At 44.0% G+C, this 276,846-nt stretch overlaps 3 protein-coding genes, 1 long non-coding RNA gene and 1 pseudogene across 12 annotated transcripts in view; 3 read left to right on the top strand and 2 right to left on the bottom strand.

The window, feature by feature from the left end:
* The first annotated feature begins 72,491 nt into the window (after positions 1–72,491).
* PAPSS2 (3'-phosphoadenosine 5'-phosphosulfate synthase 2) lies at positions 72,492–144,462 on the top strand. 2 transcript variants are annotated; one of them, XM_030334800.2, is made up of 13 exons: positions 72,520–72,584; positions 112,122–112,239; positions 115,486–115,721; positions 116,433–116,571; positions 117,405–117,523; positions 117,659–117,772; positions 120,193–120,304; positions 125,119–125,133; positions 129,309–129,514; positions 138,426–138,561; positions 140,363–140,631; positions 142,413–142,642; positions 143,133–144,462. In XM_030334800.2, exons 1-13 carry the CDS (start codon positions 72,558–72,560, stop codon positions 143,272–143,274), a joined length of 1,863 nt encoding a protein of 620 aa, XP_030190660.1. In that variant the 5' UTR covers positions 72,520–72,557; the 3' UTR covers positions 143,275–144,462. The 2 variants fall into 2 exon arrangements, with proteins under 2 accessions (XP_030190662.1, XP_030190660.1); XM_030334802.2 differs by lacking the exon at positions 125,119–125,133 and having other exon boundaries at positions 72,492–72,584.
* Positions 144,463–153,269: 8,807 nt separating this feature from the next.
* ATAD1 (ATPase family AAA domain containing 1) lies at positions 153,270–210,813 on the bottom strand. Of its 2 annotated transcripts, none has more exons than XM_030334191.2 (10): positions 210,401–210,813; positions 206,635–206,806; positions 192,921–193,019; positions 190,644–190,764; positions 185,103–185,303; positions 176,815–176,921; positions 168,663–168,752; positions 165,800–165,850; positions 156,834–156,967; positions 153,270–154,996 (listed from the first exon to the last, which is right to left on the bottom strand). In XM_030334191.2, exons 2-10 carry the CDS (start codon positions 206,794–206,796, stop codon positions 154,876–154,878), a joined length of 1,086 nt encoding a protein of 361 aa, XP_030190051.1. In that variant the 5' UTR covers positions 206,797–206,806; positions 210,401–210,813; the 3' UTR covers positions 153,270–154,875. The 2 variants fall into 2 exon arrangements, with proteins under 2 accessions (XP_030190051.1, XP_030190050.1); XM_030334190.1 differs by lacking the exon at positions 210,401–210,813 and adding an exon at positions 207,643–209,445.
* Positions 167,894–168,056, bottom strand: LOC115527874 (annotated as a pseudogene).
* On the top strand, positions 210,618–221,819 carry LOC115526856. Of its 6 annotated transcripts, XR_004344225.1 has the most exons (6): positions 210,618–210,707; positions 211,175–211,298; positions 215,182–215,277; positions 215,727–215,784; positions 216,125–216,165; positions 220,890–221,819. It is a non-coding gene; the product is annotated as an uncharacterized LOC115526856 (long non-coding RNA). The 6 variants fall into 6 exon arrangements; XR_003972784.2 differs by lacking the exon at positions 215,727–215,784 and having other exon boundaries at positions 220,890–221,818; XR_003972782.2 differs by lacking the exon at positions 220,890–221,819 and having other exon boundaries at positions 216,125–217,143.
* Positions 221,820–249,155: 27,336 nt separating this feature from the next.
* PTEN (phosphatase and tensin homolog) overlaps positions 249,156–276,846 on the top strand; it is a 93,035-nt gene continuing 65,344 nt past the window's right edge. Inside the window, exons 1-2 of one of the 2 annotated variants that reach the window (XM_030335576.1) lie at positions 249,156–249,443; positions 274,897–274,981. In XM_030335576.1, the coding sequence (XP_030191436.1) occupies positions 249,365–249,443; positions 274,897–274,981 (164 nt within the window). In that variant the 5' untranslated portion in view covers positions 249,156–249,364. Of the gene's footprint in view, positions 249,444–274,881; positions 274,982–276,846 lie in introns of those variants that run through there. The other variant, XM_030335577.1, reaches the window with a different exon arrangement.

The following is a 276,846-nucleotide window of genomic DNA, read 5'->3' as shown; positions in this document are numbered from 1 at the left end:
GGATGTTGTCTGTGGGCTGTTGGTTTTATAATCTTTGTTGCTCTGTTTTTGTGGGAGTCAACGGGTCGGAGAAAGCTAAAACATTATGCCACCATTTGCCATCTTCTCAGATTCTCTTTCCCAAGCCTTTTATTTTTTTAACTTTTTATGTATTTATTTTGAGAGACAGAGACGGTGCAAGTGGGGCAGGGGCAGAGAGAAAGGGAGAGAGAGAATCCCAAACAGGGTCCACGCTCGGCACAGAGCCAAACACGGGTCTCAAACCACAAGATCGTGACCTGAGCCAAAACCGATAGTCGGATGCTTATCTGAGCCACCCAGGTGCCCCCCAAGTCTTTTAGAGGGTCACCACTATTCCTGTCTCTTCTTTGATAAAGTGCCTGTTCAAATATTTTGCCCAACAGTGGGTTGTCTGTCTTCTAGTTATTGAAATGTGTAAAGATTCTTTACAGATTCTGAATACAGATTCTTTATCAAATAAATGTTTTGTAAACATTTTGTCCTAGTATGTGGCTTCTTTCAATCGACACGATGTTATGAGGCTCATTCATGTATCACGAATGGCGGTTCATTCACTCTCATTGTATTGTATTATATGAATATACCATAAGTCACCCATTTATCTCTTGACGGACATTAGGGTGGTTTCAAGTTTGTGGCTAGGAGCGTAGTGCTGTCATTAAAATTCTTGTGCCTTTGGTGAACATATATATGCATTTCTAAATCTGTATAGATTCCATTAGGAGCGGAATTGCTAGGTCATAGGGTATGTCTGGGTTCACTTTTGGTAGTGACTGCTAAACATTTTTCCACAGCAGTTGTACTAATCCACACCCCCAACAACAGCATGTGACAGTGCCATTGGGCTGACAATACTGCTTGGTATTGCCCATCTTTTCACTTTAACTATTTGGGGGGCGGGGGCTGTTATCTCATTCTGGTTTTAATTTGCATTTCTCAGGTAACTGATGAGATTGGGCTGCTTTTCAAAGGCCATTACACAGCTTCTCTGGTGAAGTGCCTGTTTAAGTCTTTCCCCCTTTTTCTGTTGGATTATCCACCCTTTTTTTGTTTTTTGTTTGTTTGTTTTAATCTGTAGGCTCTGGTAGCTTTTAGATTTTTCTCTTTACCCTTGATGAAGTGTAATTGTAAGTGTGGAATTGTCTTTGTTCAGTATGAGAGGGTAGACCTCAAAGCTCATGTCTTCCTCCGTTCCGGAACCATCTTGATTTTTCTTTCTTTAAATATTATTTCTCTGCCATTTTCTCCGTCCCGTCTACTGGAACTTCTGTTAGATGTTCTGTTGGATCCTTTCAATCTCTTCACCTGTAAGTTGATCCCCCAAGCCTCTCCGCTGCTGCTTGCTTTTTAACCCTTTGTCTGTGGATCCTGCTTTCCAGCTGATGTTCTGACCACATCCATCTGGTGAGGTGTTTTGGGTTGTTTTTTTTTTTTTTAATTCATTACTACTTTTTAAAAGCTTCAATGACTAAAAATACTTTCCAGTACTTCTAATTGGTTCTTTTTCAGATCTGCCTGTTTTAATTTCCATATTTTTGTTTTGTCTCCTTTTTGTTCTCTTACACTGAAGGTCAATCTTCAGTTTGTCTCTTTGGCCATTCTGAACATTTATTTTAAGTCTTTGTCAGCCTGTGGCCTAAAATTAATTTTCATTTCCTCCTGAATGAATTCTTGTTCCCCCTGTTGATTTTATTCTATGTATGTATTTATTTTTCTCTTCCTAGTTAGATTTCTTTTTGGAAGTGTCGTGGGCACGCTTGTTTAGCATGGAACTTGTGTTTATTTCTGCCTGCCTTTTCCTCTTCCCAGTCTTTCTGTCCTCACTTCGACATGCCTGGTGTTTTCGCAGTTGCTACAACCTAGATTCCCGGTCCCAAGCCACACTTATCGCGATATTGGGGGGGGTGGCTGTGTCACCAAGCCACTCCTAGCCCTCAGCGTGGCCCACCGTCCCTCCGTGGGCCAAGGCACACCCCTTCCTCTTGGGCTGTGTCTCCCAGGAGTGGCTGTACGGCACTTTTGTTCATCCTTTGAAGCCCAGGACCCTGCTTTCAAGCAGCCAATCATTGATCTCTCACCTCATTTGAAACATTTTTGGTCCCCATTAAATTTCAGAACTTACAAGCTGAGCCCCCTCTGCTGCTTCCTGGGGAGCGCCAGCCCATCTCGCTACTCCGTGTTACTCTTCTGTTCCGGCTCATGGAATATGTAGTCTGTGTTGCAGACCTTCCGTCTTGTCTTTTTTTTTTTTTTTTTTTTTAAATGTTGATTTATTTTTGGGGCACCTGGTGGCTCAGTCAGTGGAGCATCTGACTTCTGCTCGTGGGTTGGAGCCCCGCATCGGGCACTGTGCTGGCAGCTCGGGGCCTGGAGCCTGCTTTGGATTCTGTGTCTCCCTCTCTCTCTCTCTCTGCCCCTCCCCCCCCCACGCTCGCTCTCGCTTTCTCTCTCTCTCTCTCTCTCTCTCTCTCTCTCTCTGTGTCTCAAAAATAAATGTAAAAAACAAAATTTTTTAAAATATTTATTTTTGAGAGAGAGAGAGAGAGCACAGGGAGGGTCAATGAGGGAGGGAGACACAGAGTCTGAAGCAGGCTCCAGGCTCCGAGCCATTAGCACAGAGCCTGACACGGGGTTTGAACCCACGAACTGTGAGATCATGACCTGAGCCGAAGTTGGATGCTTAACCGACTGAGCCACCTAGGTGCCCCCCCCTTTTTTTTAATGTTATACCATATTATTACTTAAGCAGAAGAAGTATGTCAAAGTATGGACTTACTGAACCATCTTGACCAGAAACCCAAGTACTGTACGTATTTTTAATACCAGTGGGTACTCCCAAATCTGGGGAAAATTATTGAGCTGCTCTGAACCTCCGTTTATTTCTCTGTAAAACGAGGTCTTCGGACCGAGGTCTTTAAAGTCCCTCCTGCTTCTGAGTTCTGTGGTTGATGTTACCGACAGACAGCCTCTGATTGTGTCCACATTCACTGGGACCATCTGCCGTGGGGCGGGCTTGGAACCACGGTTTCTGCTTTCTGACTCCAGAGCTGTTGCTGCCATGATTACAAACAGCAGGTTGGATAAGGTTTCAAAAGTAGAACCTCTCTGACGCAAAAGTGGACTTTTATGGAAAGAGCAAAGGGCAGCAGTTGAGAAAGAAGCTTTTTTAGTGTGGTTCTTACAATCTCAGAAAACTGGGAGCAACAGTCAGGGCAAGCAACAGGCCTGAAACAGACGGAAGAGGTGGTAGGTAGTTAGTGACGAGGTTTTGGGGGCGATAGTGGGGTTCGCGGGGTCCAGAGCGCACGGCCAAAAAAGAATTCTTGAAGACGTCTTTGGTGCAAAAAGGTGATTTTATTAAAGCTCGGGGACAGGACCCCGTGGGCAGGAAGAGCTGCCCAGGGACCAGGAGGAGAGACTGGGGGAGGTAAAATCCAGGGGAAGTTTCCAGTGAGATTTTCATATGCTAAGGAAGATTCCCAGGATGGTGGAGGCCAGAAACTAGGGTGGTTTTCCCTCCAGCAAAGCATTAGCATTGAGACAGCAGGGGGTTCCCCGAGAAACGTTTGCTCTGCCGGCCTCAATTGTTTGTCAATGGGCTGCAGGGTATAAGGAGATTTAGTTCTATCTGCCATTCCCTCCTGCCTCTGTCTCCACATCACCGTGGAGAGGTGATGTTGGGGCTCCAGGAAATGGCGTCTATAGGTTTCTGGAGATTTGGCTATTGATAAGATTGCCTGTTTCTGGTGATTTACTAAGATACTTGTCAATAGATGGAGACTCAGGTCCTGCAGGACTGTGATCTATCAGTTAACCCTTTGTTTTTCCCCTTTCCTTCTTGGGCAGCCTGGAGGGTGTATCACGTGTATCCCGCCTGGCAGGGAGGGGGGGTGTTGCAGCCTGTCAACTTGCCTTATGCTCCCTCATCAGTTAGGGTGACAGACGGCTCTTAGGTCGTAAAAAACGGTCACAGTTACCACACCATCAAGGAAGTGGGGCCTGGCAAAAACTACCTGTTGCCTTTTCATTTACCAACGAGACAAACTAAAGAGATAGGCTTTTAAAAGCCACAAAACCTGAAACTTTCAGAAAACTGCTAATGTTTTTTTTTTTTTTTTTTTTTTTCAACCAATTAAAGCCCAGGCTCAGGTCCTGACTCCTAGAGTAGCTTCAGGCACCAGCCTTGGACAATGAGAAGGCTTTGTTGTGTTTGGGGACAGAACAAGAGTGCTAGACTGAAGTTCAGTCCTGGGGTCTGATGAGGGAGCGTGAGACAGGCTGAGGGGCGAAGCACAAGCTAGCACCCCCCTTCCTGCCCCGCAGATCAGATGGGATCTGTGTGATGTTCCTTGGACACTCTCACCTACCCCAAAACAGGAAAGGACAAGAAACAAAAAAGAGTCTGTCCGTTTACAAGGAAAAGGCAATCCCATCAATGGCCTAAAGTCCAGGAACTCCCTACTGTCTTAATGTTAATGCTTTGCTAGAGGAGGAAACAACCTTAGCTTGGCCATAGCTAGACCGCCAGTAAGTCTTTAGCCTGTGAAAGTCTATTTGGAAACTCCCTCCTATCTCCCCTGACTCCCTAAAACAGTCACCCCCAATACTTGAAGCGCAGCTCTTTCTGCCCACAGGCCCTGACCCCAAGCTTTAATAAAATCACCTTTTTGTACCAAAGACGTCTTCAAGAATTCTTTCTTGGGGTGCCTGTGGGTGGCTCAGTCACGTAAGTGTCCGACTTCAGCTTGGGTCACAATCTTTCGGTTCGTGAGTTCGAGCCCCGCGTCGGGCTCTGTGTCGACCACTCTGAGCCTGGAGCCTGCTTGGGATTTTGTGTCTCCCTCGCTCCCTGCCCCTCCCCTGCTCATACTCACTCACTCTCTCTCTCTCTCTCTCTCTCTCTCGCGCGCGCGCGCTTTCTCTCTCTCTCAAGAATAAATAAACATTGAAGAATTCTTTCTTGGCCATCGGCTCCAGACCCCACGAGCCCCCCACCCCCCCAACACTTCATCAGGGTCTGGTGCGATCTCTGGATCTGCCTAGTAGTGTGATTCTCACCTCTTTCTCCTCTGGAAAACAAAGAGAGCTCCTGAGCGAGTATCTTCATGATAGAACAAGGGAGACAGCCCTTGCATCGTGAGATCCGGAGGGTCTTTCTTCCCCGGTGAATTCCATCCTCTGGTTTTCTTTAAGTACAAAGGGGTCCTGGTCAACTGAGTTCGTTCAGTTTCAGAACCTCAAAGGCAAAAATATAAGCGTGTTAATGTAAGCTGATTTAATTTGAAACGGTGAGGGTAAGAAAACGGCAATTTAAAGGACCAGCTGGACAAACCAAGTCCTGCTGCGATTCGGACGAGCCTGGGCTCAGCTTTCTCTCCACTGTGCCTCTGGCTGCGTTTTGGGACCCGCACTGGCATAACCGATGATCTGCATTGGCCTGGAAAGGAAACGTCTGGTCGGGCCTCTTTGCATTGTCTCCAGCACTTGGCCTCACCTCAGCTCACCACACTTGAGCGGATTACTGTTGCTCTCTGCCAGTGCTGTGCTAACATCTTCCTGCTTGTGACGTGAAGCAGGCAAATCACTTCCCAAGGCAAACAAGTGCAGGCTGTTCATCTGCAGGGCTGTCCACTTTCTCCCCAGTCCACAGCGAGTGCCGATTTTCTCCTTCAGGCCAGTGACAGCAGTGAGAGGTCCATGAGGACTTGGGACGCAGGGAGAAGAACTGAGGCTTTTGTGCCTGAAGTTACAAATCTAAAGAGGCTTCGTGAGAGCCAGTCCCATTCCCCACCCCACCCCCACCCCTGCTGGGACACCCTGTTCTGAGCTCTGTGGTAAAGTAAAACCAGGGTGCCTGGGTGGCTCCGTCCAACTTTGGCTCAGGTCATGATCTCACGGTTCGTGAGTTCGAGCCCCACCTCGGGCTCTGTGTTGACAGCTCAGAGCCTGGAGCTGCTTCGGATTCTGTGTCTCCCTCTCTCTCTCTGCCCCTCCCCTGCTTGTGCTCTTTCTTTCTCTCAAAAATAAAAAAAAAAAAAAAAAAATTAGAAAAGAAAAAAGAAAGAAACCAGGGCAACCAGCCAAAAAGTCCATCTCGATGCCTGATGCTTGCTAGCTTCGAAAGCTCAAACCTCCCTTGTGCCCCTTCTCCTCCCTCCTTCACACCCTGGCCTCAGCACAGGTCGGGGACAAAGGGCAAAAAGCCTTTGACAAGGGAAGGAGTTAAGCTCAGAGAGAGTAGAGGGCAGGTTTGAAAGGCGTGGGGTCAAGGGCTTGTGTCCTCTTTGACTTTGAAACTGGCTTCTACACTGGGGTGTGTGGGGTTTATGCATTTGGAACGCATGCTTGCCACACGCTAGGGGCTCAGTAAACTAAATGTTGAATGCGTTGAGCGAGGGAACCTGAGTCAGGTGTGGTGGGTGCTCTCGAGTCTTCTGACTCTCTGTCCCTCCGATGACGGGGCTCACCTAGCCTGAGAGTCCCGGGGCTCGCGCTCACCTCCTGAAAGAGCCCGGAGCAGCCGAGTGCTAGGTAGGGCCACATGCTCTTTAGGACGTGTGGCTTCTTTGCTGACTTGCCAGTTCTCCCCGCACTCCCTTTTCTGTGTTCTTGCAGTGTTCTGATCCAGAGGAACCTGGGTTTGGGCTTTGGGAGGGAGGGGACGCGAGGGCTCCTTTGCTCGGAGACCGTCGGCCTGCCTCTGGCCACATGGAGGGGACCTTCCACAAGGGCCGGCCCAGCCCGCTGCGGTCTGCGGGCGGTTGGGGGCCAAAGTCTTATGAGGTGCATTTGCCTGGCCTCGTTTTTTGTGCGTTCGTTTTTGCTTCCCTCAAGGGTGTAAGGTGGGAAGGGGGCCAAGAGCAGGGAAGGGGAAGGAGAGAGGCATTTGAAACCCCAAGTCCCTGCCATCTCTCCCTATGTAAATCCCGCTCCTCTTTCGTACGACGTGCATCGCTCATGAAAATCTGTGTGGAGGAAGCTGAGGTCTGAAGCGCCAACTTCCTGTCCGGCTGACTTCAGCCATGCCGACGGGCAAGGAGGACGGGCCAGAGGAACGGATGTCCTGTGGCCGCAAGGTGCTAGCCCTGGACTCGGCCACTCGCCCACAGTCTCACTAACCCCCCTGAGAACCCATGGGGTAGACACGTTTCCCATTCCCGTTTCACAGACCAGGAAGGTGAGGCTCAGACAGAAGCACCTCGTCCGAGGTCGGGGAGCAGCAGGGCCAGCAGGCAGAGTCCGGCAGTCTGACTCCAGAGCTGCTGTTCTGTCCGCTGTGTGTGTCCCCCGCATGCTGAGGAACAGCCAGCAGCGGGCCTGCCGTGGCCCCGCCTCGCGGATACGCACTTGTGTCTGTCTCCCCAGACACCGTGCACGCTGCGTGGTTGTGGTGTTTGGGACTCCACCATCAGGTAGACTCCCTTCTGACTTAGAGTTTTGTCCAGTGCACTGAGTGGCCCACCAGGCTGCATCCGTCCGTTCCTCATCGTGAAAGAACAACTTGGCTGTTCTTCTGAGTGGATCATTCCCGCCAAAGAACAGTCGCCCCTTAGGTCTATTTGTCTCAATAGAAATCAAAATCTGGGGCGCCTGGGTGGCTCAGTCGGTTAAGCGTCCGACTTTGGCTCGGGTCATGATCTCACGGCTCGTGAGTTCGGGCCCCACACGGGGCTCTGGGCTGACGGCTCAGAGCCTGGAGCCGCTTCCGATTCGGTGTCTCCCTCTCTCTCTGCCCCTCCCCCACTCACACTCTGTCTCTTCTGTTTCTTAGAAATAAAACATTTAAAAAAATTAGCAAAATACGAGTTTGTCAATCATTCCTAAAACACTGACTAGCTTAAACACCTACCTTTTTGTAGCGCTTACATGTCATTTTGGAAAGGGCCTTGGCCCATAATTATTCTTATCTGGACTATTTCAACAAAAGAGCATGGATGTGCGCATGGATGTGCGAGGACAACCAAAGCCAGAGGGGATGGGTGTATTTCTGTTCTCAGCGACATGGTGCTTTATTGGCACAGAAGTGAGTCTCAGTTCAGGATGCTGACCTGGTCAGCCAAGGGACAAGGGTACCGTATTTCTTTTCAGTAATCGTATTGGGTGCCCTTGGAAATCACGAGCTCTGTGCACAGAGGAGGAAACACATAGAGAAACCCTGTGTTCACTAGAACTTTCATCCACTTTTAGATGACTGGAAAAAAAAAAAAAGAAAAAGTCTCTGGAATATATTCAAGGAAATACTTCAAGGAATAACATCCTTCCGTGCCAAGCACGTGTATCTTTAGCACCTAAAATGACCTCATTTTTCACATAAAATTGACTTTTAAAAACGACTGGCTTGAACTTTGCTGAGCTGGAAAGGTGAGGCTCGTATTTTCTTCCTCTCCCTCCTTCCCTTCCGTATATTTTTGAATGTTAACTAAGACTGATTCATTCTCAGATAATCCAGGTTGGTTGTGCAATAACACGAGTTACACGAATGTCAAAGGGCACAGGGAAAAGGGACTGTGAAAAGAAATGTGACTGGTAGGATTGTTCCCAAGTTAAACAGTAAGAGATGATGGCTTTTTTTTTTTTAAGTTTTTAAATGTTTATTATTTTTGAGAGAGAGCGAGAGAGCATGAGCATGAGCAGGGGAGGGACAGAGAGGGGGAGACACAGAATCCGAAGCAGGCTCCAGGCTCTGAGCTGTCGGCACAGAGCCCAGCACAGGAGCCGAACTCACAAACCGAGAGATCGTGACGTGAGCCGAAGTGGGACGCTTAACCGACTGCGCCACCCAGGCGCCCCGAGGTGATGGCTTTCTTGCCATAGCTTCTGGTGTCCGTTCTCTGATGGCATTTTTCACAGAGAGCCAGGAGAACCATTGGTTCCCAGTCGGTAACCGCACACATGATCGAGTGGACTGTGTCGAAATCTGATGCCCGGAAGCTGTACTTCATCCCTCAGGCACTTCCTGAGCGTGTCCTGAGGCTCCACCCCCATGCTGGGCACTGAGAAAATGACACAGGTCCCTGCCGGTCTTCTGAGGGAGACGGGCCCTTGAGAAGGTCCTCGGACACCGGGCAAGTGTCGCAATGAAGGCAAGAGCGGTCAGCTCTCCCCAGGATGGCCAGGGAAGCTTCCTCAGGAAGGTGACCTCTGGGCTGAGCCTTGAGGGCCGAATAACACCCACCTGATGAGAAGGGGCAGACGGCACCAGGGTTCAGCATGGCAAAGAGCTGTGTCTATTAATCTCACCGCGGTAACACTCTAACACTCTTGCTGTAGATCTGAACAAAGCAGCCATAGCAATCGCTGCTTTTCCCAAGAAGCCCGAAAACAGGGCCTTTGTGTTTGGACGGACCTAGCTTCGGATCCTGACTCTACCCCGTACCGGCTGTAACCCAGAGGATCTTATTGTCTCTCTCTAAGCCACAGCTTCCTTATTTGTCAAATTAGCATGGTACTCCCTGTGTGTGTGTGTGTGTGTTAGGGGTTACGAGGGACAGCACATGGCAAGCCAGGTAGGATTGCCCGATTTGGGAAATAAAAATACAGGATACCCTGTGAAATCAGAATCTCATAAAACAACAAATAATTAAGTATAAGTATGTCCCAAATAGCATGGGACATACTTACACGAAACAATTACTTGTTGTCTATCTGAAATGCAAACTTAACTGGGCATCCTATATTATTTTATCTAATAATACGTGAACTGTAACTCATTAAGTCACTGGCATAATGAATGTTTTCTGAGACTGGGACGTACTGACTTGGAGTAAACAGGAGTTTTGAAACACAAGTACGGACCCTACGTGGTATATGGATGTGAGTGTTCATAGGTGGGGATGGGAGAACTATTAGTTAATGTAGGGCATTCAGAAGCTTCTCCAGGATTTTGAACATATTCTCTTGCGAATTATTTTTCAAGTCCGTTAACAACAACAGAACCAAGAAGTCTGTGAGAACCATTCGTTTAAAAGCCATGCCAGCAGGATCTGAGATTTGGCACTTTACAGCTTCAAACGTCTTAGCAAACTGGAACCGCAGAGTTGTTGGCCCTTTTTCAAGGCATAAAGATAGCTTTCGGGCCCTTAACGTGTCAGACTCCACACGTATTCCCTTCCCTCTCCTAATGGCACTGCCAGGCCTTGGTCTCCTTGGCTGAGGAGAGGACGGCGTACGTCAGACCAGCTAAGAGCCCAGAGTCTGGCACTCGACAGAACACTGAGCTTCCGCCAGGAACTCTGGGGAGGGGGTGCAGAAAGGGATAAGTCAAGTCCCTTGGCCTCTAAAAGTTTATGGCGATGCTGCCGAGTCTGCAAAAGGAAAGATAGATTCGTCGTTAAATCGAGTCACTTCTGGAACTTCTGTCCTGTGAAGGCCAGGTCAGCCTTAGCAAGGGCACCCCAGAGCCCAGCCAGCCCCCTGACAGACACCTGATGGTAAATCAGTCGGTGAGGGCTAGCTTCATGAGGGCAGCGGTCATATCCGTGTTATCACTGCTGTGTTCCCAGCACCCACCAGCCAACTCAATCCCTGGCACTGAGTGGACACCCAGTAAGTATTCATTGAACAGGTACATTTGTCTGCACAGAATCATCTCCTCAGCCAAAAAACACAAAAACAGGGGCGCCTGGGTGGCTCAGTCGGTTAAGCGTCCGACTTCGGCTCGGGTCACGATCTCGTGGTCCGTGAGTTCGAGCCCCGCGTCGGGCTCTGGGCTGACAGCTCAGAGCCTGGAGCCTGCTTCCGATTCTGTGTCTCCCTCTTTCTCTGCCCCTCCCCTGTTCATGCTCTGTCTTTCTCTGTCTCAAAAATAAATGTTAAAAAAAATTTTTTAAAAACACAAAAAAACAAAAAACCCCACACCTAAAGACAAAAAAACAGCCGACAAGAACTTGCCCAAGAGTTTCCAGATCCAAACATCCAGTGCTGAGCCCAGGCATCTCTTCCTTTTCTTTTTAAAAAAAAAAAAATTATGGGGACACCTGGGTGGCTCAGTCAGTTAAGCATCTGACTCCTGATTTCGGCTCGGGGCATGATCTCACGGTTCCTGGGGTCAAGCCTCACATCGGGCTCTGTGCTGACAGTGCAGAGCCTGCTTGGGATTCTCTCTTTCTCCCTCTCCTTCTGCCCCTCCCCCACACATGCTCAATAAATAAATAAATAAATAAATAAATAAATAAATAAATAAACTTAAAAAAATTGCAAAACAAATTCTGTGACTGTGATGCGTAGCTGAAGCTGGGGAATCTCCTGGAAGGCATACCACTGTGAGGAAAGTGTATGGACCCTGCTATAGTCTCACGGATGAAATTTCCTCTATGCAGTCTTTGACATAAAGCTTTATAGACCCTTCTGTACTCTAAAAAAAAACACGATGACCATGACCTTTGTTCAGTATAAGCTTGTTTCTGCTGGGTGTTTTATTTCTAATCACACCCATCGTGTTCTCTCCAACTTTATTTTAATTCCAGTATAATTAACATACAGTGTTATGTTAATGTCAGAGGTATAATATAGTGATTCAGCACTTCCCGGTACTCATCACGACAAGTGCCCTCCTCAATCCCCATCCTGCACCCACCTCCCCTCTGGTGACCATCAGTGTGTTCTCTGTAGTTAAATCTGTTTCTTGGTTTGATTCTCTCTCTCTCTCTCTCTCTCTCTCTCTCTCTTTTTCCCTTTGCTCTTGTTCTCCAACTTAAAAAAAATTTTTTTTAAACGTTTATTTATTATTGAGAGACAGAGAGACACAGCGTGAGCAGGGGAGGGGTAGAGAGAGGAGGAGACACAGAATTCGAAGCAGGCTCCAGGCTCTGAGCTGTCAGCACAGAGCCCGACGCGGGGCTCAAACTCACAAACTGTGAGATCATGACCTGACCCGAAGTCAGTCACCCAACCAACTGAGCCACCCAGGTGCCCCTCTTGTTCTCCAACTTTAAAAGTGAGAAATTACCACCATAATCAACAAACATATTTGAATTAAAATGTATTTTCCATGGGGCGCCTGAGAGGCTCAGTCAGGTAAGCTTCTGACTTCAGCTCAGGTCGTGATCTTGTGGTTCATGGGTTCGAGCCCCACATCAGGCTCTGTGCTAATGGCTCAGAGCCTGGATCCTGCTTCGGATTCTGTGTCTCCCTCTCTCTGCCCCTCCCCCACTCACGCTCTGTCTCTCAAAAATGAATAAACATTAAAAAAAATTAAAAAAGAAACCTCTGAGTTTATAACGATCCTTAAAAAAGGAAATCCAAAAACGTGTAACAAACCATTCACCATTGAAGGTGGCTAGCATACTAATACCTAACTTTGAAAATTGGCCATTAAAAGGAAAGAATTAAAATTTACCTTGCCTTGTACAAACTGTAGTCTTATTTACAGAGTTGCCGCACACGCCAGGAACTGCCCGTTTGGGGAATTCTTTCTTCTTCATTTTTAAAGGGGGGAGGAGTGGTGGAGAGAGAGAGAGAGAGAGAGAAAATCTTAAGCAGGCTCTTCACTCAGCATGGCGCCAACTTGGGGCTTGATCCCACGGCCCTGGGATCATGACCGAAGCCAAAGTCGGATGCTCAACCAACTGAGCCCCCCACGCGCCCTAGGACGGCTGTATTCTCTAATCATGAAAGCCTGCTGGGCTGCCTGGCAAAGGAGAATTAAGGTAGCAGGTAGAATTAAGGTTGCTAATCAGTTGACTTTAAGAGAGGCCAATTAGCCTGGGTTATCGAGTTGGGCTCCATATTATCACAGGAGCCCTTCAATCCGGAAAAGGGAGACAGAAGGGGTCAGAGTGATGTGGTGTGTGAGGACTCAGCAGCTGTGGCTAGTGTAGAAGGTGGGAGGGGCTGAGTCCCAAGGGATGTGGGCGGCCCCTGGGAGCTGGAAAGAGAAGGAAAACAGATCCTCTCCTGGAGCCCCGGAAGGCAGTGAGGACACCTTGGGGACAACTCACTGTGGCCCGGTGAGACCCATTTCAGGCTTCTGGTCTCCAGAACTGTAAGCTAATAAATCCGAGTTGTTTTGAGCCACCAAGTTTGTGCTCCTTCGTTGTAGCAGCAATAGCAAACGAATCCACCTATGTACAGCCATAAACCGAAGCTCACAGGTGTAGATGTGATGGTGCGTTAGGGGACAGCCGCACTGGTGGGGGGCACAAGGGAAAGGGGCCGACAGGTCAGAGCCTAAGAAGTTACGCAGGAGATCGGGTGTCCTTCCAGTCCTCGTGTCATGACACGCTTGGACAGGGAGTGACCGCAGCTTTGATCCTTGGTTCTTTCTCTAGCCCTCCTTCCTATCTGTGACCTCAATCTCTATGGGAGAGGTAAGGAGCACATTTCGTTTCGCGGCTACATTTTTTCCTTTGTAGATTATCTGTTTCTCCTGTATGTAGAACACCTCTAAAAAAAAATTGAAACTAAAAAAAAGAAAGAAAATCAATAGGATAGGTCTAGGTGTTAATGTTTTTCTTATTGTTTTCAGTTGCAGGGATAGAATGGGCTCTTGGATTCCACATGGTAAGTTTTCTTACCAGTAAAGTTTTCTCCTGTTGTTAATTCCCTGCTAACGTTTAATTCCGGCCTGTGGGATAGCTGTTATCCTGTTGTTGGATCTCCAGTCTCTTGCCCCGTGTATTTATTGCATTTCATCTCTCCGTTTTTCCTTTCTCTGTTCCCCCTTGGGTAGCCTCCGCTCCCACTCACATACAGACCCTCCACCGAAGCACTGACCCCAGGGTCCCCAGAGCCACAGGCTGAAGGTAACAGATTCCGGGAACAGTTCCACGCGGGTCATTCTGTTCACGCCCGTGCTTGCTGAGGAAAACCAGTGCCTTAGCGGGAAGCTTGGTCAATGAAAGCACACGGAGCATGGATTCTGAATTTTCAGCTTCTAAGAGGTACTTTAGGCTGAAGACAATGAACAAGTAAGCAGACGAAAAACGAAGTATTCAGGGGCGCCTGGGTGGCTCAGTTGGTTAGGCGTCCAACTTCAGCTCAGGTCATGATCTCATGGCTTGTGGGTTCGAGCCCCGCGTAGGGCAGCCTGGAGCCTGCTTCGGATTCTGTGTCTCCCCCTCTCTCTGCCCCTCCCTGCTTGTGCTGTGTTTCTCTTTTTCAAAACTAAACACTAAAAAAAATATCTAAGGGGCACCTGGGTGGCTCAGTCGGTTGAGCGTCCGACTTCGGCTCAGGTCACAATCTCGCGGTCTGTGAGTTGGAGCCCCGTGTTGGGTTCTGGGCTGACAGCTCAGAGCCTGGAGCCTGCTTCGGATTCTGTGTCTCCCTCTCTCTCTCGGCCCCTCTCCCGCTCATGCTCTGCTTCTCTCTCTGGCAAAAATAAATAAACATTAAAAAAAAATTTTTTTTTAAATAAAAAAAATATTTAAAAACAAACTATTCAGAAGAAAATAGGGTATCTGTTTTTTGTTATGCTTTCCTCTTCTCAAGCTTATTCTCCAAATCACTGCCTTGGTTTCCTTTCCCATCGATGTGTGACTAATTGTGTGACTGAATTTTTTTTTTTAATTTTTTTTTTTAACGTTTTATTTATTTTTGAGACAGGGAGAGACAGAGCATGAACAGGGGAGGGTCAGAGAGAGAGGGAGACACAGAATCCGAAACAGGCTCCAGGCTCTGAGCTGTCAGCACAGAGCCCGACACGGGGCTCAAACTCACGGACTGCGAGATCATGACCCGAGCCGAAGTCGGCCGCTTAACCGACTGAGCCACCCAGGCGCCCCTGAATTTTTTTTTTTTAATGTTTATTTATTTTGAGAGAGACAGAATGTGAGCAGGGGAGAGGCAGAGAAAGAGGGAGACACAGAATCTGAAGTTGGCTCCGGGCTCTGAGCTGTCAGCACAGAGCCCCACGAAGTGAGGCTCAAACCCATGAGGTGAGATCATGGCCTGAGGTGACAAAGTTGGATGCTTAACCCACTTACCAGGTGCCCCTGTGTGACTGTATTTCCAACTTTTTTTTTTTTTTTTGAGTGGTCCCATTAGCTCATACAGCTTTTGATTTCTGATTCCCTCTCAGCGAGCTCCTTTTTCATCTGTTTGTTGTCCCATCTATATTTTGCCTTTTATTTCATAAGATCCACATCTTCCTAAATCTTGAGAGTTCAACCCTGATGTTTTGTAAAGTTAATTAGGCTTTCTGTAGAAATATTTTTCAAACACTTGTTTTGCTGAAAACCTCAAGTGCCAGATTCTCTATTGTGTAGGTTAATGTTTCACAGGCTTCCCTTGCTACTTTTTAAATATTATCCTTGCAGAAGGAGAGCTGTATTCAGCCCCAGTGAACGCCTGTAATCATGGGGAGATGGTCAGTGTCCGAATCCTTTATTTGCATCTTAGACTGGAGAATGGATACCCACGCCCCCTGGCCCAGCTTTCCGTTAGCCTGTGATTCATTTATCCCTTATTCACTTTAAGGGATAGATCCCTGACCCTTCCAAGATAGAGCTTCTGGTCTTCAACATTGATTCACCCCTCAACCCGGAGGAGAATAATCTCTGGCCATTCTGCCCATATTTACTCCTCTTAGAGCCCCTCTGTTGTGTCTCTGGGTGTCTCACTCCAGGCTTTGGTACAGAGACATCTGGCAGATGACCACAGCATTTCTAGTTTCGAATGCCATTGTAACTTTATCTGCTCTCTTTGGTTCATGAGTATCTTAATAGGATGTAGGAGAAAGGTGATCAGTGTTGCCTGGTTCCTGCCGTCTGGAAGTTTTGGTTAAGAACCAATGGAGACTTAAAAAAAAAAAAATCAACGGAGACTTTTCTGCTGGGCTTTCAGAAACTTCTCACACTTTCTCATTTGTCTCCTCCCAGGTACATATCCTGGGCTACGGTTCTCCTGGTTTCTTACCCTCCTCCCTGAAATACCACCTGCGTTCCCAGGCCACCCTCTCCATAGTAGTTGCACAATTGTGCTGCTGCCCACCTGACTCCGAGATTGATACGGGTGTAGGAAGTCGCCAGGGAGAGCTTGTGGAAAGGACACAAGGAAGCAAGGTTAGGCAGAAGCTGAGTTCAGATGTGGACAACTCCACCAGGAGCTGTGGGAATAAATTTTTCATTCCCGAAGGGGAAGCTGGCTGGGGTAGCCGTGTCTACCTTGGGCAATCGCTGGATATGACAGCCCCCTACTTTGACCTCTCAAGTCTTAAGGACCTGGCTTGAAAGACACAGAGTGCCATCTTCACTGGGTTGACGAAGGTAGAAGGACAAGATTATAAACTTCCTGCAGTTGATTAGAGTTAAGATAATAACCAGATGGCCTTACATTGTTTAGGGTACTTTAAGCTAAAAACATTTTTTAAAATTTTTTTTAAGTTTATTTACTTCTTTTGAGAGCAAGCAAGAGACAGCACAAGTGGGGAACGGACAGAGAGAGGGAGAGAGAATCCCAAACAGGCTCTGCAGACATGGGGCTTGAACTCATGAATGGTGAGATCATGACCTGAGCTGAAACCAAGAGTCAGATGCTCAACCAACTGAGCCACCCAGGCGTCCCCAAAAGCATTTTTTTAAAGTGTATTTCCTATTGAGATGTAACTGACACACATAACATGTTAGTTTCAGGAGTACCACATGATGATTCAATATTTGTATACACTGTGAACTGATGACCACAATAAGTCCAGTCAACATCCGTCAGTTTACACAGCTACAAAAAAAATTTGTTTTTTGGGTGATGAGAACGTTAAAGATTTACTCCCTTAACAACTTTCAAATATGCAGTGCAGTATTATTAACCCTATTTATTTATACTTATGTATGTATATGTATACTTATATAAGTATACATATGTATACTTATATTATTATGTATACTTATATTATTAACTAAAAACCTTGTTGGCAACAACTGATGAGGAAAGAGAATAGCTCTAGATAAATACAATCCCCTAGTAGTAAGTTTTAACCAAACTGGTAAGTGTTGCCTGCTTTGAGTGGTGACAAGGAGAATTAATGCAGAGACCCTTGGATTCTCAGAGAATTGACGTTGTCTCTGTTGTCTCTCTACATGTTGTACAAGAGATTGAACATAGAGGGGCGCCTGGGTGGCTCAGTAGGTCGAGCAGCTGCCTCTCGATTTTGGCTCAGATCATGATCTCACAGTTCATGAGATCGAGCCCCGTGTCGGGCTCTGTGCTGACAGCGTGGAGCTTGCTTGGGATTCTGTGTCCCTCTCTCTGTCTACCCCTTCAGTGCTCTCTCTCTCTCTCTCTCTCTCTGTATCTCTCTGCCTCTCTCACTCCCTCAAAAATTAAAATAAAATACAAATAAAGTGCTTGAACTTAGAATCATCACAAAGTTTAAGTGCCTATAGGAGAGATTTTTGTTTCATTCAACTGTGAAGTGAATCCCTCCTTTGTACCCTGTCTTCCTCAGGGACAGTTAGTGACTGGTGATGGCAAAAATTCCAGGGGGGTTACAATCTCCTGTGCCCACAGAGGAGCAGGTACAGAAGGGCTGGGAGCTGGGATGTGAATGCTCTGATGAGGGTGGTAATCTCTCCTACTATTAACACCTCACTTCCTCCATTCGGGATTCGGCCCAGGGCCGCCAAACAGTGTGATTTTGCAAGAGAAGCCGGAAATCCAGATTTCTATGTGAAATTTCCAGATTTTCTAGTATGGGAAGTTAATCCAAACTTAAAAAAAAAAAAATTGTGTAAGCCAAACAATGTTATCAGGTGCAATCAGGTCTGTGAGCTGCCAGATTGTGACTTGGGAGTTAAGTCTTTCCTCACAATCCTTTTTGGTAAAGTCAGTGAGAATTAGGGTACAAGCAGAATGATGCTACATTTTATTGTAGGAGCATTTCCTTCCAAAACGTTGTTATAACCTTAAATCGGCCCCAGGATATTGTTGTCGAAAGAGCCGACACCAGGAATATCCCTAATGATGCATTATTTTTTTTAAGTTTATTTATTTTGAGAGAGAGATTGAGCACAAGTGGGGGAGGGGCAGAGAGAGAAAGAGAGAGAGAGAGAATCCCAGTGCGGAGCCCAAGGTGGGGCTCGAACTCACAAACCATGAGATCATGACCTGAGCCGAAATCAAGAGCTGCATGCTTAGCCCACTGAGGCACCCAGGCACCCCTATTATTACTCTCGTAACTGTACGTTTCTTTATATTTGGTAATAGTCCAAGTCGGTAAAATACTTTAAGGCTATTCTAAAACTTTAGCCAATGATCTCTTGCCGTTTGCTCTTCAAAGTCAATAGTGACACGGACACACGCTTTTTATTCGTAGTACCTCCTCTGTCTACTGGGAATAACACCTCCTCGTTCTTGGGAATCGTCTCCCCCTTCCCTGTTCCAGCCATGTGTCTCCACTGGGAGCTGCTGTGTTTTCCTCTCACCTGGATTTCCTGTTGACACTTGACTGTCTGCTCCTGAATGTCTTGACCCAAGGCCAATGAGGAAAGGGAGTCAGGCCTTCTCTGGTGGAAGCTGCTGGAAGCAGCCGCGTGCAAGGAGCTGGTCAGGGGTGAGAGGGAAGGAAGCCCAGCTCACCTGCAGAGGGAAGCGGAGCGAGCGGTAGGAAGAGAGAGGGAGTCCCGGCTGCAGTGGCGATCCTGATTCTCGTTGTTTCTGAGGCCTCGTTGCATCCCTGGCCCACCTTCCTTCTGATTCTTTATGAAAATCAACAGCATTCGTCATTGGGGAAATAGCCCTTCACAAACACTCGCATGGCGATAATTAAAAAGACAGGCAGTAGCAAGTACAGGTGAGGATGAGCAGACACCGGAACCCTCACGGCTGGTGGGGTTAGGAAATGGCACAGCCGCTTTGGAAAAAAAGTTTGGAAGTTGCTCAAGGAGTTAAACGCGGAGTTACCTACCTACCGTATGACCCAGCAATTCCACTCCTCGGTATCTACCCAGGAAAATTAGAAACACGTGTCCACGCAACACTTGGACTTGACTATTCATAGCAGCGTTCTTCATGATAGCCAAAAAATGGAAACAACCCAAATAACTATCAACTGGTGAATGGACAAATAAAATGTGGTAGAGTCATACAATGGACTGGTTTTCAGCCTTAAAAGAAATGGAATACTTAAATAAATGTGGTACATTATTAACCTCGAAATCATTATGCAAAGTGGAAGGATCCAGTCACAAAAGATCACATGTCGTGTGATTGCCTGTGTATGAAGTGTCCAAGATAGACATAGAGAAAGACCCAGAGGGGCGCCTGGGTGGCGCAGTCGGTTAAGCGTCCGACTTCAGCCAGGTCACCATCTCGCGGTCCGTGGGTTCGAGCCCCGCGTCAGGCTCTGGGCTGATGGCTCAGAGCCTGGAGCCTGTTTCCGATTCTGTGTCTCCCTCTCTCTCTGCCCCTCCCCCGTTCATGCTCTGTCTCTCTCTGTCCCAAAAATAAATAAACGTTGAGAAAGATCCAGAAAGAAGATGAGTGGTTTCCAGGGGCTGGAAGGAGAGGAGAAAGGAGAGTGGCTATTAATGGATATGTGGTTTCTTTGGGGTGGTTTCTTCTTTTAAGTACAACTTTTATTCTGAAGTTTTATGGTGGTAACAGTTCCATAACTATGAATATGCTAAAAAAAAACCCCACTGAATTATACACTTAAAAAGGGTGAATTTTATGTTAAGCAAATTATGTCGCTATAAAGCTGTTATGAAAAGCGATTAGGTATATTTGTTTACACTAATTTTGTCTCTGTTTTTCAGATAGTGTCAGCATTTCATTTAACTATCCTATTTAGTCAGAAACCTAGTAAGACTCAACAAATTAATATACTAACTACCAGCGGCTGCTGCAGAGTTTACCGCAGAGAATGGAGAAGGTCGTAGACAGAAGGCTGGGAATGTACGAAAGGGGTTTAAAACACAACAAAAAAGACTTAAGACTTAAAACACAACAAAAAAACACAAACCTCTTCCAGCTGTGGTTTGGTTCAGGAAGGAGCCTCTGGAGCAGAGCCGCCTCATGCCGTTGGGCGTACAGTGCACTGAACAAGGGCGTGAAGCTAACAGGCTGAATAGGGCTGAGATTACTCTGTTCTTGGCCCCCGAAGCCATGTGCCCTGGTGTGTCCGTCCAAAAGAGCACCTTTCTCTCTCTCTCTCTTTTTTTTCCCGCTCTCTTTTTTTTACGTTTATTTATTTGTTTTGAGAAAAAGAGAGAGAGAGAGAGACATGGGAGAGGCAGAGAGAGAGGGAGAGAGAGAGAATCCCAAGCAGGGATCCAGCAGGGCTCAGTCCCATGAACTGTGAGATCATGACCTGAGCCGAGATCAAGAGTCAGATGCTTGACCGACTGAGCCACCCAGGTCCCGAAGGGCACCTTTTTGTAATCGACACAAAGGGACCATGCAGCCTGGGGACAGTCCTCCATCAAGAAAACAGTAAAACAAAAGCGGTGACAGACACAAAAGCAGAGGATGGTCCCCAAGGGGTGGGTCAGTTAGGGAAGTCTTCCTGAGAAAAGCAAGGCTGGAATTGGGCCTTGAAGAAAGCAGATAGGAGCGAGGAGGACAGAGAGGGGCTGAGAGAGGCACTAAATGGCGGAGTACATGTTCAGGCATATTGGGGGAAAGCATGTGGCCCCGTTCATGCACTCGTCACACTGAGCCACCACTAGGGGCCAGGCCCTTCGCTAAGCACCGAGATAAAACCATCCCGAGACCCAGCCTCTGGGCAAAAAGGCCGGAAATCTAATAGGCCGGGAGACCGCCAGTCCCACCACAGGGAGAGAGAAACCCATGGTGGGACTTTTCTTTTTTTTTTTTTTTTTTTTTTAATTTTTTTTTTTCAACGTTTATTTATTTTTGGGACAGAGAGAGGCAGAGCATGAACGGGGGAGGGGCAGAGAGAGAGGGAGACACAGAATCAGAAACAGGCTCCAGGCTCCGAGCCATCAGCCCAGAGCCCGACGCGGGGCTCGAACTCACAGACCGCGAGATCGTGACCTGGCTGAAGTCGGACGCTTAACCGACTGCGCCACCCAGGCGCCCCCATGGTGGGACTTTTCAAAGCCTCTAGGTTCTCTGTAACCAGAGAAAGAGCGGTTCCCGGAGGGCATGTTTCTAATTCTCCATGTGACCGGGAAAAACCACCCGGCTGCCGAGTGCCGCAGGAAAAAAAATGCCACCAACATCTTTTCCTATGTGAATAAAACAGATTTGGAAATCCTCTGCTTGGAAATCTTATGCATGTTAGACCTGGAACATAAGCTCTCTGAGGCTAATTTATTTTACGGCTACTTAATTGCCCTCACGCTGTCAGCTCAGATCAAACTGGATGTGAACACACTGTGTAAATGGCATATATCAGGTTTCGTTTCCTTTTTTTAAAAATTTTTTTTAAATGTTTACTTATTTTTGAGAGATAGAGAAAGGAAGACACAGAATCTGAATTAGGCTCCAGGCTCCAAGCTGTCAGCACAGAGCCCAAAGTGGGGCTCGAACTCACAGACTGCGAGAACATGACCTGAGCCGAAGTCAGATGCTCAACCAACTGAGCCTCCCAGGCGCCCCTTTTATAACCATTTTTAAGTGCGCAATTCAGTGTCATCAATTACATTCATGACATTGTGCACCCGTCTCCACTATCTCTTCCAAAACTTTTTAATCCACTCAAACAGAAACTCTGTACCATTAAGTGATAATTCCTCATTCCCTCCTCCCCGTAGCACCTGGTCACCTCTAATCGACTTTCTGCCTCTATGAAAGTGTCTGTTCTAGATACTTCGTGTAAGAGGTATCATACAATGTTTTTCCTTTTGTGTTTGTTTCACTTAGCATACTGTTGTCAAAGTCCCATCGTGTTGTAGCAGGTATGAGGGCTTCCTTCCTTTTCAGGGCTTAATAACATCTCATTGTATGTACACGCTGCATTTTCTTTATCCCTTTATCTGTTGACGGACATTTGAGTTGCTTGCAACTCTTGACTATCATGAATAAGGCTGCTATGAGCATTGGCATACAAGTGTTTGCGGCCCTGTTTTCAATTCTGGAAGTGGAATTGATGCGTCACATGGCAAGTCTGTGTTTAACTCTTTGAAGAACCACCAACCTGTTTTCCACAATGGCTGCACGAATTTGATATTCCCACCAGCACTGTGCAGGGCTTTCGTTTCTCCGTATCTTTGCCAACACTTGTTATTTTTCCATGTTTGGATTACATCCCAGCTGTTATGAATTGTTGCCTCATTGTGGTTTCAATGTGCATTTCCCTAATGATGAATGATGGTAAACACCTTCCATGCGCTTCTGAATCATTTGTCTATCTTCTTTAGAAAAATGTCTATTTGAGTCCCTTGTCCATTTATTAATCAGATTGTTTGTCTTGGTTCAGTGATAGGAGCTCTTCATATATTCTAGATGTTAAATCCTTATCGGGCGTATGACTTGCGAAATATTTTCTCCCATTCCATGCTTTGTCTTTTCACTCTCTTGATAATGCAGTCTGTTTTTTGAGCAATACCTCCAATCCTTACATGGAAGGAGGAAGTCATAATTGGGAACAGAGCAAAATGCAAAAGATCATGGGAGTAAGGTGGAAACAGTGGGAGGTAAAATAAATGCATGCACATATGAAACAAGTATCACTCTCCCCAGAGTCACAGGCTTCCAAGAGGATTTGAAGCACTATCCACTTCATCTTATCTGGTTGGCTGAACATGAATGATGGAAGCTTAGAGCACATATTCTGAGCATCCTACAAGCCTGCGGTGGAATCCCAGGTCAACCACTTGCCAGCGACAGACCTGGGGGGAGGTACCTGTCTATCTGAACTTCAATTTCTTCACCTTGTAACGATTCAGTAAGGTGATATAAAGAAAACATTTAGCGTACCTGGCATACAGTGGAACTCAATAAAGGGGCGCCTGGGTGGCTCAGTCGGTGGAGTGTTCGACTCTTGATTTCGGTTCAGGTCGTGATCCCAGGGTCGTGAGATCAAGCCCGGCATTGGGCTCTGTGCTGGGAGCTTGGGAAGCATGGAGCTTCTTGAGATTTTCTCTCTCCCTCTCTCTCTACCTCTGCCCCTCTCCCTCATCTCTCTCTCTCTGTCTCCCTCTCTCTCTCAAATAAAAAGACAAATTAAGAAAAAAAAGGGTATCTGTGAATATCATTGTTGTGCTATGTACGTGTCCAGTGCTGAGTCTTTCCAGCACCCTCTTAGCTCTCTTCCGCCGTTCGTTCCATGTGACCCGAAAGTCCGCCATTGGTCTGCCTGCAGGACAGCTCTCTTGAACGTTTCCCTTCTCTGTCGGTCATTGACCTCACTCACTTTGTCAGGTTGGAACTTCAGTCCTTACCTTTGAAGTGCTCGTGTGTGTTTCCACATCCTGGTGCCCTGTGTGGTCTGCTCATTGCTTTCAGGCGGGGGTGAGGGTTAGGGAGGAGTCTGTTTGGTGGCTTTCTTTCTGTTACATTTTCCCAGATTTCCTGAGGAACAGAGAAAGGTGGAATCCTGCCTACTTTGCTCCGTTCCCCTTAGGATTTGGCTCCTAATGAAAGCGGAGACATTGTGCGTCAATGGGCTAGGCAGCGTTCTATATGGAATTCAGGTTATGAACGAGAAACAACTATGCGGAAATCAAAGTACAAGGCAGAAAATGGTTAGTATTATGAAAACGACACGAGCCGAATGTTACGGGTTTATACAAGGAAATATTTACATACGGTTAAAGGATTCATAAAAGGCTTCATGGAAATGGAAGAAGTTGAAAGGGTCAGATGGATTGGTTTTTGATGATGAGAGAATATAAGAATATACCTCCATGTACAGGGAAGGGTATAGCAAAGACATAAAGGTAGAGTGTTGCACACATGTTTTTGTTTTGTTTTGTTTTGTTTTGTTTTGTTTTGTTTTGTTTTGTTGAGGGAGAGAGATTGCAAGGGAAGTGGGGAGAGAGAGTGCCCAGCATGGAGCCCGATGTGGGCTCAGTCTCACAGCAGTGAGATCGTGACCTGAGCCAAAATCGAATGAGATGCCTAATAGACTGAGACACCCAGGCGCCCCTACACACGTTTTCTTATTTAATCTACCGGCCAGCCTGTAGCAGGGATCTCTGAGCTGTGCCCCTCACTGAGACGCCTTCAGGTTTTCCTGGCCTTTTAGGTGGCCCCAAGATGGCTCCAGTTCACGCCATCACTCTTCAGGAATAAATAGGCTTGTTTGGAATATGCCCCACCCAGTGTGCTGCTTTTCACGTTTTCCTTTGAGTGTGCACTAGACCTAGTAACCTACCTCTAAAAAGAATATGGTGGACATAACGGGATGTTGCACCTGAGACCTGAGATTAGGTTATAGAAAGACTGTGACTTCAATCTTGGACGCTGTCCCTCTCTTTCCCTCACCTTCTTGGGCTTCTCACTCTGGGGAAAGCCGGCTGCCATGTGGTACACAGCCTTGTGGAGAGCCCCTCCCGCCAATATCTCTGGCCACCAGCCAATCAGAGCCCGGGGCTCGCCCTCAAGCACACGAGGGAGCTGAGTCATGGAACTTGCCCCGGGTGAGCAGGTCCAGTGGACACAGTGACTGGAGCCTGAGCCAAAGGCATCGTGATGTACAGAAAGTTCTGAGAAAATAAAAGGTTGTTTTGGGTTTTTTTTTCTTTAATTTTAAGTTGCTAAGGTTTGGAGTCATGTGTTATATACAGCACTTTATGCAGACTTTGGTGACAGTCTAAATGTAATTAGTCTCCTTATTCTCCAAACCAAAAAGATAACACACTTCTTCTCCCAACTCTCATGTTACTACTTTCTGAAATTTGGGTTCCGGCTTGTTTTTAAACACATAATTTTAAAACTTATTATTTTGATTTACCGCTCTCTATTTTTGATTGGCCTCTATATTTTTAGTGTTTTATTTGCTCATGGTGATTTTTTGCATCCTTTCTTTAGATGCACTTTTTTTTTTTTTCCTCCCTGGAGTACCCCCTGGGGTAGTTCTTTCAGACACCATCTTTGGATAGTAAACTTTCTAAGTATTTGTAGGTCTGAAAACGTCTTCATCTTGCCTTTATATTTGGGTGATAATTTGGCTAGAAATAGAGTTCTGGGTCCCAGATTACTTTCCTTTAGCACATTGAGTCGTGGCCTTCAATGTTTCTAATAATCTCATTCTTCTTTCTTCTAGATATTCTATCTTTCCCCTCCGATAGCTTTTAGAATATTCACCTTATCCCTCATACTCTGGAATGTTACACGACATATTTAAGAGTGTGTTCTTTATTTATTCTGCCGTACCCTAAGTGGAAATAATTCCATTTGAGGACTCTTTCTGACCCCCTTTCAGTTTGGGGATGTTTTTGCTTGTATCTCTTCAATATTACCTCTTCGCTATTCCTTCCACTTTGCTCCTGGCACTCTTATTAAATATATTTTGAAGGGTCTGTGTGTGTCCTCTTCTCTTTGAACTTTTCCTTAATATTTTCACTCTTTTTATCTCCTTGAGCGACATTCTAGTAGATGAACTTTGTTTGACATGTTGGTTCACTCATCCCATCTTCATCAGTGAAGATTCTAATTCTAACACATTCTTATTTCAAACTTTCTCTGGTTTTATGGATTTTTTTTTCCCACCTAGATTTATTTCTTTGAGGATTTTGAGAATACCGTCCTTGGAGAGCTCACCCTCTACCCCAACACTCATAGGAACCAAACAGTAAAATTTTGTTTATGAGTTGGATCAAATTGAGATAAATGTCCCAAGAGCTGGAAGCTTCTCAGGGAGGGAGAACCAAGAACACTCTTCTCTCTACTTTCCGTCTTCTCACAGGACAGCCCATGGGGATGAAATGGAGAGGTGTCTAAAATGCACTGTGCACACTCAGAAATAGTTCTAAGAAATTACATTCTGCTGGAGAGGGGCCGGGAAGTTACTTTCCTTTTTCCTCCTCTTCAAGTCTTACTCTAGAAAGCTCAAGGGGCACCGGGTGGCTCAGTCGGTTAAGCATCCAACTTTGGCTCAGGTCATGATCAAGCTCGTGATGAATTATCGCAAGGTGGACCAAGGTGACAAACCTTGAAAATCGCAATGGCCAGGACTCTCGGCGTCCACCGGTCAACATTCTGAAGCTTAAACAGTGGCATGAAATGAGAATAAACTCTGTCTTTAACGTTTGAAATCTGAGATCAGTAATCAGGTTAAAGTTGTAATTTGGATTTAGACGGGATTTAGCTTTTCCCCCCTTAAGAATTCTAGTTTGAAATCTGAGCTTTGCAGGGCGGGCTGAGTATGAGTAAATCTGAGATTCTTAAGGTGACATTGAGAAGCCTTGAGTTTTGCTTGATTGTTGTTCAATATGGAACAAAAGAAAACATGAAACAGTGGGTTCTGATTAGGTGGAGTGGACATTTAGGACTGCTAATGTAGAAGCGTCCTAGGATAGGCCAAGTTACAAAAATAGGACGAACTTCGCTTTGATAACGTCATCATCGCTAATTCTGTTTTCCATTTCCCCTTATGCCCCAAGTGATATTTTATCCTGTAAAGTTTGTTTTTCTGAGGGTTTGATTCGTTTCTTCTTTCAGAGATAGGACATGTTGAAGTAATCCCTGGTAAGTTAGAACTTTGTTTGACAACTCGATAATAGAGGACCCACCACTTAGGACAGGATTCCGAAGTAGGGAGCAGTCTCGTGGGACTCAGCCAGTAACCTGTGGGGTCTGGCACTACTTCTGGTAGTTACTGTTAGAATGGAGCGAATGACAGAGCACCCAGTCGGTGTCTGCACAGAACGGAAGAGTTGCTTGCCACTCACACACGTTTGTCGTCAGAAGGATTCCGCTGTTGTAGATAAAAGCACCCCGGTGGTAGACTCCAAGGCCTTTGCTGGCAACCCTCCCAACCCTTCACAGCTCAGCCTCTGCCAAGTGCTTGGAGGCCCCCGGACGACCACGTGGTCCCTGCGTCCATCTGGCGGCTGCTGTTTCCACATTTGACTACGTGGTGACCTTCTACTCATCATCAGGGATCCTGGCGAATGAAAGCCCTTCCGAGAAACTGTTTTGTTGTTGATTTTTACGTAGTTTGTTAATGGAAAACCACCGAACTCTTTGATCTGCTTGGACTTTCTTAGATCACATACCGTTTGAGTAACTTACCTCCTGCAGCACAAAAAGAGTAGTGCGTGTTGCTGACGATCAGTTGGCAGCGTTAAGTGACAGTCTTAAGTGGTTTTTGTTCTCTTGCGTGTCCTTTGGAGGAATTGTTCTACCAAGATGTCATGGCGGGAAAAAGAAAGTTACCAAGAAGCCCAGAGCTTGCTGTGTGTCATACCTGGAGTCGCTTTCAAAACCTGTGCACTGGAAAACCTGTTTTACAAGTGGATTTTCATGGTGTTTGGTGAAACCTTTTGTGCCAAATGAATCAGCAAAAACGTCTTCTAGATTAAAACCACAAATTAAAGTTAGTCATGATATTTCAAAATTACATTTTGTTAGAAAATTCCTTGTACGGTAAAAATGACAAATACGTGTTAAATATATTTATAGTTTTCATCTATTTAAGTGAACTGTTGGGCTCTACCAACCTATGTATCAGGTTAGAGCACAGCTTTTCAAAAATTTATTTTGAAACCTGCGAAAATCAAATATGCTCATTTCCCACATCGCTGCTTCAACTCTGAAATGAATTGCTTCATTAAAACCTAGTTATTTCTGGGGCACATGGGTGGCTCAGTTGGTTAAGCATCTATCTGACTTCGGCTCGGGTCATGATCTCACGGTCTGTGAGTTTAAGCCCCGCATCAGGCTCTGTGCTGATGGCTCGGAGTCTGGAATCTGCTTCCGATTCTGTGTCTCCCTCTCTCTCTGCCCCTCCCCTGCTCATTCTCGCTCTCTCTCTCTCTCAAAAATAAATAAACATTAAAAAAATAATAATAAACTCTGGAAAAAAAAATGTTTAAACCTAGTTGTTTCTAACAGATCCCCTTGTGATACACGGGCTCTAAATGACTAGTCAATTTTAGGACTTTCCAGAAGTGATCCTAGAACTGACTCAAGCTTTCTGATGAGTACATTGGACGAGGGGCATTTTGTGGTTTGGCTCACTTGCGGGAAGGAAATCCAACATTTGTCGAGCACCCGCTGTGTGCTTGACACTGTGCTGTCTTTAGGTATGTTTCAGCTTATTTCAGCCGCACGACAGCCATATGCCACAGCCGTCATGGTCCCCGTTTTACAGACGAGAACACCAAGGATCAGAGAGATTGCATGACGTTCCCAAGGCCAGTCAGTGGGAGACTGGAATTTAAACCCACGTTAGCTGGTGTTCCTCCCGCGGCACCGGCCTGCTGAAAGGAAGGACACTGATGGTTCGGCCCCCCTGGCTGGCACTGGGGGCCGGTGGGTGCAGGCTTGCTCAGAGCACAGGGTGGAAGGCACTTCCTGAAGACGGCTAGCGGGCAGGTATGCCAGCTCCGGAGCAGGCTTTCCTCCCAGGGTTTGGTTCTTGTATAAAGTGCTCACACGCCGGGGCTTCAGGGACAGAGGGCTGCAGCCGGCACATTGCTCATGCGTCTTCTTTAAGCCAACAGCGACCTGGCAACTGAGTTTTCCAAGCCTGGCCAGACAGACCCTTCAATTTTGCTTTGTTACTTTCAAGGGAGTATCCTGCCCTTTCACAGACTCGGTGCTGTGCGGGGGGACTACATTTATAGAGTGTTCTGGATAATGAGGTCAGGCAAACATTTGAAGAGACAGCTCACAGACTACAGGGACACCACTGTCTTTTTCCAGGACAGGCTGGGAAAAGAAATTGGATGCTGGACCAGACAACGTCTGCGGTTCCCTCTGACTCGCTGAAGTGCGCCAACGCCTGGCTAGCAGGGACGCAGCTGAAGAAGGAACTGTAACATTATTATTCTCGAAGGATGTATTTTTAGTACACAGCATATAAGGTGTGACTCTCTTCTGTGGAGAAACACAGAATGGAAATTTGCTTCATGCCAAGTTGCCACCACATGATGAACTGAAGTGAGTTAGAATCCATAAATCGTGTATATGAGTCCAGAGAATTTTCCAGTAGAGCCCCTCAGACTTGTTTTATTTTTAATCATATACATGAATTACCAGGGAGTACTGAAAATAAGCTACAATTTGATAGGTTAGTACTCCTTGCTGATTTTCTTACATCAACTTTCCTGAGTTTTTTTTTCCTGACTGTCCTCTGACGAGACATCAAGGCAGCGATCTCTGACCTTTATTGATTGTGTCTCTCATCAATGACAAATCCTTGTGCACTAATCTCCAATACATGTGTATTTACATATTTAGGAATTACGTCCATCGACTGCTGCGCTAATATTTTCTGCACAATATAAAACAGGCCAGAATTAAATTTTAAAGGATAAAATAAAGATTAAACTTCTTTTTTTTTTTTGAAGATCTAATTGGCCTTATTCAGAATTTGTGAATCAGGCAGCAAGCACCCCATCTAGCAAGTAGAAAGAGCTCCGTGTGGGCATGTGGGGCAGGAAAAAGAAGTTTCTTAACAAAGGAGGGATTATTTCAGGCAAGATCTTCCTTTGGGGGAAGGTGGGGTCTATCCATGCAGACTCCATCACTAATACGGATCGAGGATTCCAGACTGACTGGTTAAAAGTCACATTCCTGGGATCTTGGTAAAACCATAATTCCGTCAGAGAGTAAGTCTTGGTTTGCTGATGTGGGGCTGAGCACAACTGACTCCATTTTGGGCCTGTTGTCATCAACACCACTCTCTGCTGCTGTTCTTATCCTCTCAGCTTCTGGTGATCCTTTGTGTATTTACAGGTTAGGACATTTTTTGCTCGGTCCCTAGGATATTCGCGGGTCATGACTTCAGATTCACATTTATTTATTTATTTATTTATTTATTTATTTATTTATTTACTTTGAGAGAGAGAGCACCCAAGCACAAGCAGGGGAGGGGCAGAGACAGAGGGAGAGAGAGAGAGAATCCCAAGAGAGAATCCCAAGCAGGCCCTGCGCTGTCAGCATGGAGCCCAACGCGGGTCTCGAATCCACGGACTGTGAGATCATGACCTGAGCTGAAACCAAGAGCTGGACACTTAACCGACTGAGCCACCCAGGCGTCCCGCATTCATAGTTTTTAAGCCAGTCATTCTCTTCATTCCTTTTCTGAAATACTGGTCTTAGGAAGATCATTTTCTTCGTGGTTAGTGGCTACAAACATGTATTTAAAGTTTTTGAGAAGAAAACAACACACCAGGGAGTTTACTTATAACTGTTTTAAACAGGATAATTCCCAACATCTACAATGTACTTTGGAGCCATCACCCCTGAGACCTAAACCAATCAAAATCAAGTAAGTTGAAGACCCCATTGAAGGAATCACCCTATTAAGCCAATTTCCCCAGAAGTATTGATCCAGGCATAGCAGGTGGTACTGACCATAGCACTGGCAGTTTGCTCAACAGCTATCCTATTATTAAGAACGACTTTGGCCAGAGAGGCTAAGGATTTTTGTTCAGCAACGATTGCTTTAGCAACAGATTCTGCAGTACTTTTTTGAGAGAGAGAGAGAGAGAGAGCACATGTGTGTGAGTAGGGGAGGGGCAGAAGGAGAAAGAGAATCCAAAGCAGGCTACAGGCTCAGCGCAGAGCCCAACTTGGGGCTCTATCCCATGACCCTGGGATCATGACTTGAGCCAAAATCAAGAGTCAGACACTCAACCGACTGAGCCAAACAGGCTCCCCAGTTCTGTAATATTTTTTAAATGTTTAATTTAATTTTTTTTTTTTTGAGAGAGAGCGAGAGCGTGAGCAGGGGAGGGGCAGAGAGAGAGAGGGAGACATAGAATCCAAAGCAGGCTCCAGGTTCCGAGCTGTCAGCACGGAGTCTGATGCAGGGCTTGAACTCACAGACCACGCGATCATGACCTGAGCCAAAATCAGACGTCCAACCGACTGAGCCACCCAGGAACCCCTAATTCTGTAATATTTTTAACAGAGGTCAAGGAGAAGTCCCTGATTATTTTACACTTAGTCTCAACCAGGGAAGTAGGGCCCTGCCAAAGGAAGTAAATCATAAATCATGAATGCCTTTTGGTAATTCCCATTTGAATCTGTGGCTCAAGACGGGAAGAGTGATAGCCATGGAGGCCAGTAAAATTTTAGGAGTCTGTAGACCACACAGGAAGATTTATTCTGGTTATCCTTGCCTTGTGTCCCGCCCCACCCCCACCCCCACCCCCCTTTTTAATAGATCCTCGTCGCAAAGTTCCCCTTGGACTAGGGAAAGGATTGACACAGCAGACATCAATAATTGGGAATGCAGACTGAAGGCTCCACACTGATGGGGAGCTGTGCACTGCCATACACAGTTCTCAGTGGATCTTCACACAGAATTAAGGGCTGGGGGGTTTCCTGCTCAAAAACCGGGGGACTGTGGTCTGAAAGGTTAGGGGCATGGCTCTGGGCTAAGCCATCTGCCAGCTCATCTGGGCTCCGGACAGATCTGGCTGCCAGCTTTACCTGACTGGCCCTTCATTGGAAAGCCAACCCTATCGGGAGCTCAATGCAAAGAGAACAGAGCTCAGAACCAAGAGGAACTTACCCATGGGCCTCAGAAACGTCTAGAAAAACAGAGAACCCACAAAAGGGCTCACAGGTACCAGGCCTGTGTTTTTCATTGTCCCCTAAATGCCATCAGAACTTCACTTTGGTTCCCACCACTGCCACCAAATCTGTTAAAAAACAAAATTCAACCAAGTAAATTTGAAGTTCTAATTGGCTTTATTCAGTGACTCATGAATCAGACAGTACATCATCTAGCAAGTAGAAAGGAGCTTCCAGATTAAATTATTTTAGGGGCGCCATTGGTTAAGCCTCAGACTCTTGGTTTTGGCTCAGGTCGTGATCTCTTGGTTTGTGAGATCGAGCCCTGTATCAGGTTCTGTGCTGACAGCACAGAGCCTGCTTGGGATTCTCTCTCTCCTCTCTCTACTCCTCCCCTGCTCACTCTCTGTCTCTCAAAATAAATATATAAACATTTTTAAAAAGAAAAAAACTATTTTAAAAGTACTTTCAAATTGTGTTTTATTTAGTAACAGTACAAAACCCACTGCTTTTGCTAAGGAGAACAATATGATTGTTTAAATATACTTCTTTCTTTTTAAGAAAACATTTGTGATTATATACTGCAGTACAAAATTTGGGGCTAGTTCAGTTTATTACAATACTTGTCTCCTTTTAATCTTTCTTTTCATTGAGATATAATTCACATACTGTAAAATCCACCCCATTTAAAATATAAAACTTAGTTATTTTTAAGATGTTCACAAAGTGATGTGAGCATTACCACCATCTAATTTAAGGAGATTTTCATCACCTCCAAAAAAACCTCACACTTATTAGCAGTCACTATCCACACTCTCACTTCCCAGTGCCTGGCAACCCCTAATCTATTTTCCATCCCAATGGATTTGCCTATTCTGGACCTTTCATGCGAATGAAATCATGCTCTATATGGCTTTTTGTGCCTTGCTTCTTTCTCTTGGCATAATGTTTTCAAGGTTCCTCCATGTTGAATCATATACCAGTATTACATTCCTATTCTATTGTCTGTGTATCCCGCTGTCGCAGACTATGAGTCTGGAGTTCTCTCTTGTCCAGCAAGAGAGCAGATGCAGAATTGAATACGAGAGAGGCTAATGTCCAGGAAGAGACAAGAGCCCTGAACAGGGGTTTTGTCTCCGTGTTTACTGAGCACTCAAGATCTTACACACGTGGTGAATGTTAAGAAAACAATCAGATAGTGATCATTAACTTGTGTGTATAAGAAGCAAAGGGTCTGGGAGGCAAGTGGACTTTGTGATCAAAGTATATTGGCCCCAGATGGAAAGTGATTTCCTGCAGGTGATATAACAAATTATTCATGATCCTATTATAATATCTCACTAACTGACCTTGGGTGCTTTTGCCCTGTGGCAATGGCTTTCTGCCCTAAGCTCTTTTTTTTTTTAATTTTATTTATTTTTTTATTATTATCTTTTTAACATTTATTCATCTTTGAGAGACAGAGAGAGGCAGAGCATGAGCGGGGAAGGGGCAGAGAGAGGGAGACACAGAATCCGAAGCAGGCTCCAGGCTCTGAGCTGTCAGCACAGAGCGTGATGCAGGGCTCAAACTCACGAACCGTGAGATCATGACCTGAGCCGAAGTCAGACGCTCAACTGACTGAGCCACCCAGGCGCCCCATGCCCTAAGCTTTTTTAACGCATGTAAGTATAAGGAATTCTTGAGCTTATTTCCCCACATCCCACCTTCTTGTTATCTCCTCATCAGTTGGTGGCCATTTGAGTCATTTCCACTTTTTGGCTGTTGTGAATAATGTTGCTTCGAACATTTGTGCACGATCTTTGGTGTGGACATTTGTTTTCATTCCTCTTATGTATATACCTAAGCTTGGAATTGCTGGGTGATATGCTAACTCTATGTTTAATCATTTGAAGATTACTTCCCAAAGTGGCTGCACCACTTTACAATCCTGCCAGCAGTGTGATGGGGGTTCCAGTTTCTCCACAGCCCCACCAACAGTTGTTTCTGTCCATCTTTTATTGGAGTCATCTTAGTGGGGTGTGAACGGTATCTCATTGTAGGTTGCCTTGGTTTCCCTAATTACTAATGTTGTTGAGCACCTCTTCATGTTCCTGTTGGTATTCTGTATATCTTCTTTGGAGAAATATCTATTCAAATCATTTTTCCATTTTTACAGTGAGTTATTTATCTTTTTATTGTTGAATAATAATAAGAGTTCTTTATATATTCTGAACACTAGACCCTTATCAGATCTATGATTTACAAAATTCCTTTTTCATCCTGTGGGTTATCTTTTTCACTTTCCAATAGTGGCCTTTGAAGCACAAAAGGTATTATTTTGAGGAAGTCAATTTATCTGTTATTTTTTGAAGGTTGCTTGTACTTTTTATTATTATTATTATTATTATTATTATTATTATTATTTGGAGGTTGCTTGTACTTTCTGGGTCATATCTAAAAACCATTGCCTAATCCAAGGTCATGAAGCTTTACACCTGTGTTTTCTTCAAAGATTTCATAGTTTTAGTTGTTACATTTGGGTCTTTGATCCATTTGGCATTAGTTTTTATACATGGCCTGTTGTAGGAGTTCAAGCTTCATTCTTTGAATATGGATAGTCAGTTATTCCAGCATATTTATCGGAAATATTATTCTTGTCCCTGTTGAATTATGCTGATACTTTCAGAGATCATGACCGGAGCCGAAATCAAGAGTTGGACGCTCAACCGACTGAGTCACCCAGGCACCTCATTTTTTAGCGATTTTTAAGTCAGTTGCATCATTGTCAGAAAAAGTGATCGGCATGCTACTGATTCTTGAACTTCACTGAGACAGATTCTACAGCTTGATACTAGGTGGACTCGTGGGGGCTCCTTTATGTGACCATGATTGATTGGCTGATGACTGCCCACATGGTCCAAGCCAGTATTCAGGTGGACCCGGACCGTGTGACCCCAAAACCCGGATTCTTCCGGTTCTGTGAAACGATACAAGTAAAGCTGAAGAGTTAAGTCTTACCATCTTCTCATTTTTCAAAACCTCTGTTTAGCCATCCGAATCCAGCCAAAGCTTTCCTGGCTCAAGTCCCATTTTCCCCAGTGGGTGAAAAGTCTCTTGAATTCTTAACTACTCTCACGTTGAGGGCAGAACTCTCTTTTGTAGGCCTGATCAATAAGGAAACTGGATCTTTGTCAGGAAAGCCAGTCCTTGTCAAATTCTTCTGTTTGCTGTCCCCTGCGGCCCTTTCCCTGACCCTCAGTTTGAATGACTCCCTCCTCCCTGTCTGCATCATAAAACTTTGCTGCTGGGTTAGAGAACTTATCAGAGTCTCTTTTTCTTCTTGATTGTTTATTTACTCTTTGCTTGACTGTGAGCTTCTGCCTTATTCATCTTTGTATCTCTCGTACCGCCCAGCGCAGAGTAATAATTACTGTATTACATGGACTGGAGCTTTGAAGCACAGAAGACTGGCAGGAGTAAGAAAAAGACACAGTCACTGGTGTTTCTATAAGAATTTAGTCCATAGAAGATGTGACTCTTGATCTTGGGGCTGTGAGTTCAAGCCCCACATTAGATGTACTTAAAAATAAAATAAAAAAATAAAATAAAAAATTAAAAAAGGGGGCACCTGGGCAGCTTGGTCAGTTAAACGTCTGACTGTAACTCAGGCCATGATCTCACAGTTTGTGGGTTCGAGCCCCACGACAGGGTCTGTGCTGACAGCTTGGAGCCTGGAGCCTGCTTCTGATTCTGTGTCTCCCTCTCTCTGCCTCTCCCCTGCTCATGCTCTGTCTCTCTCTTAAAAATAAACAAACACTAAAATAATTTTTGAAAAAAAAAAAATTGGGGGCTCCTGGGTGGCTCAGTCAGTTAACTGTCTGACTCTTCATTTCATCTCAGGTCATGATCTCACGGTTTGTGAGTTCAGTTCGTGAGATCGAACCCTACATTGGGCTCTGTGTTGCCAGTGCAGAGCCTGCTTGGGTTTCTCTCTCTCTCCCCCCACCCCTCTTTTTCTCAAAATAAATAAATAAACTTAAAAAAAAGAAATTAAAAAATAATTTTTAAAAAGTTAGGCTTAAAGATAACACAGGTAGCATATTTCATTTTATTTTTTAGTTTTTAAAGGGAGATTATTTTTAAATGTGTCACAATTTACAGAAATATATTGTGCAAATTCTTGAGACTCACCTCATAATTTCTACAATCTATGCCTCTTTTTTTCAATGTTTATATTTATTTTTGAGATAGAGAGAGACAGAGCATGAGCAGGGGAGGGACAGAGAGAGAGGGAGGCACAGAACCCGAAGCAGGCTCCAGGCTCCGAGCTGTCTGGACAGAGCCTGATGCGGGGCTTGAACTCACAAACTGCGAGATCATGACCTGAGCCGAAGTCGGATGCTCAACTGACAAAACCACCCAGGCGCCCCTTTTTTTAAACACATACATTTACAGCTAGAAAAAAGGATAGACTCATTTAAAGACTCACTTAAGCTTGCTTTCCGTTTTACAGAAGGGGACACTAAGTTCTATTATGTTTATTAAAACATCCTTTCCTTACGTTATAATCTCTTCTTCTATACATTAAAGGGTAGTGTTTTTTTTAGTTCTTGTTTAGGAATTTAGAAGGTACTGATTAAATAGTGTCTGACTGCATACTCAATTTGAATGTATCATTATTACTAATATATTCGACTCTTAAATTTGCACAGAGACCGTGACCTAGAATTTTGCTAGCGTGCAGTGTCCTCTAAAGTTAGGGACATGTGCCATACTGTGGATAGAAAAGCTCCCAAGGACTTCTGTATTGTTAGTGGAAAGGCTTTTGAGTGGAAAGGCATCCGTTTCAAATAAATCCATTGCAAGCCTGGGACACGGCTACCAGCAAAACAGCTAGATGAGTAAGGAACCCTGTCGCCCCACCCATGAAGTTCCCAAAATTTTGAACACCCCACCCTTGAATCTTAATAGAAAGAGCCCCAGATAAGCACCTGTGACCTTGCTGTGTGGCCTCTGGGTATGTATGCCAAGTACCTTCCAAGACTTGGGAGTAATAATTCTTGTTCTTCCAGATTCTTTGATGGTTTTGCTGAGGTGTGCCCCGAAGCAACAGTTAAGAACCACGGGGCCCCTGCTATAGCCACAACGTTGGCCCTAGTAGGGAAGGGGGAAACACCCGTGGGGCTCGCTGTGAGTAAATATGGCCCTGGCGAGGGGCTCAGGTATTTCTAGGCAAGGACGTCACTATCAATAGGATGAGAAGACACAACATTTTATTTTGAGTAACTTTGGATGGAATGTGCCCAGAAACGCAAATGCAAATGATTTCCTAGAGAATGTGCCCTCAGGGTCAGGCATCAGGCAGTCCTCACAGAGAGCACAACAAATTTGGGCTCATAATATTAAAAAAAAAAAAAAAATCAAAGAACATTCAAGAAAATAAGCCACCATGAATGAGAGGCAGCAGAAACGACAAATGATGAAAGCAAGTCCATAAAAACCTCAGATGGCTGAAGGAGACTGTTTTGAGTCAGGCATCCTAAGATCTTTTAGTTTTTCATGTTTATTTATTTTTGAGAGAGAGAGAGAGAGCATGAGCAGAGGAAGGGCAGAGAAAGAGGGAGACCTAGAATCTGAACCAGGATCCAGGCTCTGAGCCCGACACGGGGCTCCTCAAACTCTCAGACTACGAGATCATGCCCTGAGCCGAAGTCAGACCCCCCAACCAACTGAGCCACCCAGTCACGCCCCCTAAGATCTTTTCAAAAGAAATATATTGATTAAATTTACTTTATATGTTAAAACTCTAAGAGTAATCACCCAAATAATAGAAATTGAATGTATGTGCTCCAAACAGATGAAGGGCAGAAAAATGGAATGAGAAAAAACACTTTAATCGGTCCAAAAGAAGACAAGAAAAGAAAAGGAAAATATGAAAAAAAAAAAAAGCAAGGCAAATAGGTAGCATATAATATATGCAAATAAGAAGAGAGCAAAAACAAATCCAAATAAATGAGTAATCATAAAAAAGGTCAATGGCATGAACTTTTCAGTTAAATGTCATGGACTCTTAGGCTGCATAAAAAATTAAACTCAGATATGCGCTGCTTTCAAAAGACTTAACAAAAACAGCAGAACAGAGAAAGGTAGAAAGTAAAAGACTGGATAAAAAATAAGCAAGTAATGAAGGGAGGTGGGTGGGGGGTGGGTAACTGAGGGAGGGCACTTGTGATGAGCACGGGATGATGTTGGGGAGGGTGGAATCACTACATCGTATACCTGAAACTAATATTGCACTGCGTGTTAACTAACTGAAGTTTAAATAAAAACTTAAAAACAAAGACGACCGGGTAAATACTAACCAGGAGAAAGCTGGTGTAGCTGTGTAAATCACAGGCCACAGTCAAACCAGGATAGAATTTTGAAGTGTTACCAGTAAGTCGTCACTGAATGATGAAAGGTTTACTCACCAGAACAACATAAAAATTCTAAATGTATTGTACCTAATAGCATAAATAGAGCTTCAAAATATATTAGGTAAAGGAAGAATAGCTATACCGACCATTATTGTGAGAAACCTTCACACATACTTTTCTCAATAATTGCTACAACAGATGAAAATTTCTTTTTTTTTTTTTTAATTTCTTGATGTTTATTTATTTTTGAAAGAGAGAGAGACAGAGTGTGAGGGGGGAGGGGCAGAGAGAGAGGGAGCCACAGAATCCGAAGGAGGCTCCAGTCTCCGAGCCGTCAGCACAGAGCCCGACACGGGGCTCGAAATGACGGACCTCGAGATTGTGACCTGAGCCGAAGTCGGACGCTCAACCGACTGAGCCACCCAGGCGCCCCATTGAACAGATGAAAATTCCTAAGGATATGGAAGAATTGTCCAACATAGTCAGCAAGCTCGAAGTACTAGACATATTAACCCATTACTCAACAACTAGAGGAAATACATGCTTTTCCTGAGCGCAGCAACACTGTGCGTTAGGAATTTGACCTTGCCAAAGACAGGTCTGGCTTTTTCCCTTGACTTCTGGGAGATAATCTAAGTCATACCTCATGGGAGTGTCTTTGTTTAGGGTAGATGTGGCTGGCCACACCAGGTGGTCTTAGATTAGGGACTAGTCATGCCAGAAAGACCAATCATGGGGTATAGAGGAGATTGGATTCAACCATGTGGGCAATCAATCAACCAATCAGTCATGTGCACAGTTGAGGCCCTAACGAAAACTTAACACTGAGGCTTAGATGAGCCTCCTCTGTTTGGCAACACTCTGTGCGCACTGTCACAAATCAATGCCAGGGACCCTGGCCCTTCCAAAGAAGGGTCCTGACCCTTCCAAAGAAGACAACTGGAAGTTTTGCATGAAAACAAAAAATAAAGACCCTTCCCCTCTCATGTGTGGGGAATTTTAAAATCACACTAGTAAATTGCTTATGGACCAACATAGATCTTCTAAATGAAGAGTTTTAGTTAGTTTTGCATCTACGTGTTAAAAAGGAAAAATAAATGCAATACCGTACTCTTGGTTTGCAAGGTCAATTCACAGACATCAGAGAAGATGGAAAGAAGCTCACTAGCTAGATCTTTAACCAAACATTTGCATAATTGGTGGATGTGATAGGAAACGCTTAGTAAAAGGAGCCGATGATGCATTTTTCCCCATTTGATGTCAGAACCTTTGTGAGTTGTCTTTTCGGCTGTGACATACATTAAAAACCAAGTACTTGAGGGAAAATGGGCGATTGGCATTGAGGACGGCACTTATTGGGGTGAGCACTAGATATCGTATGTAAACCAACTTGACAATAAATTATATTCATATTAAAAAAACAAACAAACAAGTACTGGGACATGCAGATCAATGGAATAGAATTGAGAGTCCAAAAATAAACCCATACATTTATGGTCATTTTTGTTACCATAACAATTCAATAGGGCCAAGAATAGTGTTTTCTTTTCTTTTTTATTTTTTTAATTTTTATTTCTAAAAAAATTTTTAATGTTTTCATTTTTGAGAGAGACAGAATGTGAGCGGTGGAGGGGCAGAGAGAGAGGGAGAGAGAGAATCTGAAGCAGGCTCCAGGCTCTGAGCTGTCAGCACAGAGCCCGACGCAGGGCTCAAACTTGTGAACTGTGAGGTCATGACTTGAGCCAAAGTCAGACGCCCAACCAACTGAGCCACCCCCGCGCCCCCGCTAAGAATAATATTTTCGACCAACGTGCTGGGACCACTGGCTATTCGCATTCAAAAAATGAAATTGAACTCCTACCACGTGCCATGTGCAAAAATTAATTCAAAATGGATCAAAGACCTACACAAAAGAGCTAAAACTGTAGAGCATAGATGTAAAGCTTCCCAAGCTTGGATTAGGCAGTGGTTTTTTTTACATACGGCACCAAAAGCAAGGACTTTGGAATCAGACCTTTGTGTCCTATGCTCCTTGCTGGATCTACAATCTTGTTCATGTCGTTTTCTCTCTTCGACTCTGTTTGATCATTTGTAAAACGAGAATAAACCACCTCACAGAGCTGTTGTAAGAATCAAATGAAATATGTTTGAAAGCATTTTAGCGTAGCGCCTGCACAGCGTAGACATTCAGCTGCAACCATCCTCGTCACGGTCAACGTTGTCAGGGAAGGCAGACGAAGAATCAAAGTGTGCTAAGGGCTCGTCCCATCAGGAACCTGTGGAAACAGCTTGAACGACTCTGTACTTTGTAGGTAACTGATCACAATGCGACATAATTCTTGTCTGTAGATACACAAATTCTGTCCTGTCTTTTCGTGGTTTGGTTGACTTCCTACTCCATCCCTTGTGGGCTCAGCCTCCATTTACCCGTTCAGTTTGGTATGGCTGATCTCTAAGCAAGAGCACTTTGTTGTATGCTTTAAGTGGTTAAATTGTGTGGTGTGTGAATTTTATCTCAATCAAGCCATTAAAAAAAAAAAATTTTTTTTTTTTTAAGTCCCCCAGCACTATTTAGCATCATTCCATGAAAGAATCCAGGTGGGAGCAATTCAGGCCACCCTTCTGGAGCTGGAACTAGCGAAGCCATAGGCCCCTGGAGGGAATCCGTAAGTATGGAGCCCAGAGCTCTAGGGGTATCTGGTTGACCAGATGAGGCGGCCTGCAGTGGGGCAGAAGGACTCCACAGGGGAGAAAATAGATGCATGGCCAAGTTGGGTCCCAGTCCATGTCCCAGACCAAAAGGGACTTAGAGAATTTCAAGGAAGGCACTTCAAAGTGTGGGGGCTGTACGGGTGGAGGGGCTCCGATACAGGCCCCTTTTTCTAAGGTAACACCACCAACGTGATGTTCTTTCAAAAATGCTTTTCTTTAGTGTTGAGTTCTGTGAATATATTCTAATTAAGTTAGAAAGCTGAGGACAGCAAAAATAGAAAGACATTGTTTAAGTCTGCACTATAAAGTCCTTATCTTCTCCCATCCCTTGGGTTGTTAACCTCTAGAGAGTTTTCACACTTTGATGCTCTGGGGTCTTTCACATTCGTAAACCCTCTTCCTAGAATCTTTGGTACCCTCAACAGATCAAAGTCTCCTGGAAGATATCCTTCCTCGCGTGTATTCTTTCCATTTCCAGGAAGTGAGGTACATCTGCATTGCAAAACAGCAGCCATGCAGCCTTCTCCCTCACCAGCCCGGGGTAAATGTTATTTTCCTGACAAGCAGTCTGGATGCCTTCCAACCCCCACGGCTCTGTGCATCAGTCTCTATGGAAACCGTTTTCCTTTCCAGACAAGCTTGTCTCCTCCAGTGCAAAATGGATTTTGCACTCTTTTGCCCTAATTCAAATCACCTCCCCTCGCTGCTCTCTAGAGCTGCAATTCTGCAGTTCTTCTAGCAAGGGTGTTGTGGAATAAACCATTTCTGGCCCCGCCAGACTCATCTCCGCACACGCACGCTGGGCAATTCCCCTCTCTCCCTGCCTCCCTCCCTTTGGTCATGTTCCTGCCTGCGCCTAGCATTCCGCTTCCCACCCCTCTCCCCATTTAACCCAGCCGAGGTAAAGTACCACGTATCTGAAGCCTGTTGTGGCCATTTGCCTCTCAGAAGAGTCTAGAAGCACAAAGTTAGCCGCATGTGAGTAAAGATTTCCAGCTTCAGCCAGTGCCTCAGGCTGGCAGGTTGAAGTCGAAAGGAACATAGCTTTGTACCCAGCCGGCTGCTGATCTTAGTGGTCGGCTATTAAAAATAATAGTAATTTTGGGGCGCCTGGGTGGCGCAGTCGGTTAAGCGTCCGACTTCAGCCAGGTCACGATCTCGCGGTCCGTGAGTTCCAGCCCCGCGTCAGGCTCTGGGCTGATGGCTCAGAGCCTGGAGCCTGTTTCCGATTCTGTGTCTCCCTCTCTCTCTGCCCCTCGCCCGTTCATGCTCTGTCTCTCTCTGTCCCGAAAATAAATAAACATTGAAAAAAAAAATTAAAAAAAAAAATAATAGTAATTTTGTTAAAAAGGCACAACTTCTATGTGGAAGGATGTGGGGGAAAGAGGAAAAAGAGGTACTGCCTTTTCCAAGAAATGTGTTTGGAAAATTCCTGCAGGTAGAGCTCTCAGAGCCTGTGTATTTTGGGCCCACGGGCCTCCTACCATCCTAACGACTTTTCGTGGCCCCACAATTTTCCTTTCTTTTTTGGGGGGGCGCTGTATGAGGAAAACAATGAAAATTTTCTTTAATCTTACATTCATCTTTTTCTTGTGCTTTTAAAAGTAGTTACAGTAGTTTGGGGGCACCCAGGTGGCTCAGCCGGTTAAGCGTCTGACTCGATTTTGGCTCAGGTCATGATCTCACCATCATGGGCTGGAGCCCCGTGTCAAGCCCAAGCCCAGCATGGAGCCTGCTTAAGATACTCTCTCTCTCTCTCTCTCTCTCTCTCTGCCTCTGTCTCTTCCCCACTCACTCGCTCTCTCTCAAAAATATATATATATTATATATCATAGGTGATATATAATATATATACTATATCACATAATATCATATATCATATAATAATATATATTATATCATATATCATGTAATATATATATTTTTGACCTCTAAAAGTATTGTAATTCCAGGAATTACTCCTAATGGAGAGTCAACCCTGAAGCTTTATCTCATTATGTAGCATAAAAGAGGTAGTTTGGTACCTGGAACCAGGCTGCCTGGGTTTGAGTCCTGTCTCTGACCTTCCTAGCCACGTGACCTCAAGGGAGTTGTTTTAATATATTTGTGACTCAGTTTCCTCATCTGTAAAATAGTTTCTTGGATTGTGGCTAAGGTTAAATGGGCTAATACGTGCTAAGACTAAAGACTGACACACAGCACTGTGTGTGGCAGCGACTATCCTTATTACTTATTGCTAATATTAGGTATTTAATCAATATATATAGAATAAAAAAATGAATATTCTCCTTATGCCAAGATATTATTTTTCAGCAACATCAAACCACCTTAAAAGAAGGATTTAACATTTTTTTAATGTTTATTTATTTTTGACCGAGAGAGAGAGGGAGAGAGAGAGAGCGCGCGCATGAGTGGGGGAGGGGCAGAGAGAGAGGGAGACACAGAATCGGAAACAGGCTCCAGGCTCTGAGCTGTCAACACAGAGCCCAACGCGGGGCTCGAACCCACAGACCGAGAGATCATGACCTGAGTCGAAGTCAGACGCTCAACTGACTGAGCCACCCAGGCGCCCCAAAAGAAGGATTTTAAATGTAGGCATAATTATTTCTATTTCTGAGAAGGAGAAAAAGGAAAAAAAGCCCTCTGGGAGATGAGGCAAATCGTTGATAATATATGAATGGATCTTTTTTCCATACACGTTCAGGAAGTCACAAACCCTTTTCCAGTGGAAGCATTAAGAGGCCACCTGGCCTCGCCTTCTAAACACTGAAAAGAATCCTTTATTTTTTTTTTTAATTTTTTTTAATGTTTATTTATTTTTGAGACAGAGAGAGACAGAGCATGAGCAGGGGAAGAGCTGGACGTGGGGCTTGAATCCACAAACCGTGAGATCATGACCTGAGCTGAAGTCAGACACTTAACCGACTGAGCCACCCAAGTGCCCCTGAAAAGAATCCTTTCTATAACACAGCATCTTCAACACTCTCAAGAACATGGGGGAGTTGAATCATCCATCAGGGATCTCTTTCCACCATTAATCAGGTCAAGTCTGAGAATGTTCTTCCATCTATGCCCACTAAACCATTGCCTTCCTGCAACTTCGACCCATTGAACCGGCTTCTGCCTCCTGGAAGCTACTTAGAAGAAGGTTATTTTCAGACAAGCTTCCAAGCATTTTTAGATGGAGGTCGAGTATTCTTTTGTCTTCCATGTTCCAAGGTTGTATCCACACTTTTCATCGATGCTCAAGAGCCCGTGACTCAGACTCAACGCCAACCTGATCTTGCTCCACGGGGCACAGTCTAATACCACCCGGACTACTTGGCCCCCCAGCGTGCTGTGCCCGGACCAGGCAGGGAGCCCTGGCACGTCATTGCCTTTGGTCTGGGTACCTTACTCTATTAACAGAAATATAGGTTGAGATTGCTCGAGATGTTTTGTCAGTTTCGTTATGCTGTGGTTGGTTTATACGAAATTAGTGATCAGTTAAGTTCTCGAAGTCCTTTTCGTGTAAGAATTTATCAGGCCAGGCTTTCTTTGTCATTCACTGGTACAATTCATTTTATAAACCTGAACGTAGGCCTTCCCTTACTGCTTTCCACTCAGTGTCTTAGCCTGTTAAATCTTGATTTTCTTTTGGCAATCACATTGGTTTTCCCAACCTTTACCACCTAAAAACTTGGCGAGCCTACCTTGTCTGGCTTTATCTAAGTCATTCACACACATCTCACCTAGAGCAAGGTCAGACCACTCATCTAAGAGATTGCCTCTGGGTTGACATACTTTTTGGATATAGTCACCCAACCAGTTTTGAATGTCCTACTTGCCATCATTTAGCTCAAATGTGAGCAGAAAAGACTTTGTCAGAGGCTAATTCAAATCAGCATTTAGTTTGTCTAGCGAGGTGGTTTGCAAACCAAGATGCCCTTCAGAATCATGTCCTTTGAAATACAGATTCCTGGCCCCAGCCCAGAGACTCTAAGTCACTAGGTTCTAAGTTCTGAGAATTGGTCATTTTTATTTTTTTAAGTTTATTTATTTATTTTGATGGAGAGAGAGGGAGAGAGAGCGAGTGGGGAAACAGCAGAGAGGGGGGGAGACAGAATCCCAAGCAGGTTCCGCATTGTCAGCGTGGAGCCTGACGCAGGGCTTGAGCTCACGAACCGTGCGATCATAGCCTGAGTTGAAATCAAGAGTGGGACACTCAACTGACTGAGCCACTAGGTGCCCCAATAAGTCATTTTTTTTTTAAAAAAAATTTTTTTTCAACGTTTATTTATTTTTTGGGGGACAGAGAGAGACAGAGCATGAACGGGGGAGGGGCAGAGAGAGAGGGAGACACAGAACCGGAAACAGGCTCCAGGCTCCGAGCCATCAGCCCAGAGCCCGACGCGGGGCTCGAACTCACGGACCGTGAGATCGTGACCTGAGCTGAAGTCGGACGCTTAACCGACTGCGCCACCCAGGCGCCCCCCAATGAGTCATTTTTAAAAGCACCCCAAAATCATTTTGTATGGTCGGCACCGGGGACCAAGTGCTCTTGCTAAGCCAAGTGTGGCCGCTGGGTCAGAGGCAGCACCTGGGAGGAGCTGGTTGGGAAGGCAGGGGCTCCTCTCCGACCTCGGCCCTGCTGGGTCAGCATCGAAAGATCACCAGGTGACCCATTGGGAGCATTACTGTCTAATGCAGAACTCTGTCTAAGCCGTTCCCATAAGTTAGCTCTCTGATTACTCAAGAAGAAGGAGAAGCATGAGGAGGAAGAGGGAAAAGAATGGGGAAAAGAGAGAAGTTCTGCCCCCTCCATTTATTAGAAGTTTGGAGCTGGCCAAATTATCTCACGTCTCTTTCACCTCCGTCTCTTTGTCTATCCAATGGGCATGGTTCGCCTGCCTACCTCACAAGGGCTTTGTAAGGGTTAGATGAGCTGATGCCTGGGAGTCACTGAGCACAGGGAGCTCTTGGTGTGTCTGCTCTGGGGCGAATTGCGTGCCCCCCAAATATATTGAAGTCCTGACCCTGGGTATCTTTGAAGATACCCGGTGACGAGGTAGGGATTGGAGTAGTGTGGCTGCGAGACAAGAAACACCAGAGCCTGACAGCCACCGCGGAAGGCTATGAAGAGGCAAGGAAGGACTCCCCTACAGTGTTCACAAGAAACATGGCCGGCCAACACCTTGGCTTCAGACTGTAGCTTCCAGAGTTGTAAGACAATCCATTTGTTACTTGAAGCCACCTAGTTTGTGGTACTTTGTTAGGACCGCCCTAGGGAACAACTATAATGTCTTAGATACAATTACTGTTATTACTACCCGACGCTGGCACTGTGGTGAACAAGACCTAGTCTCTGGAGGGTAGTGATGAATGGCTTCGTACCCATCGGTGGGCCTCTTCCAAGAGCAGGACCACACCGGGAGAGCAGAAAGACTTCCCGAGGGAGATGTGATCTCTGGGACTGGACAGTCGGGTAGGAAACAAGGCTGCTTCTGCTGTTCTAGGCGGAGGGACAGTGGTCGAAGGCCACTTAGGGGAAAGAGGTGGCCAGTAACACCTCTGAACTCCCAGCTGCCATCTTGTCAGCCTTTGGTCTGTGGGTTGTCTGAAGATGGCTGAATGAGCGCCTTTCAAATGGCCACGTGACCTCAGTTTTTCTTCAGCACCTGTAGCGTTGGGTCCCCTCTTTACGTGAGTGCTGTTCACACCCCATCTGAAGACTCCTTTTGGAAAGAAGACTGCAAAACGGTACTTGAGCGATCCTGCGGTCCCCCGTTTAGCCTTCCTCACTCTCTCTCTGGTGTCTGCGTCGTGCTGACGCAACCCTTCTGTCCGCTCCACTGTTCCCACTCAGCCTGACTTACCGCCTCCCTGGTAATGTTCCGATAAGGCCGTGTCCATTTCTGGGATTTGTCCTTAATTCGGCAACCCATCTTGTCTCTTCTGGGTTTCTGTGGTGCCTGTTCTTTGAAAAATGTCCCCTCATCAGAAAGCTGCTTCTAGGGCCACTCTTCTTCTCTCTAGGACTATCGAGAAAATTGCTTTTATTCTCACTGTACTCAGCGGCAGTTTTATTTTTAGTGTTTTCATTTTTAGACCCTTCCATCCCTGCTGAACACATGCATCTCTTTGGGGGTTTCTAGCCATAGACTCCTGTCTGTCTTCTCTATGAACTTACAAAAAAATTTTTATTGGGGCGCCCGGGTGACTCAGTGGGTTGAGCCGAAACCGAGAGTCAGACGCTTCGCCCACTGAGCCACCCAGGCGCCCCTAATGAAGGAACTATTTACAAAGTTGTGGGCAGGGTTAAGAGGAGCCAAGGGCTCACCACAAAAGGACACGGTCACCGTGCCTGCGTCTGATGGGCAAAGAGAGAAGTGTGGTGGAAGGTCAGGGCCACCTACAGGGACAGTGGGAGCCGGTACCCCTGGGCAGCCTGGCAGGAAGGGAGCAGGGCCCTTAGTGCCGGTGGTGGTTAATCTTCTGTGTCAGCTCGGCTAGGCCATGGTCCCCAGGTTTTGGTCAAACAGCAGTCTCCATGCTGTTGTGAAGATATGGTTAACATTTGAATCGCCGCTTTCCTGCCCACGCCCGAGAAATACAGCCCAGCTGGTGGACGTTGTCTGCGGAGGTCAGAGTCGGGGGGACAGATCTGGAGGGGCAATCGGGACTACCAGGCAGGGCCAGCCTCTTGCCCCGAGTACTAATCTGGCCAGTCTACTGATGCCTAAGGCCTTTCGCCGGCGCCCATCGCCAGCCGTGCACAGCCAGGCGCACCCACGGTGCTGTCGGGATGCACCTGCCCACCGGCTCCCCCCGCCCTTCTCCCACCCTCCACTCGGTTCCCATGGCAGTTCCGCGAAGTGCCTCTGCTTCCCTACGGCAAGCGGGCTTTTTCATGTGCTCTGCCCCTCTGCACACACTGCTCCGTCTGCCCGGGCTGCCCTTTGCCCCCCTGCGCTTGCAAATTCTCGCTTATCCCGCAAAATCCGGCTCATGTGTCACACGCCTCGTGCAGTCTGTGAAGCCTGTTCTGTTTGCGGGGCCCCAGAGCGGCCCCGGCATCCTCTCTGTTACCTCCGCGTGACACACAGAAGTCAGTTATTTATCTAGAGGTCTGCCTTCCTCCTGCCTCGTCAGCAGCATGAGGATGGGGACGGGATGTGCCCCCTCTCCCGACGGACACCCAGAGCGCAGCCTAAGCGAGGGAGCGCCTCTGGCTTCCCACTGACTTGCAGATGCACCGACTTTTGGGGACAGCCTCAGATGACAACCGTGGCTTTTTAGATGCACGCATTCTGAGTGTACCTGCGTGTCCGCACTTTACACACTTTGAGGCAGGCTGGGACACGTACTGGAGATGGAGGTCTTGGCGAGTATCTGATGTCAACCTCACTCCTACCAGCTACCCACGGTGTGTAATGAAACACACTGGGCTACATTCTTTGGCGGCTTCTGGCAGAGCGAGGGGCATAAAAAGCAATTCAGCAGTGGGACAAGGCTCTCTTGGTTCATCTTGTCCCGAGGTCTCAGCCCCAAAGCAAGCTGTTCTAAAGCCCTTTGCAAAATGGCTCGTCACTTGCACAGGCAGGTCTCTGTGTTTGCTGGGGGAGCACGAGGGGAAAACCTAAACGTGTGTATTCAGTGCACTTTTTTTAGTGAAACCCTTATTCATGTTTCCTGGAAGTCAGCGACCATGTTCAATTTCAAATCCGTGTCCAGAATCTCTTGAAGCGTAGCATGGAATCCCTCACTGCCAGTGAATGCTGAAAGGCTGTATTTCTTTCTTTTTTTTTTTTTTTAATTTTTTTTAATGTTTATTTATTTTTGAGACAGAGAGAGACAGAGCATGAATGGGGGAGGGGCAGAGAGAGAGGGAGACACAGAATCTGAAACAGGCTCCAGGCTCTGAGCAGTCAGCACAGAGCCCGACGCGGGGCTCGAACTCACCGACCGTGAGATCATGACCTGAGCCGAAGTCGGACGCTTAACCGACCGAACCACCCAGGTGCCCCTGAAAGGCTGTATTTCAAGCTGAAGTTCATTCAGACACCACCCCGCCCACCACGAATGAGCCCCTTTTTTGATTGCTTAGAAAGGCTGGAGTCCAGAACGGAATGGCTAATATAATAACATCATGAAGGAGAATAATTCAGTTGAATGCCATCTACTGGATCGGGCCATTTTATGTAAATTTAATGCCTGAAAAATACTATTCTATAAACGCTTAATTGGTGACATACATGTGCGAGGCACAGAGCTGTTGATGAAAGGACGCTTACTGAGATGGGGTCCTGACTTCAAGGAGCCCACGGTACGTGGGGGCATCTGGTGCCTCACAGTCAACTGTAACCTAAGCCAAGAGGAGGGGAGATTTGCTGGGACAAGGCCAGAGAGTGTGGCAGAGGGAGCGGGCATGGGAGCCTTGGAAGATGGTAGGGTTTCGACAGGTTGAGCTGGGGGAGAATGTCACCCTAGGATACGGGAACAGTGTGGGTCACGGCACACAGCAGTTACGTATGTAGTCCCTTCAGTGAGCGGTGGCAATAACATAGCATTAGGTGCACTGGGACAAGTGACCAGGGGGAGAAAAGGCTCGAAATACGGCTTGGGAGTGATATCTTCAGGGACCCGAATGCTCCCTAGAGGATGGTAATCAAGAGGCAATAGGGAGCCGTGAAGAACTCAAGCGAGGACTTGGTATGAATTGACTTGTGCTCGGGGTCAGTGACTCTGGACGCAGATGGCTCAATGGATGGGTTTAAAGAAGAGAAGATCGAAGAGGTCTCCTCGGGTTTATACTTGTCTTCTTAATACCTGACTGTTTAGACTTTATAGCACATTATACATTAACAGGTAGCAGCTGTGTGTGTCCTTCTTTCTTAGAAGGTGGTCTGCTTCTCTCGACCGACTTATTCCCTCCCCCTCTCATTAGGAAGACAATCTCTACAATTACAATACAAGTAGCGTCTTGTATGCAACTGACTTGAGTTTTTCACCCCTTCTAAAGGGAAAGTGTGTGCTGTATAATATTTACCTGTTTGGCTTAAAATTGAAATGTGAGCTTTATTTTAAAATATGTAAACTCTGGGGTGCCTGGGTGGTTCAGTCGGTTGGGCGTCTGACTCTCGGTCTTAGGTCATGATCCCAGGGTCATGAGATGGAACCCTGTGTCAGGCTCTGCACTGAGCATAGAGCCAGCTTAAGATTCTCTCCCTCTCTCTCTCTCTCTCCCTCCCTCCTTCTGCCCCTCCCCCACTTGTGTGAACGCGCTCTCTCTCTCTCTTTCTCTCTCTCTTTCTCTAAAATAAGATTAGGGGTGCCTGGGTTAGCTCCGTTGATTAAGCATCCAACTTCGGCTCCGGTCACGATCTCACGGTTCGTGGGTTCGAGCCCTGCGTTGGGCTCTGTGCTGACGGCTCGGAGCCTGGAGCCTGCTTCGGATTCTGTGTCTCTCTCTCTCTCTCTCTCTGTGTTCCCTCCTCCATTTATACTCTCTGTCTCTCCCTGAAAATAAATAAATAAAACATTAAGAAAGGAAAACTTTAAAATTAAAAAAAAATCCAGGTGACGGTACCCAGACCCTGTTCCTTTAAAAAATTTTTTTTTTTAACATTTATTTATTTTTGAGACAGAGAGAGACAGAGCATGAACGGGGGAGGGTCAGAGAGAGGGACACACAGAATCCGAAACAGGCTCCAGGCTCTGAGCCGTCAGCACAGAGCCCGACGCGGGGCTCGAACTCACAGACCACGAGATTGTGACCTGAGCTGAAGTCAGACGCTCAACCGACTGAGCCACCCAGGCGCCCCCCCCAAACCCTGTTCTTTCAGCCCTACTTTTGCTTCCGTCAGCCTCTTTGTCCACTACCAGCAGCCTCGAGCTCACGTTCTGACAGCTTCAGCCTCCACTGAGGGGAGACCTTCACCTTCTCAGTCCTTCCGCAGACGTTCCAGGTCGCTTTTCGTTGAGGATCATTCACATCACTGTGGCCACGGGCTGATAACATAGCCAGTACCTGTGGTCGGTGGTGGTTGCCGTGGGACGGGGTGCCAAGCCTAGACCTCTGTGGAAGGAACCGCATGAACAGAGTCGTCTCCCAAAGGAAAATCAAGCTGCTAAGACCGGTTAAGGAGGAGACGGATTCTAGGCCAGGAAAATAGCAGCCGTGCCCCCTTTTGTACCTCCAGCCCCTTGCCGTGTGCCTGACATCAAGTGCGTAAGGACTCAGTACAGCTCGCGGGATGAATGAAGGACCAGCGTAGGCTGCCGCTTTTCTTCCCCACAGAGAAACACAAATCTCACCTGATTCCGATCGGCCCGGTGGTCTCCTGACTCACGTTTTCCATGACTGTACATTCTGGCTCCAATAGGCTTTTGAATACTTGGCTTCATCTTCGCTACTAATAGAAATTTGAAGATGTTTTTATGAAGACATTTTCCTCTTCAGCTTTTATTACACTTTCATCTTCTCAGGGTCAAGTGAGAGCTTCTCTTGGATTGATATCAAATGAGCGTGGCTGTTGTGGCTCTGACATCCACTCCAGGCACTACAATGAACTGATTCACACTTGATCTTCGAAAGACGGTGTGGGAAATTGTTCATTTCAAATATGCACTACTTTACTCAATGATTGCAAAGCTCTTTTGCTGGCCAAGCACAGAAAAAGAGCGCTAGGAATTCTATCATTCACTACTCTGCTTTAATACAGGTGAGATGCACATTTTTGTAGTTCCTAGTGTTTGGTCTTCCTTTTGTTTTGTTTTGTTTCTTGTTTTGTTTTTGTTTTTTTTTTTTTGAGAGGGAGAGAAAGTGAGAACGAGCGAGCAGGGGAGGGGCAGAGCTAGAGGGAAAGAGAGAATCCTAAGCAGGTTCCACGCCCAGCGTGGAGCCCAACATGGAACCTGATCCCACAACCGTGAGGTCACCACCTGAGCAGAAATCAAGAGTCGGACGCTCAAACGCCAGAGCCACCCAGGCACCCCGTGGGCTTCCACGTTCTTTAGAAAATCTAATACAAGCACGTATAAAAAAAATTCAAACACTACAAAAGGACGTCCCCTGAAAATTAACTCTTCCTTCTACCCCTGATTCACCTTCACGGAGACCACCCCTGGCAATAGCTTTCTGTTAGTCCAGAGATATGCGATATCTACATGTATTTATCATCTCCATAGCTCCCCTTTTCCTTGTTACAAAGTTGGCAAATGCACCTGTTGTGCTCCTTGTGTTGTTTTTTTTTTTTTTTTAACTTATCAGTATGTCTCAGAGAACGTTCTATATTACAACATATAGCTCCGCCTTGTTCTTTTTAATGACCGCCTCGATTTCTATACTAACACTGTACCATAGCTTTTGTTTGTTTTTCAGTGCAAAAAGATGTTTCTAAACATTGAGTTAGTTAGGTTATTTCTATTTTAAGAGAGAGAGCAGGCAAGCATGTTTGCACGCATGCAAGTGAGGGAGGGACAGAGAGAGAAAGAGAGAGAGAATCCCAAGCAGGGATTCAAACCCAACTCGGGGCTCGATCTCATGAACCGTGAGATCATGACCTGAGCTGAAATGGAGAGTCAGACGCTCAACCAGCTCAGCCACCCAGGCTCCCCAAAAAGGTGTTTTTATTAAAGCACAGGGATAGGACCCATGGGCAGAAAGAACCACCAGGACTATATAACATGACTTTTTAAACACTTATCTGTTGACGGCCATATAAGTTGTTACAGTCTTTTGATAAAGACTTTCCAATAAAGACTTTCCACTTCAGTGGAAAAAAACACAATGTTTTTGCCTTTTATTAAAAGGCAAATTAAAAGGTATCACTGGAGAACACCCCAAAGAATAAATAAAAATAAAAACTTTAAAAATTCTAAAGCCACGGTATTGGCATAGTAGCATTTTCTACTGCTGGTAAAGCACAGAATGCCTTAGTTTTCCTGGGAAATGGTACCTCTGTCCTCACACTCTATTCCTGCTGACTCCTGTTGGATGATGAAGGGAGGGGTATTATATTCCTGCCTTTGGTCATTCCCAACCTCAAGTTCTGGAGCCGTGCTGCTCCCCAGAGTAGACCCTGAAATCTCAGATTCAACCGGACTGAAGTCAAGGCATCTCTCGCCACATTCCTGTCTCAGGAGGGGAAGCCTAGGAGCTGCCGCCTCCGTCACATAAAGATTTGGGGGACTTTGACCTCTTCTTGGATACATCTGAGGGTCTCTCTCCTGAGGGCTTATTCAGCCCTTTGCTAACCAATTTATAGATTTTCCTCTACTTTCTATAGGGTTAGTAAGCCCACTGTAAATTGAAAATATGGGAAGTCAAAAATGCATTGACTATACCTAACCCAGAGGACCCTATAGCTTAGCCCAGGTGACCTTGAATGTGCTCGGACACTTACATTAGTCTACACACTTGGGCAAACCATCCCACACAGATCCTGTCTGATAACACAGTGCTGACGGCCTCATGTGATCGACGGAGGGCTGTGCTGCGGGGAGAACCAGGACGGCCGTGGGGGTGTGGAATGGTTGTCAGCGAGTCGGTCGTGGACCCTGTTGACGGCGGGCTGCCTGGAGGCTGCAGCCCCATCGCGGGAGGGGATCGTGCTGAATCTCGCCAGCCCCGGGGAACAGATCCAAACTTAGAATTCAAACCGTGATTTCTACCGAAGCGTGTCACTTTCGCACCATGGAAGAGTTGAGAATTCATATGTTGAGCCATTATAAGTCGAGGACTGCCTGTATATATTTAGCAGTGGGGTCCCATCACACACATCTTTAACTTACAAGAATTCTATCGTGTGTCCTTATCAAAAAGAGAAGGAATTCAAATAATGTGGGGACCGGCCCTGCTAGTCTACCCAGGAGTGTGCCCCCGGGGGGAACAGTACTATTCAGTGTCTGAAGCCAGCACCACCTGTGGGCTGAGAACTTGGGGAAGACCGTGTGAATGACTGCAAGGCTTTGATCCAAAAAGGGAAACCGTTTCTCCTGGTGGCAGGCAGGAGGGTGGTAATAGAAGAAAGTGAGGAATTCGATAAGCGTAATTCATGAAGAGTTGGAGAATCTGGTAAAAGAATTTTCACCATCGACCACACCAAACCATGCATTGGAACTGTACGTGGTTTTGTATCTGAAGGATTTTCAAGGTTACTGTTGACTGTATGTGAACCGCACCCCTAATGTGGTTGAACTTCCACCACCCTAAATATGACCCCGCCATATCTCGTCTGAGCTTCTGGGAGGCTCACAGAGGTAACGAAGCAGCCAAAATTCGCAAGCCAACAAATAAGTGACAAGAATTCAAGCCGATGCTGCCAGCAAAGCCTAAAGATGTACGTGGTCTCTGCCCTTTCCCGAATCGTCATGTATAATTCTGTCACATGACAAAGAGAGTGAGGTTGACTCTGGGCTGACTAAGCAACTGGGCTTCCCTGATACTAAAGGACTTCCTGGGATTTTCACTTTTCAAATGAAGACAGTCCCAGGCAAATTGTGGTGGTCAGCCGCCCTGTTTGGATTTCGGAAGGCTCAGAGTCCCGTGATGTGATCACCCTTTCGTTGGTCTTTCTATCCTGAATGCTTCCTCTGATACTCTGCGGCTGGACCTGATTCTGAGCCACGGGTCCAGGAATAATGCCTTGAAGGTTAAAACAGAGCTTGTGGATAAAGCAGGTCTGCGAGACTCTTTGGGTCTTGAACGGTATTAAAATCAATCTTTTGATAGTTCAAGTAATCACTGAGTGATTCAGGTGCTTTATAAATCTGTGTTTGTGATACTCTAGAAGTTGTGGATTGCAATAAGATGAACAAACCCAGTAGCGTCATGTTGCAATACCTTTTGCCATGAGAGGGAAAACAGAAGCCGATAAGAAACAAGTGGTGGGTAGGAAGCTCTCCAAAGAAGATATACAAATGGCCAATAAGCTCATGATGAGATGTTCAACATCGTTAGCCTTCGGGGAAATGCAAAGCCAACCACTATGAGATCCCACCTCACACCCATTGGGACAGCTGTAATACAGACGGTTGAGAACAAGGGTTAGCGAGGATGTGGAGAAATTAGAACTCTCGCACCACCAGTGGGAATGTAAAACAGCGCAGCCACCTTCAGAAAATAGTCTGGCGGTTCCTCAAGTCCTTGGACATAGAGCTAGCACGTGACCCAGCGATTCTACTCCCAGATGCATACCCAAGAGAAGTGGAAATATGTCTACGCAAAACGTTCATAGCAGCAGCATTCACAACAGCCTAGCCAAAAGGTGGAAACAACCCAAATGCCCATCAGTAATGGATAAAGAAAATGTGGTTTTTCCATATGATAGAATATTATCAGCCATAGAAGGAAGTGGAATATTGATGAATGCTACAACATGGACGAACCTTGAAATATGATGTTAAAAAATAGAAGTCAGACACAAAAGTTCACATATTGTGCCGGAAATGTCCAGAATAGGCAACTCTAGAAAGATTCATGACTTCCGGTGCCTGGAAGATTGGGGAATTGTGGGGTGATGGCCAAAGAGCGTGGAGTTTCTTTTGGGGGTAGTAAAAATGGTCTACATTTGGTTCTGGTGATGGGTATACAGCACAAGTTTGTGAGTGTACTAAAACCCACTGAGTTGTATATTTAAAACTGGTGAATTTTATGGTATGTGAATTATACTTCAATGAGGCTATAAGAAAGAAAAAAAAAACTAAGGAAGGAAGGAAATAAAAAAAGGAGGGAAAAGATGAGAGGTTGTTCAAAGCTTTGCTTCTATCTCAAGGCACAGCCCACGTTGCCAACCTTCTGACCTTCAAGGAGGTTAAATCTAACTCAAACTCAGCAAATTCCTCTGTCATCAGCCCCTCCCTCCAGGTTCGGCTGGAAAGATCTAGGGATTTTAAGCCTCTTTTACTATAAGTAAAAGTAAGTGATCAGATCACCACCCTCCTACCACAGACAATAAAAGGGCTAGAAAGGACTCCTGTTTGTTGGGCTTTGACCATTTTCCAGAATTGAGGCTGAATCTATAGGAATCAATTTAAAGAGCTATAATTATCCTGGCCAATAGGAGAGAGAGTTCATTTATGATTTTAAAATCATAGTCTATTCCCTGTGCCCTGGAAGCTAGCTAGCATGGAGAGAAGATCCCTCCCTAAAATGCTCTGATGCCAGTTTTTGTAAAAAAAAAAAAAAAAAGTCAAAATTCTTCCTTTGGACTCAACCGATAAGAAATTTCTGATTATTCAGCCTGGACAATAACATGAGACAGAACTGCAAAAACACTGTCTCCAATTTGCGAAGCAAATTGACATTAGGAGCACACCTTCAAGGATTCATTAACCCTACGTAAGAGAAACCGTTGTTCCTGAAGTCCACCAGATGAACGTGTGTGAACGAAGCTAGTACATACAAGGGCCCCTTCCCTAGCCACGTCTCTGCCCGGAAGCATAACTCAGGAGCTGGGCATTAGTGCTCTCTGTTGGAGGTATTTGAAAAGAATTATAAAACCATTTCTTTCAAAGCAACAAACAAGAAAACAGCTAGAGTCTCTAAAACCATTAAAGTTCCTCTTTTCACTTATGCAGAATGACTTTTCTCCTGCTAACTCCAAGGTTAATGAGCACTATTCTGTGTAATCAGTTTTTAAAGACAGATTTCAGGGGCGCTTGGGTGGTTCAGTCGGTTGAGCGGCCGACTTCGGCTCAGGTCACGATCTCGCGGTCCGTGAGTTCGAGCCCTGCATCGGGCTCTGTGCTGACAGCTCAGAGCCTGGAGCCTGTTTCAGATTCTGTGTCTCCCTCTCTCTGACCCTCCCCCGTTCATGCTCTGTCTCTCTCTGTCTCTCTCTGTCTCAAAAATAAATAAACGTTAAAAAAAAATTAAAAAATAAAAATAAAGACAGATTTCATGCACAGTCATGGGTGGGGTTGCATGCATCGTTGTTGGATGGCCTGTGGGCCACACTCCGGGTTTGAATCCTGGCTCAGCCGTTGACTTAGGTACTTAGCCTCTTTATGTCTCATTTCCTCTTCTATAAAACATGCGAAGCAATATTACATGCTTCTTGTTGTGCAGGTTAGGTAAGTAAGTTAATATATTTAAAGCACTTAGAACCGTGTCGAGTGCTCTGTGTACTGGCTCCATTGTCATGACTTGGCCAACCAGGCACTGGGCCTAAAACAACAAATTAATCTTAACAGCTCAACCTCACTTTGCTGCACCACCCTGGGAATCTGTATTTGTCGAGAGAACCCAGTCGTTAGACCACGGGTGGGTTAAGCTAATGCTTTTCAGCAGAATTCTAATATGAAGGAAAGGGTCTGTGGCCACACGGATTAAGGAATAGAGTGAATAATGAGGACTAAGTGGGAAAATATGTTTTTTAGGCAGGGAAAAGTCTACAGAATCCCGTAGATGACTTTTTTTCTGAAGTTACCTATAAGAACATTCAGAATTATTTTGAGAGCCCTTATGGCCATCATTTTTTGGAATGTTTGTGTCTTATGTGAATCTACTTCCTAGGTCAACAGGCATGTAATGTGACACATGAGTTAAAATAATTGCTTCCTATTAAAATAGCATTTTAGGGGACGCCTGGGTGGCTCAGTCGGTTAAGCGTCCGACTTTGGCTCAGGTCACGATCTCACGGTTCATGGGTTTGAGCCCTGCATCGGGCTCTGTGCTGACAAGTCAGAGCCTGGAGCCTGCTTCGGATTCTGTGTCTCCCCCTCTCTCTCTGCCCCTGCCCTGCTTGTGCTCTCTCTTTCTCACAGACAAATAAATAAACATTAAAAAAAAAAAGTGAGTAGTGAGTATGGACAGAAAGCACATTTAAGAATTCATTTAAACGATCTTAAAATTATCTCGCTTTGTCAAGGCCGTCTTCGCACCTCATGATGCGGTAACACCTCAGGAGGGAAGGGGGTTGCAGGTGTCACAGCTTTGGGAGTGTTCTCTCAGGTGGGCTCCTGGGCCTTTGACACGTCCTCCTTCCTTTTTCTTTTTGTGGCTTTCTTTTTGTTTTAGTCTGGTAGCACTTCCTTGCTTTCTGGTGCCTAGCCTCATTTTGTATTCTTCCTGCCCTAGACCCGGCCTCTTCTCCACGGAAGGCTGGCTCCTTTCATGGGAGAATGACATTTAGAAACCAAGGTCAGGGCACTAGGAGGGCTGATTGCTACTGTAAACGTCGGTGCCTTGAGACTCTCTCAGTGGCCAGAGCGAGGAAATAGAAGCATACATACTAACACATTTGTACACACACATCTACATTTCCATATCTACTGGTATGTATATACGTGAAAACCCCATGAACTCACACTGGTGTCTCTGTGTCCCACCCAACACTACCAGGTTCATTCTAGCTTTGCCCTCTCCTCCATCGGTCATCTTTTTCTCACTGGCTGAGAACGCCGGTTCTCGTTACCTACAATGTATTTATTTTTTGTCGAAGCCTAATACACCTATCAAATAGCTTCAGAATTGCTGCCCCATATTCCCGTGGTAAACAAACTTACTAAGTAGAGTACCGTTATCTGTATTCAGTTCCTTCTGTCTTGGCGTACAGGAGCCAGTCAAAATACTGTGTTCTAATGTAACTTAGGGTAGTTCTTTTCTTTACCACTTTCCTCAGTATAGTCATGTTATTCGTATTTAAGCTTGTTTTTTTTTTTTTACCATTTGTATTCCATTTTGGATTCCCCACACATTTTTTTTTTTTTTTTAAGTTCACGTTCAGTAAAATTTACTCTTTGTAGTAGACAGATCTGTAGGTTTGACAAGCGCATAATCAGGTGTCTACCTCCACGGTCATGACTATGGAATAGTCAGAACAGTTCCGTCACCTTCCAAATCCCCATTGCTTCTCTTCAGAAATCAAACCCTTCCCCCAACCTCAGTCTCTGGCAACCACTGATCTGTGTTCTAGCCATGTGGTTTTCTCTTTTACAAAATGTCTTTTTAATTGTTTTTTTTATTTGAGAGAGAGAGAGAGTAGGGGGAGGGGCAGAGGGAGAGAGAGAGAGAATCTCAAGCAGGCCCCACACTCAGTGCAGAGTCCGACATGGGGCTTGATCCCATGACCCTAGGATCATGACCTGAGCCGAAATCAAGAGTCAGACGTTCAACCTACTCAACCACCAGGCACCCCTAGAAAATGCCTCATAAGTAGAATATAGCCTTTTGGATCCGGCTTTTTTCAGGTAGCAAAACGCTTTTGAGATTCTCACATGTTGTGTGAGTCAACAGTTTCTTCCCTTGTTACTGCTGAGTACTACCCCATTGTATGGGTGTACCAGTAAGACTTGGTCTGTCTCCACCCGCCCATTTATCCATTCACCATTAGAAAGGCGTCTAAATTGTTTTTAGTTTGGGGTCATTATGAATAAAGTTACTATAAACACGCATGTACAACTTGTGTGAATGTAAGTTTGAATGTTTTCTTAGGTAAAGTTTTAGGAATGAGATTGTTGGATCTATGGTTAGTATGTGAAGATCCAGCTTTCTTTTTAATAACAATCTTGTTGGGGTATAATTTACATAGCGTCAAATGTATGATTAAAAGTTACTAGTACGTCTATTTGTAATATATGCGTGTATTAAATCTCGTTGACCGCCTAACACTTATACAATGTTATATGTCAGTTATGTCTCAATGAAAAAACAAAACAAGCTAAAACACCTCATTGAGTTAAACGCTTAAAAAATGTCATTAGGGGGGCGCCTGGGTGGCTCAGTCGGTTAAGCGGCCGACTTCGGCTCAGGTCATGATCTCACGGTCCATGGGTTCGAGCCCTGCGTCGGGCTCCGTGCTGACAGCTCAGAGCCTGGAGCCTGTTTCGGATTCTGTGTCTCCCTCTCTCTGACCCTCCCCTGTTCATGCTCTGTCTCTCCCTGTTTCAAAAATAAATAAATGTTAAAAAAAAAAATTTTTTTTTAAATGTCATTATGGGGCACCTGGGTGGCTAAGTTGGCTAGGTGTCTGACTTTGGCCGAGGTCATGATCTCACAGTTCATGGGTGCAAGCCCTACACAGGGCTCCCTGCTGTCAGCGCAGAGCCCGCTTCAGATCTTCTGTTCTCCTCTCTCTCTGCCCCACCCCCTCACATGGTCTCCTCCCCCTCCAAAAAAAAATGTTATTAGTACCATCACAGAGTCAGGCAACCATCACCACTATGCAATTTTAGGACATTTTCATGGGCCCACAAAGAACCCACATTCCCATCCTCAGTCACTTCCAGTCCCCATGCCCCCCAGCTCTTGGCCAGCAGTAATGTATCTTCTGCGTCTATGGGTTGTCCGTTCTGGACGTTTCATACACATGGAATCATACAGTGTGTCACCTCTTATAATTTGTTTCTTTCACTCAGCATTATGTTTTCAAGTTTCATCTATGTCATAACAGATATCAGCACTTCTTTTTTTGAATGGCCAAATGGTACGCCATTATATGGATGGACCACGCTTTGTTTACCCACTCATCATCTGCCGATGGACATTTGGATTATTTCCATTTTTTTGGCTCTTATGAGTAATGTTGCTGTGAATATTTATGTACAAGTTTTTGGGTAGATATTTGTTTTCACTTCTCTCGGGAATATAACTAGCAGAGGAATTGCTGAGTCATGTACTAACCATTTGAGGAAATGGCAGACTGTTTTCTAAAGCGACTACACCACTCTATGGTCACACTAGCAATGGGTGAGGGTTCCAGTTACCCCATTGCCTTGCCAGCACTTGTTATTGTCTTTTTTATTATAGTCATCTTAAAACAATTTTTTAAATGTTTTATTTATTTTTAAGACAGAGAGAGACAGAGCATGAGCAGGGGAGGGGCAGAGAGAGGGGGAGACACAGAAGCCGAAGCAGGCTCCAGGCTCCGAGCCGTCAGCCCAGAGCCCAAGAGGGGCTCGAATTCACGAACTGTGAGATCGTGACCTAAGCCGAAGTCGGACGCTCCACGGACTGAGCCACCGGGCGCCCCTTATTATAGTCATCTTAATATGGAGTGGTATCTTACTGTGTTTGGTGACACAGTTTTTTTTTTTCTCTCCGTTTAAAAAATTTTAATTGAAGTGTAGTTGTCGTATAGTATTACATTGGTTTCGGGTGATTTGACAATTATGTACATTACACAATGCTCACCGCAGTAAGTGTAGTTCCCATCTGTCACCGTGCAAAGCTATTACAACATTATTGGCTACATTCCCTATGCTCTACTTCTCATCCCTTGACTTATTTATTTTATAACCAGAAGTTTGTACCTCCTAATTCCCTTCACCTATTTCACCCATCACCCCACCCCCATGATACACTGTTTCACAAAATTGAAGCACAGTTCACAAACAATGTTACATTAGTTTCAGGGGTACAGCATAGCGATTCACCAAGTTTATACTTTCTGCTCTGCTCGTAAGCGTAGCTACCATCTGTCACCACACTGGCCTTGACTCTATTCCCTGTGCTGTGCCTTTTATTCCCATGACTGGTTCATCCCGTAACTGGAAGCCTGTGTCTCCCACACCCCTTCACTCGTTTTGCCCGACCACCTCCACCCCCCTTCCCTCTGGCGGTCATTAGTTCGATCTGTGTATCCACGGGCCTGTTTCTGCTTTCTGTTTGTTTTGTTTTTTAGATTCCACATCTAAGTGAAAGCATATGGTGTTCGTCTTTCTCATTCTAGTGTGTGTGTGTGTGTGTGTGTGTGTCCCACATCTTTATCCATTCATCTATGGATGGGTGCTTGAGTTATTACCCTGTCTTGGCTATTGTACATAATGCAGTAAACGCGGGGGTACGTGTATCTCTTTGAATTAGTGTTTTTGTTTTCTTTGGGTAAATACCCAGTAGTGGAATTGCTGGCTCATATGGTAGTTCTGTTTTTCTGCTTTTAATTTTTCGAAGCACTTCCATCCTGTATTCTCCAGCGGCCAGTTTACATTCCTAACAACAGTGCAAGAGGGCTCCTTTTTCTCCACATCCTCACTGACACTTACTATTTCCTGTGTTTCGATTCTGGCCATTCTGACAGGTGGGAGGTGGTGTCTCATTGTGGTTTTGATTTGCCTTTCCCTGATGATGGGTGATGTTGAGCATCTTTTTGTGTCTCTGTTTGCCACACAATAGACTTTTGGTTTAAAAAAAAAAAAAAAAAAAAGGAAAGGCATGGGATTAAAATAAAGAGCCACCAACTTTGAAATCCTTCAAAATGCACAAAAAGTCTCTTAGACTCGTTGCAGTTCACAGCTTTTTCACCTTCTCGAACTAATCTGACCCTCCTCAAGCCCCAGCATTCAAGTGAAGAAAAGAGTGATTTTGGGGTTTACGCATTGTATAAAAATATTATCTTCTGCTTTAAAATTCCATATGTACCAAATTTCAGGTGCATTATTGACTGACTAGATTTTCTCTTGGGTGCCAGGGCCCAGAGGCCTGGCCTGGGAACCTGGACACAATATGTAGCATTGTGTCTGTTCAAAACCATTCAAAGTTCCAAACCACTGAGTAATAAGTAAAATGTGGCATAGAATCCTTAGTAAATCAGGAACTCTCTGAGGTTAGTCTTTGGGTGAGGATACAAACCAGATGTTATCTTGAAAGTGCCAAAGCAGCCCCCAGGCTTTCGCCTACGGAAACCAAGAATTGGCTGACGTCATAGTTTAAGCCCCTTTCTCCACCATGGATCCCATTCTGGTGGCAGGGTGGGAGAGCCAAGCTGTGACTTTCCACTAGCCCAGCTCCTCGACTGTTCCAAGGGACAGAGTCAGAGCTCTAAGCTGAAAGGGGACACAACCTGTATTTCTCAAAGCAGAACTGATCCAGAATCCTTCCTAAGTTAACTTGAGAGATCATGGCTACAGATTAAAGGGACACCATTTCCCTGTCTGCCAGATCAGTTTCTTTTCTGGTCATGACGGCTAGGAATCAGAATCACGTTAGCCATTCACGTGGACTCTTGTGCTAAAGGAACACATTTGGGATATTACGCAGAACCAAGACCCCCGTGGCCAGCGTTCCTGGCTGGCAAAGGAAAGACGCTCCTTTTCAAAAGCTAGGCAGCAAAATCTCTCACATACGTCAGAGATTACAACGTCTCAGTATTTTCGCAGAATAGCATGACTCTATAGACGTCACCACTAATGATCTAGTTGGGAACCTAATTAAATCACTGGATGCAAATTATTGGGACGTCAGAGGGAGCATGAGCAGAAGAAACAGGTGTCATTTGTAATAACATATTGTAATAAAATAAAATGAGCAGAATTAAAGCCAAGTGAGAAGGGGCAGAAACATTTCGCACAGAATTGTCTTTAAAACCACACCTCAAAGGAAGCATAGGTGTAATATGTTCTGTAATAAACTATTGTTGACTATAAACTGCGGTCAGTAACTTAGGCTACCGTTGGCTGTGGCTACCTGTACGATGACCTGAAAATGCCACCAATTTTTCATATTTCGGAAGATCTTCAGATTTGGGGTGGGATTCAAGTCATTTCTATTTTACACCTTTAAAATTGTGAAATAAGCTTGGAGATTATAATAGAATTTTCTACCAAGCTTGAAACCCCGAATTGTCACAAATGTAGAGGCAATTCTCTCTCTCTCTTTTTTTTTTTTAACGTTTATTTATTTTCAAGACAGAGACAGAGCATGAATGGGGGAGGGTCATAGAAAGAGAGAGACAGACAGAATCTGAAACAGGCTTCAGGCTCCGAGCTGTCAGCACAGAGCCCGACGCGGGGCCCAAACCCACGGACCGCGAGATCATGACCTGAGCTGAGGCCGGACGCTTAACCGACTGAGCCACCCAGGCGCCTCAACTCTCTCTTTTTTTTTAGGTTTATTTATCTACTTAGAGAGAGAGAGCGCGTGCATGTGCAAATGAGTGGGGAAGGGGCCGAGACAGAGAGGGAGAGAGAATCCCAAGCAGGCTCTACACTGTCAGCATGGAGCCCCGATGCAGGACTCAAACCCTTGAACCGTGAGATCATGACCCGAGCTGAAGTTGGATGCTTCATCAACTGAGCCACCCAGGCACCCCAAATGTAAAGGCAATTCTAAATCATCCTGCTCGATTCCATTCAGTTGGTAGATTTATTGAGCCTTGGTTGGTGCCATGCTGGGCATCTCTTGTCCCTTCATGCAGTTTACACAGTGGTCCAAAAAAGGTGGTCTTAAATAAGGGAGGCCTATTTTGGTCCCAAGAGAGGCCACCCGACTCAGATTACCTCAAAGTAAGCAAGTGTATTTGTTGGAAGGCTACTCAGGTAACTCACAGGATCACAGGAAGAGCCTCGGCAAGCCGGGGAGTTCTGGGAGACTTGAGGCAGAAACCAAGAGAGAACTTGACACCATGAGGTCTTCTCCCCAACTTTTCGTCCTTCTCTAGGTAAGACTCCTCCATGGGGAAGTAGAATGGCCACTAGGGTTTCTATATGCAGTATGTACTTATACACAATACCAACCCTTTTTTGCAGCTATGAGCCCTGTCCAGGCTGACCACTCTTGGACGCAACTGAGCCCCCTCCCAGAAGGACTCCTCAACTGGCCTTTGATTCCATTCTCCAGGCCACTGGCTCTCAAAGTGTGTCTGAATTACATTTGTAAAGGGCGGGCGGAAGGAATGTAGTTTTATTAAGTACATAAGTTTTTAAAAGTTACTGAATGCAGTAATCCATAGCATTCCTCCAAAACAACAGTGATAGAAGGGGATAGGATGGGAAATCCCTTTCATAATCCATGGGGATGTATGTACATATGCACGAGAGTCAAGAAACCAGAACAGAGGGGCACCTGGGCTTCTCAGTCGGTTGAGCGTCCGACTTCGGCTCGGGTCATGATCTCACAGCTCATAAGTTCGAGCCCCTCGTCGGGCTCTGGGCTGTCAGCTCAGAGCCTGAAGTCTGCTTGGAATTCTGTGTCTCCCTCTCTCTCTGCCCCTCCCCCAGTCGTGCTCTGTCTCTGTCAAAATGAATAAATGTTAAAAAAAAAAAAAAAAGACCAGAGATACCATGTGCTAGAGAATAAGCTTGACTACCCCATCAATTCTTCCCACACTGAAGGTATAATTTGTTATTAACAATTTACATTTTTTAATGTTTATTTTTGACGGGGGGGAGAGAGAGAAAGAGAGAGAGAGAGAGAGACAGAGCATGAGCGGAGGAGGGGCAGAGAACGAGGGAGACACAGAATCCAAAGCAGGCTCCAGGCTCCGAGCTGTCAGCACAGAGCCCGACGCGGGGCTCGAACTCAGGGACCGCGAGATCGTGACCTGAGCCGAAGTCGGACGCTCAACCGACTGAGCCACCCGGGCGCCCCTGTTATTAACAATTTAATAGCAACCCTATACAATTTGGGGAGCGGGGCAGGAAAGGGGGCTTGATAAAATAATTCATTAATTAGTCTGGAAGAGCAAATGAGCAAAAACGTTCCGAGTTATCATTTGTAATTGAGCTGCTTCTCTCAGGATATCGCTGGGGGGGCGTCACAGGGTGTATCGCTCAGTAATTGCCAGGGGAGGCCTCAGCCAGCTCACACCGCGTCCTGGAGAAAGGGCCACACACCAACGGACAAATGGATAAATCATTCATTAATAATGTTAGAAAAACAAATGATACAGCAGGGCAATATTTTAAGTATAGTTTTCACACCTAATATTTCCCCATTCGGGCCCTCTACCATTCAATCCAAACCAATTCTGGGCTCAGGATGGAAAGCAGAAAACAGAACTAGGTTCTTTTCCTTGTTTTAAAGCCTAAAGCCCTTAGAGAAAGAACAAGAACTCTGAATAAACAAAGCGTCTGGAGGGAAAAAGGACCAAGGCCTAATTAAAAACCCTCAACCGAGAATTAGAACCTGCTAAGTGATCTCCCAGGGGAATTCTAAGGGTGGGCTTCAGGAATGCGTGTTTCTACAAGCACCCCAGGGGATTTTTGTCGTGGTGACCAGTGGGCTAGATTCCCGGCTCCCGCCCCCAGCTGCAAAGCAGAATGGGCCCCAGGGTGTGACATGTTCTGGAGCAAGCCCCAGCCTGGAGATCTGTAGATTGAGGAGGGAGGGAAGCCCAGGCAGCTGAATGTATAATTTTAAGGCTTTCAGTGTGATTTTAATAGAGCTCGTAAAATCTGTTTCCTTCCCGGTTAACGTTGTAAGACATTTTATTCCCAGTGGTGGGATGGTTTTTAAGAGTGTTACCCAAGGTTGTCTCCCCAGCACACCTCTTTCTTCTCTTTCGACTTATTTTCTAAATTTCCTGCAACAAAGTAAAACGTGTGGGTGAGGTGGAAGGCCTGTATCCAAGGCAGGAATCTGCACAACTGTGGTTCCTGGACCAATAGCAGCAACATCACGCGGGAACTCACCAGAAGTGCAAATTCTGTGTCCTACCCTCGACATCCGAAGTGAGAAACTCTGTGTGGGGGGGGGGGGGGCGTTGGGGGGGAGGCAGCAGTCTGTAATTTAACACAGGTGATTATTGATGCACCCGCCCCTTTGAGAACCAATGATTCTCTTAAAGAGAAACCTTTAAAAACTATGGAGGCTGGGGACCCACCCCCGCCACCCTGAGTTTGATTTGATTAGTCAAGTGTGTGGTTCCTCAGATGGTTATAATCTACGGTGAAGTGTGAGAACCTTTAGGGCTTCAGATATATATGTTCTTTTTATTTTAGAGAGAGAGTGAGGGAGAGCCAGAGTGCGTGTGTGGGGAGAGGGGCAGAGAGAGGGAGGAAGAGAGAGAGAATCTCAGGCAGGATCTATGCTCTCAGTGCAGAGCTCGGTGCAGGGCCCAATACCATACTCCCGACCCTGGGATCATGACCTGAGCCGAAATCAGGAGCCAGATGCCCAACCGACTGAGACATCCAGGTGCTCTGAGAACCTTGAGGGCTTCAAAAGTACATCCCCCTGTCCAGAGCAGATTTTTCTTCCTTAATCAAAAGTGAAGAGGGGCGCCTGGGTGGCGCAGTCGGTTAAGCGTCCGACTTCAGCTCAGGTCACGATCTCGCGGTCCGGGAGTTCGAGCCCCGCGTCGGGCTCTGGGCTGATGGCTCGGAGCCTGGAGCCTGCTTCCGATTCTGTGTCTCCCTCTCTCTCTGCCCCTCCCCCGTTCATGCTCTGTCTCTCTCTGTCCCAAAAATAAACAAACGTTAAAAAAAAAAAGGTGAAGAAAAGAAAAACAAGTATGTGTGTGTGTGGTGGGGGAGGGGGGTGTAATTAAGAAAATAGAGGGATTTCAAGGTTTGAGCGTAAGTTTCTTTTAGCGGTACATATAACAATTTTGGCCAATATTTATGATTTTTTAATATTTTTTTATTTATTCATTTTTAGGGAGAGAGGTGAGCACGGGAGGGGCAAAGAGAGGGAGAGAAGGGGAATCCCAAGCGGGCTCCCAGCTGTCAGCGTGGAGCCCAATGAGGGGCTCAAACTCCCAAACCGTGAAATCATGACCTGAGTGGAAATCAAGAGTCGGGCTCTTAACCACCCAGGTGCCCCCAGTATTTATGATTTTTGTTATAAAGGGACCGTTGCCCCACTTTTCTTTGGAGATTGATTTCTCCTATGATTGTAGCTGCATTTTTAGTATTGAAAACATGATGATTGAAAATATTATATAAAGATCAGGAAATGAATTTGATAACATTTTAAATGAATTTGAATTTTATTCTTTTTTTAAAGTTTACTTATTTATTTTGAGAGAGAGAGAGCGCAAGCAGGGGAGGGGCAGAGAGAGAGGGAGAGAGAGAGACTCTTAAGCGGGCTCCTCACTATCAATGAACTGTGAGATCGTGACCTGGGCAGAAATCAAGAGTCAGATGCTTAACCGACTGAGCCAGCCAGGTACCCCTTGAATTTTCTTCTTTACTGCAGCATCTAAAGACATTTGAAAAATAGCAATGTATGTGTAGAACTAGTCCTTTTTCAGAAAATGCTTAGTATCCATAAAAACTCTCTTATAATACTGTAAGGAAGCCTGATGCCTATAAGTTAGGATTTTTGTATCTTTATCTAAGAGAGATGGGAGCACCTGGCTGGCTCAGTCAGAAAGACGTGTGACTCTTGATCTTTGGTTTTTGAGTTGGAGCCCCATGTTAGGTGTAGAGATTACTAAAAAAATAAATAAGTAAACTTAAAACTAAATTTAAAAAATAAAAGATATAGAGAGAGTGAGAGAATATGTTGATTTTTTTTTTTTTTTTTTTTTTTTTTTTTTTTACTGCTTAGCTTTACATGATGTGGCTGTCCAAATTTATAAAATCCTTACAGAAGGTTTAGGACACACTAGTAAATTAAATTATGCTCAACATATTATATTCCAGTTATTTGCAGATTAACTGTACATTTATTCGCTAATCACCATAATATTTATTATATCACCACATTTCTTAGTTGTGTTGGAAGAGAGCACTTACCGTGTCTCCGTAGAAGTGATTTCTAAATGGAATACTTCTGTCCTTTCATAATTAGAGACAGATTTCTAACAGTGTAACTAATTTCTCTGAATATGTCTCTTTTGTGATTTTTTTTAACTTTTTAAAATGTTCATTTGTGAGAGAGAGAGAGAGAGACAGCGAGCGAGCAGGGGAGGGGCAGAGAGAGAGGGAGACACAGAACCTGAAGTAGGCTGCAGGCTCTGAGCTGTCCGCACAGAGCCCGACAAGGGGCTCAAACTTCCAAACTGAGATTGTGACCTGAGCTGAAGTCAGACGCTTAACCGACTGAGCCACCCAGGCACCTGGTGTGATATTTTCTTAATTTTTGGCCAGATATCACAATCTCCACTTCTTTCTTTCTGTCGTTTCTTTTTTCTTTCTTCCTTCTCTCCTTCATTCCTTTATGTCTTAAAGTTTAGCTAAGTTTCGTTGGACGTGTTTCTTATCAGTTAAAGTTTAAGGTACGTAATTTGTTAATGAGATAGTCAATAGTTACATAATGTAAGTTCAGTTGAAAATTTTTCTGATAATCTAAAGCCTCTAAGTGACATGGCTTACATTATCTTCTACCTTGCTAAACACGTTTTAAAATAAATGGTTGGAGACTGAAAACTCGGCCAGTTACCAAGTGTAACTTGTTTCCGCTGAATTTTGGAGTGAATTTCCCTAACTACCCTAAGTGTTTCTATTTTGCATAATGTGTGTGTGTGTGTGTGTGTGTGTGTGTGTGTGTGTGTGCTTATAAAGTGCATTTCTTTTACCACCAATACAAAGAGTAGACGCTTTGGACCAGATTCCACCTGAGACATGGAGGAAGACTGTCCCTTTTGCCTGGGGGTGGGGGCTTTTCCTCTGTGGGCAGGTTCTTGGCGGGCGAGTCCGCGCTCCCGTGTGCTCTGGCTGGCTGCAGCTTTGCTCTGCTCTGCTTGGGTCTTTAGCAAAGGCTGGGGCACGTCTGGAAGGAGGCCAGGGAATGGCGGGGTGTTCCGTGCGGCGGGGACATCAGCCTGGTGACAGATCACCCGTCTACCTGGCTTTCTCGTACCCTTGAAACTCAAGTTAAATTATCACCACCCATGAGAATCTCTTCATAGTCCAGCGGTCACGGCACGTCGGAGGGTTCTTTCCCTGTTACTCTGAATATGCCTTTATGCCAGCACTTACCGCGTTCCCTTGGAATTGTTTGTGTACATATCCATCTCCCTCGCCAGACCATGGACTCCCGGGACAGTGACTTTTCATCCCCGGACACAGGAAGTATCCGGTAATGACTAATGAGCTGCCGGATTGCGCTTGGCACACGTCCTGTCTTACAGCCTTCTCCTGCTCCTTTTTTTTTTTTTTAAGAGAGAGAGAGCACGAGCAGGAGAGAAGGGCAGAGGGAGAGAGACTGAGAATCTTAAGCAGGCTCCATGCTCAGCACGGAGCCCGACGTGGGGCTCGGTTCCACGACCCTGGGACCGTGACCTGAGCCGAAATCGAGAGTCAGGTGGATGCTCATCCGACTGAGCCACCCAGGCGTCCCAGGGCACTTAATGCGGTTTATAAAATCCCGAACTGGACTTTGTTGGAGATGCCTGCTGAGAGCGGTTTCTGGAACTCCTATCAGCAGAACCATGCCGCAGTAGAACCCTTTAGCTGTGCTTCAAAGACGAGGGATGTGCCTGGCTAAGTCATGTACCATTTTGACCTGTCCAGTTAGGGACTGTATTGAAATGATTGGGACAGATGTGGGAGGCAGTTGTCACCCGCACTTGCGTGTGAGTTTCTTGAAGACAGGGACCACATCTTGCTTGACTTGGGACTACATGTGCCTGGGAAGAGTGGGTCCTTTAGAGGACTTTCTCTAAGGGCCTCTTGACTCAAGACAGCTGTTCCACTGTTTTTGTTAAGGGGGTTTCAACAATTGGGTTTTTTTTTTTCCGTTCATTGCAGCCACTAGGGGGCAATGTAGCTGCATTCTTTTGGAATGGCCATCTTGGGGAGCATGCCTCCAGGCTAGATCCCCTAAAATGTGATGAGCCCCGCAACCCCCCCAAAATGTGTTGGAGAACCTATGGCATAAAGATCTCACCATCACCGTTGTTCTTTGCAAATGTGTTTCCCTTGTTTATTTGTGGGAGCTGACTGATTCCATCTTTTCTAAACAAGAAAAGGACCAAGTAGTAACCACCAGCTCATTAAGTTAATTATTAAGCCCAGCCAGTTCTGGAAGGAAGAAAAGTAAATAGGAAGAAGAAGAAGAAAAAAAAGAAAAAAAAAAAAACCTTTGTGCACATTCGTGTAAGGATTACAAATTGGCACAATGCAGCCCACAGTGATTCCCATTGGAGTCTTGGAGGGAACACTACTGAGAAAGTGACGGGACTGGTGTCCATATGAATGACAGACTTCAACCCTTCTCCTGAATGAGTCTTCTTTCAAGCTCGAATGGGCTGGAATCATAGACGCCAAAAATTAAGCTACCAGCTGCCCATAAGAAGGCATGTCCTTTTTTAGAACCAAGATGGTAGTGAAATGAAAAAGAATTCAAGACATTGCCTTTAAAGGAAAAAGCAACGACAACAACAACAACCATGAAAGTAAAAAAGAATGATTATTTTGCTTTTGAGTGAGTTACCATGTTGAATCCCACTGAGACGGATGCTGTGATGTTCAAGGGTCTTAAAGCAGCTTGGGTCCTTCTATTTCACAAGAACTGCTTCCAGAGAAGTTGTAAAGCCTATCTATTCCAAAGTTCTAGAAAATTAATTATATCTAAAACAAGATAAATAGTCCAGTTTACGGTTTCATGGCATCTTGAAATTGCTGACCGAGTGATGGGGTGATTCAGCTCCCAGGGCACTGAGGGAGTCAGTGACCTGGGTTTTAATTCTCTTCTGCCCCCCCCCCCCCCCACCTGGTGACAAGGGTCAGGCTCTCCGTCTTCACACTGCCTCTGTGGTTCACACTGCCTCTGTGAAATACTGGGCGATTGCACAAAGGATGTCAAGACCTCCCCCAGGTCTAAACAATCCTGTATTCCTTCTCCAGGAGGTAATCCTTAGGGACTTGCGCTTAACTTCCTTTTTCAAAAACACCGCTATTTGAGAGGCAACATGAAACACCATAACCGTGATACAAATTGCCATTTCTCCATCCACAGTCTACCTTTTTTGCAGAGGGCAGGATCTGGCAGGGTTCAAGATACGGTCGGAACCGATACAAGAGGCTCTTTCCGATGACATTAGCGTGGATGTTACCGTTTAAACCACGTACGTTCAGAGTGTTGGCGCCTAGAACAAAAACTGGAGTCCATTATTCACGGTGGGTAAGAAAGTAAATCCACTGACATTTCAAGACTGCACAGGCATGTAGGCTGACTTTGGAGGTTTTGGATCCTGACGTTTTTCCTTCCCGCCTTCCCATAGGGAAGGAGTGAATACTTCTTTGCTCCTCGAAGACGGTTGGGTTAAGAGGGGTGGCTGGCCTCATGCTGTCTTCCCATAAAATCTGATAAAATCTCGGATGCCCGAGGGTCTAGGTCATAAGGCTTTTGGAGTAGGGCCTCCTTTCTTTTGCTCTTTCCCCACAGGGCCCATCCACACGGAAGTACTAGAGGAATGCTTGGGGAGGGGCGGGGGACGGAATACAGTGCAGGGCCACCACTGGCCACTGTCTGGGGCTGCCCTTGCTTCCTAGACTTTGTGGGGAGGAGGGCCCGCTGGGGCCCATCTGTAACTCGGGGAGAAACACCGCGAGCTCAAAGGAGTGAGTGCATGCAAAGCCCTTAGCACCGTGCCGGGCGCAAAGGCGCAGGCGAACCTTGGCTTCTGGATTTTAGCAGCACGCTCGAGGACGCTGGGGTAGAAAGCCTGGGCTGCGGAGGCCGCCCGCCCGGGTCTGAATCCCCCGGCCTCAGAATGTACCTTCGGGAAAGTCTGAAAGCTTCGATTGCTTCTTTTGTAAAACGGGGAGAAAGCAGGCCTTGATGCCCTCGCGGGGGCGCGCGAAGCAGAGGGCGCGTGCCCTCCCCCCCGGCTGCGGCCGCGAGCGGAGGCGAAGCGGGGCCGGCCGTCGGTGCCCACCGAGGACCGTGCCCACCGAGGACCCTGCCCACGCGCGGGCGCCCCGCAGCCGGTCCCGGAGGCGGGAATCCTTCCCGGCGGGGGCGCGCCCTGGCCGCCGCCGGGAGTGGCCCGGGCAGGGCGAACTTGACCCCGGCCTGGCGCGGGCGCAGCGGCTGGGCGAGTCGGGGGGCCGGGCCCGGGACCCCGCCCAGACGGCCGCCGGGTCCCCTGGGCTGGGCGCTGCCGGCGGAGCCGACGGGGCGGAGAGGAGCGCGGCGGGGGGAGGAGTGGGAGGAGGGGGCCGGTCAAGGGAAGTGCGACGTGTCTGCGGAGCCCTTTTATACCTCCTTCCCGGGAGCCGGGCCCCAGCCGCCGCCGCCGCGCTCGGAGCGTCCCCGCGCCTCCGCTCCCGGAGCCGCGCAGCGCCCAGCCCGCCAGCATGTCGGGGGTCAAGAAGCAGAAGACGGTAGGCTGCGGGCCGCCCGCCCCCCGCCGCGCCTGCCGGGGCCCCGCGTCCCACTCCGCCGAGCGCGCGGGGCGCGGGGGAGGGGGAGGGGGAGGGGAGGGGAGGGGAAGCGGGGGGACCCCCGGGCGGCCCTCCCCGCCAGCGCCTCCGGGAACCTGCGCCCCTCGGGGTCGCCGCGCCCGGCAGCGACCTCGGGAGCTTGCGCGGCGGGTCCGGGGCGCGGGAGAGGGGCCGAGGCAGGACGCTTCCTCCCTTGCCCAAGGGCCTCCCGGGACCCGCCTTTTCTTCCGTGTGAGCTCCGCGCCGCTGGGGTGGGCGGTGGGCTGAGCCCAGCCCGGTGCCGCCAGGACTGGTCGCTGGGCGCCCGTCGGCGACAGCCACCGGGGCTTGGTCCACGCAGCCTCCTCGGAGTGCGCTTTAATGACAGACCTCACGGAGGACGCTGCCGCTGTCTACACCCGCAGCGCTTAGCCCTCCAGCTGGAGTCAGCTCCCTGGTGGCATCGGTTCCGGGCCCGGGGGTTCCTGGGCTCGGCGGGTTAGCTGCTTTTAGAGGCTCGGTTTTGTCCGGAACTAATCTGCGCCCCCCCACCCCCGCCCCGTTATGGGAGATAGAGGGCTTGTCAAAGAGAAAAGTTCCCTTCTCACTCAGCAGTAGGGGCTCCTGTTAATTTTGCATCCTAAAAATGGCAGCTGTGATCCTTGACTCCGGACCTGGGAGGAGCCTTGCGGAAGGCGTTTGGGCCACACCAGGTGGTCTGCAAGCCTTCCGTAGGTCCCAGCCCGCAGTCTGACTGCTGAGCATCCGTCCTCACCACGCTGCACGCCTCAGGTTGATGTTTGTGGTTACCGCGTGGGTTGACCCCGCTCCCGTAGTTAGACTCGAACTTGGCACATAGTAGGCGCTTGGTACGTGCTTATTACTGTGATTATAGACTGCCTATTACTGAGCTATCTTTGAGGTCTGTTCCTGGCGGGCTGGGAGGAGACGTGGAAAGCCAGGAATTGGGGAAGGAGCCTGGTGGGGCGATTCAGGGGCTGCAGGGAAAGGGGGTGGGGGCCCCCTCGTTTCAGACCACACGACCCATCCTGGCAGGAAGGCCCAGGAGGAGGGATGGGATCCGGCTGCTTTTTATAGGAGCTATTTTAAAGTGGGGAGCCTCTCAGTATTGTGGTATGTTTAAAAATATTGTCAAGTGAAAATCACTTCTGTTTTAGTCCCATTTAGTCCGGTTAATTTCTGTAAAATTCTGAATGGTATCTTTTAAGTGATGAGCTGCTGTGGCACTTGGTAGCTTTGCAAATGGGGGTGGGGGTTAGTTCTTTCCTTCCCTGTTCTGATAGGGAGCCTCCTCAAGCGTTAGTAAGGAAGGGGTAGGTGGGCTTTCCCTTCATGCCCCCACTCCGCAAGAGCTGCTGGAGCGAGTGGGGTTTGAGACCAGGAGCTTTCCACACTGATCCTGGGAACCGTGTGGTCAGAGAGAGTGTAGAAACGTGACCACCAGAGGCTTCGCTTTCTCTGGTTACACATTTTGAACCTTCTCTTTTTTCTTTGGGGTGTGTGTGTGTGTGTGTGTGTGTGTGTGTGTGTGTTCTGTATAGGATTCAGTTAACACCTGAAAAAGCTGCAGGGTTCCTGAGCTTTTATTTAGCCAACACGATTATAATCCAGGTACCAGCGCTCGTGCCCAAAGGGCCAGATAGATGCGATTGGGTCAGCCAAACCAGCTTTAAATGCATGGGAAATCTCTCAAGCTTTAAATGCTAACTCAAGATGTATTCTGAAACCTTGCAGTCCAAAGCAAAAGATATCCATGTGTGTGGCCTCTGAAATAATCATTATTTGAGAAGTGAGTCTTGCTGCTCTAGGAAGCTCTCCTAAAGGGGAGGCTGGGCTTTTTCAGAGACTCACGGGAGCCATTACATTCTTTTCTGCGTTGTTTAAGAGGATGTTCAATATACAGTCGCCTGCAGTAACTTCAGATACTTGTTGAGCCCCTACTGTGTGTCAGGCAGTATCCTGGGATGAATACATCTCTCCCCACCAAATTTTTTTTTTTTTTTTGCCACATTTTCCGGATGAGAGACTCGAGGATGATTTTCTCACAAGCTTGACCAAAAAATGTAGTGTTCTTTAAAAAGGGAAGGTAGCACATTCCTGCTGGGCTCAACATCCTTACCATGAAAACCAAAGATGGCTGTGTGTCACAATGCTCCCCTCCGTCCCTTGGCTTAACTCTAGCCTGGCCACCAACATCCCCCCTACACACACACATACCCAGGAGAAGGAAGGAGTCAGAGCGCTCCAGAGGACTGGAAAGAAAGGCAAAGGCCTGATTCTTTCTTCTTGCATCATTTCCTGGATTAGCATTTTTCAAGGCAATGTTATTATGTTCAGACAATAATATTGTGTCCTGGAGACAGGAGACAGACAATGGACCTAAAAAAGACAACTGAGATAGGAAAATATTTTCCAAAGGCCCCAACCAACCAATGGTTGGGGAGGGGGTGAAGGGGCATTGGAACCTTAGAGTTATTCATAAATGTAAGAGATGATCTACCTTTTATTTTATTTGGTGTTTTCAAGATTGTTGATTTTATTTTGATGAGAGGGAGGGAGAGCAAGCATGAGCAGGAGAGGTGCAGAGCAAGAGGGAGAGAGAGAATCCCAAGCAGGCTCCACACTGTCAGCACAGACCCTGACTTGAGGCTCGATCCCACAAAGCGTGAGCTCATGACCTGAGCTGAAATCAAGTCAGACGCTTAACTGAGCCACCCAGGCTCCCCTACCTTTTATTATTTTAAAGATTCTGTACGATAGGACATTATTTTCCCAACAGTAGCTACTTTTAGACCTATTTGGAGATGCTGTCCAAGGCAAGACATGAATTTTAGATGAGTAAACGTTGGAAGGAAGGAGGAACCAGCTGGAAGGGAAGGAGGAACCAGCGCTCCCCCAGAGGCCACCCTGTATCTCATTTCACCCGCACCGCAGCCTGCACCCCCCCAGCAAACGGAGCCTCATCTCCAGGGGAGGAGAACGCCAGGAGCAAGTCAGGATTCGCATTCAGGCTCTTGTTCCCTCCGTATCCTTGGCACATAGTACCCCGTCTGTAAAATGGAGGTAATGACCACTTACCCCTTACAATTCTGGTGAGGAGTGAATGATCCCTAAAAAAAGTATCTCGCACAGCTCAAGGCCCGGAGCGAGCACCCCAGATGCGGTAACTGTTGTTCCTACACTACACCGTCCTGGTGGGGCAAACGAGGAGCAGAAAGCACAGGTCCTACTGTTCCGAACGCCGAGTATGGAAGAACCACCAGAATATTTCATAAGAGCACACAGCTGCGGGCGTATAGAAGTGATAATACACACCCTGACTGTGAAAAGCTGGGCAGGAGACCAAGGGGGGTAAGCAGTGTGGCCACACCGGACTGTGTCCGGATTATCAACACGGGTTTGCCAACCACCTTGGCCAACCAAGAAAGGCCTTCGGTCAGTATTGGACTAACTTCTCTCCACCCTTCCTGTGCCTCCGGCTGTTTCCAGACCTGCCTCACAATGAATGTTGTCCAATTCGTGCCATGATTCCAAAATCGTCTTTTGTGGACTTTTACAGTTAAATGCACTCCACCCTGACACACTTATCTGTGTCTTTTGTCCCTTTTCCGTTAATGCAGGTGGCTCTGTGGTTTGCTGAGGGGTGAATTCGGCGTAACTTGAATGGGGAATGGGGGCCGGAATGGATGAGGTCGATCTCCGTTCTCTGGGAGATCACTGCTTATTTCAAAATCTATCAGTAAAGAGTCAAGGGCCCTCCTTGGTCTTCGTGCTTGCAAGTCTTAGGAAAACACAGACACCAAAAGCAAATGGATATATAAATATAATGGTGTTTCAACTCCCCTTGCGTCCCCTGGGTGACTTGTTCATGTGACAGCGGAAAGGGCACGCATGCCCAGCAGCCTGGCGTACAACCTGGAACCGACTAGATGCTCAACACGTAGCTGTTGCACAAATGCCTACAGAATTCATCCCAGGATGAATTCGCCTTGGGCGATCCGTATTCTTCTGAGATTTCCCCTTCCCCCTGCCTTATCTACATGTCCTTGCGCGCGGTTGCTTATTTTTGCCTGGGTATTTGTCATTACCACTGAAAAATGACTTGTAGGGATTCTTGGAGGCTTAGGACGAATGGCCTTTTTTTTTTTTTTTTTTTTTTTTTCCTCCTCCGGGGAGAGTTTGCTTTTGTTTCTGCCCATGCCTGGGGCCACTTTAACCTAAATTTACCACTTGACGAGTCTCAGACCACCCAGGTGAGGTGACTTGGAGGTGCAGTTTGGCGCACAAGGGCCAGCTGTAGACTACAAGTGCTGACGCCCACCCCGCCCCTTTTTCCGGATTCTTCTAGTGCCAGGTGGAGTGTCCTCCCCGTCAGGATCTCCGCGTGGGGTGGGAGGCGGGTGTATTCTCATGGACTCTTACTTGCTGGGGGGGATTCTGAGCCCCCCGCCGCTCACCTTGACAAGGGCTCTTTTCATTCTTCTCCCTTGGACATGTTCTGGGCTTCAGTTTCTGATTGATTTCTCTCCCTGCGAGGCCGTCAGAATCAGTTGTGAGAATCAGTTCACACCTGCCCCTATCAGGACAAACGTAGCTCCCTGCTTGCTTGCCTCTTCCCGGCAGATTTTAACCTGGTGGTTTCTTATTATCTTGTCAGCTTTCGATGTTTCCAGTGAGATTATTTTATGTTGTAACTTGCATTTTTTTTTTTCTACTTGTTTCCGTGGAAGGAAATGTATATGACCTTGACCATCATTGCTGCAAACGGAGATCTCTGCCTCTTCTGGATTCTTTGTGTGTCAGTAACGTTTCATATCATTTCTTTACCTTCTGTATTTGTATCGTTCTTATAAAGGGAGAACTTTAAAAACAAGGGGCACCTGGGTGGCTCAGTCAGTTAAGTGTCTGACTTTTGATTTTGGCTCAGGTCATGATTTCACAGTCCCTGGGATCGAGCCCCATCGGGCTCTGGGCTGACAGCTCGGAACCTGCTTAGGATTGTTCTCTCTCTCTCTCTCTCTCTCTCTCTCTCTCTCTCTCTCTCTCTCTCTTTCCCCCCACCCTGCTTTGTCTCTCTCTCTCTGAATAAAGAAACATTTAAAAAATAAAAACAGGGGCGCCTGGGTGGCGCAGTCGGTTAAGCGTCCGACTTCAGCCAGGTCACGATCTCGCGGTCCGTGAGTTCGAGCCCCGCGTCAGGCTCTGGGCTGACGGCTCGGAGCCTGGAGCCTGTTTCCGATGCTGTGTCTCCCTCTCTCTCTGCCCCTGCCCCGTTCATGCTCTGTCTCTCTCTGTCCCAAAAATAAATAAATGTTGAAAGAAAAAAAAAAAATTAAAAAATAAAAACAAATAAAAACAAGTGCCTTAAAAACTTAAATCAGTTTGCTAGTCAGAAAGATTTAATTTAATCCTTTTTCCCTACAAAGTACTAATGTCGGGGTGGGGGGTGCTTACCTTGTCTTGATGGCTCTGCATGTGTGGGCGTCTTTTGAGATGGATACACTCCTGTCTCATCCTTAGTGTGGGTCCAGTTCAAGTGCATTCTGGTCTGAAAGGCCCCTTCTCCTTGCTTCCCCATGCCCTCCTTGGGTACCCCGAGGTCAGTGCTGCTCCCAGCACCGTTCTGGGGGAGGTGTGGCGAGGCCGGCCAAGATCCTTGACACTCTCCGCCATTCCCAGGAGCGTGGGAACTGGATTTCTGCCCTTGTGTGACTGAGCTGGCACTGTGAGGAGCTGCTGGGGTCTGTCTGTGCCTCCTCCCCCCTGGGGTCTGTCCGGGATCATTAGCAGGCCTGATGCCCTCTGTTTTCAGAGCCCCCGGAGCTACTCGGCCCCTCCCTCCTCAAGCCCAGTACCAGGCACAGGACACCAAGCCCCTTCTCAGACTCGCACCGGCATCTAAGCACCCTTTGCTTTCCGTAAATAGGAAATAAAGCTTTTTAGGAAGGTCAGTTAACAATAACATTCTATTTGGGCAGATTTGGTCTTGTTCCTCTTTTCCGCCTCTTCGATCATCAAAACATTTTTGCACTTTAGAACAAATTAGTGCACGAGATGGAAATATTTCTTCTGTCTGCAAGAGGGCCACTGTCTAAAAACCTGAACCAAAACTTTCTTGTGATAACACATGGTGTATGCAATGACTTCCACCAGTTGGCTCATGTGACTTCCTTTGAAGCCTTATCAGCAACTCTTTCTGCATTTCAGATTTACTCCGGAAGTCCATTTTGCTCTAACATGACTGCAGCATAAACATGGCAGGTTTAATCTATCCAGCACCAAATATTAACTTCTGGCAATAAAACTGTATAGCTTTTCTAAACAGTGCATAAATCGGTTACGTCAAATGCTACATCATTAAAGGTGATCATTTGCTTTAAATATCTGGTGAACATCTACTTTATGTGTTTTGTTATGAAAAATATTGATATTTATCCGCCAAGTGTCTGTGGCCAGTCTAATAATAATTACTTTTTTCCTTTTTCTTTTTACTTACTAAAAAAATTTTTTTAATGTGTATTTTTGAGAGAGAGAGAGTGGGGGAGGGGCAGAGAGAGAAAGAGAGGGAGACACGGAATCTGAAGCAGGCTCCAGGCTCTGAGCTATCAGCACAGAGCCCGACACGGGGCTCGAACTTGCGTACCGCAAGATAATGACCTGAGCTGAAGTAGGACTGAGCCCCCCAGGTGTGCCTTTCTCCTTTTTAATGTATGCTGGGTTTGTGCCTTGAAAATCATTTGCAGACTTTACTTTGAGACTTAAATAAATCACCTAGGGTGCAGTCTGAGATGTTATCCCCATAACCTCATTCCTCTGTACTCTCCCCAATCATTATTTGTGGATAATTCATGTCTTCCCAATTTCTAGCAAAATCAACAACTCAAGATGTTGGCGATGATTTTTATTTTCTTGTATTTCCTACTGTTAAAAACCTGATTTCACTTTTTGGTAGTCCGTATGTGGTCCCATTGTACACTATTTTGTTTTCCTGAAGGTCTCTTAAAATCTTTCCCCTTTTTGTTTCCTGTCAAGTCTTCACGTATGTATCTGTGCATTGGTTTACTCACCAATCATTTGCTGAATAACTTAACCAGGATCTGGTCTTGCCGTAATTAACTATAGCTACTAAAGCCTTGTATTTTCCAATTATAGTTTTTTACTCCATTCAAACTCTGTCATTAAGTCTTTTGTAAACACAGCATTTACTTTTTCTAATTGTAACACCCCACCCACAGCCTTTCTATTCTTTCAACCTTCTGCCCAGTCAGTACTCGAGCGCTCTAGGCCAAAATTCACAAAATTTCCAAGTAACTTCTTATACAATTGTTTTTCTTCTTTTTTTTTCTCATATAATTTTAAAACTCTTTACTAAGCTAAAATTTTAAATTATTTACTTTTTATTTGGGCTGCTCCTACTTGAAAAAAATATATATATATATTTAAGTTTACTTATTTATTTAGAGATTGAGGGAGAGCTCGGGGAGGAACAGAGAGAGAGAGGGAGAGAGAGAGAATCTCAACCAGGTCTGGGCTGCCTGTGCAGAACCCTCCTCGGGGCTCGACTTCACAAACTGTGAGATCATGACCTGAGCCAAAATCAAGAGTTGGATGGGATGCTTAACTGACAGGGCTACCCAGGCGCCCCTTAAAAATTTTTTTATTTTATTTTATTTTATTTTATTTTATTTTATTTTTATTTTATCTTTTTTGTTTTAATTTTTGAGAGAGCGAAAACACAAGTTGGGGAGGGGCAGAAAGAGAGAGAGACGCACAGAACCAAAGCAGGCTCCAGGCTCCAAACTGTTAGCACAGAGCATGACATGGGGCTTGAACTCACGAACCCTGAGATCATGACCTGAGCTGAAGTTGGAAGCTCAACCGACTGAGCCCCCCCAGGTGCCCCTAAAAAATATATTTTTAAAAGAACCCTAGCATTTTACTTCTGGAAGAAAAATTCAGAGCTCATCCTAATAACCCCTTTATAATTGCGATTGATACACAGCTCTTAAAACCTTTGCCAAGGCTTGTGGCCACCTTCCTGGCCAGCTGGTTGGTGATACCACCATAAAGGTAGAACTCTGATCACTCACTGCATACCCAGCACTTTTGTCTCAATCATATGCTCTTTGGAGGAAGCCCAGCCCATTTTTCTGCAGCTTGGTTTCTTTTATTGACTAGGAAGTATTCTCCATAGATGAAGAAAAAACCACTCCCAAAGCTGATTATCGGTGAGTCATGAGTACACCCTGATTTAGCTTTCACATTTTGTTTTGACATTCTGGAGACAGAAAACACAGACCAAAGAGCAACATTCGAAAAATGTAAGGGTACCATTCTGAAATATTTTCTCATTAGCCGGCCTGCTTCTCGTTAGAAAATTCAACCCGCTCCCCCAACCTCACTCACTCTTCCTTAAGCCTTCTCATACGGTTTAATCGTTTTATCAAGAAAAGAGAAAAAGAGATGTCAATGATTATATGCTGTGCGATACAGATAAAACCGTATTCGGTCGAAGCTGGACCTTGTCAGTTGTGCATGAAAGCCTCAGTTCTTATAGTTCTCGGAATTTCCAGTCTAACCTCAGAATCCATCCATATGTACTTCTCCTAAGTTCATGACCTACCATGCAGTCAATTACGATGATTGTGTGGTCCTGCCAGGCAAATCTACCTAGATGGCGAGTCCCAGCAGGGAGTCTTTTCCTAAAGTATACAAGTTACAGATCTTGGGCCATTGGGTCAGTAGTACAACGACGTTTTGAGTAGTTACTAAAAAGTAAAAGAAAAAATTGTATATTCATCCCACTGTGTTTAATCGTGAGTAAGGAGAGAGCTGATAAAACCGAGACATTAGAATACCACCTGAGGGATTTGCATACGCACCAGGAGTTTTGATGTGGAGAGCACGTTGTCTTAGAAAATCCCTTCTCTGTCGTGACTTGTTTATCTCCAGCGCTGAGCCCTTATGCGTTTGGCACCCGATTCAGAGGGTTCCTGTGCTTTAACTCATTTAGGCCTTAACAGCTCATGAAGCAAGTTTGTGGACAAATAGTCAGAAGGGAACTCATTTCACTGAAAGAAGTCTTTGGAGAGTTCCCCACAGGAGATGCTAAAAATCGTATTAGCTCCTCCGTGGTGAATAAGGTGTTTATTTCACCGAGGGAATGAGATTCAACACCCAGTAGCAAAAGCGCAGCTGGGTTGGGTAACTAGTATGCTTCATTTGTAAAATATTTTGGCAGCTGCCTCGTGCTAATACCTCACGAAGATAATAATGGATTCTGCTTAGAGATATTCCCCAGCACTTTTTAGAAAAGAGTGAATGGCAGGTGTTAGCAAATGTTGTGACCTTTACCATCCCACGCTTTTTTCCCTTTTGGTGACATGAGGTGAATAATGGGAAAATGAATTTTCTTTGTTTTCAGACGCCACAAGTATGGGCAATAGTTTTTTGCTTATGTTTTTATTTTTTTCATTTATTTTTTTATTTTTTTTAAAAGAGAGACAATTGAAAAATTTTTTTTTAACTTTTATTTTTTAGAGAGAGAGAAAGACAGTGCGAGCAGGAGAGGGGCAGAGAGAGAGAGAGACATAGAATCTGTAGCAGGCTCCAGGCTCTGAGGTGTCAGCACAGAGCCCAACGCGGGGCTCGAACCCACAAACCGTGAGATCACGTCCTGAGCCGAAGTCAGACTCTTAAGGGACTGTGTGCCCTTGTTCCCACCGTGTCGGTATTTAGCAAACACGAACAGAATTCTTTGTTCCCACTAGAACTGCTAATACTTGAGCCAAGTCGTAACTGTGATTTCTAGATGGTAAAAGCAGACTGGGCCACCAGTGCATTTTTCATACAATAAGGATTTGACCCAAATGGAGGTTGAGGCTTAAGGATGTTGGCGACCAGACAGCGACTGATTGCACTTCACTGGGGACCGATGAGGGGCACCTAGAAGCTGTGAGATTATAAGAGGCACCTTCCACCATGGTTGGAAGAAACATTTTGGGAGTTGCCCCATCCTGTCATCAGGAGGTCAGTAAAGTCCCGGGCCGCCTCCTCAGTGACAAACAACAGGAAGGCCTAGATTCCAATTTCAAGGAGGCCCGTATGTGGGAGGCTGGAGCCTACCCTCATGGTGTGAAGGAGAGCGGCACTGGCCGTGTGTACTTACAGGCGGGGCGAGACTGAACCCCTTCCTGGAGCAGGCTCACGCTATTTTCAATGAGGAGAGTAGTGTGGAGACAGTCTAGAAATCACGAGAATCCACGTCATCCTCGTGCCAGACACCCCGGATAGAAAGTTCCGTCAAAAGGATGTGTCGTACCTGCACAGGTAACTACTTTAATGAGTGGAAAAACCAGAGTCATCATGAGTACCTGATTTCTTCCTGTGTGTGTGTGTGTGTCCTTTGTGTGTGTGTGTGTGTGTGTGTGTGTGTGTGAGTCCACCGTTTAATAAGCCTTTTAAACGCCACGCAGTGATACGAATTCTTGATTACATTATACATCTCCCTCAGGGTTCAGAAAGGTATCTCACTGATCCATCTGGGTTCCCTAAACAGAGGGAGGGACGGACATGAACTCAGGGACTTTCCAGAGTCTTATCTCACAGTGACCTGCGAAGCACTTGCTGTTTTCGTCCAGTTTATAGTCCAGGACGCTCAGGCTCGTTGGGGTTACGTAACTTGCCTCGGGACACGCGGCTGTAAGTGGCCAAGCTGGGCCAGACGCGTCTTCAATCATTCTCTTTCTTTCGTGCCTTACTGTAACGGATGTGACGGATACTAAGACTCTCCGAGTGAGGATTATTCCGATCCTTTAGACATCACTTCTAGATCCCGTCTCCGTGGATGCGGATGAATGCCGCGACGAAACCAGCAAGATGCTGCGCTTCCCTCGAAAGGAAGGTCCCTCAGGGGCCTTCTGGAATGTGGTGTGCTCCTCAGAAGACGTGGACTTTAGCAAAAGCCGTTAAAAGGCAGTAAATTCTAGTTTGGATGAGGCTCTGCGGCCAGCTTTGGGAACAGTGATGTTTGGAATCCAACCCAGCATCTCGCTCGAGTAACACAAAGCTCCAGTGTTCCAGGGGGTGAATGCGTACACTCAGGAGTAAGTGTCCGTAGAAGTAATTGCAGTGACTCACGTGTAACCGTAGCATTTGCCTTGTTCGTTATGTGAGCGCCGCACAGGCAAGCCCTCATGGGCTACGCGTCCCCAGAGCCCCCAGGCTGCGTGCCTGGCCTCTGCGCGTGCTAGACCAGCACAGAATTTTAATCCTTCACCATGCGAGGGGCCCGTATCCTAGGCACAGCTCCTAACCGGGACCAGTCGCAAAAGTGAAAAAAAGATCCAGAGGGGTATCAACACAAGCCTGAGGCCCACCGTGTACAGGGCCGGTGTTTGGAAGGGCGACTGAGACCTGTGTCAAGCCCCCGAACCGCGCAGTTTGGGGCACGTGCTGAATGCAGTCACGTGTCTCGGGGAGACGCGATTTGATGTGTGCTGTGTTGGCACAGGGGCGAGTGTCGCGTCCCTGATCTGTAGGGGGCCTCCTCTGGGCCGTGCACGCTCCCTTTCTTGCCTCACACTCTTCTCACTGATCCGAGCAGCTCTCCAGAATGGGTAGATCACAGGTGAGGACGCTAAAATAAAGAGATGGGGACGGGGGCAGGGCGCCCGGGTGGCTCAGTCTGTTCAGTGTCCGACTTCGGCTTAGGTCACGATCTCTCGGTTTGTGGATTTGAGCCCCGCATCGGGCTCTGTGCTGCCAGCTCGGAGCCTGGAGCCTGCTTCGGGTTCTCTCCCTCTCTCTCTCTCTCTCTCTCTCTCCCCCTCCCCTGCTCATGCTCTGTCTCTCTCTCAAAAATAAATAAATAAGCTTTAAGAGACAGGGCCTTCTTGGGAACCAGCGGCAACCCCAGGTTCCCAGGGCCCCTCGCACCTCATTTTGTCTCCGCCGACAGAGGCTCAGGGACATCGGAGTGATTATTTGAATGAATTTGAATATTTGAATTCTTCCCAGGATTGCACCAACTCACTGTGTGTCATGAGACATTATGTGGTCTCGTTTCCGTCGAGAGAGCTCGGGCTGTAACAGCCTTAACAGGTGGATTAAGTGCTTGTGATAATTATACATGTGTTTATATGTCTCTCCAGGACTAACACATGATCCTGGACACAGGGAAAGTTGTATATTCAGGTTTACTACTGTGTGTGTGTGTGTGTGTGTGTGTGTGTGTGTGTGTGTGTGTGTGTGTGTGTGTGTTTATTTTAACGAGGAGACTGGGAGCTCAACCATTTCTTTGCTGCTAATTCTTCCTGGATTATGCTCTTATTTCCACGGAGCATAAAAATTCTGCCCTTTTTATGGTGTCATCCTGGTTGGCTTTGTGAGCAGGTGCCTATAAAATGTGGAAATTGTAATTATCTCAAAAAGTGACTGTAGATAGAAACTTGAGGAAAGAGATGGATGGGTGTCCAGGAGATCTCTGGGTGGGGGTGGGTGACCCTGTGTGCTAGGAGTTAGGAAATTATGTCCTTGGCCCCCAACCCAGCCCTTCCCCTGTTTTGCTATAGCCTGTAAGCTAAGAACAGTTTTTATATTTCTTTATATGGTTTGGTAAGAAAACAAAAAAAAAACAAAACAAACAAAAAAAAAAAACAAAAATCAAAGGAGGAATTCTATTTTGTGACGTGTGAAAAGTATATGAGATTTGGGGCACCTGAGTGGCTCAGTCGGTTAAGCGTCCGACTTCGGCTCAGGTCATGATCTCGCGGTCCGTGAGTTCAAGCCCCGCGTCGGGCTCTGTGCTGACTGCTCAGAGCCTGGAGCCTGTTTCAGATTCTGTGTCTCCCTCTCTCTCTGCTCCTCCCCAGTTCATGCTCTGTCTCTCTCTGTCTCAAAAATAAATAAACGTTAAAAAAAAATTTAAAAAAAAGTATATGGGATTTAAATTCCAGTGTCTATCAACCAAGCTTATTGTAACTCAGCAATGCCCGTTCATTTACACATTGCGGCTGCTTTCGTGGTAGAGATGTGTCTGTGCAATAGACCACGTGGCCTGTGAAACTGAAAATATTTACTGTCTGACCCTTTGTGAAAAGTTTGCCATTTCCTGCTGTTGACAGTGGGGGGTCAGTGTGCCGAGTTCTGACTTACTCAGGTCCCTGGCCTGTCAGCCTAGCCCTCATATCTGCATTCAGAGGCCTGAGTGCCTAGCCTTCCTTCTCGAGCCCCCCCGCCCCGAACTGTGTTTGGTTATTTTTGAGACCGAGAGCAAGTGAGGGAGGGGCAGAGAGAAGGGGGGAGAGGGAGACACAGAATCCAAAGCAGACTCCAAGCTCTGTGCTGACACCTTAGAGTCTGACACGGGGCTCAAACTCACAAGCTGTGAGATCATGACCTGAGCCGAAGTCAGACGCTTCACCGACCGAGCCACCCAGGCGCCCCTACCATTGCCTTGTTTTTTAAAAAAATTACTTTTAAAAAGGTTCCTAGAAACTCATTGTCATTTCTCCCGCAATGATACTCTTGAGGTTATTGTTCATTTATTGTGACACGTGGTATTCTCTTTACAGAGACCCATGGGAGAAATCTCTATCTGGTCAAAGTACCAGAAAGGTTCTATTTTTCTGACGTGTTTGTTTGCTTTGTTTTGTTTTTGGCATCATCCTTTGGAAACTGTAACTTGTGCAACTGTCTGGGTCTTCAGCCTCAAGATGCCTGCCAGCAAGCTCAGAAGTGAATTCGAGGCTCACTTTCCTTTTTTTTTTGTAGTAGATTTATGTTTGCTGCCCTTTCGCCGTATGTCCTGTGTTGTTTTCCCATCTCTCTGTCTCCTACGTTTCCGATTCGTGAGCTTTTGCTCCGCTTCTTGTATCTTACAAGTCACTGTACGTTTTTTAAGGAACTCTGCAGAACGCATTAAATTAAAAATCAGATGCCTTTGAATTTTGGTTCCAGAAAATCATGGAGCTGTCCTTACGGTCCCGTCTCAGAGAGCACCGCACCCTCTCTCTCTCCCCGTTATTTTGCGACTGTTCAGGGCTCTGTGTCTGCAGGGCCTTCGACACCAGTCCCTGAAATGTTCACTGGGTGCTCTGGGGTCTAATGTTCCACCTTTCCTGGACGCCTATAAACAAATCACTTCAGGATGGATAAAGGCATAGATCAAAGGTCCTTCCTCTAGAATCCAGAGAACTCAGGACAATTGTGAACAGAGATGAGGACGATATTTTCTATGACCTCCAACAGAAAGTATCGCTTCTTTGCATGAGGAACCCACCCAACGAACCACGGTAGCATTAGCAATAGTTCTGATTATGTCACTGAGAGAAACCACAGACGTTTTCATGTCACATTAGGTCGTTGCTGATGTCACCCAAGATATCTGTGTCTTTTACTACTACAAAATGAAGACACCTGTTGTGGCGGTCTGAAGAATTAGAGCTTGTTAGGTAATAAGTTGATAAGGAAGGATAGTTATTACTGTATTTAAAAAACCCACTTTTCATAGCTACGGTTCATTGTTTGTCTTTGCAACCCTTTGGAATTTATTGAGTGCACTTGAAAACTTTTCTTTTTTTTCTGAGAAGGGATCGATCTGGCTTCCGTCGCGGCTGGCTACCGAGGGGTTTCTTGGCTCAGAAAAGAGTAAGAAACCTCTGTGCACGGGTACATTCATGCACGCACACCGCCTCGCACTGTTTCACAGCACCCACGGACCTCCTATAGGGCCTATGTCTAACGTCCGCAGTTTGAGAATGCATGCCCTACTGACTAGAATTCAAGGCAGTGGCAGGCCAGGTGAAGGAGGGTTTTTATCTTGTTTTATTTTCTAAGGCTCCATTCAAGTGGATCACTCAAAGGCATGGACCTACAAATGCCGTCCCAGTCATGTTATTGGTTCTGGCTGTAATGGTTACACGTCCTCTCCTTCCTCCAGAAAACTACGAGGGTATCTGTCCCTATAAAACAGTCCTCTTGGCTTTTGCCCTATCAACTCTTGGAATTTTCCAGTGAGAGATTAACAACCTACTTTCATGCTCGTTGATTTATAGTTTGTATTGAAAAGAGAGTTGAGGGGGCGCCTGGGTGGCTCAGTCGGTTGAGCGTCCGACTTCGGCTCAGGTCATGATTTCTCAGTTTGTGAGTTTGAACCCCGCGTCGGGCTCTGTGCTGACAGCTCAGAGCCTGGAGCCTGCTTCGGGTTCTGTGTCTTCCTCTCTGTCTCTCTGCCCTCCCCCAGCTCTCACTCTGTCTGTCTCTCTCTGTCACAGAAATAAACATTTAAAAAATTAAACAAAATTTTTTTAATGTTTATTTATTTATTTTTTTTTGAGAGACAGAGAGTGTGAGCAGGGGAGGAGCACAGAGAGAGTGAGACACAGAATCCGAAGCAGGTTCCAGACTCTGAGCTGTCAGCACAGAGCCCGACGCGGGGCTCAAACCACGGACCATGAGATCATGACCTGAGCCGAAGTTGGACGCTCAACCAACTGAGCCACCCAAGCACCCCTAAAAAAATGTTTTTAAAGAGATTTGAGTCTCTGACTTTTCAGAGCTGGATACGTATGTATGCCATAAGTTTGGAATTGGATAACAAGTTCGAACACCACCAGAGGCTAATGACATAATACCTTTCATGTGGTTCTGGGCTGCGAATGGTTCTGTTACTGTTTTTATTGATCAAGAATATTTATTGTTCACGTACAGGGAAGCCAAGTTTCACTTGAGAAGACCGTTCTCTGCTGATACCTATGTGCTGTGAGTCCCTGGTTAGAATTCTCTTTACGCTTGCCTGTGTCTTGTGTGGTCTTGTGTTCCGTCCAGTATGCTCATGCTGCTTGCTTCCCTTAATTAACGAGACCTGGCTGCAACCTTAGAGACCATCTGTCTTGTCCAGTGTTTTTCAACCCTCCTAAGCTTCCCAGAATATTGATGCCTGGACCCCACTCCCAGAGAATCCGATTGGATTGGGGTCTGTGTTGGTTTCTTTAAAAGCCAGCTAGAAGATTCTGTGGTTCCCCCCCGCAGCTGGAGAAACGTGGCCTGGCCTATTTCCTTCGCCGTACAGATGGGGAGCATTGTGACAGGCCTGAGGCCCCCCCAACTAGCTAGTAACAGACCGGTTTCTCCACTTCAGGATGATACTTGCTCTTTTCAGATTTTTTTTTTTTTTTTTCCAGATATGTTAGGCCATTTCCCCGCAAAGGCAGGCTTCTGTGATCGCTGCATTGCTCGCGGAATATTTAAAATTAACTACTGCAGCTGGTGGGGCGCCTGGGTGGCGCAGTCGGCTAAGCGTCCGACTTCAGCCAGGTCACGATCTCGCGGTCCGTGAGTTCGAGCCCCGCGTCAGGCTCTGGGCTGATGGCTCAGAGCCTGGAGCCTGTTTCCGATTCTGTGTCTCCCTCTCTCTCTGCCCCTCCCCCGTTCATGCTCTGTCTCTCTCTGTCCCAAAAATAAATAAATGTTGAAAAAAAAATTAAAAAAAAAATTAACTACTGCAGCTGGAATGTTTAAAAGCTTGCCAGGCCTGTCTTGTTTCACCATTACCTAATGAGCAGACAGCTTTCTGGAAAAACCTGGAGAGCGTTGTCTTAGTCAGCTGTTGTTGGCTTGTGGTGACTGTCTATTCCTTGGAAAGTTGCCCTGTTGCCTATTCTCACATCGCATTCAAGAGACTGGCCCATTCTCGTGGGCAGCTTGTGATTGTTGAGCGTGGAAGTTTCCAGACCTCCCTGTTGAACCTAGTGGGTTCTGATGGGAGTAAATCTAAAAGAACCCCTTTGTCATGTTTGATGGAGTTGCGTCGTAAGAAGCCACATGGGGAGAACTCTCCAAAAATGCCTTTGCTTCGTGAGTCGTGAGTGTAAATTGAGCGTTTCTGGGAAAAATACGTAAGGACCTCATGGGCCTCATGGGCAGATACGCTGTCCATTTATGTATTTCGTGCCTATCTTCTTTCTGTAGATGATTTATTTATTTTTTTTAATGTTTATTTATTTTGAGAGAGAGGGTGCAAGCATGGGAGGGGCAGAGAGAGAGGGAGAGAGAGAATCCCAAGCAGGCTCCGCACTGTCAGCGCAGAGCCCGGCGTGGGGTTTCAACCGTGAACCGCGATCGTGACCTGAGCTGAAAAGAGTGGACGCTTAACCAGCTGAGCCACCCAGGCACCCCATTTCGTTCCTATCTTCTAAAATTGCTTAGAATGAATCGAAGTAATTTATAACCACTGTACCTTTTCCACCCAAGTTAATAGACTCCTTGTCTCGGTTTATCTGAGGGTTTTGATATATGGGTTTTACTCAGCTTTATTGCTCTCATTAGGTTTAAAAATTAGTAAGTTGCTATATATAGCAGTAACCTTCATAGAGATTATTCATTCTTGTTTGCTTTTTAATTTTGATTTTTTGAGGGAGAGAGAGCACAAGTGGGGCACAAGAGGGGCAGAGAAAGAGGGCGACAGAATCCAAGCAGGAGCCACACTCAGCGCTGAGCCCGACGCGGGGCTCGACCTCAAGACGGTGAGATCGTGACCTGAGCGGAAATCGAGAGTCGGACGCTTAACCACCTGAGCCACCCAGGCAACCTGAGATTATTCATTCTTAATGCAGCAAATAAAAGAAAAAGTAGACTTTCATTTAATACAGATACATAGACTTAAAAAGATTCGATGAATCAAGCTCATGGCAGTTCTTAAGTTAATGGCAGGCTTTCTGATTTACGCTTGGTTTCTTTCGGATGGCAACTTTTCCTTCTGCCTTATTTTGAAGTGCATTTGGTTACAACTGTTTTGAACACCATGTGCCCATTTATACGAAACTCAGAAGAAATTCAAAATGATCCTTTTACTGTAAATCTCCTATATAACTATCAGGAGGAGAAACAAATTTCACCTGTAGCGGGTCAATATACCTTGGGATCAAACATGAGCAGGGGCACCTGGCTGGCTTAGTCGATAGAGTGTGGGACTCTTGATCTTGGGGTCATGAGTTCGAGCCCCACGTTGGACATAGAGCCTACTTAAAAAAATGACGGAGACCAAATGGCTTGGTATCTTGGAAGCAGGGTAAATAAGACTGGGAAGTTCTATCCTAAGTCTTCTCACCAGCCCTGTGCAGAACCAGCACAGAGAACTGTCAGGTGCATTCCTCCTCGAAGAAGTTCTGCGTGCCTCTTTTGGACTTCATTTTCTTGCCTTGCTTTGCCTTGCCTTGCGTTTTTTTTTTTTTAAGTTTATTTATTTTGAGAGAGAGAGAGAGTGAGCACGAGCAGGGGAGGGTTAGAGAGAGAGGGAGAGAGACAATCTCAGGCAGGTTCTGTGCTTGACAGGTGGACGCATCTGGACAGGTACCAGTGCAAGCAGCGCGTTACGTTACAGGAGAGGAATTCTAAGCTTAGGGAATCTGAACCTCTTAATAATGGGCGATAGGCATTCAGGCCCTTCGCCCTGGAAGGAGATGCTGTCTCTGTCATCCAGGGCTATTTACGGACATTCCTGAAAAGGTGGTCTGGAATAAATGGCAGTTGGCACCCGACCCGCACGATGTGCAGAGACACGGGAGACCCATGGAGAGTTTATTTGCTAATCTGGACGTGCGTTTGCAAGTAGGAGACTGGAAGGCTGTGAGGAACTCCCGATACTTTGAGGCTTTCAGCGAAATGGTAGAGTGAACTCGCTGGTCGTATGAGTAAGCCCGGGTCTGATGTCACCCAAGTCTGCTTAGATCAAAGGTCATTATGGCCGCTCCACCCTTGGCCCTGGTCCACACTCTGCAAGGCAGGTCATTGGTCTGGAGGGGTCCCAGCGGACAGTGAGAGCATGGAGTCTGCAAAAGTCATTCTCCACGACCGTGGCGAGCAGCCATCTTGGGCACGTGTGGTACTCTCAGATCTGGGAATTAGACCCACTATTTTCTTCTTTGCTTTTCTTTCTTTCTTTTTTTTTTTTTTTAAACCCTTTATTTTATTTAAGTTTCTTTCTTTATTTTGAGAGAAAGAGCAAGTTGGGAAGGGCGGAGAGAGAGAATCCCAAGCAGGCTCCACACGGGCCAGCACAGAGCCTGACGTGGGGCTCGAACTCACGAACCGTAAGCTCATGACCTGAGCTAAAATCAGGAGTCGGATGCTCAACTGACTGAGCCACCCGGGGCGCCCCGACTATTTTCTTTAGCACTGGAGCGAGCCTCCCTTGATTTGTCTCCTTTAACTCTGTTTCACACTGAAACAGGCCTGTGCTCTGCAAGCATGAGTTGAAAATGGGCAGGGCCGGGTGGGTGGTTGTGGCTTTCTTGGTTTTGGCACCTGGATGACAAAGTGCCCGGGGAACAAGCTGTCATTCATCAGCGGAGCACACTGGATTTCTGTCCTGCAGTAAGGGTGGGCCAGAAGGAGTCACGGTGGAGGAATGAGTTAGCACCCCTGTTACGAAGCACCGCGCCCTCCCGAGTTACCTTGAACGCCCCCTTTGCTGCTGTAGCAGCAATGGCCCTTATTTTTAAACTTTCTTTAAATATAATATACATACAGAAAAATCTATAAATCTTACCTGTAGTGCCCAGTGAATTTTCATAAGCACACCTGTGTACCCAACACCTAGACTGAGAAACAGCTGCCAGTGGAATCTCAGAAGCTCCTTCCAGTCTCCCTCTCTCTCTCTCTCTCCCTCCCTCCCTCCCTCCCTCCCTCCCTCCCTCCCTCCCTCCCCCAAGGTCACCATCTGATTAGTCCTGCCAGATTTTGAACTTTACGTAAAAGGAGTTGTGGGTTACAGACTCTCCTGTGTCTGGCTCCTCGTGCCCAAGTTGTATCGAGGAGGTCATCCGTGTTGTGTGTGTGTGTGTGTGTGTGTGGCTGGAATTTGTTCATTCTCACTGCCGTGTGGCCCTGATTCTCCAACCAGGGCCGACCGGGTCCCTCCGGGGACATTGGCAATGTCCAGAGACAGTTTCTGGTTGTCACAACTGGGAGCAGGGAGAAGGTTGGTGCTAACCGTCCTGAAATGCACAGGACCGCCCCCCACCACAATGTATTCAGCCACGCATGTCTTAGGGCCTCGGCTTCGGCGTCCAGCATCATACAGCTCAGCCCTAGCTTGGCAATTCTTGAAGTCACGCTTACCACAGTCTCCTCGAAATAAAGAAACTTCCGAACAGGAGACGCTCTTCATTTCAGGTAAAGGTTAGCGTCAAAGTGAATTATTATGTGCAGTCTTAGTCGTAGACCAAAGTTGCATGTTTTGGAACCGGTACAAGAATCCAAAGAGGTTCTGAGTGAGGGAATGAAACGGGCTAACTCAAGGTTTCCATCAAACAATGAATATGTGTAAGAATGTTCTTAAACACGGCTCTCTGGAAGTCTAATCTATACACTATAAACTATTATGAATTTACATACTGTAAACTGGCCCAATTCAATGATGCAGTCACGCAGTACGCGAAGAATCTGAGGATGCTTACAGCTGTGCAGTCATCATTTCAATCTTATTTTATTTTTAAAATTTATTTTGAGAGGGAGGGAGCATGCAAGCAGGGGAGGGGCCGGGGGGGGGGGGGCAGTGGGACAGAGAATCCCAAATCCCAAGCAGGCTCCATGCTGTCAGCACAGAGTCTGTCACGGGGCCCGAACTCAGAAACTGTGAGATCGTGACCCGAGCCAAAACCGAGAGTCAGATGCCTAAGCATCTGAGGCCCCCAGGCGCCCCACAGCCTGATTTTAGAACATGTCCCCCGCACCGAAAACATTCCATGTGCCCATTTGCATCACTCCCGTTCCCACCCTGAGTCCCAAGAAGCCAACTGTCTATTTTCTGTCTCCAAAGATTTTCCGGCTCTGGATGTTTCCTGTAAATGGGATCATACAATGCGCGGTCTTTTCCGTCTGGCTTCTCTCGCTTGGTGAAATGTTCTCAGGGTCCATCCGCGTTGTAGCACGTATCGTTCGTTCTTTTTTGTGGCTGAGTAGCATTCCACTGCAGGGATATATCAGGGGTTGATGATCGCCAAATGAGGGACACGTGGGTAGTTTCCAATTATGGGCTATTGTGGAAAGCAGACGTGAAGCAGAGCTAGGCTAGGCGAACGGCCGACACGAGGAGGCCTTTGAAATAGGGACATGATTCTGGGCCAGATGCTATGTATCCTTTTTAAAGGTAATTTGCACAATTAAAAAAAAAAAAAATAGAATAGGGGAGGGAAGAGACCGGAGAATGATACAAGGAGCATTAGGCTAACAGGGAAAAGGGACCTCTGACATTTACCTATAGGCCCTGGCATCTTTGAGGGCATTTTATAACCAAATTGCAAGGCAGCAAAACTCTGCCTTAAAGGGAAGAAAAACGTATCCCTGGTTCCACTAAGAGAAGTCATTAAACATGCCACGCCTTTTAGATCACATTTTTGTCATGTCAATTCAACGAAATCCAAGTTTACATCTTTACCCAGGTTCAACAAATGCCTAATATAAGAGAGAGAGAGAGAGAGAGAAAGAGAAAGAGAAAGAGGAAGGAAGGCAGATAGATGTGGAGAGGGGAGGAAAAAAGAAACAACAACTAAAACTTCTGCTCAGCTGATCCAGGTTTCCATTTTGGTAAAAGATCTTCCATAAAAGATCTGTTTGCTTAAGGTTTGCTAAGTTAGCTCGTTCGTGCGTCTGCAGAAGAGCACAGCGGAACGCTCCGCCCTGTGCCCCAGCCTCGCCCGCCCAAATCAACAGAGGGACGGCTTGTGAGGGAGGCACACAGAATCCAGTCAGCTCAGCCTTGGGGCTAATTTTCCCAGTTGAACCAAGAAGACCCTTGTTGGGGGCGGGGGGGGGGGGGGGCAGAGTTAATAACCAACATTCAAACAAGGCGTCTTTATGATGTACCGTGAGGGGATTTCCCAGGGCTGTGAAACCACCTACCTCAATGGGAGCTGTCCGTACTTGAGTTGGAGCTTTAAGATTAGGTCCTTGAGATGGAAAGCGTGTGTTTGATAACCGTGCAGAATGTCTGTGTTCGAGAAAAGTTAGGAAGCACGCAGCTGAAGAGACGTTTGCAAAAGAAGGACGGCGGTCACTGGAAGCGGGCGTGAAATGGTGCAGAGTGACTCATTCCATCATCCATATCAGGCCATCTTTTTTGTTTTGTTTTTTTAATGTTTATATATTTACTTTGAGAAGGGGGAGGCAGGGAGAGGAAGAGAGAGGATCGGAAGCAGTCTCCATGCTCCGCGTGGAGTCCAGCGTGGGGCTCGATCTCACGACCCTGAGACCGTGACCTGAGCCAAGATCAAGAGTCCGATGCTAACTGACTGAGCCACCCAGGCGCCCCCGTGTCAGGCCATCTTATCAAGTGAGGCAGCGCTGACGGGGTTGATGGCAGAGGTCGTGCCGAGCTCAGAAGGTGGGGGTGGCCCTCGTGCCCCCTCTCACCTCCTCGGCGCCGGGAACAGGAGGGGGTGTGCCTGTCCTCACAAGGAGGAGGGACACGGAGGACAAGCGTGGGCAGATTGACGCTGTGCTGACAGAGAGGGGAGGTATCCGGAAGTCTCTCTTCTTCGCCCAGGGAGCGGGGAGGCTGCAAAGCCCAGAGATGCCGTTGGCCTTCCCCGTAATTCTGAGGCTACGGCCCAGTTTCCCAAATCGTGTAGCTTCTCGCCTGCCCAGGAGCACGACGGTGCGACAACGGGGGCCTTGTGTGTGTCTGAGGGGACGCGCCTCACACTCGCCGTGTTCCCATCGCAGAACACGAGAGCGCGGAGTGGCTCCGCGGTGATCCTGCAGGACTGTGGTGGCACCGTTATGTCCTCGCGTCCATCCATGAGGGTTTGAACACATGGCTGGGGGGTCAGGCTCACTAGCAGCTCTTTTAGGCTTCTTCCGCGTACTCAGCTGAAGTATCTTCTTCATGTGACCCATAGAAGCAGGCAAGGAGGGAAGGGACACGCAGCCTGCACAGCCATTTGATCCGTTGATAGTCACGTCGTCCCACTCCATGCACGTTATCCACGAACTGCAGCAAAACAGAGGTGCACGGTGATTTGAATGCATGATCCATGGAGACGAAGCCGGCCCGTCAGGTTAATCCTGTTTTGTTTTGTTTTGTTTTGTTTTACTTTTTCTTCTTTTTTTAATTTTATTATTATTATTTTTTTTTAATTTACATCCAAATTAGTTAGCATCTAGTGCAACAATGATTTCAGGAGGAGATTCCTTAGTGCCCCTGACCCATTTAGCCCATCCCCCTCCCACACGCCCTCCAGTAACCCTGTTCTCCATGTTTATGAGTCTCTTCTGTTTTGTCCCCCTCCCTGTTTTTATATTAGTTTTGTTTCCCTTCCTTTATGTTCATTTGTTTTGTCTCTTAAAGTCCTCATAGGAGTGAAGTCCTATGATTTTTGTCTTTCTCTGACTAATTTCACTTGGCCTAATACCCTCCAGTTCCATCCCCGTAGTTGCAGTCTTTTTGATTGCCGAGTAATACTCCACTGTATATATATGCCACATCTTCTTTATCCATTCATCCATCGATGGATATTTGGGCTCTTTCCATACTTTGGCTATTGTTGATAGTGCTTCTTTAAACGTGGGGGTGCATGTGTCCCTTTGAAACAGCACACCTGTGTCCCTTGGATAAAAGCCTAGTAGCGCAATTTCTGGGTCATAGGGTAGTTATATTTTTAGTTTTCTGAGGACCCTCCATACTGGTTTCCAGAGTGGCTGCACCAGCTTGCGTTCCCACCAACAATGCAAAAGAGATCCTCTCTCTCCGCATCCTCGCCAACATCCGTTGTTGCCTGAGTTGTTAATGTGAGCCATTCTGACAAGTGTGAGGTGGAATCTCGTTGTGGTTTTGATTTGCATTTCCCTGATGATGAGTGATGTGGAGCATTTTTTCATGTGTCGGTTGGCCATCTGGATGTCTTCTTTGGAGAAGTGTCTAGTCATGTCTTTTGCCCATGTCTTCACTGGATTATTTGTTTTTTGGGTGTTGAGTTTGATACGTTCTTTATAGATGTTGGATACTAACCCTTTATCTGATCTGTCATTTGCAAATATCTTCTCCCATTCTGTCAGTTGCCTTTTAGTTTTGCTGATTGTGCCCTTTGCTGTGAAGAAGCTTTTATTTTGATGAGGTCCCCATAGTTCATTTTTGCTTTTGTTTCCCTTGCCTCTGGAGACGTGTTGGGTAAGAAGTTGCTGCGGCCAAGATCAGGGAGGTTTTTGCCTGCTTTCTCCTCGAGGATTTTGATGGCTTCCTGTTCTACATTGAGGTTTTTCATCCATTTTGAGTTTATTTTTGTGTCTGGTGTAAGAAAGTGGTCCAGGTTCATTTTTCTGCATGTCACTGTCCAGTTTTCCCAGCACCATTTGCTGAAGAAACTGTCTTTATTGCACTGAATATTCTTTCCTGCTTTGTCAAAGATTAGTTGGCCAAACGTTTGTGGGTCCATTTCTGGGTTCTCTATTCTGTCCCATTGATCTGAGTGTCTGTTCTGTGCCAGTACCATACTGTCTTGATGATGACAGCTTTGTAATATAGCTTGAAGTCTGGGATTGTGATGCCTCCTGCTTCGGTTTTCTCTTTCAAGATCGCTTTGGCTACTCGGGGTCTTTTCTGGTTCCATACAAATTTTAGGATTATTTGTTCTAGCTCTCTGAAGAATGCTGGTGTTACTTTGATAGGGATTGCATTGAATATGTAGATTGCTTTGGGTAGTATCAACGTTTTAACAATGTTTATTCTTCCTGTCCAGGAGCATGGAATCTTTTTCCATTTTTTGTGTGTCTTCTTCAGTTTCTTTCATAAGCTTTCTCTAGTTTTCAGTGTATAGATTTTTCACCTCTATGGTTAGATTTATTCCTAGGTATTTTATGGTTTTTTGTGCAACTGTAAATGGGATTGATTCCTTGATTTCTCTGTCACTTCATTGTTGGTGTATAGGATTGCAACCGATTTCTGTGCGTTGATTTTATATCCTGTGACTTTGCTGAATTCATGAGTCAATTCTAGCAGTTTTTGGGTGGAATCTTTTGGGTTTTCCGTATAGAGTATCATGTCATCTGTGAAGAGGGAAAGTTTGATCTCCTCCTGGACGATTTGGATGCCTTTTATTTCTTTGTGTTGTCTGATTGCAGAGGTTAACCCTGTTTTAAAGAAACAAACAAATGAACCAACAAAAATCCTGGAACGCCTGGGTGGCTCCATGATTAAGTGTCTGCCTCTTGATTTTGGCTCAGGTCATGATCTTCCGGTTTGCGGGTTCAAGACTGTAGTTGGGCTCTGTGCTGACGGCGTGGAGCTTCCTGGGGATTCTCTCTCACCCTCTTTCTCTCTCTGCCTCTCCCTTGCTCGCTCCCTATCTCTCTCTCTCAAAATACATAAATAAACGTTAAAAAAAACCCCTAGTGTCCCCCCCCACCCCCACCGGACCTCAGGTTTTGACGTGCCTAAGCTAGGAGATTGCTGCCGGAGGCTCCTTCCACCTGCTGCGTGAATGCGGCCACGGGGCGTGTGCTTCAGCGTGGATCCTCCACGGATGGAGTCTCAGTTCCAGAAGCAGGGCCACGTCTCTCGGGCTCCCTGCCTGCCGCTCCCTGTAGGCGTCCTCGGGGAGCGGCCCACCTGTGCCGGTGACCGGTCCGGCCCGCCTGGGGCCGGGTGGATGCGTGGTCCGCCCGCTCAGGGTGGCCGCCCTGTGTTTGAACACTACCGATCCTGTTGCCTTGCCTGTGTTTGAGCTTTGGGTAAACACCGTCATACAGCGTGCGCGCTCCTTTCGTGTCTGGCCTCTCTCCGCGTCGCGTTCGCCAGACCCACCCTATCGCGTGTCGTCGCGCGTGTGTCCGTCCTCCTTGCTGTGGGGTGTTCGTCCAAGTGTGAAGACATTGGCTTACTGGCCAGATGACTGCTGAGCGGCAGCTGGGTGTCTTTGAACATTGATAACGGTCCTGGGAGGTAGGTGCCGTTGCCGGGTCCATTTGGCAGCTGCCGGGAAACTGAGGCTTGGAGAGGCTTTCATATTTATGATGATGATGATGATGTTATTATTATTATATTTATCATCCTTATTATTAAAACAAGTTGTGCAGGTCACTTGAGCCCAAGAGCCCGTGCTGTTCACCGTCCCGGTCACTTTTCTGCCTCAGTGCCCGACTGAGCAGTTCCTGGGTCTGATCGTCTCCTGTCCCCTTGAAAGGGTTCAGCTGTGACGCTGTGGCAGCGGGCCGGGAGACAAAATCTCTGTCACCGGGCCATGTGGACCCGTCTCTGCCTCCGGGACCAAGCTTTGTTCCGAGGAGAAGTTTGCTGCACTTAGATGAAAAGCTCTCCCACTGGTTCACCTGACATTTCTGAGTCCCCGGGAGATCCCGTGTAGGCTGGCGCTGGGCTCCTCTTTGCAAAGACCTATTGAAAAGCAGGATTGACCCTTCCGAGGAGGGGGGAGCGGGTCTGTTTTGTTAGCACACCTTTGGTTTTATAACTGTTAAGGCTCCACTTTTCACAGGTGGAATGTGAAGAGACCTGTTTGGGTTGGGTTTTTTTTGGGTTTTTTTTTCCCCCCTCTCGTTTTTCCTGTATTGAGGAATTCTTTTTCCTGTGTGTAGCCTCCTCTGGCTCTTTGTAGGAAAAGAAATACCAACTCACATTTATGTTTTTTAGAGAATTTCCACGGATGTATTTTCCTTCCTCCTGCCTCTCAAGTGACAGGACGTTCAGGTAGAGGTGGTTTAACATTGAAAAGAAAGATCAATTTCCCAGCCTTGGGTCCAGAACCAGGAAGCTGATGGGAAGTCCGTTCTTGGCATCTCCCTGGGGCGAAATGGCGGAGCACACACAGGGCCACCCGTTCCCAAGTTCCCTCATCCGTAGGACATGACATATTCCACTCCTTCATCCCTGACCGTTTTAGAACAGGGAAGGAGGTTGCTGGATCTTTGGTGAGATGATGGCCAGAGACTCCGCACCCAGGAAGGCTCATCACTCACTTTGTTTCCTGCTCTGGAGAATAAGAAGGAACATTGGCCGCCTTCAAGTCTGGACGGAAGTTTCTGTTTGTTAGTTGGTTGTGTATGTGTATAGGGACAGGTTAAAACCAAGTTTGTTCTAAAGACCTTTCATTCGAATGAAATATACAGGCTGTCTTCCGTAGAATTTCATCCTTTTCTTCCAGACACTTCTTTCCGCTGTGGAAATCTGTGAGCCTTGTCAGCCAGGAGAGTGGCAGTTCTCCAAAAAAAAAAAAAAAAAAAAAAAAAAAAAAAAAAAAAAAAAAAAAGAAAGAAAGAGAAGAAAAAAGGCCATTTTACTCACTGGTTGACAGAGGGGGAGAGTGTGGCCACCTAGGAATGTCTGAGTTGCTCAGTCGTGGATCCTGAGGTTGAGTTCTCTTCCCCACAATGTCTCCATATAGTCTCCCCATGCCCTGCTACACAGCCTCCCCCCTCCCCGTCCTGTTCCATCCCCCTCCCCTAGCCCACGACTCTGCTCACCACCAGTTTCCAGGTAATGTGTGAAAGCTGCATGTTCTTAATATAGGCGATACGTCTTGCTGGAAAAAATGATCTAGACTTTGAAAACCAGTGATGTCTGAAATTTCAGAACCGGTAAAACTTTAGTCTCTTGCGATGACACATACTGTGTTCCTGCAACCCAGTTGTTTCTAGCAGCTAACAGTTTGGAAGCAGGACTTTTTTTTTTAAAATTTTTGAGAGAGCGTGTGAGCAGGGGAGGGGCAGAGAGAGAGAGAGGGAGAGAGAATCCCAAGCAGGCTCCAGACCGTCAGTGCAGAGCCTGATTCAGGGCTCAGTCCCACGAACTGTGAGATCATGACCTGAACTGAGATCAGGAGTCAGACACTTAACCTACTGGGCCACCCAGGTGCCCCCTAAGACCGTCTTATTTTAGATTTTCGCTGGCTAATTTACTTACTAGACCAGCGCACTCAGGTAAAGGAACTAGAATGTAAATATGCGAAAGTTTACACCCACTTCAAAAGGAAGTGATGATTGAATAGGAAATTGCACATAGTCTTTTCTGAATTTGATGTAATCTTTTAAATGACCGGATTTAAAACTGCCCTAGTAGGCATAATGTCACCTACTTTCCTTCATATACTGGTTTGTTCTAAGGTTCTAATCAAATGAATTGTGTATCCTTAAAGCCCTTATTTCTAGCAGGGTTGAACTTGATCAAGGGGAAGATGAATGTGTACTATGTAGTCAGGTATAACCTGGAGCCTTCGTATAAAGTAAAAATTATTATGGTTTAATCTACATTGTTCTAAGGAATTTATAACTCATTATAAGCACTTTCATTTACAATGACACTAAATAAAAAGCTAATTCACATATATTTTTCCAGTACAAGAATTAGGCATGTGGGACTTCTCATAAATTCATCAAGCCTCAGGATTGCAAAGACTTTATACTATTTACCATTGAGGTTATATATTCTCTCTTTTATATATTCTCTCTTCTTCAGAGGAAAATCCTCAAGAATGATAGAAATTTCTAAGAAACAAAAGCCCAACCACTCTTTTTTATTCAGACTTTCATTTTTTTTTAAAGACTGACCAAAACAACTCTGTATTTACGTTCTTTCCTTACTTTTCTTTTCTCGCTTGACGTGGTACTCACGTTCCGTCACACCAGTTGTGTCCAAGCTGTAGTATAACCAGAAAAATTGGAGTCCCGACTGAAAGAAAAGATTGATCGATTCCACTACACTGAAGAAACTAACTCTGTGACGAGCAACATTGTAAGCAGGTCATAAGTCATACCAATCGCAAAGTCAGGGAGCAAAGAACCGATGGGAAGATTACTGCCAATAGAAAGAGCTCCTATAAATCAACTAGCACAAGACCAAGAATGCAGTAAGAAGATGGGGGAGGGGTATGAAGGAAAGCTTAAAAAGTAAATGAGTAAAGGAAATACAAACAAGCCTAATGTAATACAAGGTGTGCAGCATCATTCTATTCTAAAACAGAAATTCAAAGTAAAATCAGATTGAAATACCATTTTTTATCCATTAGATTAGAAGAAATCCGAAAGTCTTGATAACATACCCTGGTGTCAATGCTGTCGGGAACCTGGAACTTGTGTATCGATGGTGAATGTGTAGCTTGGTATACTTTCCAGAATCTTCTCTGGAAGGCAACTTAGTTATATGTATCAATATGCCCATATTGATTGACCACCTAGTGATCCTACTTCTAAGAATTCATCCCATAGGCATAGTTTCACATGGGAGAAATTAAGCACATGGTAATCCATTGCTGCATTGTTTACAGTAGTAAAACATTGGAAATGTCTATCAAAGGTTAGCCACGTTATGGTATATCCATACCGTGGAACACTATGTGGGTAAAACGAATAAGAAAACTCTCTGTATGGAGGTGGAAAGATTCACCAAGATAGAGCTGATAAAGATGTGTAATAGTGTGGAAAGGAGGATGAAGCAATTAAACATTAAATACAGATTTTAAGTTTTGTTTCTGTTCGCATCAAGAAACTGACAGGATATGGGGCACCTGGATGGCTCCGTTGGTTAAGCATCCGACTTCGGCTCAGGTCATGATCTCACGGTCTGTGAGTCCCAGCCCCGAGTCAGGCTCTGTGCTGACAGCTCGCGGAGCCTGGAGCCTGCTTCCGATTCTGGGTCTCCCTGTCTCTCTGCCCCTCCCCCTCTCACACTCTGTCTCTCTCTCAAAAATAAATAAATATTTTTAAAAAATTAAAAAAAAAAAAAGGAACTGACAGGACATACGAGGAACTAATAGAAGGGGTTACGTATCTTCGGAGGTGGGAAGGGAGGCGGGTAGACCTTCTTGTGTAACAGAAAGTTTGTGAGTCGTGGGGATATTACTTATTCACAGTTCAGTGTTAAAGATGAAGAATGGCATGGTGCATGGACCCAGAAGCAAGAGACAGCTTGGGCTTTAGGGGGGGAGTTCTGGGGTTCAGACTGACGGGTGCGTAGAAGCTGGAGGTAGAGGGTGTGCGAGGTGAGGTGTGAAAAGATGGAACTGTCACATCAGAGGGCCACCCACTGAGCCGTGTCAGAGCTGCTGGGTAAGAGTCAACCCAGGTGAGCAACGGTGGTTTCTAAGAAGTCTTAGAATCAACAGCTGGGGCCAGAGGCTCCAGGAGAATGGGCCATGTGCCCAGGAGTGGATCTGGGGTAGAAATGCCCCAGTCATTTCTAGGAACCAGATCTAAGTCAATAGGAGTAGAGGTCAGGAATAAAGGTATGAAATACGCAAAACATGGGTTTTCTAGATCCTGGACTTATCCTCTGGAGGGGAAAAAATGGCTTCTTGTAGGCAGCCTGTCTCCACTCTTGGGTTTTGTCAACCAGCCCCAGGCACGTCTTTGTAAGGAAGCCGTGGTAACGACTCGTTTGCACCCTGTGTCTAATGACTAAACTGAGTGTGTAAGATCCTCAAAGATTGTTCAGTTTGGAATAAGAAGACTTGGACTTGAGATTCTGTGTGACCGTGGGTCAAACACTTGACCTCTTGGCACCTTAGCTTTGCTGTCTGTGAAATGGACATGATGGGGCATGCCATACTCTGCTGTTTTGTGAGGCTTTAGAAACTCTAAGTTTCGGTAAGGGACTGACCACTGAGATATTTTTTTAATTTTTATTAACATTTTTTAAAATGTTTATATTTGAGAGAGAGACACACACAGAATGCGAGTGGGGGAGGGGCAGAGAGCGAGAGGGAGACACAGAATCCGAAGCGGGCTCCAGGCTCTGAGCCCTCAGCACAGAGCCCCATGTGGGGCTCGAACTCCCAAGCGGTTGAGATCATGACCTGCGCGGAAGTCGGACGCTTAACCGACTGAGCCACCCAGGCGCCCCCTGAGATATTTTTGTATATGCTTGCGTCAGGAGGGCCCCGTGCTGTGTGCGCTGCGTGGAGTTAAAAATGCAGGGCACGAAGAGCTTTTACAGCTGGAGAATCAGGGAGAATGCCCCTGAATTTTGAGGGATATGGTTACATTTCTTTCTGTACTACATGTTTCATGGCAGAGGAGGACTGAGCAGAGAGAATCCCTTGGGCTGTCTGGATAATTTTAGCTATGATCGGTCACTTAATTATTGTTGTATTATAATTATTAGTAATAATAACTATTTTAATTATCACTAACAACAAGCGTAGCTAACATTCAGGGAGGGCTTAGCTATTGGTCAGGCCCTACTGTTTTATGTCCATTCCCTCATCTAATCCTTGTGACAGCTCAGTTAGGCAGACTGTTACGCAGGCGATTTTCCAGGGATAGGAAAGGAATAGGTTAAGGAATTTGCAAGAGGCGTGCGGCTGGCAGGTCGGAGAGCCGGAGGGGGGAGGGGAGGGGACCCCAGTCGCTGCCCGTGCCACCCATGTTTTAAGCTTTAGACCATTCTGCTGTTTGAAGGGAACATGCGTCCAGTCTGGGGAGGAGAGGTGGGGGCCGGCGCTTCTGTTCGTATGTACGTCGGGTTTTAATTGATATTGTTGAGTTCATCTGCCAGGGCTGATAAGTATGTCTTAGCCCCAGATCTGTAACTCTGCCAAGATTTTGAAAAGATTTTTACCCCTCCTGTCACCAGTGCCCCTGCATTGGCTGCCATATTCTTCCAAGAGTAGTTCAGCATCAGGCCCTCTACCTGTGCCCATAATGCACATTAGAATTAGGGGCGCCTGGGCGGCTCAGTCGGTTATGCATCCGACTTCGGCTCAGGTCATGATCTCGAGGTTTGGGAGTTCAAGCCCCACATCGGGCTCTGTGCTGACAGCTCGGAGCCTGGAGCCTGCTTGGAATTCTGTGTCTTCCTCTACCCCTCCCCCACTCACACTCTGTCTCTCTCTGTCTCCCTCTCTCAAAAATAAAAATAATAAAAACAGTTAAAAAAAATGGATCATCTTTAAAAAAAAATAGAATAACAAACCTTATCTTATGGACTGTCACGGGCATGACAAATTAGTTTCACTGAAAATACTTAATATTCATTTCAGTAAATTTTAATTTCTTTTAATGTTTATTTTTGAAAGACATAGAGACAGAGCACGTGCGGGGGAGGGGCAGAGAGAGAGGGAGACACAGAATCCAAAGCAGGTCCAGGCTCCGAGCTGTCAGCACAGAGCCCGACGCGGGACTAGAACCGGGAGATCATGACCTGAGCTGAAGTCGGACGTTTAACCGACTGAGCCACCCAGGCGCCCCTCATTCAGTACATCTTAAACTCCTTCAATAGGCCAGACACATGGATTCCAGGACAAATGTGGGTGCAGACTCGACCGAACTCCTAATCTGGGGAAGCAGACAGAGCTGTCGGTTAATAACCATAATTAACATCAATTCTCTTACATCAGCTAGCGTTCTGACGTGTGCCTGTGCGTTAAAATCATCACGTTTGTACTTCCCAAACAAACAAACAAACAAGCCAGTTTCTCGGGCCTTACCCCACAGCGGCCGAATCGCAGTCTCTTGGGGTTGGTAGAGAACAGGACGTTACAAGGAGGGAGAATGTGGGTGAAGGCGCAAAGCAAAAAAAAAAAAGGAAGGTTTGTTTTGGATGGGTGCCTGGGGGTAAAGGCCAAGAAAGGCCGTAGGTCATGCTGAAAAAGGTGGTCATGACCCCCGTGTGAGGTCTGTGGGCTTCAAAGAAGCCAATAGACTTTATTTTAATGTTTATTTATTTTTGAGAGAGAGAGAGAAAGTGTGAGCAGGGGAGGGGCGGAGAGAGAGGGAGAGAGAACATCCCAAGCAGGCTCCACACTGTCAGCACAGAGCCTGATGAGGGGCTTGAACTCTCCAACTGCGGGAGCATGACCCGAGCCGAAATCAAGATCAGACGCTTAACTAACAGAGCCACCCGGACACCCCAAAGCCAAACGATTTTAAGCAAGAGAATTTTACTCTTGGTAAAGGAGGGGAGTGACCCGATGTGGGGGGAGAGGCAGGGAGTTCCGTCTGAAGGGCGTCCGGGACGTTCTCATGAGCAATTAGCTAACTGACAATAGCGGGGTGGCTTGAAGGGTATTTCTTAGCTAAGATGGACAGCACTTACTGATAAATTGTGGGTTTTTTTATTTTAAGAGGGAAGGCACAGTAGGGTGGCCGAGCTTAGCTAATGGGGAGAAGTGAGGTCATTGCATGTGGCAAAGGAGTGGAGGGGGGTGGTGATGACAGGAGATGGATTCTGCCTTGATCCTGCTGTGTTTCAGAGGCCCTGGGGGACCGCATGTCCTGGGCATTTGGGTGTCTGAAGATGGAGATTTGGAGCCCACAGCGGAACGACGGTAGACAATGCCCTACCTTGCAGAGAGCCACTCAGGGTGCACGGGGGAAGGCAGAAGGCTGGCTAGAGGGGATGAGGACAGCTTTGGCACTGGAAGCCGCTGTTACAAACACTTTGCATGCAGCTGTTTATTTATTTATTTATTTAAAAATTTTTTGATGCTTATTTCTGAAAGAGAGAGAGAGAGAGCACAAGTGGGGGCGGGACAGAGAGAGAGGGAGCCACAGAATTCGAAGCAGGCTCCAGGCCCCGAGCTGTCAGCACAGAGCCCCATGTGGGGCTCGAACTTACGGACTGCGAGATCATGACCTGAGCCGAAGTTGGACGCTCAACCAACTGAGCCACCCAAGCACCCCTAAAAAAATGTGCAAACTGTTTCACATTTGGGGCAGATTTGATGCAGATTTCAAAGAACGGACGAGAGATTGTTTAAGGATATCCGCTTCAGTCCATCAGCCAACGGAATATTTGTCAAACTTCTATTATTCATCCAACAAATATTTACTGAGCACTTAGTGAAGCCTAGGTACTGCACATTTGCTATCTCCTTTTTATCCTTGCAGCAGTTAGCAAGAATTGTAACCCCACAATTTTGCAAGATTTAGAGCGGTCAGGTTTAGCTTGTTCAAGGTGCGAGGGGAGCCAGAATTTGACCCGACTCTGAACTGGCCAGCCTTAAAATCCATATCATTTCCTCCTAGCTGGTCCTTGTCAGGAATATAAGATACATAAGCCATAGCTTCCCACACTTAGGGTTGACAGTGAAGTCTAAAACAGAAGACTTAAGTCTCTAAGCATGTAAAGCATTAGGTCTGCGTGCAGAACATCCAAGGGCGCCTGGGTGGCTCAGTCAGTTAAGTGGCCGACTTCGGCTCAGGTCACGATCTTGCAGTTCGTGAGTTCGAGCCCCGTGTCGGGCTCTGTGCTGACAGCTCAGGACCTGGAGCCTGAGTCGTCAGATTCTGTGTCTCCCTCTTTCTCTGCCCCTCCCTCCCCTGCTCATGCTCTGTCTCTCCCTGTCTCTCAAAAATAAATAAATGTAAAAAAAAAAAACAAACATTTTAAAAGATTTTACTCTACAAAGTACAGAAAAAAGAACAAGATACGTATTTTAACAGTGAGTGAGGTCATTGTCCAGAGTATAGTAAATTACGACGGAGAGAGATGACTATGCAAATATCATTTGTAACTTACGTAGAAATGCATATTCTTACTAGCAACTAATCTAGGAGGAAAAAAATAAAATAAAACCACAAACACAGCACATGAGTTGGGTTATGTAGAAACAAGTATATGGCAGTCTGGTGGTTTTGTCTTTCTGGAATGAATTGGCAGTCCATAGTGAGACCTAGGAAATAGTTCATGACCTTTAATACTCAACCATTTCATTCTGAGTTAGACGTCCCAAGGAAATAACCTGAAAGGGAAGAAATATAAATACACATTGATAATTATAAAACATTTGAAGGTCTTCATATTGAGAATGCCAACAAAGCGAGATGTTTATTTGTTTATTTTGTTACTTATTTTATTTTGAGAGAGTGAGAGAGAGCGAGAGCGAGCAGGGGAGGGGCAGAGGAAGAGGGAGAGGATCCTAAGCAGGCTCCGTGCTGACCGGCTGAGTCCCACGACCCCGGGATCATGACCTGAGCTGAAATCAAGGGTCGGATGCTCAACCGGCCGAGCCACGCAGGCGCCCAGGGAAAGAGTTTTCTATTATTTACACTCTTGTGTGGCGTCAAAAGCCCGAATGTGCGTTATCTCATGTAGTCCCCAGTGATGAAGCTGTGACACAGAAGTCACCCGGCTGGAACAGGGAACGTGGGGTTCTGTGTAGGCAGAAGGGGGACCTGGCCGTGGTGGGGAAGGGCGGGCGCGCCTGGAGCACTTTCTGCCACGGGGACGCCCAGAGGCAGGCAGGACCGGTGCGGAGTTGTCCTTAGGACGGGAGGTGGCTGTGTTTGCGTGGTGTGGGAGGCGGGAGGGTGCAGGAGAAATTCAAATCCACTTGACCATCTTCTAGTGAAGACGTTTCGCAAAAGTCCAAACGGCCTGGGAGCGCAGGTAAACCCCTGTCTGACCCACCGGCTCCCGCGTCCTGGTTCCTCTGGCTCTGATCCTTTCACGACACCCGGCTTGGATTCGGATGCCCTGCCCGGCCCTTTCCCCTTTCTCCTAGTCACGCAAAGTCAAGGCTGAGGCTGGGCCCTCCCCTCTCTGCACCGCCCGGCGCCAGAGTCAGAGCGACTGACCTGGGGCTGCGACCCTGGGCTGTGGGACAAGGTCCTTGCACTAGCAGGGGTGAGGCTGCCCTGGGGCAAAGGCCATCCTGTGTGGGTAACTGAGGACTGAGCGGGGAGCCGACACCCTGGTCACTGATGAGTGGACCGAGGTGTGGAGTGTTTACTTGCTGGACCTTGGGTCAAAGGTAATAATAATCACAACAGCAACAACAACAACATAGGGTCGTGCACCGAGGTGTGGAGTGTTTACTGGCTGGACCTTGGGTCAAAGGTAATAATAATCACAACAGCAACAACAACAACAACATAGGGTCGTGCACCGAGGTGTGGAGTGTTTACTGGCTGGACCTTGGGTCAAAGGTAATAATAATCACAACAACAACAACAACAACAACGGGTCGTGCACCGAGGTGTGGAGTGTTTAATGGCTGGACCTTGGGTCAAAGATAATAATCACAACAGCAACAACAACAACATAGGGTCGTGCGTGCACCGAGGTGTGGAGTGTTTACTGGCTGGACCTTGGGTCAAAGGTAATAATAATCACAACAGCAACAACAACAACAACAACGGGTCTTGCACCGAGGTGTGGAGTGTTTACTGGCTGGACCTTGGGTCAAGGGTAATAATAATCACAACAGCAACAACAACAACAACAACAACAACGGGTCGTGCACCGAGGTGTGGAGTGTTTAATGGCTGGACTTTGGGTCAAAGATAATAATAATCACAACAGCAACAACAACAACATAGGGTGTATGTGTTTAACTCTTTGCCCCATTCGAAGTCCTGTCCTGCCTCACCTCCCCAGACCAGCCTTAGCGTGGACCCAAGTCCCTAGGTCGCTTCTGAGTCTGGCTGACTTAGACAAACAACCATGATTTCTCCAGACTAGATTAAATGCCCCCCGGGCCACGTAAGATTCACTGTCTTCCTGTGTGTCCTGTATTTTCTCTGATACTTTATATAGAGAATCATTTTATGTAATCCTTTCAGCAACCCTGAGAGGAAACTTCTTGGCCCCATTTTACAGAGCAGCCGGTAGAGGTTCCGTGATGTTATTAACGTACCCAGAGTCCCAGAGCAAGGAAGGCTACGAAGCAGGTTTCAAACCCAGGTTTGCTGGACTCCAAACCCCATACTCACCCTACCCCTGTTAATGCTTCAGGGAGCCTTTCTGGGCCAGTGACTGGAAAAAGGGAGGGCTTTTTGCCAAATTTTTCTTAGGGACCCAGAACAGAAATATGCCACCAACGTTATGGTTTCTGCTAGGAAGCGGTGCTCGGTGAGGTGCTGAGGCTCTCTGTTGATACACGCAGGGAAGCAAACATTTTTTTTTTCTTTACCGTGTGTTTTGTTTTCCATAGAGAGCATTCTTTTTCTGACAGCCCCTTTCTTTCCAAAGTTTAGAACAGCAGCATATGCTCGCTAGAAGAGAGTAAAGGTTTCAGCAAAGCAGTTTTTGGCTGCCCCGCCCCTTTGCAGTTCAAATATCATTCGAAACATCTGTTTCTATTCTGTTTGCCTTTTGGAGAAAATCAAGGGAAGATATAAATAAGAAGCAAAAATGCTTTCCTGAACCAAAAAGCCCAGTACCTGGCCATCTGAAAAGATTTTGTTTGTTGAGACATGGCTGGAATGATAGAACACTTGTACAAACATCAATGATTAAGATTCAGCTAATAAAAAACCCCCCGAAAAGTCAGAGGTGAACTATTAAACACTACAGTGGGAGTGGATTCTGAACTGTTTTTGAAAACCAAGCACTTGGTGGGAACACAATTTACAAGATGGTAACAAAGTTTCCACAGATGAAGAAAGTTTAGAGTTTATTCTGGATCTCCACCTGTGGCGAGAAAAAAAAAAAAAAAAAAAAAAAAACAGCCCAAAGAGAGCAAAAGAACATCTTTGTGGACAAATTCAGCTCTGGTGGGTGTTCGTGCGTACAGGTGGGTGGCCATCCCTTAAGTCAAGGGTGTTGTGATTAGGATCAGAGCCCTTTTTTAATACAGGCAACAGTGTGGAACAATAGAATTTCGTCATCTGAGTCTTGACATCTGAGTCTTGTTACATATTTTCTTCTTTGCTTCCTTTTTTTTTTTTATGGCTCTTTTTGTGTGTGTGGTAAAATTTACACGTAATGAAATGTCCATCTTAAGTAAATATTCCGGGAGGGCCAGCCAATGCACCTGTGTACTTCAAACCCTTGCCAAGACTTCCGACACTGCTCTCCCCTGGGGAAAGCTGCCGTTCTGACTTGGAGTGTGTGTGTGTGTGTGTGTGTGTGCTGTTTTCCCGTTGATGGATACTTGGCTCTTCGCGGTTTTTGTCCAAATGAAGTTGTACGTGTCTTTTTGTGGATACGTTTTCTCTCGAGTCCGTGCCTGTGAAACGTTTTTTCTGGAGTCATTGCGTACGAACGCAATTGCTGAGTGGTACTGGAGGTTAATGTTTAGTTTTACAAGGCACCTGCCGGGCGTGTTTCCGGGATGGTCGTCCCACCTGACACCCTCCACTATTAACATGAGAGCGATGTCCTTGGTGCCATTCGATGTTAGCAATGGCGTCTCATTTGGGTCGCAGTTGACATTCTCTCGTGACCCGTGACATCGAGCACTTCAGTACTCTCTGGCCGTTTGTGTGTCTTTGTGAACTGGGTGTTCAGATCTTCAAAGAGGATACACATGTATGTATGAGACCCTCCAGCTCTCCGGGGTGTGGGGCCCCACTTACTTCATCTCTTCCGTCTATATTTCTCCCCAAAATGATGCCATCCTGCTTTGTTTAGTATCCTATTCCCGGTGCCTAGGATGGCCCCTGGCACAGAATAGGAGCTCATTTAAATAAACATTTGCTGAAAGAATCAATGAGTGAACAGATGAACTGACTTTTGGATCTGATATCCAGACACAGTTTCCTTGACTGAATGGCAGTGATTAACCAGGGAACAGAGAGAAAAGGAAATTTTAATGTTCTCCTTGAGCTATAAAGTACCCTTGGCACGAAGGTCTCAGGATACCTTCAGGGGATTTGCTCACCCGAGGGGAACAGATGCTAGAATATCTCACGAATGAATCTCATTTGACCTCATTTATGAACCGTCTCGTGCTTCTTGGGTTCTGACTGGGTTTGCTTGAAAGATGATCAGAGCCTCTAGCCTCAGAGGGTTTATGTGACTTAAACCAGATTCCACTGTGCCTTGGGCACCTAGCTGTTGGCTCCCTCTGGCACTGAAAATGCCTGTCTCCAACCCGACTGCCCCTTTGCTGGGTTCCAGGCCTCCCTGGCGGGGCCCCGCCCCCCCGATGATGTATGTATGTTTCTGAGCCCCCAAGGGCCAGCAGGGGGCTGGCTCTTTCCCCTTGGTCTCCAAGCCGTTTCCCTGGTCCTAACCCAGCTGGCTCCAGCCTCTCCACTTACCGAGACAAAGGCTTTCCCCTAACCATTATCTAAAGGTGCATATGAAAAAAATGTTTTGACATTTATTTGAGAGAGAGAGAGAGAAAGAGAGCATTTGAGAGGGAGGAGGGGGCAGAGAGAGAGAGAAAGAGAGAGAGAGAGAGAGAGAGAGAGAGAGAGAATCCCAAGCAGGCTCTGCCGTGTCAGCACTGAGCCCAGTGAGGGGCTGGAACTCACGAACTGTGAGATCACGATCTGAGCCGAAATCAGTCGGGCGCTTAACTGACTGAGCCACCCAGGCGCCCCTAAAGGTGCACACTTTTAAATGTCACGGAACCAGAACTTTTACAGTGTGTCAGTAATTGTCTTATTCAAATGACGCTTTCAATGGGTCATGGGGTGTATCCTAAAGGCAGCGTCTTTCTCTAAATTAGTAGAATTAATAAGTGTCTAAGTTTCGGTTAGGGATGACCGTTCACGTCATCGGTTATTTTATTTTTTAGTTTATGTATACGTAGTGTATTATTTTACTAACACACTACTGGGCTTGGTCTTACGTTGTAGGAGAGCCAGCAGAAGTCCACCAACGTCGTCTATCAGGCCCACCACGTGAGCCGGAACAAGAGAGGCCAGGTGGTTGGGACACGGGGCGGATTCCGAGGATGCACCGTGTGGCTGACGGGTATGTTGCGTTGATAGCTACGTATGCATTTTGTTCATTGAACACTGGTGCGTGACACACAATTTTCAGGAACTTAGTGTAATATATTACACATATCACGTGTCTGTTTTAACACGGGAATGCGGCCGGGAACAGTGCGAAAAGCCTGGGCCTTAGCCCTCCCTCTGCCATCAGGGGGAAGAAGGCCTCCATTAAGGCACGAGCTTCTTCTTGGTTCACGTCCTCTCTGGCAGGAAAGAAAGGGACAGGTTGACGATGGCATTGCTTTCAGCTAGCTCTAAAGGATCCTTGTGCCCAAACACATTTACTGGCAGATTCCTTATTTGACAACAAGCATTTGGCTGTCTATGAAGTTTTGGATGTTTACAGATGTTCTTTATCGTTTTCTGATGTTTTAACATTGTGGGGAATATTTCGCTTCAAAAAAAAAGTAAGGTTCTGCATAAGAAGGAAAACCAGTGAACCTTCATTAGGCTGACGATTGCCCCTTGCAAATAGAAATAACTCCATCCCGCGGAGGTGACCAAACGAATCTCCCTTTTCCTGTGTTTTTTGAAAAACATTTTTTTAACCTTTATTTATTATTGAGAGACAGACACAGAGCATGAGTTGGGGAGAGGCAGAGACACAGAATCCGAAGCAGGCTCCAGGCTCTGAGCGGTCAGCACAGAGCCCAACACGGGGCTCGAACTCACGGACCGCGAGATCGTGACCTGAGCCGAAGTTGGCCGCTTAACCGACTGCGCCACCCACGCAGCCCCCTTTTCCTGTGTTTTTATAGTCTCAGAATGTCAAAGCTGCGGGCTAGTGACAGAACAGGAATTAGTCCTGGGGTGTCACCTTATACTCTGAGTACAAGGCGCAGGGCTTGGATCCCTGGGAGAAGGCCAGCGTAGCCCGGACTCAAAAGGAAGTACCACGCACCCGGTATTTCAAATAGACGCAAAGATGTTTGCCCAGGTTCTGAGATCAACGAACGTGTTCCTCTCTGCTCACAGATGCGGATTCATTCCGACCCGAAGGGAACTCTCAAGAATATGGCGGGCAGGACCCGCCTCACCCCTTCCCTTGCCGTTGAGTCTTTCCTGTTCCTGTCTCTACCAGCCTCATTCTTTCCCAAGTTTTTTTCCCCGGGGCCGGAGGCACTTGCCTTTGGCTTCCTGGGTTCATCCCTCCGTGGCACAGCACGTATTGCCAGCCGGCAGGGTGGGGATTGACAGCGGAGCAGGAGCTCGCTATAATCCGAACGGCGCTGTTCACCTGTCACGATTCCTGGACTCGCCCCCAACTGCATCTCAGAGACACGCTGGGCAGCAGTAGACAAAACACGGCTGTGTGTTCCAGACGCTTCCCTCTTCTTACGTGTTTGCCTTCACGTGTTCAGTTTTTGTCCCGGGACATACACGCGGGGTCCGCGTTATCGAACGTGGAACGGCCTTAAAACCAAAAAGAGAACAGGTAGAAGAGGGAAGAAAAACCCAAAACCCTAAAGGATGTACTTCCCCTGTCTTTTTCTTACTCTTAAAAAAAGACATCCTTCCCCGATTTATTCCATGTTCTTAGGCTGCCAAGATAGGCTACCGACCGGGCAGACCAAGAGAAACCAAGTATTTCGAATCCAGAGACTTGGTTTGGAGCCCCAGCTCCACTTTACATTAACCGTGTGACTTGGGACAAGGCAGCTAACCTGGCCAAACCTTGGTTTCTTATTTGTGAGATGAGAATCAGCACAGGACCGGCCTCCCGGGGACGGGGGTTGGAATAAAAGAAATAAAGCACATAGGCACTGGGCCCCGTGCCTGGCCCTTAGTAAAGCTCTTGGGAAGTGTGATTCACGTTAGCTCAGTGCATTAAAATAAATATGCCAACAACCTGGTTTAATACAGTCACTGTGATTTAGCTCTTAGCTTTGAGACCTGAAGCAAAATCGAAGGGAATTTCTATTATCTCTCTCCTTTTCCGACGTGAGAGAACATGCCAGGGATTCGGGAGTCCTGCTTCTCCTACCCCACACCAGACACAATGCTAAGAGGAACTTATCACCTGTGTCCCTATTCGAATGAAACTGAGTCACACACTAATGTAATAGTGCCTTCAACAGTGAATTACAAAGATGCCATTTCTACTCATGATTCTCTGTGAAGGCCAAGGGCCTGATTGGAAAACATAACTGAACCTCGGAAACTGATTGTTTACTTTTGTATGTCCCCTTTCTTTCCCAGTCTTTTTTTTTTTTTTTTAAGCTTATTTTTATAAGCAATCTCTATACCCAACGTGGGGCTTGAACTCACGACCCTGAGATCAAGAGTCACATGTCCCTCTGCCTGAGCCAGCCAGGCGCCCCTCTTACCGAGTCTTTATTCCTCTCTCTTTCACCCCTGCTTTTCTCTTACTTTTTTTTGTCCTTTCTCTCCTTCCCCCTGCCATCTTCTTTGTGTTAAGCCCTTGTCCTTCTTTTCTGCCCCCGTAACCTTTTCCTCTCCCACACCCGGCTGGCTGCCCGACGGTGGCTTGGTGCTATGCTGCATTTTCGGATTTAGAGACCTTTCGGACAACCGGATTTTTGGAGCGCTACATTTCCAGGGCAGTTGAGGTTGTGAGCTCTTAAGTAATTTTGGGCAGTCAGCTTTGTCTTTCTCCTCACGACTTCCCTCATAGAGAAACTATAAAGTGTGGCGTCTCCGTCATTGTGCCTCGAAACCGGGGGAAGAGGCACATGGCAACCCAGTTCTCGCGTGAAGACTCCAGGCACCTGACCGTGCATCGGTCTCCTGGCTCAGGACCGTCTTCCTGTGTCGAGAGTCGTTTTGGAAAACATCTTGAAGCCAGAGGGGTCTGTTGTCCAAAATGGTTATCAGCCTCCGCGGGAGAGGTGGGCCTCCCGCTCTCCGTGACTGGCTGTCCCCGCCACCCCAGGTGATCCCTGTCAGGAGGGGCTGTGAGATATTCTGATTCTTTTTTTTTTTTTTTTCTCAAGAGAAGCCAGGATCTGGATTTGCACCCACAGTGTTCTGATCTTGCAAATACCCTTCAGGCAAAATAGGAAACACCAAGAAGCATGTGTAACCCCCCCCCACCCCGGGCCCCCCAACTTAGGAACCCCACTTGCTGTGAAATGCTGTAATTCTAACACGGAACAGCCAGCTATTTCAACACAGAAGTGCAAATACTTGACTCGTAGTAAACTGTGCTTTTTTCCTCGATTTTTGTGGTATTGATTTGAGATCAACTGGTTGAAATGAACAGGTCTCTCCGGGGCTGGAAAAACGACAATAAGTTTTGCTCTGGAAGAGTACCTTGTGTCCCACGGCATCCCGTGCTACTCCCTCGATGGGGACAATGTCCGTCACGGCCTGAACAAAAACCTCGGATTCTCTCCCGGGGACAGAGAGGAGAACATCCGCCGAATCGCCGAGGTGGCCAAGCTGTTCGCTGACGCTGGTCTGGTCTGTATTACCAGCTTCATTTCTCCGTTCACGAAGGTAAGATGATGTGGCCCTTCCCCCCCCCCCCCCCGCCCCGTCCCATCCCCCCAGCTCCCCCACTCCCCCCCCACCATGCCAGTGCTTCTGAACCTCCGGAGAGAGGAGTCAGGTGGAGGGGAGGGCACCAGTGAATGTTGTCTTTTCAATTTCCCCCATTCTTTCTTCTCTTGCTCCCCTATTTCCTGTTTCATATTGGTTATGTAAAGAGAGTTCCTTCATTTCCAGATGCCGGGCCACCGGCTGACATAAAACCCTTCCGCACTCAGCACCGTGAGGGACGTCTGGCCGCAGTTGAAAGGAAGAGAAAGTTAAACAAAAAAAAGTCAAAGCCTCTCTAATCTCATTTCTCCAAAAAGTCAGAATGCTTATGGTTTGCTGAAGAAAACGGGCAGTTCAGTGGGGGTCTGGGTGGCTCAGTCCGTTAAGCGCCCGACTTCAGGTCACGATCTTGTGGTCTGTGTGTCGGGGCCCCGCATCGGGCTCTGCGCTGACAGCTCGGAGCCTGCTTGGGATCCTCTGTCTCCCTCTCTCTCTCTGCCCCTCCTCCCCTCGTGCTACCTCTGTCTCTCTCAAAATAAACAAACTTAAAAAAAAACAAAAACCTAAAAAAAACCCCAACAACTATCAAGTCCCAGAGCCCACACCGTTTTGTGAGGGAGCTTTCCGTGGCCAAAGCTCTGCTTACCCTCTCCAATGTGTTTTCTCCAGGACCGTGAGAACGCCCGCAAGATCCACGAATCGGCAGGATTGCCGTTCTTTGAAATATTTGTTGACGCGCCTCTAAACATCTGCGAAAGTAGAGATGTCAAAGGTCTCTACAAGCGGGCCCGAGCCGGGGAGATCAAAGGTAGGGGAGCCAGCGCTGTGGCCCGTGCGTAAGTTACTTCTGCCGCTGAGCCTTGGCAGTCTGTCCCCACAAACCCGTTTGAGGTTTCAAAACCCGTTTTCCAAAATCGCATGTAGCGCACCCAACTTTTTGTCAAACCACAGTATGTTAAAAAATTGTTTTTTTAATGTTATTTTTGAGAGGGAGAGACAGAGCGTGAGCGGGGGAGGGGCAGAAAGCGAGGGAGACACAGAATCCGAAGCGGGCTCCAGGCCCCGAGCTGTCGGCACAGAGCCCGATGCGGGGCTTGAACCCATGACCCGTGAGATCGTGACCTGAGCCGAAGTCGGACACTTAACCGACTCAGCCACCCAGGCGCCCCCAAAGCACAATATATTCATGATGTCCCCGGGCTAATTAAAAGGTGGGCTTGTATTTTCCAAGAACTATCACCTCGGTCGTGAGTAGTAAAGTTCACGGAACTGAAATGGGTTTGTGCACATGAGTGTGTGTCTAGAGGGGATGGTTTTAGATTTTTCTCTTCTGCTCGTCTTCCTTTTAGATTCTACTCAGCTCCAGAGGGCTTGGACCTCCCCAAATTTTGTTGATAATTTGGGGCTTTCTATGTGGATAATACAGCTCTGTGTGTGTGTGTGCGTGTGTGTGTGTGTGTGTGTGTGTGTGTGTGTGTGTACATATTTTATCTCTGGCTAGAGGTCAAGGGTGGCCGATGACCTTTTCTGTTATAATCTAAATCCTCAGCTTAACGCATGATTCCGACCCGTGTTATGTCTTGTTGTTTAAAAAGACTGTTCTGTTGGTGCTGATGTGATCTTCACCCTTGTGCCCGGCAGGGTTCACAGGTATCGATTCTGATTACGAGAAACCCGAAACTCCCGAGCTTGTGCTCAAAACCAACTTGTCTCCAGTGAGTGACTGTGTCCAGCAGGTGGTGGAGCTCCTGCAGGAGCAGGTGGGTGGCCCGGCCGTCTTTTCTTCTTTCTCTTTTTTTCTGAAGTTGAACCAAATCACAGAAGATCACTTATTTACCAAGGCATCCTTCTTACCGTTTTCATTTCAAATTGTTACCAATTCCGCTTCATTGCAGAACATCGTACCCCACACTATAATGAAAGGCATCCACGAACTCTTTGTGCCAGAGAACAAACTCGACCAAGTCCGAGCTGAGGCTGAAGCTCTCCCTTCGTTAGCAATTACCAAGGTAAGACAGACGGTGCAGACTGACCGCAGCAGAACCAGGCGTAATGGCGGTCGTTATAGTCCATTTACAATCACTCTTAATAATGAGGACGGAATGGGGCGCCTGGGTGGCTCAGTCGGTTAAGCATCCGACTTCGGCCCAGGTCATGATCTCATGGTTCATGAGTTCGAACCCCGCGTCCGTCTCTGTGCTGACAGCTGGGAGCCCGGAGCCCGCTTCGGATTCTGTGTCTCCCTCTCTCGCTCTGCCCTTCCCTGGTTGATGCTCTGTCTCTGTCTGTCTCTCTCTCAGAAAGTAAATATTTAAAAAAAAAATAGGGGCACCCAGGTGGCTCAGTTGGTTAAGTGTCCAACTTTGACTCAGGTCATGATCTCATGGTTTGTGGGTTCAAGCCCCACATCGGGCTCGGTGCTGACAGCTGGGAGCCTGGAGCCTGCTTCGGCTTCTGTGTCTCCCTCGCTTTCTCCCCCTCCCCCACTCATGCTCTGTTTCTCTCCTCTCTCTCTCTCAAAAATAAACATTAAAAATTTTTTTATTTTTTTATTTTTATTTTTATTTTTTTTTAATTTTTTTTTTCAACGTTTATCTATTTTTGGGGCAGAGAGAGACAGAGCATGAACGGGGGAGGGGCAGAGAGAGAGGGAGACACAGAATCGGAAACAGGCTCCAGGCTCCGAGCCATCAGCCCAGAGCCCGCCGCGGGGCTCGAACTCCCGGACCGCGAGATCGTGACCTGGCTGAAGTCGGACGCTTAACCGACTGCGCCACCCAGGCGCCCCGCAAAAATTTTTTTAAATAATAAGGAACATATGGGTGAGGGAGGTACAATGTCCATAAAGAAAAACACTTCATTTTTTTTGTTTTTTAAACCTCTTCTTCAAGAGATTAAAAAAAAAAATTTCCCATGAAGAGCTGCCCCAGGGCCCTGGTCGATGCCACAGACAGGGAACGTAGCTTCTGTTATGCACAGGGCAGCGTGACATGAGTGTTGTTGTATCTTCAGTTCTGCAAAAGTGCAGGCATCGGGCAGTATTGATTGGTTGGCAACTGCTGAGAAAATAGTTTTTTCAGAATGCCAGTGTTTTTTGGGGCAGTCGAGAAGGAATTTGGAGAAAACCAGTCACCCCGTGATCTAAAGTGACGGGAATCTTTTTCTACTCTGCAAATCCTACTTTTTCCTAACGAGGCAGAGTCCAGCCTCAGTGGAGGGTGTAGACTGCTTCGGTCACAGTGAATTTACTGCCCGGCACAGGGAAATACAACCTCGGCAAACTGCACTACACGCGACTGCCTTCCTATGGGTCAGTACCAGTCGGTCCATAGCAGGCGATCACATCTTCACTGGTACCTTTTTGTTACCCTTGAAAACCCCGGACAGTTTTGAAAGGGGCCCAGTAAGTTGGGAACCTGTTTCAGCTCACTTGTTCTCTATGAAGTCGTGAAAAACTTATAAGCAGAACCCCCTGACCCCACAAAATAAATTCTGAGTCCTCCAACGCTCCAGAAAAATGTGATTATGTATTGCTGTACGTAATTATAATTGCGGTGTGGAATGATAGTTTCAATAACGACATGGGCCACAGGGTACAGCAGAGCTTCAAATAACCTGATAATTAATTTTTTGGCCCTAGGGTCGGCAGGAAAGGGCATCAGAGCAATGACGCATGATTAGGGTTTTAAAGGATGAGTAAGAGTTTTCAGGTGGGGAGGAAATGGAGATTTCTCCATGAGCCCAAGGGGCCAGGGCTTGCAGGGCTCTCAGTATCATGCTAAGAATTTTGGACTTTTAGCGTCAGTGATTCGGCAATTTCAGTCGGCTAACTAGGACATGTGGTGAAAGCGTGTGGCCATACCAGAATTTTCTGTAGGAAAAAAGGAAAAGGGAATGAACAGTGAATGTTCACACAGTTGCACACCCTCGGGAAATCTGCAGCCTGAGGCGGTCAAAGAGGTCGCCTCCATTTCAAATCTTTTCCCTACACTCCAGTAGGAAAGTTTCAGACTCAAACTTAGTCTGACCCCTGGATCATGGGTCAGCATAAAAGTGGGAAGACTGAGGGGCGCCTGGGTGGCGCGGTCGGTTACGCGTCCGACTTCAGCCAGGTCACGATCTCGCGGTCCGCGGGTTCGAGCCCCGCGTCGGGCTCCGGGCTGACGGCTCGGAGCCCGGAGCCCGTTTCCGATTCTGTGTCTCCCTCTCTCTCTCTGCCCCTCGCCCGTTCATGCTCTGTCTCTCTCTGTCCCCAAAATAAATAAAAAACGTTGAAAAAAAAAAATTAAAAAAAAAAAGTGGGAAGACTGAAAACAGAAAAACTTTTGCCTTTTTCTCCTGACAGCTGAGTAAGAAAGGGCTTGCCCCGGGGCCAGATGGGTGAGAAACGAGCTTCTGGAAACGTTCACCTGTTTCTTGTGTTTTGCAGCTGGATCTGCAGTGGGTCCAAGTTCTGAGCGAAGGCTGGGCCACTCCCCTCAAAGGGTTCATGCGAGAGAAGGAATACCTACAGGCTGTTCACTTTGACACCCTGCTGGATGGTACGGGCTCTCCCTGTTTGTTTCTCACTCTTCGTTATTACAGAAAAAAAAAATCTTTCTCGGAAGTCTTCACAGGATCAAGGAACGTTCATTCTTAGTGTTAATTCTTGGGTCGCACATCTTAACCGTGGAGAAACATTTAGATCATGTATGGTGGGTCTAATTCTATCGTGCGTAAATTCCACTTTTAGGACTTTTTTTCATGATCCTTGAGGGATTAGTGATTATTTGAATCTAAGGGACTGAAAAAGGAAGGTTTTACTTGCACGCAAAGCCGAGAGAAGGTGAAGTGTTTCACCGCACTTGTGCTGGTGTTTAGAATCGAGTCGGGAGCACCGTTGCCCGCCGCTGGGACCCCCCTGGGGCAGCCAGGGAGAAGCTAGCACACGGTCCTGATGTGCAGGGTGCCCCTCAGCCCCCGGACTGCTGGGTCACATGTTATCGCCGCAGCTGCATTCCTCAGTGGATGAAAGTGTCACTGCTCATGCCCTTCCATGAGATCAACGCGGTGGCTTCCTCCTAACCCTCACAGGGAGCATTAAGTCCGCCTTCTGGGCACAGGCTGAATGACTTTAGAGAACTGACTGGTCCAGGTCGGAAGCACGTGTTATTCAGAAAACTTCCGGCCCCTTCCGTGATCATTTCCTTCCCAGAACTGCCTGTACTTGTCAAATGGAACTTGTCTGTTTCAAGACTCTCCGCCCCCCCCCCCCCACCAGGAATGGCTGCTAAGTGGGAGGGGCTGGGAACCCCCCCCCCCCCCCCCCGGGATTTGTAACACGAAGCAGGGCTCCCAGACCTTTTCGGAAGAAACATCAAATCAGATGTTCTTTCTTGACAAACGATGCTGACGTTCTGAGCGTGTGACTCTGCCTAGGGAATGGGGCAGGAAGGCAGACTCAGAATCTGGTCAAAGTAGACCCTCCCCTCTTATTCCCCTGTTGGGCCTGAGAAAGTCCCATCGCCCAAGACCTTCATTCCTCAGATATGATAACATTCCCAAATACGATTGCTCTCCTTGTAGCCTGCCTTTACAACAATAGTAACGTGCGTCTGTAGTACTCTCGGGCCTTATTTAACGTGATCTTCATCAAAGTCCTGGAAGACGGGCAACGATGCTCACCCCCTTGGCAGGCGAGGAAGCGGATCTCGGGCAAAGTGCTTTGCTCGAGTTCTTGCCCCTCGTCCAGGACCAGAGACCAGAACCTCCCGACTTCTGGCCCAGATCGATTTCATACCAGGCTGTTCTCCTGGCGTCCTTTCCGATAGAAGTTAGAAGGCCAGGACGTCTGACGTTTACCTCGATGTCTTAATTGCGACACATGCCGAACACAGGCGGTGTCAAGTAGACGTCATGGGGCCCAGCAGCCAAACGCGGACAAGAAGAGGTTGACCACAAGCACCCCGACCACAGTTGTGGCTCGGAGACTAGCAAACCGCAGTGTAAGTGAGGGCTTAATTCCAGACACAGCGCTGTCACCTTTTGACAGGTACTTGTTCCGGAAAGAAAAATACAAGGGCAGTGGGCGCAGGTGCAGAGGTCAGCGTTGGTGGAAATTCGGGGTCCTTCACCCCGGGGTCTAGGACTTCGTCGTGGGGGGCACAGAAACCGTCCTAGGATAGGCCCCAATCATTTGTGGTTTAAGGGGGGGCGGAAGGGGCATTTTCCTGGGTTGAGAGTTCCTAGCTTTTGGTAGATTCTTAAAGGAGTCCGTGGTCCAACAAGATGAACAGCTAATGCTATAATAATCCATCTGGAGAATTTAGGCAAATCTCGCTCCCTCCTTCACACACCATTTCAATGTCAGTTGATGGTGTTCTTCAACTGGTGAAACACCTTGATTTTCTCCTTATTTGGTCCTCACCACCATGAGGTAGATGAAGCCCTTATCGCGGCCCTCCCTGCTCATGCCGTCACGTGTCTCCCCCCAAAGCCCACCAGTGTGGAGACATGAGTGAGGTCACTTTGCCATCGATACTGGGGTCCCACGAGCTCCCGATTCCTACCTGCTGCCACAGAAACCCCAGTTCTTCCCCCAAACCCACAAGCAAGCATCTGCGGGAGTTCTCCAGGGTGTGTTTCGTATGCTCCCGAGTCAGCCACGTGGATCCGTGTGGTTGTCGCACCCACAGAGGTACGGGTCCCACCAGCTCACTCCAGCCACTAAAGCCTCTGTGCCCACAGGGCACAGACTCTCTCGAGTGGGAAGGAAAATGTTCCCTTCCTCCGGGCTGACCTCAGTCAAGGACTCTCCAGGGCACTGCTTGACTCCCAGGGTGTTAAAAAGTTGGGTGAAACCTCTTGGGATGAGTACACACGCCTTTACGGTCCTCTGGTCGCCAGTCAGCAGGAGTCCGGATCACATGCCATGCTGCTTCTTGACCCTTACCCCTTCCCACCCGTAGGGCCTGTTTCTGGGACTCTTTGCAAGACTCCTTCCGCCCCCCGCCCCCCCGTGGGGATTTTCTGCTGGCTCTACCGTCTACCCCAGAGTCAACCACAGTCCCACTGGACACGGGTCTGCAACCCCAATTGTAGTTACGATTCAGAAGTGCCCCCCACCCGAGAAGCCTCCTCGACTCCTATGTAAACTGATTAATAAAAACAGACGCCAGGGAAATAGAGGCGGGACATCACAGTGGGAGGAGTGCGAGCTTTGGATCCACACTGCGTTCATAGGCTAGTGATTTGCCAGGAACCTGGGGCAAATTAGTTACCTCTTTGGCCCCAGCTCCCTCAAGTGTGGATGCTAATAACCGTACGTACCACGTTGGGTTGCTGAAAGTTTAAGGAACGACCGGTCCACGAGTAAATGTTCCATATATGAACAGACCCCCACTGCATACAATGAAAAGACCCTGAAATCTTGAAGAGACTCTGCGGCCATAGTTACATCAGTTTGGAAGCAGCACAGATAAGGAGTTCATCGGTTAGCCAGTAAATATTTACGGAGCGTCCTCCTGTGCCAAGTTTAGGTTTGTTCTAGCTGCTGGAGGTAGAGTGGTAGTGAAGACAGATGTGAGCTTGTGAGGACAGATATACAGCCCAGTTTCCGAACCCTAGAACGAACAGTGGGTTCTTCCCCCCGCCCCGCCCCATATCAGTGGTTGCCAAGCCTGTTCTTCTTTAAGCCGAATAATGTGTTAATTTCAGTGAAATCTGAGGCAGTCTATGCAACAGAATGGGTGGGCTTGGCCTCCCTCCCCGTTGGACGGCAGCCCGGAGGGGGTCGGGAGGAAACGGCTTGCAACCCTGTTCTGTGCCACATCCGTGACGGTCTCATGGGAGGGGTTGGCCTCTGACGGCTTTTGGACTGTGTAGACACAGTTAAATTCCAAACAGTGATGGATGTGTATATCAGAAGTTCGAACACGATATCATTCATAGGGACATCGTTTTAATCAGTCCACGAAAGTCCGAGTGACCACCACTGACCGTTCGAAATTTCGGTGGCCACAGACACGTAGTCCAACTTCGGCCATCAAACAACTGTAGATTTCTTGATCACTTACAATCTGCAGGCAGTATTTCCTTTTTATTCGGACCATGTCTCCCAAAAGTATTTTTAAAAATTTTTTTTAATGTTTTATTTTTGAGAGAGAGACAGAGTGTGAGCAGGGGAGGGGCAGAGAGAGAGGGAAACACAGAATCTGAATTAGACTCCAGGCTCTGTGCTGATAGCACAGAGCCCGACATGGGGCTTGAACTCATGAACCATGAGATCGTGACCTGAGCCGAAGTCGAACGTTCAACTGACTCAGCCATCCAGGTGCCCCTATTTTGTTCATTTTAATTTTCTCGAAGGTTCACATTTCTCCTTAAATTAAAAAGCAAAACAAAACAAACAGAAACCTCAGCCTACTCAGTCCAAAAGCAAAAAAAAAAAAAAAAAGTTTTTTTTTTTAAGTGTTTGTGATGATTGCATAACAGGAGTTACTCCTTATATGACTCAAGGATCTTTCATGTCCGTTGATTATACCACTTTATTTTTCACTAGATACAGAGTTTTGAGGTTGTTACAGATCCTCAGGGCATAAATGTCTCATCTGAATTTTTTTAAATGGCACCTCAAGCTTGTCAAGTTCTTGACTGGTGGCATTCGAGGAGGGTCACAACATGGCGGCCTTGTGAGTCTTGACCGTTTGATGACGTCTTATGTAGCCCTGACTTGCCAAGACAGGGCTTGAGGGCTTTCCATATATCCCCCCAGCATTTATTTAGCACCTAATGTGTTCCGACCCTGGTGTTTAACACAGGGTATCACATTCAATCCGGGTAACACCACTGTGAAGATATTTTGCTCCTATGAGGAAATAAGTATTGGAAAGATTAAATAACGCGAAGCCCGGATTCAAATCCAAGTTCTCTTGGTTCTAGTTTTCGTACTTGTTCTGCTAGGCATACTTGTGTGTGCTTTAAATATCTGGGATTCCAGGACATTCTAGAACAGTTTGCTACTACGCCTACCAATACCTGGTTTGGAGCCATTTGGTAGTAGTTATACAACATCACATATTTGTAAGAGACAACTATTTGCTGAAGTAGGAGGTGCCTCTGGCATATGCTGTAATTATTTTAAAACAGATAATCATCTAAGTGGATTATGCACTGAACGACATTTCAGTACAAATTCTGCTGTCACCAGCTTTTTGCGGTCATATACTCTTTAGAGCAGAAGCAAAAGGCTCGGTACGTTTATCTGTTGTATGTGTGACGTTGTGTATTAGGAATTTGTTCCTTGACATTGTTGCTTTAAGGTTATCTTGGTGGAGAGCTGAAAACATGTTTCTTAATTGTGTTTGTATTTCTCTAGGCATGGTCCTTCCTGGTATGTACTTTAACTTTCCAAGTAGTTCAATTATTATAATTAGATATTTATATTAATTATAAATGGTTAAGAACATAATTTAAAAAAAAAATCCAAATGAACCAGTTGGAATTGCTAACAGTTCATGATCCAGCCAGTTATAAGAGAATAATGCTGCATTCTTCTGTTGATTGGAGTCCAAATAACAGGAAATTTCTGGATCAGATGCAGCTGTTGTCCTCAATGTCGTATTTGGCTGACAAAAGTAAACTTGTTTCTAAATTATTGTTGCACATTTTGTCCCTGGGATTTAAAGAATTTATAATCCTTTCTGCTAATTACTTCTGAGTGCTGTTCCTCAGTTTTGCAAATCCAGAATGCTTTCTCTACTGCATTTGTAAAACATTTTTAATCGATGAAAGATAAATCAATTTTAGATGCAATTTAAATGGACGCACCTGGTTGGATTGTGGATCATTGTACTTCATTTGTTTGTGATGTGTGATTATGCATGAATTTAATTTCAAGCGATGATGATTGATAGTTGTAGAACTGGGAATGAATACACAGCTTTGTTACGACTGTAAAGTTCTGCACTCTACCAGAATGAAAAGGTAAAATTCTGAAGATACCATTTATCTTGGGCATTGTTTTCATCACCGTTGTTTCCCTCATCGTTATTTAAAAAGCCCAGCTAAGCAATAAAAAGCGATTTCGTTTTTGCGTAGAAACAGCCCTTGTTTCACGAAACACGGGGTTACGTGTTGGAGTAGCCACGGACTCCGAACCCAGCAGTCGTTTCCAAAGCGAGATGGATCCCCGTGAGATCAGTGCTCGCTTCGGCAGCACGTACGCTAAAATCAGATCACTGTAAGATCGGTCTCGGCAGACGAGCGGCACACGATGGAAAAGGCTGACAGCCCGAGTCAACGTGTGAAGCCATGGAGGTGCTTCAGCACAGAGTGCCCTTGTGGGATAAGTTCCTGCGGTAGAACAGTTGGTAACGCTCGTAGAGAAAGCACAGTAAATCTGCTTATACTGATTGTCGCCGCAGGCGGATGAGTTTGGGCGGCCTCAATTCTCGGCAGACCTCTTTCCCTAACTCCCCGAAGATTAGCTCTCTTATCTTGACCACCTGCCAGGAAGGGCCGTTTCCCCAGGTCAAGGCCAACGTGAACGTGGCTGCGAGACTACCTTGGGCAGGAACCTAGTGGACCGAAGGAGGTGATTGCCACAGGAAAGTGCTGGAGCCCTTGGATTTCAACCCAGAATAACTGCCCGAAGCCAGCACTGCAAGGGTGTGGTGGGCAGACCTAGGCTCTCTCGGGCTTCCCGCCCGCTTTTTGCTTGGCATTTGGTTTTCCTTCATTTTGGTCAAGTCGCCGTAAGCAGTGTGGTCAGTAATCCACAGAACACATGCTATCTAGTTAGATCATCGACAGCCTTGAAGGGGGTTCCTGTTAGCCTCTCTCCCCTTTTCTCAGCTCGACTGAGCGGTAGGATTAATCATCTTCCATCATCACCCTCCACTGGCGAAGTGCTAGACGGCAGGGCCACTCTCGGCAACCCGGCGATGTACGTAGTATTTGTTAGCCCATCTCTCAAGTGGGGAAACAGCACAGGGAAGATGAGTGGCACAGGCAGTCAGTGGGAGAACTCCTGAACTTCGAAACAAAGGAGTTATTTGAACGACAAAACCCCTGACTTCCTGTGCAGGCGTCCAATTTGTGGTTTACCAGGGCTCCCAGGGCGGGTCACAGGGTTTTGAAGGTTAGGTTTAAAAGACTTCATGAATCGAGGGGGTATTTCCTCAGATCCATAAATAACTGCATTTGTTTCCTATGGAGTTGAATGTTTTCCTTATTCACATGCTCTTGTTCCCTTCTGAGTCTTGAACTTGGGAAGCCCTCCTGAAGCCTCCTAAAATTCTTCACTGTTGTACACTCAACGGCGTGCCCCCATTTTCTTGCCTGTAAGTACAGCAGACGTAGTTGGTGGATGTTTGGCGTCACCATAGAAGTGGGGAGACAGCTGGTTGTTTTTTTTTTTTTTTTTAATGTTTATTAATTTTTGAGAGACAGAGGGAGAGAGAGAGAGAGACAGAGCACAAGCGGGGTAGGGACAGAGAGAGGGGGAGACACAGAATCTAAGGCAGGTTCCAGGCTCCAAGCTGTCAGCACAGAGCCCGACGTGGGGCTCGAACCCACAAACCGTGAGATCATGACCTGAGCCGAAGTCAGATGCTTAACCGGCTGGGCCACCCAGGTTCCCCTGGGTCGTTTCTTTTATATTATCTGGCCTCATTAAGAAATGAGATGTTTCCGGGAAGCCGGATTATAATCTTTGAAGCCCCAAACTAAAAAACGACTACATCTTTTAACCATTTTGTCTAGAAATATTTAAAAATGTACTGCTAAAAAACCCCAAATGATTTCATATTCACTTTAAAATATGTGTTAAACGCAAGGCAACTTTAAAAGTGACTTCATCGGGGGCTCCTGGGTGGCTCGGTTGGTTAAGAGTCCAACTTCGGCTCAGGTCATGATCTCACGATTCGTGAGTTCAAGCCCCGCATCTGGCTCTGTGCTGACAGCTGGGAGCCTGGAGCCCGCTTCGGATTCTGTGTCTCCCTCTCTCTCTCTGCCCCAACCCCGCTCACACTCTGTCTGTCTCTCAGAAAATGAATAAATGTTAAAAAAAATTTTTTTTTAAATAATTAAAAAAAAAAGTGACTTCACTGCCACTATTGAGCTGAGTGGTAACATAATGGTGCCCTGAGGGGTTATTGGCCCCACACAGAAGGAACCCCTGTGACTCTCCTTTTGGTTTCTTTATTAGTCAGGGTTCTCCAGAGAAACAGGAGACGGGTGGGGGGTGGGGGTCACAGAGAGAGAGGGAGAGATTGATTTTAAGGAACTGGCTCTCGAAGTTGCAGAGCCTGGCAAGTCCGAGATCTGCAGGGTAGACTGGCAGGCGAGAGACCCCGGGGGAGACGTAATTCAGCCCCACAGTCTGTGGGCAGAATTCCCTGTTCTTCCTAGAAAGTCCGTCTGTTTCTGTTGGGTCCTTCAAGTGATTCTCTGAGGCCCACCACCTTACGGAGGGTAATCTGCTCTACCCAAAGTCCCCTGACTTACATGTTCATCCCATCTTAAAAACACCTTCAGAGAGACATCTAGAATAATGTTCGACTGACTACCTGGGAACTGCAGGCTAGCCGAATGGACACATAGAGTTTCTACATCAGTTTTTAAGTCATTTTCCTGCCTCTTCCTTTGAGGCCAAGCTGTCGCGAGGCATGGTTACAGCTGAAGACGTAAATTCTCTGAACACCACCTCCCACACCTTCCGGTTTGTTGTGTTGTATACGGAGAGACCAGAATGCCAGTTGACTTAAATTCTTTGTAAAGTAGGATACTTAGCCTCAGGGGGAGAGGTGCTCGCTGTCCATGGGAAATGCATGAGTTTTAGGAAACCAGCTTTGCATGGTTTTCCCTTCTCTCTGTTTTTCGACTGGTAGTTCTTCGTAGCAGTTGGGCTGGTGAGGATGTTGGTCCTCAGGTCAATCTTTTTGATAGCATTGAAAGGTGACGCTGAGCCTGGACCATAGTAAACAGAGCAGGTGGATGGCTTGGTCCTTCCTACCCGCTAGTGTTAATGGTCTGACTCTTTTTTTTCTCTCTCTTTTCAATACAGTGTGTTGGTAGCACAATGAGAGCCTAAACAGAGAACAAGAGATTGGCCAATGTTGTTACAGGACTCATTTCCAAGAGAGACTAGAGGTTTGCGTTTGGGTTTGCTTGGCCAACCTTTATTTTGTGTCATTGGATTTCTAAAGACCTTAAAACTCTCTGGTATGTTGAGGTCAGCACCACACTTTCAAAAGGGAACTCAGAAGAGAGATGTCCCCTCCTCAGTCCCCAAATTAGGTCACTTCCTGAAGCCACCTCCGTGATTTGAAACGCAGCCCGCTTTTCACAGATGCGTCTGTCTCTTGCTTTGAGAAGCCTCTCAAGGACTTCTTGTCAGACCCCCTGGAGAAATTGCTGCGGCCAACACAGCCACGGGGGATTTAGGTCTTCGTGCCCCGTGCACTTCAGGCAGTGTTTGAACCCACGTTGTGCGCATTCGAATTGCCCTTCAAGGGTGGTACACCTTGGATCCCGTATTCACGCGTCCTGTGGCTCTTTCTACAGACGGAGTGATCAGCATGAGCATCCCCATCGTGCTGCCTGTCTCTGCGGATGACAAGACGCGGCTGGAGGGACGCAGTGAGTTTGTCCTGACCTACGATGGACGGAGAGTGGCCATCTTACGAGACCCCGAATTCTACGAACACAGAAAGGAGGAGCGTTGTTCCCGTGTGTGGGGGACGGCGTGTGCAAAGCACCCCCACATCAAAGTAAGTTGCAAGACCATTGGAAGGGCTCTCTTGTTCTCGTTCGATTTTGGACGAGAAGCGTTCCTTTTTATTCCTTCACGAGGGACTTAGCAACACCGGGGTAGATGGAGGAAGGCATTCCTAAGGTGGGACTTGCAGGCTTTGCCTTGGGAGATCTTGTTAGAAAGGGGCAGAAAATGTCTTCCTGTTTGAGGGCTGTTCTGGACGATCCCCTGAATCCCCGCGTGATGGTGACTCCCTCAGCTAAATGGGAAACGACTGGACCGGGTATCATTTAGCCTGGCACCTCGAATACAGGGCAAAAGTCAGAGCCGCAGCGGTGCCCCAAACTAGGGCTTGTGGCGCTCTCCATCTTGAACATTCACCGGGGAAGCGCGTTCCTTCATGCAGAATGGGTCCAAGCAAACCCTGGTAAGAGACTCCAAGTTCATGCTCTGTGGCCAGCTGAAGGGGGGGTCAGTGACATCCTTTCAGTAAACAGAGCTCAGCGCATATAGCGGCAGAGTTTCCAGAGGGAAATAGCGCGTTTTTGTCGGTGGCTATTTTAAGATTGAAAAATGTGGTCATCTGATTATGATCATCTTGAGTCCATCCTGCCTACAGGCAAAATAGGCTAATCTTCCTCAGATTCCTTCACAACCTCTACTTGGTGGGGGTTGGGGAGGGGCAGGAATGGAAAATACCATGGAATCACTGGGTGTGGTTCATTTCCCATAAAGACAAGTATGTGAAACTGAATGCAAAAGCCAACCCTCACCCAAGATCAGAGCATTAGGGTTGAAATTTTAAAAAGCCTTAAACTAGTAATTCGACTTACCAGCTTCCCCAGGGGGCTGGAGTAACGGACTTCCAGAAAATTCATGGGGACGGAAAGCAGTTTGAAGCCCAGGAGATGCTAAGAAGCCTTGTGATCAGACAAGGTCTGGGCCTCAGTTTCTTCATTGATAAAAGGAGGGGCCAGACTCAAAATAACTCCAGAATCTCTCTCAACCCCATGACCCTAGAAAATGGCTGTTTGAACAAACCTATCAGTACTGGTCGGGCAAATGTTTGTTTTGTTTTGTTTCCTTTAGTTGTGAAAGGTTGCAAGGTAGGAGCAGGGCTCTTTCAAGGCCCCCGGTGACGTGACGGCCTCTGAACACAAGAGGTTAATGGGCGGCTTTTCATTTATTGGACACGATCCGTCCTGCAAATTAAGCATCTTTAATTTTAACGCACATCCAGTTCAAAGTCATCTGAACAGGGTCCAAGAGGCTGGCAGACAGTCCTTGAAATGGCTGGGCGCTGACTGAGAGTGATTTCAGGAATTGTGTCCTGGGCCTTGATCATGCCTGTGGTGCATTTATTTCCTGATCGTAATTGCACAGGGTTGGGATGTTATCTTCGGTCAGTGACCTAAAGGATGAAGAATAGTGACCTTTTATCCTCCTACTTCAGAAATTTCCAGATTCAGAAATCTCTGGGCCTATCATCCACATCTACATGATAAGCGCTAAAAGAAAACAAACAAACAACCCCCCCCCCCAAAACCTAAGGAAGCCCTTAAGCAATTATTTCTTTTCATTTTGTCTCACAACATGTGTTGGCACTTGGAGTTCAGAATTTCTTTCTTTTCTTTTTTTTAAGTTTATTTATTTATTTTGAGAGAGACAGAGAGCAAGTGAGCACAGGGGAGGGGCACGGGGAGAGGGGGGGAGAATCGATGTGCAGGGCTCGAACTCATGAACTGTGAGATTATGACCTGAGCCGAAGCCAGATGCTTCATCAACTGAGCCACCCAAGTGCCCCGGAGCTCAGAATTTCTTAGAAGCAGGCCTGACCTGTGGTCTTGGTAATACAGTCGGTGGCCCTTCTGTTAGAGCCTCAGGGGGGACTCCGTAAACATTCCCAGTGAGCTAATGGCGAGAAATGGGCCACGGAGAACGAGACAGAGGAAGCCACTCAACGGTAGATTCTACGCTCGGTGTTCACACAACACATGGGATTTACGGGGGGAAGGGGCTCTTCTCGTTGCACCTTTGTTTTTAGCACCTCAAAATTTACAGTAACGCTAAAAGGTGTTATTTTTCTTTTTAACCCCAAACTTGCAAAAGTCACCCCTTCCAAAAGTAGCCGTGGGCCTTGTATTTGCACTTGGCCCTGGGAGTGATATTTGTGTGAATGGTCGGCCACCACGGAAACGGTCTGCTTCCTCAGTTCCCCACGGACACCGCCCTGACCCTCCACCCTAGTCCCCCCTCATCGAGTTGCTCACTGAACCCTGTGACACGACATCAGGTGAGGTCACGACAGCAGGTGAAAGTTGCGAACTAAACCCCAGAGGAGCCGTGTTGCTGCCTCCCAGCCTGCTCCCAGCATGCTTCCATGCCCTGATTATTTTGCGCAGTGATTATTCTCGTGAAGCCCCGAGGAATCATTAATCCCATTTACGGACGTAGAAACCAACCGCTTGGGGCGCGGCTTCCCGACGAGGCGTAGCAGTGAGAGAGGGTCTGCATCCCGAGGTCTGCAACATACAGCATGTGGTCCGTTAGGTCCACGGCATCCCCTGGGGAGCCTCACAAGCTCCCACCCTCACAGACCCTGGTGTACTTGGCCGGGTCACTTCTGGGTGCCAGGGTGAGTCCGGGAAGGTCGGGAACCATGGCGTTAACAGAATTCTTCGGAGCGGTTTCCCGCAAGCACTCGACACCCACACGCCCAACGCCTCCCCAGCCCTGCCCCCCGACGGCGGTCCACATCCAAATCCTGGATGTCCGCCTTGCTTCTTTCTCCTCCCCGCTTCGTTCCGCCGTCGGGTCCTGGCGATGCTCCTTCCGTGTATCGCTTGAACTTGCTCACTTCTCTGCTGTTCTACCGCGTGCGGGGCCGTTCACCCTGCCCTTGTCCTGCCCCACCGGCCCCACTGTTTTGCCACTTCTTAGTCTCCTGCCACCTCTTGGTCAGCCCCCAGCAGTGCCAGGGCTGGGCCGCTGGAAGGGCTGACTGCGCGGAGCCTGAGCGTAGGTCCCTCTGAAGGCAGTGCCTATGCGGGACAGCAGGTGCAGTGGCAGGAACAGCGGGTCTGGAGGGGTCCTGGCGGTCCTGGGTGCCCTGTCCAGCCATGGGAGACGGCTGTGTGCACTTGAGCTCTGCCTCTTCTCCCGTCTGCAAATGAGGCATGAAGGCCCCGTTCCTTCCATCCCCTCCGACTTCCTTGCGGCCTCAGGCCTCCCTGATGCGGACGGAAGAGCACAGAAATGGATAGATGCTCTCCACGTGCACCGCCTGGGTTGTCGCTGCCTCTTGACGCAGATCTCTGGACCCTGTTCTCCTTCTCTGCATTTCTGTTGCCTGGCCCAGCTCCCCTTTCGCTACCCTGTTCGATTCCCCCCGCCGAGCCCGTTCCTCCCTGCTCTCCGTGTGCGCAGGTCTGCAAACTCCAGCTGCGTTCCTTTGCCCGCCTTTGGCAGGAAGCTTGAAGCAGGTGGGGGCTGGGCGATTGGGCAGAACCACTGAACCTCCCAGCCTGGTAGCGGAGTCTCAGTTCTGGGGCGCGTTGGACCATCCTGGGGAGAGGGATGCCCTTTGCGCCCTCCCCGTCTCAAAAACGCCCAAAGCGTAGGGTCAGCACTGCTTTTCAGAGAGACACAGGCCTGGTTTGTAAACCAGGTTGGTTCCATGCTGCCTTCACCAGCAGAATGATATAGGGTGGACCCCTAGCGTCCAGAATGAGTTACTGCACTCCTAGGGATTTGGGGTGTTCACGTCTTTCAAAATTTTATCTGCAGCCTGACTGGGGCAATGAAGAGAAAGTAAATGAATAGGTAAGGGTATTTGACAATATCTTATTAAGTGACTTTTCTCGGCACCGAGTTTAGAAAGGGGGCCACGGGCCCAAACCCTTGAAAATCACCCTCTGTACCCAGAGTTTCTCAACGCCAGCACTGTTGATGTTGGGACTGGATAATTCCTTGCTGTGGGGACTGTCTCGTGCCGTGCTGGGTATGTAGCAGCATTTCTGGCCTCAACGCATTAGATGCCAATAGCACACCTTTCCCTGCCCCCATCATGACAATCAAAATTGTCTTCAGATATTGTCAGATGTCACCAGGAGGGGCAAAATCGCCCTCTTTTGAGAGCCACGGCTGTATCCCAGTTCCCCAGATGCTGAGCCCCGATGGAATGCAAATCATTATAAGCTCCAACGTCCAGCCACAACAGGGGATGTGGACCAGGGGTATGCACACCCTCGGTGCCTTGGCGTCTTCCAGCTCAGTGCTTTATCTTCCGTCAGCTTTATCTCGCTACTCCTGCGCCCTCTCCTCAGCTGTCATCACAGGTGGCCATATTGTCCTTGGACAGCACGAGAGCAGTTATGGAATTTGATCAGTGGAAGGGTTATGAGATCATTAACTGATGGAGAAGTTGGACTTTCTGTAACGTCCATCTCAGCAACTGAGACCCTTGCTTCAACAAGGTTGTAGGTTGTAACTGATCACATCACAGCATTATATGGGGCGTATTTAGGTTTATGACAAAACAAAGGTCGTGTTTTTCTTCTCTCCCCAGCCTTATTGAGATATAACTGACACATAGCACTGTGTGAGTCTAAGGTGCACCTTATGACCCAGTTGGATGTCACCAAGTGGGTGACATGGGTGACACCCATGTGTCCTGTCAGGCCCGAGGGTGTCTTCCCTCCCATGAGGGGAGCGCTGGCCTTTCCTCCCTCCATCCCACACTGGCTTGTTCTTCCTTTTTGTTCCTATGGCCGCTCCTCACGCCAGGCTCACCCCTAACATTTGTGGGGCCCGGGGCAAGGCCAGCATACTGCATCTGAAGGTCACATATCGAACGCACGAACCATCAGAAACAATGTGTCCCATCCTTCTTCTCTGACAGCTATGCCTTGAGAATAACCCGGAAGGTCAGATTCCGAGGTATGCTTCTTGATTCTGTACCAGAACATGGTGCCGTGTGAAGAGTTGACTCCTGGCCTGCAAGGAACCCTCCTTCCTCTTCTATGCTTGGCCTTGTTCCACACCATGAGGGCGCCCTGGGCTGGGTGTCCAAGCTGCACCCACACCCCTGGAAAACTCCCTCCACTTGGCCAGTCTCCAGAACCAGTGCTGCCCTGGCAGGGTCCACCCTGGAAAGACAGGCGGGGGCAGAGGGGTGAAGCGCTCTGACTCCTGGGAGCCAGCTCGAGGCTCCTTGCGCAGGGAATTCTGGAGTCCCAGGTGCACAGGTCATGACCTAGACCTTGGAGATGTAGACCAAGTGTGCCTGCCCCCCGAGGCTTCTTTGCCCTGACAGAAAGGGGCACAACCACAGAGGGGAAGAGTGGGGTCATTGATAGCGTGAGACACGGTGCACAGGGTGTTTCCTGAAGGTCTCCATTTCCTGTCCCTCACTCACCCTTTCCCAAAGTCACCTTTTCAACTGAGACTGCCAAGTGAGGGTATTACTAGTAACCGCAGTGAAATCCTCAGTGAGTAAAAAAAACAGGCCATAATCTATCCATTTATCTACGCCCAAAGCATATAACCTAACATTTACCATCTGTAGCATTTTTGAGCGTACCATTCAGGAGTGTTAAGTCTATTTACTTTGTTGTGAAAGGAAGGGCCAGAACGTTTGTTTGGCAAATCTGAAAATCTATACCCATCAAACAACGACTCCCCTCCCCCTCCCAGGTAGAAGCCCTCCTATTTGCTGTTTCTATGAATTTGACTCGTTTTGGATGCCTCTCCTAGGAGGGATGATACAGTATTAATCTTTCCTGTGAGTGCTTTTATTTCATTTAGCGTAATATCTTCAGCCACGCTGTAGCCTGGGACAGGCTGTTCTTCGTTTTTAAGGCTAAATAATACTGTTGTCTGTATGTGCAAGTCACGGTTTACCCATTCGTCTGTTGTTGGGTCCTTGGACAGGTTCTACCTCTTGGCTTTTGTGAATAGTGTTTTTCTGAACACGGGCGTGCAAATCTCTTCAAGATCTTGCTTTCCATTCTTTTAGCCATGTGCCCAGAAGTCGGATCGTATGGTAGTTATATGTTCTAATTTTTTGAAGAAATTCCACAGTGTTTTCCACAGCGGCTGCACCATTTTACAGTCGCACCCACAGGGCACAAACATTCTGATTTCTCCACATCCTTGCCAACACTTGACATTTTCTGCTCTTGACCGTAGTCATCCTAACAGGGGTCAGGCTTGCGTTTTTCTGATGAGGAGTGATGCCGAGCGCCTTTTCCTATCCCGTTGGCCATCTGTAGATCGTCTCTGGAGAAATGTCCATTCAAGTCTTTCACCCATTTAAAAAAAGCAGGTTATTTAATCTTTTGTTGTTGGGTTGTAGGACTTTTTAAAAATATATTTGGAACATTACCCCCATTAGATGACTTGCAAATATTCTCTCCCATTCTTAGGTTGCCTTTTCACTCCGTTGATTGTGTTCTTCGAGGCACACAAGTTTTAAAGCTTCAAGTAGTCCCATGTCTATTTTTGTTTTGTTGCCTGTGCTTTTTGGTGTTCTATCCAAGAAACCATTGCCATGTCCAAGGTCATGAAGCTTCTCCTCTGTTCTCTTCTAGGAGTTTTAGAGTTTCAGATCTTACATTTAGGCCTTTAATCCATTTTGAATTGTTTTTGCAGGGTATAAAATAAGGCTCTAACTCTATTCTTTTATCTGTGGATATCCAGTTTTCTCAATACCATTTGCCAGAGACTGCTCTCTTACCATCCAGTGGCCTTGGCACCCTTCTCAAAGATTATTTGAGAAAAACAAGATTTTAGCTAATTAGTCTGTGCTTAGCCTTGGATGTGGATTTGGCTACATACTGCTGCTCTTTGGACATTGTCTTTTGTTTTCAAATTAGAGATAACTAAGAAAGATGCTCCTTTGGAAAGAAGGACACTTAGAAAGTGTGCTTAGCAATGATTAATTAATGGGTAGAAAACAACTTGCCTGATTTTTTTTTTTTTTTCCAGCTTCTCTATTCTGGGTCCTTATTGAAAACAGTCTAAAGATACGTGAGGTTGTATTAGGAATGCACCGGCAGTGGTCCTCGGAGAGTGGCTCACAGAACACTGGGGGTCCCCAAGACCTTTCCCCAGAACCCCAGTCTCAAAACTGTTCATACTCCTGAGACATTATTTGCTATCTTCACCGTGCTGACGTCAGCACTGAGGGTACAACAGCAGTGGCGAATAAAACCGCCTGCTCCTCAGACTCGGGACAGGGACAGCCGGCCGCACTCGGGTGGTTGTGCCCCTCACCACACACACTTGCAGGAAAGGCAGTGCCAGCCTCAGTTGAGAAAGTTCTTTTATCTTTTTTTAATGTTTATTTTTGAGAGAGAGAGAGAGAGAGCACAAGACGGGGCAGGGCAGAGAGAGAGGGAGACACAGAATCCGAAGCAGGCTCAGGCTCCGAGCTGTCAGCACAGAGCCCGATGCGGGGCTCGAACCCATGAACTGTGACATCATGACCTGAGCCGAAGTCGACACTTAACCGACTGAGCCACCCATGCATCCCAAGAATGTTCTTGATGAAGCTGTAAAAACAATTACTGAATCTGGACACTTGATCATCTCCTTTTAATAATCTATCACCAGGCATCCAACTTAGGCTCAGGTCATGATCTCACGGTTCATGGTTCAAGCCCCGCATCGGGCTTTGTGCTGACAGCTCGGAGCCTGGAGCCTGCTTTGGATTCTGTGTCTCCCTCTCTCTCTCCCTCCCCTGCTTGCGTTCTGTCTCTCTCAAAAATAAAAAACTTAAAAAAAAAAAAGTTTGTGTCATGAGACGGGCAGTGCACACAAAAGCGCTTTTGCCACACGCACGGATACACAACGGTTGTCTCAGTCGGAGACTCAGTCGGGCACCTGAGCCAATGAGCAAAACCAGCCACCTTTTCAGGAAATGCGGTTTTTGCTTAGATGACTGACAAACTATGGCTACTCAGACTTGGTTATTTGGCAGATATTTAAAAACAAAAACAAAAACAAAACAGTGAACCTGTCACTTCAAGGAAAACAATGGAGGGTATTGGTTGCCAATGATCTCAAACTGAGCTTTCAAACGAAAAAATGCTGGAAAGCTTTTATTTGCCACAGTGGGTCTGGCATCTTCCCAATACTTACAAAATTGTCTGATGATGTTAATAAATATCAAATATTGACATTAATATCAAGTATATAGATATTGATATCAAATATTAATTTTTTTTACATCCTAAACTGAAATATGTCGACATTTGAGAAACTGACAAACTCAGTGAACCAAGAGTTTATTTCTTTTTTTTTTTAAACTTTATTTTGAGAGTGAGGGAGGGAGGGAAAGGCAGAGAGAGAGGCAGAGACAATCTCAAGCAGGCTCCACACTGTCAGCTTGAAGCTCAAGGAGAGGCTTGAACTCACAACTGTTGAGATCATGAACTGAGCCAAAATCAAGACCCAGACGCTTAACTGAGCCCCTCAGGCCCCCTTCACCGCCTTCTATTAACTCAGACATTAAAGAGATTTGCAAACATGTAAAGCAATGCATTTCTCTCTTCTTTCTTGGAAAACATTTATTTTTAACTAAAAATAAAGTTATTTATATTACTATACAGTAGGTTTATATTAATCTTAAGCAAATTAATAAATGTTTTTGAAATTTCCCAATTTTAATTTCTAATACGGAAAATACGATAGGTAAGAGCCACAAAAACAAAGCTCTTTGGGGGGGGTCCTCAGTAATTCTGAAAAGCATAAAGGGGTTTGAGAGACCACATAGTTTGAGCAAGGCTGCGCTAGAAATGCTTAAGAACTGAAGGTGGTTCTTCAATAGGAACCCGAGATCGGTTCGGAAGGAGAACATTTTTTTTTTTCCAGGTAAAACAGAAGCTGATCTAATCTCCAACAACTTTGCTAACGGTCTGTTCTAGATGGTGATGGAGAGCGGGGATTGGCTGGTTGGTGGAGACCTGCAGGTGCTGGAGAGAATCAGGTGGAACGATGGGCTGGACCAGTTCCGCCTGACACCTCTGGAGCTCAAGCAGAAATGTAAAGAAATGAATGCTGGTGAGTAGGCTGGCTCGAGTGGGTGCGTCTGTCAACACTCGTCGCCACCCTCCCGTTACAGAATTAAAGATACCAGGAAGCGGCAGGTTTATAGCTAAAAAAAATTTTTTTAATGGTTTTAAGTTTATTTTGAGAGAGAGAGAGAGAGAGAGCGAGCAGGGGAGGGGCAGAGAGAGGGAGGGTGGGACAAAATCCCAAGCAGGCTCCAAGCTCGGTGCAGAGCCTGATGCAGGGCTCGAACTCACAAACTGTGAGATCAGGAGCGGAGCCAACACCAAGAGTCTGACGCTTAATTAACCGACTGAGTCACCCAGATGCCCCGGCATGTTTATAGTTTTAAAAAGCTGGAAGCCTCTATCAGCATTTGTATTGACACAGACTGGAATGAGCGTATAAGGTTGACGTATATCCATATACTGGAATAGTTGCAGCCCGTTAACGATATGCATGGACACAGAAAAACACCCCGGCTGTATTTATTAAGCAAAACCGCAAACTGCAGAATAACATGCAGAGCAGAGTTCTGGAAAACAGAATAAAATAACTGTTCTTAAGTTAAATAACTGTATATAAGCCAAGGTCTGTGTAGAGTATGTGCCAAATCGCAGGTGACAGCGGCTGCTTCTTGGGGACAGGGACCAATGGGCAGGAAGATTTTCATTTTATGTATTTTGAAAAAGAGAGAGAAAAAATCATGATAGGATTTTAGGTAGTTTCTATATCCTATTTTGGGCTTTTCTGTATTTCCCAAATTTTCCATAATGGATATTTCTTTCATAACTAGAAGGAAAAATTAAGCCTCTCGGGAGTCCATTATTTTTTTTTAAGTTTCATTTATTTATTTTGAGACAAAGAGTGAGCCAGGGAGGGACAGAGAGAGAGAGAGAGAGAGAGAGTGAGAGAGTCCCAAGCAGGCTCCAAGCTGTCAGCACAGAGCCCTGACACAGGGCTCGAACCCACAAACCGTGAGATGGTGACCTGAGCTGAAATCAAGAGTCAGATGTTCAACTGAGCCACCCAGATGCCCCAGGAGCCCATTATTAAGTGGAGTAGTTTTGGAGATTTTTTTTTTTTTTTTGACAGTTGAAGGTGAAATATTTTTTTACGTCTTTAGATTGTTGAAACTTTTCCCAGGCCCCAGAAGTTGCTGGTCATGGTTCTTGTGCTGGGGACGTGAGAGACAGGAGCAAAGGGTAAACTGAGGACTGACCAGCACCAGCTCTGGTCTGAGCCGTGCTTGGCTGGAAAGGCCCTGGCCACAGATGTCTTCATTTCCGAGTCAGGCTCTCCCTCTAGGGCTTCCTGCCTGTGTGTCCCCGCCCTGTGGATGCGGTCTGGCACTGTGGGCACCTTTGGAGTAAGAGTCCTGAAGCCCCAGGTGGAGTCTCTTAAATGTTGTATTTAGTTTTGAGAGAGAGACAGAGCATGAGTTGGGCAGGGGCAGAGAGAGAGGGAGACACAGAATCGGAAGCAGGCTCCAGGCTCTGAGCTGTCAGTGCAGAGCCCGACGCAGAGCTCAGACTCACGGACTGTGAGATCATGACTTGAGCCAAAGTCTGACGCTCAACCAACTGGGCCACCCAGGTGCCCCTCCTGTTGATTTTCGAAAGCCGATGGGCATAGCAAATGCTCTGTGCCTTAGACGTGGCTGTGTTTCCTTTCTTTTAAAATCAAAGTTCTCACCGGCCTTACTAAACGATTCTCGCAAGCAGAGGGGAGCTCCCCTGCATTTCCTCTTGTTCTTGCGGACGAGCGACAGCGTGCACTTCCTTCACCTCGCCTTCCTCCTCTCCCTTCCCAGACGCGGTGTTTGCCTTCCAGCTGCGCAACCCCGTCCACAACGGCCACGCTCTGCTGATGCAGGACACCCGTCGCCGACTCCTGGAGAGGGGTTACAAGCACCCCGTGCTGCTGCTGCACCCTCTGGGTGGCTGGACCAAGGACGACGATGTGCCCTTGGGCTGGCGGATGAAGCAGCATGCAGCTGTGCTCGAGGAAGGCGTCCTGGACCCCAAGTCAACCATCGTGGCCATCTTCCCGTCCCCGATGTTGTATGCCGGCCCCACGGAGGTGAGCTGTCCCCAGGCTGGGCTGTGGGCCTCAGAAATGTGGGCTCAGACTTGACCTAGGAGGAGTGAATGAGTCTCTGGGATCCTTTTCCCTCATGAGCAGGTTCTGGAGTCTTCTGCTGTCTTTTTTTTTTTTTTTTTTTTAATTTTTTTTAAATGTTTTATTTTTGAGAGAGAGAGAGAGAGAGAGAGAGAGAGAGAAAATGAATGAGCGGGGGAGGGGCAAAGAGAGAGGGAGACAGAATCCGAAGCAGGCTCCAGGCTCTGAGCCATCAGCCCAGAGCCTGACGCGGGGCTCGAACTCACGGACCGCGAGATCGTGACCTGAGCCACTCAACCGACTGAGCCACCCAGGCGCCCCTCCCGTGTTCAATTCTTTTTTTTTTTTTTTAATTTTTTTTTCAACGTTTATTTATTTTTAGGACAGAGAGAGACAGAGCATGAACGGGGGAGGGGCAGAGAGAGAGGGAGACACAGAATCGGAAACAGGCTCCAGGCTCTGAGCCGTCAGCCCAGAGCCCGACGCGAGGCTCGAACTCACGGACCGCGAGATCGTGACCTGGCTGAAGTCGGACGCGTAACCGACTGCGCCACCCAGGCGCCCCTAAATGTTTTATTTTTGAGAGAGAGAGAGAGAGAGAGAGAGAATGAATGAGCGGGGGAGGGGCAAAGAGAGAGGGAGACAGAATCCGAAGCAGGCTCCAGGCTCTGAGCTGTCAGTACAGAGTCCCACACGGGGCCCGAACTCGCCAAACCGTGAGATCGTGACCTGAGCCGAAGTTGGATGCTTAACCAACTGAGCCACTCAGGTGCCCCCTGGTCTCTCTTCTTTATCCAACTTCATTAGGTTTCCATTTCATTTCTGTAAAAACACTAGAAACACCAAGTCGAGTCTGTTACGCACTGCCTCTGAGAACACGGAGGTTGGTGTGCAGATAAGGACAATAATGCAGCTTAACTGGGTGGTATTGGGCAAACTGTATTGAACCTAATATTCAATTTCCAAAGTCTAGTCACTGAGTCACCACACAGGCCCGGTGAGCTCCATTAGAAAGCCCCACTGAAAGCTCGGTGTCCCCTTTGATCATAACACAGAGAGCCTGTGAAACAGACTTTCTTTGTCCTCCTGGACCACCACTGTAGCGGGTTTGAACACGTTTGCAGGAAGTATGATGAACTGCGAGGGTCTCAACTGTTTGGAATGCCCCAAAGCGAGTTTAGTAAATTAATTCTCTTCAACCAGATCAAAGTACCTGGTGTCTGGCTCTCTTCTCCACCCTCCATATTTCTATCTGAGCTTTAGAGAGGGCAGTTCATTTTGAAATCCCAGTATTTGTGTCAAACTAGAATTGATGTCTGTGTATAATCAGCTCATTATTGGCAATCAGATAATCAAAGATGTTGGAATTTGTAATTTCCTTTAAACTGTGATTTATTCTGAATAGGGAGGGCCTGGAAAGTAAGATTCACATGGTTCTGTAGAACAGTAAGGTCCCCATGCTCCTGGCTCACCTGCCCGTTTGGAGAGAGCGATTAGGAAATATAACCTCAGGTTCCAGGAAGCTGGGGGGTCAGCTGGGGGGGATTCAGGTCTAAAGCTCCTACCTCATGTAAACAAGCATGAAGAAGAGCTTGGGGTCTTAGACACCCCACGGACTTCTGCACCTATTAGGTGATCCTGTCACTGAATTATTTTTACAGCAGAATAAAGGCATCTCTGTAAACAGGGACCCAAGAGTTGGCCAGTGGTGACCAGCATCTCCCTCCCGTGATGTCTCCTAGGTCCAGTGGCACTGTAGGTCCCGGATGATCGCAGGGGCCAACTTCTACATCGTGGGCCGGGACCCCGCCGGAATGCCTCACCCCGAGACCAAGAAAGACCTGTATGAACCCACTCATGGGGGCAAGGTCTTGAGCATGGCCCCCGGCCTGACCTCTGTGGAAATCATTCCATTCCGAGTGGCTGCCTACAACAAAGCCAAAAAAGCCATGGACTTCTACGATCCAGCAAGGTAGGTTTCCAGAGGGGGAGGCGTTCATCAACATCTGCTCAACCAGAAAGAGGCGGCAAAGCTTGGGCCCCGTGCAGGCTCTCCAGTGCTTCTCCACCTTCTCCTAGCAGGAATGAGAGAGTCCCTTGAAGGCCAAGACCGGTCTTACACATTGTGTGTCCCCGTAAAGTCGTAGCATGGCCGCCTGGTATGTCAGTAGAGGGTCCGTCCATAGCTCGCTTTCAGCATGTCTCTCCTGAGCTCAGAGCTCACGGACGCAGGCGGGGCAGAAGACAGAACAGGTACACGGGAAATGTCGAATGCATACCTGCTATCAGTCGCCCTTTCTTGTGCACATTCCTTTACTGAAGACCTAGTGAATCACCCATTCCAGAAAGTGCAGCGTTTTACAGAAAAAAACAGGGTCTAAACACCCCCTCACCTACCGTGGGCACCTTTAGGGTCGATGTGCCTCACCCACGCTGAGTTCTGTGTTGCTGTCCTGTGACAGGCACAACGAATTCGACTTCATCTCAGGGACCCGGATGAGGAAGCTGGCCCGGGAAGGAGAGAATCCCCCGGATGGCTTCATGGCTCCCAAAGCATGGAAAGTCCTGACGGATTATTACCGGTCCCTGGAGAAGAACAACTAAATTGCCCTCCGGTTCCAGAAGTTTCTTCTTGAAGTGCTCTTGGATTCCCTTTTCTATTTTTGTGATTAGATGCTTGGCATATGATTGCTTCTCAGTGACTGATTTTTCGTGTTTTATGACAAGGTTAAAAATTGTGTCTATAATTTAAAGTCAACTTCAATAATATATAAAAGAAAGTCACACTGAAGACCACATCTTAGCAGGGACAGCAATGCTGTTATGATTTCAGAATGAAATTAGTTGTATTCTCTTCTGCATCTGATTAGGCAGGTCCCGGATTTCTTGATGCTTTGACCGTGTGCCTAGTTTCCCCACCAGAAGGTAAAAGCATGTTTTCTGGCGTAAGTCTTGCCAACCTGCACTCGCCCAATGTCACGGTAGTAAAATAAACCAGGTGAGCAACCTCCTCCGTACGACTGACCTAAGGGGGGAAACAATCCTCACCCTAAGTGAGGTGTGGCTCGCATAAGATCCTTGCCCCTATGTCACCCCTCGTACAACCTTGCTGCCCAATCTTTTAGGTGCTCACCTGCCTGGAGACACCAAATGTGTGAAAATGCGAATTTAATCTCGGATCTATGCAACCTCGTTCTGCCGAGAAAGTTACGTTGTCTCGTAAAGAAGTCTTAGCGCCCTTGTGTGAGTAATCGAAGTCCAGTTAAAGGGTGATTTTCAGTTGGAGAGTGGAGCGTGCTTTGACCAAAAGATTTGCGCCCGGGGCTCCAACCATCTGGCATTGTTGTGGCAGGTTAATTTCCCTCCTCTTTGCTGTGGTCACTGTGTCCCGGGTGAGGCGGCAACTTGTCGGCTGCAGCTGCAACGGAAACCAGTTCACGCCGTTAGACTAGCGAGCTGCTGGGATGGGAAGAGACCACAGAAAACGTGGCCTCCAACCCTGTGGTCTCACAGAGGCCCACACTAGGCGATGCCTAGCACATGCTCCGTGAGCTGCTGAGGCTGACAGAAAAATCACCACTGGTATTATTTAGGAAGGACTGGGAGGACGGGGGGCCCGAATGGGCACGCTGCCACTTGACTCCCCGTCTGGTGCTCTGTGCGCACTGCACATACGCCCGTCGGTTTGGCCAAGCTCCTTGCACCAGGGCACCCGCGAAGCAGACTTCTTGGATGCCGGAAGGTCCAGAGTTTTCTCACCAGTTTTGTAGTTTACGGCTGCAAAAAAAAAAATCAAAACGCCCAAAAAACCCCACATACTTTTCCAAAGACTTATGCTGTGCCAACACCTAACCTCCAATGGCTTTACTTCTTGGGAGGTGATCTTTTGTACTTTACGCATAATTCCTTGTTGCCAAAGAATATATGAAGAAACGGTACCTTGTGTACTTGGGTCTCTCTGGGAGAGACTTAAAACTGGAGAGAGAAAACTGTGATTTTTTTTTTTTTTTCATATTCTCAGTTGTTTTTTTAAATGCTAATCTTCGCTAATGAAAGCTCTTTTGAGAATAAATCACATACAGTGGCCACAGCAAAACGTAACTGCCTTTACGAGAATAGTGCCTGTATTGATTTAATAATCAGAGGTACTCATTGCTGCCTTTTTAAAACAACAGCGTATTTATTGAAAACATGAGACGGGAGGGATGTAGTGCCTTAACTGATACATTTTGTGATTTTAAAAAATGTATTTAAAATTGCTTTTCTGCTCTTAGTACCACCATAGTGCAAATGACTGTTTCCACGGACAAGCAATGCTTGTTTTTAATAAATTTCTCAGAATGGAAGCGGAGTCTTTTCTGCCTGTGATGCTGAGTGGGGGTTGGCCCCATGAGTGCTGAGAGCTGTGTGACTTTGCATAATTGGAGACGGACAGCAGCAACCCTTACACCGCAATTAGGAGGCTGTCTGCCCTGTTCGAGTCGCTTTATAAACCGTGCTGTGTGAACGGCTCCTCATGTGTTCAGGGGTGACTTGGTAGCTTAGGGACTCCCCTCAGGATGTCACTGCAGGAGGATCTGACCCTTTTCTTCCTAACTTGCTTCCTTTTCTCCAAGTGCCCGCAGGCAGTCCCACCAGCAGGGTGGGGAGCGGTCTTTTTGCTGTTTCGTATCCACATCATCCACTCCAGCACCTTTTCCAACGGGAGCCACTCGAGAAAGGGCACCTGTTTCCACCCCTGCTTTCAGTGGGCTCCAAGCACCTGGTACTTTGGGCTTTCCCCTCCCTGGCTGCCTCCCTTCTGTCCCAAAGGCTGGGGGCAAATTTGGCTGCGGATCCTCCCTCTGTAGAACGCTGGTGTAAACACTGGTGGAAGAGCCGCTGGAGGCTGCCGCTCTTTGTCCCTCCCTCTTCCCGTCCAGAGCCTGCTCACTCGTTCCTAGTGGCAGTTAGCAGCACATAGTAGGGCAGGAAATGTGTTAAGGACACGGAGATACAAGAGGTGCCCAGGGAGGACGCCAGAATGTACAGGGCAGGGGGGAAAACATCCTGGAAAGGTGTATGTAAGTCATTCGGTCAGATAATGGCAGAACTTTCAAATACAGTAAAACCTTGGATTGCGAGTAACTTGTTCTGAGTGTTCCGCAAGACGAGCATTTTTCTTTCTTTTTTTTTCATCTTTCTTTTTCTTTCTCTCCTTCCTTCCTTTTTTCTTTCCCTTCCTTTTCTGTTTACTTATTTTTGAGAGAGGGAGAGAGAGAGAGGCAGAGCATGAGTGGTGGAGGGGCAGAGAGAGAGAGAGGGAGACACAGAATCTGAAGCAGGCTCTGGGCTCTGAGCTGTCAGCACAGAGCCCAATGGGAGGCTCAAACCCAAGAACTGGGAGTTCACGACCTGAGCTGAAGTCCTATGCTTAACCAACTGAGCCACGCAGGTGCCCCAATGAGCAAACATTTCTAATAAGTTTTACCTTTACAAATGAGCGATGTCTTGTGATATGAGGCGTTTGTGACACCAAACATCACGTGATCACAACTGAGCCAGTTCTCTCTCTCTCTCTCTGGGATTGTAGGTGATCATCTCCCATGTTCAGATGCTCGGTCTCAGGCTGTGGTGTTTGGCAGAAATCAGTGATTTTTCAGGATGTTGGAAGGTGCCCACAACTGGCACTGGTGTATTTTTGTCACTTCAAAGCACCTGTGGACAGTCCTTTGCTTTTCCCCACAAGAGTGAGCTTAGGAATGCTTTGCTTCCTTCTAGGTCAGGCTGCCTGCAGATAGAGACCCTTTCCTCTAATGCCTTATGCCAGTTACATGAACAAGAGTTTATTAATTCTGCACTGTGGTCAGCATCCACGTGAGCGTATACAATGGCCCCGTGCAGAAAAAGGTTCCTTTGAGTCGATAGATAGCAGTGACTCCGTTGGTGATAGTGAAAGTTGTCCTACACAATAACCCTCCTCTCTTCTAAGTCTCCCTCATACCAGCCACGAAGGTCTTCAAAGGTAGAACTAGGTAAGTACAGGTTATTTTTCTTTGTATTTTCTTTACTATTTTGCATTATATTACAGTATTGTAATTATTTTTATATGAATGTTTTTGGGTTGTGCAACAAATCCTCTGAGTTTTCATTATTTCTTATGGGGAAATTCGCTTCAGTATACAAGTGCTTTGGATTAGAAGCATGTTTCCGGAACGAATTATGCTCTTGAACCAAGGTTTTACTGTACGTCAACACTCAGGCGATAGGATTTCCTTTCAACCCATCCTCCCTGGCACAAAGAAACAGATCTCGGTTACTTGAGAACACCAAGTTGGATTTCGTTTTTTCTTTGTTCTCCTTTCTGTCACACGGCTTTCAGGTCTGGTACTGATCTTCAGAATTCCCTGACAGGACAGTAGGTGATCAGAAATTAGATGGGCACCAGACCACCAACTGCTCTTACGTCTGAAGTTTGGATGCAACAGTAACAATGCAGCTTTTGCCTGAGGTTTTGCTACAGGTTCCATTATCTAAGCGTTTCCTCACTACCAAAATGCATCAACTGTCAAGAATGAGCCATACACAGGTATTGACAACCACGGATTTTTCTCCTCCCTCGGATGCACTTAGTTCTTTGATGAATATTAACCATTATCGGGCCACTCAAGTGCCTGCTCACCGAATGCTGAGAATGATATACAAGCAGGTGGCTAATACGCCAGAGGACTGCCTGGCTTTTCTGCTTATGTTGGAAACTATTTTAATGAAAATAAATGAAATTATTATGGAACTTATATTGATATTACCAAACATAAATGGGTCATTGGCTAGAGTTTGGAGATTTATTAGCCACAATATACAAATCCTACTTTCTTATGGGGCCCCTCAGGGGAGGCGGTGAGTTTACCAACGGTTTCTCTCTTGTAACAAGGTACCCCCCACCCCACCCCAGCCTATTACCCTTCCTGTAGACCTCTTAATTTGGATTAATTGCAGGGAAGGCCAGTCTCCATGAGTAAGATAAATTATGCAATGTTTTTTAAAGTAATGCAGTTTTATCATTTTCAAACACGTAAGTCACAAACGGATGGACACAGCTCTTTTAATGTCATATGTATTAATGATTGCTGGCATCCATAATACATGCTTTACTTGGTAAAGTTCTTAAATATGGTTGGTTTTGGGTTTTTTCCCAGAGGTTTAAACCTGCTGTGCACTTCATTCACAAAACAATGTGACAGTTCTTACAAACTGTACTGCATTGTACATGCTTACGTGGAAAGAAAAATCTTGATTTATATTTATTTCACAAGCCCGCTTTCCATAAATAGTTCAAAGGCAAAATTCAGCTCAGCCCAGGTTGAAATAATGATGGGCTACTTGCATGAAAACAACTCCAGTATCAACCTGGAATTATGAACTTGTTAAGAGACTGGCTTTTTCATGTGTCTTCACCAAGGAAAATCTACATTTATGGAAGATATTGATTCCATGAACCACTAAAGAGTCTGTAACACCCATCCTATCCTCAGAAGGGAAAAGGAATTCTATAAAACAATCAGAGAGAGCTACAGCTCCAACAGAGTCCCGGAAGGAAACAAGTCTAGTACACACAAACTCCAGGCACACAGAAGTGTCTCCAACCCGCCTACATAATGGCGTATTTTGTAATCTGTGCCTGTTAGAGCAAGTGTGTTCACCGATGCTGACAGCCTTCAGTAGCTGACTAGGCCACCCTGTTTCGGAGCCCTGATGGGCAGGTCAGCCTTGCCGAGAGCCCTGCATCTGTCTGCCAACATGGCCACCGTTGCCACAGTGTGTGGCTTAGAGAGCTGGGATGCGGATGTAAAGACATCCATTTCAGCACGTCCATCACCGTGCAGACAAGGAAACAGAGGCCTGGAAGTGGGAGATGGGAGACGACTTTCCTAAGCACACGATGACCGGCGGACATATTCATTTCCTAACTTCCAAAGCATTTCCATAGGATTCTTAAAACGATCCCAGGAGGTATACGTTAGGATTCCTATTTAGAGATAAGGAGACAGATGCTCAAGGAAACAGATTTTGCCCAAGGCTATACTGCCATATATATATGTGTGTGTGTGTGTGTGTGTGTGTGTGTATATATACGTATGTATACACACATATATGTATACGTGTATATATACATATACATATGCATATACATATATGTGTGTATACATATATATACATATATATGTATATATACATACATATACATGGCACATATATATATATACACACATACACACACACACATATATAATTATATTCCACATATAAAAGTTTCACGGTTGGGACTGAAACCTATAAAGTTGGAAATGAACTTCACATGAGTTAGAATTCTGCTAGAACGTAGGAGGGCGTGAAAGACCTTCATTCCCAGGGCGGCAAGAAAAAAGCCGGGCAAAATAAAAATAAGGTTTTTCTACAAGGCTCGCCAAGAACAGTAGCTACAAGGATTATTCGCCAACTGCCTTCCCGAGAGAGCTAAGCCGCTCAGGGGTGAGCGGGGCGCCTCGGTGCTTGTGCATACACTGGGGAGGAGACTCCACAGTCTGGATGCAGTGTATGGAAAAGCAGGCCTGCCTTAGATGGAGAGACTTTGCAGGGATGAGAATTCAACCAAGACTCACGTCACTGACTAAAATCTACAAACACATCACCTTCAAAAATAAACTGCTTGGCGAGATGATCCCCCTTCCTGGCATCTTGCAGAGCAAATGGTGAAAGAGGAGCTCAAGTCTTGTGCGTCCTCATGGTGGCTGGACGCCAGGACCCCGTCAGAACCGAGTCCACAGGGCCATGAACATCTTAACCTCACACCTCCCACCCAACCCATCTCCAATACCGCTAAGATCAAGAGGCTGCTGCAGGAGAGGGCAGGGGCGGCCGAAGCCCGGCCACCCCATCTTATGAAAGCGACAGCCCAGACCCGGCGTACCCGGGCCCTGGGATCGGGATGACCAGGCCTTCACCCTCACTGCCCACAGAGGAAGAGGTCTGCATTCCTTGGAAATAAAACAAAACCCAACATTATCCTTCTGTCTCCAGTGTCCTTTTTTTAGACCTGTGATCTGGAACAAAATCAGGAATAAGTTAAAGATCACCCAGCTAACACGCCGGACAAGCCAGGCGGCACTCTGGCAGCAGGGGCGAGTAGAGCACGCGGTCCCCAAAAGGCTGTGCCCGCACAGTGCAGTGCACTCCAACCACAGTGTTGGCGGCTCCCACTTCAACAGGCCCCCTCCGGTTACAGGATCACCTCCATTTGGCTCGTACCTATGGCATCGTGCGATAAGCTGGTCCTTGTCATGTGTTTGTCCAGCCACCTGGTCCACAGTACTCACTTTTCTTTGGTTGAAATCCTGCCGTCTGTTGCATTTAGTCGTGAGGAGGTGGTACATCCAGATCCTTGCCCTCAAGCCATTTAAGCCAGGGGTCCTGGAGGCTCATTCTCTCAAAGCGCCATGGCTGCCGACAGGGACTTTGACTTGGGTTTGCACACCTACTTCCAGGACTTTGAATCACTTCCGGGATTCAAGAATGGGGCAATTTAAAGATAAACAGGATTCATTTAACCCAGCAGAGGAATAAAAGCAAGATTCTTGAACAATTCCAGTTAAAAAACCACTCTGGAGCTTTCTGTCCTCTAAGTCCACTTTTTTTTTTTTTTTAAGTTTGAGAGAGAGCGAGTGTGGGGGAGAGATGGAGAGAGGATCCCAAGCAGGATTCTTGATTAGACCTGCTCAAACCCACAAACCATGAGAGCGTGACCTGAGCCAAGATGAAGAGCTGAATGCTCCCTAAGTCCAGTTTTTCACTTCCTTTTGAGCTCCTGAGCTCCCCCATACCCTTTCAAGTGAATTCTTCACTGCATAGGTCAGCTGTCTGGTTACCTAACCAGTACTCTTTACAAGACCAGGACTATGGCCCAGTAGACAATGCCTGTTTCCCTCAGATGTGTCTGCAAAGATATGTTTTGAGAGAGAGAAACAGAGAGAGAGAGAGAGAGAGAGAGCAAGAATCCCAAGCAGGCTCCTCACGGAGCTCAGCACGGAGCATGCCGAGGGGCTCAATCTCACAACCCTGGGATCATGACATGAGCTGAAGTCAAGAGTCGGACCCTCAACCGACTGAGCCACCCAGGCGCCCCAGGAATTTGTTTTATTGGATGATGTATCACCACCCCCCATTTGAGTATCTTGGTCATTCCTAGAATTTCTGGAAGCTATCCGTCTTCCAAACACAACACAGTGTTCTATTCTCAGTTCTAAGTTTTGCATGTCAGTAATTACTTAACTAGAGCTTTGGCTCTGGTTTTGAACTGAATTATCATGACTCACAAACTCACAAACTATCATGACACACTCCACACCGGCATGAACGTTATTCACTGCAACTGTATTTCAAAGCCCAACAACCTACACCTAAAAGCATTCTCAAGCAGAGAACTATAAATATTAGACAATCACAAAAATGTACTCCCAGTCCAGTGTTCTATTTAGAATAAAATGCTTTTTTGAGAGACAGAACATGTGCAGAGGGAGGGAGAGAGCATCCCAAGCGCTATGAGTGCAGAGCCCGACGCGGGGCTCGAGCCCACAAACCGTGGGATCATGACCTGAGCCAAAATCAAGAGCTGGACACTTAACTGACTGAGCCACCCAAGCGCCCCCAGTAGAGTGTTTTAGTAATGAGACCTTATGTGCTGTTAGTATTGACAGTGTTAGAAGTTACACCAGTGTTACTAAGGATGTTTTATTCTTACATGAGTAAGTGATCGTGTAGGGCCAATCTCGTTTACATCTGGCACCCGTGCTGTCCATCTTCTCGGTAGTTTCATGGAGTGGTGAGTTAGGGCGTAACTTCCACCGACACGTGTAAACAGAGCTTTAACTTTTGACAAGATTAGCGAACTGTTTCATGGCTCGGTCTACAACATATTTAATAATGAAGGCCCTCTGAAGATTTGTCAGCTCTACATGGAACGATTCTATGGCTTCAAGGGCAGGATATATGCTCAGGATATCAGAATTCTATTCAATATTCTGACCTTGAGAAAAGCTAAGAGATAAATATCATCTGCTTTAGTTTCTTTATCCAGAAGAAAGTTGTAATGTTTGTCTACAAACAACACAATGCCGGTAAAAAAAAAAAAAAAAAAAAAAAAAAATCCCCGTCAACAAGGGAGGCACTCAAGGCTTACTCAAGGCTTGAGCCACCCTCCTGGAACACCAAACCTTTAAGGTGCAGCTGCTAAGTAATGTTAGGTCATTCTGGTCCACGTGGCATATTTCCATGAACCCACCCAGCTCTTGACAGCATGGTGGGTTCTGGGTTGTCCTGCATTTGGCAGCTGAGAGGTAGAAGCAAAGGAAATCATAAGATACTGAGCTGCTTCCAATATGGAGTTCCCGAACTCTCCGCAGAAAGGCCCGGAAAGAGTGTGAGACACACCAGACTCACCAGCCGTCTTCCAGCGACGAGGGTGTCAGAAGCATCACACAGGTGATCACTTCTTTTTTTTTAATTTTTTTTTTTTTTCAACGTTTATTTATTTTTGGGACAGAGAGAGACAGAGCATGAACGGGGGAGGGGCAGAGAGAGAGGGAGACACAGAATCGGAAACAGGCTCCAGGCTCCGAGCCATCAGCCCAGAGCCCGACGCGGGGCTCGAACTCCCGGACCGCGAGATCGTGACCTGGCTGAAGTCGGACGCTTAACCGACTGCGCCACCCAGGCGCCCCCAGGTGATCACTTCTATCTCAATCCCCAGAGCACGGGCCTGGGGATTCTGCAGGTGGAGTAAGCAGAGAGAATGCTCCAAACTTCAGGCTGCCAACAGATACGCACGTCAGCGTGTAAACGTAAGAAGCGAATACGGTGACGGCCCGCATTTGAGCGAGGACTGCTCTGGGGCCGGTGCTGAGCGCCTTACACGCACCGTCTCCTCACACCACCCCGTAGGTGGGCGCCACCGCAGCCCCACTTCGTAGAAGCGGAGGCTCAGAGACGTTAGGGGACTAGTGCGCAGGCACAGGGTTAATTCACAGGGAGCCTGGATTAGCCACCTGGACGTCCACAGGCAGCCGTCCAACTCCACGTCCGGCGTGCGTAACTGCCGCCCACGAGGGAATACCCGGGAACCTGGAGCCCAGCGACCTGTGTCAAATGCACGTGTACAGCGAGCACAGATTCTGTGACACTAAAAGTTCTCCGAAATGACAGAAAGAAGGTTCCTCGACTACTGTAAGGCCCCAAGATGCCCGGATGAGTCACGATTGACGGGACCTAACTTCACGCGGTGATTAAAACCATGATAAACTTAGTAACTGTACTACTGGATGCTCTGAATTTAAGATAAAAAGAAAGGACATGAGAGATAGATCACCTCTTTTTTACACCAGTCTGCCATCAGAGTAAATGATGACTGAAATCCATCCTAAGGCAAAATAACGATAAGACATGAGATTGCATGCTACCGAAGTGTGAAAGCTACTCAGCAAGATGAAACACTCCAAATGCAAGTTGCTAAACTAAAAAACCCCCAGAAGATTTGTAACTTTGGAAGAAGACCAAGTGGAGAAAAATTAATAAAGAGGGACCTCTTTATTGTATGTTTATAAAATAATCGTATAATATAGTTATTAAAAACGGGAGACGAAACTTTTTATTTTTGATATCTTGTGTTTTGCAGTCAATTTTTAATCATCTTCACAGTTTTCGAAACTTGCTTTTTGTCGTCCAGAGTGCTTTCCGCAATCTCTACCCGCCCGCTACTCGCACAACCAAATAAACTCCCCAACAGGTTCAAGTGAGAGACCTACTATCAAATAAATTACTCTAATGACTCACGAATGAAGACTGAAGAGTTTCAAAGAAATACAATAAAAACAAAAATATATGGAGCATAATTTAATCTTTCAGATGGTTCACAGAAGGCACCTCAAGACCATATTGTGCCATTTTCCTCATGCGGTGTGTTTAAGGGCCTATAACAGAATTCTGGTTAGTGAAATTCTGGACAAAAAAAAATGTTTCCTATGGAGGGCACACAGCATCGAATGACTATGGATACAATATGGGGACTCTGACGTGTGTATCTGTACTAACTAGGGCACAATTTATAATATGTTAAGAAAACTTTAAAAATTAAAGTCACAAAATGAGTATTTTTAGCACAGCTAGCAACAGCTACTTGTTTTAAACTATCATTTCATTTCTGATGACCAAATTATATTTGACCATAATTAAAAAACATAACTTTAAAATAACATTACAAAACCATGGTTACAACAGAACTACGTTCCATCAAATGAAGGAAAAGTCACAGATGTGTACTGCATGGCACTGTAGTTTCTCAAAGCCATTTGGAAAGGCTCCTCCAACCACGTTCACGTGTATCAATTGAAAACAGGCCTCTGCTCAGTGTGCTTACAGAAGGACTTGAAATCCGTGTCGATCACCCAAATGCCTGACAACCACTCAATGCTGATCACTGATCAAGTATTTTTATTGGATTTTCCGACCAGCGTAATAGTGGAGCCCCTTCTGAAGCAGAGACGTGGCGGACTCCGACTATTCCACTGCGGAGAAATGCTCAACTTAAAACGAAAGCGGACACAGGTGATAGCTGGAAATGGCTGAATCACTGTACCTTTACACACGACCAGAAATCTTAGTTCTGCTGTACACTATTTGGTACTTTTTGATTCAGTAGTTGGGGTAAAAAAAAGTTTCCGTATTCAAACATATCTACAGAATATCAATATAAAATGTGTGAATATATACATTTAATACACACGCACTCACTCACTCACTCACTCACTCACTCACTCACTCACGTATCGAGAAACCAGCACTTACCCACATCCCTGTTTCCACGAATGACTCGAAAAATCGTTACTTTAAAACCAGCTTAGATGCTCTGAGGCCGCAGCGTCCAGAGACAGAGGTCAGACGCGAGCCCGCACTCAGGCTGGAGTAGACTGTTCCTCCTCATGATTTCTGACGAGTAGTAACACCGCTTATAGAACAACTACATCTCAATAACTTAGGAGTCAGAGTATAAAACCAGTGTCGTGAACATTTAACTCTCTCACGGCGTGAAGGACATTCCTGTTTTCATTCTATTTCCACTGATGATAAGAGTGCACCAAACTAGATCACACTGAACTGTACAAATGATCTTTACTCTTAATCTAAACAAACATGTGTCAAAACATTCTGAAATGCGGCGTCCTTGGATTTCTTCATCTTCTCAATCGCTCGATGCAGGTCCTGCTGTTGCACAGGCCGGATTTCATCTTCATCGCGGCTAAGACACAGACAAAACCGCCAGATGGTCAAATAACTTTCAAATACACCTCCCTAAAACATCCTCCTGAGATTAAGAAATGAAACCTTTGTCCCAACTAAGACCCCCAAGGACAGCCACAATTATGAGCTTCATGTGAATGCTTCCAGAATTTTCTGTGCAGACGCAAGCTGGGGAGGATGTTTTTAGAAGCACGGGCTGCTGGGAGGGAGGGGGCCAAAATGGCCGGCTGTAACTCAGCGTTGCAGATGTGGTCATGAAAACCAAATACCTCACACTAAGAACCAAATGCAGAATGTTGGCACAACGTGGAAATATTAGATAAAGGTGTGCAGTTTATCTATGTGGGCGTAGAATTCCCATCAAGGAATCAAAAATTATTCCCATGAAAACTGAAATTAAAAGTAGCATTCTTGGGTATCTATTCATGTACATATTTAGCATGTGACAAATTAAAAATAAAATTCTTTGCTATTAATAAAAACCAACTAGCCTAAACCTCCCTTTTCAATAATGAGAAAAACAAAATCCAATATATGATGTCTCCTTGTAATTTACAAACATTTAGGAAAAAACATTTAGGGAAAAAGTTACGATAAGCCAAGTCTAAGACCCAGATTTTTCATCCTGACATATAAAATTTTCAAAGGCTTTGAGGACAGCAGAAAAATAGGACTTTCTTTATTAATGTAACTTATTCACACAAAACATATTCATAAGTTGTTTCTCCTCCTCTCCTCATTTTCTTATACACAAGAATAAAAACCTTTGGCAAGTAGACTCTTGGCTCCGGTCAGAGGTCAAAAGTATTCCCAGCATCAGCATTAGGGGAGCTGGAGTAATCCAGCAACAAATAAATAAAGTGAGCCTCTCCATAACAGGGCCCCAGGGAGCACTGAAGGCAGGTGCGGAACTAGGGCAAACATAGCTAACCTTTCTTCCTACACCAAGCGAAAGAGTTTTTGGTGAAGCTTGCTATGGCGATGCACCGTCATTAAAAACATGGTCATTAAGAACATGGCACCACCAGCAAATCCAAGTCTCCTGGAGAGAGAGCCTTGGCGGCGGATGAGGGAGGAGGCCTTAGAAAAAGGGGCCAGAGGCGGAGAACTCATTCAACATGAGGCCCCAAAGTACAACAGTGTGCTAAGAGTTACAGAAACTCTTCATCAGAAGGTCAATACTCTGAAAAGACGCTTAGAAACGCAGTGTTAGGCTGGCCCAGGGCAAGCGGCCTTCTGGGAAAGGTCCTTGCAGGACACAGTTCGTGGGGGCGGACTTGAGCCGGCTCACTAGCGTCTCTGCTGACACAGCCGGGCACAGAGCTGGTTTCTCAAACTCGTGCTCTGACACTGCTTTCGAGTGAAGTTTGCCCCAGTGACAACAGTCTGTTTAGCACACGCATTACTGTTAACACACTGAAGTCTAATCCCCAGCAATGGCCCGCAGGCCCACTCACGTGGGAAATCCCTGGAAGAGCACAGGAAATGGAACTAGGACTTTCAAGTGCAAAGCAGTCCGGGAATCCTAGAGAACCCTCTTTCCTAGGAGTAAGTAAGCCTAAGCTGCCGTCGGCCTCCTGTGACCCAGTGCGGGGATTTTTGGCAAACGTGCAGCTTCTGTTTCTTCCTCTTCCTTCCAGAGCCTCCCCGCAACCCCCGTCCCCAACTCGCTTTCAGAACTTCCCTTTAGGAAGAAAAAAGGGCAGTTCATAAAGTTGGGGAGATTGTTAATTCAAGTTCACCTTTTATACCATAAGCAGAGTTGGTATTGTAAAGAAAAATAACGGAAACCACCCTGAAAGGTCTAAAAGGGTCTGAGAAATAGGAGATGATACCTTTCTTCCGACGTAGAGTTAACATACTCCCGGACACACAGGAGGGCGGCGTCCCTGCACATCTCCTTCAGGTCACTACCTGAGAAACCGTCCGTCTCCTGGGCGACTTCCAGCAGGTCCACGTGCCTGTCCACCTTTCACGAGGAAACACAAATGTGAAAAGTGCTGCAGAGCATGATCTGGCCGCTGTCCTTCCACGTAAAGAATGTTAAGCATGTTGGAATAGTGTGGAAGGAGAATCATGCAAAAATACTTTGTTTCTACTTTTCCTTCAGCCGTAAAACCGGGAGTTTTGAAATCTAATTGTCATGAACTGCCATTATGACTGGAGTATTAAATAGAGCCTTACTCGATAGATCATGAAGCGAGAGGGAAGAACAGACACTCAAACACTGTCGGACTCTCCTCGGCGCCTCTTAGGAAGGTCCTGAGTTGCAGGACTGCGTTCACCATTCTTGGCAAACAGCCCACATCAAGTCCCGGGTCCATGACAGCAAACCTATCAACGGGCGCTCGCTTGCCCTTTGGCCGCAACGCTCTGCGTTTACCAGCCCAACACTCAGCGTAATAGTCTCGTTCCTCAACATGAGCTTACACGGCCGAGCCGGTCGTGTAAGCTTCGGTCACTGTCCTGGGCGCACGGCAGGCCTAAGAGAGTACACACTAGGCTTCCGTGTAGGTTGAGAAGAGAAAATGAGCAAGAACGACGTCCCTCTATTAGATGATGCATATGTGTCACTCGCCACGCTAAGCACTCTGCATGTTAATTAGTCTCAGGGGATCCTGCCAGGCAGTGTTCTTGTTCTGAGGGAGCTTAAATACACTGCCCAAGGTCACACCAGAGCCGGGCCGTGGACACGCTGTGGTTAAGGTCCAGCCGAACTCTTCCCCTGCATAGCTAACCATCTGCCTTAACAACACTTACTTTCTTCCACCGACCTGAAATGCCACCTCTATGAGTTATTAAATGCCCACTGGGTAAGCCCCAGTGTTTGAGTAACACTGGCAACTGTGCACGAGACTGGGACGCCAGACGGTGTGGGGTCTACAGTCAGCTCTGCAACTGTGACCTCACGCGACGCTGGTCTCCTCATCTCTAAAACTGGGGGTTGAATGAGGAGATACCCACATTCTTCGTGAACAGAAGTGAACGCAGGAGGTAGGTGTGGGGCTGGCAGTAGAGCTAAGCGAAAAAAATGGTAAACACGGAACTAAATAAGTTTTAATAGGGGCGCCTTGGGGGGCTCAGTTGGTTGGGCATCAGACTTCGGCTCAGGTCATGACCTCACGGTTCGTGGGTTCAAGCCCCCATCGGTTTGTGAGTTCGAGCCCCACATCGGGCTCTGTGCTGACAGTTCGGAGCCTGGAGCCTGCTTCAGATTCTGTGTCTTCCTCTCTCTCTCTCTCTCTGCCCCTCCCCCACTCGTACTCTGTCTCTCAAAAATAAACATCAAAAAAATTTTTTAATAAATAAAGCAAGCAAGCTTTAATACATACACAGTAACAGTCATTTAAAATTTGGGGTGGGGAAACAACGTGGAACTAAAATGTGAGACACAGAACATGTGAGACAGGGAACATCCATGCAGAAACATTTGAAGTAAAGTTATAGTATCAGGAAGAGGGGGGAAGAGGGAGGAAATAGTGTTAACCTGGACTATAGGTATATGTAAAAAAATTTTAAGGGTACCAGTAAAAGATAAAAAGAGAATGTGTAACTTCCGAAACAGTAGAAGAAGAGGAAAAAAGGGAAGGAAACACAAGAGTGGGGGTGGGTGGGCAAAAAACAAAAAGCATAATACATAGAAAGTACTAGAATAAGGAAGAATGAATCAAAGCTTATCAGTGATCCCCACAAATGCAAATAGGCTAGGCTGGTGAAAGTCCATTAGACTGTATAAAAAACCAAAATGCAGTTAATTTGAGGTTTAGAATGGTCACACCCTGTCCAAGGGGAAAATAAAACAGATTTGGTGTTCAGTTTTAAAAGAAAAAAAAAGTTCAAAACAAAAGATTGAGAAAGGACAGACAAGGCAAATATTAACCAAAGGAAAGCTAATTTAGTTCTATTCTCATCAGATCAATAGATTTTTACTCAACACAATTTGGAATGGAAATCATTAAATAATAAAAAAATAATACATCAGAAAAATACAACAATTCTGCACTGATATACATTTAATAAAATATGGCCCTGAAATACATACAGCAGAAATGAACGTAAGGACAGAGTGAGATGGACAAATCCACAGTAATACTGGGAGATGTTTTCTTTAAGATCTTAAGTAATCTCTACACACAGCATGGTGCTCGAACTCACAGCCCCCGAGATTGACAGTCCCAATCTCGAGTGAACTCCCGTATCACGTACTCACGGATCAGACAGTAAGCACTTCTAGTTACAGTGAGCACCTGTGATCTGATGTACACAACAGAAAACATGACGAACTCACTACGGGGCTTCTGTATAATTTGGATATTGGTCCCCTGTTGGTCACAGGGTTGTAAATCTGTTCCCGGGGGCTTTTCTTTCATTCTGTGCATGTTACCTCGTCATGCTTCTGATTATCATCAGACCTGTCTATTCTCTTCCTGGGAAGCATACGCTCCCTTGTATCTGACAACCCTTCTTACATGTGCACAAACACACGGCACCAGACATGCAAGAATCTAATTTCTCTACAGTTTGTAAAACTCACGGAAGAGTAAAAACAACCTACACCTGCACACGCATCACGTGTCCACCACACACAACCACGAAACAAATTTCCACTACCTGCCAGGACAACGGGCTACCAGTGACAGTGACTGCAGGACATGGGAAGCAAACATGTTAAGATCACCTGTTAAATCCGGGTGGTGGATATAAGGTTGTGTCTGTGTATAAAATATTCCATACATTAAAAAAACTACTTAAGAGGGGCGCCTGGGTGGCTCAGTCGTTTAAGTGTCTGACTTCAGCTCAGGTCGTGATCTCACGGTTTGCGGGTTCCAGCCCCGCGTCGGGCTCTGTGCTGACAGCTCAGAGCCTGGAGCCTGCTTCGGATTCTAGGTCTCCCTCTCTCTCTGTCCCTCCCCTGCTCTCACACACACTCTCTCTCTCAAAAATAAATAAACAGTAAAAAAAATAAGGGGCGCCTGGGTGTCTCAGTTGAGCGGCTGACTTCAGCTCAGGTCGTGATCTCACGGTTTGCGGGTTCCAGCCCCGCGTCGGGCTCTGTGCTGACAGCTCAGAGCCTGGAGCCTGCTTCGGATTCTGCGTCCCCCCCACCCCCTGTCCCTCCCCTGCTCATGCTCTGTCTCTCCCCCCTCTCAAAAATAAACATAAAAAAAAAAAAAACATTAAAAAAAACCTACTTAACACCTTCCAAATTGTACTCTGAAATACTAACAATTTGACTTCCTCATTTAAACAATCAACACCTCCACCCCATCTTTCGGCCATACTTTGTCGGGCCACACTATGTTCTAACCACTCACAAATCTTGTGCACGACACAGCGATAAAGTTACAAAGCGATAAAGATGAACAAAGCAAGTATGAGAAAATATCAAAGAGGAGAAGATTCCGGGCAGCAGGGGAGCAAGATGAACAGAGGCAGCATGCCATAATGGTTGAGGGAAAGGCTCCATCACTACGTTGCTACATCGGCCTGGGCAATTTATTATAGAACTTCTCTGAGTTCCAGTTTCCTCAACGTAAAATAGTATCAACATGTGCTCCTCAGATGAACTGAGGATTAAGTAAAACAATGTATATCTCACCACTATGCTAGGTACACAGCAAATAATTGGAAAGTAACCCTTTTTATAACAGCTAGTAGATAAACCATAAAGTCATGGGAACTGTTTTCATTAGACATTCCTTATACCCGTGCCGAATGTCATCCTAAAAGGATTTCCAAAGGTGCTACTCTTAAAAAAAAAAAAAAAAAAAAAAAATGGCAGAATACTGAAATCAAAGTTCAGAAATAACGAGGAGTTTCTGGGGTGGCTGAGTGACTCGGTTGAGCGTGCAACTCTTGGTTTCAGCTCAGGTCATGAGCTCACGGTTCGTACTGGGAACGATACTGAAATAAATGAACAACTTTCTAACACGGCCCGAAGGAACAGCACTTATTTCCTCTGTCTACCATGGATGGCACACAAGCATGTACTCTCAGCATTTTACATGTAGCATTTAAATTCTCAAAACGATTCTATGAGATTGTTGGCATTACGTCTACCTTCCCAGTAAGAAAAATGAGGCATAGGGACACTGAACGCTATTTGCCCAAGGTCCCCCAGAAGGTAGGGTTGAAGCCAGAACGTGGGACCCTCAGGCTGGTCTTCAAAGCCCACGCTTGTTAATAACCACTCCTGCTACATTATGGAAAAGGTATAAACTCAGATTTGTTTGTAGGGAAAAAACTCAAGTCTCCTCAGTACAGAGACAGGAAACCTGTATAATGTATACATTTTATTAGTTCTAATCCTTTCATACTTAAAACTTTAAGCCAAAACCACTACACTGTCTGTTTTAATTTTTTTTAATGTTTATTTATTTTTGAGAGAGGATGAGCACGAGTGGGGGAGAGACAGAGAGAGGGAGAGAGAGAGAGGGAGGGTATAAAGCAGGCTCCCCGCTGACAGCAGAGAGCCCAACGTGGGGCGTGGACCCACAAACTCTGAGAACATGACCTGACACCAAGTCAGATGCTTACCTGAGCCACCCAGGTGCCCCACACCATCTGTTTTCAATGACTAAGTTTTGTTAAGGACCTATTAGTAAAGAAACATGAGAAGACTGGAAAACACTATCATTTGAGGCATCTTTTTAGCAAAATTACATTAATTTCTTTCAGACTCTACTGAAGTAACAATATGCCTTCAGCATACAAGTAGCAGCTAGTGGGGAATAAGATGGTCTTGTGTCAACAATTATCCAGAGCATTCATACTCTGCATCACAAAAATGGACACTAATTCTTTGTACTTTAAGAAACAGAGTGCTAAAAATTCCTTATACCCATGACAAATGTCAGTCTAAAAGGATTTCCAAAGATGTTACTCTTAAAAAAAAAAAAAAAAAAAAAAAAAAAAAAGAATACTGAAATCAAAGTTTACTTATTAAAAAATTTTTTTTGATGTTTAGGTATTTTTGAGAGAGAGAGAGAGAGAGAGAGAGAGAGAGAGAGGAAGATAGGGAGAGAGAGAAGATCCCAAGCAGGCTCCAGTCTCTGAGCTGTCAGCACAGAGCCCGACGTAGGGCTCGAACTCACGAGCCGTGAGATCATGACCTGAGCTGAAGTTGGATGTTTAACCAACTGAGCCACCCAGGCGCCCCTGAAATCAAAGTTCAGAAACAATGAGTTTCTGGGGCGCCTGAGTGACTCAGTTGGTTGAGCATCCAACTCTTGGTTTCGGCTCAGGTCATGATCTCACAGTTTGTGGGACTGAGCCCTGCATCGGGCTTTCTGCTGACAGCGTGGAGCCTGCTTGGGATTCTCTCTCCAACTCTCTCTCCACCCCTCTACCCTGTTTGCCTGCATTTGCTTGTGTGCTCTCTCAAAATAAATAAACTTTATTAAAAAAAAAAAAAAGAAATGAGGAGTTTTTTTTTTTTTTTTAATGTTTATTTTTGAGAGAGAAATAGAGTACAGGAGAGTGAGGTTGGGGCAGAAAGAGAGGGGGACAGAGGATCTGAAGCAGGGCTCTGCGCTGACAGCAACAGAGCCCGATGTGGGGCTCGAACCCACAAACTGTGAGATCAAGACCTGAGCTGAAGTCAGATACTTAACTGACTGAACCACACCCAGGCACCCCAATAATGAGGAGTTTCTTAAGTTAAATGTGAAAACATTACAGACTATGTGAAGTATGGCTATCTTACGAGACAGAGCTTAAATGCTATGATTTATATTCATTATCTATACGTGAATCATCTACGTCATCTATATCTTTATTAAACCACATACACATGGTTCAAAAATGTTAAACTTCCAGCAATACCATCTTTCATTAAATTTTTTTAAATTAAATAATTGTATTAACTCGAAGTCTCTACAAAATTGTCAGCAATTACCTTCTAATATTTGATAAATGTCAAGCCACATCATAGCCATCCTAACTTAAAGAACTTGCGGCATTATTTTATCTCCTCTGTTTTCTTTCTGAACTGCTCCTTGATGCCTGTCTTTGTTAAAGGTTTACCAATTAAGTGTCTTTCCCCTAAACAGCACGACAACGACACGATGTCTTGAAAGTAGTTACCAAATAATCAGTTAAAGGGCAAATGAAAGTTGTTGATTTCATGCTCCTATAGGAGTTCTTTCCCTAGAACACTTGGAGAGCTTTAAGAATTTCCCCGAAATTGCAAAAAACATTTCACACACATGAAGTTTTTAAGAAAAGGCTGCATAGCATTTCTCTCTTTATTAAATAGCTCTATGCTCCCCCAAATAGTTAGTAACTGTGTAATTTGCTAGGTTCCTTACACTTTTGCAATTTAGCCTATGTCTTTTTTTATATGTTTTAAAGAAATAAATGAACAGGACACTACTGAAAGACTCAAAACAACCAAAAAGCCATACTTGTTTTTGGATAGGAGATCCAACATCAAAAAGATCTTAATTCTCTTGAATTATGATCCACTAAAAATCTAGCGTTTGTTTCTTCCTGAATGAGACAAATTAATTCTAAAATTAATACAGAAAAATAAGCAAAAATATCCAGGGAACTGGGCTGAGGGACCAGGGGCGCCTCACCCTACTTGCTGTGAAACAACTGCTCCTGTGCAATCAGCAAAGTCCAGACCACAGAAAAATGTGGATGAACCCAACCTGGATTTTTCAACAAATACACTGAAAAGAAAGTGGGGGGGGGGGGGGGAAGGGGGGGGATGAAGGAATAATCTATAGCCTACGATTAAAAGAGATCTGAAAGCTACTGGGGCACCTGGGTGGCTCAGTCGGTTAAGTGTCCAACTCTTGATTTCCACTCAGGTCATGATCTCACAGTTCGTGGGTTTGAGTCCCGTGTCACACTCTGTGCTGACAGTGCAGAACCTGCTTGGGATTCTCTTCCTCCCTCTCTCTCTACCCCTCCCCCGGCTCATGTGCGTACATACATGTGCGCTCTCTCTCTCTCTCTCTCTCTCTCAAAATAAATAAAACTTAAAAAGAAACTATCAGATAATGGCGGATTATGAACATTATATGGATCCTGAGTCAAATACATGGCAAAAAAATAAATAAATAACAAGCCATTTAGGAGACAGCAGGAAATTTGAACAGACTAGATATTCAACGATAATAATGGATTATTGTCCTTTTTCTGTTAAGTGTAATAATGGTTATGAGATTAAGTCAAAAAAGAAAAGAATTATTTCTTTTAGAAGTGAAACTAAAATACTCACAGATGCAGTACAATGGGAAACCTGGGGAGTGGGGAAGTAGGGCAGCGAGGGGCACAATCACCCTGACAGTGATTCATGGAGGAAAACCACAAAATACAAGCAACCCTCCCTACGGGAATCTACCAGGTTTTTCAGTTTGGACAGCAAGTTCAAGGAGTGAGTTTATTTTATTTACTTATTTTTTTTAAGTAAGCCCTATGCCTGATGTGGTGCTTGAATTCATGACCCCGCAATCAAGAGTCGTGTGTTCCACCGACTCAGCCAGCCAGGCGCCCCTCAAATGGAGCTTAGATACAAAGTTTAGGATGATGAAGAATGCCATGTTATTCAAAACTCAGAAGCCAAAAACGGGGGAAAGGAACCCAGTAAGTTAAGAAAAACAAACCAGGAAAAAATACTTCAAATCGTATAAACTAAGAGAATTCTCCCTAATATATTAGAGTTCCTATAAATCCCTAAGAACAAGAACACTGCAATAGAAAAATCGGCCAAGAATATGAATGGGTATTTCATAGAAAAAAACCTCAAGAGGCTCTTAAACATGAAATGCTCATTTCGTCCTTAAAAATACAATGAGATACCGTTTTCCACCTAGATCACGTGGGCACAAAGCCCCACCGCACTCGTCGGCAAGGCAGCCGGGGAGGCGCTAACGCTGCTGGTGTGAGAGTACATCAGCGTGGAATTTGGCAAGAGCTACCAAAATTCTAAATCAGATCCTTTGATCTAGCAATTCCTTTTCTGGAAAATCACCCCTACTAACATCCCTGGACAAGTGTGAAGTGACATATGTTCAAGGTTGTTATTCAATGCGGCATTTTTGTAGTAGTAAAAGACTGGAATCAACCTGAATGTTCTTCAATATGGCACTGATTTAATGAATCGTGGTATATCCAGACAGTGGAGTCCTATGCAACGCAAAAACGAGAGAGAGAACGAGAGAGAGCGACTGAGCGCACAGAATAAAGGCACTATCTGCTAATATGGAAAGGTCTCCAAGATGAGTGACAAAAGCAATGCATAGGACAGGGTATGCAGTTTATTAATATGGCTTATGTAGGAAAAGGAAAAGGAGTAACAGTATATCCTATGTGCTGTTATAGACTGGGTCATCTGAAGGGACACAGAAGAAATGTAGGAGGAGAAGTGGGATTCTTCTCTGAATACCATTTAACGTACATGTTTTAATTCTGAAGGATGTGACCTTAAATACAGAACCCATTTAAATTTTGATTATCATACCCTTTTAAATCTCAACTGCCAACTTCAAAAAATATCGTAATCAAATAAATAAAACCCATACTGCTGTACAAAAATAAATGTATCTTATATAACTGAAGAACAGCCTAAAAATATCAAAGATATGAAACACAGCACTTTTAAAAAAAGCAGACCATCTTTAATTAGTTCAAATGGACCATGGCTAATGCGTTACATGAACGGCCAACAGTTTTACAGTGATTTATGTCAAGTACAAAGCTGTTTATTCTCCAATTACTTTTTCATTTCTAAAACGGTTTTATGAACATAAACATATTTACAGGTTGGGGGAAAATGTCATTTTCTACTTACGTTTTCATTTTTCAAGATGAGTCTCAGGATTGCTTCTCTTTGTTTTAGAGCCTAAAACCAGAATCATTTCCAGTTAGCATTTAACAAAAATAAGGATCAACTAGTTTTCGTGATATTTCTTCTTTCCTCTGTAAACTATCTGACAATACTTGCAGGAAACGCCAGAAACTCTAACAAAAATCATAAAATATGTTGGCTAAGCAAGGTCTAGATTCTAGACTCTAGAGTAATTGTGGTCAACCTACTGAATTCCTGTCTTCTTATTCTGAATCCCCAGCGATTAGCACAATGTCTGGGAAATAACATGCCCTTCAATGTCTTTCCTCTACGGCTCTGGCAAATGTTCTTTTCTTCATTTACATAATTGGACAGGATGGCAACGATGTAGGCTCAGTTCCTCCACGTCTGCACACCACTCCCTCACTCGCTAATTTATATCAGTCAGTTTTTGTTTGGCGTTGGCGGTACATGTGTTTATATACTTTCCACCCGAGCGATGATGGCTCACATTGTATCACAGAACAGGCATTTTGATAGGATACCTTACATAGAAAGTCAATATAAAGGCTTTAAAAATGTATAATGGCTGAACTCATTCTTGTTCTCACAACCACTGAAGACACAGCTAGTTACCACCAGTATCAAATCAAGTGACCGGAAAAAACAGAACCGAACCCTGCTGTTCCCATAATTCAAGATGGTTAAGTATGAAGATAAATTTGGTATGTTATGTGATGACCAATGACTACTTTTTGTGAATAACCACTTAATTTGGAGAAGAGTTTTAAGGTAAGGTTAATCAGATACTTCGACCTCAGAGTTCTGCAATAAGAAGAAAATTACCCTATAGAGTATATGTATCCACTAAAAATGGAATGAAAAGGGGGTTACAAAATCCCAGTTTGTACATTAACAGCATACAAATTTGTAACAAGTCTGACAACCCATTTTGGTAACTAACACAATTAATATGTTAAAATGAGAACTGTAGTAAAGGCTACCTTGTGAGTTGTTGTATCCTTGTTCTATTCTACTGTGTATCAAAAACCTGTTTCCTGTCGGACTCCAGACAGAGATTCCATCAATGTAATCTTTGTCTTCAGATCCGCCGAGGGAAGGAAATTAATTTTCTTTAAAAACGTCCTGCCGTCTTGCCAACGCAAAAGCCCGATTCATAGGCAAGGCAGACAAAAGCCACGTAAACCTGGCGGCAGCCTACTTCTTTCTCCAGCCTCGGGTCCCTCTGCTTCCCGGACGCCCTGCCTGAACTACCCCCAGAGTCTCAGCAAACACACATTACCTTCCACACATTCTTGCCTTTCCTCGCCTCCCCTGCGTATCAAACTCCTGCCATCCTGGATTCTGTAAAGCTTACTACTACTCAGACAGAATTATTGGCTTTCAGCATCATTTCAGGGTCTCAGTTCTTCAAACATTCTTTTGGGAAGTATCTTTTATGTCATTCATTTACGTGTCTGCCTCCCGTGCCACCCAGAGCTGAGGACAGGGGCCGTGCTCCATTCCCCGGAGTCTGGTGGGTGCCTGACACAAACCAGTGCTCAACGCTAGTCACGCTAAATCAATTTAGTGTGAATTTCAGCAAGGTGAATTTCTCCATTGCTGTAGCGGTAAATCTTCTAAGAGCGGCTCACTCTGAGCATGTTCTCCCTCTCAGAGGCCGAGGTCTTAGCTACAGCAAATAACTGATCAGAGTAAGAGGCCACAACCCTCAATTTTAGGAAACCATGTTTATTGCCACAAACTGGTAAGTTGCGGAATACACAGTGGGACAGATGTTTTTTAGCCAGGGACTCTCAGGGGTATTATAATCTTTTATTTCAAAACTGGAAAGGATTGACACTAAAAATCCCTCTACACAGCCATACATGTAACACGCGGACTGACTGTATGGTGCACATTTTCAATGATCAACCCTGTTTTTTCCCTCTTCCATGGAAAGGCACCCAAAATTCAAGATTTGAGGACTCTGTGCAAAAATTATGTAGAGTACCAGCAAGTTATAATCACCTACTCGAGGGTACTTCTTAACTGACAGAAAAGGATGCTAGAAAGAAGATAGTCCTGGTCCAGTACACCCTTACATCTACATTAAGTTAAAGTGTAATATCTTAGCCACTGGTTAATCATTAATCCTATCAAAGGGAAGCACAGATTACAATTGACAATAATCAATCAGATAAATCCAGTTCTTGTCAGCCTTCTGCACTTGATCTGAGCCAAAAGGCCGAGAAGCGATTTGTCAGCCTTCTGAACAGAACAATTCTTTAACCCCATCCCTCCTAATTTTATCCTGTGCCAAACCAAAATTACAATTTCAATTTTCTATGTACCTTCTCAGACAACTTGCTACATTCTAAAGAAAATCAAACAGGTGGCTAAGCACACAAGGTAAGTATAGACTCTGAAGGGAAGCAAATGACACTCATCTTAGGACAGAAGAAAAAAAGCAAGACAGAGTGGAAAGGACAAATAATTATAGGGACTCTTACCCCATTCCTTTCCTGCCTGCCATAAATAGTAAGTCAATCCTACTAAAAAAAGATCATTCCTGGGGTGCCTGGGTGGATCAGTCAAATGCCTCACTTCAGCTCAGGTCATGATCTCACAGTTCATGGGTTCGAGCCCCGCGTTAGGCTCAGTGCTGACAGCTCAGAGCCTGGAGCCTGGAGCCTGGAGCCTACTAAAGATTCTGTGTCTCCCTCTCTCTCTGCCCCTCTCCCATTCGCACTCTGTCTCTCTCCAAAATAAAAAATAAACGTTAAAAAAATTAAAAGCCAAATCATTCCTTTCCTGTAAAAAGCTGAGTCTCTAACCATGCACAACATCAATCACAAGCACTTACAGGCTGGTTGATATGAAACCTTGTAGGCATTCTTCTCATTATGGCCGAGTCAAGGTCCTGAGGACGGTTGGTGGCCCCCATAACTATGACCTGGGTGGGCATAGAAAGAAAACACAAGGCATTAAATCCACTGATAATGCACCTTTTAGGATATTACTACTAGGGCTCAGAAGCTATGGAAAAATAAGGAGTGTTTACATCTTCTTTAAAAAATGACTTTAATCTAGTATTACTCAAAAATTTATACATACAAGTCAAAGTTAATCCCAAATGGATCCAATGATGGCAAAAGTGTAAGACTGATGCATTTCACCAGAATTTTAGTAACTAATATACTGTTTAGTTACTGAAGAATTATGAAGATTTAAAATAAAAAGTATTTTGCAATATATGGTTGCTCAGTGGCTACACACTGAATAACTAAAAGCCATTTAGGTTACAGCTTGGGAGTCTATACAGGGGACACTTCACATCCTTCGATACTAAAATTAAATCACTTCCCCTGAGTCTAAGGATTCTGGTGGCGGTAACAGGTATCGTGTACTTTTTCCTCTAGATTTCACACCACTATCTCACGGCACTGTCAGCCCCGCCGGTGATGTCTTCTCAATGCTACAATAAAACCTCAAGTGATCAAACTTTCAACAAGGGCAAAAATTAATCAGATAAATGCTGGGCAGAATTTAAAAAAGAAAAAAGAATTAGGTGCTTGGCTGGCTCAGTCGGTAGTGTGTGTGACTCTTGACCTTGGGGTCGTGAGTTTGAGCCCCATGTTGGGGGTAGAGATTACTGAAAAAATAATTAATTTTTAAAAAAAGAAAAGAAAATGCTGGTGACCTGCCAATCTCTGGGCCTATGTCACTTTACTCATAAAGGATATAGACATGAAAAATCAACACAAATAAAGACAGAGATATCCAAAATAAGTTAATTTCTGGAAGCCCTCAATATTAACATTATTGTTGGTATTTTTTATATAACCCAATAACAGCCCACATCTGCTACCCAAAATGAAATTTATCAGTATTCTAATGGAAACTTTTCTTTAATATAATTTTATTTCAGCCTAAGAGGTTCTCAATTTCTGAAATAATCTGAAATCTAACTTCCAGAACATGCTGAAAGATCCATTAAACCTTATACTCTACTTCTACTCTACATTTAATGACACTCAAGAGACAAATTATTTTCAATTTAACTGTTGACAGGTTGCCACCTAGAGGGAAAAAATGTAAATACAAAGGTAAATTTGAGAAATGTTAGTTCCACAATATAATGCAATTTTGTATTTAAATTAAGTGGTCCTAAAATCAAAATATTAAGGCTCTTACCTATTTTTCAAATTTGACTTTCCACAACCCTATAAAATTAGTAAAGTAAAATTTCCATCAAATGTAAACCAAAGAAGTCCTAAAAGTGATCAAAGGAACTAATTGCATAAGATAATGTATGAGTAGAAGAACATTTTGAGATACAGTATACATTATGTGTTAGAAGAGATTCAAAGTGATATGGAAGCTTGCGGAAGACTGACCACATCAACCTAAAATAAAAACAAAGCAAAACCCAGTATGGCAGATAGGACGCTAAAAATTAGGATCAAGGAATCTAAACAAATCCAGCACAACACAGTCTAATGGATACATACAGGATGATAACAGGTACTCAGGATGAAGAAAAAGCAAGTGATTCAAATTACCTGTTTCCCTTAAAGAAGCTCTTTCAAGCAGTGATTTTAAGGGGCAAAAACGGATCAACTGTACACACACATCTTAACTCTAGTGCAAATGAGCAAATATCCAAAATGGGAAGAAACAGTACTGTTTTAGTATTTAAGCAGAAAAATTAGTGCTTTGGTTGACTTTTTAGAATCTTTAAAACATGTGATGCTTTATCATTTAACATTTAAAATAATCAGATCTAAAAATATGCCTGAAACCTTTACCTACGTCAGCAACTACCCTACATACACAGTTAACTTGTATGTCTCATGTCTTAGCAGATGAAGAACATGTCATCAGGTACCTCTGACCCCCAGTGTGGGTGGCGGCTACCTCAGACCCCCAGTGCCGGTGGCGGGTACCTTCGGACCCCCAGTGCGGGTGGCGGGTCTGATTGGGCCACTCGGCTACCTCTGTTTCCACTGTAGGATATCACACATACAAGAAAAAGCTGGGGTACTGGGCTTGATCCGTAACCACAGAATAGATAATTTTAGAGAAAGCCTGACCGGCTCGTTCATATGAAAGAATATGTCTAAAACTAATATTCAAGTTAACATCAATTTTAATCCCCTCAACGCACAAAAAAGGTTGAAAAAATTTGTCAGCTTTATAAAAAATTAACATCTTCATTTGCTATGAAGGTTTATCACAGTGAAAACAGTAAATTATTACCATTAGTGTAATAAAGAATGACGGTTCTGAAAACTCAGTGTTGTTTCATATCAGAACCATGCTGTGTGGCTATGGAGAATACTTCATCCAAATGCTATTTTCTTGACTTCTAAAACTACACTCTGATACGAAATAATATTAAACGATTTTCTCTTACATGGGCTAACTATTCAATAGTCTAAGTGTTTTCAATACTGTTGCTTAGGAGGATAATCAGTTTTTGGAAACCTGTAAACTATTCCCATTTTGAACAGATTTATTAGCACCAATTACTAATAACATTGTTTCTATTACCGTCACCTAAATTTACAGATGTTGTACTTTGTTTTCTATCACCCAAACACTAACGGCAACTTTCCCTCATAATGAAATTATATTTTCATAAAGGTGATGTAGAAGGAGGACATGTGGCTTAATATTCTCTTTAAGGATGGTGTTTTAATTTTTGATTTATGGTAATGTGGTGGATGTAGGAGATCCTTAAGCCCTCCAGCTATAAAACAAAAATAATAAAGTATAAAAAAATCTCAATCAATCAACAAATCTGCAAAAACGTAAAGGAATTAAGATAAGGCCAACAGTGAAGCCTACACATAAGGGAGGCAAGGGAGGGTAGAAGCTGCCCACGTACCACATAGAAATGTACAGATCTTAGGCAGTGGGGCTTGCACTGGCTTAATGATAAGAGGCCACCCTACATAAAGCTGGGACTCATGAAGTAGGAGGGGCTGAAACAGTGTGAAATATTAGAAAACACATTCAGTAGAGTCAAGATTTGGTTCTTGGTCAGACGTATAAACACACACACACAAAATCCCTACGATTTCATGGTTCTTCACCAGCTAACCTGGATCTCAGACCTGAATTTACCTAGTGTTGAAAAAAATCTGGCAGAAGACAAAAAAAAATCCTCTTAGGAGCAACAAACCTTCAACATAGGTTCCAAAAATCTATGCACAGTTTTACCAAATATGACTTTTCCCACGAAATCACAAAACACACAAGCAAAAACCACATAAAGTCAAAGAAGGACAGAACCAGATGTATAGTCATATGTTAGAACTGCTGAATAGACTATAAAATTAGTATGTTAACATATTTAAAGGAATAAAAAAAAATCACATAGCAAATACTTGTTAACTGGTACTAAGTTATACCAGGCAAGTTATAAGCACTTAACTTCCTTAAAACCATTCAACAGTTTGCAGTGGATGCTATCCTTCCCTTTTTTATAGACAGTACTCCCTCCATTCAGATACAAAGTGACTGTATTATCTGATCAAGGTCACACAGCTAGTTGATGCCAGGACTCTGGTTCTCTAATCCAACTGGAAACATGAGTTGATGGGTCGGAGCCCATCAAAACTGACCCGTCAGACTTCAAGAAGGATCTAAAAGAATCTCTAGGACTAAAAAATGTAAGTAAGCTCAATAAAAAGGTTAACTCTAGCAGAAGAGATGCAACTAAACTTAGAATTGGCAAATTAAACTAAAAAAAATAAAAACGTTTCTCAGAATGTGGCACAAAGAGAGAAAATATGAAAGAGAGATAAAACGCGCGCAGTGTAAACAGGAGCATCCAACGGGCATCCCATAGGAAGATCACATGGGGAACGGACGGAAATGATACGTGAAGAATGGCTGCATTTTTCAGTTCTGGTTCTCGAACTGCCATTTCCAGTAATGTGGCAGAAAAACAAACATGCAGGGTGAGGTGTTTTGTTTTTTTTTTTTTCTTTTAATGAAAATACATTACTGTTCTGGCAGGAAAGTATGGATTATTCAGAGGCAAAGATAAGAGAAAATGGAAACCGCAAGAGGTACATTGAACAAGACAGGTGGCTTTCCCTTTGGGGCCATACCAGGGGACCTTGGTTCTGGTTTTCAGAGCCCACAGGGCGCAGAGACAAAGCGTAGGATAAAAGACTTTCATAAAAGTGGGATCCTAAGGAAAGTACATGGGGCAGGAAGTGGGAAAGTGAGTTCCAGCAGCTAATGAAAGTAGTAAAGTGAAACTAAGGGGACAGGAACTGAGAGGAGGGAGTGTAAGATTCACGGTAAAGGGTCGAAACATGCACAGAGTACCCACGGCCACTAGTTGTTTCCCTTCCCTCAGAGGAGAGACTTCACCCTGGTTTTCTTTTCTGTAGTATTTGTTTCAGGCACTTAGGCAATCTTTTAACATTGTGTTTAACATAAACCCTCAAAATGACCAAAAGTATACACAAACCATTCTTTCAGATCCCCATCACTTAATGGTAAGTGTAAATAATTATTAGAAACAAAAACAAAAACAAAGAACTTCTCAACAAAACCAGAAGGTGGTTCTTTGAAAGAATTAACAAAATTGATAAACCACTAGCCAGTTGGATCAAAAAGGAAAAGGAAAGGACCTAAATAAATAAAATCAAAAATTAAAGAGGAGAGATCACAATCAACACAGCAGAAATAAAAACAGTAATAAGAGAATATTATGAGGAATTATATGCCAATAAAATGGGTAATCTGGAAGAAATGGACAAATTCCTAGAATCATATAAGCTACCAACAGTGAAACAGGAAGAAATAGAAAATTTGAACAGACCCATAACCAGTAAGGAAATAGAATTAGTAATCAAAAATCTCCCAAAAAACAAGAGTCCAGGCCCAGATGGCTTTCCAGGGGAATTCTACCAAACATGAAGCCAGCATTACCTTGACTCCAAAACCAGAGACCCCGCTAAAAAAGGAGAACTATAGACCGACTTCCCTGATGAACATGGAGGCAAAAATCCTCAACAAGATTATTAGCCAACCGGCTCCAACAATACATCAAAAAAATTATTCACCATGACCAAGTGGGATTTACACCTGGGATGCGGGGCTGGTTCAATATCCACAAAACAATTAACATGATTCATCACATCAATAAAAGAAAGGACAAGAACCGGGGCACCTGGGTGGCTCAGTCAGTTGAGTGTCCAACTTTGGCTCAGGTCATGATCTCACAGTCTGTGAGTTTGAACCCCGCGTCGGGCTCTGTGCTGACAGCTCAGAGCCTGGAGCCTGCTTCAGATTCTGTGTCTCCCTCTCTCTCTGCCCCTCCCCCACTCATGCTCTGTCTCTCTCTGTCAAAAATAAAATAAACATTAAAAAAAAATGTTTTAAAAAAAGAAAGGACAAGAACCATATGATCCTCTCAATAGATGCAGAGAAAGCATTTGACAAAATACAGCATCCTTTCTTGATAAAAACCCTCAAGAAAAGTAGGGATAGAAAGATCAACCTTGAGATCATAAAAGCCATATAAGAAAGACCCACCGCTAATATCATTCTCAATGGGGAAAAACTGAGAGCTTTCCCCCTAAGGTCAGGAACAAGACAGGGATGCCCACTCTCGCCACTGTTATTCAACATAGTATTGGAAGTCTTAGCCTCTGCAATCAGACAACACAAAGAAATAAAAGGCATCCGAATCGGCCAGAAGGAGGTCAAACTTTCACTCTTCACAGATGACATGATACTCTATACGGAAAACCCAAAAGATTCCACCAAAAAACTACTAGAACTGATTCATGAACTCAGCAAAGTTGCAGGATATAAAAATCAATGCACAGAAACTGGTTGCATTCCTATAAACCAACAATGAAGCAACAGCAAGAGAAATCAAGGAATCGATCCCATTTACAATTACACCAAAAACCATAAAATACCTAGGAATAAATCTAACCAACGACGTGAAAAATCTATACACTGAAAACCATAAAAAGCTTATGAAAGAAATTGAAGACACACAAAAAATGGAAAAAGATTCCATGCTCCTGGATAGGAAGAACAAATGTTATTAAAATGTCAATACTACCCAAAGCAATCTACATATTCAATGAAATCCCTATCAAAGTAACACCAGCATTCTTCAGAGAGCTAGAACAAATAATCCTAAAATTTGTATGGAACCAGAAAAGACCCCGAATAGCCAAAGCAATCTTGAAAAAGAAAACCGAAGCAGGAGGCATCACAATCCCAGACTTCAAGCTATACTACAAAGCTGTCATCATCAAGACAGTATGGTACTGGCACAAGAACAGACACTCAGATCAATGGAACAGAATAGAGAACCTAGAAATGGACGCACAAACGTATGGCCAACTAATCTTTGACAAAGCAAGAAAAAATATCCAATGGAATAAAGACAGTCTCTTCAGCAAGTGGTGCTGAGAAAACTGGACAGCGACATGCAGAAGAATGAATCCGGACACTTTCTTACACCATACACAAAAACAAACTCAAAATGGATGAAAGACCTAAATCTAAGACAGGAAGCCATCAAAATCCTCAAAGAGGAAACAGGCAAAAACCTCTTTGACTTCAGCCACAGCAACTTCTTACTCAACATGTCTCCGGAGGCAAGGGAAACAAAAGCAAAAATGAACTACTGGGACCTCATCAAAATAAAAAGCTTCTGCACAGAGAAGGAAACAATCAGCAAAACTAAAAGGCAACTGACAGAATGGGAGAAGATATTTGCAAATGACAGATCAGATAAAGGGTTAGTATCCAAAATCTATAAAGAATTTATCAAACTCAACACCCAAAAAACAAATAATCCAGTGAAGACATGGGCAAAAGACATGACTAGACACTTCTCCAAAGAAGACATCCAGATGGCCAACCGACACATGAAAAAATGCTCCACATCACTCATCATCAGGGAAATACACATCAAAACCACAATGAGATACCACCTGGCACCTGTCAGAATGGCTCACATTAACAACTCAGGCAACAACGGATGTTGGCGAGGATGCGGAGAGAGAGGATCTCTTTTGCACTGCTGGTGGGAATGCAAGCTGGTGCAGCCCCTCTGGAAAACAGTATGGAGGTTCCTCAAAAAACTAAAAATAGAACTACCCTACAACCCAGCAATTGCACAACTAGGCATTTCTCCACGGATACAGGTGTGCTGTTTCGAAGGGACACATGCACCCCCATGTTTATAGCAGCACTATCAACAATAGCCAAAGTATGAAAAGAGCCATCGATGGATAATTGGATAAAGAAAATGTGTATATATATATACAATGGAGTATTACTCGGCAATCAAAATGAAATCTTGCCATTTGCAGGGACGTGGATGGAACTGGAGGGTATTATACCTAGTGAAATTAGTCAGAGAAAGAAAAATATCATAGGACTTCACTCCTATGAGGACTTTAAGAGACAAAACAGATGAACATAAGGGAAGGGAAACAAAAATAATAATAAAAACAGGGAGGGGGACAAAACAGAAGAGACTCTTAAATACGGAGAACAAACTAAGGGTTACTGGAGGGGTCGTGGGAGGGGGGATGGGTTAAAAGGGTAAGGGGCACTAAGGAATTTCCTCCTAAAATCACTGGTGCACTGTATGCTCATTTGGATGTAAATTTAAAAAATAATAAAATTAATAAAAAATAAATAAATAAAAATAAATAAAACCAACCAAAAAGTTAAAAAATTTTTTTTCTAGGCCCATAAAACTAAGTATTAAACATTTTGTATCAGCGAAATATGAAATAAATTATTAAATGAATTGATAAAGTTTTACTAACAAATGACTGAACCAACAACAACAAAAAACTTCTCTAAAAAAGCCTAAGAAGTAGCCCACTAAATTTTCTCCTACTACCACCGCCACCCCACACCCGTCGCCACTGCCACCAGCACCCACTGCTGCCCCCCATCCCCCATCAGCACCCACCACCACCACCGGCTCAAGGCAGATTTCTTTCACACACCTGACAGCTGTGGTCAGTATCCAATCCGTCCCACAGACTCATAAACTGAGCTTTCATCATGGCGGTAGCTTCATGGTCAGAACTTGAACGGTTTCGCAGAAAGGAGTCTAGAAGGAAGAAGTCCTCAACCTTAGAAACTAATTTGAATTATTTACTCATCGTAAAACTTCAAATCATTAACCAAAAAATCAAAAGCTAACAAATTTGTGAAAGAGTACAAGACAAAGAGTTCAACTATGCCTTTTCATACATTGGTCTGATAACAACAATTTTGGCAAATAATTAAGACATTAAAACGCAATCAACTCCCAATCTTCAATTCTTTCCTATCAATACATTAATGCCAACATATGTAAAGAAGTACAGGATCGGGTAATTAGAAGATACGGATCAAGTGGTGTCTTGGAGGAAGGTCTGTATGCTTTGGCCCTAACGTCCCAGGTTATGTGCATCCTATGTATTCTTAATTGTGGGTCACACTCTTTTTCTTCACACGCTTTTCCTGGAAATAAAGAAAAATGGCATTGGAAAAATGTCAAAACACCATTCCGTGGGAAATGCAGGACAGAAAATGGTTTCGAACACACATGCTCGTAGGCATGTGCATATACGTGACACAATGTAAAGAAGCCAGCAAGAAAATACACCAGAACGCTAATCGCTTTAGTTATCTCTCAGTGACAGACTTGAGGACAATTTAAATGTTCTCTTGAACTATTTGCTGTCTTCCCAATTATCTACAAAGAACATGAAATGCTTTTAAAGAGGGGTAGGAGGAACAGTACCTCCTAATTATGAAAAAAAGACAGTCATAAGTCCTAGATTTTCTAGTATAATCCTATTTCAAGTGCTTTGTCTTCTATCCCTTCAAATAACTAGCATTTTAGCACTGAAACTACAATCATACGTGTGAGTTACACAGAAATGCTTTGGTCCAAACTTAAAAAAAATTTTTTTTTTTACAGGGTCTTCGGATGACAAATACACATTCTGGATTTTCTTTTGTAGTTTCAGTTTCATACAATCCGTCCCACTGTTGGACTAGGTACCAAACTAACCCATCTACTCTGGAGGTAGAAAATGTAGTCATTTTTAAATTGCTTCTTTTTAAAGATAATATGTGTCAGTACAGCTGCCAGCTAACCACCATAATTCTGCTATCAATTATTCCTAAATCATCTTCATTACTAAGAAGTTGGTTCTGGCAAGACAGCTGCTTGAAATAATATAAAAAACTTAAAATGCTGGAGAAGTATAAATAACCTAACTATATTAGTAATTACATCAAATGTTAAATGTAGGGGCGCCTGGGTGGCCCAGTCGGTTAAGCGTCCAACTTCAGCTCAGGTCATGATCTCACAGTTCATGGGTTCAAGCCCTGCGTCAGGCTCTGTGAGCCTGGATCCTGCTTGGGAACCTGTGTCTCCCTCTCTCTCTGCCCCGTCCCTACTTGCGCTCTGTCTCTCTCTCTCTCTCAAAAGTAAATAAACATAGAAGAAAAATTAAAGAAAAAATGTTAAATGTAAATGGTCTTAGAGTACCTACATAGGTGGTTAGGAAATCAGACTGGACACTTAGGAAACCCAAATGTGTGCTGCTTACAAGAGACACTTTAAATCTAAGAGCTCAGAATGTTGCAAAGGATGGAAAAAGACATATATGTAAATACTAACAAAAAAGTTGGGAAAAAAATATTTTTAAAGTTAATGCATACCTGACAAATGGTGCTAGAACAACTGAATATCCATGTGCTAAAAATCTATCTAGACAAAGACCTTATACTGAGCACAACAATTAACTGAAAATTGATTCTAGATCTAAATGTAAAACACAAAACTGCAAAACGTCCAAAGATAACATAGGAGAAAATCTACATGACCTTGGGTTTGGTGATGAGTTTTTACATACAACACCAAAAGCATAATTGATCCAAAAAAAAAATAGTTAAGTTGGGCATTATTAAAATTTAAAAATGCTTAAAAATGAACTACTGGCACCTCGTCAAAATAAAAGCTTCTGCACAGCGAAGGAAACAATCAGCAAAACTAAAAGGCAACTGACAGAATGGGAGAAGATATTTGCAAATGACAGATCAGATAAAGGGTTAGTATCCAAAATCTATAAAGAATTTATCAAACTCAACACCCAAAAAACAAATAATCCAGTGAAGACATGGGCAAAAGACATGACTAGACACTTCTCCAAAGAAGACATCCAGATGGCCAACCGACACATGAAAAAATGCTCCACATCACTCATCATCAGGGAAATACACATCAAAACCACAAGGAGAGGGGCGTCTGGGTGGCTCAGTCGGTTCAGCGGCCGACTTCAGCTCAGGTCATGATCTCGCAGTCCGTGAGTTCGAGCCCCGCGTCGGGCTCTGTGCTGACAGCTCAGAGCCTGGAGCCTGTTTCAGATTCTGTGTCTCCCTCTCTCTGACCCTCCCGCGTTCATCCTCTGTCTCTCTCTGTCTCAAAAATAAATAAATGTAAAAAAAAAAAAAAAAAAAAAAAATTAAAAAAAAATTTAAAACCACAAGGAGATACCACCTGGCACCTGTCAGAATGGCTCACATTAACAACTCAGGCAACAACGGATGTTGGAGAGGATGCGGAGAGAGAGGATCTCTTTTGCATTGCTGGTGGGAATGCAAGCTGGTGCAGCCCCTCTGGAAAACAGTATGCAGGGTCCTCAAAAAACTAAAAATAGAACTACCCTACGACCCAGCATTGCACTACTAGGCATTTACCAAGGGATACGGACGGGTGTGCTATTTCGAAGGAACACATGCACCCCCATGTTTATAGCAGCACTACTGACAATAGCCAAAGTATGGAAAGGGCCCAAATGTCCATTGATGGATGAATGGATAAAGAAGATGTGGTATACACACATACACACACACACACACAAAGGAGTATTACTCAGCAATCAAAAAGAATGAAATCTTGCCATTTGCAACTACGTGGATGGAACTGGAGGGTATTACACTAAATTAGTCAGAGAAAGACAAAAATCATATAACTTCACTCTTATGAGGACTTTAAGAGACAAAACAGATGAACATAAGGGAAGGGAAACAAAAATAATATAAAAACAGGGAGGGGGAGGGGGACAAAACAGAAGAGATTCATAAACATGGAGAACAGGGTTACTGGAGGGGTTGTGGGAGGGGGGATGGGCTAAATGGGTAAGGGGCACTAAGGAATCTCCTCCTGAAATCATTGTTGCACTAGATGCTAATTTTGATGTAAATGTAAAAAAATAAAAAATAAAACAAGCTAAAAAAAATGTTTTAAATGCTCAATAAAGAAAAACAAAATTAAAAATTCTTCCCTGTGGAAGACACTGGTAAGAGAAGAGATAAGCCAGGGCGCCTGGGAGGCTCAGTTGGTTGAGCATCTGACTTCTGCTCAGGTCATGATCTCATGGTTTGTGGGTTCCAGCTGTGGGTCAGGCCCTGTGCTGACAGCTCAGAGCCTGGAGCCTGCCTTGAATTCTGTGGCGCTCTCTCTATGCCCCTCCCCCACTCATGCTCTGTCTCAAAAATAAGCATTTAAAAAAAGAGACAGTGAGAGAGAGAGACAGAGAGAGAGAGAAGAGAGAGAGTAGATATAAGCCACAGACTAGGACAAAAGATTTTCAAAATACTTCCCTGATAAAAAGCGTGTATCCAAAATATACAAAGAACATAAAATTAAATAATAAGAAAACAACCCAATTTAAAAATGGGCCAAAGAGCTGAACACACACTTCAAAGCTACACGGATGGCAAATAAACACATGAAAAGATGCTCAACGTCGTATGTCGTTAGGGAACTGTAACTTTAAATGACAATGAGATACCGCTCGCTACATGCTTGCTAGGATGGCTAAGTTCCAAAACACTGATAATATCAAGTGATGGACAGGATGCTGAGCAAGAGGACTGCTCATTCATTGCCAGTGGAACTGCAAAATCACAGAGCCATCTTGGAAGTCAGTTTGGTGGTTTCTTACAAAGCTAGAGTTTCACTGTAGGATCCAGCAAATGCGCTCCCAGGCATTTACCCAATTGAGCTGAAAATGTATGTCCACGCAAAATCTTGCACATCACTTTGTTAGCAGCTTTATTCACAATCGCCCCAAATTGGAAGCAACCAAGATGTCCCTCAACAGATGAATGGATAAACAAACCGTGGTACAACCACACAATGGAATATTACTCAGCCATAAAAAGAAATGAGCTACTAAGCCACAAAGACATGGAGGAGCCTTAAATGCATATTGCTAAGTGAAAGAAGCCAGTCTGAAAAGGCTACATACTGTATGATTCCAATTACAATATTCTGTAAAAGGCAAGATAGTAAAAAGACTAGTGGCTGCTGGGACTTTGGGAGTTTAGGATGAACAGGTGGGGCACAGGGGGTTTTCAGGGCGGTGAAACTATTCTGTCTGATACAGTAATGGTAGATACATGACATTATGCATTAGTCAAAGCCTATAAACACAAAGAATGATCCTTAACATAAACTATGGACTTTAGTGATTAATAATGTAGCAATACAGGCTCATCAATTATAACAAATGTATCACACGAATGCAAAGTACTGATAATAGGAAAACTGTGTGTGTAGGGGATGTGTGTATGGGAACTTTCTACGTTCTGCTTTCTGTAAACTTAAAACGGTTCTAAATAACAGATCCCAGTTTAAAAAAAAAAACAGCTTAACGAATATCTGAGATTGTAAGAAAGAGAGAAATACAACCGTCAGAATTCAGGAAATATGTGGTGGGAGCATGAGGTGTCTGTGCCAACTGTGGACACGTGCACTTGTGGACACGGCAGGGAGGCGGGGACGCGTGTACCGCCTCGGCGTTCATGTCCACGCTGAAACCAAGCTGCTCAAAAGGATGTACACTCACAGAAAGTGTAGACAAGAAAAAAAAATCCTGCTCACTACTGCAGGGAGTTAAAGACCAAGTCTGTCTTGTCTGTGCTCTGGGGGTAAACAGGTCTCCCCTGAAAAATAAAAAACTAAGGTCACAGGGGCTCTCCCTCAGGCACGAAGACTGGATTTGTGCTGTCATTCAGTCTAGGAACATCCACACTGAGAAATTATCATAAAAATTAGCCCTGAATGATCGGACTCCACACACAGGCTCTAAGCGGAAGGTAGGAAAAGCACTCTGGCTGTTCTTAGGCAACACAGAATTCTCCTATAAAAACAAGCTGTAGGCTATCTAACGTTAGAAATGAGCCAAGGAAACACGTTAGTATGAAACACTTAACAATACAAAGGAGAAGTAGAATTTCAGACAACAGAACAATCCAAAAAAACTATACATAAAAACAGTATGCTTAAAACCGAGACATAAGAGGGGGTGGTGCCTGGGTGGCTCAGTTGGGTTAAGCGTCCAACTCTTGGTTTTGGCTCAGGTCGTGATCTCACGGTTTGTGGGTTTGAGCCCTACTGACAGCACAGCCTGCTTGGGATTCTCTCTTTCCTCTCTCTCTGACCCTCCCCCACTCATGGTGTCTCTGTCTCTCCCAAGATAAATAACTTAAAAAACAAAAACAAAAACAAAAACAAAAAACAAGACATAAAAGGGACTGAAATTCAAACAGAAAAGCAACTATAGTGAAAAAAGGGAAATTTAAAAAAGAACCAAATAGAACTTCTAAAGTTCAAATGCAATCAACAGAATACAAACCCAATGGCTGTGAGGTTAACATAGCCAAGCAAAGAACTGCTTTTTAAAACTTAAAGATTGGGGGCGCCTGGGTGGCGCAGTCGGTTAAGCGTCCGACTTCAGCCAGGTCACGATCTCGCGGTCCGTGAGTTTGAGCCCCGCGTCAGGCTCTGGGCTGATGGCTCAGAGCCTGGAGCCTGTTTCCCATTCTGTGTTTCCCTCTCTCTCTGCCCCTCCCCCGTTCATGCTCTGTCTCTCTCTGTCCCAAAAATAAATAAACGTTGAAAAAAAAAAAATTAAAAAAAAAAATTAAAAAAAAAAAAAAAAAAAACTTAAAGATTGATGTTTTAGTTGTATCATTATTTTATGTATCAACAAAGTTTTAAATGTTGCCAAGTAAGTTATAATACTCAAAAAACTCTGCCAATTAAATTATAACATGTTACCCCAACTTCAGAAAGGTTAAAATGTAAATAACAAAATGGTGTATTTTAGAACTGATGAAATATGGGAGAACTCGATGTGGCAATGACTCAAAATTAAGTAGAGAGGGTAGATACATACATAAATATAAATATATACATACATAAAATGGAAGTCTCGCCACAATCAAAGATACGCAGTGGCTGAGAAACTTTCTGGAATGAAAACCACGAATCATCAGATTAAGAACCACAGTAAGTCTCAGTGGGATAATAAAAATAAATACAGACCTGGAAAAACCATAATCAAACAGGAGAACAAGATAAAAATCTAATAACACTAGAGAGAAAAGATAAAATTACTTACAAAGCAATATTTGACTATAAGCAGAATTCTTGAAAGCAACAAGAAAGACTGGAAGACAATGGACTTGTAGCTTCAAAATGCTGAAGAAAAATAATTCTGTTATCATTTAAGAGTGAAGGTAGAATTAACACATTTTCACCCAAAGACAGAATTTACTGTATTCATGATTTTTGCTGAAAGAACTTTGATAGACTTCAGTGAAGGGAATTAAATCCAGAAAAGGCAGCTTTGTAAAGAAGCAACAGTGAGCAAAGAAACTGGCAGACGTGGTCTCTAAACAAGTACTGCCAGTACAGAAATAACAACCACTATGGAGACTGTAAAATAAGAGAAAATGTTAACATGTAAGGAATGAGTGGAACGATTAGTGTTCAAGAGTTCTAAGGTCCCTGGAATTATTTGGGAGGAGGGCAGAAATGATTAGCCCAGACTTTCAAGGCAAGTAGGTATTCTAAATGTTTCACTAAAGAAAAAGAATATGTTACTTCTAAACCTGTAGCAGGGAAAAGGGGATAAAGTGAGAAAAGTCCACTAGACTGGTAAATAAAAAAGCACACGTAATGTGGCAGAAATAAATCTAAATACATGAGCTATCAAAATAAAGGTAGACTGACCACACCTCCTGGTTAAAGTGTCTTAGATTAAAATTTTTTTAAATCTAACTATAAGCACTTTTATGCAAAATTCACACCAAAACTCCAAAATCGCTGTAATAAACTGATGAGACACACAAGACAGACAAGTAACCAAAGTATTATATATCTATACCACTTTTCTCTCTATATTTCTGTAAAGTCTATCACATTACATATAATAGTATAACTAATTCAAAGCTATAGTTTCAATCACCATAGCTTTATTATGACTTACCATACCAGGAGCAGAACCAAAAATACCGATGATCCATAAAATACAGAAAAAGTATACTAACATAAAAGTCATGAACAAATAGGGAAAGATAATCTATTTTATAAATTGGCTGTCTATATGGAAAAGAATGAAATTAGATTCCTACTTCACAATATATATTTTGAAAAGAGGGATATTTATGGGGGTAGGGAAGAAATTTGTAAGCCAGACACAAAAAGTATAAATCATAATAAAAAGATAGATACAACTAAATTTAAATTTAAATTTCTGTAAAAGAAATTATCATAAAGTGAAAAGCCAGTCTAGAAAATATTTGCAATCATAATAAATATCAACAAAGAATTACCAAGAAAATGCAAATAACCCCAAAGAAAAACTGACAATTTATAAGCAAGGAAACTCAATGACTAGTCAACATGGTAAGAGATGCCCAAATTTACTAGCAATGCAGGGAAACACGAAACAATGATAATTCGTGTTCTTTAGTTTGACAAAAAAATAAAATAAAATAAAAAAATCAATCAATGATAATATCTGAAAAAATAAATTTTAGGGGTATGCAGGGAAACTATATAACGGAGAGAGTGAAAACAGGTAAAACCACTTTTAACAACTGGTAATCCTAGTGAGGTTGAAGACAGACATGTCACACAACCTAACAGTTCAACTTCCGGGCATGTAGCCTGGACAAGCACATGTACATGACGAAACACGTACACAGATGTCCACCGCGTGGTGTTTGTAATACGGAGAAGACAGGAAACTACTACCGAGCAGCGGAATGAACAGATTATGGTTCATTCTAGAATAAATTATACACAGCATATAAGGATGTTGGCGATCTCTTTTGTATTACTAATTTGCCCTAATAAATGTTGAAAACTAAATCTGGTCATCTAAATACCACCCTTAAAAATGGCGTTATAAAATGCTCACACAGAAAAGTCGCATACCTATTTCATCTATAAAAATGATGGAAGGCTGTAGCTTTATGGCAAGGGAGAAGACCGCAGCAGCCAGTTTCTGAGACTCTCCGTACCACTTATCCGTCAGCGTTGAAGGCTGAAGGTTAATAAATCGACAGCCTGCTTCTTTGGCGGTGGCCTTGGCAATCAATGTTTTACCACAGCCTGGAGGCCCATACAGAAGAACTCCTGGAAATTAACATGTCATTTTATTATTTACATGTTTATGTGATAATCAACACACTAATTCGGCCCACACTAAAATGTTCCCCAACATGTTAATGGTAGGAAAGGAAGGCGCCACTTCCTAAGTTCAGTGTCAGTGACGGCTATAAAATTACAGCATGCTTGTGCCTTCTCCCTTCACACAAAGGTCTAGCTCAGGATCCCCTTGACATCCAAACTCACGCCACTCGATCCATGGTTGACAAAATGGTCCAATGCCCTCCACCTTCACAAGCTAACAGAGCACTACAGCACATTAGAACAGCCCAGAGAAAACTGAGAACTTCTTCAAACCAGGCTGCGGGAGGGGCACCTGGGTGGCTCAGTCGTTGGGTGTCCAACTTCAGCTCAGGTCACGATCTCACGGTTTATAAGTTCAAGCCTCACATCAGGCTCTGTGCTGACAGCTCAGAGCCTGGAGCTTGCTTTGGATTCCGTGTCTCCGTCTCTCTCTCTGCCCCTCCCCCGCTTGTGCTCTGTTTCTCTTTCTCAAAAATAAACATTAAACAACAATAACAAAAACAGGCTGCAGCAAACACCGTTTTGATGTTACTGAGACTTAAGTTTTATCCAAAAGGGCACACGCCTTTTTCCAAACAGATAATGATCTCTTCTTCCAAAGGACAAAAGCTGCCAGTCACTTTTGTTTTACTCTCCAAGGAATGAAACTGAATCCTTCACCTATCGTCTCCACAGACAGTAGTCTGCCGCTTAATACAACTTAAGGTAATTCTTTTAACAGGAGAGATCTAAACTGGTCGAGGCCTTGGGCATTTTGGGAATCATCACCAACTGTTTAGCAACTAATATTAAGTAACATTTTTCTATGTTAATAGTAAAATTATGTTCCTGGCTATAGATTATCTGTAGACGGGCCTGACGAATATTATAACCTGCAGACTTAAAATATTTGCTTAATTCACAGCTTCTCTACTTTTCCCATGTCATAGCACTTAAAAAGACAGTATTTACAGGTGGCATATTAGGGTAATATGAAGAGACTTTGGAGATTTCCAAAATATTATTATGCAATAAAAATAAAATATAGGGGCGCCTGGGTGGCTCAGTCGGTTATGCATCCGACTTCGGCTCAGGTCATGATCTCACAGCTCATGGGTCTGAACCCCGCATCGGGCTCTGTGCTGACAGCTCAGTTCTGCAGCCTGCTTGGAGTTCCGTGTCTTCCTCTCTCTCTGCCCCTCCCCCGCTCACGTGTGCACGCGGTCTCTCTCTCAAGAATAATAAACATTAAGAAAATACAAAAATATAAGAAAAGTAAATATTTTGTATTAAAATCCCACCCTGCCTAAATTTTCATTTTTTTCTTTTTAATGAGAAGCTTGATTCCATAAAACAAATATTTTTCACATCAAGCTCTTCAAAGTAATGCTCAGGCACACAAACTTTTCCTCGGGCACGCACAGATTTTTCTAGGGGTCTTCATAATTCTTTAAGAATTAATGAAGTTTAGTCATCTTACTTTTCTGAAGCCATTTTAAAATTTAAGTCAATAAGCTTTGCCAGTACATCCCTTTGCAATTTTTAACTAAGTCCATTCAGGTGTAAAAAATGTAGTTAAGTCATTTATAATTTCAACCCCCTATCGATACTTCTTCCTTTGGATGACACATGTGAACGCCACAGAGCAGTGGTCTAATGCCATTTAATTCACATCAAACTGAAAACATACGGGGTGACTGCAGATGCCTGGAATTATTACGACATTTATTATTTTGATCATACAATTTCATATGGAATGCAGATCCACAAACTTTTATATGCATGTTATTTGAATCTTAGGGTTTTCTGAGCAAACTTTTGATGCAAAAGTCCTCGTATCTTGTTGACTGTGCTGCTACAGCACACCTCACAAACCGAGGCAAGTGTTCTTAGGATGTCCTCTTTGATTCCAAGTATTCATTCATCACTTTGAGTCCTCTATTCCTGATAGTTTAGTTTTGGCACTCCTTAGCAGGATTAAGTTTTTCCTATATTTTTCTTCAGGAATTACAATTAGTGTTATTAATTAGGCAGCTTTTTTACAGTTTTGTTTTGTTTACAGAGTATGAAACTCAACATGCGTTGAAAGCTTTGGGATTTCATAATCTTCTGGAGGAAGACATAATAGGGGAGGTGCACGTATGAGCAGGGAGTGTTCACTTCCTGACTCGGGTGGTAGCTATGGAAGTGTGAGCTTTCCAGTCACCCACTTGGCTGTTTTATCCCCACTTCTGCACGTTGCTTCACTAAGACTCACGTTGTCTCACCTGGCATGTTATCAACGAGTCTAGCAGTAACGCTGTTTGAAGGGCCATCTTCTCTATATCCTTTGTGGGATGAACACTACCCTGTTCATCCTTAGGAAGAGTGATACATGAATGGTCCCACAATGAATGCGAGGCATCCGGCTTCAGTTATTAGTTTTGCAGTCTTTTAACTAGTTTTTTTTGAGCTCAGTCTGGTACTTTCACAACCATTTTCAACAAAACGAAAAACTACGATTATTACCTTCATGCTTTGCAGAGGTTAAAAATTCAAACCCCTCTTTAATGTGGATGTTTTAGTAAGGGCTTTACTTCGTAAGTACTACATGCAAATAAAAACTTTAGGGTGAGGAAGAAAAGAAGAATTGGGACAAAAGATCTAAATTTGAAATAATCCTTATTAGTGACAAGTATATTACCTTATTAGTAACCAACTTTTTTCTTTTTTGAACTAGTTTATTGACTTTCAAGCTTTAATAAAAAAAACTGTCCAAATGGTGGAAAAGTAAATATCTGTAAAAATTGAGTCTATTTAAATACAAAGTACTCAAGGAGGTGGAGGGAGGGATGGAGGCCTTTATGGCCCCAGAAAAATCACTTCTCAAAATATATTTTTCCTAAGTTACCTACATTTTCAAGAAACATCACAACACGGAACATGATAAAATTCAAACATAAAATTTATGTGCTAAAATAATGATTACCGAAGCTAGAGTTTAGTGAGAACTGTTTGTATTCATAGGAATTGTAAATGTAAATTTTTAAACATTTGGAAGAAAACACGGTTATTTTTTTAATGCAACCATGAACATTCTATGGCATGTCCTTGTGACCACTTGGTGGCATGACAGCTGCCAACTTTCTACCTTCACATGATTGGCTGATCTCGTGTGCTACTACGGAAGACATTCTCAAACCATCCTCGCGTAGTCTGTAAGGCAGTGTGGACTTTTAGCCCCGACAGCAACGAACTGTCCAGGGATAACATAAAATTGGCAATAAAACAACGACTCTAACCCATGTAACCTATTTCCAGTTCAAAAATGGAACTACGGTATCCAACCGATTTTACGCTCTGCTTCTGTCTGCTAACATCCAATTTATGTTGAGGGTCAAAAAGTAAATCAATGGCTTTTCAAATTTTGTTCCTGATAAAAAACTTTCCAAAAATGCAAGGCTGAAAAGGCTCAAACAGTATAACTTTAGATTACATAATCAAGAGCTACTCAGGTAACTTAAAAATTTTAAAATACACACAGAAACCACTTCTAGTTTTGGACAATGCTTTCAAAGAAGCACCAGATATACACGTAACTTTGAAGCATCCCATTGTAATTTGGTGTCTGCTGTGTTAATTGACTGGGGCTTTAAACCAAGTGCGACTGGTACAGTGACCCAATTACCTGGGCTAGGCGTCACTGACAAGGGCTGGAGCTTTCCCAAACAGCCCAGAAAACGCATCTTACTTTTCTCCCATCCAAGTACTAACTGGGCCCCATCCTGCATCTGACTTTTCTAGATTCACGAATTAAGAAACTAGGAGATGACAACTCACACAAGGTCTTTCTTGTTCAAACTACCAACCAGACAGAAGAGGGTAAAGAACTAAATAAGCCAACTTGTACTTTACTCTTTGATCTTGGCTCAGATAAATCATCTGCAATTTTCTTCTGGGGAAAAAAATTTTTTTTTTTTATTTATTTAAAAAAAAAATTTTTTTTTTAACCTTTATTTATTTTTGAGACAGAGAGAGACACAGCACGAACGGGGGAGGGGCAGAGAGAGAGGGAGACACAGAATCCAAAGCAGGCTCCAGGCTCCGAACTGTCAGCACAGAGCCCGACGCGGGGCTCGAATTCACTGGACCGTGAGATCGTGACCTGAGCTGAAGTCGGACACCCAACCGACTGAGCCACCCAGGCGCCCCTGGGGAAAAATTTTTTAAAAACACAATAAACTAAATGCTTTTTGTTAGGGGGGAAAAAAGGAAGTATTGTTGTTTCAGAAAATAAAACGAAATGCCTAATGAACAGTTTTGCTGTTTTAGTTAATGAAAAGAACATGTCATCATCACCCTCTATTTACCAGGAGTAAAAATTACCTACTTCGTGAAAGTGTACAGGTATCGGCTTCAATTACTTTTGAAATATAAATTGGTGCATTTTGATATAACTGCAAAATTAATAAGACTACAAGCAACCATAACTTACACACAGGACTATGTTGATATTTCTAAAGATCTTTTTTTTTAATGTGTCTAATAATTTGGTTTCAGCCTTGAAGAGCAATGGAAAAGTAAACCTGTCTAGTATGAGGAATACAAGAAAGAGCAGTTTCCACTCTTTCCACTGCTGTAGCGTTTGTATGGGAAAGCCACGGTAACACACGTGTATTTATCTCACTGCCAATTGTCACCGAAGCTCCATCTGAATCACCTTTCATAACACTTAAACGGGATTCATATTTGAGTGGACAACAATAAAAGCATTACACGTAAGGAAGGAGTTATAAGCATTTCCAATTCTTGAGTTTTGAGGTTTTTAAAATCATCGCTAACTAGGAATAAGGAAGTTTCCCTTAAAAAATAAGTAGCATTTAATTTCTAGTTCACCTGTACTCCAGTACTTCTTCTAAAAAAACACTGCAATCCAAAAATAATGAAGATTACTAGGAGGAAAAAACAATATCGCTAAATTATGAGACAACAAAAAGAGTTCTTACTTTGAAAACAAAAGAACCCATACCATGACTTTAGATTTTTTAATTTCAATTTTCCCAATTTTTATTTACTTGGAAGTAATAAAAATGAGTTTGCAATAAAGGGATTATTTTGACATGTAATCACAGGGAAAAAGTTTTACCTAAATTTGGGAAGCTGAAGAATGAGCAATTATTTTAAAACTACTATTTATAAAACAGCTCACTGGATCTCAGTATTCTCTTCAACATCCGACCTCAGCAATACCAGTTCTATAATAGCAGAAAGTTTGAATGTTTCCTACATTTTTAATACTTTAGCAAATGTAAGCTTTTACCATACCCTTTGGAGGCTGCAGAAGCCTGGAATTTTCAAACAAATGCTTCTTTTTGATGGGTAAGATGACTGTGTCTTTCAGATCCGTAATGACATCATCCAGACCTGCTATATCACTCCAAGTAACCTGATAAAAGGTAAGGTCAACATGAATTTTACAACTTACATATATGCAATGAAGTTAAAAGGAAAAAAAAACAAAATGGCAAACCTTAGTCTGATAATTCTATGTAAATAATAAAAGATTAATATATAATACTAGTAAAGACTTTTTACAGCAATACTGAAATTATCTAATTACCATGAAATTACAAAAAGGAATTAATAATCAACTATCTACTATTAAAAGCACTAGGCCCAGGACTCAAAACTCTACAGGGATCTAATAAGCTGAATTCACTCCGTGTAAGAGGAAGGAATACTCTGCCAAGAAGATGGAGAACCAGCTCAGACAGAGAACTCAGTGCTAGCTGATGGGGAAAAGCTTACCAGCAGTGTCCCTAATTCATATAGGGTGCCGTCAAACACAACAGGTAGACATTTTGGAAATAGGTTCACACAACACTGGACTTCTGAATTTTATTAATCAAAAATAAAACTTTCAAAACAAAACTTTCATCTTTGTAAATAGGGGATATATACTGTCAAAATAAGCACAGCTTGTGTATTTTAAAACCTTCTGACTCAACTTCAAAAATGGGGATGGGGGGTGCCTGGGTGGCTCAGTCGGTTAAGCATCTGACTTTGGCTCAGGTCATGATCTTATGGTTCGTGGGTTTGAGCCCCATATTGGGCGCTATGCTGACAGCTCAGAGTCTGGAGCCTGCTTTGGATCCTATGTCTCCCTCTCTCCCTGCCCCTCCCCTGCTTGTGCTCTGTTTCTCAAAAATAAATAAATGTAAAAAAAAAAAAAATTTTTTTAAATGTGGACGGAGTGAAGGGGGGAGGGGATAAAAAAACAAACGGAAAAAACCTAGGGGGAAAAAAAAATCTTGCTCTAACCTGGCAGAGTAAAGAGGCTGAAGGTGGGGTGAGTCAGAAGCCATATTTACAAGAAATTTACTTTCACTACAACTTTAAAAAAAAAAAAAAGGGTGAAAAACCACAGCCAAATCTGAAAAAAAAAAAAAAAAATAGCACCTACTTCCACTATAACAAAAAAGAGAGTCTGTTAGTACAGCCTTACTCAGAAGTGAACACAGAGCCAAGAAGTCCCACTGTAAATTTATAAATCAAATTGAAATGGAGGATTAACTCTGGGGACATGTATCTATCTTTGTGCACACAGATACTAACAGACATTGAAGACTTTTATTTCCTAGATTTGGAGATAGGAATACCATACTTATTCTATTCTATTTATTTATATCTGTCATACAAAACCTATTTATACCTGCTGTTATCAAATATTCACATAGGAGTTTAGAGTTTATATATTACATTAATCTGATCCTCCAATAATCCTTTTGAAGTAGGTACAGCAGGTATCACACCGTCCCTGGATTACACATGAGGGGACTGACACTCAAAAGAGGAAACAATTTGCCAAGGCCATGAATGGAAAAAATTAGAATTCAGAATCTTGTGTTGCCTACCGTATCTTAATATGAAAATCTACATTTAAACTCCAAATCAAATAGCCACATAACTTAAAGCAGTACGTTTTATATGCCACAAAGGTGAATATATAAAAGAACAAGTTTATCTAAACAAGTGTGTGCCAAAAAAGGTTAACACGGCAGGCCTCAGACTGTTGTCCTTAGAGAGGCCTACCTGCAAGGCTGGCCTTCGGCTGCAGTATGGGGGCTTAAATTTCGGGAGAATTCCTTCATTCCCTAATAAGAACACCTCGCTGTGCAAACAAAATGGTTTACGGGGGACGTGTTTCCCCTCTGAACGTCTAGAATTTTGGTAGATGTTGGGATGTGGGGTCTACATGACAAGTCCCAATTAAAATCCTGGGAGTCTCTACTGAGCTTCCCTGGTGGACATGGCACTTCACACTTGTCCTCACAACCTGCTGCTGAAGGAATTAAGTGAAGCCCATATGACTTCACTGGGAGAAAGCTCCTGGAAGCCTGTGCTTGGTTTCTTCCAGACTTCACTCCAGGCCCCTTTTCTTGCTCATTTTGCCTCGTATCCTTTTGCCTCAGTCACATCCGTGAGCACAAAACTATGCCAGATCCTGTGACTCCTCTTAGAGGATCATCAAATATGGCCGTCTTCAGACCCGCCACAAAATGCCAGACCCAAACGATCTTAAATAAGATTAAAGATACGTACGTGCATGTTAAGAGGGTCTACGAGATGAGCTGCAATACTCATTTCATATTCTGAAAGCTTCACATTTTTCACACCAATCTGTTTCATTAATTTTTCTGCCTAGAACAAAAAAACAAGCAACTTCCTTTAGTCTGGTATTTGGGTCTTGGCACTTCAAAAGAGATTATCTGTGAAGTCTAAAGAGCCATGAACAGACATGCAAGAATTTTCCAGGGAAATTCTCGGCCCCTTGACCTCCTCTTTCCCCAATGTAAGCTTGTAGGTAAAGACAAAAGGTGAGTGTCTAACTGCACAGAAACCAGGGCAATTTAAACCAGCTCCTAGGAAATGAGAAAATTAGGGCACATGATTTAGGAGATACACATAGGGCCTTGCACTGCTCCAATGAGATTCTAGGGTCCAACTTGATGTCCTTTCAAGTTAAGACCATCATGACAGGTGCAGGTGAAACCTCCAGATGAGAGCAGAGCAGTTAAACATTTAAAAAATGGACAACTGGAGTTTCTTTTCTTAAATCGAGTTTCTGAAAACAGATGCTTAACTTCCTTCAAATTACCCAGTTATCGACACCAGGTGCCCACGGCAATCAAACTCCAAATTGTTCGAAGATGCTGTCCTTTTTGGTTAAAGCCAATTCCTGGGACTAGGCAACCAGAGATAATAAATCCTAAATTCTAAATGATGGGGCGCCTGGGTGGCTCAGTGGGTTAAGTGTCCGACTTGTGGTATCAGCTCAGGTAGTGATGCTGTGGTTGTGGGATTGAGCCCTAAGTTAGGCTCTGTGCTCAGCTCGGAGCCTGCTTGGGATTCTCTCTCTCTCTCTCTTTCTCTCTCTCTCTCTCTCTCTCTCTCTCTCTCAGCTCCTCCCCTGTGAGCACTCGCATTCTCTCTCTCTCAAAAATAAACACTTAAAAAAATAAATAAATTGTAAGTATATTTGCATATATATTTTTAGAGCTGGACAAGAGTAACCTGAAACCTACGAGCTCTAGCAATACAACAAAGATTTCAATTAAAATTAAAAACAATAATAATCACAAACATTTACTGAATGGGCCAAACCATATGCCAAAATACCGTAAATGGATGAGCTCAATGAATCCCCCGAGCGAGCCTATGGGGTAGGTACAATTTCTCCCCACCACAGAAAAGGAAATTAAAGTTTAGCTCAGATGAAATAATCTGCCTCAGGTTCAAGTCAGCAAATGGAAGAGACGACATACACATGCAGGCAGCCCCACTTCAGAGCCCACCCTCTAACCACCTCCCAATGACCCTACGTTCCCCAATTATAACAGGGGGGTTTGTGACCACTGAGGAGTCTTAAAAAGACTACAGAAAACACATTCAAATTTCAATTAAATGAACATATTTAAAAATGCTCTGATAAATACCTGTTTTTGTTACATTTTCCTAAAATACTTTAAAAATATATTGTATACTTTGTTTATTTTTAAGTAGGCTGCAGTCCAACTTGGGTCCTGAATTCACCACCCTGAGATCAAGAGTCACATGCTCCACCAAGTGAACCAGACAGATGCCCCTAAAATACTTTTGATTTTGTAAGATCTTGCTTTGTTCAGGGGGTATGGCTGCTCTAGAAGGAAATTCATCTCACACAGCACTATAGTTACAGACTGCTCAGAGCACAGGATAAATGTGGATAAAGTAGGATAAATCATATCCTAGTAATGTAGCATTTTTAAAATAAATAACCACATAGTTTTTCCTATTTAGCCCCCCCCCCCCCCCGGGTAAAATTACCGAATCAATGGAGAAAACAGCCTTTTCCAGGTTTTTTAATCTCTTTCTTGTAAATATCTTCTCTTTCGCTGATTTTCAATCTTTTGTGTCAGGTATGAAAGGTATCCTATTTTAGCCTCTGTAATAACATCAATTATTCTTTTCCATTATGCTTCTATAAATGTGCAGCCATCCCACATGTGTTCTTTTTAGGCTATGCTGTAAAACAAAAGTTTCCACCAGGGGTGACTCTGCCCCCCAGGGGACATCTGGCAAGGTCTGGGAATACTTCTGGCTGTCACGACCTTGCGGGGAGGGTGCTCTTGGCATGTAGTCAGCAGAGACAGGAATGCTGCTTAACATTCTGAAAGACACAGTACAGCCTGCCCCTCCCCAATTATCTGGCCCCAAATGTCAACAGTGCCGAGTTGAGGAATCCTGCTCTTTCCCCATTAGCTAGCTGCTCTTAAAACTTTACTCAAGGTCACAAATGCTTCTTGCTTTAAACAAACTTTATCTACGTTTGGGATTTCCTAAGTAAAAACGATCAACTGTGTTGTTTATGTTATAGAAATAGAAAATGCCGTGGTCAAATTTACCTAAAATCTTCCCCCCATATAAGCAATCCCATTTAACAATGTCTTCAGGTTGCATTAACAACACTGACAGAAAACAAAATTAATGTTTATTGGGCAAAACTCATTTTCATTTCCTTACCATCAGCCCGTACAACCATCCTGAGAAGTAGCCATTACTATGCTCATTTTTCAGATGAGGAACTCAAGAGTCAGAGAAATTAGAAGAATTGCCAAGATTATGAGCTAGGAGTTGGCATTACCAGAGTTCAAACCCTGATCTAATTCCAAAGCTGTTCTACTGAAACACTAATATTCCTCATCTGCGAGACCAGAACGTGGTTAACAAATAAATAAAATAAAGTACCCCTAAACACATCAAACTGTCTTCCAGAAGAAGTTATCCAACTGTTTCTAGCTTTGACAACTTTAAGTGTGCCCGTTTCTAAAATGTTTTACCAAGAAAAACAAAATGATTGTACTCTAAAAATGGCTTATGTTCATGAACTGCTTTATCACTTACAGCTCAATGACAATCGTATTTTCTAGTTACCAACTTTCGCTTGGTTTTTAAGTGAATCTCTCCAAGTAGTTGTCACTCTGTGGAGGAAAAATGGTAGGTGAGGGGTTGAAGGGAGTCAGAGGTAGGAGGGAAACTTACTTTTTACTGTATAGTCATCTTTTTAACTGTTTCATAGTATTTTTATCCTTTCATGCTATTTCATTTTTTTCCTCCATGTAAACTATTAAGAAGATTAAGATTAACAAGATTAAGAAGTGGAGTAGGAAATAGTAAACTACTATTTTTGCCTAGAATGGGAAAGGAGGAAATGGAGAAAAGGAGTAGCAGAAAAGAAACTTTTCATTCAGTTTCTGAACGATTTGTAAAATTGGTTGTTCTTTTGGGAGATTAATTTTAGAAAATTAGAGACGGGCGCCTGGGTGGCTCAGTCCGTTGAGCATCCGACTTCGGCTCAGGTCATGATCTCACAGCTCTTGAGTTCGAGCCCCGCATCGGGCTCTGTGCTCCAGCAGAGCCTGGAGCCTGCTTCCGATTCTGTGTCTCCCTCTCTCTCTGCCCCTCCCCTGCTCATGCTCTGTCTCTCTCTCTGTCTCAAAAATAAATAAAACATTAAAAAAATTAAAAAAAAAAAAGAAAATTAGAGATAGCATTAACAAGGGTGAAAAACCAGAGGCAGGTTAACTGATTAAACTTAGATCTGTTTATTAAAGTCACAGCTAAAGTACTCTGATTTAAGTGTGGATAGAGGAAGTCACTGACAGAAAGCTCACAACACTACATTTCCACGGGAAATGGCAAAGAGTCTGAATAATTATATTTTAGATGTAATCTCTTATACACTTGTATTAAAATTCTTGAAAGCACCCTTTTCTAGACTAACATGGAAACAAGTCGTCTCCCCTCTCACGGTCAGTCTCTGGACGTGATAAGAAGAGTGGGCTTCAGGGGCGCCTGGGTGGCTCAGTTGGTTGAACGTCCGACTTCGGCTCAGGTCATGATCTCACAGTTTGTGGGTTCAAGCCCCGCGTCGGGCTCTGTGCTGACTGCTTGCTCAGAGCCTGGAGCCTGCTTCAGATTCTGTGTCTCCTTCCCTCTCTGCCCCTCCCCTGCTCACGCTTTGTCTCACTCTGTTTCTCAAAAATAAATAAAATGTAAAAAAAAAAAAAAAAAAAAAAAAAAAGAAGAGTGGGCTTCGTACCCTCCACCGCACCTGCGTGTGAACAACACTGCGCACCCCCGCCCCGAGTATCCCTCTCTTGGGAGCTCTTTCCTCAGCATTTCCACCTTGGCCAGTCAGGCAACACCAACTGCTTACTCCTGACTTCCTATCTCAGTTTACTGGCTGCTCTTACAAATACCTGGCAGTTGAGGGGCACTTGGGTGGCTCAGTGGATTAAGGATCCAACTCTTCGTTTCTGCTCAGGTCATGATCTTGCAGTTCATGGGTTTGAGTGTCAAGTCCAGTTCTGCGCAGACAAACGGGGAACCTGCTTGGGATTCTCTGTCTTTCCCTTTCTCTCTGCCCCCCCCCCCACCCGCTTGTGCTCTCTTTCTCTCTCTCTCAAAATAAATAAATAAACTTAAAAAAAAAATACCTGGCAGTTGAGAGTTCCAGTTTTTTTTTTTAAGGTTTCAGTATATCATTCCTTCACAAAATATTTCAGCTATTATTTCTTTCAAAATAACTAAAAGTTTTAAAGACTAAAGTACAATGACAGGACTAAAAATAAGAAGACATTAACTTATCTAAGGTCACAGTCCAAACCTTCAGGTGTATGAAGAATTCTCAGTAGTGAATCTTCCCTGGGCTTTGACAAACTACAATCTCAGGAATATTATACAGTGTAATTCTTCAGAAGTATGACATAGTCTCAGAACGGGTCAAGCATTGTTATTCCTCCTGTACTTGGACAGCATACCCAGAGGGTTCCTTTTTCTACGCCCCAATTATCCCGACCCACCCTTTCATCACACATACCTATCAAAACTCTTCTACTACATCTAAATACAATCCAAGCAGCAGCCGTGTGCCCAGGAAATCCCTGTCCATTCCGTAGAAATGGTCTCCTCTCTCATTACCAATTAAATATCCCACATTTCACCAAGCTGGGACGTTTTCCTGGCTTCAGGCTAGAAATTATTTACAAATATTCTGTTTAATTCAAACATTAAGACTACTTCTGGGTTACTGTTCCTGATGCGAATGCACCTACATCACGTTACCTTTCTTTCAACTCATAACCGTACTACCTTTAAACTGGCACGAGGCCCGATAATTATCAGGTAGCCTCCAAATGTTGCCTAGGCTGTTAAATTCAGTGCTCTTCCTTTGTGACTGTGGAAGTCACACCTTCCTCCTCCCCCCCAGTCACACCTGATCTCTGCCGCAAGGTGTGCTCCTAATTCTCTAATTCCTTTCTGTACTCCCACTTAATTACCCCCCACCTGGCAACACTGCACTTCCTAAATGGCCTGGACCACAGGTCGTTATTTCAACAATGTCTTCTGTTGAACCTTAGCACCCCTTACACTTGTACCGGTCAGTCCTATTCTCGGTGCTGGCTCCGCACCACCACTCAGTTTATCTGCTACCGAGATGCTGAGAAACGCGCAAGAAGTTAAGAAAAACAAAACAACTGAATTCCCGATAAACTCATGCTTCCTTCAACTACGCCCTAATGTTCATAACCCACAATTTCTCTCATTAAACACGGATCACGTATTTACCTGAGCAGGTCCGAAACCTCCATTCCCATTTAGTTGTAACATCGCCCCATTTCACTGAGAGCAAATGAACTCGACCTTAAAAGGTTCTTGTGACCACTGATCCCGACCCCTCTGGGACCCACCTCCATCCTCTTCGGCAGCAACTCTCCACCTCCTCCTTCTGCGCTAGTCTTTTCCCTTTCCTTCTTTACCTGTCCGCCAGCAAACTCTCGAACGACCACATTCTTTTACTTTAAATTCTGCTTGCTGTCCCCAGTGAACGGAAAGCACTCTACATTTACGGACCACTTTTTCTGATCACATTCTCCATATCCTCCTTTCCTCCTGGATCACTCTATGACACAACGTTCACAACCAATTCTCTTTTGCAACCTTCTCTTCCTTTGGTTTTGAGGACTTGACCAAAGGATTTTTCAGACAGTGAGAGACAAATGTGAGGAAGGGCTTTTTAAAGTTACATTCAACACCCACTGACTTCCCCCAATTAGTTCTGTGATTTCAGAATGTAGGCCTTCCAGTTCCAATTGACTGCCACAATGAACGACTTCAGTGTGCGGTGTTTTGTCTATTTCAGGTGTGTTGGGATGGGAAAGACTAATACCAGTACCTTACATTATCCTGGTTTTATTACTACTCCTCTGGCCATTTTTTGGGTGTTATTAATAATTGGGTAGATGTTAAAAAAAAAAAGGTCTTTAGAATTTACAGGTGAGGCAAAAGAACCATAGAACATGTGCTCTATAAATATTTGTTACACGAATAAATTCAAGTCGTTAATCTACGGAAGAGATTATTGTAAATGGTACCGAGTAAAAATTGAATTTAACTCCCTTTCATATAGAACCAACTGTCCAAGTATCAGTTATTGGTTCATCCTTTCTCCAATAATCTACGTACAAAGCAGAGCCAGTCCTTTCATACATCAATTTCCCACAGCATGCCTAGGTCTGTTTCTCGACTCCACTCTGCTGAATTTGCCAATCTACCCCGTACCAATAACATACTGTCTTAATAACTGTAGCTTTGTGAAAAGTTTTGATATAAATTAGGGCAAATTCTCCCTCTCCCAATATACATGTCTTGTTTTTGAGAGTGTTTTGCCTATATCTCAACTTTTATTCCTCCATACAAATTTTAGAAAAAAATACAACAAAAAAAGCCTGTCAGTATTTTTTCATTGGCACTGCATTTAAGTGTGGCTTTCAATCATTTTGTAATTTTCATTAAAAATGTGTTGTACAGGGGCGCCTGGGTGGCGCAGTCGGTTAAGCGTCCGACTTCAGCCAGGTCACGATCTCGCAGTCCGTGAGTTCGAGCCCCGCATCAGGCTCTGGGCTCATGGCTCACAGCCTGGAGCCTGTTTCCGATTCTGTGTCTCCCTCTCTGTCTGCCCCTCCCCCGTTCATGCTCTGTCTCTCTGTCCCAAAAAAAATAAATAAACGTTGAAAAAAAAAAATGTGTTGTACAGGAGCCTGGGTGGCTCAGTCGGTTGGAACGTCTGACTTCGGCTCAGGTCATGGTCTTACAGTTTTTGAGTTCAAGCCCCATGTCAGGCTCTGTGCTGATGGCTCAGCACCTGGAACGTGTTTTGGATCTTCAGGTTCTGTGTCTCCTTCTCTCTCTGCCCTCTCCCTGGCTCGTACTCTGTCTCTTTCTCTCAAAGATAAACATTAAAAAATAATGTGCTGTACAACTTGTGCTTGTCAGTTATTATGTATTTTTTTTAATGTTTATTTTTGAGAGACAGAGAGAGGGAGAGAGAGAGAGGGAGAAGGAGGGAGGGAGGGTGGGTGGGGGAGGGGCAGAGAAAAGGAGACAGGATCTGTGCTGGCAGAAGACAGCCCAGTGCGGGGCTCAAACCCCCAAACTGTGAAATTATGACCTGAGCTGAAGTCAGACACTTCACTGACTGAGCCACCCAGGCGCCCAGTTATTGTGTATTTTTGATACTACTGTAAACAGTGTCTTTATAAAGCTGCATTTTCAAACCGTGGTGGGTACACAGAAATAGTTGATTTTTGTATACTAATTTTATATCCAGCAGCCCTTAAATTCTTATTAATCCTGACAGCTTTGCTACAGATGTTGTTTACTTTCTATGTAGATTATTGTATTATCTGTGTCTAATGACTGTTTAATTTTTTCTCTTCCATCTTTCCATCTCTTGTTTTTTCTTGATTTATGCATCATTAACAGTAAAATGTTACACAGAAGTGATGACAACAGGCTCCCTTGACTGGCTCCTAATCATAAAGGAAATGCTTTCAACTATTTACCATGAAGTATGTTTCCTATAGTAAATTCATTGTATCAGGCTAAAGACATTATCTTCTATCCTAAGATACTAAGAGCTTTTTACTAAGAGCTTTTCTAAAAAGAATGAATATTTAATTTTAACAAAGGCTTTTTCTGCATTTGAGATAATCATAGTTTTATCCTTTAATCTGTTATTAAAGAATAAATATATTTATTCCTCAAATGAAGCCAGCCTTAAATTCCTGGAATAAATCCTACTGGTCATAATATGTTACCTTTTTTTTTTTTATACACTGCTAAATTCAACTTGCTCATATTTTAAGGTTTTTCCATTCATTTACAATCGAGATCAAGCCCGTGACAAGTTTTAGAATTGTTATTATGCTGCCCTCAGAGTTTGCATCAGGTTGTTATTATAAATTTCTTCTTTATATGTTTCTAGAATTTACCAGTAAAACTTGATGGGCCTGGAGTATTCTTTATCAAAATATGTGTCCAATATTACTTCATAGGTATGAGACTAAGTATCCACGTTTTCTAATCCTACCTTCCTTTGAGAGAGAGCGCATGCAAGTGGGGGGGGCGGGGAGGGCAGGGGGTGAGACAGGATCCTAAGCAGGATCCACAGCCGGTGTGGAACCTGATGCGGGGCTCGATGCCACCACCATGAGATCAGGACCTGAGCTGGAATCAAGAGGCCTGACGCTTAACTGAGCCACCCAGGTGGCCCTTGTCACCTAACGTTTAAAAAAAGTTTATCTATTTTGAGAAAGAGAGAGTGAGAGTGCACGTGCAAAGGGAGGGAGAGAGAATCTGAAGCAGGCTCCGCGTCCCACGCAGACCCGGACACTGGGCCCTATCCCACAAACCATGGGATCCTGACCCGAGCCGGAATCAAGAGTCAGAGGCTAAAACAACTGAGCCGCCCACGTGCCCGTCGTCTTCTAATTCTTAAGTCAGTCACGGAAATAAATATTTTTCTAAGAGTCTGTCTAGGTTTTTACACTTATTGGCGATTATTTACTTTCCTTATTTTTAACGTCTGCAGCATCATCATTATGTTTCCTTTATCATTCCTAGTAATATTTATTGGTGGCTTCATTCTTTTTTCATGATTGGTTTTACAAAACTGTCAAATATTTTTGTATTTTCAAATAACTAACATATTGGCTTCACTGACTTTCTTTACTCTGTATTCATTTTCTGTATTTTTATTCACTCTTCTATTGTATATTCATTTCTTATTTGTCTTACCTTGACTATTCCCCTTTTTTCATTATTTGTGGGTTTATGTTGAAAATCTTTTCTTGAGCTTAAGTTGGAGATTTAATTAATCTTCTACCTTCTTTTGTAACAAACACTTAAGACTGTAAATCTCTGAGTACCATTTAAGACATGACGTTTAATTCAATTATAAATATTTTCTAATTTCTATTATATTTTCTTTCACTGAGGAGATCTTCAGAGATGTTTCTTACTTTCCAAGCGTACTGGGGGGCACCTGGATGGCTCAGTCAGCTAAGCGTCCGACTTCTGCTCAGGTCATGATCTTGCAGTTTGTGAGTTCGAGCTCCACGTCGGGCTCTGTGCTGACAGCTCGGAGCTTGGAGCCCATTTCAGACTCTGTGTCTCCCTCTCTCTCTGCCCCTCCACCCCACCTTCATGCTCTGTCTCTCTCTCCTTCAAAAAAAAAAAAAAGTCCAAGCGTACTGGGTATTTAGCGATCTTACTGTTCTGCACTGGAGCCGGGGGATGTAACAAGCATGCTACGGGTACCACGAAGCCCGATGTCTGCTGTACAATGTAGCAACCGGTCCAATTTTGTAAATCCTACATGAGTGCTTTGGATATGTACCCTGCATTTGTCTGATGCACAATATGCTATACATGGCCACTAGATAAGCTGCTACTCACTTAAATCTGCTATATCCTTACCGATTTTTAAAAAATGTTTCATCTGACCACATCAAAATAGAAAAGCTTCTGCACATCATAAAGGGAAGCAATCAACAAAACTAAAAGACAATCTACTGAATGAGAGAGGTATTTGCAAATGACATATCCGATAAAGGGTTAGTATCCAAATTATATAAAGAACTTATATAATTTGGGGCGTCTGGGTGGCTCAGTCAGTCAAGCATCTGACCTCAGCTCAGGTCATGATCTTGTGGTTCGTGAGTTTGAGCCCCGCATTAGGCTCTGTGCTTACGGTTAGGAGCCTGGAGCCTGCTTTGAATTCTTTGTCTCCCTCTCTCTCTGCCCCTCTCCCATTTGCTCGCTCTCTCACTCTCTCTCTCAAAAATAAACATTAAAAAAAAAAAAGATATTACACAATTCAACATCAAAAAACCCAAATAATCATCACAGACATTTCTCCAAAGACATCCAGATGGCCAACAGACACATGAAAAGATGCTCAATGTCACTCACCATCAGGGAAATGCAAATCAAAACCACAATATCACCTCACATCTGTCACAACGGCTAAAATAAAAAACACAAGAAACAACAAGTGTTGGCAAGAATGCAGAGCAAACAGAACACTCACACTGTTGGTGGGAGTGTAAACTGGTGTAGCCACTGTGGAAGACAGTATGGAGGTACCCCCAAAAAATTAAGAGTAGAATTACCATACGATCCAGTAATTCCACTACTGGGTGTTTACCCACAGAATAAAAACACTAATGCAAAAAGATATATGCACCCCTATGTGTACTGCAGCATTGTTTACAAGGGCCAAATTATGGAAGCAGCCCAAGCGTCCATCAATAGATGAATGGATAAAGAAGATGTGGCCTAGATACACAATAGATTACTCAGCTGTCAAAACGAATGAAATCTTGCCATTTGTGACAACATGGATGGATGTATAGGGTATAATGTTAAGGGAATAAGTCAATCAGAGAAAGACAAACACCATATGTGGAATTTAAGAAACAAAACAAACGAACAGAGAAAAAGGAGGCGAACTAAAAAACAGACTCTTAACTATAGAGGAGAAACTGACAGTTACCAGAAAGGAGGTGGGGGCAGGGAATAGGTAAGACAGGAGAAGGGGAATTAAGAGTATACTGATCATGATGAGCACTGAGAAATGTATAGAATTGACCAACCACTGTATTTTGCACCTGAAGCTAATGTAACACTGTGTGTTGACTGTTTGGAATTAAAACGAAACAAAGCAAAAAAACTTTTCATCTACCAATGACTGAAAGCAATGTTAAAAACCTCTCACCATGATGATGGATATGTTATTTCTCCTTATAGTTCGATCAGTTTTTTGCTTTATATATTTTGAGGCTGCATTAATAGATGCACACGAATACAGAAATGTTCTACTTCTTGTTGAACAGAACGTTTAATCATTCCATAATGAACCTTGTTTTCTCTAATATTTTTGCCTTAAAGTTTATTTTTGTTCACCCAGCTTTCTCTTTGTATTTGTATGGTATATGCATTTTCCATCACTTTATTCTCAACAACTTTCTGTATCTACAATTTCTACGTGGCACTTCAACCAGTATATGTCTTAAATTTCTCTTTTTAAACCATCTCACATCTTTATCTTTAGGTGAATTACCAGAGGGTATAGTCTTTTGGAGTCAAAGATTTATGGGACTGTTGTCTCTTGGATACCCTACCTTGGAATAGGCCTGTGCTTTGTGTCCTGAGCTCCTCTAGGCCATAAAAAGAGAAGTTCAAATTCAGTGGGTTCAGCAAATTCTCCTCCAACGTGAAAGCTGGCCATCAAAGCTCATCGTATCTTTTTCGATCTTTGCCTTCAGTTTTTTAGCTGCATTTCTTACTTTCTTGCTAGCTCATGAATACCTTTAAGATGATTTTAGAAAATATTTTATCTAGATCGTTTAGTTGTTCTCCGCAGAAAGGTGAGTCCAGGTATCTAGTTACCCTAACTGACCTATTCATTCTCCACTGGCTTCATCTCCCCATTCCCTAGATGAAGGCTGACTCTTTGGCCTACTATTCATGGTGTTTGATAGCATCTCCTTTAGAGATCTCATTGCTCCCCATAGTCATCCCCATCTATCACAGTGACAATTACATGAAACACTCTCAACAAAGTTTGAACATATAAATCCTGATGCTGGTAGGAGGAAGATGGAGGAGTGGTTTGGGGAAACCCCACAAACGATAGGTTTTTACAAGAATTACCCTTGGGCCCACTGCTTCCAGTGAGACTCACTTCTCTAAGGAGTCCGACTGCTTACGAGCACCTCATGGATGCTCTGAGGACTGATCTTTCCTCCAAGACGTACACCTACAATTTTAACTGCTGGATGAACATTTTCCCCAGGATTCCTACCACCAATACAAACTCAATATGCCCAAATCAAGTATCATCTTCCCACAAACGTGCCCTAGCTACTAGTTTCTAAACCTCTATGAAAGACACTCTGAGTCTCCGAGGACTCCAGACAAATCCTGGATTCATTTGTAAAATGTCCTTTTGTTTTCCCATATAATCACAAAGTCCTTCCAGCATTCTTTTTTTTTTTTTTTTTTTTTTTAAGCGAGGGGGGTGGTGGTGGTGGTGGTGGTGGTGGTGGTGGTTGAGCATCCGACTCTGGTTTCAGCTCAGGTCATGATCTTGAGGTTCATGGGATCAGGCCCTGTGTCAGGCTCTGTACTGAAAACACTGAGCCTGCTTGGGTTTCTTCTCTCTCTCCTCTCTCTCTGCCCCTTTCCCTCCCCCTCTCAAAATAAAATAAACTTTAAAAGATAGTCACATCTCTGATTTTAAAAATTCTGAAAATGATATGACCGGTTAACACTGTGACCTCAGACTGAAGTGGGCTTTCATAGTGTAGGTGGCGGGAAAAGCTGCACTTCAGCTGACACGAGGATATACTTAGTTACACAGACACACGGGCGCGCGTGCACACACACACACATACCTGGCAATGGTCAGACATTTCAGAGAGTGACAAAATGACTGATATCATGACATGATTTAGACCTCGAGTCAACTATTTTGTAATCAAATTTAGGGAACAAACTCATACCTGTTTGAACTGCTTTTCAGTTACAAACACTAAGCAGTGTTCGTGACACTGATTCTTGCCGATTTACAAACTATGCGCAGTGCCGTGAGGCAGTCGTCTATCCACATCCCGGGTTGCCACACTAGCCCCGAGCATTTTAAAAGAACAAGATTTATTCATCTTTTACCCTTGGCACCAAGAATCTGCTAGGAGCTCAGTAAATGTTTACTGAGTTCACCAGTCACAACTCACAGAAGGAATCTAAAAATTGACGAACAGGAGGAACATCTTGCCCTCAAACAGCAAGAAACATTTGAGAGGCTCCTTGAAGCGTTCTACTTTTTTGAGTAAGAATAGACACCAAAGCAAATATATCATCCTAATAAGGAAGTGACTACAAGAGGCAATAACAGAAAAAAATTAAAAACTACTACTTATACTAATAACATTTAACAATTTTTAAATTAGAAATCAGAGTAGTTTGCAAGTGTAAGATCGCACCTTATCAGTATTATCCACATTTCAAATGTCATGCAAAACAAATTTCATACCATTACTAAAGATAAATTGTTTTTCTTCAGTCTGTTGACAAATTTTACCTAGACTCCCTCATTCATTAGCTGACAAAAAACCTTCTAATGAACATGTTCACAACAAAACGCTGGAATGTCTTTATTCTTCATCATTTTTTTATTCTGGTAAGTTACTAATAGAGTTGGAAAGTTGAGAAAGGAGCACTTTTTTAAGAAACAATGAAATTAAATACGATGTTCAAACACATTTTCACACGGCGAACCTCTCAGTGTATAATTCTACTATACCCCTTGTTTTACGGCCAAACCGCAGCTAGCTACAAGGAAAGTGACCCTCAGACATCTCAGTCGTACCTGTTTCTGAGCTTCCACTTTCTGCTTTCTGGTGGGATCGATTGCATCTACCATCCATTTGATTGTGAAGTATGTCACTGCACCAAATATCGTCAAACGGAAAATTAAGCCGACAACTTCATTCCGACTCAAGGGACGAGAAAAGGCTTCGGCATGTACCATCTTGATCAACCTTAAAAAACAAACAGAAATGTCACTAGGTAATAACTACATTGATTAAAACCGGGAGACTGAGATGTAGTTCACCCTCAGCAGGAAAAACTTAAGTCAAATTCAACAATATCTACCTTAAAGGGTTTTATTTTGAGGGAAAATGAATTTTCAAATGTTAAACACATTTTAAGCTCTCTCTGGAAAATGAAGGCACATTAAAACACTGAAGATTTATTATACTTTTTAATGAATTTTCCTAAAAGCTCACAGAATTTAAGCAGACAATAACTCTACATGAAAAATGCATTCAATATCTTAAAGTATTTATTTACTCTTTTAAACAGCTTTTAAATAACTACTTCAGAAAATGTAGAGATACACTGACTATAACACTAACCCAACTGAAGAAGGCAGCCCATTACTAGTGTGAAAAGAATTTCTTCTAAGTGCAATGGACAGCAGGTAATTTCTGAGCGAAATTAAAACCGTGAACAGACTTGCTTCGCCCTCAGACTTACTTTTTTTAAATTTAATTTAATTTTTTTAATTTACATCCAAGTTAGTTAGCATATAGTGAACAATGATTTCAGGAGTAGATTCCTTAGAGCCCCTTACCCGTTTAGCCCATTCCCCCTCCCACGCACGACCCCTCCAGCAACCCTCAGTTTGTTCTCCATATTTAAGAGTCAGACTTACTTCTAAAGGTTTTCAAGGCCTGCTTAAATTTAAACATGACATTTTCTCTATTAATAAGTGACGTTAAATTTTTTGAGCCATCCTATCGTTTCCAACAACCCAGCTAAATATGAAGCAATACATTCAAACATTTTTGAGCCACAAGATTACAGTACTCACCCAAGAGAGGAAAAAAGGAGGCAACATGCCTGCTTTGACATGCATCTCTGAGCAGCTACATCAGTCCCGTACAGGCTTGCAGAAGGCATGCACATGCCTAGCAAAGGCAGTAACTACCCAGAAAACTAAGGCTGTTAGGGGAAGACTTGACTATCACATTTTGCAAAATAGGATCTCGGCTTCGAACAATGCCATTAGTCTCTCATAGCACAGGACCGTGCTGAGTGCTATGCTATACGAATAAGAGAGGGGGAGGCAGAGGAGAGAGAGAATATATTCTGCACTCGGGTGAAAAAGGAGTAAATGAGACTTTGCACAGACAGCTCAGCAACAGGTGAAAATCAGGAACCGCAAAGATTACCACCCATGGTCTTTTCTCCTCTAACATCAGGTTTGCCTTCTCACTCCTACTACCCAGTTAAAGACCTTCACCGCCCTCCCCTGGGATAGCTCTGACAATTCCCCAAAGCTTTTCCTTTACTAACAGGATTTCCAAGCATTCAAGGCATCCTAACCTAGCCCCAAAGAGGAACTTCTCACCCCTTCTGTAACTGGAGGCACTGGTACCAGAAAACGCCACGTGTATTTTCCCTCTACCATATCTGCCTGGTGCCCCAGATAGGCCAGTTCTCCCCCTTTATCCAGGATCAGTCAAATTCTATCCACACCTCAAAGCCTTCAGATCACATTGATATCCTGTATTATTCATGTGGCCCCATTATTGAGCTTATATAATGCCTAGCCTACTCCACCAGAATTCAACTCCTTATAAAAAGGGATTGATATCTTCTCCACATAAGAGAGAGGCTACTCAGTGATTATCTGTTCAAAAGATGAACTCCGACTGCAGAAAAACTTCCCACTCTATCATTCCAACAAAACCGCTGCCAGACTTTTGAATGATTTCCAAAACAAAAAGTCAAGGGTTCCACGTGTCTCCATCACTAGGGGCCATTTCCTTCACAGCAGTGCATCATTAACTTCAACTTACTTAATAATTGAAAGCCTTCGTTTCAGATGAAGAAACTTTGACCTAGGGACATTAAGTGATTTGAGTCAAACCATAAAGCGCCTCCTGAACATGAATATATATATAATGCCTACTATATACTGGCATACAATAATGGCTAAGAGACAATGACTTTGCTCAAGGAACACACAGTCCAGTTATTAATTACATTTTTATAAACGGAGCTAGGGAGGAGCCACCTAATTAAACTCTCTCCTCATGTAACAAACTCAAGTGTGCTTTCATCCGTCAGCACGGACTCCTAAAGAGGAGTTAACAGCACTCCGCTTCTGATAAGAGGAAAATTGACCTAGCTAACCTTCATTCCAACAGGGGTACATTTGAAAATGCAGTTGGAACCTGTGGAATCATTGTGTGGGGATATTATTCATACAGGAAAATAAGCCAGTAGGCAAAAATCAAGGTCTTATTAGCCTAATCTATGAAAACTAGTGACATCTGAATAAAAGGATTCCATTGATTTAAAAGTTTGGGTTGGCAGTGATGAAACCGCCATCTGCTGGATGTTCGCCGAACTGCACGAACAACCAGGGCGATCTTCAGTACATCCCAGACATCGAGACAATGCCACTTTCGAATCCTACAGGGAGTATCATGACATAAAACCTGTTAGCTACACATATTCCTGTATTTAAGTTAGTGCCTGTCGTAGAGTACTCTAGACCTATGGCCACCTCTAAAACAGTAGTCCGTCTTCTACAATGACTTTGGAATCCTGAAATGAAACAGAAACTTCTACTTGTAGGTTGAAACTGTATATACTTTATTGTACACTCATCTATCATTCATACGACATTGATACACCTGCAATGTTAAGGCCGTTGCAGGAGCCGTGCCACGACAGCAGAAAACACAACCAAAGCTCCATTTGCGTACAACAGTAGGGCATGGGTTTCAATCGTGTATAGACGTTAACGACGAACCAAATGCACACACAAATATGTCCATAGACAGTATTACGTACAACTAAGAAATAAACCCAAACGCTGCCAATTCGCAGTTATCTGTTAGGCAAACGTGATCCCAGGGAGTTTCACTTAGAGAGTTCTCCGTTTCAGGGCAGAAAACTTTTGGAAATCGGACCACCTCGTCACTAGGCAATCGACTGACAGCTGAGGGGCCGAGGGTAGAGTGTTCCGGTCCTATTTCACCGCGGGGTTGCAGAAAGTTTTTCTCAACCCCGAAGTCCCAGTTTCGCAGGCAACAAGGCCCCAGGAACACAGCCTGTGACAATGCCTGCCAACCTTCACATAAAGGACGCGTTATTACGGACAGCACCATCCTCTGCGAAAGCGTGCCCTGGCCCGAAGAACCGCCTCCGCCTCTGCACTAGGTGGTGGCAGCGCCGGGGCGACAGTCAGACCCGGCTCCCTCCGGCCGCCTCCGCCCAGGAACCCCGGTGCCGAGGTCGCCCGGGACGCCCCCAAGCCCCCGCAGCGCCCCAGCTGCCTACACAGGTGCCCTCGCAAGTGGCATCAGTCAGAGGGGTAGCGCTAACGGGAGACCTAAGGGCCTAGGCCGGGCCGGAAGCCAAGGCGAGGCCCGGGACGCCCTTGGAGGTTAATCCGCGGGATACCAAGGGCTGCGGGACGCCAGGGGGGCGGCACCGAGGTGGGGCGTGGGAGGAGGGCGCGGTGACCTCTCCTGCTCGGTTTCCCGGAGGCCAGCCGGTCCCCAAGGGGGCTCCGCGGGAGCCCGCGCCCGTCCCACGAGGACCCCGCTACTCACCCCACGGCGGACACTGAGGCAGCAGAAGCCCTCAGCCAGCCTCACACAGGAAGGAAACGCCGCCTGGGAGAGAATGCTTCCGGCGGGAACCGTGACCCGCCCCCTCGCGCGGAGCATGCGCCTCCCCGGGCCGACGGCGAGAAGGGAACGCGTTTCCGGCTCTCAGGAACGGCGGGGGCCGCGGACGGGAGAGGGCTCGCCCCGCGAGATCTCTCTTGCCCTCTGCGGGACTGAGGCTTCCCGCGAAGCGGGTGTGTCCGCTTGCAGCCCTCGCTCAGGCTCCGGGTTTAGCTGCGGAGTCTCAGAGGTACGATAGGGGAAGGCGCTGATCGCAGAAGGACCCTGCCCAGCTCGCGGGCTCCAGCTCGCGGGCTCCGGGTGCGACACTGACACATCGGGGAGCCTTCCTCATAGTGCCAAGAAATGCCCGGTGTCTCCGCAGAGTTCTTCCCTGACTCCTCCTCGATCCTAAGTCCCGCCCCTAGCCCCTCACCCCACGTGAGGCCGCTGTTCGGTCTGTCCATTAGCCAAAGCGCTGACGCGCATGGCCACCCCCCGCCCCTCACCATCTGCCTTTCAGTTTCTAGGGTGAGCTCACCCTCCTCCCCCGTCTCCGCGCGCTGACAAACACCTGGGGGTGGCGCCTGAAAATCCTGCAAAACAACTTTGCAGCCCACCCAGGCAGGACCGGTATTCGGAGCAGAATAGGTTATCTGGTACCAGGTTTTGCATTTCGGTGACTTCCCTTTTTCTTCTACACCTTCCCCTTTCCAGAATGAGAGACGTGACACAAGAGGTCCCCAGGGAGCAAGGCCCGCGCCTCCTGAAAACACACAGGCTACCAGGGGGCAAGATGACTTTAGCCACTGTTTCCAGATACTTCCTTCCGATAGAGGAGGTGAGACTACGACGCAGTGAGACGGTTGCTCTCTACCCTCCTCAGGAAGGCAGTTTGTGTCTTTCTGCTTTGGCCATCATCTTTGATGTCTGAAATTCTGCAGCCTGATAGGAAAAGTTAGTGTATGCCACCCTTGTTACAAGCGTGTGATGCTGGGGTGAGGAAAGTCGCTGCAGTATATTGAAAGCCTACTAAGTATCAGGCTGTATGCTTCAGTGTGCTTCAAATCCATAATCTAAATTCCTCAAAAAACCCAGTCCTCTGAAGTAGCCATTGCTTTCTCTGTTTTTATAGATGAGCAGATTTTGAGGCTTGGGGAAAAACTTTCCTAAGTTCATGGACCTAATTGGCAAATTTCGCTGGAACCAAGTCTGTCTAATTCACACCCTACACTTTACACTTTCTCTTTGAGATAGTAGTTTCATCCCAGTTATGTTTTAAAGTTTCGCTGAAAGAAGACTATGAAATGACAAAATCATAAGGCTTTAAAGGGTGAGGATGAGGTGGCAGGGATATGTAAATATTTTAAAACTGTGATTGGGTTCAGTGACAATTAGGATGGAATTTATTTATTTTTTTTTAACGTTTATCTATTTTTGAGACAGAGAGAGACAGAGCATGAACGGGGGAGGGGCAGAGGGAGAGGGAGACACAGAATGGGAAACAGGCTCCAGGCTCCGAGCCATCAGCCCAGAGCCCGACGCGGGGCTCGAACCCACGGACCGCGAGATCGCGACCTGGCTGAAGTCGGACGCTCAACCGACTGCGCCACCCAGGCGCCCCAAGGATGGAATTTAATACTCAATGATATGAAGATAGGTTTGGGAGGGCTAGACTCATTAGAGAGGAGATAGAACTTTGGGAAGAACAGGATGATGATGAGACCTGGACGATGTTTACAAAAAACCAAAAAACAACAACAACACAAAAACTCACAAGCCCAAACCCAAAAGCCATGGTTGCTCAGCAGTCTTGGCAGAGGCTCTCTACTGGTTCCCTAGGATTATCCTCAGTCTGAGTCAATCTGAGCTTGGATGCTCCTGGAACATGCATTGTCAGAGCTAAAAGGCAGAGAATACTGAAGGAAAGAACTTTAGGTGTCCCCCTAGAGTAGTCACGCTCTCCAGTAAAGAAAAGGAGCTGCAAAGTTCAAGATGGTCATGGATTTCCATCCTTCAGTGAATGAAAATGCACCAACTAAAGACCTCACCTGCTAAGGATCAGGGTGACCAGTCTTCTCAGCTTGTCTGACACCAGGAGGGTTTTTGGAACTTAGGCCTTTGATTGCTGAAACAGAGGAAGTCTCAGGCAAACCGTGAAGCGTTGGTCCCCTCTTAGGGACACCTTAAATGAATTCTAGAATGAAGGGGAGCTCCCAATGTGATTGTATCTAGTCCCAATTCACCTGGAGGATGTATGATTGTACAGGAAGTTGTTGGATAAAGTAGCCAAGCCGGGTGCTAAAGAGTCTACATGCCCCCAAATCAATGCTGCTGCTCATTCCTTTTCCAGTGCTTTGGCTGGACACCAAGTGTCTACACACATACCTCTTGGACGTAATTTACATTTAGCAAATTCTTAGGAAGCCTCTTATGTCTGGGTCCTAAGACGTCAAATTACTGCCTTCCCACATACCATGCATGTTCATTTCCAGCAATCACTAAATCAGTGAGGTTCTTCCAGAATAGAGCTGAGTGAACATATGCTTTTCATCCCAGGATAGCTTTATATAATCCCTGGCAGCATAAAACACCATATTTGGCCCACAGTAGGGGCTCAATAAATAATTCATTATGTATAATATTAATCAGGAAATTATAACAACAGATTTTTTTGTGGACTTTCTGGGCCTTCCCCCTGTGATCGTTGGAATCAAGATACTAAAAATAACTATTGCATTTATTATTGAAAGTTAGGTTTTGGGTTTTTGTCTTATTTTCTTTCCTTTTAATCAATGCCTCCTGAAACAGTTTATGGCAATTCTTCGAACCACATGGAGTTGAATTATCCCTTACTTTTGTTAGGATGGGAGTGTGATTAATTTGCTCTGCAGCCAAGGTAAATCTTTGTACTGCATCCTGAAGGGGAAGGGATTCCTTAGATTGGGGTTCTCAGATTTCATTGTGGGCCTGTACACTTGGACAACATGGCAAAATGCAGATTCCCAGGTCCTAGCCTTAGAAGCTCCCATTTAACTGCTCTAAGTTTTAGCCCAGCGGTTTGAGTGTTGAATAAGCACCTGAGATGGTTTGCACATAGGTAGTTTTGGATCACACTTTGAGAAACTCTGCTCTAGTGAGTGATGATTTTAGATGTATTTTTGCAAAAATCTCTATTGCCCCAGTCCCCAAAGCCTATCTGATCAGCTGAACCATTAAGTCAGCTGGGATATATCAAGATATCAAGACAAGGAACCCTCATGATCAGATTCAAAATAAAATCTCTTTGGAAGGAGAAACAAATCTGAAATTTGTGGATAAGTAAGCACAGTAAACCTGACCATGTTTGTTGTTCGTTAGAAATGATTCCCTTGGCAGTGATTTAGAAAGAGCAGAACTTTGGGGCTCCTGGGTGGCTCAGTCCATTAAACATCTGACTCTTGATTTTGGCTGAGATCATGATCTCGCAGTTCATGGGTTCAAACCCTGTGTCAGGCTCTGCACTGATGGCATGGAGCCTGCTTGGGATTCCCTTTCTGCCCCTCCCCCACTTGCATTTTCTCTCTCTCTCTCTCAAGATAAAAAAATAAACTTTAAAAAAATAGAAAAGAGCAGAACTTCAACAAATAGATAAAGTTATACAGCAGTAATTATGCCAGTATAATAGTCACTTGGTAGCCTTGGTTCTTTTAAAAACATTTCATCAGTATAGAATAATCTTCATTATTACTTTGACAAGTTAAATAGAATGGTTGGAGAAGAAAAGTAAAGCAAGAATATGAAGCTGTACCTGAAGCCCTAAAAACACTGTGAAAGACCAAGATTAAGTGCTTGAAGCTCCAATAGAAAGAATAAGATGGAGTTGAGGCAAAAGCAACGAAAAATTAAAATTTCAGCAGTTTGGAAGGAATGGAAAGATGAATTGGTAGCCCCATTCTATAAAAAGCACAGAGAGCTAAAAGATGCAATAGCAAAGTTTAAAGAACATGTCATAAATCTACTTTTCATGCTTCTGTGTTTTCAATTTCACACATAATTTAGGAGCACCTGGGTGGCTCAAGTATCCAACTCTTGATTTCGGCTCAGGTCATGATCTCATGGTTCATGGGACTGAGTCCCACGTCAGGCTCCATGCTGGCTGTGTGGAGCTTGCTTGGGATTCCCTCTGCCCCTCCCCCTCTCCCCGCCCCCTCAAAATAAATAAACTTTAAAAAATTTTTTACACATAATTTAAAATATGCGTGTATGTGATTTTCTAATGTTACCAGGATGGCACTAAGCCACAACCTTACATCGCTGCACGATCCTTTTTCTTAAACACTACTGCCAAGTCGACCTTTTTACAGTTTAGGCGAGCAATAAACATCATCTAGAACTTGGGTATTTATTTTAAATCTGCAATATTTTATCATTCAGCTTCATACAGTACTGAAAATAACACTGTTCAAGTGATACTGTCTGTGGAAAGTCACGATCCATCAAAACAGAATTGCTTGGGAAGAAGTCTAACCTTACTATAGATTCATTAGCAGAGGATTTAAAGCACAGGCGAATGAGTCCTCTTCCCTAGGATTCGTTTGGGGCCTTCATAAATGGTCTTCCATATGGTGTTTTACATGGGAGAGGAGATGCGAAGGATTGGGTGAGAGGAACAAAGATATGAATTCATCAGCCAAAACTGAAGAAACAGTGGTTGAAACATTAATTCTCAATTTCTGTAACAGCAGATTGATAGATGAAGCATAAAACAAGACCAGATGCTGTGGTTTCCAGGATGCACTTGGCTCCCCATCCTTTATAACCTGGAGCATTTTTTTGCTGTAAGTAGGTCACTTGCTTGCTCTCATTTACCTGATTCTAAGAAAATGCCCTTGAAAGTATTTGGAAAAGAATGTGTGCTGGTGCTTAACATTCAAAAAAATATTAAGATTGTGTAAACCCTTCCCCTGCCCCCATTTCTCTATTAGAATATGTTGTAACCTTGAAACACATGTGAAACTGAAATGGAAAAGAAGAATTTGAGATCTCTTATTTTCTAAGCACAAAGACACTAAAATCTGTGCCCATCCTGTTAGCCCCCATGATTTCACTCTACGTAGCACTGGCACAGTGTTCACCTCACAGATTCTAATTGGGGTTTAAGTTTTTTGTATTCTCTTATCACATGCCAGCTGCTTGAGAAAAGAGGATGCCTAGGACATAGGCAGGGCTTAAATGCTTTCTTAAAATGTATTTATTGAGGTATAGTTGACATACAATGTTACGTTAGTTTCAGATGTACAACACAGTGATTCAACAACTCTCTACCTTACTCAGCGCTCTCCGTGGTAAGTGCGGTCACCATCTGTCACCATGCGAGGTTATTACCATATTATTGACTATATTCCCTTTTCAGCCCCGTGTCTTGTGTATTTTATAACCAGAAGCTGAATCCCCTTCACCTATTTCACCCATCTCTCCACTCTCAACTAGGGTTTTAATTAATTGACTTTTTCCCCCTGCAATCTGACATATCTCATGGGGCTTTGGAGGCTCTATTACTGCAGATTTAATCTGACCGAGACGGGGAGAAAAAAGGGGCAGGAAGGATATACAGTCCAAAGATAGCAGATGTGGAATCAAACCATTTTATTGACCGTATGTATATCATCACTCTGTCTTTGGTAGGTCCGTTCCTAACGTGTCCATCGGAGACCAGTCCCATCAGGGTGAGTCTTGGTACTCATGGGATTTAGGAACATAGACACTGAGGCGCAACAGACCTGGGTTTGTATGGACAATCTGCTGTTTACTAGCTCTATGATTTGGGGCAAGCTATAAAGTTATAAAGCCTCAACTTCCCCATCTTTCATACAGGGACAGTAGCAGTACACATGCCACGGAGTGGCACTGAAAATTAAATGAGACGGTTTCAGGGAAGTGCTGAGCTCTATGCCTGACGCTTAGCAAGTGCTCAATAAACATGCTGTTGTAACATCCCAGGTGATGTTTTTTATTGTACTATGAAATGATGTTCTCTCATTTCCTGAAGTCTGTGAGGACAAAGATTCCTTCCTATCTGCTTATTGTTTGTTTGCACGAGGACTTCACCTCCCAAGTTTTTAACCATGGCATCTTGTCTGGGAATATTTCCTCTGATTAGTGAAAAGGCCGTGCCCCTGTCTCCCTGACCTCTTGATTCTCTCATTCTTAATACGCTCATCTGGCTGAGTCTTACTGATTGGTAGTCAAGAAACCATTTATGATAGTTCTATAAAACCCGTAAGATTCCATCCTTATGACCACCAGACAATTACATTTAAAATACTGATCAATCCATGAAAATAGCTACCTGGATATTTCTCAGTTCACCAAAGACCGTTGTTGATACTGGCTGTTGTTCCCATCTGTCTAACAACAGCCATTTATTGAGCTTATACTTCTTGCTTTCATGGAGTTCTAAAGACTAAAACGTCTTATAAAAATGCAAGTCCTCACAGAGCTATTGATTTTTTTTTTTTAAGCTCAAGGTTTATCCCATATTTCATCCCCATTTCTTATTTGTTTAGGGAAAACTTTCTGCCTTAGATTGCTGAGTGGGTTTTACACAAGAAAAAGAACTTAGTTCAGTGGGTGAAAGTGAGATGCTGAACCAGACTGGAGATTTTGGACGTCGATACTTTGCATGTCTGATCTTTCCTTTGCAAACTACAGCCAGAGATTTTGGACGTCGATACTTTGCATGTCTGATCTTTCCTTTGCAAACTCCACTTTCTTATTACACTTGGGGACTGTCATAACATCAGAGCTGCTATTCTTCGTATAGAATTTAATTCATTTGAGCACAACACAGTTAAAAAAAAAACATTTACTATGTGCAACTCGGGCCAACGCTCCTAAAATTGAAGGAGTTTTGCTGAGCAAAAGAAACGCGATGTCCTGTTTAGAGCTTGAGTACATGGCTTTCAAAGGCAAAGCCAAGGTCACACCTTGCTGATTTTAGATGTTTAAGACTGAGATATATACTAGACCTTCTTCTTTCACCTTAGAAAGGCCCAGCAATAGAGGACTGGCAAGCTAACATTAAAATCGCTTTCTTGTCTCTTTAGTGTCAATGTTTCTGGAACTGGAAAAACAAAACAAAGGTGTAAGTAAAAAAAGGAAGAAAGAAAAGCCTGTAACTTGAGTTACAGAAGTACAGGAAACAAATCAAGTCCCATTCAGCTTCAAAACACTATACCTGATAGAGTTTCACACAGCTTTCTCCTTTCCAGTCTGCTTCTTATTAAGTTTGAACTCCAGGCTCATTATGGAGCTGTCAATGCTGAATGAGGCCCAGTGCCAGGGGCATGGCCCACACCCATTTCTTTATGTCTTCTGTGTTCTCAGGTAAACAGGGGATCACAAAAGGGGTCATTAAGGAAAGGAGACAAAGAGGTTGACTCCCCAGCAGTGGTTTTTTCCCCCTATGGTGTTGAGATGCTAATGATTCTTTGTATTTATTTGTTGTTTGTTCTTTATTTGAGAGAGAGAGAGAGAGAGAGAGAGAGTGAGAGAGAAGCTTAAGCAGGCTCCATGCCCAGTGCAGAGCCCAATTCCTGGCTCAATCCCACAACCCTGGGATCATGGCCTGAACCAAAATTAAGAATTGGATGCTCAACAGACTGAGCCATCCGGGTGCCCCAAGATGCTAATGATTCTTTTTTTTAATTTTTTGAAAATGTTTATTTTTGAGAGAAGAGAGAGAGCGAGCACGGAGGAGGGGCACAGAGAGGGAGACAGAGGATCCGAAGCAGGCTGTGTGCTGACAGGGAGCCCTATGCGGGGCTGAAACTCACGAACTGTGAGTTCTTGCTCGGAACTGGAGTCAGTTGCTTAACCGACTGAGCCACCTAGCCGCCCCAAGATACTAATGATTCTTAACCAGCTGAAAGCAACATTAGAATTCTGTCTAGATAATCTTGATTCTCAGGCTGGACAGTATTCCACCTTCCACATTCTGATCCATCCATCATTCAGTTCTTCTTGTGCTAGATAAACTGGCTTTATATTGTCTATTATCATGTTGTCCTCATAGGCTAGTATTCAAGGAGCCTCCCCCCACTCCTCCCTTGGAACTCTTGGATGTAAACGAGGAACAGTTAAGTGAATGGTGTCTAAAGTCATGAAATACAATGACTGTTTTTTGTGGGGAGAGGGAGAAGAGTAAATAATGATATTTCTTCAGCTGAGTGAATCAAACATTTCCAGCACTTGAACTTACACATGTAGGCAAAAGCAGAAGGCAACTAAAAACCTCTCCAGGGGACATTCTTCCTCATTCTTTAGGAATGTGGGGTCTATGAGGCTCTGTTTTCATGATCATTCCCAAATTCTGTCTCTGTACCCAATCAGTACTGAGGTGTCAGGTACAAATGCAGCCTCGTCAGGATAGTTTCAAGCACGCAAGACACGGATTATTGGGTACGGTGTGTGAGAAACTCTGAGAATACTAAATGAAAGGGCCGGTTCTGTGGCCTGTCCTGTGTTAGGTAGGCTTTCTGGGTTCCCTCCTCTGGAAGTGGGACCAGCTTCCTAATTCCACGACTCCATGATTCTTTTTGACCTGAGTGTGGAGGGACTTCTGTTTGAATTTGTTTCCCCCTTTGGACCCCATAACTGCATGCTAAATTTGAATTCTAGCTCTGGGGGTATAGTTAAAATATTAAGTACTGAAGATTTCCAAGGTTCGTGTAATGATACTTGGTGAGCCACCCACCATGTTGCCAGTCCTAAATTTTCCACAGTGTGGTTTCACGTTTGTGTGCTCGAATTTTAAGGTCTGAAATCTTGGTATGTCCGGAAGGGTCTCGTTGCTTTACGCCAAAGAACTCAGCTGCAGTGATCCCTCCCCTCATCCCCACTCCTACCCCATGTGAAGGTCACAGGGTGAAGATGGAGGAGGTCTCCTGTTCTCCACCCTGTCCCTAGATGACAGTAGAGAACAACAGTAGGAAGCTGGGTCTAGAAACACCATGCCCTCCTTTTGTGGAGAGACCAGCTGGCTACTAAGAATGTTGTCAAGGCTGGCAAAAATGATACTACACAGAAAGCAAATGCAAGAAAGCATTAAATATCAATACATTAAGGGCTACAACAAGAACTTAAAAAATTTTTTTTTCTTTTAATCTTTATATTTGAGAGAGAAAAACAGAGTGCAAGCCGACAAGGGGCAGAGACAGAGGGAGACACAGAATCAGAAGCAGGCTCCGGCTCTGAGCTGTCAGCACAGAGCCCGACACCGGGTTCAAAGTCATGAACCTTGAGATATGACCTGAGCCGAAGTCGGATGCTTCACTGACTGAGCCACCCAGGCGCCCCAAGAACTTTTTAAAAAGGGAAGTGTGGTTAATATAAAATAAACCCCATCTCCCACAGCAGATCATGGCCTTCAGGATATGAGCTCATGAACAACAGAGGGAAAAGAGTTTTTTTTTTTTTTTTAATTTATTATCAATATTATTGTTGGATTCTCTTGTAAGTTCCCTATTTTCTGTGAAACCCGGAACTTGCCAATGAAGGTTTTAGCTAACAGGACACTTTTCAGGAATGTATCTTTTACTCCCTCCAGTTGGTGAGAGATGACTGTGACAGATTTATCATGTTTTAATAGAGAGCTAAAGAGGAAGAGTAGAGGGGTGAGGACACAGATTTATCGCCACTTATTTGTTCATTTGGAACTCTTATTGACAGAAAAATATTTCTTTTTTTTTTTTTTTAAAGAAGATTTTAAAATCTCATTCTCTAGGAAGTAAATTCAGGAGTAAGAAATGCCACACCTGTTCTACATAGTACAGTTTATTGTTAATTTCATTGACTATTGACATGCTGAGTGGTGGGTTAAGCTTGTAGCCCATCTCTTTACTCAAGTATGAAACCAACATTAAGAAAGATAAGACGTGCATTTTTCCCCTTGATAAAGACACCTGCTGTTCCAGTGTCATAGAAACGGTTAGGGAAGATCTAGATACAGATTTAGAAGGATAGAATTTCCCGGAATCACATTCTCTCAGGATTGAAAGGAATATTAAATGTCATTGACTCTTCAACTCAAGGCAGTGTAGAATTGTAGAAAGGATGTCTGCTATGGAATTGAGGGGACCTGAGTCAGATCATAGCCTTGCCACATAGAGCTATGTGTTTTAGGAAATTTAATCTCTCTGAGCCTTAGTTTCTCGCCTATAACTTGTGAATAGTGACTACATTGTAAGTTTGGGGAGGATTGAAGATACTGTATGTAAAGGACCTAGGACAGACACAATAGGCATTTAGCAAATGACTGTGGTGGTTGTTATCAAAATTGTGCCACCACCTGGTCATAAAACTTACTGGAACATTCCCAGTGATGTGATTCCCAACTGTTGGGAAGCCCAGGTCATGTTTGAAGAATTCTTCTGTGTTCGCCCTTTTACAGAGCCGAATTCCTTTCCCCCTAGAACTTCGATCTGCTGTTCCCATTCTTGCCGGCGGGGCTGCGTAGGCTATGTCTCTCACCCGATTGAATGCGCCACCGAGAATGGAACAAATATGCCTTCAGAGTGGTATGACTGGTGAGGACACTACAGACGTATCAGCACAACTCAGAGTCAGACTAGCTCCCTTGTCCTGGCAGCCACCAGTCAGATACCTACTGAACTTGCTGTTAACGAAGCCCGTTCATCATCCTCACAAGGGCCGAGCCAAAGTTTGTCACGGTTTTGAGGGAGAGACTCAAGCGCAGAAACTTACAATGAAATCTTTATTATATTAATTAATAAATTGGTAAAATTTCACTTGAGTCATGCTAGTATATTTGAATATTTCATCAATTCTGCTGTTCTGTGGCATACGTATAAGGTAATGTAACTGACAAACGGGCATTTTCTTTAACCGACACTCAATATAGTATTTAATATGTGCCAGGCACTATTCTAAGTGCTTTGCATATATTAACTCACTCAATTCTCACTCATATTTACCCTATGTAGTAAGTACTATTATTATCTACAGACAAGGAAACCAAGGCACCGAGAGGTAAAGTAACAGAGGAACACGAACTTTCCAAGGTCAAATAGCTAGTAGATGGCAGAATTAGGATTTGAACCAGTCTGTCTGGTTCCAGAGCCTGTGTTCATACTGATGCCCTTCCCCAAATTTGTTGAAATTAAAAAAAAAAAAAATCTGTTACTTAGATTGTTAGAACTTCTTAAAAGCAAAAAACAAAGTATAGTGAATTAGTGCTGCTGGATTCACAACCTCCAAGCTTTATAAAAACATTATTAGAGAATATCTTTTGAATTACTATGAACATCTATGAGAATCCAAAATGTTGATTGGAAGCAATATCTAACTCCATTCTAAGCAAGACTAGGCTGGCTTGCTTATATATATGTATGTATATATATATATATATATATATATGTATACATTTTGGAGAGAGAGCACAAGCAAACAGGGGAGAGGGGAAGAGGGAGAAAGACAGAATCTTAGGCAGGCTCCATGCCTAGCACAGAGCCCAACATGGGGCTTGATCCCACGAACCCGGGATCATGACCTGAGCCAAAATCAAGGTCGGCCGCTCAACCAACGGAGCCACCCAGGCACCCCAAGACTAGGGTTCCAATAATGTTCTATTTTATATTTCCACAACATAAGAAGAACTAAGAAGAAATTAGAAGAAATTAATGGCTGCCTCTGAATCTTGGTCTTATTCTGATAAAAATTGTTTTCAAATATTGTAACAGCATTGTATCATATTTGAGTGTTATTTTAAATTAGCATATGGTGAAATTGTGCGTATGTGCATGTGTGTATAGGTCTTAGAATTTTGATACAATAGATTCATATAACCACCACCGCAATCAAGACACGTAACAATTCCATTATCTTACAAAACTACTTTGTGTGACTGTTTTTAATTACTTCCTCAACCCCTGGCACCCACAGATCTGTTCTCCATCCCTGGAGTTTTGTCTTTGTGAGAATGAGATGTCAATTAAGTCACGCAGTGTGTAACCTTCTGAGACTGGCTTCTTTTATTCGGCATTCCTTTGAGATACACCCAAGATGTTGCATACATCGGTAATTCATTTGTTTTTATCGCTGAGTAGTATTCCGTGGTCGTACAGTTTGTTCATTCGGTCATTGAAGGACGCTTAAGTTGTTTCTAGTTTTTGGTAATTATGACCAGAGCTTTTATAAACATTTGTGTGTAGGTGTTTGTGTGAGCAGAAGTTTTTGTTCCCTTAGAATAGATACCGAGGAGTGGAATTGCTGGGTCACATGATAAAAGTATTTTTAGCTTTATGAGGAGCTGCCCAACTCTCTTCCACAATGGCTGTACTCTTTTACATTTCCTTGAGAATGTGCGAGCATTCCGTTTCTTCTGCATTCTCACCAGAACTTGACAGTATCGGTATTTTTTTAAGTATTCTAATAGGTATCGAGTTGTGGTTTTAATAGGCATTTCCTCTAATGGTTAACGATATTAACATCTTTTCATGAGCTTATTTGCCATGCATTAATCTACTTTGGCAAAACACCTGTTCAGGTCTTTGGTTTATTTTACAATTGGGTTGGTTGTGTTCTTACTGTTGAGCTTGGAGGATTCTTTACGTATTCTGGATCCAAGGCCTCTGTCAGTATGTGATTTGCAAATGTTTTCTGCTAGTCTTATCTTTTTATGCTCTTGCTAGTGTCTTTTGTAAGGTTTTAAATTTGGATCGAGTCCAAGTTATCAGTTTTTTTCATTTATGGATCATGTGTTTGGTATCATGTGTAAGAACTCTTTGCCATACCTAGGTCATAAAGACTTTCTCTAAAGCAATTTTTTTTTCAACGTTTATTTTATTTTTGGGACAGAGAGAGACAGAGCATGAACGGGGGAGGGGCAGAGAGAGAGGGAGACACAGAATCGGAAACAGGCTCCAGGCTCTGAGCCATCAGCCCAGAGCCTGACGCGGGGCTCGAACTCCCGGACCGCGAGATCGTGACCTGGCTGAAGTCGGACGCTTAACCGACTGCGCCACCCAGGCGCCCCCATAAAGACTTTCTCTAAAGATTTCTTTGGAAAGCTTTATATTTTACATTTAAATCTATGATACATTTTGAGTTCATTATTGTATAAAGTGTGAATTTGGGGTTGAGGTTCATTTTTAAGTGTATGGATGTCTAACACCTTTTGTTGGAAAGACTATCCTTTGGACCTTTGTCAAAAATCACTTGGCCATATTTGTGAGGATCTCTTTCCGGGTTGTTTGTTCTGTCCCCCTGATCTATGTGGCTGCCCCTCCACTGTCACCACCCTGTCTTGGGTAATCTAGCTTTATGGCATAACTTAAAAAATCAGGTAGTGTGGTTTCTCCAACATTATTCTTCTTTTTCAAACTTATTTTGCCTTTTCTAGTTCCTTTGAATTTCCTTGTTAATTTTAGAATCAGCTTGCCTGTATCTACTAAAATCCTCCTGGGATATTTAATAGAATTGAGTTAAATCTGTACATGGGCTTAGGGAGCTGAGTTTTTTCGTCCCTGAACATGATATGTCTTCCTGTTTATTTAGGTCTTTTTTAAAAATTTCTTTTATTAGTGTTTTGTGGTTTTTAGCCTACAGATCCTGTTTATGTTTTGTTAAATTTATTCTTAAGTATTTAAATAATTTAGGAGCCATACTAATGATTTAAAAAAAAAATCAATTTTAGTTGTTCATCCGCTGGTATGCAGATAAGATTATTTTTGTGTTTTACCTTATGTCCTGTGACCTTAACTTTACTCAGTTCAAGGGGGAGGTTTCTTTGGTCACTTCTTTTGGTTTCAATTATGTCATCTGCAAATAGGGACATTTTCGTTTCTCCCTTTTCAACGTTTATGCCTTTTATCTCTTATTCTGGCCTTATTATACTGGCTAGGAGTTCTAGTAGAGCATTAAATAGCGATGGTGAGAGGGGACATCTTTGTCTTGTTCCTGATCTGAAGGGGAAAGTGGTCAGTTTTTCATCGCTAAGTATGATATTAGTTGTTAGCTTTTTGTACATGAACTTTAATGAGGTTGAGGGAGCCCCCTTCTTTCTTAGTTAGCTGACTTTTTTTTTTATCTTGAATGGATATTGAATTTTTTCAAGTGCTATTTCTTTATCAGCTGACATGATTATGTAGCTTTTCTTCTTTAGTCTACTAATAAAGTAGATTAGATTGATTGATTTTTTTAAAGTACTGAAGCAGCCTTGACTTTTCAGGATAAGATCTGCTTGGTTGTGGTAGTGTATAATTAAAAAAATACTTAGGTGTTCAATTTGCTAAGGTTTTCCCTGATTTTTTATATATCCAGGTTTATAAGAGATATTAACCTATAGTTTTTGTTTGTTTTTGTTTTGTTTGTTGTTTGGTTTTTTTTTATCACCTTTGTTTGGCTTTCATATCTGGGTAATGACAATTTTATAAACATGACTTGGGAAGCGTTCCCTCCTCTTCTGTTTTTGGAATAGTTTGTGTTAAAGTGGTAGTTCATCTTTATATGTTTAGTAGAATTCTACAGTGTAACTGTCTAGGTCTGGAAAATTATTTCGGAAGGTTTTTAAAAAATTTATAGTTACAGGATTCTTTAGGTTGTCTATTTTCTCTCTGATGAATTTTAGTAGTTTGCTCTCAAGAACTTGTTAATTCTACCTAGGTCATATTTATGTGTTTAGAGTTGCTTTTTGCATTCCCTTGTTATATCAGGTTCTGTAGTGATATCCTCTTTTTGATTCCTGATACTGATCATTTGTATTTGTTCTTTGTTCAGATTTATAAATTTCACTTATCTTAAGGGATCAGTTTTTCATTACTTTTCTCTATTAATTTTTTTTCAATTTCATTTCTGCCCCTAGCTTTTTTATTTCCTTCCTTCTGCTCGCCTTAGGTTTATTTTGCTCTTTTTTTGCTTTTGTCTTTGTTTGTTTGTTTGTGTTTTTAAGATCAGTAATTTGACACCTTCCTTCTTTTTTAAATCTAAGCATTTAATGCTGTAAATTTCCCTCTTGCACTGCTTTAGCTGAATCCTACAAATTTTGACATGTTGTGTTTTCATTTTTATTCAGTTCAAAATATTTTTACCTTTCTCTTTTGACTTCTCTTTGACCATAAGTTATTTACAAGGGTGTCGTTTATACATGTTAGATTTTCTTTTCATTTTTCCTGTTATTTAATCCTAATTTAAATCCATTATGATTGGAGAGCATAATTGGTGTGATTACAATTCTTTCACATTTTTTGGGCTGGTGTTATGATCCAGGATATTGTCAGTCTTGGCGAACATTCCACATACATTTGAAATGATATGCTATTGTTGGGTGGAGTAATCTGTAAATATCTGTTGAATCTAGTTGGGTTGGTGGTGTTGTTCGGTTCTTCTGTATCCTTGCCAACTTTGTTTACTAGTTCTGTCCATTGCTGAGAGAGGAGCGTTGAAATCTCCAAATGTGGGGCGCCTGGGTGGCGCAGTCGGTTAAGCGTCCGACTTCAGCCAGGTCACGATCTCGCGGTCCGTGAGTTCGAGCCCCGCGTCGGGCTCTGGGCTGATGGCTCGGAGCCTGGAGCCTGTTTCCGATTCTGTGTCTCCCTCTCTCTCTGCCCCTCCCCCGTTCATGCTCTGTCTCTCTCTGTCTCAAAAATAAATAAAAAAACGTTGAAAAAAAAAATAAAAAAAAAAAATAAAAAAAAAAAAAAAAAGAAATCTCCAAATGTAATTGTAGTTGTGTCTGTTTCTCCTTTCGGTTCTTTTAGTTTTTGATTGATGCATTTGGTAATGCTCCAACTTTTGATAATTTTTGTTTATTTTTGCTCTTTAGTCTACTTTGATGTTAATATAGCTGCTCCACTTTGTTTTGATTCGTGCTCATATAGCATATATTCTTCCATCCTTTTATTTTTAACCTTTTATTTTATTTGAATTCAGATGTTCTTTGTATCCATTCTGCCACTTTGTGTGTTTTAATTGTCATATTTAAGACCATTTCCAGTTAATGTAATTCTTGATATATTTGGCTCTTTGATATATTTGTTTTTGTTGGTTTCCTGTTTTGAATTTTCCCCCTCATTTCTCTGTTTTCTCTTTCCTGCCTTATTTTGGGACATAGAATTTTTGTTAGTATTCTGTTTTACCTATTGTGTTTTTCACTATATATCTTTGTTAAAAAAAAAAAAAAAGCCCTAATGGTTGCTCTTGGGATTAAAATATAAATGTTTGATTTTCCACAATCTATGTGGAATCAATATATGTTATCATTCATTTCAAGTGGAATGTGGAAGTCTTATCATTATTTCACTTAGATCTCTTTACGCTCTATTTTACAATTGTCTTATGTATTGCATTTACATAGGTTGAAAGTTCAATAAGACACTTTTGCTTTCAAACATGAACTGTATTTTAAGGAACTCAAGAGAAGAATAGCCTATTATATTTACCTAGATATTTGCGATTTCTGTTGTTTCTTGTCTATTCCCAATGTTCCAGGTTTCCTCATGGTATTATTTCTCTTCTAAGAACTTCTGTTAGCCGTTCTTTAGAGCAGGCCTGGTGGCAATGAATTCTCTTTGTTTTGCTTCCCTGAGAATGTGTTTGTTTCAACTTCATTTATGAAGAATATTTTTCCTGGATTTTGAACTCTGGGTTGAAGGGTTGGTTTTTATTTTTCCAGCACTTTAAGCTGTTCCATTTTATGCTACCCTCCATAGTTTCTGATGAGAAACGTACAATCATTGAGTTGTTGCCTTGCAAATAATGCCTCTTTTTTTTTTCTGCCTCCTTCCATGATTCTTTTTGTTTGTCTTCAATTATCAGCAGTTTGATTGTACTATGTTTGGGCATGCATTTCTTTGGGTTTATCATGTTTAGAGTTCACTGAGCTTCTTGACTCTGTGTGTTTCTGTTTTTTACAAAATTCAGAAAATTTTTAATTATCTTTTCCAATATGTCTTAACTGCATTGTATTCTTTCTATTCTTCTTCTAGATCTCCAGTAACGTGAATATCAGATCTTTCAGTTTTGTCACATTGGTCCCTGATGCACTGTTCATTTTTTTCCCATCATTTTTCTCCTCATCGTTCAAATTGAATAATTTCTGTTGAGTTATCTTCAAATTCTCTGATGCTTTCCTGTGTCATCCCTGTTCTGTGATTGGGTCCATCTACGGAGTTTATTTTGGTTATTGTATTTTTCAGTTGTAAAATTCAGTTTTGTTGTTTATATCTTCAGTGTTTGTATTCAAGGGTATTTCCTCTCCTTTTTAAAAAATGTTTATTTATTTATTTTTTTTGGAGGGGAGGAGCAGAGAGAGAGGGTAAGAGAATCCCAAGTAGGTTGTGTGCTATCTGTGCAGAGCCCAATATGGGGCTCGATCTCACAAACTGTGAGATCATGACCTGAGCTGAAATAAAGAGTCAGAGACTCCACCAACTGAACCACCTAGTGCCCCTCCCCTTACTCCTTGGTACACTTTTATAATAACTGCTTTACAGCCTTGGTTATCTAATCCCAACATCTACATCATGTCTGCATTGTCCCCTGTTACTGTCTTTTCACATGTGAGTTGAGATTTTCTGGTTCCTGTGTATGCTGAATAATTTTGAATTGTATTGCAGACATTTAGAAGATTTTTTTTTTATTTAAAAATTTTTCTTTTAATTTTTTTTTTTTTTTTTTGAGAGAGAGAGACAGAGCATGAGCAGGGAATGGACAGAGAGAGGGAGACACAGAATCTGAAGCAGGATCCAGGCGCTGAGCTGTCAGCACAGGGCCTGACATGGGGCTTAAACCCATGAACCGCAAGATCATGACCTGAGCTGAAGCCGGACACTTAACTGACTGAACCACCCAGGCGCCCCAAGAATGTTATAAGACTCTTGGGGGTGCCTGGATGGCTCATTTGGTTAAGCATCTGACTTTGGCTCAGGTCATGATCTCACAGTTCATGGCTTCGATCCCTGTGTTGGGCTCTGTGCTGACAGCTGGGAGCCTGGAGCCTACTTTGGATTCTGTGTCTCCTTCTCCCCCTGTCCCTACCCTGCTCACACTCTGTCTCTCTCTCTCTCTCTCAAAAATAAATAAACATTAAAAAAAATTGAAAAAAACATTAGAATATCGTAAGTCTCTAGGTTTTGTTTAAATCCTGTGTAGGATATTAATATTTTTGTTCTAGCAGGCAATAGAGGTGGTTGGGTTCAGGCTACAAATTCTAACCACTATTTTGTAGTTTCCATGTCAATTCTGTTTTCAAAGCATTTGCAGTGCTATTTGGATCTGTCTTCTGTGTGTGCCACAATCTGGGACACGTGTGGTGGTCTGTGCTTCAGTTCAGTCTCAGAGTCTTCGCTGTGCTGTCTAGGTCTGTTCTGTCCTTGTGTAGCCTGAGGGGGAGCCTAAGAGTCTCTAATCAGCTTTACCTGTTAACTTTCCTGAGTTTCTCCTTCTCCATAATCTCTGGTACTTGCCGGCTCCCTGGACTTCCTCTTTGAGTCCTATGTCCAGAAAGCTAGTGCTTTAGCTTTGCTGTTGCACAGGCTACTTCCTGGGATGGGCCCGTGTCTGGGGCCAAGCAATGGAGGGACAGAGAGGAAGCACCGACTATGATTTGTACCTCCTCCTGGGACCACAGCTTCTCTGTAGAAGAAGGTTTCCCTCCCTCAGAGGTGTTGGTGCCTGCGGGCCCCCACTGCCATTGGAGGCATTGCTACTGCTGGGGTGGCAGGATTTCCTGGGGCCGGGGCACTAGAGAACAGAGGAAAGAACAAAAGATGGCAGACTTCCCTGAGACTCTCTCAGCGTTAGGAAATGCTTTCCTGGTCCTTGAGCCAGAACAGAACTGAAGGGCTTCTTCAGGGCCCTGGTGCCCATTCTGAGTTTTAGGCTGCTTTACATCTAGACCAGGGGATTCTAGCAGGGGAAAAACAAAACAGAAAACACTCACTGCTGATTCAGTGGTGCTTTGCATTCTGGTCTTCTTTCCCAGTGCACCTGCTTCTATTTATGGACTCCTCAAATGGCTGTTCCATGTGTTCCATCAGGTTTTATAGCAGCTTTCAGTGAGAAAGGGTAGAATGCACTTACTCCATTTTACCTAGAGCTGGAATAATATATTTCATTTGCTGTCATGGACTGAATGTTCATGTCTCTCTAGAATTCATATGTTGAAGCCCTAACCCCCAATATGATGGTAGTCGGAGAGAGGGCCTTTCGGAGGTAATTGGGGTTAGATGAGGCCATGGAGATTGAGCCCTTCTGATGGGATTAGTGTCCTTATAGAAAGGGCCACCAGCATGTACTTGTTGTCATGCTCTCTCTCCCTCCCACCCTCCGTGCCCTGTGAGGTCACAGAGAGAAGGTGGCCATCTCCGGGCCAGGAAGGGCACCCTCTCCAGGAATTCAATTGGCCACCACCTTGATACTGGATTTCACAGCCTTCAGAGCTATAAGAAAATAAATTTCTGTTGTGTAAGCCATCCGGCCTAAGGTACTTTGTTGTGGCCATCCAAGCTAATTGAAGACATTTGCCAAAATACTCATGAAAAAAATTCATGGCGCTCCACCTTGATTGTGTCACTCCCCCCCGACTCATAGCCTTTCCGTGTAGTTCTGCATAGTTCCACCGAACAGGTTTTCCGCAAGGTTTGCTAACAATTTATATTTAGCTGAATTTCCAGAAAGAGGAAACGATTCCCCAAAACTAGACTGGTAGCTTTAGTGCTTTTTATTGTTTAGTTATAATACCTCAAATATATGTTCTGGTATGTCAGTGTTTTGAATTAATTTACTGCTTGATTGTTTGGGTCCTAGTCCCCTTGACTAAGTTTGCTTCAGATTTCACTGTAAATAATCTCAAGGCTAAGTGACCTACGTCCTGCATGGACCAATTCTTTTTATTATTTATTTCATGCCTTGGGGAAGCTTATTTCAAAGAGCATGTGGTTAGAAGGCCACAGTCCCCGCTTCTCCCCCACACAGCACGGTAAAACACAGGACACGAGAGTAGGTGCCGGATAAACCGTACTTGAGTGGGGAGCAGAAAGGAACCACGGGACCCTTCTCTGCTCACTTAACAGAAGCCATCTCAGTCAGGTGTTCCCTTTTCCTTTTCCCTTTGCTGCAGTCTTCTACCTCCGTGAACTTGTGCTAACCGGTAGAGCTGGCTTTGAAGAGCTGCTGATCATTGAGGGTAAAGCCTTTCCCTCATCCAGCTTGCGTCTCTTCCCCGGGGAGGGGGGGGGGGCTTGCCCCGCCCCCACTCCTACTCCACCTGTCCGTACTATCCTGCGGGTCAGGGCCAGCGCCCAGCTTTGACTCTGGCCCCGCTGGCCAGAAGGCCTGGCTTGACTCGCCTGGGGCTCCCTTGAAAATAAAAGCCCATGACTTATTCTAGGATAAGAACGCTGTTGTTTCCCCCTCCCACACTAGAGTTTTGTCAAAGCGTTACATTATTCCAGAGTTAATACGTAGGATTTGCGAAGCTAAACCCCAGTTGTGACTCGGCCACTTCCATCTTAGACAACATCAAAAGAGCAGCATTAGAGAAAAATAATTCCACCAGAGCTTGTTTGAAAGAGAAAAGTTAGCCTCTTGGATAGAATTAGGTGTCCACGTTCCGGGAATTCTGGTTATTTGTGCCGCAGCTGAGAAAAGGTATATTACTGTGTTTGGTTTGTAATTAAAACGGTCTCGTGGGCCTACCCCCCACCTCCCCACCCTCAGGGCACAGGATATTCACTAAGACTGGCACTTCCTCTGTTGATGTTCCCTTTGGGAAACAAAAGATAGAAATGGTGATTAAGGTCTTTCCAGATAATATCCCACACCAAAGTATTGACAGAAAAGGTTTGTATAACATGACATGATAACGTAATGTGATGTATGAATATTATTACCCAAGGGTTATATTATACCCAGCCGATAAGTTATATTCGTATGGTTATGTGTATGTTTGTAAAAGTGCGTAGCCTTTCAGTCGTTGACTTTATAAATACTTAACCGAGTGTCTGTCTGGTATGTAAAAAACTGTGCAGGGCATTGTGAGAAGTACAGAGGTTTACACAAGATGGGTTTTTGTTTTGTTTGTTTTCTAGCCTTCAAGAAAGTTCAGTGCAGAGTGGCAGTAGCATCACTGAAGTGACGACCGCGACGTGGTTAGGAGTTGTCAGGATTTAAACTAGAGAGTGTGGATGAGGTTTTGACTCTGAATGTTACTGTACCTTCTGAGGGCTGTGCATCGGGCAGGTTCTCGGGAAGCCCCTGGGGGGGTTGTTGCTTGCCCAGTTGGGCTGCGATTAGCATCCTTCTAGTTTGTAGGAGACGTTATCCAGGAAGCCATCTAGTCCGTGGGGGAGGTGGCATCTCCTGAGTCTTGCTGCCACAGAGAACTTTGAATGGGTGGAAAAAGGAGTTTGTGAGCATTCTTGCTATGTCACAATGTTGGACATGTGACTTAAGAGAAGCATGTGACAGGTCAGTGTGATTGGACCATTTGATTACCAAGTCCAGACTCTAGAGTGACTCAGTGGCCAATGCTGCTTTTTTAAACTGTTAACTGAAACATTGGTATGACAGAAGATCTGTGAATAAAAGACCTGAAATCCTTTTAAACGTACTATTTATTGGGACATCCTGAAGGACTGGGGGAATCCTTGTTCCCGTATCATCTCCCATCTTGCACTTGATAATTGTTCGACACTCATTCGGCATTTACTGGAAGCTTCCAGATGGCGGACAGCGTGCAAGGTGTCTGAGATGGCAGAAGGAAAATACAGAGGAACAGGCTGTATCTCCTCCCTCGGTAATAACAACAGCTAACAGTGAATGCTCATTTAGTGTTTACCACGTGTCAGACTTGTTCGGAGAGATATATTTCTTTTCCCTTAATCCTTATAACAGCCATATGCATAAGTATTATTATTGTCCCCACTATACGGTGGATGACGCTGGCATACAGAGAGATTGAGTAACTTGCCAGGTAATGGCCTTGCGAGGAATTTATGGTCTGAGTATACATAGTTGAGTACCTCCCTTTTTAGGGTAAGGCAGCGATGAATGGGGTATAGGGAAGCAAAAGGTGACTCAGGTTGAGTGTTTGCTGTAAACTGACACCCAGAGTATCTGACTCAAGAAATTCTTCAGTCTGTGATCTGAAGAGAATTATGGAATGATAGGAAATAATTAAGCACAGCAAAATGCTGGAAATATTTACCAGCAGTGGCAATCCAGTTTAATTTTATGTCCAGGACCACAGCCCTACATCTTCCTTTCAATATACATTATCAGGGTTAATGTATATAGTCAATCCAATAACATTGTTTTCTCCCCTCTCTCTGCTTTGGTAGGGGTACCTGTATGAAGGCTGCTTCACTCTGGAGGTTTGGACCTGTGTGGGCATGTCTGGTAAAATGATAGGATGGATCTGCTGGGAGAGGACTTGTAGAATACTGGGGACCTTAGCGAGAACATTCCTGAAGGTGGAAGACTATAGAAATGGTAATAAGGCCTCAGCTGTTATAAGAGAGGGGTGACTTCAGTACTTGTGGTAAAGAGGCAGGATAGGTAGGGTTAAGTGGTAAGAAATACAAGAGATATATTTGTGTAGATCACTTAACAGTAGTATGTAATCAGTAAATACTCATTATTATTTGTATTATAGTACTCACCCCAGGCTGTCCCTATAAAAACACATATGCAGAGACCTAAGAGAAAAAGTGTGAAGATGCGGAGGTCTTCATCAGACCATATAGATGTCCTTTAATGACCTTATAGATTGCTAAATGTTACCAACAAATGTTAATAATGATAAGTGGTGGTAGATAATATCATTATTGCTCTTATCTCCATTTTTTGTTGTCATTAATTTTATATTGTGGTCAGTTGGAAAACAGGATTTAATTTTGAAAATATTCAAATATTTAAGTAGATTTTTCTTTTTTTTATCAGTTTTTATTTTATTTTAAATTTTATTTTTTATTTTTTAAAATTTACATCCAAATTAGCATATCGTGCAGCAATGATTTCAGGAGTAGATTCCTTAGTGCCCCTTACCCATTTAGCCCATTCCCCCTCCCACAACCCCTCCAGTAACCCTCAGTTTGTTCTCCATATTTATGAGTCTCTTCTGTTTTGTCCCCCTCCCTGTTTTTATATTATTTTTGTTTCCCTTCCCTTATGTTCATCTGTTTTGTCTCTTAAAGTCCTCATAGCAGTGAAGTCATATGATTTTTGTCTTTCTCTGACTGGCTAATTTCGCTTAGCATATTACCCTCCAGTTCCATCCACGTAGTTGCATTAAGTAGATTTTTCTAAACAGAAAGAGGAACGACATTCACGCAAATAGGCAAGGAACTTAATTGTCATTGGTGGGCATTATGGATTTTGCATTCTTACAAAAGCAAACTCGTGAACTGTGATTTTATTATCACAGAAATTAATTTCTTGCCAGGAGTCACTTTCTGCTTTTCTCAGCATTTGATATATGCAAGATCATTATTTCCTGTATCCACCCTAAATAGCTTACTTCTTTCCAGGCAAGTAGAGATTTCAGAAAGACGATGGGGAAATTCTTTTCCTTCTGATTGGTTCTTTGGCCCTTTTCATACCCCTCCCCCACTCCCTGCAGGGGGTGGTCATTAAAATGCCTCAGACAACTGTGGAGCCTTCAGGATGGTAACTGCGATATGATCATGTTACACACCCATTCAAAGTTCTCTGCTCCAGGGTCAAGGTTTGGATGATGTCACACAGCCTGTGGATCTCCTGCCTCCTGGACTGGTTTCTCTGTTGTGAGAAGGATAGGAAATGAGAGAAAGATGAACCCACTGTAAGTCTGAGGATGACATTTAACTACAGTCTGGTAAATTTTGAGATATTCCCATGTTGATAAATTAATCTAGGCCTTCTAACCTGGTATGTAACACTCTGTTGCATGAAAATACCACATTTTACTTGAACATATTGATGGACGTTTAGGTTCTGACTTTTTGCTCTTTCAGATACTTGCGCGCACATCCCTATGTTTGTGTTTGTATGACATATACGAACGTTCCTGTAGGATGGGGGTCTTTCAACTTACTTGCTAGCTTACCCCGCAACTTGGAAAAACTTTGCCTCCTTATACATTTAGAATTGGAATTAAACTTTTTACCGGGACTTCAACATTAGACATTTCTGAATGTTGTCAACAAATGTTAGTAATAAAAACTGGTGGTAGATAATATCATTATTGCTCTTATTCCTGTTTTTTGTCGTCACTAACTTTATATTGTGGTCAGTTGGAAAATCGGATTTAATTTTGAAACTATTCATATATTTAAATAGATTTTTCTAAACAGAAGGAGACGACATAACTTTCAGTAGCTGCGAAGGAATTAATTTCCTTGTAATGTAAACATTAGCATTTAAAAGTAGAATTCTTCAGTGTATCCAATTGAGTGTAAATACTCCAGTTGAGTGATTTGATACTCACTATTATCCATCAAATGTTAACAGTATGAACAAGGTCTCTTACAGTGGGAAATTTTACATCACTTCTTTTTCTTTCTGCGCTTGAATTTTCTTTCTACTGCTAAAAATTTACAGATTTTTTTCTGAGTGTATTACACATTATATGTGAATGTTTTTTATTGGTCACTTACCATATTTCCCTACGACACAATGTATATATAAATTTTAAGTTAAATTACATTAACTTTCCTTGACCATAATACTCCTAATGGTTAAGGTTTTTTCTGAATCATCATTATTTTTAGTTCATAATTGACCAATGAAGTGCTTTTATTTTATTTTATTTTATTTTATTTTATTTTATTTTTTTAATTTACATCCAAATTAGTTAGCATAGAGTGCAACAATGATTTCAGGAATAGATTCCTTAATGCCTCTTACCCATTTAGCCCATCCTCCCTCCCACAATCCCTCTAGTAACCCTCTGCTTGTTCTCCATATTTAAGAGTTTCTTATGTTTTGTCCCCCTCCCTACAATAAAGTGCTTTTAAAGGTTAATAATTATTAAACATAAGTTAACAGAGCTTTAAAAATTGATTTTTTCCTTCTTCTGATGATTAATTAATTAACCAACTAACTAATTAATTAATTGATGTATTTATTTTTCTGAGGCCAAAGTTTACCATTTCGTCTCCTGAGAAGATTCTAAATATGCCTATTTGTGCAATGCTCTTATTTACATTTGTTTATTTATGTATTTAGTTAGTTAGTTAGTTAGTTTCAAGTGTTTATTTAACTTCTAGTTAGTTATATTGGTTTCCGGAGTAGAATATTGTGCAATATTGGTTTCAGGAGTAGAGCCCAGTGATTCATCACTTACATATGACACCCACTGCTCATCCCAAGTGCCCTCCTTAATGCCACTCACCCATCTGGCCCATCCCCCACTAAGAAATTCATTTGTAGATCATGAATGAATTTTACTTATTTCTAGAAGGAGACAGGGTCAGCATCAGTTTATCCCCAGGTTTTGCTTTTCGTATTGTAAACACTGAGGAATATTGTTCACATAAATAAGTAGATGGCCATTGGAATAAATTGTGTAGGTGACGTTGCTCATTTATTTGAAAGCTTTCCAAATTATATGCCACACATCGCTTAGTGGTCTTATTTTTAACGATTTATCAGTGAACACTTTGCACGGGTCTTCTGTCAGTTCACTAGGAAACAGGTAATGTTAGGCTAACATTCAAAAGTGTTTGTGTTTGTTAGTCAGTAAACTCATTCAGCTTTTCAACATTAATATCATTGTTTCAGGTTATCTCTAGCTCCTTTCAGGTTTGCCTTTGGGGCAATATATCGTTTAGCATTCACATGGAGACAGGTATCCCTTTCTGTTTTAAAGTGGAGAAAGGGCCTCTATGAAGGGGAGGTAGGGACTAGGAACCACGGGGGCCACCTAACTACACTGGTTCTCAGGTAGTTCAGCTGTAGGTGGAGCATACATGGAAGATAAAGGTCTGGAATTACCCGCTGAAAACTGGCTGCGGGCCTCCGTTCTCTAGTTTGAAGCTCCTACTCTGAGGTTGATACCCAGCACCAGAATTGCTATCTCTTAAGCTGTGTGGCCGGTTCATCGAACCCATGTCGCTGAGGACATGGCTCTGCCTCCCAAGGATTCAGGAGAAGTCCCCTCTGAAGGTCCCCATATGTGACTCAAAGGAGTTTTCTAACTTTAGGAAAATCCCATGGTCATTGGATTCAAACAGCTGGTGGCCGACGAGTGGTACGCACCAGAGTTCGATGAGACTCTTCATCCGTTTCTATGATTTGCCTTGTGACACCCTATTTTTATTCATAACTTACTTTCTTTTAAAGGGCGTCCTTAGTCTACATCAACTGAGGTGGGACAAAAACAGCACTGTACTTGGTTTGCGCTCTGTGCCCTGAAGCAGAAATGCCTTTAATTGTTCATTGCAAAATAAACAGATGTCTAGTGGAGAAGGTTATTAAAAATATTTTGTGCATTTTGGGAGAACTGGAGGTCAGGATGGCTTGACCTGGCATCTCACAGCAAACCCAAGTCAAGTAAGCCACCAAGGTAACATAGCCTATTCTTAGGGCAAAATTTTCTGGTTGGCTAATTTCTGGATATTATTAAAAGGGACGGTACATTTTGAAAATAGAATGATGGCCATCCTCAGGCAGGAGAATTCTACTTTAAAAACAGAAGATTTAATGTGCCAGATTCAAATCATAAGGAAACGCTGCCCAGTTAATAGGACAAATGCCTCCACATTGTAAAATAAACAGGATTTGAAATGCAGTCTTATTTTGCAGTTACAAGTTATTTTAAAAATCTTTATAAAGACCTAATAATAAAAGAATAAAATGTTTAACAGCAAGTCCACAAGAACGCATTAGTCATAAGGTACATCTTAATTAAGGCCTCTCTTCTACTTACTTCAACAGGTGGCCTAGGAAGGGGGTGGTCCCATGAGCTCTAGCAGCCAGGGGCCCGGGACCTCACTCTGGGAGACAGCCAGGGCAAAGGTACTACATCCAGGAAAGAACTTTCACATAAGACTTCAGTCTCAGAGCTAAGTAAATAAGGATCTGTTTTGTTTGTTTTCTTCTTAGACCTTTTTCTTATGCACTCCCTTTTCCTCTAGAGTTTCCTGAAATGTAAAACCTGTACATCTTCTAAAAAATGCAACATATTTAAGTACAATTAATTAGCAAAAATCTACCAAAGAAAACTGTTTATCTGTTGTTTTTAGAAAAGATAAAATTTCCCTTCTAGGTTAGGTCTGACAACATTAGGTGTTTCTATGGTATTCTTTCTGAAGTTGCTACAAGATAGAAAAATCTAAATCACAATGAGAGTACCTTTCGAACTTCTTAATCCTAAAACATGTTAACAAGAAGGCTGTGAAGCATAGGATCTAGAACTGCTATATTTTGTCACGAAGTGGAACCAGGGAAATTAGTGCCCCCCGCCATTGGGCTGCTAGGTTAGGTGGAAAAAATGCAATTAAGGGTACTGTCTGTATTCCTGTGGCTGAAAATCCAAAGGCATGAGGCAGTGGTATCATGTGCGGTGGGAGTTACGGCCCTTGGAGCCGTGGGCCCTGGCAGCACGGCAGACGTCACCTTCCCACCTGTCTCCTGGCCGTGCCAGGGTATTACTCAGGGGAACGTTGAAATGTACAGGTACCTTGAAATGTACGAGGAAAATGGGAATAGGAGGGAGGAGAATGGCAAGAAAGAGGGCAGGGCAAGGAGGGGGAAGGATGGGAGGAAGAGGGTGACTCGGTCCATTTGGGCTGCGGTAACTGAATACCGCGTCCTGGGTGGCTTCTCAGCAGTGGAAGTTTACTTCTCACAAATTGGGAAGCTGAACGTCCGCGATGAGGCTGCCTGCAGGGTCAGGTTCAGTCTGGTGTGGGCGTGCTTCCTGATTCATGGGGGGCTGTCTTCCACCGGGAACCTCACCTGGGTGGCGGAAGGGGAGGGCGCTCTGGCAGGCCTCTTTCCTAAGGGCACTGATCCCATTGGTGAGGGCTCCCCTCCTTCGGACCCAGTCACCTCCCAAAGGCCTACCTGCTAATACCTGGGTTGAAACTAACCCAAGGTTTTGGGGAGGACACAGACATTCAGTGCATCGTAGTGTGGGAAAACAGGCTGTCCTCAAAGGATCAGCACCTTTCCCAGCCTTCTCCATGTACGTGTACAAGAGGAAGGAGTGCCACTCTTGATCTCTTGGTTGTGGATTACAGTATTGGGTGCTGAGATCACTTAAAAAAAAATTTTTTTTTTAAAGAGGAAAAAATGGGAAGTGTAAAAGAAAAAAAGGCACTTATCTGGGCAAGGGTATTTAGTGGGCCACTAGGAATTCCTAACCACGTGAACGTGTGAGTTGAATAAACGTCTTCGTATTGCTCCTTCTTCTCATGTCCTTTTTATCTGGTCTCAGCAGAGTATATTTTATTATTTTGAGGTTTCGGTCTTGGGGGAAAGTTCAGAACTAACAGGCATAAATATTCGTGGAAGAGAGGCAAGCAGAGACGCAGTACTCTCTTACTTTCCTGCCAGGAACCAGCTGACCTTTCTCTGGCGCAAAGTGGCCTGGTGAGATCCAGAATTAAACTTTCTCTCTACAATGACCTGTTCAGACGGCAAATAGATCCATCATCTGGTTCTGGGCCCCGCGGAAGACACCCCCCCTACCCCCTCACCCCCCACCCCCCAACCCCGCCCACGACTGCCCTTACACCGACTCCGGCCCTTCAGCAGGTGGCGCTGTTCGCTCTATTCCCGCCGCTTGGCGTTCCCTTCCTTTCTAGAGCACGGTCCCCTTCCTTTTTTTCAGTCCATATGTAACGGCTGCCTCTTTCACATCGTCGCTTGGGAGGTACTCTCCCAGTGATCTTAGCACTGAGGAGGAGAAGCAAATTAGCAACATGGAACAACTCACGTTTTCACGTTTGGTCTTTAAAGCCCTCATCTCCTGATCTAATTAATTGCCCCACTTAAGGGCAAGCGAGTGAGCCTCAGAAATCGTATTGTTCACTCATCCCTGTCTTCCCCTATCCTCCACCCTACTTATTGTCCCTCCTTAGGCAGCCTTCCCTTCTCTTCATTCACCCCTGCCCAGGGCTTCAAAATACTATTAAAAGTATCTCTAAACCAAATTTCTCTCTAATTAACTTCTTTAGGTGTTTATAAAAGTGAAGTTTTCTTCCCATCCTTAATCACGGATGAAGTAGCAGGAATTTTCCCAGGCTGCCATCCCACGTCCCTCATTGAGTAGCTATGTGATCTGGGCATAAAAACCCCTTGTAAAATGGGATTGGTGGACCAAGAGACTTTGAGGCGTCTTCCAGCTCTCATACTCTGGGATTATAAAGCGGTTTGCCACTGCCTTAAATAATAGTTGTACTGTGATACCAGATGATTGTTTCTGATATTTTCTTTGAGCAGGAAAAGTTGTTAAGTAGCACAAAGAGTCAGTGGAGGCAGTTGATCTAGGGAGAGAGGGTATTTGGGGTAGGATGTAACACGTCTTCCACACTAGACATCACTCATGACAGATATTCTCATGTATTTCTGTGGTGCAGCAGATACCAAATAGGCATTTAGGCATAAATTCTAGAACTTTCTTAGGGTGATTATTTAAAAATGGAAATCAGAATTGAGCTGTCTCCCTGGTTTGATATTCTTCTGACAACAGGCATTTGTTGTATTGTTAGACTTCATTCTGTTGGATGAGATCACTTTTTTACCTTATGAAAACACTAAATGATCATTGTAAAGAAATGATCAACCCATACAGAAAGAAATGGAAAGAGGAATTCTCCTCCCTCCCCATCCTGTCATTAGAGATAACCCGTATTATTTTCTCTCTTGTTTATTCCTTCAGATATTTTCTATGGATGTACACAAATACCTGTATATGTATTATCACTTCTGTTTTATCACTAAATATTGATGAATATTTTTGTGGCACATATTAATCCTACTGGAGAATTATGCATGTAAACTACATGAGAGAGCAAATGAAGACACTGTAGGGTTAAGGAGCAAGATCGATAACAAACAGAAAGCACTCCATTGCCGATCAAATAGTCAGCTGATAGCGATTCCTAACAGGTAGAGGTTCTAGAAAGAATTGAGCACGGAGGATCGTGTGTTTGGAGGAGTCCTTTCTAGGGGAGTGTGCTGGGGCCGTGGTGGGAGGTGACCACCAGTGATTTCTCCACTTCTGTACGTGCTTACAACTCAGAGGTAGAGTCTCTTCTTCTTCCTGTAATGGTGACAGTCTCTTACAGGCTAATGGTGATGCTGTTACAGTTCTGGTGTCTGCCTGGCAATTTCAGTTTTTGCTTTCTTGGAAGACGATCCTCGTGTAAAGAAGGCTGACCGCCTTGCGGAAGAGAAAGGCCTGACAGATGCCTCTAGAGGATGAGACCCTCAGGAGGGAGATCGGTCCAGACCCTCGCCATTGCAGCACTCCAGCTGAACCACCAGCCATGTGGTGCAAGTCATCTTGGGTCCTCTAGCCCAAGTCAAGCTGCCCCAGCCGACACTCCATGAAGGAAAGACAAGCTGTCACTGTCATGTTCTGTCCAGATGGCAGAATGGTGAGCAAGAAAATGGTTGATGCTCTTTTAAGCTGCTACATTTTGGGGTAGTGTGTTATGCACAATAAATAACAGAAATTGATGTCTGAAAGTTGGGTGCTGGCACAACAAAAATCTAAAAACAAAAAATCGAAAACACGAGGCATCAGCTTTGGGACAAGGCATTGGGTAGAGATTGCGGAGGTGATGAAGGATGAAGGAACTCTCTCTCTGTCTCTCTCTCTTTTTTTTTTTTTTTTAAATTAACTTCGTCTTTAACATTTTTATTTTGAAACAATTTTAGACTTACAGAAAAGTTGCAGAAACGACAGAGTTCGTGTACCAGAGTTCCCCCAGCTGCCCTAATAATAATAAATTACCCAAAGCAGGAAATTAACATAAACTACAGACCTTAAGTGAACTTCACCAGCTTTTCTGGTGATGTTCTTTTTCCATTTCAGAATCCAACCTAGGATCCTGCATTTGCATTTAGTTGATATCATCTCCTTAGTCTGGGAAGGAGGATCTGAGTGGAGGCTCTGAGAGGGGTGAGTAAATTGTATTAGAGGCTGGAGAAACGGTGCTATATGGTGGCAAAATATTTGGTGGTCCTTGTGTGCAGTAAAACAGAAGATGAAAAATGGACCTCATGAACTTGTAAATCTGGCAACAGGGATTTTCAAGCTGAGTGTTCAAAGTATCATTTGGCTTTTAGTGATGTGTGATGGTGTTACAAGAGAGAGATGTGTTAAAAAAGGAACTATTCAGTTTTCAAGCAGAATGTAGAGGAAATAGACAGGGCCTAGGAGATTCTCTTGAGTCAGCAATAGCCTCAAAGTAAGAAATGGCCTCAGGGGGCCTGTTAAATGTGGCCTCCAGGTAATGATCCAATCAAGACTCTTATGTTAAGGCCTGTCAACATTTTAAGATGTTGTCTCATAGACCCTCTCAGCTAGTCAGAAGGGCTTCTAAGAAGAAATCTTCAGAGGAGTCCAACAGCAGCTTCCTTGACCCAAAGCAGGCAGAAGTTTGTTTTTGGAAGAATTATAGATGTGGCTTGGTGGGCACAGTTGTTGTGGGCAAGGAGTAAACTCCAATAAGAGTCCTAGCAAACCCACAACATTTTAATGACAATTATATTGATAAAACCACCACCGGCCTAAACTAAAGAAGAGACGGTTTAAATGTAAAAAAGAGCCACTGGGCTCCCCAAGTTTCTATGGATAGGACACAGGCTGAGAGAAGCCGTCCCCCTGTAAAGGACAGGCCGTGTCTTATGGAAAAGGAAGCCTCAGAGGTCACAGCCTGCCCCTGAGCGCAGGGAGCCCAGAACGGTGGTCCGGGAGGCTCCCGGGGAGAAGAACCAGACCCTGCTGGAGGTGTGGGTCCCCAGAGTGAGGCTGCCAGTGCTAGGCTGGCTCTGGGGACTGCTATGGATGGCGGTTGCTTCGTGCCTGCCCTGTTGCCAGCCTCGGACACGAGTTCGTGTCATGGTTACCCTACCCCATCTCAGCACTGTCCGCTGTGAATGGAACTGGTGCTTTTAGCTCACAGGTCTCCAGAGAAGCAGAGTAGCCTCGAAAATGCCTCATCCACACCTGGGCCTAGCGCGTGTCCTCAGAGCCGGCGCTACGCAGAATGACAATTTCCCGGGAGGGACCGGGCGGATTTTGCAGGTCAGCGTGTGGGTGTGTGCGGGTGTGAACTGTTATGTTGGGAGTGTGTCCCAGTATAACCGCCCATAATTCGTCCTATTCCAGGTGGTCTCTTTGCTGTCCCCTGGCATCTGGGCTGGCCCTGTGGCCTGCTCTGGCCGCGAGCCATGAAAGTGATGTTCCGGGACTTCCGAACCCCCGCTTTCGGAGGCCTTGTAGCTTCTGCTTTCTCTTTTGGGACCCAACCTGTAAAGAAGCATAAAGGAGCTGGGGTGGTGAAGCCGTCTTGGCCATTCCAGCCCCAGCCAGATGCACAGCTAAAGGCCCCCACGTCTGCCCCCTCCCCCACACTGTCTGCATGGGAAGGCAGAGGAACGGCCCAGCTGCGCCTTTCCAAATTGTAGAATTGTGAGAAAGTAAGGGGTGGTGGTTCTTTGAAGCCACTAAGCTCACGGTGGTTTGCAATGCAGCAATAGGTAAATAAAGCCGTTATCAAATATCAGGTTTTTTTCTCCTGCTTTCACTTCACTCCACAGGCTGTGAAGAGGTTGTAACAGTGTCAGATAAAGAAGCCCGGTTTTCAAGGAGACTAAATTCCATAAAAGCTGGAGCTCATATGCCACCCACAGTCATTGCTCTGTCCACAGAGCTTAGCACAGAACTAGCACATAACAGACTCCCAAATATTGGTTGACTGGATAATTAAATGGATGAATGGAGATAAAAGATGCCATACCATGAAAAAGACAAAAAAAGATACTTTAAACAGAGTTTGTCTCATTTTATCTTTCAGAAAAATTTCTTTACCATTTATTTATTTTTAAGAGAGAGAGACAAACAGGGGAGGGGCGGAGAGAGAGGGAGACACAGAACCCGAAGCAGGCTCCAGCCTCTGAGATGCCAGCATAGAGCCCAATGCAGGGCTCGAACTCACGAACCGTGAGATCAAGACCCAGGCTGAAGCCAGATGCTTAACAGACTGAACCACTCAGAGGCCTCCACTTACTTTATCTTTCAAAAAGGTGCTCTTAATTTTTCAAAAAATGTGATGCCTCAGAAGCCACAAGGATGCTCTTAAGGGAAGGACTGGTAGGAGTGAGGCACGGGGCACCCCTGAGTCCTTCTCCATGTCCCTCCTGTGCCTAGATGAAAGAAGGTCCCTCTGGAAAGCACCTGGCAAATGCCCCGATACCTGCCGGTACGTACAAATTATTACCTTTTTCTATTATTGGCAGAGCTGAAAAGCAGAATATGTGTTCCATAGGACTCCAGCTAGAGTTAGTGCTAAAGGCAGAATATCCAATAGCCAGTGCCAGGTTGGAGAGTAAAACAGTCAAAACGGATTGATCATGTTAGGGCTTTTCTCTCCCATCTCTCTGGTCCGAGTCACAATTTCTGAATGCCACTTGGACACAGTGAGTGCCTGTTTCTGCTCTGTGGTTCTCTCAGGAATTCTCAGCCCCACCCTCATTTCTCTGAGAGTGAGAATTTCATCTAGCACACCTCTCTACTGCGATGTGAAAGGAGACCCAAGTGCAAGAGCTCCAGGAGAGCCTATGGGCAAGAATGGAAAATTCTTTTTTAGGATACGGTTACTTGTAGTGCCTTCTGGAGAACTGTCTTGGGTAAAATGCCTTTATTTAAAAGAACAGCAATATTTGTAATTAGGATAAATGAAATAAGGGGAGAAGACTTGGACCCTTGCAAAAATAGGGTGGTTTAAATTCAAACCTATAATTATTATATTTTCTATTCTGTACTATTCAGAAAACCGTGGTAAAACAAATAAAAATAGAAAAGATTGCTTAAAAAATTAAAGCCATTGATTTAGATCTCTACTTGAAAGGTCACTGTGTGGGAGATGTTAAAGGCATTATGGCGATCAGTGTTCAACAAAAGACATTTTAGCAGTGGAATCTACAAAGAGCATATCAACTATTTATATCAGCCACATCAAGTTGCTGGTCATTTCATTTATCGAAGAAAATAAGAAAGCTATTTTCTTTGGACATTCTTTGGGTGTAATAACAATATAGTTTTTGGAATCAGCTGTTAGAAACTATAATTAAAGCTGGTTTATCATGTTTACTAATTATTCTACATAGTCAGTCTCCCTGAAGCTTTATATAATTCTCCCTTTGTTACAAGCTTCTGTTTCTCCCTAAGGCATTCTGAATCCAGACAGGTAAAGAACTGAAGTGCCTGGAAACCAATGTATTGTAACATCTGTACAGCCAAGCAGCTCTTTGCAATTGAAGTTGAAAAACAACATATAGATTTTAAGCTTTCTGTATATTAGGCAGGGTCAGCTATTTAGAGATTTCAGCTCTACCACGTGGGTAAGGAGATCTCTTGGGTAGAAGGAAGACGTGAAGGAAAATAAAAATCGAAAACAAAATTTCCTTCAGGAGCCTATTTAATGAACACTGGTAAGGGGTGGAGGTTTTTATGCGGTGACTCCTAGTAACTACCTGATATTGCCGTCAGGCTGGCCAGATGTCGGCCAACAGCGGTGATCCTTTCGTTCACCACTAGAGAGAAGTAGAGGGACCGCATGTGCAGAGAGGCAGCAAACTCAGGTCCCATTTTCTTCCCTCTGCTAGTGGGAGTGCCGTGGGCCAGTCTTACATTCCAGCACTTTGGTGCTGGTGGTGCACACTCTCTCTGCTCTGGAATAACTCTGTGCCATGGGAATGGAAAAGCATCCTCTCTCCTCAGGCCTAAGGGGCAGGAATGAACCCATTTCCTTCCCAGGAAGTGGATTTCAGAACTTCGCAGAGGCTGTGCGACTAATCCTTACACAGGGTAGGCTCCAGGGGAGGGGCAAAGTAGGGCACGCTAACAGCAGGGACTCTGGAGACAAGACCAGCAACCAGAGAAACAAAGGTGGGGCATTTTACCCCTTCCCAATCTATCTCCCTTCATTTACCGTCCTCCTCATTTTCCCTTTCCGCATCAACTGGTATTTGCTACTCAATGGGGGCACACACAGCTCAGTTTCTTACCCTGCAATCTTGTGAAACACCTAGAAATCAGGGACTCCTTATCATTGGTTATTTGTAAAATAAATCTCTGGCTCAACCTAGGTGGTGTGGACAGGATTTTCATTTTTGGAAACCAAACGGAGGCCTTTCTCCTACTCTTTCCAGATTACCACCCCACCCCCCTTTCCTTTTCCACTTGTGGCCTCCACCTCCTGCAAGCTGACCAGGACCGTGCATGAAAACAGCCTCCAATGAATATCCACACTGAAGCTTCAGCAGGTTGCTAACTCCTGCAGAGCTATCTTAAAAGGATGTTGTATATAAATGCAAAGTGTTATGGAGCCTCAGAGATCTGTAAGAACACTGTAAATATCCCTGGTTTAATTAGTAGTCCTGGAATTAGGTAATGGCCTGTGGCTTCTAAGCAAGCTCTCTTGGGGTTTCTAGTCTTAAAGGGGCTGCCTGCAACCATGATGTGCAATCTTCTTTCTCCGACACCGAATAAATCCTTTTAGACCTTCCTAGGCACCTACTCACAATTACTGCAATACACATGCAAATTGGTTCCATTCTCCCAGATTTTTAAAAGGAAAGAAAAAGAAAGAAAAAAAAAAAAAAAAGAAAAACGATCCAGCGCCTCAGCCTAGGTTTCAACTCCGATACTTTGGACTCAACTGTCTGCTTGAGTTCTACTTCCCAGGGGAAGGAAAAGGAAGAAATTCCTAGATTCGTGTTGATGGGGTGCTCATTCTCTTCAAGCAGAAACCGGACAACTCACTTTGCAGCTGATCAGTGTCAGGGCAATGCGCTCCAGTTCTCAGAATTTCTGAACCAGCTCTCTCACGGGGACAGGTCAACCAATCGGGGCTGTAGGCAGACTTGACAGGTTTGTTCTGGGCTGACGGCCATTGACTAGGTTCTCGGACCAGATAAGTCACTCGGCTGAGTCTACAGTAGGTGGGGCGCGCTCACCAGCTCTGGGGTAGTGACTGGAAGTTTGTTGCAACACTGGTGAATTCAAGCAGCGGGCTGCTGCAGCAGATACCCTTTTGCCCTGTGAGCACAGCGCGGAAGGGTTCGCCCTAAGGGGCAGGGCGCTAGCGAGGGAGATGCCAGACCCCCGGGGCCCAGCCCGTTCTCCCACGGTTGGGAACGCGCAGTGTTGGCCGACCCGGAGCTCCGATCTCGGGTCTTGGCCCTTTAGCTTGCTCGGCAGGTAGCACGCGAAGGGTGGGACCGGCTCAGGAGCTCTCCCTCGGTGGTCTGCGAGAATCGGCGACCGCGGCCAGCGGTGCGGGGAGGCGGGGGCACGTGCTTAAATGTGGGTGCTTGTGTAACCAGCTTCCCACGCGCCAGCACCGACCGTGCTCGGGCCGGAGGCCCGTCTGAGTCTGCTCTTCCGCGGCGACCCGGAGGCTCGGGGTCCCGCTACCGGGACCAGGCAGGAGCACCCCGGGCGAAGGAGGCGAAGCACTTGCCTCCCAAGCCATCATAGGGGAGTGGGAATTTGGAAAGTTCCCCAACTAGGAACACACGTGACCTCCTCCTGAAAGTAGTTCCGACTGCGGCCCGCGTATCCCTCCACCTCCTTTTGAACCCTCCTAGGTCTCCTCGGCCCCGCCCACTCGCAGGGGCTGTCGCTTCCTACCGTCCCGTATTTCACACTCGGGCCCGGGCAGCCCGGGCCGCCAGGCTGCGCAGCCCGGCTGGGGCGAGCGCGGAAGCCGGCCCTCGGCGATCCATCCGGCCGGGTTTTCACAGCGGCCCGAAAGGGGCGGGGCGAGGCAGTCCCCTAGCCCCGAGCCCGTCGTGGAGAACCTAGCTGGAGCCCCGAGGGGAGGGATGCTCAGCCCTCCAGGGGGCAATGCGGGTTGGGTCCCCTCCTCCCGGGTCCTCTTTTGGTCCACGCGGGCAGTGGTCCTTGGGGACCTAGAAATTCGGGAGCGATGTGCTCCCACACAGCGCGCTCGATTGCCAGCTCTCGTTTTTAGGGCGAAGGAGCCGAGCTGCCGGGGAAGCGGGAGGTGGGGCGGTGAGAGGGAGCCGGATGAGGTGATACACACGGAGACACAATAGGGGGTTGTTCTTTGTGCTGAGAGTGACACCTGGAGAACACGGGTGGGGGGCGGACAAGGAGGCAGGGTTTCTCGGCAAAGGCTGCTGCAGGCGGGTCGCCCCGAGCGACCGTGATCCGGCAGCGGTGCAAAAGGAGGATGAGGCTGCAAGGCCGAGCCGGGGAGGTCCGGGGGCGGTGGCAGGGGGGAGGGGTGCCCTCGCGGCAGGGGCCGTGCCTTCGTTTCCCTGTACCCCCACCAGCGCGGGTCACCTGGTCCTCCCCACCTGTGCACAGGTAACCTCAGGCCCCAGTCAGTGACACCCCTCCACGCACCCCGGAGCTTCCACCTTCGGCCGTCCCTGTCCCCGCCGGGTTTGTGGGCTCAGGCCGAGGCTCGGCTCATCTCCCCCCTCCTCTATATCCACCGCCCGCTCCCTCTCCAACCCCCCCCCCCCCAGCCCCGCGCTGCTGCAGAAGCAGCCGCGGCAAGTGCAGCTCCTGACAGGCGTCTCGCACAAGCCCGAGCGAGCCCTGGGCGCTCGCACTGGGCATGCTCAGTGGCGCCCGCAGGCCGGGGGCCCGGCGCTCGCCCCCGGAGCTGCCGCCCCTGCCCCGCCGCGTCCCTCCCTCCCCCGGCGCGGTCGCGCCCGCCTCCCGCCTCCCCTCGGGCTCCCAGGCGCCGGGCTCCCGGCGCGGCGGCGGAGGGGGCGGGCGGGCCGGCGGGCGGTGATGTGGCGGGACTCTTTGTGCACTGCGGCAGGATACGCGCCGGGGCGCCGAGCCGCGGCTGCGCTCCGCTCTCTCCTCTCGGAAGCTGCAGCCATGATGGAAGTTTGAGAGTTGAGCCGCTGTGAGGCGAGGCCGCGCTCAGGCGAGGGAGATGAGAGACGGCGGCGGCCGCGGCCCAGAGCCCCTCTCAGCGCCCGTGAGCAGCCGCGGGGGCAGCGCCCTCGGGGAGCCGGCCGGCCGGCGGCGGCGGCAGCGGCGGCGTCTCTCGCCTCCTCCTCGTCCTCTCTTCTAACCGTGCAGCCTCTCGCTCGGCTTCTCGTGCAAGGGACGGTGGAAGCCGCGGGCCCGGGCGGGAGCCGGCTGAGGCGCGGCGGCGGCGGCGGCGGCGGCACCTCCCGCTCCTGGAGCGGGGGGGAGAAGCGGCGGCGGCGGCCGCGGCGGCTGCAGCCCCGGGGAGGGGGCCGGAGTCGCCTGTCACCATTTCCAGGGCTGGGGCCGCCGGAGAGTTGGTCTCTCCCCTCCTACTGCCTCCAACACGGCGGCGGCGGCGGCGGCACGTCCAGGGACCCGGGCCGGCTCTAAACCTCCCCTCCGCCGCCGCCGCACCCCCCCCGGCCCGGGCTCCGGAGGCCGCCGGCGGAGGCAGCCGTCCCGAGGATCACCCGTCGTCTCCCCGTCCCGCGGCCGCCGCGGCCAGGCCTCTGGCTGCTGAGGAGAAGCAGGCCCCGTCGCTGCAACCATCCAGCAGCCGCCGCAGCAGCCATTACCCGGCTGCGGTCCAGAGCCAGGCGGCGGCAGAGCGAGGGGCATCCGCCACCGCCAAGTCCAGAGCCATTTCCATCCTGCAGAAGAAGCCCCGCCACCAGCCGCTTCTGCCATCTCTCTCCTCCTTTTTCTTCAGCCACAGGCTCCCAGACATGACAGCCATCATCAAAGAGATCGTTAGCAGAAACAAAAGGAGATATCAGGAGGATGGATTCGACTTAGACTTGACCTGTATCCATTTCTGCGGCTGCCCCCCTCTCTGCCTTTCTGTCACTGTCTCTTAGAACGTGGGAGCAGACGGAGGCGAAAAATTCCCGTGGTTTGGGGGACCGTGGCCGCTAACCCGGCTCGCGTTTCTCGATCGTGCGTGTGTCGGGTGCCTCCTTTGAATGCATTCAGCCTAGGGTGTGTTCGGCGCCGTGGAACTCTCTGCCTGGTTGCAAGTGTCAGGGCACCAGATTGGTTTTCTCGGTCTGTCCACGGGGTCTCTTCTTAAGGGCTATTGTCCGTTAATACGGACTCCAGTGCACGGTTAGTGGATTAGTGAGCTCGGTAATCCGGTCTGCTAAATGAACAGAAAAGTAGACGCTTTGAGGTTGAGCATATTTCGATTAAATCTTGGCTTTAGGCCCTAGATCAAGGGTATAGATTAGATTAAAATGAAAATTAGTGTTTCACGTATGCATATTGCATCAGAATGTTGCACTGATTGTTTCTAGTTTCCTGGGTTGCATTGATAGACTTTTTTTTTTCTTTTTCTTTTTTTTTTTTTTTTTGATGTGAGTTGTGAACTGATTTGCATAACTTTGGAAGCAGAATCCTTTTCGGCATATATGGTGTTCATTTGAGGGCCAAAGTGGGCTTGCATATTTAAACTAAGTCAATTACAACTTTGAAACGGCATTTCGAAGTTTTGTAGCTTCCCATCAGTCGTGGCATACGTAATCTGCCTCCTTAAGGCGTTCTTGCTGGATCTTTGTTAAATTTGCCCTTTTTTTGCCTCCGCTGATGGGGTCGTGTAGGATGGGGCACGAAATTTGCAGTTCAGTAGCACTTTATATCCAGCGGTCCTGTCGCACGAAATGGAATGGAGAGGGAGTGCTTTTTGATCCCGGATGATGATGTGCAGCGTCTAGGCTGTTGCCGGGGTTCAACTTCGGCTCTTACTTGGAATTGAAGGGTTCCTGTGAGGCCAGAATTTCAGGGTCGGGTCCTCTGACACGTCTGGGTATCCGTGAATGTGACTGACTTATGTAACCTGTCAAGTGTAACTTACCAGCTAATCACCAGAAATGCTGGCAAGGGTGGATCACTCCGGCTTCAGACTGTGTAGGTCTGTTAGCGGTTTCTCACACACTGTATTAAATTTACTGACTCAGGTTGTTGAGTATTCAAGACAGAAACCCGAGAATTTTAACAGAGTATCGTTTTGGTTGTCTAGGCCTTTGTACCTCAAAAGATAGTGGTTATCGAAAGGCATTAATCTTGGCAGTTTCAGGTGTAATAAGCTGGTTTTGATCAAGGGTGGGGATGGAACCCTCCTTTTTTTTTTTTTTTTTTTCAGAATGGAAAGGATCGCAGACATTGCGAGTTCCTGGTAGGTGAGAGGCACGAAAAACAATTCAGTTACTGGCCCGAGGTGACTGAAGCATCTGGTGAAGGCCTCCCTTAAGACCAGAATTTTGGTGATGTGAGTTATAAGTGTGGGCATTACTTAGTGAAGGTTATGTAATTGCATGAGCTCTAACAGAGCATTCTTGATTAAAAAAAAAAAAAAATCATTTCTTGGCAAATACCAGTACACCTTTTGCTTAAAGGTAGAGTGGTGCTGGAGTGTCTGTACGTCCTGCTAAAAATCGTGGGGAAGATGTGTCTTTTGAAGACGAGAACGTGTTTTCTATCTGAAGAGGTTTTATTCCTTTGGATTATGTAGCTGTGCACATAAGTGTGCACAGCTAATTTTGCCCGAGTGTTTGTTTTGAGATGAAGAGAAAAGTTACTGAAGAAGGAGCTTTGTAGCACACAAAACGTAAGTTTTCTGTTAAGTTAAAAAATAATATTTTAAGGGAATATTTAGAAGTTTTGGAGCCTGCATTAATTGCAAAACTAGGAAGGCTGAACTTGACCCGCTTGCCTAGAAGATAATTAGTTATGGAAACCCTTCTCTGATTTGTAATTTATTTCAGAAGCAGCCTACTGTTGGCAGGAATTGACAGTCATCTGGATGTATAGGAACAAATTAATTAAATGCTTATTTAACTTTTTAGGAAAAGTCCTCATGTAAGAAAATGTCTAGAATGCTGTTTGGTAGATTGCTTTTATGATTTAGAGTACGTTTATACTATTTTTACTTTACCCATTTGCTTTCAGGTTGTCAGGGTTTGAAGATTAAAATTACTCTGCCAGGTTCTTACATGTGAGTAGTGAGATGATTGGCCAGTTCTTTGACTTCAGATGTTTGCCTCTGTACGTGACACTTACGTGACTTAGAACTTTCTCTAAAACTGTGCTTTTCGTTATGGGATGCATAGAAAGCAGTGTCAAATATTGCATCAAATGACTAATAACACTTAATTTCTAGAGTTGTGGTTTTATTGAGCCAAATATTGATACGGAAAAAAAAAATCACTTAGGAAAAAGATCAGTGAAGGGCTCGCTTTTTTGATAGTCGCACTTCCAAAAATTTTGATGCACCAAAGCACTTTGCTTTGCTTGGTTTCACTTTAGTGTTCTGTGTTTATTGGGGGGGGGGGGGGGGGGCGGGGAATTAAAATGGCCATTGCAGACTCTCTCTGGCAGGTTGTGGTGTCTGTTTCAGCAGCTAGCCTGTGAGAAGGTAAATTCCTTTATGAAAGTAGCGATTGGAGTATTTCTGTCTGTAAGATGATTTCTCAGAGGAGCAACGAGAACCATTGTTCAGTTTTAAAATATTATTTGCAAAATTGAGTTATTCTAAAAATAATTTGTTGGTATCGTACACTTAGTCTGGAAAGTAGTGCTGAACATGAGACTGTAAAAAATTTAGTGTCTTTCGATTTCATGGAAACTGTAGGCTTTGGTTGCATGTATTTTTATTGTTCGATGAGTTTGGGTCTTTTCAAATATTAACCATAGGGAATATTTTTTTTAACTTGCAGAGGGTACAGTGACTATTGAAGTTAGCTGTATTCTAGGATTAGTGCTTACTGAAATGACCGTATTGTATTGTCAGGTTTTGTGCGTGTGTGTGTGTGTGTGTGTGTGTGTGTGTTTAGTTTTTTTTTTTTTGAAAGATTCTATTCACGATTTTTACTTTACACTGTTTTATATCTGCTAAGTTGTATTTTCTGAACAACATGACCACCTAATTGGGGCCACCTAAGTGCTGTATGACAATGTACAGACTTCATTTTCATGAAAAGTATTCAAGAATAAAGGGGATCTGAAAGAAGAGTAACTTGAAGTTTTTATGATTTAACATAAGGAAAAAGGAATTTTATCGCTGTCCATTGTAAAAGTTTGCACATTAGTACAGTCCTCAGTGCAGATTTACATTGCTTATAATATACTAAATGAATATTAGATGAATAAACATGGTGAACAAAAATGTGGTGAGTTGTATATAACCTCCTTACTTTCAAATATATTTTAGGAAGTGTAGAAAAGATGCATTGGTATTCCTTACCTTTTAGAATTTTATTTTAACAACGTCAGAAACGTATCTGTCAATATTTTCGCTTTTGTGTGAAACGGTGTATCTGCTTTTTCCTAATAACCACATAAAATCCACAAACCTCTGAATGTTACAGACTTCTGTACTTTTTAGAAGTGAGGTCTTCAATTCTTATTTTCACGTGTTCTCATTTTGAGATTTGCCCCTCTTGCTATTTGTTCATTTGGTGATAGCTCAGTATTTTAATGATTTTTAAGTCACTGAAGTAATTCCTTCAGTGACTTTTAATGGAGGAGTATTTATTATGGGAAAATCAGTGCACAAAGTTTCACCATTAATTCACTCTCAGTGAACCTTTTATTTTAAAAATTTGACCTCAGCCTTTTCAGTAGGACAGACGTGTAGGAAATGTTTTTATATTAATATTGTACGTGAAATGGACTTTTTAAAGAGAAATTTAGAAGTGTGCGTGCATGTGATAGTTTGTCACTTTCTTGGTGGTGATACAAGGATGTAGCTTCCAGAGGATATGTTATTAATGGTGGTATAAAAGATTTATTTGATATCGTATTTTTTTTCCTGTAGAAACCATTAGTTCTGAAGATTTATTTCTATTCCATAGAACCCTTACTCTTTACTTGCCTTTTCTTTCCTTTCTCCTTTTTTGTTAGATAAACTTTAAGTCAAGTCAGTTTTGGAGAATTCTTTGGTGACCTGAATTCTTTAAGAAAAGATGTTAGGATTGTTGTAAGGGTGGTGACTTGAGACATTTGTGTCATCTTCTGAGAGGGGTCAGTAATGATTTCAGTAAATATTCAGTTCTGTTTCACAGTTGCTTTTGGTCTGGTGGCTTTGAAATTAATGTCGTTGCTGTCAGAACTGTCAGTAATGGTGAGGTTCAACTGCATGACCTTAAGTTGGTAAGGATTCTCTGAGCAAATTGGTATCCTTAATTGTCTCCTAAAGGCCACGTACTGCCACATGCATTCTTTGCTAGGTGATTCAGAAGTGTTTTGGTCTGTCAATAATGATATTCTTTCTAAGTATTGGATACATGCAGCTAGTAATGTAAAACGCTTGTCATTTGTGAGGAAAGGTGAAGTTACTATAGCGGATTTGACTCTTCACCTGTTCCCTATTTTTTTAAATGTTTTTCATTGGTTACAGAAAAGGTATTAGCAGTGGGGTTCTTTTAAAGTAATTTGCACTGGAGTAAAGTCTATCGGAAACACATTAATATAAGAAGAACACACATTGTTTAGAGGTGAAGTAATTTTAGGTGGGCAGTTGTAGTTCAGTATAGCTCCGGCGTATTCTCTTCATTTGCAGCAGTTTGCATTAGGAGGCAGGGGGACCTCTTCAGGGTGTTAGGCATTTACGTGGTAGCATGGACGGTCCTGAGAGGTGGATACAGTGGAAGACTACTTACAGCTGCATTTTAGGTGGTTATACACTTTAATTGTCATCAGTGGTCGTCGTGTCGACTACGGAAGTGTTTGAATATTGGGTTAGCGTGTGTAAATAAGTATAAAGTCAGCAGACTATCCTAATATTTCTAAGTAAGGAACTCTCCAAACAGATTACCTTGGTGGATATTGTTTTATAGTTTTCAAATAAGATTAAGTTTATTTCAAATTGCGTTAAAATATTATTAGTTTTATGTACACATTGTGTGTACGTTGTTTCGTTTTAGATGATAGGGTAGCAACGTAGGCTCTGCAGCCAGACTTTCAGCCCGTGTCGGGATCCTGGTTCTCCCACTGAGCAGCTGGGTGACTTTGAGTAGGTTACTTCATCTTTCTCCATCTATTTTCATCTGTAAAATTTATCTTAAAGAATAAATGAGATGATGTAAGTGACTCACTTAGCATACGGCCTGCCACATTGTAAATACATGGTAACTGCTGCTGGTAAAACTTACAATTTCGGATTACCCACATGTGAGAAATGTGTATTTTCATTTATTATGGGAGGAGCAGTGACTGTAACTGAATTTCCTCAGTTTGGGATATGTTAGAATTTTAATTGGTTCAGACTATGAGCAGAGTTTGAACTCAGGGTGTCCCTTTGGGTGCTCTGAGTGTAAGCAGTCTGTGACTGCTTTGTGTCATCACACACAGAAGGCAAAGGTCCGCTCCCTCCCACAGTCTACCACAGAAAATCAATTATGCTAATCACAGAGGATTTGCTGTAAGATAGGTAAGAGGACAGCTTCCTGGTGTTACTGCATCATGAAGCAGATGTTTTCAAGTAAAAAATTGTTATAGTAAGTTTTCTTTAGTGTTAAAGATAGGTCAATTTAAATATCCTGTATTTTATTTACAAAGAGTCATCTTCTCAAAGAAAACTTTGAATGTATGATATAAAAAGTTATATAAATTTTATCAATAAAGGTATGTATCTTAGCATTTCTTTTTAAGTTCATAGTTTGGGGAGAGGCATGTGACTTTGAGTGCCAGGTTTCAGCTACTACAGTATAATTTATAGTTAATCTCATGGTGCAGTCATATAACATAAGAATTTTAATTTAGTGTTGAAATTTTGTGTTATAGTGCATCCCATGTTCACATTTGATCAAGAGTCTCAATATAACTTTAGTCCCTGGAAATGGGAAGAAAACTAAAGGATTTTTTTCTTCATTCATTCTTACCAGGCGTGGCGAAGGATGGACTAAGCTTGAGATCTGCCTAGTAAAGGCCATCGTGTGTGTATAGGGATGCTTCTTTTTTCCCTTTGTCCCTGCTGGTCCCTCAGCTGTCTCCCAGTACTCTCAGTACTGGAGCGCTTGATTTCCAATGAATTTCTGGGCTTGTTGGTTTGTTTTGCATTGCAGAATGAATGGTGCCCTGTCTCATTATATATGTGACTTCTACGTATTTTGTTGTGTGTTGTATACTAACTGGCTGTAGTTTTGGTCTGGTCCAGGGCTAGGTTGGAGAGTTGAACGTTTGACATCTTCTAGGACCGTAGAGTTGTCTAAAACCCTCTTTCTCTCACGCCACATGCCATCTGTGTTTTGCTTTATATCACTACCCAAAACTTACAGTTGATTTAATACTGTTAAGTCTCTTCAGAATAGTTGTGAATTATATTTCCTTTGATTTTTGTAGATGTTCAGGCCAAAATATCAGGATTTCTTCATTACTAGTAACTGCAAGGATTGCATTCTGCCAATTTTTTTTTTAATTTTTTTAACTTTTTTTTTTTTTTTTTTTTTTTTTGAGACAGAGGGAGACAGAGCATGAATGGGGGAGGGTCAGAGAGAGGGAGACACAGAATCCGAAACAGGCTCCAGGCTCTGAGCTGTCAGCACAGAGCCCGACGCGGGGCTCGAACTCACGGACCGTAAGATCATGACATGAGCTGCAGTGGGACGTTTACCCAACTGAGCCACCCAGGCGCCCCTTGAACATGTATTCTTTTTTTTTTTATTTTTTTATTTTTTATTTTTTTTTTAAATTTTTTTTTTTTTTTCAACGTTTTTATTTATTTTTGGGACAGAGAGAGACAGAGCATGAACGGGGGAGGGGCAGAGAGAGAGGGAGACACAGAATCGGAAACAGGCTCCAGGCTCCGAGCCATCAGCCCAGAGCCTGATGCGGGGCTCGAACTCACGGACCGCGAGATCGTGACCTGGCTGAAGTCGGACGCTTAACCGACTGCGCCACCCAGGCGCCCCGAACATGTATTCTTTAAGTCAGATGGATTCTTGAAGTGATTTATAAATACAGAATACATGCTCAAATTGCAAACAACTCTTTGCTTTAAAATCAATGCAATTTTTCTTTTTCTGTTTAAAATTCCTTTGCTCTCATGAATTAGTGAGACTTCTTTTTGAGTATTTTGGTCATTTTAAACTGATGGGAGGTTAAATAAGTAGAACTGAAAACTTTTTTCTACTTTTAAAATGAAGTTTGGGGGGGGCGCCTGGGTGGCGCAGTCGGTTAAGCGTCCGACTTCAGCCAGGTCACGATCTCGTGGTCCGTGAGTTCGAGCCCCGCGTCGGGCTCTGGGCTGATGGCTCGGAGCCTGGAGCCTGTTTCCAATTCTGTGTCTCCCTCTCTCTCTGCCCCTCCCCTGTTCATGCTCTGTCTCTCTCTGTCCCAAAAATAAATAAACGTTGAAAAAAAAAATAAAATAAAATGAAGTTTGGGTGATGTTACTAAGCTTGATTTTTAGGTGTTTATTTTTTAAATGCGTATTTATGAATTACTCCGAGTCTGTTAGGGATCAAATGGAATGCTTGGGCTTTTCCTGTTTTTTTTATTTCTTAATGTGAAAACTGCGTTTTGCCAGGCTGTATTTAGCCATGATGTAAAATTTATTTAACATTCTTACGTAATCATTTATGAGATATGAAATGAGAAAAATGAGAACTTGAGTCAGAAGGGTGTTTTTCTTTTTAACGTAGTAAGTAGAATTAGCTGGCGTGTATCCTGCCAACGTCTTAGATTTGTTTAGTGTTTTTTATTAACAAAGCCTTTTCTTAATCTTTAGCTCATTTGGTTTTGCAAAGAAGAAAAGAGCCTGAATAAAGTATTACTGTCCTTATTTTTTTGTAGTATAGGAATCATGGCTCCAGTAAGAATCAGTAACTTGTTAAGAGGTAGTTGAGATTGAGTCCGAGGAAGGATGCAGCATGTTCAGGCACTTGGTGCAGTATTTTTCCCATTATGTTATGTCAGTGGTTCTCAAACTTTAGAGGGCATCCGAATAACCAGGAGGGCTTGGTAAACTATAGATTACTTGCCCTACACTAAGAATTTCTGAATATTAGGTCTAGGTTGGGGTCTGAGAATTTGTATTTGTAGCAGGTTCCCAAGTGGTGCTAATCCTGGTGGTCCGAGGGTCACACTTTGTGAGCCACCATACTATATTATCTTCAGTCAAACAAATCCTTAACGTGTATTTGTTCTGTAAACCCTAAATAGCTCAACATGGCAAATGTTATTCTGATTATGTAGATGAGGCAATAAGTTTAGAAAAGCAGCATGGTGGAATAGAAAGAGCATGGATTTAGGAGTCAGAGAGACCTAAAGTCCAGCTTAAATCCTTGCTCAGCCACTTGTCAATTGTGTGATAAAAGATACACTGCTTAACATTAGTGAACCCTATTTTCCACATCTCTAACATCGTGGTAAAAATCCTTGTAGGGTGGTTTTTAGGTATGTTGGAACTATAGGTTAGGTGTTTTTCAGAATATTGGTTGCCAATTGGGAGTGACCCCTTCCCACCTTGTCTGGGCGTTTGGCAATGCGTGGAGACATTTTGGTGGTCATAGCTGCGAGATCCCTGTGGGGATGGATGCTCTTGGCATCTGGTAGGCGTCTTGTAGCAGCCCAGAGATGCTGCTGTGCATCCTACAGGTTACAGGACAGTCCCTCCCACAGCAAAGAATTATCTGGCCCAAATGGCCAATAATGTGAGGTTGAAAAACTCTACTTTAAACGTACCAAGTGTCTGGTACATAATAAGTGTAATATTTGATGGAAGTCAGTACCTTTGCCATTAGGCTGCGTTACGGCTTGTCAATTTGCTAATGACTGATGGAGCTAGGCTTTTACAAAACATCTAGGTCTTTGGACTGCTGTTAGCCCGGTACTCTTTATAAGGAGAACTTTGCCCACAAAAGATATCACTGGTGACTAAAAAGGTTTATTTGAAAAAGGCTCATGTGTTATTTGGCTGATTGTGAAAGTTTTGCTTTGAACTTCTTTTAGAAAGACTGAAGATGTTTTCAATAAATGTCTAAATGTACCTTAAAGGGAGGTATTCAGAAGGACGTTACATAGAACCGCTCTAACAGGATGGATATGTTTTATTAAAAAACAAAAAAAACCCCAACTTTTTTTCATCTTTATATTGGCAATAGTTTTTAACTTTAACGTAATCTTTAGCTTGTCCTTTAATTATGTACTTGTGGAGCAACTGAGAGATACTTTGCCCCCAGTGTATTTGTTTTTTGTTGTTTAATGCATTCTTTAGTCTTAGACTTTATTCTAAAGCTGTTTTTATTATAGTCAGATATGGTGGAGTTAAATGTGTGGATACAAAATAGCAAATTTCTGACAAGTTATTAAAAACTTCCCATATCTTTCCAGATAATGATGGTAGGGCTGACTCTGAGGTTCCTTGATGGATGTGTTGCATTCTTTTCCAGACCCTAACTTTGCTGTGTCAGCCTGTTGAATTAAAGTGCTTTATTTATCTAATTTAAAAACTTGCATTAATGTGAAGTTTTTAGAAGAAATTAGGACAGAGCTTTAGATTAGTTCAGAGATGAGATGTCAGGGGAGTATCTTGGTGGATTCTGAATTTTGTTTTGTTTTGTTTTTAGGGCAGACAAATGTAATTACGAAAGTGTTCTAGGAATAGATTGTTTGCTATGATGATTTTTTGTTTTTTTTTTTCTTTTTCTGTTTGCTTGATTTTACAATTTACTTTGCCTCTCATTTTACACAAGCAAAGTAAAATGTCAGGCCTATCTTAAACCTTCTTATGAAATTTAAGTTTTGACTGAGTGTTGTGATTCTTTTTGAAATTACAGGAGATATCCAGAGATACTGATAAATATTTTAAAAACGGGACTGCTAATTATACGATAGCTTCAGATTTGTTAAGGAAAACAGATGGCATTTATTGCTATAATTTAATTGAGTAAGGCTTATGGTATTTATTTCACTACATGAATAATAAACTTCATTTGCTTACCATACCTAAGAAAATTTCTTTAAAAAAATTTGTTTTATAAATATACAACTAAAGAGAATTTTTTAAAGTGCTCATTGTCCTTCTTTGAAACTTCACGTTTCCATTTAGCTTCTAGTTTATGTGCATTTATTTTAAAATGTAATTCATCAGAAAAAGTGTCATTCATCATAGTGAACTTAAAAGGTGTGTGTGCATTTTTAAACAATTTCCAGAGTCCCTCATAATTGGCTTAACTATTTTAAATGTTGAGGCTATTAGATATATTTATTTCCCTATAGTTATACATTAAACTTGTTTTCAGTATTTGGCTAATATTTTTTCCTGCTATATTTTTCTGATTTTTCTTTAGAGCAGATTTAAGATGACCTAATATTAGGAAAGATTTTCATGATTTTGATTCACAAAATCATAATCTGTTATGCACACAAAAAAGCTGAAGTGTTGGACTATTGAAGTTTTTTTCCCCTTGGTTATTTATAGGAAAGCTACCGCATATTTAAAGTTTTAAGCATATTTTACTCATTTAAGTAAGACAAAATATCTAAACACTTTGGATCTGTCAAATTTCCTTTTCTTTTTGTAGGAAAATTGTATTGAAATTAAAGTGGATACAGAAGTAATTTGAATAAGCTGTCACATTTTATACTAAAAGTAGTTATAACTCTGTTGCATTCCTATCTTTAATCAGAAAGGGTATGGCTTGTCATGATGTTACTGTTCCCTGGAGCATATTTTGAGTGATACAGTTTCTATTTGCATAGTTGCCTCAGTAATTGGTGATATTTATTGATGAAGGTTTGCTGTGCATTTGCACTTATAATCAAAAGTTGCATTTGTTAGTGTCAGATTTTCAAGTGTCAGGTATTAAAATAGGGAGATAATTTTGACATTAGCTGAATGATAAATCTCAGTGAATGTATTAATTCGTGTGCTTAGAACAAAAATATTGAGGAAGAAACAGACTTCTCTTTTTTAAACAAAATTAACTTGTTAGAGTAACATTTTTCTAAATGAGGTAAAATTGTTTCAGTTATTAAACTAAAAAAAAATTTGATCTAGGTGTGGTATATGCCTTCTTGGTGCTAATGTAAACAAAGTAATAGTAAAAATACTTTGTGAATGTATGCACGTATGTTTTTTGAAAACTGAAGAAGCACTCTGACGTCTGAAGAGTTCATGAACTAGTTGTGGGAACCTTATGTAAAATAAATAGCAGCACACTGAAAGTATGATGCAGTTTTGCATATCTAGTTTCTGTCCACTGTGATCAAAATTATATGTATTACTGTGAAATACACCAAGGTGCTGGTTATTAAGGCTATTTGGATTTTTTTTTTAATACTGAAAAGGTCACACAGATTGTGATTATTGTGTTGTGTCCAAGAACTAAGGCTTACCATCTGTTACTCAAACATAGGGAAAAGTTAAGATAATCTACTGATATAAGTGGTCTTGACATTTCTGGTTTTGGAATCATCTATTAATTACAGTCTTTAAAGACTAATATCAAATTTTAAGCTTTTGCAAAAACAAAACCTAGTGGTTATGCCAGTGTTTATATTTTTCTACCAAAATGCAGAGATACTGGTTGAGAACTAAAGCTTATGTAATGGAAGTCTGGCTTTTAGTCATTTAGTTTTACAAGGTTATTTGGATATTTAAGTGGAAACATCATGTTTTAACTTGAGGTATTAAGTTATACAAGATTTCGGTATTTTTAAACTCTTAGTTTTCCTAGCAGTTGATACATAGGAATTCATTATTACAGAACTTAATCAGGAAACTGATTTAATATGTATTCCTTAAATATTTGCTTTAAAATATTTTTCAGGTTCTCTGCTTTCTTGTACAACTCACTTCTTATCTTTCTGCTAGTAAATGAGTTTTCTGCCTTTAAAATTTTGCTGTTGCCTTTGAGCCATTACATAAGGTGTTTCTATAACTTAATTCCTTTTCACCCCTAAGAACTTGGTCTTGCCAAGTTGCAAAGAAGTCTTTAAAACTGCATGTTGGGCATAATAAGATCTGATTAGTTTTAATCTACTTTGTTTTATTTATTATATTGACTTTGTTTTTTTTATTGAGAAGTTTGTCGTCATGAAAAATGATTAATGTGACCCGGTATAATATATCAGTTTAGGTAGGATTTTGGATTTATGTTCCCACATCCAACTTTGTGATTAGGGCCTCTTTTTTTGTGTGTAAGAAACATCTTGCCAATTTCAAATTCATGTCTGATGGAAGTAGATAGTTTTATCAGCATCAGTTTATAGAATTTGTTCAGGTCTGCACTGTAGGCCATGGAAAGAATGGTGCCTTTTTGGATAGACAGATAATGTGTGCATAAATTTCCTCTCTAACATTAAGTCAGGCGGCACACATTAGGTGAGATTTTTGTCCAGATACTAAGTTGTTACCTGTTTTGTTTACTGAATAGTATTTAAAGGGTGTGTGTAAGGTGTTAAGAGCTCCTTTCTCTTTTTTTTCTTTTTTTTTTTAATGTTTTTTTATTTTTGAGACAGAGGGAGACACAGCACGAGTGGGGGAGGGGCAGAGAGAGAGAGAGAGAGAGAGAGAAAGACAGAATCTGAAATAGGCTCCAGGCTCTGTGTCAGCACAGAGCCCAATGCGGGGCTCGAACCCGCGAACCGTGCGATCATGACCTGAGCCGAAGTCGGACGCTTAACTGACTGAGCCACCCAGGCGCTCCATCCTTTCTTTTATTTTTGTCTTTCTGTATATTGAACTTCATGTTTTTAAAAAGTTTATTGGTTCACAGAGTTGATTCCTTAGTTTTTGCTTTCATGTTTCAGCTTGTTTTCCAAGATTATTAGTATGTTCTCCTTTGAATATGAAGATTCCACAACTAATTATGATCAGTAATTGGGCATTTTTCCCCCAATCGTAATAATTAGATTTATACTAAAATGATAATGCTTCAGGAACAAGCATTTAAGGGTAGCTGATGAAAATTAAAAGTATTACCTGTTCAATGTAGACTTGCTCTAATATTTTTTAGTATATTTAAAAATTGCATATTATTAAAATTTAAAATATGAATTTTCACTTGTAATTCAGTATATGTAATTTCAGGTTTTTTTTGGTAATCCACATATTCAAGTGATTATGAAGTTCATATAATGATAAAAATACCCTCAGTGGGAAGTGAATATTTTTCAATATTACAACAAGACGGTTATCATAAAGTCAGTGATATGAGTCTTCCTAACGTAGTAATGAATGCCAGTATGTGTGCCTTCGTGTTTTAAAATCTACATGTATTTCTGGCTTATATTGTTTTTATCCAGGATTAAAATACTGCAGTTAGGCAAAACTATTTTTGCCAATTGGAAGAAAAAAAAGAAAAAAGAAAGCAAGTCCTTTCCAAATGATTTCTTGGCTTAGACATAAAATAAAAAGACATGATTTTATTATATTAAAGCCAAATATAAGATGAAGCAGTCTAGCTACACACTTGCTTGGAGCTGGTGTGTGTAGTAGTTTCTGAATATTAGGAAATTAGTGCGTGGTTGTATCTAAAAGATCAATACAGTTGGAAATGTTGGAATCTTTTTTTTTTGAATGCAGTTTACTACTCTTGAGTAATTTGCACTAAATATTACTACATCCCTGGTCATCTTCCATATCTTACCTGTTTGTCTTTTTTTCTGCAAAAGTTAATAGCCTTTTGTCGTTTTGCATAACTGTATAGAGTAGCCCAAACCTAGTGGTTTTATCTGTGGTACAATAAATGATAAAAGCATGGCTTTTATAATAGAGTGAATTACAGAACTAACATGAAGTCTAATAGCGAATACAAAACTTACAGCATTATAGATACTCTTTTCTGTATGGTAATGGTGGATCAGTGTTATAATTTTAACTTTTCTAATTTTTCATGTTATTTATTATGATTTTGCTGTAGAAAATTAGAGTTAGCTTTGGCTTAGTTCGGGTATATAATGCTGACAAGTATGTCTAATGCATTTTGTTGACCTAATGATCTTTTTGAAAGTTGTTATGTAAGTTATAACCGTATTTTATTTGATTTGTCATTGGTAGTCAGTCTTGAGTGTTTGTTAGTGGAAGCCAAACCATAGAGCAGGGGTAGGGTGTGCGTGTGTGTATTTTAACAGCAGCAGAGTTCTGAAACAGGAAATCAGTCTTATCGTATTCATCCAGAGACCTAGGAAGAAGGTAATTGTTTCTCATACTCGTTAAAACCAGTTAGTTGGGCAACTTAAATTTTTAGAGGTTCACAGATGTAGGCTTGAACAGTTGTAGATACATTATTTCATAACAACTCTGAAGAAAAATTGATTAAATTCGTTGAGGGGACTAATCCAGCTAATACACTAAAAAATTGTACTTTGGATTTTAGAGTATCGCTAGCATTATCAGTGACTTGACAAGATACTTTTCCGAGGTTCTGATTTGCTTAAATTTAAATAAAGTTCAGAGTTCCTTGATTGTTCCTTTAAAAAGTTTTTAAAAACTGTGTGTAATCTTAATCTTAAATTTAAACAGTAGGAGAAATAGTTAATTCTGTGTCAGGTGTATGTCCCTGGAAATTGTCTTTCCCTCTTTGTTAATGTACATGTGCTCATAATTTTTATTTGTCATTTTTAAAGCTATATATATAGGTAATATTTCGTCAGGTTAAATACCACATTTTGCTTACTGTACTATGTTAAGGTTATTTCCATTTTTTTCTTTTATAAACAGCATTATTGTGAATATTGTGAAAAGTATCGTCTACTTTTTTGTTTGTTTTCGGGTGTCCACTATAAAAGGGAAGAGTGTTTCATAGCTCTTTGTTACAGATTGTAGCTTTCTTGTCAAATGAACCAATGTATAGTGTTGCTACTAAGTCGAAGACTTACTAACATTCTTGATGTTACCTTTGAAGAATGTGATGTTTTTATTTAGAAAGTGAGATCTAGGGGCACCTGGCTGGCTCAGTCTGAAGAGCATGCCACTCTTCATCACAGGGTTGTGAGTTCGATCCCCACGTTGGGCGTGGAGCCTACTTAAAAAAAGATTTTAAAAAAATTTAGAAAGGGAGGTCTACACTTCATTTCAAAGCAAAAATATGTGTAAACTTTTCGGTCACGACAAGTTGGTATAATATAACAACACGAGAGAAAGTTGTGAGGTTCTAATTGTTTGGAGGAGTAGAAAACTCCAGTAGAGTTCATAAATTACTTGGCAGTCAGTCTTCCTTTCTGGTTTGGCACTGTGGGCAGTTAATTTAGAAGTGTTAAAAGGAACCTAAAATTTATGCTAAAGTGAATTGAAGTGAATGTATTGGAATTCTTTCTTTTATAATTTGTTTATAAAAACACCATATTGAGTCGCCTTGTAATGAGACATTAAGACTAAAATTAACAGGACATTTCTAACCCATACAAACCTCAAATAATAATAACTTCTTGCTACAATTGTAGAGCCCTTTTCAGTTTATAGATTTAAAGATACGTCTAGATATCTCATTTGATCCTTGAAACAACCAGTGAAGAAGTTACAGCAGGTATTATCATTATTTTGCAGAAAAAAAGACACAAAAAATATTTGAGGCCCAGAGATTTAGTAATTTACCTCAAGTCATAGGTTTTTAAATTGCAAAGCTGAGAACGGAACTCTGGTCTTCTGTATTAAATGACAATATGGATTAAGTGCTCTCGTGCAGGGCCTGGCACCTAGTAAATATTTAAATGTTCCTGTGTCCTGTGTGGTTCTGACCAATACTTCCTTATTCATAAAATACCCATCATTGGGAGCATTCTTTCTATTATATTGCTGTAGTTCAAGCTTTGGTACTTTAGAAAATAAGATTTTAGGCTGTGTTAGTTTGGTCTGTACCAAACTGTATACCAGGAATGATTATATGCTTTGTATGTTGGGACAAATTGTTCTCAAATAATGAACAATTAGCACTTTATCAACTGGAAAATTCAAGGAAGTCCTATTTCTGCTTTCCTACCCATATGAGTCTTCAATTTAGAAACCAGATACAAACATTTTACACATTTAATAGGAAAAAACAAAATGTAGTAAGAAATATGAACTGTTTCATTAAATGAAAAACTCTTACAAGTCTATGAGAGTGGCAGTTATTTAAAGCATAATTTGGTTAGTAAAGTTGATAAGACAGATATAACTGGGATACGCGTGGAAACTATTTGTTACATTTAAACTTGTTAAAATTTGTTGCAACAAACATGTAGACCTGATGTAGCTTATGAGTCAGTGGCTGAATTTTTTTTCCTCTCACCTGATCCTTAAGCATCCGTTAGTTGAAAGCCCTGACAAAAAGCAGGGAAAAAACTCCAGAAATTCCTGGAAAGGAAACTTAAATGGTGAAGTCCTGGTATCTGCTAACTTGCTTTCAATTCTCCTTTTTAGTCTGACTATTTATTCCTTAACTCCTGTTGCCGGCTTAGCTCAGTGTTCTCTTGTGAGCCAGGCCCCTTCAGATTTGCTTTCGACACTTTTTGATCACTACCTCTGTGAATTTGTATGTCATTTTCCATGTGCCAGCCAGTCATGTTCCGTGTATGTTATGGCTTCATTTTGTCAACTTTCAGCCAGTTAGAATTTTAAAGTAGCTTATATGTGATCGGTGGAAATAAAATATTTCCCTAAAATAATTATGGCAGGAAAAAAGTGTTACTGGTTTGAATACTACTACTCTACTAGTTTTTTAGTTTATAAGTTGTTTAGGGATAAGTAGATTTATATATTATGTTGAATACTACAAAGAGACTTCAGGACTTTATTTTCAATAATTATACTTAAATTAAGATTCAGTCTACCTTCAGGAACACACTCATAAAATAAGGTTTAAGGAGCTATTTTTGGTTATTATCCTCTATTTGAAAATTCTTAAATTTGTAAAATAAACCCCATTAATTTAGGTTCAAGTAAAATTTTGAGAAGGTAGGTATGAAATCTCAACTCACAAGTTGTTTTCTAAAAGGTGTTTTGTTAACTAGGTGTAACTTAGCATATACTTTTAGTGTTTTAAGTCATGATTGGATACTTAGAACAACCAGTAAAAATTTATTTAGCTCATATAGTAGCCATGTTATTTTATAGCATGTCAGTGAATGTTATTGGTGAAACGGACTTCTGTGGACAGGTGTTAGGACTTAATTACCTTTTTTTTTTTTTTAATGTTTATACGTGCTACTTCTTTTTTTTAAATTTTTTAAAATGTTTATTTATTTTTTTTGAGAGACAGAAAGAGACAGAGCACGAGTGGGGAAGGAGCAGAGAGAGGGGCAGACACAGAATCCGAAGCAGGTTCCAGGCTCTGAGCTGTCAGCACAGAGCCCGACCCGGGGCTCGAACTCACAAGCGGTCAAATCATGACCTGAGCCCAAGTCAGATGCTTAACTGACTGAGCCACCCGGGCACCCCTTAATTAACATTTAATTTTTTTCTTTTATTCAGTTTTCTGTGGTGTGAGATGGGATTGTTGTAGCACTTGAATCAAGACTGTCCAAATATGGTCTATGTAATTATCAAAACAGCAATGAGTCCCTTAAGATCTTGTATTTTATTGTATGTAAATTATACCTTAATTAAAACAAATGGAACACATTTGCTCAAAGGTTGGGCCAAAGGAGACTGTCTGCTGTATGCCATGCATGTCATCTACACATCTCCTGTAGCAGTGGTGGCTCTCGTGGCTCTCCAGCTTAGGCGAGTGAAACACAAAGTACCAGGCGTGTACGTGTGCATTTCTTCTGCCTCCTTGCTTCCTGCATGTGGCCACTGATAATGGGGAAAGAAGGCTTTTGTTTTTCCTTTGGGGAATTTGGGAATATTTTACATTTGTTCTGTTTCTTTTTTTTTAAAGTTTACTTCAGACAGAGAGAGGGAGGGAGGAAGAGAGAGAAAGGAGAGAGAGGAGAGAGACACAGAGGATCTGAAGCGGGCTCTGCATCGTCATCCCAGAACCCGTTGTGGGGGCTTGAGCTCAAGAACCGTGAGATCATGACCTGAACCGAAGTCAGATGCTTAACTGACTGAGCCACCCAGGTGCTCATGATACTGTCAAGTGATATTGTCAAGATTTCAAAGAGTTAAGGTTTCTGTTAGGCTTTGGTGCTCTTGAGAAGGATTAGGCTATTCAGTAAGTCAGTGTCATTGGAAAAAAAAAACGCCCAAATAGTTACGGTGACCTCCTGTGGTCTAGGTCTGTGCCATTTAATTGTTAGACAACTGCCACTATGTTCTGGTCATTTTTTTTTTTTTTTTAAAGAACTTTATATATTTTTGAGACAGAGAGAGACAGAGCATGAACGGGGGAGGGTCAGAGAGAGGGAGACACAGAATCTGAAACAGGCTCCAGGCTCTGAGCCGTCAGCACAGAGCCCGACGCGGGGCTCGAACTCACGGACCGCGAGATCGTGACCTGGCTGAAGTCGGCCGCTTAACCGACTGAGCCACCCAGGCGCCCCACCTTCTGGTCATTTTTTAAATATATTCACGCATTTATTCCTTAGAATAACCCTGTATGATGAGTATTTTCACCAGTCCCATTTTTCATAGGAAACTGAGGATGTGAAACTTGCAAAGGATGTACCTGAAGCTAGAGTTCAAGTCCAGACAGTTTGGCTCTAGAGCAAACGTTCGTAGCCATGGCGCCATACCACCTGCGAGTGGATCACTAGATGGCAAAAATATTTGGCTGTCTTTAGTGACCTAGTTAGTGAAATTCTTTATGTTCGTTATTTGTAAGTCATTAGATCAGAATTTCATATTAAACTCTCTACTACTTGTTTAAGAGTATATCCAGTAAGTTCAGGTTAAGGCTATTCTGTATTAAAAATCATACATTGTTTTTTCTCACTTATATTTATTTGGTTTAAATTGTCTAAAAAGGTATGTCAGAAATTTAGACATACTGGTAAGCAAAAAAGTCATATTAGAGGTTTATTGGTGTAAGTCTTGGCATAAGAAATACTTGCTTCAAAATTCAGCACTCATTATTGCTGACATTCAGTATTGGAAATGCCAGTGATTTTTTGTATTATCTTTTAGAAGTTTTAACATTTGGTTAGTAAAATTCACTTTCATTTGAACCTGCTTCGTTTGTAAATTTTTTGTTATTGATTTGGAAAAATTAAAAAAACATTTTAATCCCCTTTTGTGAGGCAGCATGGTATAAAAAGCCTGGGCTTTGGGTTATGCACTTAACAGGTTTGAATCATAACTTAGTACTTATTGGCTGTGGAACCTTGCACAAATTACTCAGTCTTTTTGACCTTCAATTTTATCATTTATGAAATGGTAATATTACTCAGTAGGATAGTTAGGATTAAATGGGAATGTATTTCCCATACCGTGGCACATGTTCTCTGCCTCGTTCTAACTTCTGATGGATGCCAAAGTCTTGGGTAAAATCTCAAACTGTGAAAAAGGAAGGTGAGAATTTGAGGAAAAGGAAACCTTGAAAAGACCGAGTTCCTAGATTCTGTGTAAAGAAAGTATTGGATTGTTGCTCTGCAAAAGACCCCCACGTTATTTCTGGCCTCTGACTCCTTATGTGTGGTTAAATTGAACTCCCTGCCAACAGCATCCTTAAAACTAGACCTAATCTTCTGTCCTGGTGCTTTCTCCATAGAGCTTTGTGTGCGAGCCACATGGGACTGCTGGCTTTTTCCAAATGTTTTATGTATTTCCAAAACCCTGTCCTGTACTCTGCTCGGAATGTTATAATCGCTCTTGTTTGTTCTTCTGTCTGCTGATGCCTGACTGCTTAAGGATTATCTAACATATCGCCTACTTTGTGAAGCTTTATCCGTGCCCTTACAGAATTTATCCTGCTCTCTTTTTCTCTTAAAATATCTTGATCTTGTATTCAGTAGAGCCTGAGGCACGGTTGCACGTCTGTGTGTCTGTCTTCCCTGATAGAACAGGAACTCTCTCAATGCAGTAGGCTTTGCTTACTTAGCGTTACATTTTCAGTGCCCCTTCCGTAGAATGTTCAATTTGTGTTTGGATAAGTGATTGAAAGAGGGGGCCAATTGAGTTTACTTTAATGAGTATGTAACATCCCCATTTATGTATTGTCATAGATAAATAGTTTTTTAAAGTAAGTTAATCAAATCCTTTGCAACCTTATTTTCTTTATTAGTTAGTATTCATAGTGTACGGATAAATTTGAGTTTAGTCCTGGTAAAAATGACTGCATTTCAAGGGCCTTTGTATTACTGTGCTCTTCTGTAAGGCTAAAAATCTTCCTAGCGTTTTCACTGAAATTAAGAATTCAGTTAGGAAGTTTGTTAGTAGCAGTTATTATTATTTCTTTGAATAAAACATATTTCTCTGTTGTATTGCTCAGAAAAACTTGGGTGATTTCTCTCTCTCTCTCTCTCTCTCTCTTTTTTTAATTTTTATTTATTTTTGAGAGACAGAGACAGATCGTGAGCAGGGGAGGAGCAGAGAGAGAGGGAGACACAGAATCAGAAGCAGGCTCCAGGCTCCGCACAGGGCCTGACACGGGGCTCGAACTCACAAACAGTGAGATCATGACCTGAGCCGAAGTCGGACCCTCAACTGACGGAGCCACCCAAGTGCTCCTTGGGTGATTTCAATTTATATTTTTGACTGACATATATTTATAATTTTTAAGGTAGGAATTCTGGGCTGGCGGCAGCTGCCACTGCTCTGGGGCCTTACTGCTCCCTCATGTTGTTTTCCGAGTGTTATTTCTCATTTTCTACATGTTGGTGCTCCCAAGACAGAGTTGCAAAGTGAAGATTATTTACTTTAAGGAATTACACTGCTGTAGACTTGATTTGAGCCTCCATTCTCTTATTTTTCTCATGAATGGGTATAACAGCCTAAACCATTTCGATAATTGAACGTAGCTGCTTTTTTTAAACATTTTTATTTATTTTGAGAGAGAGAGCACGAGTAGGGGAGGGGCAGAGAGAGAGAGGGAAAGAGAGAATCCGAAGCAGGCTCTGCGCTGCTCAGCTTAACTGACTAAGCCACCCAGGCTTCCCAAACATAGCTCTTTGAATTGAGCTACATTTTTAGGTGGGACTACTTTCTTATGTGAAAATAACAGACGACAGCTGATATTTGTAATGTTAAAAATGGTAATCCTAGTAGTTTTGGAACCTTTCCAGTAAAGAACCCTTTGAGGTTGGGGTGAATTTATAAATTCTTAAAGTAACAAAAATTGCCACATAGTAAATGCTATTTAAGTGTTAGATACTTTTATCGTTATATATATATATGTGTGTGTGTGTGTGTGTGTGTGTGTGTGTGCATATATATGTGTATATACATATATGTTTTTGGGCAGAAACTCAGCATTTTTTTTTTTTTTTTTTTTTTAGCTACACAGCTGAAACTGAGTCACGCAGGACAAGACAATATTTTGTTATGACGCTTAGTAAATAGACTTAGAGATAATTATAATCTTTTATAGAAATAGTATAGGTGCATTGTACCAAAAGTAGAAAATATAAAACAAAAATGAGAAAAATATATATTTCTACCACCCAGAGATGATTACTTTTAGTACCTTAGTTTGTAAATCTTTTTGTCTACATATGTCTATATGGATATATATGCATTATTATGCCAACATGACGTAATGCTATATGTTCTCTTTTGAAACCTTTATTTCAGTCAATAATAATAATACTGTCTACTTTTCCATTTCAGTAAACTTTCATCTTATCTAATGCCCAGATGATATTCATATTTCTCTAGTTAGCTCAAAAATGTTCTTTATGGCTGGTTTGCCTAGAACAATATCCATCCAGAACAGCATTGTACATGTGAACTTGGCTCTTAGAACCCTTAAGTCTTTTTAAATCAAGGAGAGCTACCTGTCCCTCCCCTCCTCACCTTTAAAAACAAGGCATTTGAGGGGCGCCTGGGTGGCTCAGTTGGTTAAGCGTCCGACTTCGGCTCAGGTCATGATCTCACAGTTCGTGAGTTTGAGCCCCACATCGGGTTCTGTGCTGACAGCTCAGAGCCTGGAGCCTGCTTTGGATTCTGTGTCTCCCGCTGTCTCTGCCCCTCCCCTGCTTATGTTCGGTCTCTGTCTGTCAAAAATAAATAAACGTTCAAAAAATAAAAAGGCATTTGAGCAGAGACTGGGTCAGGTGCAGTAGACCTTTTTAATTTATCCAGTTTATTCTCTGATAATGTCAGTTAGCTTGGTTTTTCTGTCTCTTTGTAAATGAATAGTTATATCTAAATGCTTGGTGGGTTCTCAGGTTGAATATAGCTTGACTATCATAGATGATGCTATGTCCTTCATATTGTATCACATCAAAAGTTATACGATCTCCACTTGATGCTGAGATTGACCAGTGAAATTGGGTGGTGGCAGTCTCTTCTGCCCATTGTTCAATTATGTTTGTTTCCTTACATTAGAAAGTATTTTGTGTGGCATTACTTTGACTGTAAGAAAGTTCAGTTCTTATTATTTAAAAATTTTTTTAATGTTTATTTTTGAGAGGTAGAGTTGAGTGGGGGAGGGGCAGAGACAGGGAGACACAGAATCAGAAGCAGGCTCCAGGCTCTGAGCTGTCAGCACAGAACCCGATGTGGGGCTCAAACTCACGAACTGTGAGATCATGACTTGAGCTGAAGTCAGATGCTTAACCGACTGAGCCACCCAGGTGTTCCAGAAAGTTCAGTTCTTCATCATCAACTCACTTACTGCTTTAGAACCGGTTGTTGATCCTTGCCTAATCAATAATTTTATTAGGGTTTGCAAAATATGATTTTCAAAGTTCTGTTCTCTTGTGTTTTTCTGTAAAGTGTATCTTTGTCATATGAATTGGGGCTATTTGATTGCCCTGAAATATAGTACCTACAGGAAAAGTTGCATAAATACTTAATCCGCCCCCCTCATTAGCTATTTTCAAAGTAAAGAAAGAACCATTCTGATAGCCGCTTCAAATAAATGAAAAAGAGATTTTCTTTTTTTCTTTTGAACATCTTTATAGGCTCAAGGTTTTAATTTTATTTAGGGTGTTTTAATTTACTAGCGTTTAAATTTTTTCTTTGATGCTCAGATTGTTACAGTTTTAGTTGTTGGGATGTCCTTCATGTTAGCGTCTATGTCTGCTATAGACCATTAGTCTCTGTACACCTTCCATGTTCTCTGGCACAGAAAGGAATCCCAGGCTCACCTTGAACCTTCTTGTCCCACCCCTGGCATCAGCTGTTGTTCCAAGGAGTTTAGTACCTTTGAATGTATTATGATATTAGAGATGAAATCTGGGTTTTAGGATTGTTTACTTTTGCTAAGGTAACATGTTTTTAGGCCACTTCAGTGAAAAGACCTAGAGAACATAGATTTTAACGTGAGTTCGTATTTAATTAATGTTTTTACTTTGATTTTTTTATTTAAAAAAAATTTTAATGTTTATTTTTGAGAGCAAACGGGAGAGAGAGAGAGAGAGAGAGAGAGAGAGAGAGAGAGAGAATATGTGGGGGAGGGGCAGAGAGAGAGAGAGAGAGAGAGAGTGAGAGAGTGAGCAAGGGAAACAAGGTGCTCGAACTCAGGAACCATGAAATCATGACCTGAGCTGAAGTCCAGAGTCAGACACTTAGCTGACTGAGCCACCCAGGTACCCTGTTGATTTCTTGATTTTATAATGGTATCTCTTTTATGTCTGTAATCATGAATCTGAAAATCATTAGCAAAATTTTATTTTTTTCCCTACAATATAAAGAAAAAAAGCTTGAGGATATCCATACTGGTATTAGTAAAAACGAACTTTCAGAAGAAGTTTAAAATTTTTTTTCTAGTTGTTTTTGTTCTTATAGTGTGCTTCCTAACAAGAAGTACAGTAAAATTGTTGCACTGTCCAGATGAAATCATTTCTCCTGGTCATCAATTTGATCTTTAGTCAGGTTTGTTGTTGCTGTTTTTAGTGTATGCTTCTCCCTTTTCCCTTCCCCCTCCCTTCTCTATGAAGCAAACATTTGTATTAGTTTCTCGGTTATGTGTGTGTGTGTGTGTGTGGTGTGCACATGTGCATTGGAAAGTTCAAATTCAAGCAAATACGTATGTAAATGTTATTTCATCCAAACAGTACATACTTTTTCATATAAAAGGTAGTATACTGTATATGTTGTGCTTCTTTTTTCTTAAAATATTTGTTAGGTCTGTTCAATCAGTGTGTGGCAAAACTATGGATAAAACCTTTTAAAAATTCTGATACTAAAATAAAAGCTTTTAGTAATTGGATAATTATTTTTGGATTGAAAATAATACTGAGATCAACTCAATGTGAATGTGGCGGAAAGTGAAGGAAAAAAGATCTAGAAAAGGGCACTGGCTTTGATGAATTTTGAATTGTATTTGAAAAATGAATGGGTCCAGAAGTAGACAGAACACTTTAGGGATGGTTTTGAAGAGAGGCTTGAGGCAGATTAGCTTGGCTGTTTTGGAAGGTCCATGTCAGAAAATTATGAGATTAAAGAGATGGATAGTGGATCTCAAGAAGAAATTAGTGCTGGTATGATCCAAAATACATAGAAATGTAGAGTGTGTGTGTGTGTGTGTGTGTGTGTGTGTGTGTTTTAATGCTTCTGGAGTGCAGAAGTTTTTATGCCAAATATAGTGTGTGACGTAAGTGAATAGAATGGCATGCTAAATGTTGATTACCTTGATGGAAAGGGAGAATAAGTTTGTACCTTAGTTCGGTATTACCAAGTCGCAAATACCAAGGACTGGAAGAGATCACTGTGGTTGTTTCAGCCTAATCATGTGGAATAGGAAATTGAAGCCTGCAAATGTTTAAGTCACATGTCAAAATTATACAACTGGTTAGATGAACAGCCAGGTCTTAAATCTGGCTTCCTAATTCTTAATTGTAGCTCCCTTTCTCTATGCCATGGTGCCTTTTATATCCATGAAAAAATTAGAAGTTGTGTAGCTATTTTTGTTTTTATTTTGATACTTGGTTTTTGCCCCAAGATAACTTGAGTTCTGTGATTTATAAAGTCTGAGGTTTTTGTTTTTCACGTACATATGCCTAAATACCGTAAATGTGGAAGTTAAGTTTTTTCCTTGAGGGCATTTTTAATGTAGTAGGTAGAGGGATTTGAAAATTATTTTGCCATATAATTATTTTGATATAATTCTTTCGGAATTAATGTATTCACTTGTGTTTCTTAATTATGCATGATGGTTTATAAATAAATAAATTTGACAGTCTTTTGCTAACATAGGTATAGTAATTTTTATAATCAGCTAATGCTTTAAAACATTTACACGTAGTTTGCATTTTTGCATATTTCAGATATTTCCTTAACCTAAGTACTCAGATATTTATCCAAACATTATTGCTATGGGGTTTCCTGCAGAAAGACTTGAAGGCGTATACAGGAACAATATTGATGATGTAGTAAGGTAAGAACTCTTAATTTTCTGTTTCAACTATTGATGTATTCATGCTGTATTTTCATTTAGAGAAGATTTCTAAACCATAGAAAACGATGTCCTTGTGAGGTAAACTTTATTTTTATTATGTTGGTGCTCTGTACTGCTTTTTTGTTTGTTTATTTAATGGACTTCAGTGGGATACAACTCCGTTGATAAGAACTGACGTTTGACATGATCAGGTGTATGTGATATAATTTCGTGGACTCCATACAATACTTCTTAACCAAGTTAATGTCTGGATTCCATTACACTATGGTTTTGTCTTTTATTTCACAGTAGGGGATTAGGTTTAGCATCAAGCGGATTCATTCACTTAAATTTATTCATCCTAAGTTGGAGATAACTGATACCATGTATTTTTTACATACAACAGTTTATAGTAGGGCATAAATGTACCAAGCGTTTGAATAAGTATTTGGTAGAGGGTCTGGACAGGAGTTGGTGGGCAAACCAAAGTCTGACTTTGTCTCTTTTATAAACGTGAATAATTTTCTAAGTGTAATTATCATTCAGTTCCGAACAATGTTTCTCAAGGCCCATTTGAATGATTTTAATACATTTATAACCTAAGAGTACATCATGTGTTTCATGAGAGAAGAAATTTGTGTCTGCTGTGTAGTCTCAATATATTTTCTCATTCCAAATAAAAAATATATATGTGTGAAAAACTAACTGTAAATGTCCGTAGAAACTTTAATGGTTTTTAAAGTTTAAAATTTTGGATTATTCCCTTTATGCTCTTTCAGAAATCTCTTTCTTGGAGACTTTGAATTTAAATATTTGCTGGGAATTAAATGTTACAGTGAGTGGGAGAGCACTTTGTAAAGCATTATGCAGATGTAGAGTCCTTTTGTATTAGTTGTTTAAGCACATGAGCCGACCTGTGTCCTTATATGAGTGAGCCACAAGTTGTTTTTCTAAGTGGTAAGTTTTTACCAATTTGCTTTAACCAATGTGTATTTAAATTTTGCCATATTGAGTTGTGTCCAGTTGGACTTTTGTAGTGTTTCTGTTCTGTGCAGAATTGGTAAATGTCAGTGTCTACAAAAACTACAGAAAAACCCCAAACTATTTCTTTGTAGTTTGTATTACAGTTATAGCTACATGAGACTGTTAGAAGTGCTGTTTAAGAACTTGAAAATAGGGAAATAAATTTGTTTTCTCCTAGTTAGGTGGGACACAGTTGGAAGGATGCTTACCATCACAGATCCATGAGAGCAACACTGTGATACGGTTTAGTCAGTGACAGTACACAGGTACAGAAAATGTGGGTGGTAGAGAAAAGAATGAGGTTCGTAAATTTTGAATCAGGAGAGGAGGATCTGGAAAAGGAGTCGTGCAGTCACCAGACTTGTGTTCTCTGCGGTGGTGCAGGAGTGTTCATCAGGCCTCCTTATGACCTAGGCAAGATATCCTCCAGGGTGACTATCTTATATTACTGCTTTGTCATTCTGTGTCCAACCAAGTACTGATTCAATCAAATCAGGTTAGTACTCACCTGGAAAAGGAGTATGAATAGTCTGGGTAGAGGACAAGTTTTCTGATCACTGTAAGGATATCATCCTCGTGGTAAATTAACCTGGCATGTTAGTTTTGGTTGGTTCTTTTTGTTCTCTTCTGACTAAATTAGTTTCTTCTGACTTGTTAGTCACGAGGCTGATTTTTCATCTTTCAGGTTACTGATAAAGTTCAGTTTTTGGATCTGTACACTTCATTTTCAGACCTTAGATTGTAATAATTTCACCAAGAAAATATTTTGCTGGGAAGCATTTTGATATGTCATCTTCTGACTTCATAGCCCTCGCCTGAATTAATGACACTGAATTAAGATT

This window comes from Lynx canadensis, chromosome D2, assembly GCF_007474595.2.
Source record: "Lynx canadensis isolate LIC74 chromosome D2, mLynCan4.pri.v2, whole genome shotgun sequence".
Classification (NCBI taxonomy): Eukaryota; Metazoa; Chordata; class Mammalia; order Carnivora; family Felidae; genus Lynx; species Lynx canadensis.
The sequence above is the reverse complement of the archived record's forward strand: the minus strand, read 5'-3'. Positions and strand labels throughout refer to the sequence as shown.

Bases quoted from the DNA above. Each gene is read 5' to 3' on its own strand.
- PAPSS2 (XM_030334800.2), top strand. From the start codon at position 72,558: ATGTCGGGGGTCAAGAAGCAGAAGACG. The intron at 72,585-112,121 runs GTAGGCTGCGGG...CTTACGTTGTAG, and splicing joins GGGTCAAGAAGCAGAAGACG to GAGAGCCAGCAGAAGTCCAC. The intron at 115,722-116,432 runs GTAAGATGATGT...TGTTTTCTCCAG, and splicing joins TCATTTCTCCGTTCACGAAG to GACCGTGAGAACGCCCGCAA.
- ATAD1 (XM_030334190.1), bottom strand. From the start codon at position 207,737: ATGTGCATGCCTTCTGCAAGCCTGTACGGGACTGATGTAGCTGCTCAG. The intron at 185,304-190,643 runs GTATGGTAAAAG...GTTAATTTCCAG, and splicing joins GCTTCTGCAGCCTCCAAAGG to GAGTTCTTCTGTATGGGCCT. The intron at 156,968-165,799 runs GTAAGTAGAAAA...TCCTCGTGAAAG, and splicing joins TCATCTTGAAAAATGAAAAC to GTGGACAGGCACGTGGACCT.